The sequence below is a fragment of the Phyllobates terribilis genome, unplaced genomic scaffold (genome assembly GCF_046119375.1).
Source record: "Phyllobates terribilis strain yellow unplaced genomic scaffold, ASM4611937v1 Scaffold_11__3_contigs__length_659146591, whole genome shotgun sequence".
Classification (NCBI taxonomy): Eukaryota; Metazoa; Chordata; class Amphibia; order Anura; family Dendrobatidae; genus Phyllobates; species Phyllobates terribilis.
In genome coordinates, this window is record NW_027362771.1 from 621,169,667 (window position 1) to 621,458,024 (window position 288,358).

The following is a 288,358-nucleotide window of genomic DNA, read 5'->3' on the forward strand; positions in this document are numbered from 1 at the left end:
TCAGTCTGTCTATGGACCAGCTTGCCTGCTCACCTGGGAGCACACATCTGCTACCTGCTTGCTAGCCTACCTGGAGGCTCCGCCGTCACGTGCTGTGACCACCTGCCTGTCCAGTGACTCCTGCCCGCTCACCTGGGAGCGCTCATCTGCTGCCTGTCTGCTAGCCTACCTGGAGGCTCTGCCGTCACGTGCTGTGACCACCCGCCTGTCCAGAGACTTCTGCCCGCTCACCTGGGAGCGCTCTTCTGCCGCCTGTCTGTTGGTCTTCCTGGAGGCTCCGCCGTCACATGCTGTGACCACCCGTTCATCCAGAGACTCTCGCCTGCTCACCTGGGAGCTCACGTCTATCATCAGCCGCCACAGGTCGTGCCAACCCTTTACCCAGAGACTGCCCCGGTCACTTGTCGTGACCATCTGCCCGTTCATCCAGAGACTGCCCCGGTCACTTGCCGTGACCATCTGCCCGTTCATTCAGAGACTACCCCGGTCACTTGCCGTGACCATCTGCCCGTTCATTCAGAGACTGCCCCGGTCACTTGCCGTGACCATCTGCCCGTTCATTCAGAGACTGCCCCGGTCACTTGCCGTGACCATCTGCCCGTTCATCCAGAGACTGCCCCGGTCACTTGCCGTGACCTCCAGCCAGTTCACTCAGAGACTGTCACGGTCACCTGCTGTGACTTCCTGCCCGTCTTCCCTGGTCGCCACCCGCTCCCTTACAAGGACCGCCCCCTTGTATAGTAGCTCAGAGGTTCCGCCTCCCAGACCCGTTACACCATGCATACCAGGATTGGGGATGAGGGAGCCATGCATACCAGGATTGGGGATGAGGGAGCCATACATATCAGGATTTCTAGATGAGGGAGCCATGCATTCCAGGATATGGATGAGTGGTACTATGTATACCAGGATGAGGTATCGGGTGCCATGCATACCAAGATGGGGGTGAGGGGCCTATGCATTCCAAGATGAAGGATACCAAACATACCAGGACAGAGATGAGGGATAGGGTACCATACAAATGGGATGAGGAGTACCACATATATCAGGATTGGGGGTGAGGGGTGCCATGCATACCAGGATTGAGGGTGAGGTGTGCCATGCATACCAGAATTGGGGATGAGGGGTGCCATGCATACCAAGATTGGGTGTGAGGTGTGCCATGCATACCAGAATCGGGGTGAGGGATGCCATGCATTCCAGGATTGGGGATGAGGGAGCCATGCATACCAGAATTGGGAATGAGGGGTGCCATGCATACCTGGATTGCGATGAAGGGTGCCATGCATTACAGGAAATCGATGAGGGGTGCTATGCATACTAAGATAGGGATGAGGGGTGCCATGCATACCAGGATTGGGATGAGGGGTGCCATGCATTTCAGGATTGGGGGTGAGGGGTGCATTGCATTCCAGTATTAGGGGTGAAGGGTGCCATGCATACTAAGATAGGGATGAGGGGTGCCATGCATACCAGAATAGGGATGAAGTGTGCCATGCATTACAGGATAGGGATGAGGGGTGCTGTGCATACCAGGATCAGGGGTGAAGGATGCCATGCATACCAGGATTGGGGATGAGGGAACCATGCATACCAGAATTGAGGATGAGGGGTGCCATGCATACCAAGATTGGGGGTGAGGTGTGCCATGCATACCAGGATCGGTGGTGAGGTATGTCATGCATATCAGGATTGGGGATGAGGGAGCCATGCATACCAGGATTGGGAATGAGGGGTGCCATGCATACCAGGATTGGGATGAAGGGTGCCATGCATTATTACAGGATAGGGATGAGGGGTGCCATGCTAACCAGGATAGGCATGAGGGGTGCCATGCATACCTGGATTGGGGATGAGGGGTGCCAAGCATACCAGTATAGGGATGAGGGGTGCCATGCTTACCAGGATGGTGATGAGGGGTGCCATGCATACCAGGATAGGATGGTGGGGACAGGATGGGGGCAGCACAAATACCAGGAGAGGGGCAGCACATACCAGCAGGGGAGACCATATACCAATAAAAATGCTCGCCACCAGGGCGTAGAATGGGTTCTATAGCTAGTTGTATGATAATGATGGTTTCAAACCTAATAAGTAATATTTTAATATCATTGAAAAATAAGATTAACACACTCGCGCTCACAGAGAATGGTACAAGAGCAGCTGCTGGCTCTGTGTGCTTGCCTTTCAGAAGAATAGATAAGCTGATGACAAAATAAAATACAGTGATACTCACAAAATAGAGTCAGTAAGATATGGAGCAAGGTGAACTGAAACCAAATATATGAATGGGTCACATGTGGGCATCAGACATAAACATTGGTGATTCACCGAAAGGACACGTGAACTGTATACTTCGTTGATCTATGCCGTGTTGTGGTGTAATCTAATGGCTATCGTACTATTGTAAGAGATATATGCCCAAAGTAAATGATATTGATAACTGCCAGGGGTTCACAGTCACAGGTGTTTCCTGATCAGCTACACCTACAGCTGTTTATGTATGATGCCAACATGTGACCTATTCATATATTTGGTTTCAGTTCACCCTGCTCCATATCTTACTGGTTATATTTTTTGAGTAGCAAAGTAGTTAATTTTGTCATCACAATATTTTAGTATCACTATATTTGAACTGCTTAGTTAATATATCTACTGGGGTATTCAAGGTTGGTCTTCAACAGAAAAGGATTTCTAAACAATACTGTTAGTGTAAAAGGAGTCAAAAGGCCTATTACAAACTCTATAATCCGGTTTTGGAAAGTTGTTGTTTGTGAGAAATTGATAAGATGTAAGGTGTCTATATTTCATGATGATCTATTTTTTTTTTAGAATGCTTAATAAATGTAAAAATAAATAAAGAATTGTACATAAATTGTACGTTAAATCATGCATTATTTTTTCTGGCCATTCTGTTAGAATCAATCTCCTGCTCGTCGCAATCATATTGGTTCTGTAAATTGATATGTAGGGGGGAAGTTCTTTAATGTGGTCTTCTCAGTCACTCTACTATACAGTTGGACATAAGCAATGAGAAGAAAAGAGGACCCACAATATGCAGTGCAGGAAAATACTCAATAATGATGTCATGGAGGATGAAAACCCTAGTAGCGCCATACCTTACACTGCGGTCCAAATTATTATGCAAATTGAATTTAAGTGTCACAAAGATGTAATTTCTTTGTTTTTCACATAAACTGTTGATTGGTTATGATAATTAGTTTGCCAGGTGGGCCTAATTAGAAGAAGAATACTTAAGAAGGAACATTCCACATTATTAAGCAGCCCCAGGTTTCAAGTAATATGGGAAAGAAAAATTATCTCTCGGTTGTTGAAAAGCATAAAAAATTGCAATGCCTTGGACAAGGTATGAAAACAGTAAATATTTTGTGAAAACTTAAGCGTGATCATCGTACTTTGAAGAGATTTGTGGCTTATACAAAGCACAGACAGGTTCATGCAGATAAAAGCATGATGAGGAAGGTTTCTGCCAGACACATACATTGCATTTAGAGAGCAGCTGCTTAATTACCATTACAAAGCAGCAAACCGGTATTTGAAGCTGCTGGTGTCTCTGGAGTCTGCGAACCTCAAGGTGTAGCAACCTTCAAAGATTTGCAGTTGTGCATAAACCTACTGTTTGGCCACCCCTAAGCAGTGCTTACAAGCAGAAATGGTTGTAGTGGCCCAGACATACATGGAAACTAATTTTAGAACAGTCTTCTTCACTAATGAGTGCTGTGCAACCTTGGATGGTCCAGATGGATGGAGCAGTGGATGGTTGATGGATTGCCACCATGTCTCAACAAAGCTGCAACATCAGCAAAGAGGTGGTGGGGTCATGTTTTGATGTGGAATCACGGGGAGAGAGCTGGTAGCCCCTTAGAGTCCCAGGAGATGTGAAAATAACCTCTGTAAAGTATATAGAGTTTCTGATTGACCACTTTCTTCTTCAAAAAGAAGTAGCAAAATTATCTTCATGCATTAGAATGCACCATCTCATGCTGCAAAAAATACTTCTGAGTCATTGGCTGCTATGTACATAAAAGGAGAGAAGCTCATGATGTGGCCACCATCCTCTCCTGACCTCAACCCTATTGAGAACCTTTGAAGTTTCCTGAAGTAAAAGATCTATGGGGGTGGGAGGCAATTCACATTGAAACAGCAGCTCTGGAGGCGATTCTGACATTCTACAAAGAAATTCAAGAAGAAACTATTCAAAAACTCACAAGTTCAATGAATGCAAAAATTGTGAAGGTGATATCAAAGAAGTCTCCTATGTTAGCATGTAACTTGGCCTGTTAAGATGATTTTGATTGAAAAAGCTTCTTATTTCAGTAAATGATTTCAGTAAATGTGACCTGTTAATGCTGCAAATTCAGCAAATGACCATTTTCAGTTTTTTACAACCTACAAAACATTTGGAAACTCTGTGCGTAGTAATTTTGAACAGCGAAAAAAAATCTGTTATCATTGAGAGGTTTGTCCAATAAAATGTGATTTATTCTGTTACATTTCACTGACTCATTTGCATCAACCGTTTAGGAAAATCAGAAAAAAGTAGCATTTGCATAATAATTAGGAATGCGGTGTAATATCTTTTAATACTTAGATTTTTGTAAGCCAAAGTCAGTAGAGGAACAATCAGAGGAAAAGTGTAATAGAAATATGTGCACCACTTTTGCATTTTTCACCCACTCCTGATTTTGGCTTAGAAATACTGAAGTAAAATGGGAAAATGTCTTCAAATTCTCATCTGCCTCGAATAATTCTATGTCATTAGACGTATCCTACAATAAAATGTTTGTTAAGTGGTATTTTACTCTCATTAGGGTTTCTCATATAAACCCAGAATGATCTTCTCTCTGCTGAAGTAATTGTAGTTGTCCTGCTGATCTGCTACACGTCTTTTGGTATTGTCCAAAGATTAATAATTTATGTAACCAAGTATCAGATTTAATTAATAAATTACTCAAAAGAAAACTTTTAATAATTCCAGAAATGGCCATTCTCTTGCTAAATATGCAAGATTTGGATTCCTCTTCTTGTATTATTATAATTCACATTTTTCTTGTCATTAAAAATGTTATAGCTTTCTATTGGAAAAAAACTATTCTTCCAAAATTTTCAGATGTTACTGAATAAATTTCGCCTCAGAAGTCATTTCAATATAGGTATGCTTTAATTAATAATCTTTCAAGAAATTCTGAAAAAAAAAATGGGAGTGCTGGGATAAAGCTTTTCCTTAAATTTGCATTATTAATGCATTATCATCTGCCTTTGACACAGTGGACATTCCCTCTTACTACTGACTCTTTCATCTCTTGAAATCAAAGACTTGGCCCTATCTTGCATTTCCTCATACTTAACAGACCGGACATTCAGTGTCTCCCACTCAAGCACCACCTCCTCATTTCGCCCCCTATCTGTCGGTGTCCCCCAAAGTTCAGTGCTAGGACTCCTGCCCTTCTCCATCTTCACCTTCAGCCTGGGACAGCTCATAGAGTCCCATGGCTTTCAGTATTCACCTCTATGCTGATGACACACAGGTTTACCTCTCTGGACCTGATATCACCTTCTTACCAACCAGAATCCCACAATGTGTGTCCTCTATTTCATCCTTCTTCTCTGGCAGATTTCTAAAACTTAACATGGACAAAACTGAATTCATCATCTTTCCACCGTCTCACTCAACACCCCCAACTGACCTATCCATCAAAGTCAATGGCTGCCCACTCTCGCCAGTTCTGCAATTCCGCTGCCTCGGGGTATCTCTGGACGCTAACCTCTTCTTTAAGCTACATATCCAAGCCCTTTCCACTTCTTGCCTACTACAACTCAAAAATATCTTCGTGGTCTGCACATTCCTCAACCACAAATCTGAAAAAACACTAGTGCATGCCCTCATCATCTCCACCTAGACTATTGCAACCTCTTGCTCTATGGCCTCCCTTCTAACTCTCTCGCACCCCTTCAATTTATCCTAAACTCTGCTGCCCGACTAATCCACCTGTCCCCCCATTATTTCCCAGCCTCTCCTCTCTTCACTGGCTCTCCATTGCCCAGAGACTGCAGTTCAAAACCCTAATCATGGCATACAAAGACATCCACAACCTGTCTCCCCCATACATCTGTGACCTAGTCTCTCGGTATTTTCCTACACGCAACCTTTAATCCTCACAAGATCTCATTCTCTACTCCACTCTTATTTCCTCATATACAAGATTTCTCCAGTGCATCCCCCCTACTCTGGAACTCTCTACACCAAAACATCAGATTCTTGCCTACCGTGGAAACCTTCAAAAGGAACCTGAAGACCCACCTCTTCCAACATGCCTGCAACCTACAGTAACCCTCGCTCCACTGTTCGCTGCACGACCAGCTCTACCCCCACCTACTGTATCCTCACCCATCCTCTGTAGATTGTGATCCCTCGCGGGCAGGGTCCTCACTCCTCCTGTACCATTCACCGACTTGTATTGTTCAAAATTTATTGTAATTGTTTGTGCTATGTATACCCCTTTCAGAAGTAAAGTGCCATGGAATGAATGACGCTATAATAATAAATAATAATAATAATAATTAATATCTAAAAAAAAAAATTTCTTTTATCTTGGTACTCACTTGTGTGAATTATGTAATAATATAATAATATTTTTTTTTTTATAGCGTCAACATATTCCGCAGCACTTTAAAAATTTTAGGGGGGACTTATACAAACAATACAGAATAAACATAACTCGTATCGAAAGGAGTGAGGGCCCTGCTCACAAGCTTACAGTCTATGAGGAAATGGGGGAGACACAAAAGTTGTATAATTCAGCCTTGATATACTATATAGGATAAATAATACATGGACTGGTCGCCTGCCAGTATGTGTACAGTCCTGACCGAGGCTATTATGTGCATGGTTGGTAGGAACCTAAAATTGAAGAAGATTTTATTATGAGGGAAAACTGGGACGGAAAACTGGGATGGACAGATAGTGTGTGGAGGCGATACGCCAGTCTAATGAAATGGGTTTTTAGGGTCCGCTTGAAACTGTAGGTATTGGGAATTAATCGAACTGTCCTGGGCAATGCATTCCAAAGAATTGGCGCAGCACGCGAGAAATCTTGGAGACGGGAGTGGGAAGTTCGGATTATGGAGGATTTAAGTTTTAAGTCACTGGCAGAAAGGAGGGCATGTGTAGGGTAAAAGACTGAGAGAAGGGAGGAGATGTAGGGGGGTACTGAAGCATGGAGTGCTTTGTGGGTAAGTGTGATAAGTTTAAATTGAACTCTATATTGGATGGGTAACCAATGCAATGACTCGCACAGGGAAGAGGCATCAGTGTAGCGGTTGGCGAGGAATATGATCCTGGCTGCTGCGTTAAGGATAGATTGGAGAGGGGAGAGTTTAGTAAGAGGGTGCCCGATAAGTAGAGAGTTGCAGTAGTGCAGACGAGAATGAATAAGAGCGACAGTAAGAGTTTTTGCCGAGTCAAAGGTGAGAAAAGTCCTGATTCTTGAGATGTTTTTGAGGTGTAGATGACATGAACGAGCGAGTGATTTGATGTGAGGAGTGAAGGAAATATCTGAGTCAAAAATTACCCCAAGACAGCGGGCTTATTGCTGGGGAGTAATGGTTGAGCCACAAACGGAAATGGCAATATCGGGCACAGGTAGGTTAGTGGAGGGAGGAAATACGAGTAGTTCAGTTTTTGACAGATTCAGTTTTAGACAGAGGGAGGACATAATGTTAGACACAGCAGAAAGACAATCACTGGTCTTTTGTAGTAATGCAGGGGTGATGTCCGGAGCAGAGGTGTATAATTGGGTGTCATCAGCATAGAGATGGTACTGAAAACCCAATCTGCTGAATGTTTGTCCAATGGGAGTGGTGTATAAGGAGAAAAGAAGGGGGATAGGACTGATCCTTGAGGAACCCCTACAGTAAGGGGAAGGAGAGAGGAGGAGGAGCCGGCAGGGTTTTCTCCTTCTCCTCTCCCGCATGCATATTTTCAGAGTAATTAAAACTTAACAATAATTAGATTTACACAAATTCATTCACCGCAAATCGAATTTTGGAAGAAAATTCGGCAAAATCAGGGAATTTGATTTTCAAAAGATCAGCTCATTTTTAATCACTAGACATTTTGTGTTTTATAGATTGAAGAGTAAAAGTGCAGAAATATCACATCTGTTTAATTGTCAAGGAATGATCTTCCCATTTGTCAAGGAAACAAAATCCTTTTGAGAAATCAAGGTCTCAGAGACTATTAGATTTACATTATCATAATCAGAATCAATTATAATAATTATATTCAGGTTCTTCAGTATATAAAGCACTTGCTTCTCTCCATAATAGATTGGATATGTAGAGTCAGGTAAGGACTGGGGCACTGTGGGAATAGATGTGGGTTGAAGAAATACATTCTTAGTGAGTGACACAAAAATACTTTTATATACATACTATATCTAATACTTATATGTGTAACTTTACTGTCCTTTATAAACACCAAATCATTTCATTTTGCTGAACTTTTTGCAAATTATTTCTAAATGTAAAATGGTGCATTTCATAAATTTTTGAAAATGTCTAATTGATTTCATAACTTTCATACCATAAATGTATTAAATGTTTTCATTTCTTTATCACAGTGATTAAAAAAAAAAAACGTTACAAATTCCTTAACAAAAAAGCTAAATAGTTGTTTTTAAAATTTGAAATTCTGAAAAAATGTTCAGCAAGTAGAAACATAATTAGTAAGTGAAAATAAGTGGAATTTGACATTTTTATGCTCCAGTTTCGCAATAAAAAATATAAATTTAGAAAATTAAATCAAAAGATGTAAAATATTAAAAAATATTTAAATTTGGGAATAATTTTCATCCTCTCTTGTTGAGACATTGTTATATATAAGAATATGATATGCTACAACTTTTTCCTGACAAAAATTAAGCCAAAAATGTGCTTGAATAAAGTATATAAAGGTAAATAATTGTGAGCTAAGTGTAAAATATATGCTTGGATACAATGCTTTTATAAAGGTTTTCCTACTCTATTATTTATCATACAGATTATTCCTTTTATTCCTTTGTTATAGTAAATATACACACATTTATATTTTGCTGGATTACAATTTTGGATAAAAGAAACTCAATACAATTCAAAATAAAATAGAATAATATTATTTTAAGAAGTAGTTAAAGCAGCAAAATATCCTGTTAAGGTTCTCGTTCTGGCCAACAAGTCTATTGTCAGTTTCTCTAAATTTAAAATATGAATATATTTAGGAAAAATTATCTTATGCCGATGTGTTATAACGTGCGGAGGGTGATCATTTCTATTTTCTGTCTACAGTGAAATTAATTGAAAACAATTCTAATGTAAAGTGTTTGATATGGATATAGGATTTATAACGATCCTTCTTCTACGCATCACATCAGTTATCTACTCCATGGATCAGATGTGTCGATTGCCATCTACTACAGATCTGGAGGGGATAAGACAACCTGGAGATGTCATGATAGGAATTTTACTGCCTATTAACTCTGAAACGATCTATCAAAAGTTGACATTTGATGTCCGGCCTCCTAGGGCTTCCTGCAGATTGTAAGTAGGGCTTGCAATAAGATATTTTGCTGTTTTCTACTATAAAATAGACTTTTGGGAAGTCTTAGATCTAAACAAACTGAAATGACCACAAATCATTGCAGATTTGAAAAGTTTAAGTAATACATTGGTAAAAATATAAGAAATGCTTAAAGGGCTCATCCAGGTGCAGGTAGACATGAAACCACAAGCATGCAATTGGCATACTTCTGGCCACATTCCGACTAGACATGCATGGCCTCACTTAATTCACTTGTATTGAGCGAAGATGCGCATGTCTAGTTGGAATTTGCCATACGTTCAGTCATATAACCGCCGGCTCCCCCCACAATCACCGGAGACTACTGAAAGCACTGTTTACGCTGTGAGGTGTCATAAGTCTGCAGTCATACATAGTGACTGCAGATTTTCATGATAAATATGGACAAACCCTTTAAATATTTATTAAGTATACTTAAAGGAACTTATCAAGAAGAAAGTCATCACCAAGCCACTGGTGGTCCTCTTTAGATGTTGTATACTCAGATCGTGATGTTTTTTCTTGTGTAAGTATACTTTTGCAAGAAAAAGTGCATTATTAATCTAAACTTAACATACTCAATACAGCTTTGATTATTTGAGCTGTAAATAGGACTCCCTTGCTGGTCAACTCCACTGCTACACATATAACTAACTAGCTGTAGCGAGAACATTTTCTTGATACTAAAGTGATTTCCTCACACCCTTCAACAGCAGCAAATTGAATTTGCTGTAAGAAATTAAATAATTCCCTGTAGAGATAACCTATTTGATTCAATGCGCATTGAATTCATGTAGAATTTTTGGTAATTTGTTAGACCCAGTGAATTTAAAGAATTTATGATTCAATTCATGAGAATCACCAAAACCCGCCTCTATTTTTTAAAATGCTGAAGACTGCAACATCTAAAGAAAGCGTACATGACTTCAAGCACAGCTGTGTGGACTTCCTAAGAACCACTAGCAGCAAGCAGAACACATGGTATAACATAGCCAATAAGAAGGGACATCATATCATAGCCAGTGTAAAAGCCAAGGCAGGAAATGCAGCCAACAGCCATTTTGGAGTTAATCTGTTAAGTGAGAGGAGATTACAGGTCACAGCTTAGCAATGTAAAAAGGAAGGGAAAGCCAAAAAAAAACTTCTGAATATACTGTAGAAATAGTGTGTGACAGCACATCAAGAGAGGTTAAATACAGTCTTAACCCCTTTGCAACCCTGGGATTTTCCATTTTGGCATTTTCATTTTTTGCTTCCCTTGTTCCCAGAGCCATAGCGTTTTTATTTTTTGGTCAATATGGCCGTGTGAGGGCTTATTTTTTACAGGATGAGATTTAATTTTGAACTAAACTACTGGTTTTACCATATCGTCTACGGGAAAACAGGAAAAAAATTTCAAGTGCGGTGAAATTGCAAAAAAGTGCAATACCACAGATGTTTTTTTCTTATTTTTTTTACATGTTCACTGAATGCTAAACAGACCTGCCATTCTTATTCTCCGCGTAATTACGAGTTTGTAAACACCAAACATGTATAGGTTCTTTTTTATTTAAGTGGTGAAGAAAAATTCCAAGTTTGGTAAAAAAAAAAAAAAATGGTGCCATTTTTCAAGACCCATAGCATCTCCATTTTTCAGGACCTGGGGCCGGGAGAGGACGTATTTTTTGGGTGCCGAGCTGAAGTTTTAATTGATACCATTTTGGAGTAGGTCCGTAGTTTTGATCGCCCGTTATTGCATTTTATTGCAATGCTGTGGCAACCAAAAAACATAATTCTGGCGTTTAGAATTTTTTTCTCTTTACGCCGTTTAGTGATTGGATTAATTATTTTTTTTAGATTGATAGATCGGGCGGTTCTGAACGTGGTGATACCAAATATGTGTATGTTGTTTTTTTATTATTATTTTATTCTGAATGGGGCGAAAGGGGGTCATTTAAACTTTTATATATTTTTTTATTTTTTTAAATATTTTTAAAAACATTTTTTTGCTTGCTTCTATAGTCTCCATAGGAGACTATAGAAGCAGCACTTGTCTGATCGCCTCTGCTACATAGAGTTGATGAGCAGATCACCTCTATGTAGCAGAAATGGTCCTGTGCTATGAGCGCCGACCACTAGGTGACGCTCATAGCAATCAGCACATAACAATGACTGGGGTCTGCTGCAGACCGAGGGTTGTCATGCCCATGCATCGGTGATCTGCGATCACATGACACGGTCACCGATGGGCGGGGTAAGTGACGCGCTTCCGTCGCAGCGATGTTACATGCCACTGTCAGAGATTGACAGCAGCATTTAACATGTTAACAGCTGCAAGTGGATCGCGATTCCACCCGCGGCTGTTGCGGGCACATGTCAGCTGTAAGAATCAGCTGACATGTGCCCGGTTCAGTCTGGGCTCACCACCCGAGCCTGCGCTAAACAAGGGGTCACAGCCTGGTGTGTTCTAATACGCAACAGCCTGTTAAGGGGTTATACACTTATTTTCAGGACAATTGGAGCACCTGCAATTCGCTGCAAACATTGGTCAAACCTGGCAAATTTGAATTTTAATGTTTTTTTTTTCAAATGGGCTTATATTATCATGCCTAAATTCTAAGACAGAAAAGAGGCTAATGCATGCAACCATCATGATCTACGGCAGCAAAGGGCTTCATGATACCATTTCAATTGGTTTAGGAGAGTAACCTTTTTGTTGTGGAAGCACTCTGCATGAATCTGATTATTCAACAGTCTGCAGCAGGTGGAATTAATATTAAATGGGTTGTCTGGGACTTTAACAATGATGGTCTGCCTTTAGGATAGGTCATCAATGTCTAGTCGGTGGGAGTGTGACACCACCATTGGTAAGCTGTTCCTGGTGTCCGTGGTAGCTGAAGCTGCTCAGTTGTGGAGTTGAACATCACAGCTCTGTCAATGGAATAGTGGTTGTGACATGTACTGGACATCCATCCCCTATCGATTTGAATAGGATATGCAGTACTCAGCCATGGCCACTATATCGTTGACAGCCCCGCAACTGAGCAATTTTGTCCGCTGCTGATGCCAGTAACAGGTGATTGGTTGGCAGTTGGATGTCACACCCCTACTGATCAGACATTGATGACCTATTCTAAGGAAAGGCCATCAATGATAAAATGCCAAACAACCCATTTAATTATCAAATGTGGTATTTTATAATGTACAACTGACCTAGACAATGGCACCATCATTGACATGGTATAGTAAACCACTGGAACTGTGGCAGTCTAAAATATAAGTGGAAAAAGGAGGAAAGGAGGGGATCCTTGATTATTTTTTTAAATATATTATTTAACAGTTAACTAAAACTATTGAGTTATGGAAATAATAATTATTAGTTACATATTCAAAGCTATAATATAACAATGTAAAAAATATGTTTTCTATTTGTATAAGGAAATTAATTAAACATTTTTTTTTGCTTTTATGAAGTTTCAATCTGGAATATTATCACCGGTTTCAGACATTACTATTCACAGTTGAGGAAATCAACAAAGACCCAAATATTCTGCCAAACATGACAGTAGGATTCCAGATGTATGACACGTGTGAAATCCCTCACTATGAATTGCAAGGAGCTTTACAGTTCCTGACTGACTCTAGCATAATTATCTCGGACAAACAGTGTAATTCTCGACTTCTGTTTCCTGCTGTCATTGGGTCCACAGCTTCCGCCAATTCAATCATCTTGGCTCATGTTTTGGGAACATTCAGATATCCACAGGTAAGAAGTTTTAAAGATAACTTTAAAATGCAGGAAATGATGCACTTGACATTGTCTGAATCCCTTTAACACCATCTATTGGGAAAACCATATTAATAGTTATCATGTTATTTTTTGCATCTTATCAGTTGCTTTCGTTGTGTAATTTTTTAATGGCTTGTTTTTTGCAAGATGAACTCTAATATTTTAAACCAATTTTAACATGAACATAAATAAACATTTAATTAATATAAACATTTAGTAGCAAGTTGCAGAAAATAAGTAGGAAATATGCATTTTTTTCACACCATTTACCATCTGCCTTTCGCAATATGTTATTCAATGTTTTGTGATATGCATTCTAATTGCCGTTCCCGTCTTGGCTATATTTTGTTTTTGAGATTTCATTTTTTTTTTCTCTCAATCTTCTAAGAAACATAACTTTTAATTTTTCTGTCAATATTGCTATAAGATGGCTTTTTCATGATTAATTGTAGTTTTGAATGACACAATTGACTTTACCTTATGTTGTATTAAAAAATTGGAAAAAAAATCTAAGTGGAGTAAATCGCTCAAAAAAAAAAGAAAGAAATTCCGCCATTGTTTTATTTTTACTGTGCTCATTGTGCAGTAAAAAGAAACTGCTAACATAATTTTTCAAATCAGTTTGATTATAATAATATCAAACTCATAAGGTTTTATTTTAGTGGTGAAAAGCAATCAGAACTTTGTAAAAAATAATTTGCTTGTGTCAACATTTTTTAATCTCCAAAAAGTTTTTAGTCAATTTAACAAAAATCCAGAAAAACAATAAATGTGACAAGATCAGATGTTTTAGTGATATTTTTTTAAAATTGTCAACAAAGTGAAAGGGGTGTTATTGAAAAATTGGAGGAGGAGGGACAACTTTTATGAAGGGAAAAAGGAAAATATTGTGAAAATCATAACAGTATCCAAGTATGATCATGTTCATTGAAGAAACCTCAAGTATGTCCAACTATAAAGACATTGCATAGATACAATAACAAAAATACAAGAAGACAATCATTGTTAGCCAATATTGTCTCAGTGGGAAGTAAAATTAAAGAATTTTTGATTTTTTAAAAAGTTACTGAAATTTTAATTTTTATTTCATAAATGAATAATACACACGAAAATAAGAAACTTTGTAATATATATTATCAGATAAACCTGCTTCTTTATCCTCCTCGATTGAATTTCCACTCACTTTCATGCTTACTATTACTACTAGACTTCCTGAAAACCATGTGAATTCAAACATTTTGAGATTCAATTTTCAGTTGACAAAAAAGACTTGCACCATTTCCCACAATGTATATAATGCAGGGAGAGGGTTGTAAGAGAGTTAGCTCACCAGTCTTCAATATACCCTGTTTCTGTAGACATTATCGCATGGAGCCGCCCTGATTCGAGTCGTATCAAAGCACTTGGAAGAAGAGAAGATCTTCAGCAATGCACAATCCTAACCTGATTCACATGTGGTTGCTGTTTTTTGGAGTTTCTCTTTTAAAAAATTCTAATAAAGAATTAGAATTTTAACTTACCAGCATCGCTCCATTTCCCATCACAGATCCGTTGTTCCTACTACAGCACAGTTTGTATAGCGGAGTCATTTTCCATTTTCAGAATCAATGGGTAAGGGCTCACTCCCACTTGTGATGCAATTGGACGAGTGCAAACCGAAAAAAATCGGACTTCACTCAGCCAAATGTTAACCTATGGGGCAGCGCACATCTGAGATTATTTTTTCATGACGATTCGGCATATGATAACAATCACAGCATGTTGCAATTGCATCCATGAATCGGATCACATGCACCCATATAAGTCTATGGGTGAGTGTGAAACATCGCACTACACTTGGATATCCCCCAAGTGAAGTGCGATTCTCACTGACGCCAACAACAGTAGAGGTGGAGACAATTATTCTCTTATGCAAGAGGATCGGAGCACAGAGCACTGACACTTGGCTCACCCTCGCAGCAGAACAGGAAACGAGTGTAAATTAGCATATCGCATCCAATGTTCTTGCATCGGATGTGATACACTAGTGTGTCTCCGACCTAAGTCTTTCTCTTCTAAAAAATATATATCCAAGATCGCTTTCAGTCACGGGGAAGGCTGAAGAATTAAAGAGACTCAAGCTCAATATAACATGTAATATTTATTGATACAAAACAATAAAATCATGATAAATAATAAAAACAAGGTAAAGGAACCTCCATTAAGGGGGAGACACCATAATGTTAAATGCCTAGTAGTGAGGTGAGTGCATCAAGAATTATATTTAAAATTCTCTGTAACGAAAATTCCTATTACAATGATTACAAAGTGTTAGACTCTAGTGACTACTAGGAGTGCTATAATACTTGTATATAATACAGAATATGAAAACATATGTATGAGAAACTACCAGTGCCAATGTGAGGACTATGAGGCTTCTACAGAATCAATCCATAACCCCTAACAGACTAGACTGCACAAGGACTCCAACAAATATTAAAGTTGTCCACTACTATAGAACATGCCCCACATTGAGGTAAACGGTGGATAAAAGACTTTAATCAAATACCTTGCACTGTGAAATATTGCCTGTGAGAAGCGCTGTCACTGACTGCTCACAGACATCTCATGACCCCTGGGTGAACCCTCCTCTGGCATCCACTGATGTCACGTTAAGGCGGGCGTGACCCAGTGATGCGCTCCCGCTGATTGATGGGCTGTGGGTGGGGTTTCCCTGCACATCACAGCCCAGCATCCACCACGTGCTTTCCCAATGAATGCAGGAGAGGAAAAGCACATGGTGGACGCTGTGAGGCACGGGGTAACCCCACAGTTTACTTCAATGGGGGGCATGTTCTATAGTAGTGGACAACTTCTTTAAATGCATCTTATGAACAACTCAGAATACAGCCTATCTAATAATGTAAATAAAGTGCATAGTGCAATCATGCAACAGGCATGGATAAATACAATGGCAGCATAGTGTATAAGAAAAGGACAAATAAATGATGACAGGTATATTACTTGAAGCACAGACCACCACCACCAAACAAGGGTTAAAGTAAGGTATTGCGTCCCCCTCACCCCGATGCCATTTCACTTTTGCTTCTTCCGGGGATGCCTCCAGATCTTGGATGTAAATTATGTACGTACAAAAGTGTCTAACACTGAAGTTTTGTTCTTTGACACAGGTGATTAATTCTCTAGTATAGAATGAAGGCTCTTATCGTCTGCAGGGTTTTCAAAAATTTTCCTGATTAAATCTGAGGTTTGCCTTCATTTTGTGAAGATTTGGAGAGAAATAGATGGGAAGTTCCATTTGTAGGGAATCCATTTTTCACTGAAGGGACTTTCTCAAAGACTCTCCAGGCCTGGATAGTAAATTTTAATATGCCTGTGAAAAGCTGATCAGCATATGGCACTGGAAGTTTGATTTTATGCGAGACAAGGCCTCATTGACGTGGTAAAAATTTAAGTTTTTAAGGATATTTCTAGATAATTTCAAATGTGTAGGGTTAGCTCGCAACACTCTTTAAATATGCAAGGTCCAAAATCCAAGGAACTAACCTGGATACAGCATGCACAGGAAAATAATAGACAGTGTCCAGTTGGTGATGAAGTTCAATACATCTTTATTCTGCCATACATAGGATGCGACATTTCGACCTGTCAAAGGTGATTGAAAATGACCTTTGACAGGTCAAAACATTACATCCTGTGTAAGGCAGAATAAAAATGTTTAGATGTTTTGAACTTCATCACCTGCTGGATGCTGCCTACTATTTTCCTATTTCTAGATAATTTGTCTAGGAGTTTTTTTTGTTTATGATACTCTGAGTGCTTAGTCAAAGATGAGGTCTCCTGAATGGAGATCTGATAGAGCTGCTTTAATGAGGTCCCTGGTAACTCTTAGGATATTATAGTCTCCCCCGATCTTTAGGTTGTTTTGCGTATTTTTGCCTGCAATATCTGCCATCTCACATTGTAGAAGTTTAGAGTCTTCTTGCAGAGAAGTATTAGTATTTACTAAAGAGGTAAAATCCTGTGTGACCTCCTCCATCCTGGTCTTAACTAGGTCCATTTGATCTTCCATTTATTTTAGAGATGGCCCCATTTTAGCCAGCTATGCAGAGAAACTGTGCTGAAATGATAAACTTATAACCATTTCTGCTTGGGAGATGAATGAATTAACAAGGGGGTTGATGTTATAAGCCACTGAGGAAACTTATTTGAATGTGGCAATTTTGAATTCTCAATGAGGTCTTTGGTTTGGCATGACTAGTAAAAGGAGTTGTGTCCAATCACTCTGAAATTATGTCTGTTATTTCAGATTCCATGGTCACATCTATAGATGCTGGTGATTGTGTGTTGCTTTTAGGAACAGTCCGTTTGCATATGTTATGGGTTCTTACTTTGTTATGACCTGCAAAAGGAGCAGGAATGTTCCTAGTAACTGTCTCTGATGGTGGCTGATGAACGTTTTTACCTGGTATTCCCCTGTCTTACTTAGTTGATATGTGGGGCTGGGAACTATGGGAGTCTGGGGATGATTTGTGGCCTTTGGCTGTAGATAAAAGACAATTAGTTGGTGAGGTTCAGCATGTCTGGACCCACTGGTGAAAATTATCAAATGAGGATATCTTCTGATGTAAGGTAACTTAAATATCACCTCTTTGCAGTCATTTTAAGTATATTTTGGAAGTTGGTAGACTGGTGCTCCGAATCCAGCTCACTGCTCTAATAATTTACTGCCCATATCGCCATTTTTTTATACTTGTTTTTAGCTTTTAAAAAGTGTGATCTGTGACTCACTATTAGTGTCACTGCTGACCTTAGATCAGATAATACATTGGAGACCCTGCAAAAGCAAATTATGAGAGTCTGAAAAATAATGAAATATATAGTCATCCCTTGATCACTAGAAAGACTAGCTCTTCAATATTCTGTAATAAAGAAATCAGCAGTGTCCTCTGTAGTTTCTCAAACTATCCTGTGTAAGAAAAGCTGCATCGGGCAAAAAAAGGAGAGTTAATTACAGTAATAGGTCCAGGCATTGCAAGGGCCACACAAACCCTAGGCATCAGTAACATGGGTTTCTCTGAGTGTGCGTGTGTCGTCAGTAGCTGGTCAGCAAAAGAACGAGTATACTACCTCATCTCTAATGGAAAACATTCCAATAAAATCATATTAAAAGTATAATCATTGATAATGCATGTTATCATATCATATAAAAGCCTTCAGGAAGGTGTCTGACATCTTCTCACTCCATTACATCATCTAGTTATCTAATTGGGCAAAAAGTTTTGAGACTGAAGCTAATTTTGGATTTCACAAAGTTTGCAAATTCAGTCTTGGCACTTTCTGGACTTTCCTAGGCACCCTAAATCCTTCTTCTCAGCAATTGAATCTCTCACTTTGAAGTTCTTGATCCGACAAAGATTTAAGGGCATTTTTACAAGCAGCAATGTCCTTGCCTGTAAAGCCCTTTTGATGTAAAGCAATGATGACTGCGCATGTTTCCTTGGAAGTAACCATGGTTAATAGAAGAAGACAATGATTTAAAACACCAGACAACCATCTACTGCTATAATTAAGGAGTTAAGCAGCATTAAAGAGTGGTATCAGCTACTTTATCCTTGTTAACATTTTCTTTTGAGCTAATGAGAAGATCACTGAAATGATCACTGAAGATCAAATCATTTTATTTCAGGACTGAAATCTAGTAGAAATAGGGGTATTGTGAGCAAGTAAATATTCATAGCAACAAATGATTATGCATTTTTGGCATTTCATCTGATCACTCGTCATAGCAATCTAGAGGTAATGCAAATTACAACGATGGAAACTTAAGCGGCATACTTTGCAAAAACAAAAATTTGTGTCCGTTTTAAAATTTTTGACTAAGACTGTAATTCGAGTTTAGATCTAAGACCTTCTAAGCTGTTGTTTTATAGTATATTACAGTAGTATATCCTATTGTAAGAACTTGCGATCTGCAGGTAGACAAGGTTGACGATATCTCTGACATTTACACCTCTGCCACTGGTAAAAGTGTGATCCACACAAGTTCTGGTATTTTTTTTAAAACATGAAATTATATTAGTGAATTCTACCTTTAAGAGACAATAACAAAGTCAAATAGTATTACTATTGATTTAGGTTAATCTGGAAAAGAGTAAATTAAGTGACAAGAGTTAGACCTTCAAGACAAAGGCCTCATTCAAATGTCCATTTTTACGTATGTGGTCCATCTGTGTTTTTCACAGATAGAACATGTACCCATTAAAGCCGAAGGTGCTATTCACATGTCTGTGACTTTTTTGCAGACTGTTTTTCCACAAAAATGATTATTTATTAAGATTTAATAAATTAATGTAATTAATATTTAATGTTGACATGTCTGTTTTTGATTGGAGAAATGGATCAAAATCACATATCTATATTCCATATAGACCACAGATATTCCACGTTTATGGGTCCATGCAAATCATGGACAGCACATGAATGCCATGAATGTGCAGTCCAAGTGTTGCTCGCAGTTAACACTGCAAAGAATGGAAGAAGCTTTACAATGTATGTATCTATTTTTTACTATAGATGAAAAACATCGAAACACTATCTAAACACTGATGAAAATCTAACAAAAAAGACTGATGACACTCCATACATAAAATATTCACAGACATATGAATTATGTGTTTCCCTAAAACATAGCTTGAAGATTTTGTATCTTCCTTAATCTTTTTGAATGATACCATTATGAACATGTTCTTTGCATGGACTGCCCAAAGATTCTGTGATGTCTATGAAATGTTTTATTATTTATATAGTGGTAATGGAGAGAAGTTAGATATCTGCTAATGGTCTTCTTCACAGATCACAACTGATTACTGTGGGTCCCAGTTGAACACAACAAGGTCAATTTAAACTTTGGGGGTGTTGATCACATATACATAATGTAAGCAATAAATATTACACTTCTATAACAAAATAACAATTAAAAGAAGAGCGAATAAGGTTATTAAGGGAATTGGTGGACTGCAATACCAAGATAGGTTATTAAACTTGGGGCTATTTAGTTTGGAAAACCAATGGCTCCAGGGTGATCTTATCACAGTGTACAAATATATGGTGATACATAATAATAATCTTTTTACACTAAAGGCCCCGTCACACATAGCGACGCTGCAGCGATCCCGACAATGATACGACCTGTCAGGGATCGTTGCTGCGTCACTATGTGGTCGCTGGTGAGCTGTCAAACAGGCAGGCTCACCAAAGATCAGGTGAGCAGCGACATCGTGGAAAGAATTTTTCCACGATGTTCTGCTCCTGGTTAGCAGCCTGCTGAAGCAGGAGCAAGCTGGTAACCATGGTAAACAGCGAGTTACTAGGGGCACACATGCACCTAGTAACCCGCTGTTTATCATGGTTACCACTCTGTTACGGTGAGCGGGAGGTTACCGCTCACTTTAGCAGGCTCGTAACCATGATAAACAGCGGGTTACTAAGTGTGCGTGTGCCCCTAGTAACCAGCTGTTTACCATGGTTACCAGCCTGATCGCTGCTCCCGCTGGTCACACACAGCGATGTGTGCTGACCAACTCGAGGGCAACAACCAAAAAAAGGTCCATGACATTCTGCAGCGATCAGCGACCTCACAGCAGGGGCCTGATTGCTGCAAAGTGTCACACATAGAGACATCGCTGGTGAGGTCGCTGTTGCGTCACCAAAACCTTGACTCAGCAGCGATCTCGCTAGCGATCTCGCTTTGTGAGACGCGGGCTTTAGGCTTATGAAGGTGACAAGGGACAGCTTCTTCTTCTACAGGAAAGAAGGTTTAATCATAATCACAAATGCAGATTCTTTACTGTAAGAGCAGAGAGACTATGAAAGTCTCTACCACATGATGTTGTAATGGTTGATTCACTACAAAATTTCAAGAAGACCTGGATGCATTTCTTGAAAAACATAATATTAAAGGTTATGACTACTAAATTATGCGATGGGACGTTCATTCCACTTCCTGACTCAGTATGTGGAGTCGGGAAGGAATTTTTCCTCTATTATGGGGCCATTAGCCGCTTTCTCATGGGATTTTTGCCTTTCTCTGGATCATCATGCATATTTTTATTTACAGATCAGTCCATTTTCCAGTGTTTCCCTCCTAAGTAACCGGAGAATGTTTCCATCCTTCTTCAGAACTGTGTTGAGTGATAATTACCAGTCAAAAGGCATGGCTCAGCTTATTCTCAGATTTGGGTGGACCTGGATTGGTCTTTTGGCTCTCGACAATGATTACGGCCTTCAGGGAATTCAGCCAATAAAAGAAGAAATAATCAAGGCTGGAGCATGTGTGGCCTTTATGGAATATATTAAAACTGGCAAACCTGATCGCAATGCTCCTCATATAGTGAAGGTCATAAAAGAATCCGCCGCTACGGTTGTAGTTGTTTTTGCTAATGAAGTTGAATTTGTGCCTATTTTAAATGAGATGTTGAAGCAGAATGTCACAGGGAAGATTTTTATTGGCAATTACGGTTGGGCGAGGTCGCTATTATTGTCCATAAATAAATATTTTATGACTCTATCCGGGAGTCTTAGCTTAGTAGTTAATAGTTACAACATCCCAGGTTTAAGTCAGTTCCTCGTCAAGATAAATCCAATAACATCACCAACAGCAAAGTGGAACAAGATGATGTGGGAAACTGTGTTTAACTGTCGATTTCTTCCTGAGAATCAAAGTGTTTCTTTTGAGAAACCAGTGAAGGTTTGTACTGGATTGGAAAATTTAGAAAATATCACAAAAAATACCAACTATATTTCCAGCCTCAAACCAACTTACTATATCTTTGCTGCTGTCCATGTAATTGTGAAAGCTCTCGATGATCTACGAAATTGCAAAATTGATGAAGGACCATTTTATAACGGAACTTGTGTAAACATTTCAAATTTGAAGCCGTGGCAGGTAATTGCATATAAATGTTGAACACGATATGGTATGATGCTGTAGCACAACTTTATCTATATCCATTTCACTTTCTGTCACGAACCTTTTTAGGTTTTCCCAGTAACTAACATGTCTCCTCAGAGAGGAACAGGACTAGAACTATAGCGCCACTAATGGAAAGGAGCAATATACACACAATTTACATATTTAATTTCCCAGAGTAGTATTCATGGCTTATAAGTCTCCTCACCCTGACATGTTTTGGCTTGGCTTGTCACTCTCCATAAGGAGAAACATTACCACTTAGACCCCATGATGTACAATACAAAGTTATATTGTGGTACCGTGTTAGCCAGAAAAATCAATGTAAATACTTGTATGTCAAAAATGACAAAAGTATTCTTGAGGTGATACCTTTGTTGGCTAACCAGAAAATATATGTATATATGCAAGTTTTAAGAGCACAGAGGCTCCTTCTACAGGCAAGCAAAATGTCCCCACAATATGCCAACATGTTTATGGCTAAACAAGAGGAGGAGTTTTTGTCATCTTACTCTATTAAACTCCTAGCATACTTCCGCTACATTGATTATCTGCTAATAATCTGGACAGGCTCAAAAGATGATCTGCTCACCTTCCACGATAACTTCAACAGGTACCACCCAACTATCAAGCTCACCCTCAACTTCTCAAAATTCCAAATACATTTTCTGGACATGATCATATACATAAAAGACAACACCATGCAAACATCAATTTACCATAAGCCCACAGGACGTCCAGCATATCTTAGATGGAACAGCTTTCATCCAAGACACACAAAAAAATCCATCATCTACAGTCAGGCTCTGAGGTACATTCGAATCTGTTCAGACAGCAAGGAGAGAAAACTGCAGCTACTATCACTGAGGAATACATTCCTACAACAAGGATCCCATCCACTGGTAATAGATGAACAAATTCACAGAGCTACAAGGATACCAAGAAGTAGCCTCCTGGATTACAGACAAAGGGAGGACAACAACAGGGTACCTCTTGTGGTCACATACAACCCCCACATGAACATCCTAAGGAAAATTGGTGCTGATCTCCAACCCATATTCCACAGAGACCACAAACTGAAAGAAATATTCCCAGAACTACCACTTCTCTCTTTCAAACAGCCCCCTAACTTAAGGAATCTTCTTGTCAGAAGTGTCCTCTCATCACCATCAGTGACGGGCACATTCCCATGTAAAAACAAAAAATGCAAAACTTGCACCCACATATTACCATCAAATACAGTCTGCATACCTAACACAAATCAGGACTACAAAATCATGGATGTCTTTTCATGTACATCCTCCAATGTGGTGTACATGATACAATGTACAAGGTGCCCAGAAGGAGTTTATATTGGAGAAACTATGCAAAGGCTGCAAACGAGAATGATTTTACACAGACACACAATTAAGAATGAACTGGATACACCTGTGGGAAAACATTTCTCTGGCCGGGGACGCTGTATGAAAGATCTAAAAGTTTTAATACTAAAAGGTCACTTCAAGAGCAACAGAGAAAGAAAAAATTGGGAATTCAAATTGATAAGGATGTTCAAATCACTGACAACAGGACTAAGTATAACACCTGGCTTTATGACTCACTACATGGACACAATTCACACCTCCAGATAATTAAACATTCCCAAGGCCTCTCATTTTGCAAAAAACAATTAATTTGCTCTCCCTAACTTATCTGAAGGAGGCATCACAACTTACTCCTCATGAACAACTGTCTTGTTGTAACATCTCTCAAATGCTGTGCCTTTTGTCTTATGAATTCACTTGTAATCTTGCCTGAAGAAGGAGCCTCTGTGCTCTGAAAGCTTGCATATATATATATATATATATATATATATATATATTTTTTTTTTTTTTCCGGTTTGCCAACAAAGGTATCACCCCAAGAATACTTTTGTCATTTTTGGCATACAAGTATTTACATCACTTAGACCCCAGTAGCTTACAGAAATTCCATCATATCTGCCCTTGAGTAAGGGTAAGGTTCCACCCTCCAGCTGAGATTTAATAACTTCATGAGAGTCTCAGAGACTTTACAATGAAACATGCAAAATTGAGCTTTGGTTGCTTATTTGCAATTGTCTATTGTTTTTTACATAACAACATATCCATTGCAACATACTATACAATTATCAACTTATATCTGACTTTTAATCCCATCCTGCATGCAGCCAATTTCCTTTATTTTCTTTTTAATATTGTCTCTCCTTCTTCCAAGAGCCATAACTTTTTTATTTTTCCATTCACACAGACATATCATGGCTTGTTTTGTTTTTTTTGCTGAATGACTTATATCATGTGATACTCTGGAAAACAGGAAAATAATTCCAAGTATTGCAAAATTGCAAAAAAACAGTGCAATTCCACAATTGTTTTTTTTTTTTTATTATTATTATTATTCACCATTTTTCTATATACAGTAACACTGACCTGGCATTATTCTTCTCCAGGTCAGTATGATTATGCAGATACCATACACACACAGTTTTTTTTTTTATATATGTGATGAAAAAAAATTCTGAAATTTGTAAAATAAAATGTCGTCCATAACTTTTTCAATTTTTGGTCAATAGATAAGATGTTTTGTTAGCCTTTTATTGCATTTTATTCCTGCATTACAAAGGCTGAAAAAAACATAATTCTGGGGTGTCTATATATTTTATTAGACTTTTAAGGACACAGTGATACCAAATGTGTAATTTTTTTAAAAGGGGAAAAAAGGGGTGTATTGGATATTTGTATTTTTTTCATATTTTTATAAAACTTATTTTTCAGTGTCTACTGTACAAGTAAGGTTCCTTAGGGGTCTTAAACCTGTGATTATCCAATCACATGTACTATATACAGCAGTTCTACAGTATTGTTGTGTATTGGGAAAATCACAGTCTCCCATGACCACCAGCTACATTATGACTCTTATAAGAGTATCATCATTACAAAGTACAGAAATATTCAGCAGATGGCTGGCTGTCATGGCAATCGATCAGTGCCCACAATCACGTTATTGTCGCGCTGATGAGTCCATCAAATGATGCACCCCCCCGCTGGAGCACATTTAATGCTCTGCTTTGCCTGCGCCTATTAGGGGAAGATGATGGCTAAATATCACAATGCGTAGAGCTAAATTCTTTTTTCATGAGAACTTTTTTATTAGTTAAAGAAAGTAAAACAAAAGAAACCAAAATACAATAAAATTGAATTTAAATTACGAAAAGTGCTAAAATAAATGTGTTTTCAACTTTGAGCAGTCTTCTTCCTCAGATCTTTTTACCTTTAGAAGACATTAGTTCAAATTTGAAAATGTTCTCAGTTGAGCACTTAAATATTTTATACACTCTGCCACATTGAAATTACATAACAAAGAAGAAAAAGTTGTGGCAATATGGAACTCACAAGGTTGATAGAAATGTTAATGTTATGCAAATAATGAAAAAAAATTTTCCTAGTATCTTGATTTATTCTGTTTTGAGTATGAGCACCACTGCAGAAATCCCCACACTTACACACCTTGACTGCCATCAATGAGGTTTTCAATGTTAGTCTGAGGAGTGTCCTGTCACGCTGAATGCACTTGATCAAGATCCGCTGCTGGCAGCTTCCTTTTCAAATGCTTGACAATTTTAAAAGTGCTCTGTAGGAAACATTACAGGCCACTGTAGCATTTTTAGGCCATGCAGACTTCCCACAGGAGCACAAGCAACATTTTGCCTAGCATAGTCGTGTTGAAAAACAGCTCCAGGGATACTTTGAAGAAATGGCCGTAACACTGGTTGCGTGACCAAAGTACTGTAATGTCGAGCTATTATTTGACCTGAAATGAAGACTAGAGTGCTCCAGCTATCATGTATTATGCCACCCCGATCCATTACTCCTGGTGTAGGACCAGTGACATTCTTTTGTGGAGGTCTCTTCATGGTGTTGCCCATATGCTCTTCTGACCTCCAGCTATAATTTCATCCAAGAGTAAAGCGTACTCAACACTGAAGAGGATAGACCGCCATTTCAGCTTTTATTGTTCCATTCTATCCTTCAGTCACCAGATGAAGGCCAGTGTGTTAACTGTTCGGACAATGCTGCAATTAAAATTATAAAAACACATCATTGTCTTTGAAAGGAACCACTGTGTCAATCACTGTGACATAATTGCGGGTTGCTGATGAGTTGCTTTTACTGCTGGGGATATGATGAAGACCCCCATGCTTGTCATGATGGCGTCCCTTTGAAACCCTGCCTGTGGCCAGGTTTCAATGAAAACTGATTTTTGCTCTTTGGAGCAAAGCTGTAGCATCCCTGTATATAGCACAAGCGATCAGACAATCACACCATCAAGTCCCCTTTAGGGGAAAGTGAAAAAGTAAAAAAAAAAGTTTTTAAAAATCTGAAAAAAATAAATAAAAAACCCATAAAAGTTCAAATCACCCCCCTTTCCCATATTAAAAATAATAATATAAAAAAAAAAAAAAATACATATATTTGGTATCATTGTTTTCAGAAAAATCCAATCTCTCAAAATATAAAAATAATTTACCTGATTGGTAAACACCATAAACAAAAAAAATCAAGAACGCCAAAATTACGTTTTTTGATCACTGCTATTCCACAAAAAATGCTGTAACAAATGATCAAAATGTCACATCTTTTTCAAAGTATTATCAATATAAACTTAATCTGGCCCCTCAAAAAATAAATAAGCTGTCACGCAGCATTATGGACCAAAAAATATCAAAGTTACGGGTCTCAGAAAATGGCGACACAACCCCACAACCCAAACTTCAGATTTTTTTCACCACCAAAATAATAAAAAAAACTGGACATGTTTGGTATCACTGTAATTGTAATGATGAGCAGAATCATATTTCGAAGTAATTTTTACCACAAAATATACACAGTGAAAATAATTCCACAAAAAACATATCAGAATTCTATTTTCTTCACAATTTCTTTATCTGGTAAAATGGCGTCATTCTAAAGTAAAACTCATCCCACTAGTAACAAGCTCTCATACTTCTATGTGGATTGAAAAATATAAAGTTATGGCTCAGGGAAGAAGGGGAGTTAACCCCTTTACGACATAGGGCGTATTAATACATATCTGTGCCCTGGGCCTTATGGACCAGATACGTATTAATACGCCCTGGCGATTTCGCCCGCACACAGGCTCTGCGGGCGTGATCGCCGCCGGGTGTCAGCTGATAGCCCCGGGTGTCAGCTGTAACAACGTGCAGGGAGCGGTCCCGCACCGCTCCCGGCACATTAACCCCCGCAATGCAGCGATCGAAGTCGATCGCAGCATTGCGGTGGCTAAGGGGAGGTGATCGGTGTACTCACCTCCTCTTCCGGCCTCCAGCACTGTCTGCCGTGGCTTCCTGGATGTTGCCATGACGACCCGATGTTGTCATGACAACATTCGGGTCATCAGACAGCAGGAAGATTGTTTGGACATGCGCAGTGCATTTCCAAACTATCTTCTCCCTGTCCAGCGCTGACAGCCTGCATAGCACAGAGATGGTGCTCCATTCCTGTGCCATGCAGGCAATCAGAGAAAAAAAAGTGAAAATCCCATAGTGGGACAAAGTAAAAAAGAAAAAAAAACGGTCATAAAGTGAACAAAAAATACAAAAAAATTGTAAAAATATTTTAAAAAAATAAAAAAAATAATCCACCAAAAATAAAAATATAATGTACCCATCAATAAATATTATTATGAAGAAAAAACAAAAAAACAATAAAAGTACACATATTTGGTATCGCCGCGTCCGGAATGACCTGACCTATAAAACTGCCCCACTAGTTATCCCCTTCAGTGAACACGGTAAAAAATAAAAATAAAAAACAAAGCAAAATACAAAGCTTTATCACCATACCGCCAAACAAAAAATGGAATAACACACGATCAAAAAGACGCATATAAAAAACAATGATACAACTGAAAACATCATCTCGTCCCACAAAAAACAAGCCACCATACAGCTCCATCAGCCATAAAATAAAAAAGTTATAGCTCTCAGAATAAAGCGATGCTAAAAAATAATTTTTTCAATAAAATTGCTTTCATTATGTAAAAGTGCAAAACTTAGAAAAACGATATAAAAGTGGTACCGCTGTGAACGTACTAACCCAAAGAATAAAGCTGCGTTATCAATTTTGCCACACGCGGAACAGAATAAAAAAAAAAAAAATTCCTGAATTGTTTGTTTTTGTTTATTCTGCCTCCCAAAAATCTGAATAGAAAGCGATCAAAAAATCTCACATGCCTGAAAATGGCACCAATAAAAACGTCAACTCATCCCGCAAAAAACAAGCCATCACATGACTCTGTCTGCCAAAATCTAGAAAAATTATAGCTCTCAAAATATGGCGATGCAAAAACTAGATTTTACAAAAAATGCATCTTTTAGTGTGTGACAGCTGTCAATCATAAAAACCCCATATGATCCTGATATCGCTGTATTCGCACCGACCCGAAGAATAAAGTCGTCTAATCACTTATACCGCACGAGGAACGGCGTAAAAAATAAACTCTCGGGTTAGGGTTGTGCTAGGGTTAGGGTTGTGCTAGGGTTATGGTTGGGCTAGGGTTAGTGCTGGGGTTGGGGTTAGGGTTGTGATGGGGTTGGGATTTTTTTCAAAAGTAAGAAAAAAAGATGACGATATGGCGACTAGTGTTGAGCGCAAGTGCTCACTAGTTGAGTTTGCATCGGGTGCTCTGGTATGCATTGAGTATCGTGGGTATTTGAGTGACATGCTCGAGTCTCCGCCCCATATGCTTCGCGGCCAAAAAAACTTTGTGGGGATTGCCTGCCATGCACGAGCGATCCCCGAATGGTTTTTTTGGGGGTCTAATAACTGTGAAACATGCGGGCGGGGACTCGAGCACATGCAGTACATGGTGCATACCTGAGTAACCGATGAAAACTCAAGTAGCGAGCACTTGCGCTCAAGACTAATGACAACTTATTCAATATGATGACCTAATGTTATCAAATTCTGTGTCGTACCTCTGGGTTCAAAATGTTCACTATACCCCTTGATAAAATCCTTGAGGGGTCTAGTTTCAAAAATGGGGTCACTTGTGGGGGGTTTCCACTGTTTAGGCACATCAGGGGCTCTCCAAACGCGACATGGTGTCCGCTAACAAATTGAATGGAAAATCGGCTCAAATTGTTAGTGGACACCATGTTGCGTTTGGAGAGCCCCCACAAGTGACCCCATTTTGGAAACTAGACCACCCAAGGCACCTATCTAGATGCATAGTGAGCACTTGGAACCCCCAGGTGCTTCACAAATTGATTCGTAAGTTTGAAAAAGTTGAAAAAAAATACTTGTGGGGGAGCTCCAATGTTTAGGCACACAGGGGCTCTCCAAACGCAACATGGCGTCCGCTGATTATTCAAGCAAATTTTACAATCAAAAAGTCAAATGCCGCTCCTTCCCTTCCGAGCCCTGCCGTGCGCCCAAACAGTGGTTTTTCCCCCACATATAGGGTATCTGCGTGCCCAGGGGAAATTGAAAAACAAACTTTGGGGTCCATTTTTTCTTGTTACCACTGCAAAAATAAAAAAAAATTGGGTCTAAAGTAACATTTTTGTGAAAAAAGTTAAATGTTAATTTTTTTCTTCCACTTTCCAAAAATTCCTGTGAAGCACCTGAAGGGTTAATAAAGTTCTTGAATGTGGTTTTGAGCACCTTGAGGGGTGCAGTTTTTAGAATGCTACCACTTTTGGACATTTTCTGTCATAAAGACCTCTCAAAGTGACTTCAAATGTGATGTGGTCCCTAAAAAAATGGTTTTGGAAATTTTGTTGGAAAAATGAGAAATCGCTGGTCAAATTTTAACCCTTATAGCTCCCTAACAAAAAAAAAATTTGGTTCCAAAATTGTGCTGATGTAAAGTAAACATGTTGGAAATGTTATTTATTAACTATTTTGTGTTACAGATCTCTCTGATTTAAGGGCATAAAAATTCAAATTTTGAAAATTGCAAAATTTTCAAAATTTTTGCCAAATTTCCGTTTTTTTCACAAATAAACGCAAGCGATATCAATGAAATTTTACCACAATCATAAAGTACAATATGTCACGAAAAAACCATCTCAGAATCAGGGGGATCCGTTGAAGCGTTCCAGAGTAATTACCTCATAAAGTGACAGTGGTCAGAATTGTAAAAATTGGCCTGGTCATTAACGTGCAAACCACCCTCGGGGGTAAAGGGGTTAAAATCAAAAATACAAAAAAAAAAAGAAATTGGCCATGTTGTGAAGTGCAGTGTATATTTTGCTCCTTTTTCAATTAAATTTTATCTTTTATTAATACTTTTAATTAAATCTTCTTTCCCACTTTAGCTCACGTACTATATACGGAGAGTCAAAGTTAACCTTAATGCGGAGAAGGAAAAATTCTTTGATGAGAATGGGAATCCCCCTGGACTATACACCATTGTCAACTGGCAACTGAAGGCAGATGGTACCCTGACACATGTTAATATTGGCACCTATAATATTACAGCTCCACTAGCTATGACAATGAATTCGAGTCTGATTGCATGGAAACTGGGGAGTAACCAGGTAGATAAGAAAAATAATGATAATAATAATTACAATCTAAATCTGAATAATTTGAGTGTTTATGGTTGTCAATTAAGTAAGCCCTACCATTAAGGTCAAAGGAGAAGGCAAATGAAATATCATAGGCATAGCAGTAAAAAAAATTTGTCTCTACTATATATCTGAACAATGCTGTATGACAATCTCCAATTTTTTTGGGGTGCCCTTAATGTTTTATTTATTTTTGGGGGGATGGTGGATTCATGAAAGAAAAAAATTATTATGTGACTCATGGAGGCCTCATACACTATATGGTGAAATCAATGATGTCATTAAAAAATACAACTCTTTCCGTAAAAAACAAGCCCTCTAATGGCTATATTGATGAAAAAAGAAAGATGTTATGGCTTTGAGAATATGGGGAGCATATTATTTCACCGAGCAACGAGTGTTTTGCTCATTCATGCGGTGATTGGCAACCTGTGTACACTGAAAGATTATTATGAAATGAGCATTCTTAGGAACATTCATTTAGGCACTTCAGAGTCATCAATGAGAATTTTTTGGAGACTAAACCTCCACTGATGCTTCTGTAGGACGTGGAGGACACATTAATGCCTGGGGTCTGCTCAGCATAGCCTGAGATATCAGAGTTTCTGGGTTCTAGCAGACACGGATCAGATGTGATAGTGACTTCTGACACTGTAGTAGGCTGCTTTCCCTTGCAACTTGGGGTCCAATTGAGTTAAAGTAGAAAGAAACACCAATGAAGAAAAAGCAATGGGGATGATTCATAATGAATAGTGACGAGCAAGTATGTTCTGTTAACCCTTTCGGTGAACATGCTCTGGTGCTCGCCGAGTATTTTCAGCGTGCTCGGGTGTTATGTTTCACAGGCATTCCGCATATGTATTAAAGCTGTCAAACAGTCGCAAATCATGTGCACGAAGTGACTGAAACATAACACCCGAGCACGCTGAAGATTCTCGGGAAAATGGAGAAAAAGAGTTGCTGAATTCACAAGAGATGCACATTGCTTAATGAATTTATAGCTTTTTCTGTATGGTGAGCACCTCCTTATGCCACACCTAAAATGGTACTCCAATCAGGGACTGAAGCAGCATTTCTGGTGAAAAAAAAACGCAAGCGCTTTCCTTAATTAGTTGTTGCTGGTGTGACCATGTCTTATCCTGCTCTGCTTTATCCCATCTCTGCCCATTTTGGCAGAGCTGATCCAAAGTGGCATGTAAATGCGTAAACTCACAACATTTTGGTACAGCTAAGTTGGGCAAACATTTTGCAACTCGACAAAACTTTTACGCCACTTTTATGACGTAAAAGCTTTTATGAATCGCTCCCAAAACGTTCACCACAGAACTGTTATGATCTTTTTGTGTCAATGTTATGTGATACAGCGGGTGTAATCAGTATTGAACACGTCACCAATTTTCTAAGTAAATACTGTTTATCTCTTAAAGTGCTATTGACATGAAGTTCTCACCAGATGTTGGTAGTAACCACCCATCCAATCCATAAGGGGCAAAGAAATCAAACGACAGATGACCAAAAATTAAGTTATATGAAATAATGACACAGGAAAAATATATTAAATGAGCCTTCCGAAATTGATTTAATACTTTGTACAAAAACCTTTATTGGTGATTATGACAGCTTCAAGACTCCTTCTGTATAGAGAAACTAGTCACATGCATTGCTCAGGTGTGATTTTGGCCCATTCTTCCACACAAACACTCTTCAAATCCAGAAGGTTCCGTGGGCTCCTTCTATGAATTTTGAGCTCTAGTTTCTTCCATACATTTCTATTGGATACAGGTCCGGTGATTGGCTTGGTGATTCTAGCAACTTTATATTCTTTCTCTGAAACCAATTGAGCGTTTCCTTGGCTGTGTGTTTGGGATCATTGTCTTGCTGAAATGTCCACCCTCATTTCATCTTCATCTTCATCATGTTGGTAGCTGGCAGAAGGTTTATATCAAGAATGTCTCGGTACATTTGTCCATTCACCCTTCCTTCAATTATATGTCCACCCTCATTATATCTTCATCATCCTGGTAGATTGCAGCAGGTTTTTTTTTATCAAGAATGTCTCAGTACATTTGTCCATTCATCCTTCCTTCAATTATATGAATATTAATTCTCATCCCTCATTAAAGTAAATCAGAGAGCGGTAATTCATGTGCTATCAAAATTTATAAGTTTATTATATCAAAAATCACAACAATACACAATCAACAAACACCCCTCATATAAAATTGCCCCTAAAAAAGACCCATTTGAAAGACTTGGGCAGTGTGGTTCTAGGTGAAAATATAGTTTGGCATCATGATTATATCATTCAAATTCGTAATAGACATGATACAGAAGTTCAATTCATATATTCCCAAAATAGGGTTACATGGATAACATATATTGTGAATATCATATACATACAGCTTGATGATAACAATCATTCATAACAATAGTTCTAGTTGCAATACATGATTCCGAGATATTAAAAGCAAATATATGTATCACATATACAAAAATTAAAGTGTCATGTCTATTATCTCAATGGGTCAGGAAATCATCCAGTTAAACAATACAAAGGGCCACCCAGAGATAAATCAAGATAATATCAAGCAGGGAACCTTGCTGTGACCCCCACCGCTTGATGAGAATCTGTTTAATCAAGTTAAACTTACAGACCATGTGCCATCTTGTTAGGAAACACACTGCCTCGTACCCCTACGCGGACCCCTATAGCACATGTATTACCACTCTCTGATTTACTTTAATGAGGGATGAGAATTAATATAATTAATATTAAGTATCCTCAATATTTTCTTAAATAGAATATTATATTGGAATTGAGTCTGATTATCCATTAAATATGTATTCAATTATATGAAGTTTACCAGTGCCATATGCTAAAAAACAGCCCCACGCCATGATGCTCCCACCTCCAAACTTCACTGTTGGTATAGTGTTTTTAAGGTGATATGCAAGGACTTTTGGCCTCCAAACATGGTGTGCATTATAGCATTCAAAGTGTTTAATTTTAGCCTCATCTGACCAGACTATATTCTCCCTGTATTTCACAGGCTTGTCTAAATTAGAACGTGCTTGAGCATGCTATTTGATCAACAGTGGAGTCTCGTGTGATGAACATGCATACAGGCTAGGCCAGGGAGATTGAATGCAGTGGTGTACAAAACTATTTTCCCCCATCCTAATTTTTTTTATTTTAAATGTTTGTCACACTTAAATGTTTCAGCTCACAAAACACATTGAAATATTAGACAAAGCTAACAAAAGTAAACACAAAATGCAGTTTTTAAATGAAGGTCTTCATTATTAAGATAAAAAGAAATCCAAACCTACAGGTCCCTGTGTGAAAAAGTGGTTGCTCCCTAAGCCTAATAACTGGTTGGGCCACCATTAGCAGCAACAACTGTATTCAAGCATTTATCATAACTGGCAAAGAGTCTTTTACAATACTCTAGAGGAATTGTGGCCCACTCATTTTTGCAAAAAAAGATGTAATTAAGCCATATTGGAGGGTTTCCGAGCATGAACCACTTTTTTAAGGTCTTGCCACAGCATCTCAATTGGATTAAGGTCAAGACTTTGACTAAGTCACTCCAAAGTCTTAATTTTGTTTCTCTTAAGCAATTCAGAGGTGGACTTGCTGGTGTGTTTTGTATCATTGTTCTACTGTATAACCCAAGTACTCTTTAGCTTGAGGTCACGAACAGATGGATTTTTTGGTAGACAGCAGAAATCAAGGTTCCATTTACCACAGCAAGTCTTCCAGGTCCTGAAGCAGCAAAATAACCCCAGATCATCACACTACCACCAACATATTTTACTGTTGGTATGATGTTCCTTTTCAGAAATGCTATGTGACTTCTACGCTAGATGAAATGGGACATACACCTTTCAAAAGTTTAACTTTTATCTTGTCAGTCCACAGAATATTCTCCCAAAAGTCAGCGAACAATTTGATGTTTTCTGGCAAAACTGAAATGTGCCTTTATGTTCTTTTTGCTCACCAGTGGTTTTTGTCTTGGAACTTTGCTATGCATGCAATTTTGGCCCAGTCTCTTTCTAATGGTTGAGTCATGAGCACTGACCTTAGCTGAGGCAAGTGAGGCCTGCAGTTCTTTGGATGTTGTTATGGCATCTCTTGTGACCTCTTGGATGAGTCGTCGCTGCACTCTTGGGGTAATTTTGATCTTCTGGCCACTCCTGGGAAGGTTCCATGTTTTCACCATTTGTGGATAATGACTCATTGTGGTTCGTTGGAGTCCCCAAGCTTTAGATATGGCTTTATAACATTTTCCAGACTGATAGATCTCAATTACTTTGTTTCTTATTTGGTCCTGATTTTCTTTGGATTGCTGCATGATGTCTAGCTTTTGAGAATCTTTTGTTCTACGTCACATTGTCAGGCAGATCCTATTTAAATGATTTCTTGATTGGGAAGAGGAATGGCAGTAATCAGGCCTCTGTGTTGCTAGAGATATTGAACTCAGCTTCTCAAAGATAAGATAACCACAGCTAATTTATGTTTTAGGGTGAGGCAATCACTTTATCACACAGGGCCCTATAGGTTTGGATTTTTTTTTCTCTTAATAATAAAGACCTTCATATAAAAATTGCATTTTGTGTTTACTTCTGTCATCTTTGTAAAATATTTAAATGTGTTTTATGATCTGAAACATTTAAGTGTGAAAAACATGCAAAAGAATAAGAAATCAGCAAGGGGCAAACACTTTTCCACACCACTTTATATAGAATATAAAATGAAAGTATTTATAAATTAACCAATTCTTGGCCTAGTAAAGGTATATCTGATAAAAAATGGCCGGTGTTCCCCCAATTTTGCATTCTTAAGGCTGATGGGGACACAAGGAATGTCCAATTTGCGTGCTAAGTACTTTCATTTCCTCTATCAATCTATACATATAAAAAAAAAAATATATATATATATATATATATATATATGAAACATCTAGAACAAAATAAAAAAAGTGTTGAAAAAATCGAAAGTCTTCCACCCACCCCCATAAAAAAAAAAAACTTTCTATTTTACTTTCTATTTTACTATTTATTATACATTTTAATTCATACTGATTAGTGATGAGTGAGCATACTCCTAAGCACTCGGTACTCGCCCGAGCACCTCGAGTACTTGAGAGATGCTCAGGCGGATGCTCGGGTACATCCCCTGCATGTTTGGTGATCTTTACAGAGCCAATGAACATGTAGGGAATGCCTGCCACTCACTGTAATGCCGCAGCCATGGTGGTTGTGGCATCACAGTGATTGGCTGCCCTCACAGCATCATCAGGTGTATATCAGACCTGGCGCCACTGTGCTCGTCAGTCTACTCCGCAATCAGGCAGTGTAGGGAGAGGTGCTGCTGAGCTAGGGAGATAGTTGGTTGTGTATTCGGTAGTGTAGGGAGAAAATAAGTACATTACACATATCCATCTCATCAAACAGTCCTTCTGAGGAGTAATCCATCTGCAGAGATATCAGGCTGGCACTGTATATAGGCAGGCAGGCAGTGTATATAGCAGACTGCAGTGCATATAGCACAAGAGGCTCCATTCCAGTTCTGCCTTCTGCTGCTGTTAGATATTTCTAAACAAAGGCCCAGGTCTCAGGAGCCATGAATACTTTTTTTGGGATCTTAATCCTCATTATTTGCTTAAAAAGCAATCCAGAGAACACCACTTTTCAGCGCCATTTGCTTGTTGGCACTGCAGAATACAGCCAGGTCCTTTCCATATTACAACTGTTTTCTCCATCACACAGATCACATATACGTTTTCAGATAATACTTCCATTTTTGGCCTCCATTCAAATATTTTTTCACTGTGTCAGCCAAGTTTTTGACACTGGTTTTCTGTTCAAAATAGTTACCTACAGGCTAGGTATTTAAAACCATGTTTTCTCCATCACACGGATCACAAATACATTTTCAGAAAATACTGCCACTTCTGACCTCCATTTAAAATTTGTTTCTGGGTGTCAGTGAGGCAATTGACACCAGATTGCTGTTCAAAATAGTTACCTACAAGCCAGGTATTTAAAACTGTGCTTTCTCCGTCACACGGATCGCATATAGGTTTTCAGAAAATACAACCATTTCTGACCTCCATTTAAAATTTGTTTCAGTGTGTCGGTGAAGCAATTGACAGGTATTTAAAACTGTGGTTTGTCCGTCACACGGATCAAATATTAGTTCGCTCCAAATTCAGTCATTTGTAGTGAGCGTGGAAGATGTTGTCCTCCATTTAAAATGGGCAAGGAGAATGGCAAGGGGCGGGGAACTGGACGTGATGGTGATGGTGCATGCAGGGGCCGAGTCCAAGGCCGTGGGCAAGAGGAAATTGTGCCACAACAAACACCCACATCTTCTCGCTCGACCTTTCTGTCCCAATTCCTAGGGGACCACAGCACACCACTATTGAACTCAGAGCAATGTCAAAAGGTTGTTGGTTGGATAGCAGATAATGCTTCAAGTCACTTAGTCACCACCACACTGTCTTCCACACGGTCAAGTCTCACTAGCCGTGAGTCTGGACCGCATATTCCTCACCCTGAACCTCCTTCCTCCCACCATGCCGAGTAACCAGAAACAAATGAATCCCACACTTGGACACTCTGAAGAGCTGTTGACTTTTCCATTTAATAGATTCGGGCCTCTCGCCCGGTCCACTTGAAGCGAGGCAAGAGGAAATCGCATGTAGCGATACCCAGATATTTGAGCAGCCACAGTCACACGAAGGCGACGGTGGGAAAGTGTTACAACAGGTGGACGATGATGAGACACAATTGCCAGAAAATCAGGAGGAGGACCAGGGTGCGGAAGTGGAAGACGAGGAGGTGGATGATATATTAACTGACCCAACCTGGCAGGAGGACATGTAGAGTGAGGAGATCAGCACACAGGGAGAGGAAGGCAGAACACCCCAATAGGCAGGAAGAAGCAGTGTGATGGCCACAGACAGAAGGCAGGGAACAGTTCCACATAACACCAACATGAAGGAAGTTGCTAGTACAACTGTTGGGTCTTCCCAGGTTTGATGATTTTTTAAAGACTTTGCCGATAACCTCAAAAAGGCCATTTGCTCCACCTGCCAGGCCAGCATCAGCAGGGGTGGCAAAACGACCAACCTGACCACCACCAGCATGATCAGGCACATGGCAGCATAGCACCTGACTTTGTGGGCCGAACTTCAGGGTCTAGGAACAGTGTCTGCGGGTGGTACCAATGCTTCTTCTGCTGTTGTGCATGCAAGTCAATCCTCTGTCCATGGTGCATGAGAAGATGCCTTCTGCACTGCACCTGTCATTGCACACTCTCAAGAAACGGCATCAGGAAGCACGTCCATGTCCTTGTCCCAGCACAGCATTCAGTTATCCATACCACAGTCTTGGAACGCAAGCGCAAATACGCAGCCAACGCCCCATAAGACACACTACTAAATTTTCAAATTTCACGACTGCTTGCGCTCGAAATGTTGCTTTTAGGCTCGTGGAGATGGAAGCATTCCGCAACGATGGCGGCGGCCGTCCCTCGTTACTCGATCCCCAGCCACCACTATTTCTCCCATTGTGCTGTCCTCACATTACACAAGCAAGTGTCCCAAAACATTAGCCGTGCCCTCAACAATGCAGTCACCGGGAAAGTCCACCTATCCACGGACACGTGGACAAGTGCTTGTGGGCAGTGATGGTACATCTCGCTTATGGCACACTGGGTTAACATAGTGGAAGCCAGGACCCAGTCGGACCTTGGGACGGAACATGTCCTCCTGACGCCAAGCATTGTGGGCCCTAGGTCAATCAGGGTTGCCCCCGTGGACTACAGCTCCTGCACCTCATCCTCCTCAGCCTCCTCTTCCTCTTCAGCCTCCATCTTCGATATCACCATATTAGTCACAAGCTGGAAGCACTGCAGCACTGCCTCGGCCAAGCGGCAAAAGGCTGTGCAGAAACTAATGTGCTTAGGTGACAAACCACACAATGCTGAAGAGATTTGAACAGCTCTGAAAGAGCAGGCAGATCTGTGGCTCACACTGCTGAACCAACAACCAGGTATGGTCGTGTGTGACAATGGCCGGAAACTGGTGGCAGCTCTGAGGCGAGGCGAGCTCATATACGTACCATGCCTGGCCCTTGTGCTTAACCTCATGGTTCAGCGGTTTCTCAAATCCTACCCGGAGCTGCCAGATCTGCTTGTGAAAGTATGCCACCCGTGTGCCCATTTTAGACAGTCACCTACAGCTTCCGCTGCCTTTACCGTGTTTCAGCACCATTTGCAGCTTCTGGCTCACAGACTGATGTGTGATGTCCCCACTTGTTGGAACTCTACACTGCAGATGTTGGGAAGGATGTGTAAGCAGAAGAGGGCAGTTGTTGAGTACCAGCATCAAGAAGGCCGTCAGTATTCAGTTCAGACTCCACACAATAGACCTCAGGAGTGGACATGGATATGTCAGACATATGTATCATCCTACAAAACTTTGAGGACTCCACCAAGATGGTGAGCGGCGATGACGCCATAATTAGCATCACCATCCCATTTCTCTGTCTTCTGAAATGCTCTCTGCTCAAATCAAAGAGGATGCATTGCAGGCGGCGCATGATGAGATGGAGCAAGTAACCATGCAGGGTGATTACACACAGCCCAGCCTCATCTCATCTTAACGTGGATAGGGGGACAATGAGGAAGATGAGAAGGAGGAAGAACAGTAGCTAGTTTCATGCTCTATAGACGGTACTGCCTGCACAACTGTCATACCGTCTGTACATCGTGGATGGTTAGAGGACAGAGAGAAGGAGGAGAGCATGGTCAGTCATCTTCTTGGTGAGGACACAGAAGTCTTGCCTGTTAGTAGACTGGCACGCATGGCTGAGTTTATGTTACGCTGCCTTTCCCATAACCCTCTCATTCTCAAAATTTTGTGTGACAGTCATTACTGGTTGGTGACACTTCTAGAACCACGCTACAAGGATAACTTTATATCTCTTATTCCTGAGACGGACAGGTGTACAAAAATGGGGCTGAAGCAGAAGGCCTTTGTTGCGGAACTATTAAAAAAATTGCTATCTGAAAACGTTGGCGGCAGAGGTCACAGATCGTTGGACAACCTAGGAGTACAGGTGAGAGAGACACAACTTTAATCCAGCAGAGGCAGGGGAACACTCTCAAAGTTCTGTGAGAATTTTCTCAGCCCCTGCCATTGCACAAGCCCTGAGGCGCGGGGTACTCTCTCAAGGAGTGCAAAGTTTGGGAAGATGCTGAGAGAGTACCTTGTCCACCGTACCAACATCCTCCGTGATTCCTCTGTGCCTTATAATTATTGGTTATCCAAGCTGGACACTTGAAATGAACTCGCTCTGTACGCCTTGGAGGTCCTGGCCTGCCCTGCCGCCAGCGTTTTATCAGAACGGGTTTTTAGTGCCGCTGGTGGAATTATAACTGATAAGTGCATCCGCTTATCAACTGAAAATGCTGACTGGCTGACTCTTATAAAAATGAGCAAGGGCTGGATGGTGCCAGACTTCTCAACACCACCGAATGATAGCAGCGTAACATAAACTTAAATTCAGTGTCTTTTCTTGGGAGGTGTATTCCCATGCACCTTTTCACACCCTGACTTGGGTATACGCTTCCTGATTTTGTCTATTTGCTCTTGTCCTCCTCCTTCTCCTCATCCTCCACCACCATATCACTAGGGTGACAATGGTCCGTGATGCAACACCCACATAATTTTTTCAAAGGGTATTTATGATGGCCGTAAAAAAATTTTTTTATACAGTATGTTCATGTATACCCCAGTAGTAAATGTTTGTCAGCCCATACGCTTATTTCATGGGCACCACAAGTATAGGAGACCTGCTCCTTTCTAATGGGAACAGTTTTTATGTGGCCCTCCTCCACGTCTCTTCCAAATGGCATTGGAGTGCCTCCAAATTTTTGGCAACCCTTGTATTCCCTGTATAAGCAAACACAATGGGAGACCCACTTCCTAATAATGGGAACATTGTTTTCAGGAGGCCCTCCTCTAAGTCTCTTCAATGGGGTATTAGGGTGCATCCAAATTTTCAAAGTGGTATTGGGGTGCGTCCAAATTTTGGGCAGCCCTGCCACTCACTGCATAGGTAATCACAGTATAGGAGACGCACTATTTAGTAATTGGAACAATAAAACATAGCCGGCTGATGGCTCTCTAAGAATAGTGAGGGCCGACTGCTGGCCCTTTAAGAATAGTAAAGGCCGCCTGATGGCCCTATAAAAATAGGCTTTGTGACTTTCAGAGTCGCTCATTCATAAATGAAACAAGATGTGTTTGATATCTCACACACCACAATGCCAGATAAGGTTGTAAAATGTAAAAATTATATTTCCTGGTGAATGCATTTGTCACGGTTGAAAGCAATGCAAAAGTGAAAAAACGCATCAAACATGCGAACATAACCCAAGGTGTGGAGGAGCATTTTTGTTTTTGGTTATTTATTTTGCTTTATATACAAGTCATTACCCTGGAAAGGATGTTCCTTAACATATTTCCCAGGAAAATCTATTTTGGTTTTGTTTTGGTATGTTTTATTGAGAGTCTGTAAAAGTGGCATAATACCTCTGACAACGTTGTTGACAGAAGTGACCTGGGAGTCAGAAATTCTTCCAGGGGTCTTCCCCATGATGTCCCCATGTCATTTTAGCACTTTGCCCATCGATTTGGGCAATTTTTAGGCTTTCTGAAGAACGCTGGGGGGGCTGCTGGAAATATACTTGAGTTTCCCATAGACTTACATTGGTCTCGTTGCTCGGTTCGAGCAGCGGAGTATTCCAATGTGCTCGACCCGAGCATCGAGCACCCGAGCATTTTAGTGCTCACTCATCACTAGTACTGATAAAAAAAAACAATATACCATATTTTCCGGACTATAAGACTCACCGGACCACAAGATGCACCTATATTTTCGAGTCGGAAAATAGAAAAGGAATTGAAGCAAAAAATATGGTTTATTGCACTGCTATGGGGGAGGGGCTCTGCTGATGACACTGTTATAGGAGTAAAGTTTCCCCGATTCTGTACTATTATCCCCCATCGTTGTATATATTCCCCCTTCCTATTATGGGTGGCCCCCATCCCCATCCTGGTATGCATGGCACACCTCATGCTCATCCTGGTATGCATGGCATCCCCCTCGCTCGGATGCATAGCACCCCAATCCCCCCATCCTGGTATGCATGGCACCCCTCATCCCCATCCTGGTTTGCATGGCACCCCTCTTCCAAGTATTCATGGCATATCCTCCTTCCTGGTATGCATAGCTCCCTTCATCACCATCCTGGTATGCATGGCACCCCTCATCTCGGTATGCAAGGCACACCTCATCCCTCATCCTGGTATGCATGTAACCCGTCATCCTGGTATGCATGGCACCCCTCATCACTCATCATGGTATGCATGGCACCCCTCATCCTTGTATGTATGGCACCCCCCATCCTAGTATGCATGGCATCCCTCATCCTGGTATGCATGGCACCCCTCATCCCTCATCATCGTGTGCATGGCACCCCTCATCCCTTATCCTTGTATGCATTGCACCCCCCATCCTGGTATGCATGGCACCCCTCATCCTGGTATGCATGCCACGTCTCATCCTGGTATGCATGGCACACCTTATCCCTCATCCTGGAATGCATGGCACCCCTTATCCCCATCATGGTATGCATGGCACCCAAATCCCCCATTCAGGTATGCATGGCACCCTGATCCTCCATCTTGGGATGCATGGCATCTCTCATCCCCATCCTGGTATGCATGGCACCGCTCATCCTGATATGCATGGTAGCGGATCTCACCATGTGAGCAGAGCATGACATCACTGCCATGCGCCCTCACACGTTGAGATGATGTGCCGGAATAATCACTACTCCCCATAACCAGAATTCCGGTGTGGGGAGTAGTGACCATTCATTCTTCTTAATAGTGCACTTCGCTGCAGCCGCTGGCTCCTGCACAAGTAGGGTAATGGCCATGGGGAGAAGTGAATATTCATGCTCTTTAATGGCGGGCAGACATGACCGCCGAGTAGCTGCAGCTACAGTGCGCGTGCACTATTAAGGAGAATGATGGGCGTGGGGAGCAGTGAATATTCATTTTCTTTAGCAACGGGCACAGTGTAGGCTGCTGCAGGTGGCTCCTGCCTCCTGTGCCCCACTCCTCTGGCGCTGTCGCTCCCCCCACACACCACCATCGACAGCAACAGTATAGTACACAGTATACAACATTCACACTATAAGATGCACCCCCCCACAATATGGTAAGTATGTTTGGTATCCACATAACCATAAATGCTGTAGAATTCTTTGAAGAGGTTTTTTGGTGTTAACAATAAATATATACAGTACAGACCAAAAGTTTGGACACACCTTCTCATTTAAAGATTTCTCTGTACTTTCTTGAGTATGAAAATTGTACATTCACACTGAAGGCATCAAAACTATGAATTAACACATGTGGAATTATATACTTAACAAAAAAGTGTGAAACAACTGAAAATATATCTTATATTCTAGGTTCTTCAAAGTAGCCACCTTTTGCTTTGATGACTGCTTTGCTCACTCTTGGCATTCTCTTGATGAGCTTCAAGAGGTAGTCACCGGAAATGGTCTTCCAACAATCTTGAAGGAGCTCCCAGAGATGCTTAGCACTTGTTGGCCCTTTTGCCTTCACTCTGCGGTCCAGCTCACCCCAAACCATCTCGATTGGGTTCAGGTCTGGTGACTGTGGTGGCCAGGTCATCTGGTGTAGCACCCCATCACTCTCTTTCTTGGTCATATAGCCCTTACACAGCTTGGAGGTGTGTTTGGGGTCATTGACCTGTTGAAAAATAAATGATGGTCCAACTAAACGCAAACCGGATGGAATAGCATGCCGCTGCAAAATGCTGCGGTAGCCATGTTGGTTCAGTATGCCTTCAATTTTGAATAAATCCCCAACAGTGTCACCAGCAAAGCACCCCCACACCATCAAACCTCCTCCTCCATGCTTCACGGTGGAAACCAGGCATGTATAGTCCATCCGTTCACCTTTTCTGCGTCGCACAAAGACACCGTGGTTGGAACCAAAGATCTCAAATTTGGACTCATCAGACCAAAGCACTGATTTCCACTGGTCTAATGTCCATTCCTTGTGTTCTTAAGCCCAAACAAGTCTCTTCTGCTTGTTGCCTGTCCTTAGCAGTGGTTTCCTAGCTGCTATTTTACCATAAAGGCCGGCTGCACAAAGTCTCCTCTTAACAGTTGTTGTAGAGATGTGTCTGCTGCTAGAACTCTGTGTGGCATTGACCTGGTCTCTAATCTGAGCTGCTGTTAACCTGAGATTTCTGAGGCTGTTGACTCAGATAAACTTATCCTCAGAAGCAGAGGTGACTCTTGGTCTTCCTTTCCTCGGGCGGTCCTCATGTGAGCCAGTTTCTTTGTAGCGCTTGATGGTTTTTGCAACTGCACTTGGGGACACTTTCAAAGTTTGCCCAATTTTTCGGACTGACTGACCTTCATTTCTTAAAGTAATGATGGCCACTCGTTTTTCTTTACTTAGCTGCTTTTTTCTTGTCATAATACAAATTCTAACAGTCTATTCAGTAGGACTATCAGCTGTGTGTCCACCAGACTTCTGCACAGCACAACTGATGGTCCCAACCCCATTTATAAGGCAAGAAATCCCACTTATTAAACCTGACAGGGCACACCTGTGAAGTGAAAGCCATTTCCGGTGACTACCTCTTGAAGCTCATCAAGAGAATGCCAAGAGTGTGCAAAGCAGTCATCAAAGCAAAAGGTGGCTACTTTGAAGAACCTAGAATATAAGACATATTTTCAGTTGATTCCCACTTTTTTGTTAAGTATATAATTCCACATGTGTTAATTCATAGTTTTGATGTCTTCAGTGTGAATGTACAATTTTCATAGTCATGAAAATACAGAAAAATCTTTAAATAAGAAGGTGTGTCCAAACTTTTGGTCTGTAATGTATATCGTTTTTTTTTTTTTCCTATAGAAATTATGAGGAAATTTGTGTACCCCAAAACAGGGCAAAAAATAATACAATTTGTAACACTTAAAAAAGCCTTATACAACCACATGAATGACAATGTAAAAAAGTGAAGGCTCCTGAAAGTGGAGAAAAAAAGTAAAAATAATTGACCAGACATTAGGGCCCTATCAGGCCTGGTTACTATGGTGCTTAAATAGTTTATTTTTATGAATCCATAACATAACTTGATATAACCCCCACTGTCCATTCCATTTTACATCTCTGGTGTCTATTACATGTCATCAGAAAGTCATAAAATTCATTTTTAATATTTCCAGATACCACCCTCAAGTTGTAGTAAAAGCTGCTCTCTGGGATACCGGAAGGTCGCCCTGCAAGGGAAACCAACATGTTGCTATGCCTGTGTTCCATGTCTTCAAGAAGAAATCTCAAACCAGACAGGTGATGTTTCAAACTATATCTCAAAGTCCAAAAAGGGACTTTGACCTTTGCCTCAAAATGTAAAAAAGTGGTTGTCCCATGTAAACATTTCTTCTTTAAAGGGTTGCCCAAGATTTTCAAACCATAGCTTTTCCTGAGGGCTAGCTCACCCCATCGTATTTCCCTCCCGAGTGCAATCTTACTCGGACCAATGTTATTCTATGGGGCCCCACACATATTCGATTTTTATGTTGTGCCGTGACGTTCCAAAGAAAAAATTGCAGCATGTCCAAGATTGATCCGATTATCGGATCACATTCAGCCATGCAATTTAATGACTTAGTGGAAATCATGGTACTGTACTCGGATGTCATCTGAGTGCAGTCTGATTTCCACACACAGACACAATGGAGAAGATGGAGAAATTTTTGTTCTGCATCTTCTCCTCACAGTGTGTTCCGATTGTCTCATCAGAGAAAAACAGATCACAATATACAAATACTCTAATCAAATTCTGATCAAAGTTAAATCTGAGAGTAATTTGCATAATCGGCACAATGAGACAATCTATGATCATGTGACCCTAGCCTTAGGATAAGCCTTCAACCTATGGTCATCGATGGATCTGTAGGTCAAACCCACCTTACAATGACACTAATATTCAAGCCCAACCCCAATAATCAATCAGTCCCCTAACCCCCCGCATGACCTCTCTTTTTCTGTCTGTTAAACAGTTTTATGGTTTCAGATCAATATACCCTCTGTGCTTATATTCTTCTTTCTAGCTGTAACCTCACTTGCTTACCCTTTATATTTGTACAAATTGTATCTTATCCATTTTGTGTTGTGTGGCCCTCAGTCTAACTAGAAACATTTTTTCTTCTTTCATCTATAGATTCCATAATCTGCTTCAGATGTCCATGGGACCAATGGCCGAATCATGAAAAATTCATGTGTTTCCCAAAATCTTTAGAATTCTTGTCCTATGAAGATCTATTAGGGATCATCTTAGTTACAATATCTATAATTTCCTCGATTTTTCCAGTCCTTATATTAGGGCTTTTCTTCCAAAAAAAAAACACACCACTTGTAAAAGCCTGCAATTACTCCCTAAGTTGTCTCCTACTGATATCCCTTAGTCTTTGCTTCCTCTGTTCTTTAGGGTTTATTGGTTACCCTGATCATGATAAATGTTTCCTGCGACAGGTGTCTTTTGGCATGATCTTCACTCTCTGTGTTGCATGTATATTGGCCAAGACAATAATGGTCATTTTTGCTTTTATGGCCATTAGACCGGGAAGCAGTCTAAGAAACTGGAGTAAATTCAAAGCTTCCTACTCACTTATTACCATTTCTTGTCTGTTACAGTTCATCCTGTGCTTCACTTGGTTGTCTACTGCTCCTCCATTTGCACAATATAACACCAATATTACACCTGAAGTCATCATTGTTGATTGCAATGAAGGATCACCCATTGCTTTCTGGGCCATGTTGGGTTATCTCTTTCTTCTGGCTACAATTAGTTTTATTGTAGCCTTCCTGGCTCGGAGACTTCCCGATAGCTTCAATGAAGCCCAGTTCATTACCTTTAGCATGTTGGCCTTCCTCAGTGTCTGGATATCATATATCCCGGCCTCCCTCAGTGCTCAGGGCAAGTACACAGTGGCTATGGAGATATTTGCCATCTTAGCATCCAGTTGGGCTCTTTTCATCTGTATGTTTCTTCCTAAATGTTTTTTCATACTATTCAGACCGGAAATGAACTCTAGAGAAGGTATCATGAGAAAGAACATAGATCGTCGCATATATATTCAATGAAGTTTTTCAAAATCACTTCTTATAATCCATAATATAATGGGAGATGTGTGTCTCTGTCTGAAGCCTTTATAGACTGCGCAAGCGCGACACGCCTGAGCAATCTGGCTACAGACAGATGCAGGCATGGAGCCGTTACAGGTAAGAGGAGTGTGTATGGCGCCGGTCATCACGGTATGCGTAGACACTGAAAGCATACCACGATCCCCGACGCCATACTTACTTACTTGACCGGGAGGACCGTTGCCGTGGCTCCTCTCTTTGCCGGAAAACGGGGTAGGAGTGAGGCATCGGAATGGGCGCATGCGCATAGCGCTATCTAGCGCCATTTTACTGAAGACACATTTGCAGTGTGTCTTCAGCAAAATGGCACTGGACAGCGTGGTATGGGCACACACGTACTCTGGTGCCGTACTCCTCCCCCGGCCTTCGGCAGAACAGGAAGCGAAAGCACTGGAGCATAGGGAAGAAAGGTGAGTATAAGTGTTTATTTTTTTGTATGTGTGTGCAACGAGAAAGGGATGAGGGGTGCCTTACATACTAGGAATGGGGGATGAGGGGGCCACACATTCCAGGATTGGGGGGATGAGGGGTACCATGCATACCAGGATTGTGGAGTGAGGGGATAATGCACATCAGGATGAGGGGTATCACATATACCAGGATTGGGGGGTGGGGGGACCATGCATACCAGGATTGGGGTGTAAGGGAACCATGCATACCAGGATTGGAGGGTGAGCGGTACCACACATACCAGGATTGGGGGGTGAGGGGACCATACATACCATTATTGGGGGTGATGGGACCATGCATACCAGGATTGGGGGGTGAGGGGACCATGGATACCAGGATTGGGGCGTGAGGGGACCATGCATACCAGGATTGGGGGGTGAGGAGACCATGCTTACCAGGATTGGGGGGTGAGAGGTCCATGCATATCAGGATTGTGGGGTGAGGGGACTATGCGTACCAGGATTGGGGGGTGAGGGGACCATGCATACCAGGATTGTGGGGTAAGGGGACCATGCATTCCAGGATTGAGGGGTGATGGGACCAAGCATACCATGATTGGAGGGTGAGGGGTACCACACAAATCATTATTGGGGGAAGAGGGGACCATGCATACCAGGGTTGGGGGTGAGGGGACAATGCATTTCAGGATTGGAGGGTGAGAGGACTATGCATACCAGGATTGGGGGGTGAGGGGACCATGCATACCAGGATAGGGGGTGAGGGGTACCACACATACCAGTATTGGGGGGTGAGGGGACCATGCATACCATGATTGGGGGGTGAGGGGACCATGCATACCAGGATTGGGGGTTGAGCGTTCCATGCATACCAGGATTTGGGGGTGAGGGGACCATGCATACCAGTATTGGGGGTGAGGGGTGCCATGCATACCAGGATAGGAATGCTGAGTACCATGCATACAAGGATGAGGGATGGGGTGCCATGCATATCAGGATGATGGGTACCATGCATAGCAGAATAGGGATGAGGGGTACCATGCATACCAGGATAACGGATGGGGTGCCATTCATACCAGTATAGGGATGAGGGGTGCCATGAATACTAGGATGAGGGATGGGGTGCCATGCATATCAGGATTTGGGGATGAGGAAGCCTTACATACTAGGATTGGGGGATGAGGGTGTCATACATACCAGAATAGGGATGAGGAATACCATGCATACCACGATGAGGGGTATCATACATACCAGGATAGGGATGAGGGGTACCGTACATACCAAGATGAGGGATGGGGTGCCATGCAAACCAGGATTGGGGGATGAGTGGTGCCATGCATACAAGGATGAGGGATTGGGTACCATACATACCAGGATTGGGGGATGAGGGGTGCCATACATACCAGGATGGGGATGAGGAGTGCCATGTATACCAAATTTGGGATGAGGGGGCCATGATACCAGGATTGGGATGAGGGGTGCAATGTATAATAGATTTGGAATGAGGGGTGCCATGCATATCAGGATTGGGTATGAGGGGTGCCATGCATACCAGGATTGGGGAAGAGGGAGCCATGCATACCAGGAATGGGAATGGGGAATCCATGCATACCAGGATTGGAGATGAGGGGTGCCATGCATACCATGATTGTGCCATCAAAGCAAAAGTTGGCTACTTTGAAGAACCTATAATATAAGACATATTTTCAGTTGTTTCATACTTTTTTAAGTATATAATTCCACATGTGTAAATTCATAGTTTTGATGCCTTCAGTGTGAATGTACAATTTTCATATTCATGAAGATACAGAAAAATCTTTAAATGACAAGGTGTGTTCAAACTTTTGGTCTGTACTTTATACCAGGATAGGGATGAGGGGTACCATGCATACCAGGATGAGGGATGGTGTACCATGCATACCAGGATAGGGATGCGAGGTGCCATATATGCAACGATGAGTGATGGCATACCAGGATTGGGGGATGAGTGGTGCCCTGCATACCAGGATGAGGTATTGGGTACCATATATACCAGGATTGGGGGATGAGGGAGCCATGCATACCAGGATTGGGAAGAGGGGTGCAATGTATACCAGATTTGGAATGAGCCATGCATACCAGGATTGGGGATGAGGGGTACCATGCATACTAGGATTGGGGATGAGGGGTGCCATGCATACCAGGATTGGAGATGAGGGAGCCATGCATTCCAGGATTGGGGATGAGGGGGCCATGCATACCAGGATGAGGGATGGGGTGCCATGCATACCAGGATAGGGATGAGGGGTGCAATGTGTACCAGATTTGGAATGAGGGGTACCATATATAGCAGGATTGAGGATGAGGGGTGCCATTCATACCAGGATTGGGGATGAGGGGTGCCATGCATACCAGGATTGGGGAAGAGGGAGCCATGCATATAAGGATTGAGGATGAGGGGTGCCATGCATGCCAGGATTCGGATGATGGGTACCATGTATACAGGGATTAGGGATGAGGGGTGACTTGCATACCAGTATTGGGGATGAGGGGTGCCTTGCATACCAGGATTCGGATGAGGGGCCATGCATACCAGGATAGGGATGAGGGGTACCATGTATACCAGGATAGGAATGAGGGGTACCATGTATATTAGGATTGGGGATGAGGGGCCCATGCATACCAGGATAGGGATGAGGAGTGTCATGCATACCAGGATGGGGGTGAGGGAGCCATGCATACCAGGATTGAGGATGAGGGAGCCATGTGTAGCGCTGGCGTCCCTGCCCTCTGCTAGGCAGGGACGCTGTTCCCCTCACCTCTCTGCTCCGTGCCCGGCGTCCTCCTCCCGCTCTGCTGGCAGCGCGCGCTCCTTCCCGGCCACTGTGCTTAGGGCGCGCGCGCGCGCTCTCCCTCCCTCTTAAAGGGGCCGCGCGCCATCCTAAGGAGTCCCCGGCCAATGGCCGGAGGACTTCACCATATATAAGGCACCTCCTCCAAAATGGAGGTGCCCGAGCAATGTTGTTGCACTGTTCACTACTCTGCTTCAGCCATCAGGTCCCGTTGCCAGTTACCTGCCAGATTCCTGCCAGCTTGCTGTCTTATTCCTGCCTGATTATCTGCTACCTGCCTGCTAGTCTGAGGTCCGACGGTCTGCCTTACTACTCCTGTCAGTCTGTCTAAGGACCAGCCTGTCCGCTCACCTGGGAGCACACTCCAGCCACCTGCCTGCTTGCCTGAGGTCCGACGGTCTGCCTTCCAACTCCTGTCAGTCTGTCTATGGACCAGCTTGCCTGCTCACCTGGGAGCACACATCTGCTACCTGCTTGCTAGCCTGCCTGGAGGCTCCGCCGTCACGTGCTGTGACCACCTGCCTGTCCAGTGACTCCTGCCCGCTCACCTGGGAGCGCTCATCTGCTGCCTGTCTGCTAGCCTACCTGGAGGCTCTGCCGTCACGTGCTGTGACCACCCGCCTGTCCAGAGACATCTGCCCGCTCACCTGGGAGCGCTCTTCTGCCGCCTGTCTGTTGGTCTTCCTGGAGGCTCCTCCGTCACATGCTGTGACCACCCGTTCATCCAGAGACTCTCGCCTGCTCACCTGGGAGCTCACGTCTATCATCAGCCGCCACAGGTCGTACCAACCCTTTACCCAGAGACTGCCCCGGTCACTTGCCGTGACCATCTGCCCGTTCATCCAGAGACTGCCCCGGTCACTTGCCGTGACCATCTGCCCGTTCATTCAGAGACTGCCCCGGTCACTTGCCGTGACCATCTGCCCGTTGATTCAGAGACTGCCCCGATCACTTGCCGTGACCATCTGCCCGTTCATCCAGAGACTGCCCCGGTCACTTGCCGTGACCTCCAGCCCGTTCACTCAGAGACTGTCCCGGTCACCTGCTGTGACTTCCTGCCCATCTTCCCTGGTCGCCACCCGCTCCCTTACAAGGACCGCCCCCTTGTATAGTAGCTCAGAGGTTCCGCCTCCCAGACCCGTTACAGTTTGCTCGGGCCATGGAACCCGGTGGCACCCAAGCTCCCTCGCTCTCGGACCTGTGTCATGAACTGTCCCGTCAAAGGTCCCAACAGGAATCCATCCTGGGTCACCTGCGGAATGTCAATACTCGCCTGGACACTCTGACTGCTCCACCAGCAACCTCCGCCAGTGCCATGTCTCGCAATCCGGCAGCTCCGCTGCCCACTAATACCATGGTATCCTACCCCGGACCTCGGCTTTCTGCACCTCCTCGCTTCGGAGGCGACTCCGCCCAGGCTCGGGGCTTCATAAATCAGTGCACCCTGCACTTTGAACTATTGTCCCACCAGTTTAACTCCGACCGAGCCAAAATTGCATTTATCATGTCCCATCTCACCGGGGAGGCCCTGGCCTGGCTAAATCCTCTATGGGAGAGAGGAGACCCCCTGGTGTACAACCTGCCTGCTTTTCTCACGGCTTTCCGGAAAGTCTTCGACGAACCCGGACGGAAGACCTCATCCGCATCATCACTGCTACGCCTCCGTCAGGGAAGTCTCACCGTGGGCCAATATGCCATACGGTTCCGCACCCTTGCCTCGGAGCTGGCCTGGGATAACGACGCTCTGGTATCCGTCATCTGGGAGGGTCTGTCCGGCCGTATTAAAGATGAACTTGCCGGTCGGGACATCCCTACCACTCTCGATGACCTAATAACTCTTGCCACCCGGATTGACCTACGGTTCCAGGAGCGTGCCAAAGAGGTCACCCGTGAGAGGAGGTTACCACGTCTAGCTCCTACTTTTCAGAAACCCGTCACTCCCTCCGTCTCTACCCAGGTACACTCTCCTGAGCCTATGCAGGTCGACCAGACCAAGATGGTCAAAACTCGTCAGGACTTACGCCGTGCCGAGGGGAGCTGCTTCTACTGTGGCAGTAAGGAGCACCGGATCCGTACCTGCCCGGAGAGGTCGGGAAACGCCTGTGTCTAGGTTCGCTCAGAGAGGTCGACCTAGACAAGAATAAATCCTCTCCATCTCTGCTGTTGTCAGTCTCAATCGTCTGCGGGGAGAACCGTTATTTCGAACTAGCCCAACTTGACTCTGGAGCAGCCGGGAATCTTATTTCACAGTCCCTTGTAGAGAAATACCGCATCCCCACCAAACCTCTGGCTGTACCCTTGTCTGTTGCTGCCGTGGATGGGGGTCTCTTACCACGCCCCATCCAACTCATCACCGAATCCATTACTCTGCAGGTGGGAATGCTGCATTCTGAGAGTATCTCCTTTCATGTTCTGCCTGGACTCTCCCACGCCCTCTTGCTAGGCCTACCTTGGCTCCAGAGACATGCACCCGTGCTTGACTGGCAGACCGGAGAAGTCCTTCGCTGGGGACAGGACTGCCATAAGACCTGTCTGGTTCCCGTCCATCCCGTCCGTCCTTCTCCTACCCCAGCTAATCTACCTGGACTTCCGATTCCTTATTGGTCTTATGCTGATGTCTTTAATAGAAAGGAAGCAGAGACACTACCCCCTCATAGACCATACGACTGCCCTATCGACCTGTTACCTGGTACTACTCCTCCCCGTGGGCGTATTTATCCATTATCCGCTGCTGAGACCCGGTCGATGTCCGAATATATTGAGGAGAATCTGGCCAGGGGATTCATCCGGAAATCTACCTCCCCGGCGGGAGCAGGCTTCTTTTTCGTCAAAAAGAAGGACGGCTCTCTCCGTCCCTGTATAGACTATAGAGGCCTTAACCAGATCACGGTGAAGAATAAGTATCCCCTTCCGCTCATTCCGGAGTTATTTGATCGTCTGAGGGGGGCTAGAATCTTCACCAAACTGGACCTCCGTGGGGCGTACAACCTGGTCCGTATCCGCCAGGGGGATGAATGGAAGACGGCATTCAACACCCGGGACGGCCACTATGAATATCTGGTAATGCCCTTTGGTCTCTGTAACGCTCCTGCCGTCTTTCAAGAGTTGGTCAATGACATCTTCCGGGACCTTCTCTACTCCTGCGTAGTGGTGTACCTGGACGACATCTTGGTCTTCTCTCCGGATCTCCAGACTCAACGGAGGGACGTTCGTCAGGTCCTGCTCAGGCTCAGGCAGAATCACCTCTTCGCTAAATACGAGAAGTGCCTCTTTGAGCAGACCTCGCTTCCGTTTTTGGGCTACATTATTTCTCAGACCGGCCTACGAATGGATCCTGAGAAACTGTCTGCCATCGAGAAATGGCCTCGACCGGAGGGGTTGAAGGCCATTCAGCGATTCCTGGGCTTCGCTAACTACTACCGCCTCTTCATACCACACTTCTCTTCCCGGACTGCCCCAATTTCCGCGCTCACCCGTAAGGGTACTAATCCCAAAGAGTGGCCGCCCGAAGCAGAGGAGGCCTTTCTTTCCCTAAAACAGGCCTTCTCTTCCGCCCCGGTGCTGCATCGCCCGGACGGCAACAAGCAGTTCTTCCTGGAAGTTGACGCCTCCTCCTCTGGAGCCGGAGCGGTACTTACTCAAAAATCATCTTCCGGGAGAATGGTAACTTGTGGCTTCTTCTCCAAACTCTTCTCCTCTTCTGAGCGCAACTATTCCATAGGAGACCGAGAGTTATTGGCCATCAAGCTGGCGTTGGAGGAGTGGCGTTACCTACTCGAGGGGGCTCTTCACCCGGTAATAATTTACACTGACCACAAGAACTTGGCTTACCTCCAGCATGCCCAGAGACTTAACCCGCGCCAAGCCCGGTGGTCCTTGTTTTTTGCTCGCTTTGATTTTGTTCTTCATTTTCGCCCGGCTGACAAAAACGTCAAAGCAGACGCCTTGTCCCGATCCTTTCTGGTGTCCGATCTCGAGGAAGAACCTAAACATATCATCGATCCCGCCAGAGTAATGCAGGTGGCTCCCGTGAGTCTAAATCGTCTCCCTCCCGGTAAGACGTTTGTTTCAGTACCTGATCGGAAGAAGATCCTACACTGGGGCCATTCCTCTAAACTAGCTGGCCACGCCGGTCAGAAAAAGACCCTCCAGCTTATTGCCCGGCACTACTGGTGGCCTACCCTGCACAAGGACGTAATAGACTTTGTTTCTGCCTGTGTGTCCTGCGCCCGCAACAAAGTCCCGAGACACCTGCCAGCCGGTCGCCTCCTTCCGCTTCCTGTGCCTGCTGCCCCCTGGCAGCATATTGCTATGGACTTCATAACTGATCTCCCCGTCTCCGCCGGTTGTACGGTCATTTGGGTGGTCGCTGATCGCTTTTCCAAGATGGCTCACTTTATTCCCCTGCCAGCCCTCCCGTCTGCACCCGAGCTGGCTAAAGACTTTATCCGCCACATCTTCCGTCTTCATGGCCTGCCCCTCCACATCGTGTCGGATCATGGGGTACAGTTCACCTCACGTTTCTGGAGAGCCACTTGTAAACTGCTAGACGTCACCCTGGACTTCTCTTCCGCTTACCACCCACAGTCCAATGGTCAAGTGGAGCGGATCAATCAGAACCTGACCAGTTACCTCCGGCACTTCGTTAATGCCCATCATTCAGACTGGGTGGATCTCCTACCATGGGCCGAGTTCTCTTATAACAATCACGAGAGCGAATCCTCCTCCAAATCCCCGTTTTTTGTAGTCTTCGGTCAGCATCCTCGGATTCCTTTTCCTGTCTCCACCTCTGTGGACAACCCGGCTGCGGAATCTCTCGTTAGCAAATTTTCCTCCATTTGGGAGAGTACCCGATCCGCACTCCTTCAGTCGTCCGAACGGATGAAAAGACACGCTGACAAAAAACGCCTGGATCCTCCACAATTTCGTCCTGGAGATAAAGTCTGGCTCTCATCTAAATATGTCCGACTCAAGATACCTTCTTACAAGTTAGGGCCTCGGTTCATCGGTCCTCTGGAGGTCATCAGTCAGATCAACCCGGTGGCCTATAAATTGAAACTCCCGGCCAACTTAAGGATCCCTAACTCCTTCCATGTATCTCTCCTCAAACCTGTGGTACTTAACTCTTTTTCCAAGTCTACAGGTACGCCTCCTGCTCCGGTTTCTGCTGAGGACGAGTTTGAGGTAGAGAACATTCTTGCCACCAAAAGGGTAAGAGGAAAGACCTTTTTTCTAGTAGATTGGAAGGGGTTTGGTCCTGAGGAGAGAACGTGGGAGCCCCGGGAGAACATCCATGCCCCTCTTATCCTAGCTAAATTTCTGTCTGGCCTAAAAAAGGGGGGGCCTAAAGGGGGGGGTACTGTAGCGCCGGCGTCCCTGCCCTCTGCTAGGCAGGGACGCTGTTCCCCTCACCTCTCTGCTCCGTGCCCGGCGTCCTCCTCCCGCTCTACTGGCAGCGCGCGCTCCTTTCCGGCCACTGTGCTTAGGGCACGCGCGCGCGCTCTCCCTCCCTCTTAAAGGGGCCGCGCGCGCCGTCCTAAGGAGTCCCCGGCCAATGGCCGGAGGACTTCACCATATATAAGGCACCTCCTCCAAAATGGAGGTGCCCGAGTAATGTTGTTGCACTGTTCACTACTCTGCTTCAGCCCTCAGGTCCCGTTGCCAGTTACCTGCCAGATACCTGCCAGATTCCTGCCAGCTTGCTGTCTTATTCCTGCCTGATTATCTGCTACCTGCCTGTTAGTCTGAGGTCCGACGGTCTGCCTTACTACTCCTGTCAGTCTGTCTAAGGACCAGCCTGTCCGCTCACCTGGGAGCGCACTCCAGCCACCTGCCTGCTTGCCTGAGGTCCGACGGTCTGCCTTCCAACTCCTGTCAGTCTGTCTATGGACCAGCTTGCCTGCTCACCTGGGAGCACACATCTGCTACCTGCTTGCTAGCCTACCTGGAGGCTCCGCCGTCACGTGCTGTGACCACCTGCCTGTCCAGTGACTCCTGCCCGCTCACCTGGGAGCGCTCATCTGCTGCCTGTCTGCTAGCCTACCTGGAGGCTCTGCCGTCACGTGCTGTGACCACCCGCCTGTCCAGAGACTTCTGCCCGCTCACCTGGGAGCGCTCTTCTGCCGCCTGTCTGTTGGTCTTCCTGGAGGCTCCGCCGTCACATGCTGTGACCACCCGTTCATCCAGAGACTCTCGCCTGCTCACCTGGGAGCTCACGTCTATCATCAGCCGCCACAGGTCGTGCCAACCCTTTACCCAGAGACTGCCCCGGTCACTTGTCGTGACCATCTGCCCGTTCATCCAGAGACTGCCCCGGTCACTTGCCGTGACCATCTGCCCGTTCATTCAGAGACTACCCCGGTCACTTGCCGTGACCATCTGCCCGTTCATTCAGAGACTGCCCCGGTCACTTGCCGTGACCATCTGCCCGTTCATTCAGAGACTGCCCCGGTCACTTGCCGTGACCATCTGCCCGTTCATCCAGAGACTGCCCCGGTCACTTGCCGTGACCTCCAGCCAGTTCACTCAGAGACTGTCACGGTCACCTGCTGTGACTTCCTGCCCGTCTTCCCTGGTCGCCACCCGCTCCCTTACAAGGACCGCCCCCTTGTATAGTAGCTCAGAGGTTCCGCCTCCCAGACCCGTTACACCATGCATACCAGGATTGGGGATGAGGGAGCCATGCATACCAGGATTGGGGATGAGGGAGCCATACATATCAGGATTTCTAGATGAGGGAGCCATGCATTCCAGGATATGGATGAGTGGTACTATGTATACCAGGATGAGGTATCGGGTGCCATGCATACCAAGATGGGGGTGAGGGGCCTATGCATTCCAAGATGAAGGATACCAAACATACCAGGACAGAGATGAGGGATAGGGTACCATACAAATGGGATGAGGAGTACCACATATATCAGGATTGGGGGTGAGGGGTGCCATGCATACCAGGATTGAGGGTGAGGTGTGCTATGCATACCAGAATTGGGGATGAGGGGTGCCATGCATACCAAGATTGGGTGTGAGGTGTGCCATGCATACCAGAATCGGGGTGAGGGATGCCATGCATTCCAGGATTGGGGATGAGGGAGCCATGCATACCAGAATTGGGAATGAGGGGTGCCATGCATACCTGGATTGCGATGAAGGGTGCCATGCATTACAGGAAATCGATGAGGGGTGCTATGCATACTAAGATAGGGATGAGGGGTGCCATGCATACCAGGATTGGGATGAGGGGTGCCATGCATTTCAGGATTGGGGGTGAGGGGTGCATTGCATTCCAGTATTAGGGGTGAAGGGTGCCATGCATACTAAGATAGGGATGAGGGGTGCCATGCATACCAGAATAGGGATGAAGTGTGCCATGCATTACAGGATAGGGATGAGGGGTGCTGTGCATACCAGGATCAGGGGTGAAGGATGCCATGCATACCAGGATTGGGGATGAGGGAACCATGCATACCAGAATTGAGGATGAGGGGTGCCATGCATACCAAGATTGGGGGTGAGGTGTGCCATGCATACCAGGATCGGTGGTGAGGTATGTCATGCATATCAGGATTGGGGATGAGGGAGCCATGCATACCAGGATTGGGAATGAGGGGTGCCATGCATACCAGGATTGGGATGAAGGGTGCCATGCATTACAGGATAGGGATGAGGGGTGCCATGCTAACCAGGATAGGCATGAGGGGTGCCATGCATACCTGGATTGGGGATGAGGGGTGCCAAGCATACCAGTATAGGGATGAGGGGTGCCATGCTTACCAGGATGGTGATGAGGGGTGCCATGCATACCAGGATAGGATGGTGGGGACAGGATGGGGGCAGCACAAATACCAGGAGAGGGGCAGCACATACCAGCAGGGGAGACCATATACCAATAAAAATGCTCGCCACCAGGGCGTAGAATGGGTTCTTTAGCTAGTTGTATGATAATGATGGTTTCAAACCTAATAAGTAATATTTTAATATCATTGAAAAATAAGATTAACACACTCGCGCTCACAGAGAATGGTACAAGAGCAGCTGCTGGCTCTGTGTGCTTGCCTTTCAGAAGAATAGATAAGCTGATGACAAAATAAAATACAATGATAGTCACAAAATAGAGTCAGTAAGATATGGAGCAAGGTGAACTGAAACCAAATATATGAATGGGTCACATGTGGGCATCAGACATAAACATTGGTGATTCACCGAAAGGACACGTGAACTGTATACTTCGTTGATCTATGCCGTGTTGTGGTGTAATCTAATGGCTATCGTACTATTGTAAGAGATATATGCCCAAAGTAAATGATATTGATAAATGCCAGGGGTTCACAGTCACAGGTGTTTCCTGATCAGCTACACCTACAGCTGTTTATGTATGATGCCAACATGTGACCTATTCATATATTTGGTTTCAGTTCACCCTGCTCCATATCTTACTGGTTATATTTTTTGAGTAGCGAAGTAGTTAATTTTGTCATCACAATATTTTAGTATCACTATATTAGAACTGCTTAGTGAATATATCTACTGGGGTATTCAAGGTTGGTCTTCAACAGAAAAGGATTTCTAAACAATACTGTTAGTGTAAAAGGAGTCAAAAAGCCTATTACAAACTCTATAATCCGGTTTTTGAAAGTTGTTGTTTGTGAGAAATTGATAAGATGTAAGGTGTCTATATTTCATGATGATCTATTTTTTTTTTAGAATGCTTAATAAATGTAAAAATAAATAATGAATTGTACGTAAATTGTATATTAAATCATCCATTATTTTTTCTGGCCATTCAGATAGAATCAATCTCCTGCTCGTCGCAATCATATTGGTTCCGTAAATTGATATGTAGGGGGGAAGTTCTTTAATGTGGTCTTCTCAGTTACTCTACTAAACAGTTGGACATAAACAATGAGAAGTAAAGAGGACCCACAATATGCAGTGCAGGGAAATACTCAATAATGATGTCATGGTGGATGAAAACCCTAGTAGGGCCATACCTTACACTGCGTTCCAAATTATTATGCAAATTGAATTTAAGTGTCACAAAGATGTAATTTCTTTGTTTTTCACATAAACTGTTGATTGCTTATGATAATTAGTTTGCCAGGTGGGCCTAATTAGAAGAAGAATACTTAAGAAGGAACATTCCACATTATTAAGCAGCCCCAGGTTTCAAGGAATATGGGAAAGAAAAGTTATCTCTCAGTTGTTGAAAAGCATAAAAAATTGCAATGCCTTGGACAAGGTATGAAAACAGTAAATATTTTGTGAGAACTTAAGCGTGATCATTGTACTTTGAAGAGATTTGTGGCTTATACAAAGCACAGACAGGTTCATGCAGATAAAAGCATGATGAGGAAGGTTTCTGCCAGACACATACATTGCATTTAGAGAGCAGCTGCTTAATTACCATTACAAAGCAGCAAACCGGTATTTGAAGCTGCTGGTGCCTCTGGAGTCTGCGAACCTCAAGGTGTAGCAACCTTCAAAGATTTGCAGTTGTGCATAAACCTACTGTTTGGCCACCCCTAAGCAGTGCTTACAAGCAGAAATGGTTGTAGTGGCCCAGACATACATGGAAACTAATTTTAGAACAGTCTTCTTCACTAATGAGTGCTGTGCAACCTTGGATGGTCCAGATGGATGGAGCAGTGGATGGTTGATGGATTGCCACCATGTCTCAACAAAGCTGCAACATCAGCAAAGAGGTGGCGGGGTCATGTTTTGATGTGGAATCACGGGGAGAGAGCTGGTAGCCCCTTAGAGTCCCAGGAGATGTGAAAATAACCTCTGTAAAGTATATAGAGTTTCTGATTGACCACTTTCTTCTTCAAAAAGAAGTAGCAAAATTATCTTCATGCATTAGAATGCACCATCTCATGCTGCAAAAAATACTTCTGAGTCATTGGCTGCTATGTACATGAAAGGAGAGAAGCTCATGATGTGGCCACCATCCTCTCCTGACCTCAACCCTATTGAGAACCTTTGAAGTTTCCTGAAGTAAAAGATCTATGGGGGTGGGAGGCAATTCACATTGAAACAGCAGCTCTGGAGGCGATTCTGACATTCTACAAAGAAATTCAAGAAGAAACTATTCAAAAACTCACAAGTTCAATGAATGCAAAAATTGTGAAGGTGATATCAAAGAAGTCTCCTATGTTAGCATGTAACTTGGCCTGTTAAGATGATTTTGATTGAAAAAGCTTCTGATTTCAGTAAATGATTTCAGTAAATGTGACCTGTTAATGCTGCAAATTTAGCAAATGACCATTTTCAGTTTTTTACAACCTACAAAACATTTGGAAACTCTGTGCATAGTAATTTTGAACAGCGAAAAAAAATCTGTTATCATTGAGAGGTTTGTCCAATAAAATGTGATTTATTCTCTTACATTTCACTGACTCATTTGCATCAACCGTTTAGGAAAATCAGAAAAAAATAGCATTTGTATAATAATTAGGAATGCGGTGTAATATCTTTTAATACTTAGATTTTTGTAAGCCAAAGTCAGTAGAGGAACAATCAGAGGAAAAGTGTAATAGAAATATGTGCACCACTTTTGCATTTTTCACCCACTCCTGATTTTGGCTTAGAAATACTGAAGTAAAATGGGAAAATGCCTTCAAATTCTCATCTGCCTCGAATAATTCTATGTCATTAGACGTATCCTACAATAAAATGTTTGTTAAGTGGTATTTTACTCTCATTAGGGTATCTCCTGTAAACCCAGAATGATCTCCTCTCTGCTGAAGGAACTGTAGTTGTCCTGCTGATCTGCTACACGTCTTTTGGATTTGTCCAAAGATTAATAATTTATGTAACCAAGTATCAGATTTAATTAATAAATTACTCAAAAGAAAACTTTTAATAATTCCCCAAATGGCCATTCTCTTGCTAAATATGGAAGATTTGGATTCCTCTTCTTGTATTATTATAATTCACATTTTTCTTGTTGTTAAAAATGTTATAGCTTTCTATTGGAAAAAAACTATTCTTCCAAAATTTTCAGATGTTACTGAAAAAATTTCGCCTCAGAAATCATTTGAATATAGGTATGCTTTAATTAATAATCTTTAAAGAAATTATGAAAAAAAAGTGGGAATGCTGGGATAAAGCTTTTCCTTAAATTTGCATTATTAATGCATTATCATCTGCCTTTGACACAGTGGACATTCCCTCTTACTACAGACTCTCTCTTCTCTTGGAATCAAAGACTTGGCCCTATCTTGCATCTCCTCATACTTAACAGATCGGACATTCAGTGTCTCCCACTCACACACCACCTCCTCAATTCGCCCCCTATCTGTCGGTGTCCCCCAAAGTTCAGTCCTAGGACCCCTGCTCTTCTCCATCTACACCTTCAGCCTGGGACAGCTTGTAGAGTCCCATGGCTTTCAGTATTCACCTCTATGCTGATCACACACAGATCTACCTCTCTGGACCTGGTATCACCTCCTTACTAACCAGAATCCCACAATGTGTGTCCTCTATTTCATCCTTCTTCTCTGACAGATTTCTAAAACTTAACATGGACAAAACTGAATTCATCATCTTTCCACTGTCTCATTCAACCCCCCCAACTGACCTATCCATCAAAGTCAATGGCTGCCCACTCTCCCCAGTTCTGCAATTCCGCTGCCTTAGGGTAACCCTGGACTCTGATCTCTCCTTCAAACCACATATCCAAGCCCTTTCCACTTCCTGCCTACTCCAACTCAAAAATATCTCCCGGATCTGCACATTCCTCAACCACAAATCTGAAAAAACACTAGTTCACACACTCATCATCTCCCACCTCGACTATTGCAACCTCTTGCTCTGTGGCCTCCCTTCTAACCCTCTGGCACCCCTCCAATTTATCCTAAACTCTGCTGCCCTACTAATCCACCTGTCCCCCCATTATTTCCCAGCCTCTCCTCTCTTCACTGGCTCCCCATTGCCCAGAGACTCCAGTTCAAAACCCTAATCATGAATACAAAGCAATCCACAACCTGTCTCCCCCATACATCTGTGACCTAGTCTCTCGGTATTTTCCTACACGCAACCTCTGATCCTCACAAGATCTCCTTCTCTACTCCCCTCTTATCTCCTCATATACAAGATTTCTCCAGTGCATCCCCCCTACTCTGGAACTCTCTACCCCAACACATCAGATTCTCGCCTACCGTGGAAACCTTCAAAAGGAACCTGAAGACCCACCTCTTCTGACATGCCTGCAACCTGCAGCAACCCTCGCTCCACTATTCGCTGCACGACCAGATCTACCCCCACCTACTGTATCCTCACCCATCCTCTGTAGATTGTGATCCCTCGCGGGCAGGGTCCTCGCTCCTCCTGTACCATTCACCGACTTGTATTGTTCAAAATTTATTGTAATTGTTGTGCTATGTATTTCACAAGTAAAGTGCCATGGAATGAATGACGCTATAATAATAAATAATAATAATAATTAATATCTAAAAAAAATGTTTCTTTTATCTTGGTACTCACTTGTGTGAATTATGTACTGTATTTGTTTATTTCGCTATTAGTTCTTTTTTAATTAGGTATGTTGTATTATGTCTTTTAGAAGCTTTCACACATTATAAGACCAGTTCTCCATTTTACCTTTCCCTAAATTTCATTTTTTTCACCTATATACCCCTTCTAATAAATATTTCCTCCCTCTCTTACCTCTTTCATTCTTTCCCTCTACCCACATATGTTTTTAAAATTTGAATACAAAATTATTGAAACACAAATACTGGTGTAAAATACTGACCAAATACTGAACATGTGAATGTGGCTTTATGGTTCTTCCATAATGCTGAGGTCTAAGGGGTAGCATTTCTCCTTATGGAGAGTGACTCTCCATAAGGAGAAACGCTACCCCTTAGACCTCAGTCCAGAGCCTCTCACCTAGCCAAATCAGTTCTCATACTTTGCACTGACGAGGGCCAACAGCCCGAAACACCGTGTCTGCAAATTGAGATTCTGATTTGGCTTTTATCCTAAGTCATATTGCACGACTCGTTAAAGGGTTGATTGTGACTTGTAGGATTGCTACTTCCAATAGGTGACGCTATAGAGTACAAGTCCTCTTTTTCTCTGAAGAGGCAATTTGCATCCATAATGCTAGAAATTTTGAGACTCGCAGTGGGCCAATGAATGCAAAATTTTGCTGCAAAATCATTGGCCATTAACCCGCCTGATGGCAAAAATTGCAAAATAATGGGCACCGCACAAATTAATACCAGGGTACTATTCATGCTATAGTCACAAATATCTCCCAAATAAGCAACACATACATAGAAGTGTGCACACCTATAAAAAATTAAGAAGGAGCTTTGCCTAATTTTGTTAGTCAAAGAAGGAAAACACCAAATAGGAAAATATTTAAAAGCAACTATAAACACACCTTTATTTAAAAGATTTTCTAGGCTTGCAATGTTGATTAACAATTTAATTCAATGAAAGTTGCGCTGCATCACCTGGAAACAGTCACTTCACAATAAAATTGTTAAGAAATGTTTGGGGGAAAGGGAATTGGCACATCACTAGTAACATCTGCGTTATTAAATTGGCAAATATGTTGAATCGCAGATGGTTGCCAACCACATGTATGATCAGGTAACCTCTATCCACTCCCTGCAGAGTCAACACTCCCACGTGTGCGGTCATTGCATAGGGCACAACAGATACGGAAAAAGTGTCAGAAAAGGCTCTATTGTGCAATATTATTGAAAAAAATAAAGTTGGATCCAAAATGTCCGACTTCAAAATGGCCGCCATGGTCACCACCCATCTGGAAAAGTTTTCCTCCTCCCATATACTAATGTGCCACAAACAGGAAGTTGATATCACCAACCATTCCCATTTAATTTAGGTGTATCCATAGAAATGTCCCAACCTGTATACTTCCCCTGAAGCAGCTACTACAGAAGAAATATATGGTTGACTATGGCTTATCGTGACAAAATTAGCTAGAGGGTTTTGAGTTTACTAAGAAATCTTGGATGCCAGACTCACAATGATCAACCCCTTCATGACCAGACTATTTTTCATTTTTTTCATTTTCATTTTCTCCACCCCTTCTTCCAAGAGCCATAACTTTTTTATTTTCCATTGACATAGCTATAAGAGGGCTTGTTTTTTTGTGGGACAAGTGGAACTTTTGAATGACACTATTGATTTTATCTTATGGAGCACTGGAAAGTGGAAAAAATGTTCCATGAGCATTGAAATTTAAAAAAGTGCAATTCCACAATTGTTTTTGTTTTGTTTTTATTTACCATGTTCCAGATACGGTAAACTGACTTAGCTATATGATTCTTCAAGTCAGTACAAGTATGCAGATATCAACCACGTATAGTGATACCAAATATGTGTATTTTTATTTTTTTTAATGGCTTTATTTTAATGAGGCAGAAGAGGTTTGATTTGAACTTTTGAATTTAATTGCTTGCTGTCATGGCAATCAATAGGCGCTCCATGATCACATCACGGATGAGCTGATGTGTGTTTTATGCCACTGTCAGAGATTGACAGCGGGATTTAACAAGTTAACAGCCATGGGCATAACACAGCTTCCACGTAGGTGTTAGAGGCAGATGATGGCATTCTGCCATCATCTGCTTGGAAAGATGCAGGCTTGGAAGCCGATCCTGCATCACAGACAGGGACACGAAATATAATGTAACTGTATGTCATATATCGTGAAAGGGTTAGTGGCATTATAAAAGAATTCTCTCTTTGATAAAGTGATGAGGATATACAGTTATATGAAAAAGTTTGGGCACCCCTATTAATCTTAAGTTTAATGTTTTCTTAAAATTGGTGTTATTGCAACAGCTATTTCAGTTTGATATATGTAATAACTGTTGGACACAGTAATGTTTCTATCTTGAAATGAGGTTTATTGTACTAACAGAAAATGTGCAATCTGCATTCAAACAAAATTAGACAGGTGCATAAGTATGGACACCTCACCAGAAAAGTGACATTAATATTTAGTAGATCCTCCTTTTGCAAAAATAACAGCCTCTAGTCGCTTCCTGTAGCTTTTAATGAGTTCCTGGATCCTGGACGAAGGTATTTTTGACCATTCCTCTTTACAAAACAATTCCAGTTCAGATAAGTTTGATGGTCGCCGAGCATGGACAGCCCTCTTCAAATGATCCCACAGATGTTCAATGATATTCAGGTCTGGGGACTGGGATAGCCATTCCAGAACATTGTAATTGTTCCTCTGCATGTATGCCTGAGTAGATTTGGAGCGGTGTTTTGGATCATTGTCTTGCTGAAAGATCCATCCCCTGCGTAACTTCAACTTTATCACTGATTCTTGAACATTATTGTCAAGAATCTGCTGATACTGAGTGGAATCCATGTGTCCCTCAACTTTAACAAGATTCCCGGTGTCGGCATTGGCCACACAGCCCCAAAGCATGATGGAACCTCCACCAAATTTTACTGTGGGTAGCAAGTGTTTTTCTTGGAATGCTGTGTTTTTTTGACACCATGCATGACGCCTTTTTGTATGACCAAACAACTCAATCTTGGTTTCATCAGTCCACAGGACCTTCTTCCAAAAAGAAATTGGCTTCTCCAAATGTGCTTTTGCATACCTCAGCCGACTCTGTTTGTGGCGTGCTTGCAGAAACGGCTTCTTTCGCATCACTCTCCCATACAGCTTCTCCTTGTGCAAAGTGCGTTGTATAGTTGACCGATGCACAGTGACACCATCTGCAGCAAGTTGATGCTGCAGCTCTCTGGAGGTGGTTTGAGGATTGTCCTTGACTGATCTCACCATTCTTCTTCTCTGCCTTTCTGATGTTTTTCTTGGCCTGCCACTTCTGGCCTTAACAAGAACTGTCCCTGTGTTCTTCCATTTCCTTACTATGCTCCTCACAGTGGAAACTGACAGGTTAAATCTCTGAGACAGCTTTTTGTATCCTTCCCCTGAACAACTATGTTGAATAATCTTTGTTTTCAGATCATTTGACAGTTGTTTTGAGGAGCCCATGATGCCACTCTTCAGAGGAGATTCAAACAGGAGAACAACTTGCAAGTGGCCACTTTAAGTAGCTTTTCTCATGATTGCATACACCTGGCTATGAAGTTCAAAGCTCAATGAGGTTGCAAAGCCAAAAAAAGTGCTTTAGTAAGTCAGTAAAAAGTAGGTAGGAGTATTTAAAACAAGAAAATGATAAGGGTGCCCATACTTATGCACCTGTCAAATTTTGGTTGAATGCAGAGTGCACATCTTCTGTTAGTACAATAAACCTCATTTCAATGCAGAAACATTACTGTGTCAAGCAGTTATTACATATATCAAACTGAAATAGCTGTTGCAAAAACACCAATTTTAAGAAAACATTAAGTTTAAGATTAATAGGGGTGCCCAAACTTTTTCATATAACTGTATATATATATATATATATATATAATTATATAAATATATATATGTGTATATATATATACAGTACAGACCAAAAGTTTGGACCCACCTTCTCTTTTAAAGATTTTTCTGTATTTTCATGACTTTGAAAATTTTACATTCACACTGAAGGCATTAAAACTATGAATTAACACATGTGGAATTATATACTTAACAAAAAAGTGTGAAATAACTGAAAATATGTCTTATATTCTAGGTTTTTCAAAGTAGCCACCTTTTGCTCTGAAGACTGCTTTGCACACTCTTGGCATTCTCCTGATGAGCTTCAAGAGGTAGTCACCGGAAATGGTTTTCACTTCACAGGTGTGCCCTGTCAGGTTTAATAAGTGGGATTTCTTGCCTTATAAATGGGGTTGGGACCATCAGTTGTTTTGTGCAGAAGTCTGCTGGATACACAGCTGATAGTCCTACTGAATAGACTGTTAGAATTTGTATTATGGCAAGAAAAAAGCAGCTGAGTAAAGAAAAACGAGAGGCCATCATTACTTTAAGAAATGAAGGTCAGTCAGTCCGAAAAATTGGGCAAACTTTGAAAGTGTCCCCAAGTGCAGTTGCAAAAACCATCAAGCGCTACAAAGAAACTGGCTCACATGAGGACCGCCCCAGGAAAGGAAGACCAAGAGTCACCTCTGCTTCTGAGGATAAGTTTATCCGAGTCACCAGCCTCAGAAATCGCAGGTTAACAGTAGCTCAGATAAGAGACCAGGTCAATGCCACACAGAGTTCTAGCAGCAGACACATCTCTTCAACAACCGTTAAGAGGAGACTTTGTGCAGCAGGCCTTCATGGTAAAATAGCTGCTAGGAAACCACTGCTAAGGACAGGCGACAAGCAGAAGAGAATTGTTTGCGCTAAAGAACACAAGGAATGGACATTAGACCAGTGGAAATCTGTGCTTTGGTCTGATGAGTCCAAATTTGAGATCTTTGGTTCGGATGAACTCTACATGCCTGGTTCCCACCGTGAAGCATGGAGGAGGAGGTGTGATGGTCTGGGGGTGCTTTGCTGGTCACACTGTTGGGGATTTATTCAAAATACTGAACCAGCATCTTGCAGTGGCATGCTATCCCATCCGGTTTGCGTTTAGTTGGACCATTATTTATTTTTCAACAGGACAATGACCCCAAACACACCTCCAGGATGTGTAAGGGCTATTTTACCATGAAGGAGAATGATGGGGTGCTACGCCAGATGACCTGGCCTCCACAGTCACCAGACCTGACCCCAATCGAGATGGTTTGGGGTGAGCTGGACCACAGAGTGAAGGCAGAAGGGCCAACAAGTGCTAAGCATCTCTGGGAACTCCTTCTAGATTGTTGGAAGACCATTTCCGGTGACTACCTCTTGAAGCTCATCAAGAGAATGCCAAGAGTGTGCAAAGCAGTCATCAAAGCAAAAGGTGGCTACTTTGAAGAACCTAGAATATAAGACATATTTTCAGTTGTTTCACACTTTTTTGTTAAGTATATAATTCCACATGTGTTAATTCATAGTTTTAATGCCTTCAGTGTGAATGTACAATTTTCATAGTCATGAAAATACAGAAAAATCTTTAAATGAGAAGGTGTGTCCAAAATTTTGGTCTGTACTGTATATGTACAGTATATAGTTTTTTTCTTTTTAAATAATCGTATGAATTCACAGATTGTAAAATACAAGCAGGGTGGTCACATCTGCTTAGTTATCAAAGTAATTGTCCTCCTCTTCCTGAAGTAAAAATAATTCAACCAAGGTCTCAGTGGCTATTATAATTGTTTTCATAACCACAATCAATTACAATAATTACAATAATTGCAGATTTTCAGTTCTCCAGTATATAAGACACTTCTTTCTATAAAAAATTGGCTATGAAGGGACAGGTAAGGATTTGAGGACTATGGGAATTCTTAATAGAAAAGATACATGCTTAGCGAGTCTGTCTTGCAACTTTTTAGATTGACATACTGTATGACAGTAATCATACACAGTGGGTGAAATAAATATTGAACACGTCACCAATTTTCTAAGTCAATATAACTAAGGTTCTATTGACATAAAATTCTCACCAGATGTCGGTAACAACCCATGTAATCCACACAGGCAGAGAAATCACCATAGATGTCCATAAATTAAGTTATGCGTAATAATGAGAAATAACACAGGGAAAAGTGATTGAACACGCTTACTGAAATTTATTTAATACTTCGTACAAAAGCCTTTGCTGGTGATGACATCTTAAAAACGCCTCCTGTATGGAGAAACTAGTCACAGGCATTGCTCAGGTGTGATTTTTTCCAAAATTTTTTCCACACAAGCACTCTTCATATGAAGCTTCCGTGAACTCCTTCTATGAACTCTGAGCCTTAATTCCTTCCATAAATTTTCTTTTGGATTTGGGTCAGTGATTGGCTGGGACATTCGAGCAGCTTTATATTCTTTCTTTTAAAGCAATTGAGAACTTCCTTGGCTGTGTGTTTGGGTTCATTGTCTTGCTGATAGGTTCAATATCTTTTAGTTTCGCCCCATTCAAAATAAAATAATAAAAAAAAAAAACACATGCACATATTTGGTATCGCCACATTCAGAATCGCCCGATCTATCAAAATAAAAAAATAATTTATCCGATCGGTAAACAGCGTAACGAGAAAAAAAATCTAAATGCCAGAATTATGTTTTTGGTCACCGCAACATTGCAATAAAATGCAATAACGGGCGATCAAAACATTGGATCTAGCCCAATATTGTATCAATAAAAACTTCAGTTTGGCTTGCAAAAAATAAGCCCTTATCCGGCCACAGATCATGAAAAATGGAGACGCTACGGGTCTTGGAAAATGGTCCATTTTTTTTTTTTTAAGCAAATTTTGGAATTTTTTTTCACCACTTAAATAAAAAAGAACCTATACATGTTTGGTGTCTACGAACTCGTAATGACCGGGAGAATAATAATAGCAGGTCAGTTTTAGCATTCAGTGAACGTGGTAAAAAAAATAAAAAAAACATCTGTGGTATTTCACTTTTTTTGCAATTTCACCTCACTTGGAATTTTTTACCCATTTTCCAATACACGATATGGTAGAACTAGTAATGTCATTCAAAAGTACAACTCATCCCGCAAAAAATAAGTCCTCACACGGCCATATTGACCAAAAAACGCTATGGCTCGGGGAACAAGGGGAGCAAAAAACAAAAATGCAAAAACGGAAAATCCCAGGGTTGCGAAGGGGTTAATATTTTTTAGAAAGAAATAAACAAAATCTAAAAGTAAATTGATCATCATTAAATAAGCAAATTATGTAGCAAAAGTACATTAAAAAATTATACATACCAAATAGCAATACATATAAAAAATTTATATATATATATATATATATATTTATGTATATACATATATGTACACATACATATATACACATTTAATATATATATATAATATATATATACATATGTATACATATGTCTATATATATACATTGAATATATATGCATTATATACATATATATATATATATATATATATATACACATTCATAATTTATTTTCATATTCACATTTTTTAGACATTGTGATAAATAGATACTCAACTTTCTGAAATATTCAGAATTTAGATAAAGATATAAAAAAAAATCTGAAAAATATAATTTACATAATTAGGATATTTGTTACTGAAATGTAAAAAAATAAATGGACACATTTTATTTTAAAAAGTTTTATTATCTAAAAATTACAATTGCTCTATTATAATTAATAAAAATATATTTATAAATACATATTTAGAAGAAAGTTAAAATATTGGTTAAAATTAAATAAAACTAATACATTGTGAAGTATAATTCAATTTAAAGTTGTTTTTAATTAAAGTACCTTTAATTACATGTTAATTAATTACTTCTATTGACAACTTCTTTAATATAATGAGTATACTAAAAGGGAATTTGTCACCTGGTTTTTGCTACCTATTGTAAGAGCCTTGTGACATAGCGACAGAAACCAGAGACTTTTGATATATTCACTGTTTTACTAGCAGGATATTTTCACAAGAGGCCTTGTAAACTTGCCACCATATAGTCCTCCATATTCATTAGCTATGTATACCCCCACCACCACCACCACTGATTGGCAGCTTTCTGCCTATGCACAATGTAGACAGAAAGGTATAAATCAGTTGTGTGGGTGGGGTTTACAGAGCTCAGCTTTCAGAAAACGGCCAGACCCTTAGAAGAGAAAACTGTGATTTTATCTAAACTGCAGTAAACAGCTCAGTAAGTGAAACATCACTGGAATTGGGGTCTCTGCCCCTACATCATGCTGCTCTTAGATGGGGTGGCAAAGACCTGGTGACTGATTTCCTTTACTAAATCATATCCAACACTGACATATGAACAGTGGATCCAAAGGAGACTTTTGCGAGAGAGCTGATCGTCTGTTGTGTAGAGCTTTTTTGGGAAAAATCAGGGGTCCAGAAAAGAAAATGCCATTTTCAGACCTTGAGATAACATACCAAGAAGTGCTGTCGCCCCCTTTTCTTCTTTCTACTATTGACATATGGTATAATGAACAGTGGATAATGTATTTTTTTCTGCCCACAGCCAAGTCATTAGCAAAAAACTGAAATATGGTTTATCTGGATATAACATTTATTAAGATTCTTCTGTTTCACCAAATGTCCGCTCTTTACTCCATGGATCACATGTGTAGATTGCCACCTCGGTCAGACCAGGAGGGGATAACACAACCTGGAGATATCATGATAGGAGTTTTGCTACCTCTTAACTCTGAAAAGATCTACCAAAAGCTGACATTTGATGTTCGGCCACCCAAGACTTCATGTAGATTGTAAGTAGGTCCTACTCCATGATAAATAATTTATTGATATAATAATATGCACAGATCCTAAAGTCAATAGAATTCCTATTTTCCATGTTTAGAGGTATACTACAGAAGAACAACTAAAAAATTTCATTTTTTTTCTCGGAGAACTGAGGTTTTAGATTTAAACTCATGTTAATTATTAGTCATGAGCCAGCTCCAAGGTCTAAACCAATAGAGTGAAAAGGTTTAACTGATGTATTGTTACAGGCATAATTATAAGATGTTAGTAAGAAATGCTGCTTATGAATAATTATGGAAAATTGTGAAGGAGAGAAGGATCTCCAAAACACATTGATGGCACTCATTAGATGATTCCATTAATTGGTGGTTCCGTTCAAATGTTCTACAATGTTCTTAGAATTGTTTCCTTTTTTTCTCTCGCAGCTCCAATGTTTTCATAATTCTACAATTGATGAACTTCTTAGAATTAGTTTACAGCCCTTGCTCTTAGATTTTCAAGATTATTGCTTCTGAGCTTTTACAAAAAGGTCCAGTTGGCCCAATGTGGACCTGAGTGACATGAGTCGGGCATCAGAAACCTAAAAAGCTGCTTCTTCTGCAGCTAAAATTTAATATGATATGCCAGCCAAATTAATGGTTGACTATTCACTATTCAAAAAATGTAAAAACTCAAAGTTAGGTTAGCTCCTGTTTTGGCCCCAAAATAACATCTGTATTTGGTTTAAGTTAGAACTTGTCCAAACTAACATTTAGAAGATATAAGAGGGATCTTTCCATCTTAAACATTATGCCACATCTGCAGAAAAGTCTATATATATTTTGAGATATTCATTGATTTCTTGAATAATTCTGTCCTGAATGTCTTTGTTTGCTGAATACTCCTAGAAACTCACCACAATGTTCTTCGTCTTCTCTCATTGTGGTTAATGATGAATACACCCTTGTTGGTCTAGGGCACTGGGACTTTTATTTTGGCATCATTATGTAATTTGCTGATGATGCGGGCACTAGATGGATGTAAAAGATGACATCACAAATAGTATTACCTAACAAAGCTGGCACTGGCAAAAATACAATAGTAGACTATTATATCAGAACACATACCAATAAAGCTGTGAAAATCTAAAAGGTTGTTGGGAAAACAAAAGAAGGGGGAAGTTCTACATTAAAAAAGTCTCTTAATTTTGCTTCTCTTTCTGCTTTTTTAAGATTCAACCTGGAATATTACCATCGAATTCAGACATTCCTGCTTACAATTGAGGAAATCAACAAAGACCCAAATATTCTGTCAAACATGACAGTAGGATTCCAGATGTATGAAACATGTAATATACCTCACTATGAATTACAAGGAGCTTTACAGTTCCTGACTGACTCTAGAACAACTATCTCCAACAGCGAGTGTAATTCTAGACCCATGTTCCCTGCTGTCATTGGAGCCACAGTTTCGGCCAATTCAATCATCTTAGCTCATGTTTTGGGGACCTTCCGATATCCACAGGTAATAATCTTTTAAAAACAAGTTTTAAATAGCAAGTTAGTCATGATGTGCAAAATACCGCCATCTTACCTATCAATCCAGGCTGCACACGTTGCTCCAGTACCTTCTGTGTGCATGTCTCTTGTCTGATTGCTTAGCGCGGCGGCGCGATTACTGCCTGATTCTTATGCATCCCCAGAATATTGTTGTGAGTCACTGGATACTTAAACCCCCTCCACCCAGTAGGAGGTGCCTGAGCAACACTTTCTTTCAGTGTGTTCTGTGCAACTGAGTTGCCAGGTCCTGTCCTGTATCTTGTCTGTTCCGCCACCCTGGGGGCTGTATACCCAGGCCCGTTACCTGTATCTGTGACTTCTAGTCTTTTTACGCCACCCTGGGGGCTGAGTTCCCAGGCTCGTTCCTGTATCTTGTTCTTGTTTCAGTTACTGTCTAAACAGTGTCCTAGCCCGAAATTTGTTTGTCTCTTTGTTCGTATCTTCCCTTTTCCTGCACTTAACTCCAACTCGTTGTCTCTGTACTTCTGTTTGTGAGATTAGTGTCCACTCGCTACTTAATTGTAAGTACCTTGTGTGTATCTGCTCTGCTTGTCTACCGCACCTGCGGTTTTGCTTTGCTCTGCTTGTTTACCGCACCTGTGTTTTTGCTCTGCTCTGCTTGTCTACCGCACCTGCGGGTTTTGCTCTGCTGTGCTTGTCTACCGCACCTGCGGGTTCTGCTCTGCTCTGCTTGTCTACCGCACTTGCGGGTTTTGCTCTGCTCTGCTTGTCTACCCCACCTGCAGGTTTTGCTCTGCTCAGCTTGTCTACCGCACTTGCGGGTTTTGCAATGCTCTGCCAGAATACCGCAACTGCGGGTTTTGCTCTGCTTATCTACCACAATTGCGGGTTTTGCTCTGTTTGTCTACCGCACCTGTGGGTTTTGCTCTGCTCGTCTACCGCACCTGCGGGTTTTGCTCTATTTGTCTACAGCACTTGCGGGTTTTGCTCTGCTCTGCTTGTCTACTGCACCTGCGGGTTTTGCCCTGCTTTTCTACCGCATTTGCGGGTTTTGATCTGCTCTGCTGGTCTACCACACCTGTGGGTTTTGCTCTGCTCTGCTTGTCTACCGCACCTGCAGGTTTTGGTCTGCTCTGCTTGTCTACCGCACAAGCGGGTTTTGCTCTATTCTGCTTGTCTAACACACCTGCGGTTTTGCTCTGCTCTGCTTGTCTACCGCACCTGCGGTTTTGCTCTGTTCTGCTTGTCTAACACACCTGCGGTTTTGCTCTGCTCTGTTTGTCTACCGCACCTGCTGGTTTTGCTCTACTCTGCTTGTTTACCGCACCGGCATTTTTGCTCTGCTCTACTTGTTTACCGCACCTGTGGATTTTGCTCTGCTTTGGTTAACTATCGAATCTGCGGGTTTTGCTCTGCTCTCCTTGTCTACTGCACTTGCGGGTTTTGCTCTGCTCTGCTTGTCTACCGCACCTGCGGGTTTTGCTCTGCTCTTCTTGTCTACCGCACTTGCGGGTTTAGCCCTGCTCTGCTTGTCTACCGCACCTGCGGGTTTTGCTCTGCTCTGATTGTCTACCGCATCTGGGGGTTATTTCTCTGATCTGCTTGTCTACCGCACCTGCCGGTTTTGCTCTGATCTGTTTGTCTACCGCACCTGCGGGTTTTGCTCTGCCTTACTTGTCTACCGCACCTGCAGGTTTTGCTCTGCTCTGCTTGTCTACCGCCCCTGTGGGTTTTGCGCTGTCTGCTTGTCTACCGCACTTGCAGGTTTTGCTCTGCTCTGCTTGTTTACCGCACTTGCGGGTTTTGCTCTGCTCTGCTTGAAAACCGCACCTGCGGGGTTTGCTCTGCTCTGCTTGTCTACCGCATCTGCGTGTTTTGCTCTGCTCTGCTTGCCTACCACACCTGCGGCTCTGTTTCTGTATCCCAGTCTGTACTGGTTCTTATCCTGTCTGCGTTCCTACCTGCCAGTTTCCACTTGTCTGTATACTAGCCGTGCCTGCCAGTACCCACCTGTCTGCATACCAGCCGTGCCTGCCAGTACCCACCTGTCTGCATACCAGCCGTGCCTGCCAGAACCCACCTGTCTGCATACCAGCCGTGCCTGCCAGTACCCACCTGTCAGTATGCCAGTCTATTCGGCCTGTTCCTGCATTCCCTGGTTTGGGTCAACAGTTGTGACCGGGGTCTGACCTGGAGTAGCACATGGTCCCTCTGCTCGGTTCCTCCCTGGTTCACGGAGTCGACTGAACCGCCGTGCGACCTTGGTGGGACCGAGTTGATACTTAGTCACACCCCTCCAGGCACTCCTTGGTTCATGGTCCAGTGTGATCACTAACCATGCTAACGCCAGTCAGACCGGGTGTGTGCATAACAGTTTGCTCAGGCCATGGTCCACGTTGAGCCCCACTGCCCTTCGCTCTCGGAGACATTTGAATTCTTTTCTGGCAAATACGTGCACCAGGGAAAAAAATTTTCTCAAGCTGAGGTCCAGGCGATTTACGCACCAGCCCAAATGGAGCTATCAGCACTCGTTCCTGCGGATCCACCACGGTACTACTGGGATCCCAAACAAAGCCATGTGTTTGTGGAGCAATGTATGCTGCATTTCAAATTCTATGCTCACTATTTTCCCACTGATTGGGTTAAAGTAGCATTTATGATGTCCTACTTAGCGGGTGATCCCTTGAATTGGATCACCCCCCTATGGGAAGCATGGGATCCTATTGTCTCTGACCTGCAGGCCTTTCTAATGGTCTTCGATGACCCTAACCCTGAGGCTTTTGCTAAAGCTTCCCTTCCCAATATTCTGGAGCAGTCCCGATGGGTGATGTGTGTAGGTAGCCCACCAGCTCTCCAGCCTAAAGAGACTGCTGACCACACAGAATCCACACAGGATGACAATGCTCCACAGAATACTTCTCTTCCCAACCTCAAGAGGCAGTCCAGACATGCAAGGCGTAGAGGTAAACCATCACGCCAGGTTCTGTCCTCCCAAAGACCTCCTGTTCCCCAGCCTGTAGAGGCAGCTACCCGCACAGAATCCATGAAGAATGACCATGTTCATCAAGCAAAGCAGAGGCTGGAACTCAGTCACAAAATCGGATTGCGGTCCCACTGCGATTGTTTGGAACACCCTGACAGTCCCTGTCCAGCGAAGGTTGGAGATTCCCAAGACATTAAGCCTGTTGGAGAGGTTGCCCTTAGCGTTAGTGTTTCCTCTCCACATATGACCGTGACTGGTTCCGAGGCAAATGAAGGCCTCGGATTAACCGGAAGTTTCGGGCGTAAAGCCTTGAAGAGTCGGTGTCTGATTCCCCTCAGACAACTCCAGTATCCGGTTTGGGCATTGTCAGTGGAATGACGAGCCCTACTTAGAAACAGACAAAATATGTCTGTACAAATTAAGCTCCAGATTGGAGCATTACACATGAAGAAGTTCACATTCCAGGTGCTGTCTGGTTTACCCACAGGTCGTCCAGAGCCGAGAGATCTAAGGCCTGCTCAGGTATGGAAATCCTACATGGTGTTTCCTGGGGGATTGCTGAGGTACAAGGGAAGTCCAGTCCCCATATCTTCAGGAGAGTCAGCAGTGTCTTCTTCTTCTTCTTCTTCACCAGATCTGCTAGTCGTTGACTCGCTGTGCGCTGAAGACTCCGAAGGAAGGGAAGCAGAGGAATTGTCCCCACACAGTTTCGATGATTGTACCAATGATCGGGCTTCAGGTACCGCCCAGCCTCGTAGACGTGTCATCTTAGAAACCAGACTGACGTTGGTCCCTAAGCAAGGATTCTCCATCTCTAATAAATCTGACAATAAGTTTATCAAGGCGGTGGCTACCTCTAAGTGTCTGCACCCCTCCAACCAGGCAGAGGACTACCAGTTGTCCCGAGAATCCTTTGGGGTGCTACCTGATATAAACAAATGGAGGGAGACTTTTCTGCACCCTGTACCTTGTTCTCCGCACACTTCATCCTGTAAGCATGGGAAAGTGTACGTCAAGGCGGTTCTTACCCCCAAGTCTCTACACCCCTTCAACCCGATGGAGGATCTCCAGTTGTCCCGTGAATCCTTTGGGGTGTTACCCGATATTAACTAATGGAGAGAGACTTTCCTGTGTCCTGTTCCTGGTACTTCACTCACTTCATCTGTTGTTGAGGATGGCTCGATGGGAGGAAGCATCCTAGTCACCAAGATGGTGAGACCAGTTTCGTTCCCTCTAGTGGACAGAAGAGGTAATCTTCTTGAAGAGAAGGATCGGCCTCCAAATTCTCTGCAGAAAATCCTTGCAGGCTTGAAGATGAGGGGGCATAAAGAGGGGGGGTACTATAACATCCTGGCGGCACGCTGGCATTTCTTACAACCTACCACCATGCAAGACCGCCATCTTACCTAACAGTCCAGGCTGCACACTTTGCTCCAGTACCTGCTGTGTGCCTGTCTCTTGTCTGATTGCTTCGGGCGGCGGTGCGGTTACTGCTTGATTCTTATAGTTACTGTGTGCGCACTCCTAATGCGTCCCCAGCCTATTGTTGTGAGTCACTGAATACTTAACCCCCCTTCACCCAGTAGGAGGTACCTGAGCAACACTTTCTTTCAGTGTGTTCTGTGCAACTGAGTTGCCAGGTCCTGTCCTGTATCTTGTCTGTTCCGCCACCCTGGGGGCTGTAAACCCAGGCCCGTTACCTGTATCTGTGACTTCTAGTCTGTTTCCGCCACCTTGGGGGCTGAGTTCCCAGGCTCGTTCCTGTATCTTGTTCCTGGTTCAGTTCCTGTCTGAACAGTGTCCTAGCCCAAAATTTGTTTGTCTCTATGTTCGTATCTTCCCTTTTCCTGCAGTGTCTGAATCTGCACCTAACTCCAACTCGTTGTCTCTGTACTTCTGTTTGTGAGTTTAGTGTCCACTCGCTACTTCATTGTAAGTACCTTGTGTGAATCTGCTCTGCTTGTCTACCGCACCTGCGGTATTGCTCTGCTCTGCTTGTTTACCGCACCTGCGGTTTTGCTCTGCTCTGCTTGTCTACCGCACCTGCGGGTTTTGCTCTGCTTGTCTATTGCATCTGCGGGTTTTGCTCTGCTTGTTTACCGCATCTGTGGTTTTGCTCTGCTCTGATTGTCTACTGCACCTGCAGATTTTGCTCTTCTTTGCATGTCTATCGCACCTGCTGATATTGCTTTCCTCTGCTTGTCTACCGCACCTGCAGGTTTTCCTCTGCTCTGCTTGTTTACCGCACCTGCGGGTTTTGCTCTGCTTGTCTACCGCACTTGCGGGTATTGCTCTGCTCTGCTTGTCTACCGCACCTGCGGGTTTTGCTCTGCTCTGCTTGTCTACCGGACTTGCGGATTTTGCTCTACTCTGCTTGTCAACTGCACCTGCGGGTTTTGCTCTGCTCTGATTGTCTACCACACCTGCAGGTTTTGCTCTGCACTGCTTGTCTACCACACCTGCGGGTTTTGCTCTGCTCTGCTTGTCTACTGCACCTGCGGGTTTTGCTCTCTTCTACTGGTCTACCGCACCTGCGGGTTTTGCTCTGCTCTGCTTGTCTACTGCACCTGTAGGTTTTGCTCTGTCTGCTTGTCTACCGCACTTGCGGGTTTTGCTCTGCTCTGCTTGTCTACTGCACCTGCAGGTTTTGCTCTGCTCTGCTTGTCTCCCACACCTGCGGGGTTTACTCTGCTCTGCTTGTCTACCGCACGTGCGGGTTGTGCTCTGCTCTGCTTGTCTACTGGATTGGCGGGTTTTGCTCTGCTCTGCTTGTCTACTGCACCTGCGGCTCTGTTCCTGTATCCCAGTCTGTACTAGTTCCTATCCTGCCTGCGTTCCTTCCTGCCAGTATCCAATTGTCTGTATACCAGCCGTGCCTTCCAGTACCCACCTGTCTGCATACCAGCCGTGCCTGCCAGAACCCACCTGTCAGTATGCCAGTTTAATCCGCCTGTTCTGCATTACCCGGTGTGGGTCAACATCTGTGACTGGGGTCTGACCTGGAGTAGCACATTGTACCTCTGCTCGGTTTCTCCCTGGTTCACGGAGTCGACTGAACTGCCGTGCGACCTTGGTGGGATCGAGTTGATACTTAGTCACGCCCCTCCAGGCACTCCTCGGTTTATGGTCCAGTGTGATCACCAACCACACTCACGCCAGTCAGACAGGACGTGTGCGTAACAGTTTGCTCAGGCCATGGTCCCCGTTGAACCCCACGGCCCATCGCTCTCGGAGACATTTGAATCCTTGTCTGGCAAATACGTGTACCAAGGAAAATTTTTTTCTCAAGCTGAGGTCCAGGCGATTTTTGCAACAGCCCAAATGGAGCTATCAGCACTCATTCCTGCGGATCCACCACGGTACAACAGGGTTCCAAAACAAAGCCGTATGTTTGTGGAGCAATGTATGCTGCATTTCAAATTCTATGCTCACTATTTTCCCACTGATCGGGTTAAAGTAGCATTTATGATGTCCTAATTAGTGGGTGATGCCTTGAATTGGATCACCTCCCTATGGGAAGCATGGGATCCTATTATCTCTGACCTGCAGACCTTCCTGGTGGCCTTTCTAATGGTCTTCGATGACCCTAACCCTGAGGCTTCTGCTAAAGCTTCCCTTCCCAATATTGTTGAGCAGTCCCAATGGGTGATGTGTGTAGGTAGCCCACCAGCTCTCCAGCCTGAAGAGACTGCTGATCACACAGAATTCACACAGGATGACAATGCTCCACAGAATATGTCTCTTCCCAACCTCAAGAGGCAGTCCAGATGTACAAGGCGTAGAGGTAAACCATCACGCCAGGTTCTGTCCTCCCAAAGACCTCCTGTTCCCCAGCCTGTAAAGGCATCTACCTGCACAGAATCCATGAAGGATGACCATGTTCATCAGGCAAAGCAGAGGCTGGAACTCAGTCACAAAATCGGATTCCGGTCCCGCTGCGGTTGTTTGGGACACCCTGACAGTCTCTGTCCAGCGAAGGTTGGAGAATCCCAAGACATTAGGCCTGTAGGAGAGGTTGCCCTTGGGGTTTCCGTTTCCTTTCCACAGATGACCGTGACTGGCTCTGTGGCAAGTGAAGGCCTTGGATTAACCGGAAGTTTTGGTAGTAAAGCTTTGAAGAGTCGGTGTCTGATTCCCGTCCGACAACTCCAGAATCCGGTTTGGGCATTGTCAGTGGAAGGTCGAGCACTACTTATAAACAGAAGCCAGACTGACGTTGGTCCCTAAGCAAGGATCCTCCATCTCTAATAAATCTGGCAATAAGTCCATCAAGGCGGTGGCTACCTCTAAGTCTCTGCACCCCTCCAACCAGGCAGAGGACTTACAGTTGTCCCGTGAATCCTTTTGGGTGCTACCCGATATTAACAAATGGAGGGAGACTTTTCTGCACCCTATAACAAAAGCCCAAACAGAAGTCTAATGGGTATTTAAAATTAGTCAAGCAGGTAAGCATATAACATAAAGAAAAATATAAAGAGATACCCAAGACTCGTTGGAGATCTATTCAAAATATAATCTTTATTCGTGGCAACATATAATTCTAGATAAAGACATCATGTGAAGAGGTATAGGGAGAAGAGCAGCTAAAACAATAGGGGATACAGGGTGTATAAACCCAAAATAAAGCGACCGTGGCTGAAGCCCCAAATAGGTGTAAATATCACATAAATAAAGATTGCATATAGATGAAATATATCAGAAATAACTAGATTATTTATGCTGAAGTGAGGTCCATAAGTGATTGGATCAGAATAAGAACAACCACTGAAGGCACAATACCATGCTGACTCAGGGTAAGTATACAGGTCTAAAGTGTCTCAGTCTATCGAGGTAGAGGTGAGAGGCCAAGGGCTGATATATATGAACAGCCTAACATTCGTATAGTCATTAAACAGTATGCTGGCCAGTGCCATGTAAATAGTTACCTTGAGTCATGGTGAAGATCAGGGGCTCGTTATGCGCGGTCTGCAAAACGCCTCGACGCGCGTTTCGCCTCAGCTTCGTCAGGAGGCGTGGTTAGAGTAAGAGGTGGGTCCTATTTATGTAAATGCGATATGTGTGACTGCCAATTGGCGCGCTATCCCTCGCGATGCCACGCCCCCGGCGATGACGCGTACCGGCGTGCAGCCCGCGGGATGAGGAGGAGGAACAACGTAATCCCCCCCATCACCAAGGCAACCACGCACAGGCCCCGACGCCGCCGGAGCGCTGCAGCGCGCGAGAGAGAGCACGTCCACAGGTAAACAGACAGAAGGGACGGAGTACAAGCACTAGTACTTGATACTAACTAATGGCGTCATTGTAGCCAGGGGGTGGCCAGTCCCCTGACATCAATGAGGACAAGTAGGAGAATGGGGAAGAATAATAGCAACCTGCCTGAATCAGTAATAGAGAAAGGTATAAGACCAATATCCGGAAACTCATACCGAATACCAGGAGGTCCTGAATGGTGGTCAGGATTAGTAGTCCCCCCAAGTGCTACAAACAATATATCAAGATAAATATACATAATAAATGATAAATCAATAGTCAAATAGATGGCTTAGTACATATACATAAATAAATAAATATGCTACAAGTAGGAAAAAGTCATGGTAAGATTAGACAGGATTAGTAATCTCCCAAGTGTTATACACAATATGGCAAAGGTAAATATACATGATGAATGATAAATCAATTAAAAGAGTCAATACAATAGATATAAATACAGTAGTTATATAGATGGCTCGGTACATGTACATAAGTAGATGGACTACAAGTAGAAAAAGATCTTGACAGGAGGCCATCTAGAGGGATCATTCAAGAAATATATGATGTATAGTCCATTATATAGTAGAACGTCAGAGCTTCATGTCTGGGTGGGCAGAACCGATGATGAAGAAGTAGTCAATAAATGACGGAGCACTAGAAATGTCAAAGGATATAAAATCAATAGTAGATGGATACAGCATAACTCATGAGGAGGATAAAAAACAACATAATAGGAACCCATCATTAAAAATAGCGCAATAAAAGAATATTTACAGAAAAGACTTGAAGCTAACAGACTCATTCAGGCCAGAGGGCATGACCGTGTCCAATGTGATAATCCAACGTGTCTCTTTTTGGAGCAATTTTTGTTTAATATTGCCTCCCCTAATGCCCATATAAACTCTATCGATGCCTCGAGCTGAAAGGCCCTTAGGGTTACAGCCGTGGGCATCGAAAAAGTGCCTGGGAATAGATTTGAGTTGTTGGGGGTCTGAGCAGGAGGCGGCATTTTTTATATCTCTAATATGTTCCTGAATGCGGATTTTGAGGGGTCTAGTGGTCATTCCTATGTAAACTAGATCACACGGACATCGAATATGATAGACGACCGCTTCCGTTTCGCATGTAATGTGATGTACAATTTTAAAGTTTTTATTCCTACCGGAATCTGAAAATTCACCAGTTTTGGTGATGTATTTACAGATTGAACATCTGCCGCAGGCGAAACAGCCCCAAGGTGGGCCCTTACTGCCAGGAAAAAATAGTTTTTTTGGAGGGACATAATGACTTCTGGAGACGATATCTCCAAGGGTCTTAGATCTCCGCCATGTTATAAGTGGTTGTTTAGTAAGCTGACCGCGTAAATCACGGTCCGTAAGTAGAATTGGCCAGTGTTTAGGGAAAATCTTTTTAATATTGATCCAGTTTGCGTTAAATGTAGTGATAAATCTAGGTAATATATCAGTATTAGTTTTCTTTTTAACATTAGACAGTAGACTTTGTCTACTGATGGCTTTGGCTCGTAAAAAGCCGCGTTTAATGTCCTGCTTAGGATAGCCCCTATCCTGAAATCTACGGGATAGATCATATGCTTGATGGTGAAAGTTATTATCGTTAGAGCAAATACGTCGTGCCCATAAAAATTGCCCTATAGGGATAGAGCTTTTTAGTTTAGGCGGGTGTGAGGAAGAATGGTGTAGTAAAGCATTAGTGGAGGTCTCCTTCCTAAAGATGTCAGTCTCAATTCTATTATCTGCTGATTTAGTGATAAGAAGATCTAAAAAGTCAACTGATGTCTGACTATATTTCCAAGTTAAGTGGATGTTACGAGTGTTTTTATTAAGGCTGTCAAGGAATATCTCCAATTGCGAGATGGGGCCCGTCCAGATGAACAGTATATCATCAATATATCTTGACCAGGACATGACGGCTTCATGGCCCCGTGTGTTAAGGACCGTGTCCCTCTCCCACAGCCCCAGGAACAAATTAGCATATGAGGGCGCACAAGATGCCCCCATTGCCGTACCCTGGAGCTGCAGGAAGGGGCGGTCCTTAAACACAAAATAGTTGTGTCTAAGAATGAAGTCCAAAAGTGAAAGAATAAATGCTAAAAGATCTGGATCGAGATTGGTCATAGTCAGAAAAGATTCTACAGCCGTCATGCCCTGGTCGTGACATATTGAGGTATATAGGGACTCCACATCACAGGTAACAAGCCACATATCATCCTCAAGGATAATCCCGTCTAGACGTTTAAGGACATCAGTGGTATCCTTCACAAAAGATGGAAGAGTCTCCACACATCTTTGGAGATAAAAGTCCACAAATTTACATATAGGTTCACAAAGACCCCCAATACCCGAGACAATGGGTCTGCCTGGTGGGTGGAGGGGGTCTTTGTGAACCTTAGGCAGAAGATAGAAGGTCGGCACCACTGGATGTTCCAGAAGAAGTGCCTCTTTCATCTTTGGAAGGATGACCAAATTATCCACGGCATCATCCAGTAGATGTGAAAGTTCTCTTGCAAAGGTTGTGGTAGGAATATTATCCAGCCTTCTATAATTTTGAACATTATTAAGTTGTCTAAAAGCTTCGCGTTCATATGCTAGGACAGGCCATACTACAACGTTTGATTTATCTTTAGAGGAAGAACTTTCTAAATGGGAATCTGAGATCCAGAATTTTAAAACTAAAAAATACTTGAGGGATCTCGAGGACTATCAATCTAAGAATATTTACCACTGGCATCATAAAAATAGATACAATAAATTATGTACTAGATCTCAGTCAGCCTCGAGCATTTCATCTACCTCTGAGGAAGAATGTGGAGGACATTTTTTAGACAAACGGGCTTTGCCCGGCGAGGCATTGCCCATAAATACTCTCCAGCAGCTCAGGACTCCATATACACAAAAGAAAAACCATCCATACAACTTCAGACAAAAGAAAGGAAAGAGAACTTAAAGGTAATTAATCTATCTAACTACACTCTATCTAAGTCACAGACTGAGGTGCTGTCTAGGGGCCTCTCTTTTTCACCGGTGGAGGGCTACGATTACTTTACTACCATTAAAGACCTTGAACTATTTGCTCGTAAGCTTATTTTTAAGAAGTACTTTAGTCCATCACCACACAGCCCTGAAGCGCTCTCTTCGGATGCCGAAATTCGGGCCTTACAGGACCTCGAGTCTTTGGCGGCCGAACAGAGCACTGACAACACCACGAAATTTCCTACACATTTATACAGACGTTCACATGCGTTCCCGCCCTTGTCCACCTGTTCTCAGGTTGACATTTTCGTTAAGCTTGTCAAAAAAGATCTCCTCCAACTTAGGGAGGGCATCTTCGAGGATAACCTGTCTAGACCACAAAGACAGGCTATCCGCGAACTCAAAAACCTTAAGGACATTGTTATCAAAAGGGCGGACAAGGGTGGGAATGTTGTAGTATGGCCTGTCCTAGCATATGAACGCGAAGCTTTTAGACAACTTAATAATGTTCAAAATTATAGAAGGCTGGATAATATTCCTACCACAACCTTTGCAAGAGAACTTTCACATCTACTGGATGATGCCGTGGATAATTTGGTCATCCTTCCAAAGATGAAAGAGGCACTTCTTCTGGAACATCCAGTGGTGCCGACCTTCTATCTTCTGCCTAAGGTTCACAAAGACCCCCTCCACCCACCAGGCAGACCCATTGTCTCGGGTATTGGGGGTCTTTGTGAACCTATATGTAAATTTGTGGACTTTTATCTCCAAAGATGTGTGGAGACTCTTCCATCTTTTGTGAAGGATACCACTGATGTCCTTAAACGTCTAGACGGGATTATCCTTGAGGATGATATGTGGCTTGTTACCTGTGATGTGGAGTCCCTATATACCTCAATATGTCACGACCAGGGCATGACGGCTGTAGAATCTTTTCTGACTATGACCAATCTCGATCCAGATCTTTTAGCATTTATTCTTTCACTTTTGGACTTCATTCTTAGACACAACTATTTTGTGTTTAAGGACCGCCCCTTCCTGCAGCTCCAGGGTACGGCAATGGGGGCATCTTGTGCGCCCTCATATGCTAATTTGTTCCTGGGGCTGTGGGAGAGGGACACGGTCCTTAACACACGGGGCCATGAAGCCGTCATGTCCTGGTCAAGATATATTGATGATATACTGTTCATCTGGACGGGCCCCATCTCGCAATTGGAGATATTCCTTGACAGCCTTAATAAAAACACTCGTAACATCCACTTAACTTGGAAATATAGTCAGACATCAGTTGACTTTTTAGATCTTCTTATCACTAAATCAGCAGATAATAGAATTGAGACTGACATCTTTAGGAAGGAGACCTCCACTAATGCTTTACTACACCATTCTTCCTCACACCCGCCTAAACTAAAAAGCTCTATCCCTATAGGGCAATTTTTATGGGCACGACGTATTTGCTCTAACGATAATAACTTTCACCATCAAGCATATGATCTATCCCGTAGATTTCAGGATAGGGGCTATCCTAAGCAGGACATTAAACGCGGCTTTTTACGAGCCAAAGCCATCAGTAGACAAAGTCTACTGTCTAATGTTAAAAAGAAAACTAATACTGATATATTACCTAGATTTATCACTACATTTAACGCAAACTGGATCAATATTAAAAAGATTTTCCCTAAACACTGGCCAATTCTACTTACGGACCGTGATTTACGCGGTCAGCTTACTAAACAACCACTTATAACATGGCGGAGATCTAAGACCCTTGGAGATATCGTCTCCAGAAGTCATTATGTCCCTCCAAAAAAACTATTTTTTCCTGGCAGTAAGGGCCCACCTTGGGGCTGTTTCGCCTGCGGCAGATGTTCAATCTGTAAATACATCACCAAAACTGGTGAATTTTCAGATTCCGGTAGGAATAAAAACTTTAAAATTGTACATCACATTACATGCGAAACGGAAGCGGTCGTCTATCATATTCGATGTCTGTGTGATCTAGTTTACATAGGAATGACCACTAGACCCCTCAAAATCCGCATTCAGGAACATATTAGAGATATAAAAAATGCCGCCTCCTGCTCAGACCCCCAACAACTCAAATCTATTCCCAGGCACTTTTTCGATGCCCATGGCTGTAACCCTAAGGGCCTTTCAGCTCGAGGCATCGATAGAGTTTATATGGGCATTAGGGGAGGCAATATTAAACAAAAATTGCTCCAAAAAGAGACACGTTGGATTATCACATTGGACACGGTCATGCCCTCTGGCCTGAATGAGTCTGTTAGCTTCAAGTCTTTTCTGTAAATATTCTTTTATTGCGCTATTTTTAATGATGGGTTCCTATTATGTTGTTTTTTATCCTCCTCATGAGTTGTGCTGTATCCATCTACTATTGATTTTATATCCTTTGACATTTCTAGTGCTCCGTCATTTATTGACTACTTCTTCATCATCGGTTCTGCCCACCCAGACTTGAAGCTCTGACGTTCTACTATATAATGGACTATACATCATATATTTCTTGAATGATCCCTCTAGATGGCCTCCTATCAAGATCTTTTTCTACTTGTAGTCCATCTACTTATGTACATGTACCGAGCCATCTATATAACTACTGTATTTATATCTATTGTATTGACTCTTTTAATTGATTTATCATTCATCATGTATATTTACCTTTGCCATATTGTGTATAACACTTGGGAGATTACTAATCCTGTCTAATCTTACCATGACTTTTTCCTACTTGTAGCATATTTATTTATGTATATGTACTAAGCCATCTATTTGACTATTGATTTATCATTTATTATGTATATTTATCTTGATATATTGTTTGTAGCACTTGGGGGGACTACTAATCCTGACCACCATTCAGGACCTCCTGGTATTCGGTATGAGTTTCCGGATATTGGTCTTATACCTTTCTCTATTACTGATTCAGGCAGGTTGCTATTATTCATCCCCGTTCTCCTACTTGTCCTCATTGATGTCAGGGGACTGGCCACCCCCTGGCTACAATGACGCCATTAGTTAGTATCAAGTACTAGTGCTTGTACTCCGTCCCTTCTGTCTGTTTACCTGTGGACGTGCTCTCTCTCGTGCGCTGCAGCGCTCCGGCGGCGTCGGGGCCTGTGCTTGGTTGCCTTGGTGATGGGGGGGATGACGTTGTTCCTCCTCCTCATCCCGCGGGCTGCACGCCGGTACGCGTCATCGTCGAGGGCGTGGCATCGCGAGGGATAGCGCGCCAATTGGCAGTCACACATATCGCATTTACATAAATAGGACCCACCTCTTACTCTAACCACGCCTCCTGACGAAGCTGAGGCGAAACGCGCGTCGAGGCGTTTTGCAGACCGCGCATAACGAGCCCCTGATCTTCACCATGACTCAAGGTAACTATTTACATGGCACTGGACAGCATACTGTTTAATGACTATACTAATGTTAGGCTGTTCATATATATCAGCCCTTGGCCTCTCACCTCTACCTCGATAGACTGAGACACTTTAGACCTGTATACTTACCCTGAGTCAGCATGGTATTGTGCCTTCAGTGGTTGTTCTTATTCTGATCCAATCACTTATGGACCTCACTTCAGCATAAATAATCTAGTTATTTCTGATATATTTCATCTATATGCAATCTTTATTTATGTGATATTTACACCTATTTGGGGCTTCAGCCACGGTCGCTTTATTTTGGGTTTATACACCCTGTATCCCCTATTGTTTTAGCTGCTCTTCTCCCTATACCTCTTCACATGATGTCTTTATCTAGAATTATATGTTGCCACGAATAAAGATTATATTTTGAATAGATCTCCAACGAGTCTTGGGTATCTCTTTATATTTTTCTTTATGTTATATGCTTACCTGCTTGACTAATTTTAAATACCCATTAGACTCCTGTTTGGGCTTTTGGTTTAGCGATTTGGAGATGGCATTTCACCTTTGGTGATCTGTTTTTGTTTCGGTCATTATTTTTTTCTGCACCCTATACCTGGTACTTCGCCCATTTCATCCAGTAAGCTTGGCAAAGTGTACGTCAAGGCGGTGGTCACCCCCAAGTCTCTACACCCCTCCAACCCAGTGGAGGATTTCCAGTTGTCCCGTGAATCCTATGGGGTGCTACCCGATATTAACAAATGGAGAGAGACTTTCCTGTGTCCTGTTCCTGGTACTTCACTCACTTCATCTGTTGTTGAGGATGGCTCGATGGGAGGAAGCATCCTAGTCACCAAGATGGTGAGACCAGTTTCGTTCCCTCTAGTGGACAGAAGAGGTAATCTTCTTGAAGAGAAGGATCGGCCTCCAAATTCTCTGCAGAAAATCCTTGCAGGCTTTTAAGAAGAGGGGGCGTAAAGAGGGGAGGTGCTGTAACATCCCTGGCGGCGTGCTGGCATGGCTTACCACCTCCCATCATGCAAGACCGCCATCTTACCTAACAGTCCAGGCTGCACACTTTGCTCCATTACCTGCTGTGTGCATGTCTCTTGTCTGATTGCTTAGGGCGGCGGTGCGGTTACTGACTGATTCTTATAGTTACTGTGTGTGCACTCCTAATGCGTCCCCAGCCTATTGTTGTGAGTCACTGAATACTTAAACCCCTTCCACCCAGTAGGAGGTACCTGAGCAACACTTTCTTTCAGTGTGTTCTGTGCAACTGAGTTGCCAGGTCCTGTCCTGTATCTTGACTGTTTCGCCACCCAGGGGGCTGTATACCCAGGCCCGTTACCTGTATCTGTGACTTCTAGTCTGTTTCCGCCACCCTGGGGGCAGAGTTCCCAGGCTCGTTGCTGTATCTTGCTCCTGTCTGAACAGTGTCCTAGCCCGATACTTGTTTGTCTCTATGTTCGTATCTTCACTTTTCCTGCAGTGTCTGAGCCTGCACCTAATTCAAACTCGTTGTCTCTGTTCTTCCGTTTGTGAGTTTAGTGTCCACTCGCTACTTCATTGTAAGTACCTTGTGTGTATCTGCTCTGCTTGTCAACCGCACTTGCGGTTTTACTCTGCTTTGCTTATGTACCACACCTGCGGGTTTTTCTCTGCTCTGCTTGTCTAACGCACCTGCGGGTTTTGCTCTCCTTGTCTACCAAATCTGCGGATTTTTCTCTGCTCTGCTTGTCTGCTGCCCATGCGGCTCTGTTGCTGTATTTCAGTCTGTACTGGTTCCAATCCTGCCTGCGTTCCTACCAGCCAGTATCCTCTTGTCTATATACTAGCCGTGCCTGCCAGTACCCACCTGTCTGCATACCAGCCGTGCCTGCCAGTACCCTCCTGTCTGCATACCAGCCGTGCCTGCCAGTACCCACCTGTCAGTATGCCAGCTTAATCGGCCTGTTCCTGCATTCCCCAGTGTGGGTCAACAGCTGTGACCGAGGTCTGACTTGTAATAGCACCTGGTCCCTCTGCTCGGTTCCTCCATGGTTCACGGAGTCGACTGAGCAGCTGTGCGAGCTTGGTCGGATCGAGTTGATACTTAGTCACGCCCCTCCAGGCTCTCCTCGGTTCATGGTCAAGTGGGATCACTAACCACGCTCACCCCAGTCAGTCCGGGCGTGTGCGTAACAGCTTGCACCTGTACACACTGGTTTGGATGTGCTGATCAGTCTTTTGTATCTTATTTTTATATACAGTGGGTTTGGAAATTATTCAGACCCCTATACATTTTTCACTCTTTGTTTCATTGCAGCCATTTGGTAAATTCTAAAAAGTTCTTTTTTTTCTCATTAATTTACACTCTGCACCCGATCTTTACTGAAAAAAAACAGAAATGTAGAAATTTTTGCAGATTTATTAAAAAAGAAAAATTGAATAACACATGGTCATAAGTGTTCAGACCCTTTGCTCAGTATTGAGTAGAATCACCCTTTTGAGCTAGTAAAGTCATGAGTCTCTTTGGGAATGATGCAACAAATTTATCACACCTGGATTTGGGGATCCTCTGCCATTCTTCCTTGCAAATCCTCTCCATTTCCATCAGGTTGGACGGTGAACGTTGGTGGACCGCCATTTTCAGGTCTCTCCAGAGATGCTCAATTGGGTTTAGGACAGGGCTCTGGCTCGTTCAGTCAAGAATGGTCACAGAGTTGTTCTGAAGCCACTACTTTGTTATTTTAGCTGTGTGCTTAGGGTCATTGTCTTGTTGGAAGGTGAACCTTTGGCCAAGTCTGAGATCCAGAGGACTCTGGAAGAGGTTTTCATCTTGGATATTTCTGTACTTGGCCGCATTCATGTTTCCTTCAATTGCAACCAGTCGTCCTGTCCCTGCAGCTTAAAAACAACCCCATAGCATGATGCTGCCATCACCACGTTTCACTGTTGAGATTGTATTGGGCAGGTGATAAGCAGTGCCTGGTTTTCTCCACATATACTGCTTAAAATTATCACCAAAAAGTTCTATCTTTGACTCATCAGACCAGAGAATCTTATTTCTCATAGTAGAATCATAGAATCATAGAATCATAGAATGGTAGAGTTGGAAGGGACCTCCTGGGTCATCTGGTCCAACCCCCTGCTCAAAGCAGGATTCACTAGATCATCTCAGACAGATGTCTGTCCAGCCTCTGTTTGAAGACGTCCATTGAAGGGGAACTCACCACCTCTCGTGGCAGCCTGTTCCACTCATTAATCACCCTAACTGTCAAAAAGTTTTTTCTAATATCTAATCTGTGTCTCCTCCCATTTAGTTTCATCCCATTGCTTCTAGTCTTTCCTTGTGCAAATGAGAATAAAGATGATCCTTCTACAATGTGACAGCCCTTGACATATTTGTAGACAGCTATTAAGTCTCCTCTCAGTCTTCTTTTTTGCAAGCTAAACATTCCCAAATCCTGCAACCGTTCCTCATAGGACATGGTTTGCAGACCAGTCACCATTCTGGTCGCTCTTCTCTGAACTTGCTCCAGTTTGTCTATGTCTTTTTTAAAATGTGGTGCCCAAAACTGTACACAGTATTCCAGATGAGGTCTGACCAAAGAGGAGTAAAGACCGATAATGACTTCACGTGATCTAGACTGTATGCTTCTGTTAATACATCCCAGAATTGTATTTGCCTTTTTTGCTGCTGCATCACACTGTTGACTCATGTTCAGTCTATGATCTATTAGTATACCTAAGTCTTTTTCACATGTACTGTTGCTTAGCTCTCTTCCTCCCATTCTGTATATGCTTTTTTCATTTTTATTGCCCAGATGTAGTACTTTGCATTTTTCCCTGTTAAAAACCATTCTGTTGGTTGCTGCCCACTGCTCCAGTTTATTTAGGTCTTTTTGAATCCTCTCTCTCTTCTCTAGTATTAGCTATCCCTCCTAGCTTTGTGTCATCAGCAAATTTAATCAGTTTACCCTCAATTCCTTCATCTAAATCATTGATAAAGATGTTGAACAATACAGGTCCCAGGACGGAGCCCTGTGGTACCCCACTTGAGACATTCATCCAGCTGGATGTGAAGCCATTTACAACCACCCTTTGAGTCCGATCACTAAGCCAGTTATGAATCCACCTAACAGTTGCCTGGTCCATTGCATACTTGGTCATTTTTTCAATAAGGATGGTGTGAGATACTTTGTCAAATGCTTTGCTGAAGTCAAGATATACTATATCTACAGCATTTCCCTGATCCACCCAGTCAGTGATTCTGTCATAGAAGGAAATTAAGTTAGTCTGACATGACTTGTTAATTACAAACCCATGCTGACTCTGGTTAATCACTTCATTCTTATCCATGTACTTACATACATGTTGTTTAATAATTTGTTCAAAGATCTTTCCTGGTATAGAAGTCAGACTCACCGGCCTATAGTTCCCTGGGTCCACCTTCTTCCCCTTTTTGAAGATAGGAACAACATTTGCTCTTCTCCAGTCTTCTGGGACTTCTCCTGTTCTCCAAGAATTTTCAAAGATTATGGAGAGTGGTTCTAAAATTTCTTCTACGATCTCCTTCAGTACTCTGGGGTGTAATTCATCTGGACCTGGAGACTTGAACTCATTTATGTTAGCTAAATATTCCCTCACAATCTTTCTGTTTACAGATAACTTGGATTCCTCTATTCCTTTAAAAGGACAGTGAAGATCAGTTGATGTTACATTTTCTTTCTGAGAGAAATCAGATGCAAAATAGGAATTAAAAAGTTCGGCCTTCTCAACATCCTCTCTTACCATTTCTCCATTTTCATCCTGTAAAAATCCTATAGCATCTTTGACTTTTCTTTTACTTTTGACATACCCCCAAAATCCTTTTTTATTGCTTTTGACATCTCTTGCAAGCCTCAATTCATTGTCAGCTTTAGCTAACCTGATACGTGCCCTGCAGGATCTGCAGACTGCATTATAATCTTCTTTAGATATGCCTCCCTCTTTCCATTTAATAAACATTTCTTTCTTTCTTTTTAGCATGTGTTTAAGTTCTGTGTTCATCCATCCTGGTTTCCTTAAATGCTTCCCATTCTTCCTACTTTTCGGGAATGTTAACGATTGTGCTTTGAGAATCTCATTTTTAAAAATTTCCCATCCTTCCTGGACATTTTTGTCCTTAAGGACATCCAGCCATTGGATCCCTCCTATTCTCTTTCTGAGTCTCTTAAAATCTGCCTTTCTAAAATCTAACCTTGAAGTCTGAGTCTTCACATGTCTTCCTCCTCTAGTTATCCAAAATTCTATAATAGCATGATCGCTGCCTCCTAGGGTCCCAGCCACCTTTACCTCCTCAACCATTTCCTCCCTGTTTATAAGGATTAGATCCAAAGTAGCAGATCCCCTTGTTTTCTCCCCTACCTTTTGGAAGATAAAGTTGTCAGCAAGAGAGGATAAGAATTTGCTTGACCTGTTAGTTTTACTTGAGAGAGATTCCCAACAAATGTCTGGATAGTTGAAATCTCCCATGACCACTACGTCATATTTTTTGGAGAACTTGGTCATTTGATACATAAAGAGTTCATCCATATCTTCAGCTTGCCCAGGTGGCCTGTAGTAAATGCCTACAATGGTGTCCTTTCCGTTGTTCTCTCCTTGTATTCTTACCCAAACAGTTTCCACAGAACTCCCAGTCTCTGAAGCTTCAATCTCTGTGTAGATATACGCTTTTCTAACATACAATGCAACACCTCCTCCTCGTTTATCAAGTCTGTTTCTTGCAAATAAGTTGTATCCTTTTAGCCTTTTATTCCAATCATGTGTATCGTCCCACCAAGTTTCAGTGATTCCAATGACATCATATTCCTTTTCCTGCATTAGTAGTTCCAATTCTCCTTGTTTGTTGCCCATGCTTTGTGCATTTGTATAAAAACATTTTAGTTTGTGATTGGTTTCTCTTCCTCCCATATTTTTATTATTTAAATTGTTTTGTCTTTGTTCTTCCTTTCCACTTCCAGTAGCAGAGATCTCAATAGTATTTGTCAGCTGTATGGCTTTTTCTGGCCTTTTGCTTCCCTTCCCACATTGTTCTAGTTTAAAGCTCTTCTGATGAGTGTAGCAAGGCGACTTCCAAATACATGTTTTCCAGTCTTCGTAAGGTGCACCCCATCTCTAGCAAGTAGTCCATCGTATAGGTAATTCATTCCGTGATCCAGAAATCCAAATCCTTGTTGATGGCACCATCGACGTAGCCAGTTGTTCACCTGTAGAATCTTATTCCACCTCATTGTTCCATGGCCATCCACTGGGAGGATGGATGAGAAGACCACTTGCGCTCCCAATTCTTTCACTTTCTTGCCTAAGTCTTCAAAGTCACTGCAGATGGTTTCCAGGTCCTTTCTTGCGGTGTCATTTGTCCCCACATGTATTAGCAGGAATGGGTAGTGATCTGTAGGTCTGAAGAGTCTTGATATCCTGTCAGACACATCTTTAATTTTTGCTCCTGGAAGACAGCACATTTCTCTTGAGGTTATGTCAGGTCTGCAGATAGCGGCCTCTGTTCCTCTTAACAGGGAATCCCCCATGACCACCACTCTCCGTTTTTTCTTCACAACATTCTTCTTTCTCCATTCAGGAGGATTCTGAGGGCTTACAAGGTTATTCATTGCTGGCAAAGTCTTATTTTGCTGTATTTCTTCATGGTTCTCCTGCGTGAGAGCCTGGTACTGGTTCCTGAGCAGTATGGGTGCTGACTGCCTCTCGATCCTCCTGCTTCTGTGGGTCACATGCTTCCATTCCTCTGTTTCGTCAGGTGCAGTTCGAATTTCTTCTCTTTCTGAATCATGAAGAGATAATTCTGCTCTGTCTAAGAACTCTTCACCTTCCTTAATGATTTTCAAGGTAGTTAACCTCTCTTCTAGATTTCGCAACTTTTCCTCCAACAGGGACACAAGCTTGCATTTCTGGCATGTGAAGTTTGGCTTTTCCACTGGCAAGTCTGTGAACATGTAGCAGGATATGCAGCTCACCAAATGGCTCCTGGACTTTTCCATGTTCTTATTGTTAATGTTCTGAAAACAGTGAAAAAAGCTTAAAAAAAAAGCTTCAAAATGTGCGCGCCTACCGGCGCGCGGTTTACCGATGTCCTCTTTTCAGCTCCAACAGCCAAAATCCAGTGTTCTTTGAGCTCGCGGAGACTCTTCACTTACCCCAAAATGCAGTGGGAACATGCAAATTATCTCCTCAGGACTCCTCCCCTGGTCTGGGAGTCCTTCATGTGTTTTTGAGAAAACTCTATGTGGGCTTCCATATGTCTTGCACTGAGGAGAGGCTTCCGTTGGGCTACTCTGCCATAAAGGCCCGACTGGTGGAGGGCTGCAGTGATAGTTGACTTTGTGGAACTTTCTCCCATCTCCCTACTGCATCTCGAGAGCTCAGCCACAGTGATCTTGGGGATCTTCTTTACCTCTCTCACCAAGGCTTTTCTCCCACGATTGCTCAGCTTGGCGGGATGGTCAGGTCTAGGAAGACTTCTGGTGGTCCCAAACTTTTTCCGTTTAAGAATTATGGAGACCACTGTGCTCTTAGGAACCGTGAGTAATGCAGAAATTCTTTTGTAACCTTGGTCAGATCTGTGCCTTGTCACGATTCTGTCTCTGAGCTCCTTAGGCAGTTCCTTTGAACTCATGATTCTCATTTGGTCTGACATGCACTGTAAGCTGTGAGGTCTTATATAGACAGGTGTGTGCCTTTTCAAATCAAGTCCTATCAGTTTAATTAAATACAGCTGGACTCCAATTATGGAGTAGAATCATCTCAAGGAGGATCACAAGGAAATAGACAGCATGTGCCTGAGCAAAGGGTCTGAATACTTATGACCATGTGATATTTCAGTTTTTCTTTTTTTATAAATTTGCAAAAATTTCTACATTTCTGTTTTTTTCAGTCAAGATGGGGTGCAGAGTGTACTTTAATGAGAAAAAAATGAACTTTTTAGAATTTACCAAATGGCTGCAATGAAACAGAGTGACAAATTTAAAGGGGTCTGAATACTTTCCGTACCCACTGTATAATTTTTTTGCCATTCACCATGGGATAAAAATAAAAAGACCAGTTTATTCTTTGGGTCAGTACGATTAGAGCAATACCAGATTTATATAGTTTTTTATGCTTTGCTACTTTTACAGACTTAAAACTACATTTTACAAAAATAAATTTGTTTTTGCATCGCCATATTCTGGGAGCTGTTTCATATTTTTTAGGTGGATGAATCATATTGGGGTTTGATTATTACTGGCTAGTTAGCATTTTTAATTGTACCTTTTCTTTACATTCAAATTTTTGATTTCTTTTTAATAATTGTTTTGTATGTCAATATGATGTGTGAGGCTGTGACCGGGATCGTATGCGAGGGACGTTATATATCCCCCAGAATATGTACAGAGTCCTAATAAACCCGTTGGAGTGAATTGCAGTCACAAACTCACCTGCGGCTGCAATGCAGGAATGAAGGTGAGAATTGACCTGGTCAGACTATCTTGCTAAGGCAGATTAGTAAAGCCTGGCAGGGCCTTCATTTCTTGGAGGAGGCTACAGGAAGGCAGTGGGGCGGGGTCCTCCCTCCAACCTGGATTTTCCAGTGGCTCTTGCCACAGGTTCTTTAAAAACCCTGCACTAAGGATTAGTGTTGTTCAGTGTTGGGACCTGCTAGAAACATAGCAGGAAAGCTCGGAGGACCTGTGAGTAGCTGAGCCGACACCTGGGAAGGCTCTGCACCAGTCAGGCTCTGAGCGGCCCGGCGCTGCCATTGCCCACGGCAACCGTTGTTTAAGGACTCATGTTAACCCGGCTGCGAACTGGAGGACATTTCTGTTTACCCGTGAGTTGCTGAATAAAAGCTGTTTATGGTGGACTTGCTGGGGTTACTGCCTCAGTAACTGCACGGTGTGAACACCGCCGCCTTACAGATGGAAAAGCTACACTTTTTTGCGTGTCTTATTATTTTTTCATTGTGTTTGCTGTACAGAATAAATCACATGAGAGTGAAACATGAATATTTTTTTCTGCAGTGCCGTACTCTCTGTGACACAGCCTGTTAGACTCTGCTTATAGCAGTCTTCTGTGGGGGCTTGTGGGGAGCTGATGGTGTCAAAGAGGGTCTTTTACCACCTCTGTAACCACTTAGATGCCACTGTCATGATTTACAGTGGCTTTTAATAAGTTAATCAACCCCGATCAGTTCCAATACAGCTATACATATAAAACTGTCAAGCAAGGGATTTTGATATGCTGGGAGGCGCTTTACTGATGTGAAAAAGCAGCACTGAGGATTAAGGCCTTGATCCTTTCTGTTAAAAGGTGCATTGTCTGTCATTAAAGGGTTAATAATATGTCTTCTTCATGCTTAAAAAATATAAATTTAAATACTACATTAAAACATCCTGACTTTTTATGGGTGAGCAGAGAAAAGATTGGTATATGGCATATATTATGTAACTCAAAAACTAGTGCTAATAGGAGAAAAATGGTGCTGTTTTTCAGCAGATCGTGTTGGAAAATCCTTTTGACTGACAAATACAGTGGGGAACATAAGTATTTGATACACTGCTGATTTTGCAAGTTTTCCCACCTACAAAAAATGGAAATTTCTGTCATTTTTACCACCAGTACACTTCACTTGTGAGAGATAGAATAAAAAAAAATCCAGAAAATCACATTGTATGATTTTTAAATAATGAATTTGCATTTTAATAAGTATTTGATCACATACCAACCAACAAGAATTCTGACTCTCATAGGCCTTTTCTTTAAGAAGCCCTTCTACTCTACACTCATTACCTGTATTAATTGCACCTGTTTGAACTCGTTACCTGTATAAAAGACACCTGACCACACACTCAATCAATCACACTTCAACTTCTCCACCATGGCCAAGACCAAAGATCTGTCTAAGGACACCAGGGACAAAATTGTAGACCAGCACAAGGCTAGTATGGGCTACAGGACAATAGGCTCGCAGCTTGGTGAGGAGGCAACAACTGTTGGCACAATTTTTAGAAAATGGAAGAAACACAAGATGACTTTCAATCTTCCTTGGTCTGGCGCTCCATGCAACATCTCTCCTCATGGGTAAGGATGATTCTGAGAAAGGTCAGGAATCAGCCCTGAACTACATGGGAGGACCTAGTCAATGACCTGAAGAGAGCTGGGACCACAGTCTCAAACATTGCCGTTAGTAACACACTACACTGTCATGGATTAAAATCCTGCAGGTCATGTAAGGTCCCCCTGCTCAAGCAAGCACATACCCAGGCCCATTTGAAGCTTGCGAATGCTAGAGGAGGTATGGGAGAAGGTCATGTGGTCAGATGAGACCAAACTAGAACTTTTTGGTATCAACTCCACTCGCCGTTTTTGGAGGAAGAAGAAGGATGAGTACAACCCCAAGAACACTGTCCCAACCGTGAAACATGCTAGGAGAAATATCATACTTTGAGGGTGCTTTTCTACAAAGGGGACAGGGTGACTGCACCGTATTGAAGGGAGGATGGATGAGGTCATGTATCGCAAGATTTTCGCCAAAAACCTCCTTCCCTCAGTAAGACCATTGAAGATTGGTCATGGCTAAGTCTTCCAGCATGACATGGACCAAAAGCACAGCCAGAGCAATTAAGGAGTGACTCCGTAATAGAATTTCAAGGTCCTGAAGTGGCTCCAAACCTGAACCCAATAGAAAATCTTTGGAGGGAGCTGAAACTCAATGTTGCCCAGCGACATCCAGAAACCTGGAAGATCTGGAGAAGATCTGTATGGAGGGTTGGGCCTAAATCCCTGCTGCAGTGTATGTAGACTTAGTCAAGAACTACAGAAAACATCTGACCTCTGTAATTGCAAACAAAGGTTTCTGTGCAAATATTAAGTTCTGTTTTTCTCTTTGATAAAATACTTATTTCATGCAATAAAATGCAAATTAATCATGTAAAAATCATGCAATGTGATTTTCTGTATTATTTTTTAAGATTCTGTCTCTCACAGGTGAAGTGTACCTACGATAAAAATTACTGACCGCTCCATTATTTGTAGGTGGGAAAACTTGCAAAATCGTCAGTGTATCAAAAACTTATTTTCACCATTGTACAACGTTAATCTGCTGGTAAATCCAGTGATCTGAAGATGAGCTGTATATTTTTAGGAGCAATTTTACCATCACATACATAAGCATTACATTTTTATCAACTTTTTGTAAGAGTTTGATAAAGAAATAATTATTGCTCCATTTTTTCTGCATCAAACTCTTAAAAAAAGTTGTCAAAAATGGAATGCTTATATACAGTTAGGTCCATATATATTTGGACAGAGGCAACATTTTTCTAATTTTGGTTCTAGACATTACCACAATGAATTTTAAACAAAACAATTCAGATGCAGTTGAAGTTCAGACTTTCAGTTTTCATTTGAGGGTATTCACATTAAAATTGGATGAAGGGTTTAGGAGTTTCAGCTCCTTAACATGTGCCACCCTGTTTTTAAAGGGACCAAAAGTAATTGGACTGATTAAATAATTGTAAATAAAATGTTCATTTCTAGTATTTGGTTGGAAACCCATTGTTGGCAATGACTGCCTGAAGTCTTGAACTCATGGACATCACCAGGCGCTGTGTTTCCTCCTTTTTGATGCTCTGCCAGGCCTTCACTGTGGTGGTTTTAAGTTGCTGTTTGTTTGTGGGCCTTTCTGTCTCAAGTTTAGTCTTTAACAAGTGAAATGCATGCTCAATTGGGTTGAGATCAGGTGACTGACTTGGCCATTCAAGAATATTTCACTTCTTTGCTATAATAAACTCCGGGGTTGCTTTGGCTTTATGTTTTGGGTCATTGTCCATCTGTAGTATGAAACGACGACCAATCAGTTTGGCTGCATTTGGCTGGATCTGAGCACACAGTATGGCTCTGAATACATTAGAATTCATTCGGTTGCTTCTGTCCTGTGTCACATCATCAATAAACACTAGTGACCCAGAGCCACTGGCAGCCATGCATGCCCAAGCCATCACACTGCCTCCGCCGTGTTTTACAGATGATGTGGTATGCTTTGGATCATGAGCTGTACCATGCCTTCGCCATACTTTTCTCTTTCCATCATTCTGGTAGAGGTTGATCTTGGTTTCATCAGTCCTAAGAATGTTCTTCCAGAATTGTGCTGGCATTTTTAGATGTTTTTTAGCAAAGTCCAGTCTAGCCTTTTTATTCTTGATGCTTATGAGTGGTTTGCACCATGCAGTGAACGCTCTGTATTTACTTTCATGCAGTCTTCTCTTTATGGTAGATTTGGATATTGATACGCCTACCTCCTGGAGAGTGTGGTTCACTTGGTTGGCTGTTGTGAAGGGATTTCTCTTCACCATGGAGATTATTCTGCGATCATCCACCACTGTTGTCTTCCGTGGGCACCCAGGTCTTTTTGCATTGATGAGTTCACCAGTGCTTTCTTTCTTTCTCAGGATGTACCAAACTGTAGATTTGGCCACTCCTAATATGGTAGCAATTTCTCGGATGGGATTTTTCTGTTTTTGCAGCTTAAGGATGGCTTGTTTCACCTGCATGGAGAGCTCCTTTGACCGCATGTTTACTTCACAGCAAAACCTTCCAAATGCAAGCACCACACCTCAAATCAACTCCAGGCCTTTTATCAGCCTTGAAGTCAAATGTCCTATTACTTTTGGTCCCTTTAAAAACAGGGTGGCACATGTTAAGGAGCTGAAACTCCTAAACCCTTCATCCAATTATAATGTGGATACCCTCAAAAGAAAGCTGAAAGTCTGAACTTCAACTGCATCTGAATTGTTTTGTTTAAAATTCATTGTGGTAATGTCTAGAACCAAAATTAGAAAAATGTTGTCTCTGTCCAAATATATATGGACCTAACTGTATGTGATGGTAAAATGGCTCCTAAAAAAATACAACTCATCTCCGGATCATCGTGTTTAGCGAGGTTTTAATAAAAATAAAAAAAATTATGGTTGTTAGAAAGTGAAAACAAAAAAAAAATGTGAAAAGAAAAAATTCTTCTGTCCATCTGAACAAATGTCTCACAAAGTTTTCCATTTGTGTAAGAGCTCATGCAGACCGTGAATGCAGAACAGTTTGTTGTTTGACGGGTTCTCTGGTTCGACATATTGCGAATATGAAAGACAAATTTCTGGGTGCGACTGCGGAAAATCCAGTGGTCATGGTACACATCAGTACTAATGACAAAGTTAGAGGGATGTGGAAGGTCCTTAAAAATGATTACAGGGAACTAGGAGAGAAGATGAAGGCCAGGACCTTCCATGTGGTGTTTTTAGAAACACTGCCGGTGCCTCGAGCATCACTAGAAAGATAGCGGGAGCTTAGGGAGATAGATAAGTGGCTTAAACATTGGTACAGGAAGGAAGGGTTTGGGTTCATGGAGTACTGGGCTGACTTTGCTGTCGGCTACAGGCTCTATGGTAGGGACGTGCTGCATCTCAATAGGGAGGGTGCAGCTATGCTGGGGAAAAAAATGGTCAGACAGATGGAGGAGCTTTTAAATTAGGATCTGGGGGGATGGAGGGTGTGCATGTTTTTAAGTGGATAGATAGAGTAGACAGAAAGAGTGGGACAGTAGGGGTAATAGAGGAACTAGGGGGGCCTGGAATACGCAAGGAAAGTAGGGAGCTGAATAGGAGTAAAAAATGTGCTAATTGTTTTAAATGTCTGCTGGCAAATCCAAGAAGTTTCGCAAACAAAATGGCTGAACAGGAGACTCTTATGTCGGTTACAGAATATGATGTGGTGGATATTACGGAAACCTGGCTGCATGAAAGAAACATAGAGGGATACACTACATTTTGAAAGGACTGGAAATACAAAAAAGGTGAAGGGGTGTGTATATTCTCAAGATCCAACTTAAAACCTGTGCTCAATGACAACATGGGGAAGCTGCGACAATGTAGAGTCAGTCTGGGTTAATATACATGGGGATGGCCGTAGCTGCTAATTGGAGTTTGCTACAAGCCTCCTAATATAGCTGAACTGGTAGATGACGAAATGCTGGAACAAATTAAAAATGCAGCAAATAAAAATAGGGTCCTTATTATGGAGGATTTTAACTCTACAGATATTCAATGGGACATAGAATCGTCCAGTTGTGCTAAAAGCTGCAAGTTCTAATCCACAGTTCAGGACAATGACCTCTCTCAGCTGGTAGATGAACCAACCAGGGGAGGTAATCTGCTGGATCTGGTGCTGTCAAATAGACCAGATACAATTTCAGATCTACAGGTCCAGGAGCATTTGGGAAACAGTGACCATAATATTGTAAGTTTCAATGTAATATTCAATAAAACATTTCAAAAAGGAAATGCAAAAACCTGGAACTTTAAGAAATCTGATTTCAACAAATTAAGGGAAGAGATTGATCGTGTAGACTGGGACCATGTCATGGTAACTGAGGATACCGAACGTAAATGGGGCATGTTTAAGGAAATACTACTAGAATCCTGTAGAAAATTTATACCCTCTGGTAATAAAATATCCAGGAATAAAAATAAACCATTATGGATAAATAGGACAGTACAAAGTTTAATAAGACAAAAACAAAGGGCATTCAAAATCTTGAATGGCGAGAATACAGAAATAGCATTTCAGGAGTATAAAGACCTAAATAAGAAATGTAAAAAAGAAATCAAGCTAGCAAAATTAAAATAAATCCCCAAAATTTTGATACATACATCAATGCCAAAAAGAGAAAATCAGATAGTATGGGCCCATTAAAAGACGATAATAACAAGATAATTATAGAGGACAAAGAAAAGGCTGAGATATTAAAACAGGCACTATTCATCCATTAACCAACAAACAGTCTCTTCCAGGGATCTTTCAACAGGGCAAAAATCTAAGTTCACCACCTAATATAAGTAGTTTAACACAAAAAGAAGTATGCCTGTGTCTGAGCAAATTAAACATATGATGCAAAAAACTCAGCACTCAAGGTTAAGTTTCAAAATTTAATTAGCCAGTAATTAGAGGAGTGTTACACAGCAGATGTTTCAGTCACATAGACCTTCATCAGTACACTCTACAATGATACAATCAGAGAAAACTTATAAATACGTACATTACAATCATGTAAAGAGTTCAAACAAAAGGAAATCTAAGGCAAAGAAGTATAGCTTAATAGTGGATTTCATACATGGAGAATGGAGCAACAAGGCTGAAAGAAGCTCCTCTATTGGTAATTCATACATAAGAGCCTAAATGTAAAGGGAAAAGAAAAGGGGGGGAGGGGATAAGAGAAGTGGAGAAGCATACCTTAGAAGCTGTATGGTAGAATAGATTTGGGACACAGTGTCTCAAAAGAGAGATATATAGATCTGCAAGAGAAGGTGGATAAAGATAAATATCCGCAGGGTCATACATAGCCCCAGAGAACAGGAAACAGAGACATACCATAGATCATGTGCAGCACTTCATAGTAAGTGTGGTGTCCTAACGCGGTATCCACCGCTTGTCAGTGAGCAGCACCAGTTATAGCATGTGCCCGGAAGTCTTTTTATCAGGCCATAAAGGAAGCACAGAGGTGCCGCGGCCAATTAGAAAATAGGAGACAAGGGTGGAAATGACGCAACTAGTTGCTATGTGGACAGGTTTCCGGTCAGGTGACGTCTATTGTGGGTGGAAGTGTGCGCTCCAAGCTGGTATTCGTGTCACAGATCAGAAATGGTGCATTCCAGGGCCATGTATGACTGATAGCATGGAATGTGGTAATTACTAGGAGCAGAATGAAGCGGTAGTGATTTGTAGGAATATTAAATATCAATGGGACCATCAAGAGGACGATTTATTAATCCAAAGAAGAATAGGACATTAATTCTGGGACAAAAAAAGAGAAAGAGGTATCAATATAATTTTCTAATTAACACATAACAAATCTCCAGACCATACAAAATATGCAATAATGTGGGCAGATAGGTTATAATAAGAACAATTTAATAAAAGTTAAACCAAAGTAGTAACATGGGGTCGCAACAAATATCTAGATATTTCCAAATATAATGTTTATAAAAGAAATGCTATAAAATGAAAATAAAATAATTATGACAGGGGGTTGGTCTTCCTATCACAACATGTACTTTTGTTGAATGAACAACCTTGATAATCTATGCAAATTGTTGGATCTTTGATTTTTCCTGCAGTGGTTCTCAAGGGAATATTATTCTTGCTCATGGGTTTCATCACAGAAATCATCCAAATAGAACACCCAATGAGCAAATTATAATCTAAGAACCTTTTACCAAAATATTTTCTTCATAATGCTATAATCTCTCAATCCAATGTAAAATAATCAAATTTCTATATCCTTATAGTACATTTTACTTCTTTTCCAGATCAGTCCATTTTCCAGTGTTTCTATCTTAAGTAACAGAAAAATGTTTCCATCCTTCTTCAGGACTTTCCCGAGTGACATTGTCCAGTCTAAAGGCATGGCTCAGCTTATTCTCAGATATGGCTGGACCTGGATTGGTCTTCTGGCTCTTGATAATGATTATGGCCTTCAAGGAATTCAGCCAATAAAAGAAGAAATTATAAAAGCTGGAGCATGTGTGGCCTTTATGGAATATATTAACCTTGGCCAACCTGATCGCAATGCTCCACATATAGTAAAGGTGATGAAAGAGTCCACCGCTAAAGTTGTAGTTGTTTTTGCTACTGACATTGAATTTATTCCTATTTTGAATGAGATGTTGAAACAAAATGTCACAGGGAAGATTTTTATTGGGAACGCCGGTTGGGCGAGGTCACTGTTATTGTCCATAAGTAAATATTTCCAATTGTTATCTGGTAGTCTTAGTTTAGCCAGCAATGATTACACTGTCCCAGGTTTAAGCCAATTCCTGGACAAAATCCATCCATCTACATCTACAACATCAAAGTGGACCAAGATGATGTGGGAGACAGTTTTCAACTGCCAATTTCTTCCTGAGAACCAAACTGTTTCTTTTGGGAACCCAGAGAAGGTTTGTACTGGATCAGAAAGTATAGAAGATATCAAGAAAAATGCCATCTATATCTCCAGCCTTAAAATGACTTATGTAATGTTTGCTGCTGTCCATGTCTTGGTCAAAGCTTTAGATGATCTGAAAACTTGCAAAATTGGGGAAGGGCCATTTTCTAAAAGAACCTGTGCTGAAATTTGGAACTTCAAACCTTGGCAGGTAAATATACATATGCTGGGTTCAAAAGAGTTGCTGTATATATATACATATAAGTAAAACATTCATAATGTTATGCATCAGCTGAAGTGTTTCTAAAACTTAGTAACAAAGACATATACAGTGGTGCCTGAAAGGTGGTTAACCCTTTCGAATTTTCGATGTACAGTGGGTACGGAAAGTATTCAGACCCATTTAAATTTTTCACTCTTTGCTTCATTGCAGCCAATTGGTAAATTCTAAAAATTTCATTTTTTTCTCATTAAAGTACACTCTGCACCCCATTCTTGACTGAAAAAAAACAGAAATGTAGACATTTTTGCAAATTTATTTAAAAAGAAAAACTGAAATATCACAGCTCCAGGAAGAGGTTTACAGCTATGGAAAAATAAGCATATCGCTCCTTGGCTGTCCCTGCCACTAAAAATATAGGTCCCATTATTCTCGGAATTATGGAACTTACAATATTCCATATTCCATATTGGTGCCGACCTGACGATAGATTTTTTTTGAAGCTCGGGAAGCAAGATTCAACAGTTGAGTGTAAATTGACCCCCAGCCTGTGTCTAATCACCCCGTTTCTGCCAGGGTGATTTTAATTAGGTTGTAGCTTTACAGGGCCTTACTCATGAGTGTGTTAATTGAGTTTTTATGCAGAGATTTTTATGAAGACAGTTCTTGTACTGACAAGTGGTTGATTTCTAGCTCTTGTCTTGTGACAAAAGGTGGATAAGGGAGGGGTGGAGGGGCTTCAGGGTTTTGGGAGAAATTGTCAATATTTTCTCAATATTTCCCTCACAATCATCATTATTGCATTATTAGTAGATTGTCTATTACATCATCTATTTAGTAGAGATGAGCGTTGTTCTACTCGAACTGTTCGCCAATCTCAAATTCGAGCTGTTTTGGGCGGTGTTCGAGCCGTTCGGCGAACACGAACGATTTGAGAAAAATTCGGCTGTTCGAGGTTATGTTCGATAACTGTTCGTGCACCAAAATCATAACTGGATTTTTTCTCAGTAATGATGAAAATTAATGTTAATACGCAGTTTGAGTGTACAGCGGGGTGGGGGAAGGGGCAGGGGATGGATCTCTGCAGGAATAATGAAGATCTCCATTTTTTTTTCTCTTTCCCGCATTTGCAGTGGGGAGGTGCAATCTGTCAGCCTATCAGCAGCGCACACACGGAGCGAACTGCTGTTTTTCACACAAGCAAGGGCATGTGTCATTGGCAGTGTATGTCACATGTCCTTGCCCTATAAGACCAAGCCATTTTCCCCGTCGCCACCATTTTCTCACTGCTGCAGCTGTGTGTTAGACGGCACCGCTGTTGCTGTGTGCGCTATACCTTGTTAATTTCAAGCAAATTTTCGCACAAATCTACAGATAGCTTGGGAGTAGGGAATAGTTGTGATTGCAGTCCTTTTAAGGACTAGGTTACAGCATTTCCTACGACTTTTATCAGGCAGGTCTGTGCTCTTAAATAGATAGATTGTGGGAGTAAAGACTAATTGTAATTGTAGTCCTTTTCAGGACTAGGTTACATCAGTTCCTATCAGTTTTTGCCAGGCAGGTCTGTGCCAGTGCTGTGCAAGTTTTTTTCACAGCATTTGGCTGAATCTAGCAAAGCTAATCCTTTTTGGCCTATTGCAGAGTGTGTTAGTCAGTGGAGTAGCCTATCTGTGTTGCAAGATATACCACCTGTGTATAGAATACCAATTTTTTTACTGCACCTAGTGAAGTAAAATCTTTTGGGCATAGCATCATTCTATTAGTCCATCTATACTGACCTCCATCAGGTTGCGAATTAAATATAATTTTTTTCTGCATCTAGCTCTGAAAAAATATTTGGCCTTCTAGCAGTGTGTGGGACTTTCTCTATTAGTCCATCTATACTGACCTCCATCAGGTTGCAAATTAAAAATAATTTTTATCTGCATCTAGCTCTGAAAAAATATTTGGCCTTCTAGCAGTGTGTGGTACATTCTCTATTAGTCCATCTATACTGACCTCCATCAGGTTGTAAATTAAAAATAATTTTTATCTGCATCTACCTCTGAAAAAATATTTTGGCTTCTAGCTGTGTGTGGGACTTGTTCTATTAGTCCATCTATACTGACCTCCATCAGGTTGCAAACTGAATATAATTTTTTTCTGCATCTAGCTCTGAAAAAATATTTGGCCTTCTAGCAGTGTGTGGGACTTTCTCTATTAGTCCATCTATACTGACCTCCATCAGGTTGCAAACTGAATATATTTTTTTTCTGCATCTACCTCTGAAAAAATATTGGGCTTCTAGCTGTGTGTGGGACTTGTTCTATTAATCCATATATACAGACCTCCATCAGGTTGCAAACTGAATATATTTTTTTTCTGCATCTACCTCTGAAAAAATATTGGGCTTCTAGCTGTGTGTGGGACTTGTTCTATTAATCCATCTATACAGACCTCCATCAGGTTGCAAACTGAATATAATTTTTTTCTGCATCTAGCTCTGAAAAAATATTTGGCCTTCTAGCAGTGTGTGGGACTTTCTCTATTAGTCCATCTATACTGACCTCCATCAGGTTGCAAATTAAAAATAATTTTTATCTGCATCTAGCTCTGAAAAAATATTTGGCCTTCTAACAGTGTGTGGGACTTTCTCTATTAGTCCATTTATACTGACCTCCATCAGGTTGCAAATTAAAAATAATATTTTCTGCATCTACCTCTGAAAAAATATTGGGCTTCTAGCTGTGTGTGGGACTTGTTCTATTAATCCATCTATACATACCTCCATCAGATTGCAAACTGAATATATTTTTTTCTGCATCTACCTCTGAAAAAATATGTGGCCTTCTAGCTGTGTGTGGGACTTGTTGTATTAGTCCATCTATACTGACCTCCATCAGGTTGCAAACTGAATATAATTTTTTTCTGCATCTAGCTCTGAAAAAATATTTGGCCTTCTAGCAGTGTGTGGGACTTTCTCTGTTAGTCCATCTATACTGACCTCCATCAGATTGCAAATTAAAAATAATTTTTATCTGCATCTACAGTACCTCTGAAAAAATATTTGGGCTTCAAGCTGTGTGTGGGACTTGTTCTATTAGTCCATCTATACTGACCTCCATCAGGTTGAAAATTGAATATAATTTTTATCTGCATCTAGCTCTGAAAAAATATTTGGCCTTCTAGCAGTGTGTGAGACTTTCTCTATTAGTCCATCTATACTGACCTCCATCAGGTTGTAAATTAAAAATAATTTTTATCTGCATCTACCTCTGAAAAAATATTTTGGCTTCTAGCTGTGTCTGGGACTTGTTCTATTAGTCCATCTATACTGACCTCCATTAGGTTGCAAACTGAATATAATTTTTTTCTGCATCTAGCTCTGAAAAAATATTTGGCCTTCTAGCAGTGTGTGGGACTTTCTCTATTAGTCCATCTATACTGACCTCCATCAGGTTGCAAACTGAATATATTTTTTTTCTGCATCTACCTCTGAAAAAATATTGGGCTTCTAGCTGTGTGTGGGACTTGTTCTATTAATCCATATATACAGACCTCCATCAGGTTGCAAACTGAATATATTTTTTTTCTGCATCTACCTCTGAAAAAATATGTGGCCTTCTAGCTGTGTGTGGGACTTGTTGTATTAGTCCATCTATACTGACCTCCATCAGGTTGCAAACTGAATATAATTTTTTTCTGCATCTAGCTCTGAAAAAATATTTGGCCTTCTAGCAGTGTGTGGGACTTTCTCTGTTAGTCCATCTATACTGACCTCCATCAGATTGCAAATTAAAAATAATTTTTATCTGCATCTACAGTACCTCTGAAAAAATATTTGGGCTTCAAGCTGTGTGTGGGACTTGTTCTATTAGTCCATCTATACTGACCTCCATCAGGTTGCAAATTGAATATAATTTTTATCTGCATCTAGCTCTGAAAAAATATTTGGCCTTCTAGCAGTGTGTGAGACTTTCTCTATTAGTCCATCTATACTGACCTCCATCAGGTTGTAAATTAAAAATAATTTTTATCTGCATCTACCTCTGAAAAAATATTTTGGCTTCTAGCTGTGTCTGGGACTTGTTCTATTAGTCCATCTATACTGACCTCCATTAGGTTGCAAACTGAATATAATTTTTTTCTGCATCTAGCTCTGAAAAAATATTTGGCCTTCTAGCAGTGTGTGGGACTTTCTCTATTAGTCCATCTATACTGACCTCCATCAGGTTGCAAACTGAATATATTTTTTTTCTGCATCTACCTCTGAAAAAATATTGGGCTTCTAGCTGTGTGTGGGACTTGTTCTATTAATCCATATATACAGACCTCCATCAGGTTGCAAACTGAATATATTTTTTTTCTGCATCTACCTCTGAAAAAATATTGGGCTTCTAGCTGTGTGTGGGACTTGTTCTATTAATCCATCTATACAGACCTCCATCAGGTTGCAAACTGAATATAATTTTTTCTGCATCTAGCTCTGAAAAAATATTTGGCCTTCTAGCAGTGTGTGGGACTTTCTCTATTAGTCCATCTATACTGACCTCCATCAGGTTGCAAATTAAAAATAATTTTTATCTGCATCTAGCTCTGAAAAAATATTTGGCCTTCTAACAGTGTGTGGGACTTTCTCTATTAGTCCATTTATACTGACCTCCATCAGGTTGCAAATTAAAAATAATATTTTCTGCATCTATCTCTGAAAAAATATTGGGCTTCTAGCTGTGTGTGGGACTTGTTCTATTAATCCATCTATACAGACCTCCATCAGGTTGCAAACTGAATATATTTTTTTCTGCATCTACCTCTGAAAAAATATGTGGCCTTCTAGCTGTGTGTGGGACTTGTTGTATTAGTCCATCTATACTGACCTCCATCAGGTTGCAAACTGAATATAATTTTTTTCTGCATCTAGCTCTGAAAAAATATTTGGCCTTCTAGCAGTGTGTGGGACTTTCTCTATTAGTCCATCTATACTGACCTCCATCAGATTGCAAATTAAAAATAATTTTTATCTGCATCTACAGTACGTCTGAAAAAATATTTGGGCTTCAAGCTGTGTGTGGGACTTGTTCTATTAGTCCATCTATACTGACCTCCATCAGGTTGCAAATTGAATATAATTTTTATCTGCATCTAGCTCTGAAAAAATATTTGGCCTTCTAGCAGTGTGTGGGACTTTCTCTATTAGTCCATCTATACTGACCTCCATCAGGTTGCAAATTGAATATAATTTTTATCTGCATATAGCTCTGAAAAAATATTTGGCCTTCTAGTAGTGTATGGGACTTTCTCTATTAGTCCATCTATACTGACCTCCATCAGGTTGCAAATTAAAAATAATTTTTATCTGCATCTACCTCTGAAAAAATATTTGGGCTTCTAGCTGTGTTTGGACTTGTTCTATTACTCCATCTATACTGACCTCCATCAGGTTGCAAACTGAATATATTGTTTTCTGCATCTACCTCTGAAAAAATATTGGGCTTCTAGCTGTGTGTGGGACTTGTTGTATTAGTCCATCTATACTGACCTCCATCAGGTTGCAAATTAAAAATAATTTTTATCTGCATCTACAGTACCTCTGAAAAAATATTTGGGCTTCTAGCTGTGTGTGGGACTTGTTCTATTAGTCCATCTATACTGACCTCCATCAGGTTGCAAATTGAATATAATTTTTATCTGCATCTAGCTCTGAAAAAATATTTGGCCTTCTAGCAGTGTGTGGGACTTTCTCTATTAGTCCATCTATACTGACCTCCATCAGGTTGCAAATTAAAAATAATATTTATCCGCATCTAGCTCTCAAAAAATATTTGGCCTTCTAGCAGTGTGTGGGACTTTCTCTATTAGTCCATCTATACTGACCTCCATCAGGTTGCAAATTAAAAATAATTTTTATCTGCATCTACCTCTGAAAAAATATTTGGGCTTCTAGCTGTGTGTGGGACTTGTTCTATTAATCCATCTATACAGACCTCCATCAGGTTGCAAACTGAATATAATTTTTTTATGCATCTAGCTCTGAAAAAATATTTGGCCTTCTAGCAGTGTGTGGGACTTGTTCTATTAGTCCACCTATACTGACCTCCATCAGGTTGCAAATTCAAAATAATTTTTTGTCTGCATCTAGCTCTGAAAAAATATTTGGCCTTCTAGCAATGTGTGGGACTTTCTCTATTAGTCCATCTATACTGACCTCCATCAGGTTGCAAACTGAATATATTTTTTTTCTGCATCTACCTCTGAAAAAATATTGGGCTTGTAGCTGTGTGTGGGACTTGTTCTATTCATCCATCTATACAGACCTCCATCAGGTTGCAAACTGAATAAAATTTTTTATGCATCTACCTCTGAAAAAATATTTGGGCTTCTAGCTGTGTGTGGGACTTGTTCTATTAGTCCATCTATACTGACCTCCATCAGGTTGCAAATTGAATATAATTTTTTTCTGCATCTAACCCAGCCAATAGTTTTGGCCTAATACCACAGTTTGGCCACTCTGCTCTGCTCGGTTCCCATCCATTGTTTTTTTGTGCAAACAACTCCAGAGTTGTGAATTAGTTAACCACCAAAATGAGTGGAAAAAGGCCTGCTGCTGGTGGAAAGGGGAATAGGCGTGTTGGGAAGGGGAAAAAAGGTTGTGTCCGTGGGGTAGGTGTTAAAGCAACAGTAACATCTGCAGAAGAAAGACCATCTTCCAGCCAAACTAAAATGTCTACTTCTTTTAGCGGACAATGTGATAAGATCCCTTTCTTATGGCCACGCCAATCGCTACAAATTCCAGATGAGGCACAAAAACAGCAGGTGCTTCAACGGATATCAAGTGCTCCTTTAAGTGGGCTCTCCTCCACATCAACTTCAACATCACAAATACTCCAGTCCTCAAAGGTGTCACCCCAATCACACTTGCTTCCTCACAGCTCCCAAATCTCCAGCTGCCCGTCTGAGTATGAGGTAGAACAGATGGTTGAGTCTGCAGAGCTGTTTACTCATACTATAGCCTGGGAATCAGAGGTCGACTCCATCGCTTCTGTGAATCCAGACAAGGAAATGATCTGCACTGATGCCCAGAATCTTTATGAGTCGGATCCAGGACCAGACGCAGAAGGTTCTGACCATAATGTAGACCCTCATTCCCAAACTGTAACTCCTGTTGGTGGAGACAATGAGGAAGACGATGATAAGACTCAAATACCTGATTGGAGCGACAATTTTAGTTTTTTGTCAGGGCAGGAACAGGTTGGCTCTGAGGACGACGGGTGTGATAACGCACAGGGTGATGATGATGAGGTTGGAGATCCCACTTACTGTCAACCCACAGTCAGCCAAGAGATGAGGTCAGCAGAGGAGGTGGAGGAAGATGCTAGTGACGACGAGGTCAGGTTGCGCCTTCCTGGACAGAGACGTAGTACTGGAAGCATGTCAACAACTGCATCCTCAAACACAACTCTGCCTCTCACCACAAGTCGTGGTGGCTCTTCAGGTCGCATGGGTGCTAAGCCTTGCATAGCCTGGGCATTTTTTCAGATCGATAAAGATGACCCAATTCGTGTTATCTGTAACATTTGTCAGCAAAAGCTAAGTAGAGGCCAAAAAATACATAGTTTGAGTACTTCATGCATGAACCGGCACATGGACATGAAGCATAAGTTGCAGTGGGAAGCTCAGTGTGCTACAATGCGGCCTAGCCGGCCGGGCCAACCACCGTCTGCCATATCTTGTGCATCCGCAGCCTCTTCATCCTCTGTGACTGGGGGGACAGCAGTCACACCTGTTTTTGGGCGCAGACCTGCCACCTCTTTACACGCAACAGCCAGCGTGATTGGCAGGTCATCATTTTCTTTGGAGGTGGTAACACCAGCTGGTGTTGAGCGCTGTCCGACATCGATAGCACCACCTTTGGATCAAAGCAACCTAACATGTCCGCCTGCATCTTCCTCACAGACCGGCAGTTTGCCGGGGACACCCTTATCAACCCCGTCTAAGCACAATAGCCAGCCCTCGGTCCCTCAGATGTGGACAAGTAAAAGACCATTTCCTCCTAGCCATGAGAAAGCTAAGAGGTTGAATTTCACCATCTGCAAGCTCTTGGCTACAGAAATGCTGCCTTTCCGCCTGGTGGACACAGAGGATTTTCGAGACCTTATGTCCGTCGCAGTGCCCCAGTACCAGATGCCCAGTCGGCACTACTTCTCAAAGAAAGGTGTGCCTGCGCTGCACCAGCATGTTTCACACAACATCACCGCTTCTTTGAGAAACTCTGTGTGTGACAGGGTGCAATTCACCACAGACACTTGGACGAGTAGGCATGGACAGGGGCGTTACATGTCGCTGACTGGGCACTGGGTAACTATGGTTACAGCAGGACAAGGGGCTGCCGTCCAAGTCTTGCCATCCACACGAGTTGTGCGTCAATCCTCTTTATGTCAAAGTTCCTCCACTGCTTCTGCCTCCTCAACCTCCTCTCGGTCTTCCACCTGCACCCAAAGCCTGTCTGGTCATGCCACAAGCTTTCTAACTGTGCAGAAGGGATCCTGCACACCTCCTTACTATGCTGGCAGTAGGGCTCAACGTCATCAGGCGGTTTTTACTTTGAAATCTCTGGGAAATGTGAGTCATACAGCTGAGGAGTTGTGGTCAGCTCTGGAGAACCAATTTCATGAATGGTTGTCTCCACTGGACCTGAAACCAGGGAAGGCCGTGTGCGACAATGCTGCAAACCTGGGTGCGGCCCTTCGCCGGGGCAATGTCACACACGTGCCTTGTATGGCTCACGTGTTGAACGTGGTTGTCCAGCAATTTTTAGCCCACTATCCCAGACTAGATGGCCTTCTGCAGAGGGCACGGTCGGTGTGTGCTCACTTCCGCCGTTCGCATCCCGCAGCTCAGCGACTTACATCTCTACAGAAGTCGTTGGGCCTGCCACTTCACTGGCTAAAATGCGATGTGCCTACCCGGTGGAATTCAACTCTGCACATGTTGCAGCGACTGTGGCAGCACCGACAAGCCCTGGTGCAATACGTTCTGACGTATAGCCTGGGCCAACGAGATCCAGAGGTGGGGCAAATCACGCTGGAGGAGTGGTCTCAGATCAGGGACCTATGCACCCTTCTGCACAGTTTTGAAATGGCGACGAAGATGTTTAGTGCTGACGATGCCATTATCAGCATGACTATTCCGGTGATTTACATGCTGGAGCACATGTTAAACAGAATTCGGAGTCAGGTGGTGGCACAAGAGGAGGTGGAGGAAGTAGAGGAGGAGGAGTTGTATGCGGAAGGGCTAACATCTGCAAGGTCCAGATGGTCGGCAGCACCAAGGCGGCAGGCATGTGAGGGTGGGGGAGATGGTTTTACCAGGGCGCATGGTAGCAGCCAAACTAGTGAGGAAGGTGCAGGAGCCCAGGAAGAAGTGGAGGACGAACTGATGGAAGACTCATCAGATGAGGGAGACCTTGATCACATTTCTGTTGTGCGAGGTTGGGGGGAGAGGACAGAGGAAGGAAGCATGATTGTTACCTCGCCACCAACACAACAGGGACTTGGTGCTCCTGGATGCGCAACACACATGAGTGCCTTCTTGCTGCACTACCTGCAACATGACCCTCGAATTGTGAGAATTAGAAATAATCCTGACTACTGGGTTGCCACACTGTTAGATCCCCGGTACAAAAGTAAATTTGCAGAAATTATTCCTGCCATAGAAAGGGATGCACGCATGCAGGAGTATCAGCAGAGACTGTTGCAGAATCTTACATGTGCTTTTCCACAAAATACCAGTGGTGCACGTAGTGAATCTCACAGTTCCAACTTGCCAACCGTGGGACCGTCAAGTGTTCAGCACTCAAACCGTAACAGAACCACAGTATCTGCTGGTAACATCAATTTTGCGGAATCATTTCACCACTTTTTTAGCCCATCCTTTGCAAGGCCACAGGAGACAAGAAGTCTGACACATAGTCAACGCCTAGAGACGATGGTACAGGAGTATCTCCAAGTAAACATTGAAGCCATGACTGTGTCACTGGACCCTTGCTCTTTTTGGGCTTCCAATCTGGATAAATGGCCGGAGCTAGCCACTTACGCCTTGGAGATCTTGTCATGCCCCGCAGCCAGCGTTCTGTCTGAACGTGTGTTCAGCGCTGCTGGTGGTGTGCTGACAGATAAGCGCACGCGGCTCTCCACTGATAATGTAGACAGACTCACGTTCATAAAGATGAACAAATCATGGATCCGAAACGACTTTTCTATCCCTGTGTCATCCTGGGGAGAGTAAAAGCTTGATGATTGGTTAAAATCACCTTACCAACCGTTTTAAGCTTTCAAATTACTAATCATGTTTATCTGTATCTTGGCTGGAAAATAATTTGGGCTTTGTAGCAGTGTGCAGCACTGATTCTATTAGGCCATCTATAATAAGCTCCACCAGATTTAAAATTACTAATCATGTTTATCTGTATCTTGACTGGAAAATAATTTGGGCTTTGTAGCATTGTGCAGCACTGATCCTATTAGGCCATCTATACTAAAGCTTCACCAGATTTAAAATTAATAATAATTTTTAGCTGCATCTAGCCCGGAAAATAATTTTGGGGCTCCGAGATGCGCAAGACACATAAGTGCCTTCTTGCTGCACTACCTGCAGCATGACCCTCATATTGTCAGAATTCGAAGTAATCATGACTACTGGGTTGCCACACTCTTAGATCCCCCAAACTTTTCGATCAACCTTTTCATTTTAATAAAGACCAAAAAAATTGTCATTTTTGAAATTATAAGCATTAGCAGGTTGTTAGAAACTGAAATCAAACAGTTTTCAACTCAAAACTTTATTCTAGGTGATGTTACATTTTCACATAGGACCCCTTGTTCCAAAGGAGCTTCTGAACTCTCTCGTTCATTGAATTTGTCAGGTTTTGATGGTTTCTGCTTCAATTGTTTTGTATGAGGACAGAATACCCTCCCAGAGCTGTTGCTTAGATGTGAACTGCCTCCCGCCATCATAGACACTCCTTTTAATGATGCTCCAAAGGTTCTGAATGGGGTAGAGGTCAGGGGAGCATGGGGGTCACACCATAAGTTTGTCCCCTTTTATGTCCATATCAGTCAGAGATGCAGATGTTTTATGTGCAGCATGAGATGGTGCATTATCATGCAAAAAAATGATCTTGCTGTGAAATACACGGTTCTTCTTCTTGAACTATGGCAGGAAGTGCTGTTTGAGAAAATCCACATACATTATGGAGTTCATCTTTAGCGCCTTCAGGGATCCTAAAGGGGCCGACAATCTCTCTCCCCATGATTCCAGCCCAAAACATTACTCCACCTCCTCCTTGTTGGCGCTGTAGCCGTGTTTGCGTGGGGTGTCCATCAACCAGCCATCCTCCACTCCATCCATCTGGACCATCGAGCGCTGCACGGCACTCATCCGTGAACAAAACAGTTTTGAAATCAGTCTTCATGTAATGTTTGGCCCACTGGAGCATTTTCTGCTTGTGTGAAGTGGATAGAAGAGGTCGACAGGATGGCGTATGCACAGCTGCAAACCTCTGAAGGACCCTGCATCTTGTTGTTCGGGGGACGTTGGAGGCACCAGCAGCTTCAAAAACTTGTCTGCTGCTATGACCAGGCTTTTTTGCCGCTGCTCTTTCAACCTGACGTAATTGCCTGTAGGAAAGAGTCCTCAATTTGCCCTTATCAGCACGCACACGTGTGTACTGTGAATCAGCTACATACTTCTTGATTGCCAAGACACTTCATCCTGATCATCGCACAATGTTGATTGTAGTCATGCCTTGACCTAAACACTCCACAATTTGTTGCTTCTCAGCAGCCGACACATCCTTTTTCTTTCCCATTTTGGCAGAAAATGTAGGCTACTTAATAATGTGAGACAGCCTTCTTAAGTAGTCTTGCCTTTCATTGGACACACCTGCCAAACTAATTAGCACAGGTGTCTGCAATTGCTTACAGTGATATAAAGAGCCCTGACACACATCACCATCAATGAGTTTAACTGACAAACAAACAAATTCTTCCCTTATCACTCCTAAACACTTTTTGCATAATAATTTGGAACACAGTGTACATGTGCTTTTCCACAAAACACCAGTGGTTCACGTAGTGAATCTTATAGTTCTAACTAGCCAACCGTGGTCTGTATGGAGTTGTTCAATAAAGGGCCCAAAATTAAGATAACATAGATGGGAGAGGTCTCTATGAATAGGAATTCCTAAGTATTTGATACCCTGTGAGGGCCAGCCAAAGGGAAAGTTGGACTGGATGGAATCCTATATGGATTTGGGGAGGGAGACATCGAGGGCCTCAGACTTCGCTGCATTGATTTTAAAATTTGACCATGTAACAAAGTGATCTATTTCAGCCATAACAGCATGGATGGATATATGTGATTGAGTGATATATACTAGGACATCATCAGCAAATAGAGAGCACTTGTACTCGGTGCCTCCCACCTCAATCCAACTAATATTGGGGTTATGGCGAATTGATGAGAGCAGGTGCTCCGTCACTAGGATGTATAAGAGAGGGGACAGAGAACATCCCTGCCTTGTCCCATTGGTGATTGTGAAAGGTGATGAAAATGTTCTGACGCGCCCCCTGGGCCTTGGGACACCCGGATCCGGACCCTTTTTGGTGGATGCTGGTGGTTGTAGTCTCCGTGGCGGCGACCCGGTTCCGTGGCTCAGGGCAGTCAAACCAGTGGCGGAACTATTTAAGTGGTTTTGATGTTTAAATGTCCGACTACGCCTCCCGTGGATTGCGGTCAGAGTGAACCGCCGCTGCAGGGCAGACCGCTGAGGCTGGTGTTGTGGGTGCAGCAGAGCGTAGCATAACTCCCCACGGGAGGAGTATAGCCTCAGGGCAGTGTATGCGGAGGATGGGGGTGATGGTGCAGGGCAGCAGCAGTAGCGACACGGAGTCAGTGATGCAGTCCAGGGCCTTTACTCACAGTTCTTATTATCCAGACCACGTCTGCAGGTAACGGCTGCCCACGTCGTAGTGTGCTCACCAGGTGAGGGGCTCAGACAACTCCCAGATAACTTTGGAGCACTTCACAGGACCCCCTTTGTGTGTCCTTTGTCTGGCCTCTCTTACCAACCCTTCTGTCCGGCTGCCTCGGGCCTCCTCTTGGTAAACTTGGCGCCAGTTTCCCTGACCCTATGTGGTGCCTTCCTAGCGGGTGTAGGAGGGGCTGCGCCACATAAAATGTCACAGCCTCCTGTTTCTAGCTGAGGGTCGTTTCCTGCCTCCACTAGTTTCGGGGACCGGTCTCCCCCTTTGGCCTGACCCCTCCACGCAGGTGGATTCGGGCGTGCGGTGGTGACTCGCCCATCCGCACCCCTGGGATACCTTCGTTCCTCGTTCCTGGAGCCTTCTCCGCTCCTCTTCCTTCCTTCTCCCTCTTCCAGGCCTGGGCCTCTGTTACTAGGCCCGCCTTCGGAGCAGAGCTCATGCAGAGCCCCTGCTCCCTGCCACTTCTGCTCAGACTTCTCTGCACTGAACTAAGATGGTGCCCACCTTTTATACTCCCTTCTCAATGCACCCAGGAACTGCTTCCTCCCTGCTCCTGCACTACAGGGTTCCCCTTCCTCAGTGTTCCCTCCCCCCACTCCAGCCAGGGACAGGAACTGTCGTGCCCATCTCAGGGGCATATTGGTCGCCCTGCCCCACGGCAATGTGGTGTAATGCATGCAGGTGTCGGGTCCTGATCCACACTACATCCTTACCTGAGAGTGAGATATCACACCTCTGGTTGAGGTGCAATACCTCTGTAGCAACCGAGCCCTCAGGGTGCTACAGTTCCATTTATCTTCAGCCTAGGTGACGTATTGCGATACAGGGCCGTGATTTTGGCTATAAAAGGGTCCACTAGACCCCTACCCCAAGCTTTTTAAGAGAATCATATATGGCGTGCCAGGAGACTCTATGGAATGCTTTCTCAGCATCCAACGAGAGTATCTAATTACAAATTTTTAACTGCATCTAGCCCAGGAAATACTTTGTGCCTAGTAGCAGTGTCTGCTAGTCAGCGGATTATCCCGGCTGTTAAGCAAGCTACACCACCTGTAGTTTGGACACTTAATTTTTTCAAAGGAAATGCTTTGGGACCACGGGATACTCAGTGAAGAGCATCAGGAGGCACCCCAAGGCATAGGGGCTGGGACTGGCAGTAGGATGCCTTGTGGTGGACAGCCGAGCTCGATCCTTATAAAAGCTTTTTAACTGCAGCAGCTTTAGTGGACGCTACTGGAGCTGGAATTACGCGGCTGCTGGCATGAGACTTGCCCTCCAATAGATCCTTGTAAATGGATTTAAAGTGTATTCATTCAAATTAGAGAGACAATTTAAATTAAAAAGCTTAGAGCTGCCTCCACCACAGGGGGGCTCGCTCGACCCACCAGCGGACAGGCACCAGTATTGGGAGAGGGGGGCTGGCCGTCAGGGTTCACCGCGGCAATGGCACAAACCCGGCGACGCGGAGGTGGCACGGACAGGAGCGGACTGAACGTGTCGACTTCTCACTTTTTGGATTTTAGAAGGGCATGACATGCCTATATCTGTGTCTCCCCCTCCTTTTACTCCTCCACCTCTTTTCTTTTCGCATGACTATATGTACTTGTCACTTTTCCATGTGTTAGTTGTGTCTTCTGAGCAGTTTGTCAGCTTTTGGACACCTTTGAAGGTGTTTTCTATGTGTTTCTATGTGTTTTTGTTTGCCTGCCATTGGTTTTAACGGTGTTCGAAGGTGTTCGACGAACAGTTCGACGAACAGTTCGGCGAACACACGGGTGTTCGACGAACCGAACCGAACTCGAACACTACGGGGGTGGCTCAACACTAATCCTAATTAATGTTGCTTTACCTACTTTTATAAATGCGCTCTGTGTAAGGTAAGCAGTTTTAGGCTTTCTTAGCAGATTGACATGTCCCTACATGATTTTTCAATTAGACGTCTTTATTGTATTAACAAAGCAGATAGTTTTTGCTACATATGCTGAGAAGTCACTTTTGAGTCACATGGGCGAAACTTGACTACCAGGATAAGGAAAGCCTACAACTTGTACTTTGGCTGCACATTGGGAGATCAGTACAAGAGTTGGGCCCCTCACATATACTGCAATAGATGTGCATCACATCTTACCCAATGGTTGCATGAAAAGAGGCAACTATGCTTTTTGCAGTCTCAGTGATCTAGAAAGAACCAATCGATCACACTATCAATTGCTATTTTGCAGTGAGAAATGAGAATTTGATCCCCTACAAACCATTATGATTTCTGGCTTTACTACAGACCAGTTAGATGCTCCTAATCAACTCTTTACCTGCATTAAAGACAGTTGTATTACATAGTCACCTGTGTAAAAGACTCCTGTCCACAGATTCAATTAATCAGTCAGACTCTAACCTCTACAACATGGGCAAAACCAAATAGCTTTCTAAGGATGTCAGGGACAAGATCATAGACCTGCACAAAGCTGGAATGGGCTACAAAACCATAAGTAAGACACTGTGTGAGAAGGAGACAACTGTTGGTGCAATAGTAAGAAAATGGAAGAAATTCAAAATTACTGTCAATCGACATCGATCTGGGGCACCATGCAAAATCTGACCTCTTAGGGTATCCTTGATCATGAGGAAGGTGAGAGATCAGCCTAAAACTACACGGGGGGAACTTGTTAGTGATCTCAATGCAGCTGGGACTACAGTCACCATGAAAACTATTGGTAACACATTACGCCTTAAAGGTTTCAAATCCTGCAGTGCCCACAAGGTCCCCCCACTCAAAAAGGCACATATGCAGGCCTGTCTGAAGTTTGCCAATGAACATCTGGATGATTCTGTGAGTTATTGGGAGAAGGTGCTGTTGTCAGATGAGGCAAAAATTGAGCTATTTGGCATTAACTCAACTCGCCGTGTTTGGAGGAAGAGAAATGCTGCCTCTGACCCAAAGAACACCATCCCCACTGTCATGCATGGAGGTGGAAACATTATGCTTTGCAGGTTTCTCTGCTAAGGGCACAGGACTACTTCACCGCATCAATAGGAGAAAGGATGGAGCAATGTACCATAAAATCCTGAGTGACAACCTACTTCCCTTCACCAGGACATTAAAAATGGGTCGTGGATGGATCTTCCAGCAAGACAATGACCCAAAACATACAGCCAAGTCAACAAAGGAGTGGCTCAAAAAGAAGCACAGTAAGGTCATAGAGTGGCTTAGCCAGTCTCCAGACCTTAACCCCATAGAAAACTAATATAGGGAGTTGAAGCTTCGAGTTGCCAAGCGACAGCCTCAAAATCTGAATGATTTAGAGATGATCTGCAAAGAAGAGTGGACCAAAATTCCTCCTGACATGTGCGCAACCCTCATCATCAACTACAAAAACGTCTGACTGCTGTGCTTGCCAACAAGGGTTTTGCCACCAAGTATTAAGCATTGCTTGCCAGAGAAATCAAATATTTATTTCTCACTGCAAAATGAAAATAAATTTATCTAATTTATACAATGTGATTTTCTTGATTTTTTGGGGGATATTCTCTCTCTCAATGTTAAAGTTAACCTACCCTTAAATTATAGACTGTTCATGTCTTTGTCAGTGGGCAAATTTACAAAAACATCAAGGGATCAAATAATTATGTCCTTCGCTGTACAGCAGACCTTATGGTCCCAAAAGCACCAGAAACATTGTGAGTAGTGTCAAGTGAGGAAGAAGAGTGCGCTTAGTGTCATGAAACATCTTTATCTCACGACCCAGACTTTCTGTCAGTAACCTAAACTGAACCACACCTTATTACATAAAGTGAACTGAACAATCTTGTAAGAAATTTGGATCTGCACAAGAGTAAGGCCTCCTTTACATGTCAGTGTTTTCTGTACATGTGGTGACAGTTTTCAGACATACCAGAGACACTTACACAAACACCAACTATAATCTATGGCACTGCGCACATGTCCGTTTGTTGTTTGTTCACTAAGACTGAATGTCCATTTCACCCACAAGTAGACATGTAAATTTTTTTCCAGCAGCACGGATGTCAATATGTCCCACACACATGCACACCGATGACATAAATTGTGAAATCCTTGTGCACCATGCGTGTGAGATGCACCGGAATATTCAGAATGGAAATGACAGATGTTTAGGTGTTAAAGAAGTGCAAAGCTAGAAATAGACAGATAGATGATAGATAGATACACTGCTCATAAAAATAAAGGGAACACTTAAACAACAGAATATAGCTCCAAGTAAATCAAACTTCTGTGAAATCAAACTGTCCACTTAGGAAGCAACACTGATTGACAATCAATTTCACATGCTGTTGTGCAAATGGAATAGACAATAGATGGAAATTATTGGCAATTATCAAGACACACTCAATAAAGGAGTGGTTCTGCAGGTTGGGACCACAGACCACATCTCAGTACCAATGCATTCTGGCTGATGTTTTTGTCACTTTTGAATGTTGGTTGTGCTTTCACACTAGTGGTAGCATGAGATGGACTCTACAACCCACAGAAGTTGCTCAGGTACTGCAGCTCATCCAGGATGGCACATCAATGCGAGCTGTGGCAAGAAGGTTTACTGTATCTGTCTGCGTAGTGTCCAGAGGCTGGAAGCACTACCAGGAGACAGGCCAGTACACCAAGAGATGTGGAGGGGGCCATAGGAGGGCAACAACCCAGCAGCAGGACCGTTACCTCCGCCTTTGTGCAAGGAGGAACAGGAGGAGCACTGCCAGAGGACTGCAAAATGACCACCAGCAGGCCACAAATGTGCATGTGTCTGCACAAACGGTTAGAAACCGATTCCATGAGGGTGGTATGAAGGCCCAACGTCCAAGATGGGGGTTGTGCTCACAGCCCAACACCGTGCAGGATGCTTGTCATTTGCCACAGAACACCAGGACTGGCAAAGTCGCCACTGGCACCCTGTGTTCTTGACAGATGAAAGCAGGTTCACACTGAGCACATGTGACAGACGTGACAGAGTCTGGAGACGCCGTAGAGAGCGATCTGCTGCCTGCAACATCCTTCAGCATTACTGGTTTGGCAGATGGGTCAGTAATGGTGTGGGGTGGCATTTCTTTGGAGGGCCGCACAGTCCTCCATGTGCTCGCCAGAGGTAGCCTGACTGCCATTAGGTACCGAGATGAGATTCTCAGATCCCTTGTGAGACCATATGCTGGTGTGGTTGGCCCTGTGTTCCTACTAATGCAGGACAATGCCAGACCTCATGTGGCTGGAGTGTGTCAGCAGTTCCTGCAAGATGAAGGCATTGAAGCTATGGACTGGCCCGCCCGTTCCCCTGACCTGATTCCGATTGAGCACAAGTGGGGACATCATGTCTCGCTCCATCCACCAACGTCACGTTGCACCACAGACTGTCCAGGAGTTGGCGGATGCTTTAGTCCAGGTCTGGGAGGAGTTCCCACAGGAGACCTTCCGCAACCTCATGAGGAGCTTGCCCAGGCATTGTGGGGAGGTCATACAGGCACGTGGAGGCCACACACAATACTAAGCTTCATTTAGACGTGTTTTAAGGACATTACATCAAAGTTGGATCAGCCTGTTGAGTGTTTTTCCACTTTAATTTTGGGGGTGACTCCAAATTCAGGCCTCCATTGGTTAATAAATTTGATTTCCATTGATGATTTGTGTGTGATTTTTTTGTCTGCACATTCAACTTTGTACAGAACAAAGTATTCAATGGGAATATTTCATTCATTCTGATCTAGGATGTGTTATTTGAGTGTTCTCTTTATTTTTTTGAGCAGTGTATATAGATTGATAGATAGATATGTAGATATGGGGTAGATGGATAGCTAGATAGTTATCTGTGAGATTCATAATTAGTGCCTTGCATGTGTAATGTACTGTACTTGTATTAAGCTAATAAATAAATATAAAAATGATGTTGGGGTCCCCCTATTTTTGATAACCAGCAAAAGTAAAGCAGACCACTGTTGGCTGATATCTTCAGGCTAGGAAGATCCATAGATATTGGGCCCTTCCTAGCCTAAAATATCTGTTCTCAGGCGACCCAGAAGTAGCGCGTCACATTAGTTGGGTGCAGTGGCAATCAGGGTAATAGCAGTTGAGGGTAATGTCAAATGTGAATTGTCAAAAATCACAGCTGACATCAAGCCCTGGAGTTAGTAATGGAGAAGTGTAATTCAGACACCCCCATTACCAACCCAGTAATAAAAAAAAAATAATAACACGCAAGTAAATACTTTATTTGAATAAAGACTCCCTGACACTTTCCCTGGTTAACCAATTCATTAAAAATGAAAACCCATGCAGGTCCGTCATTGTCCACCAAATCCGCCATAGTCCAAAAATGGAAACCTCAAAAACATAAAAGGATAGAGCTAAAAACAAGACACTGTCCCTCGTTCAAAAATGTACATTATTAAATGTTCCCATGCATCACCGACGTAGTTCAGCCTTCCTCAAATCTGGTCCCGGTGACTGTAAAAAGCAGTAAAGATACTGCTATTCACAGTCACAGGGTACAGATGTCATCTCTCATCAGTGTCGCAGGGTCTTGCTTAGCTCAGCGTGAGTCAAAGATGCTGAGGAGCATTGTCATCAGTACCCGGCGACTGTGAATAGTAGTAACTTCACTGTTATTCACATTCGCTGGGGCCAGATTTGAGAAACGCTGGACTATGTTGGAGATGTGTGAGAACATTTTATCAAATAAATTGGTGAACGAGGGACACTGTTTTTCAAGTTTCCATTTCTGAACAACATGGGATTCGGTGAACGATGGTGAAAGATGGTGGATTTAGTGGACTACGGCAGACCAGCAAGTTTTTTTTATTTTTTTTAAAGATTGCTGAAAGAGAAAAAGTGTCAGGTAGTCTTTATTCAAATAAAGTATGTCATTGTGTGTGTTTTTTTTAATTACTGCTGAATTAGTAATGGAGGTGTCTGATAGACACCTCTCTATTGTTAACCCGAGAGCTTGATGCCAGCTGTGATTTTTGACATATTACAGCTGACATTAACCCCAACTACCATTACCTGGATTGCCATCGTACCAGGGAAATCAGAAAGAAAGAGAAAAAGAACTAGAATTGGCCCATCTAATGTGATGTGCCATTTCTAGGGGGGCTGAGAGATGGTATTTTTAGGCTGGAAAGGGCCCCATGTTCATAGACCTTCCCTGCCTGATAATATCAGCCCACAGCTATCTGCTTTACCTTTGCTGATTATCAAAAATAGGGAAACCCTACATAATTTTTTTTCATTTACTTATTAGGTTAAAAGAAGAACAGTACGCTGCACAGTCACTAATTAAATTTCTCATGGATATCTAGCTATCTATCTACCCCATATCTATCTATCTACAGTATCTGTCTTTTATTTACCCCATATGTTAATCTATCTCTATCTTTGCACATCTTTAACACCTAAACCTCTGTCACTTCTATTCTGCATTCTATTCAGGCACCTGTAACATGGATAGTGCATAAGGACACCACACAAACACATGGAAAGACAGACATTGAAAACACTGGTACTGTTCTTTTCCGTACCCAAAATATCAGGACATGTGAAGGGGGCCTAAAGCTGAGCTCTTAGGTTCCAGGCTAAAGCAATGGAATTTGCTATGTTCGGATTTATTTTTTCTACAACATTGATAAAGATCTTATCCAATACTTCTTCATTGAGGATGATCTTGTGGCATGCAACAACATCAACAGTTTAATGGAAGCTCTGTAGATAAGTCGTAATCCAGAGGAATGGAGGGTCTTCATCAATTTGTCCAAAACAAGCCTAAAAGCCATCGTGCGGCATAATAGCAAAGCGTTACCTTGAATTCCAGTTAGTTATAAAATCCACATGAAAGAAACCTATGACAACATGAAACAGCTGTTGAAGTGCCAGAACTATGACCAACATTTGTGGCCCCTTTGTGATGACTTAAAGGTGCTTGCCCTCTTACTTTGTCTACAGGGCGAATACACAAAGTACTGCTGCTTTCTGTGTGAGTGGGATACTTGTGCAAGAGAATATCACTACAATAAAACAGACATTCACTTCAGTCAGGAAAGAGAAAAAATGTATTGCATTCAGCACTTGCTGACCCACATAAGATTTTGTTACCATCATTGCATATAAAGTTGAGTCTAATGAATAACTTTGTAAAAGCAATGGATAAAATTGCAAAAGCATCAAGTATCTCATTGATACATTTCCAAGGTTGAGTGAAGCAAAGATAAAGGAAAGAGTCTTTATTGCACCTCAGATTTGTAAGCTTCTTCAAAATGTGGAGTTTCTCCATTTGTTGCAGGGCAAGGAAAAGGCTGCATGGGTAGCATTCATGTAATACTGGAGTCTCTGCCCTCTGCCTCTCGTCCTCGGCAGAGAAGTCTACCCCCGGGGGGTATGTCCCGCTCCTCCTTTCTCTTCTGGTTCTGTCACTGCCTGGGGTATGCGCATGGTGTGCACATTCCCAGGCACTGTGCTTAGGGCGCATGTACGACACCCTAAAGTGTCCTCAGCCAATAGCTGGAGGACATTTAGTATTTAAGGCACCGCCTCCAAAATGGAGGTGCCTGTGTGACATTGTTTGTTTGTTATTAATCTGCTTGCTAGTTCTCATGTCCCCATGCTCATATCTTGTATACTTGTCTGTCCATCAGACGTGCCCATCTGCCTGTCCATCAGCTGTGCCTCCCTGTTAGACAGTCGTGCCCACCTGCCTGTCTTTCTGTCAGTCGTGTCCACCTGTACCTGTCTGCCCATGTGTCTGGCGCACCTGTCGCTTTCTCAGCAGTGTCAGTCCACCTACCATCCCTGGCTGTTCTTGCCTCCAGTCCCTTGAGTTCAGCAGCCATCCACCTGAGGTCAGTCCCGGAGTAGAACCTTATCACGCCTCCCTCGTCTTTCCTCAGATCACGGTATCGTCAAGCAACCGTGCATCCCAGGTTGGTCTTGGTGAGGTCCCTAATAGCAAACCTCAGGGCTCTCCTTGGATTGCGGCACAGTGGTTCCACCACCCAGTTCTTCACAATTCACATTATTGGTAACCAATTATTTGGGAAACTTAAGAGCAGACAACTATGAACAGTTTGTAGATAATCTCCTCAAAATATATACGGATCTTGGCTGTGACATGTCCTTAAAAATTCATTTCCTTCATTCTCATCTAGACTTTTTCCCACCAAACTGTGGAGCAGTGAGCGATGAGCATGGCAAGAGATTTCACTAAGATATTAATTGCATCTAGCAGTAAAAGGAAAACTCTTTGATATCATAGAAGCAAGAGCCAACTAATATTTTTCATTGTCAGATTTGAATTCAGGACAAAAAAATCATTAAGAAATTGCCAATTTCATAACTGAATCTGACAACTTTTGAAAATATGTGTCACGGGTAGTGTTGAGCGATACCTTCCGATATCGGGAAATATCGGATCGGATTGGATCGGACCAATACCGAAAAAGTATCGGATATCGCCGATTCCGATACCGGAAACCAATGCAAGTCAATGGGACATAAATATCGGAATTAAAATAAACCCTTTCTTTCCTTGTAGGTTATTTCTACATGAAGGAAAACAACTAAGAATAATGTAGAATGTATTGGGGGAGGTGGGGGAGACAATAAAGGCATAGAGGTTTAGCCCAGTCAAATGGAATAGCAGGAATTACTATTTTTTAATTGTGTTCTGAGTTACGGAAATATTAACTATGTTAAGTATTTTTATATTTTGTCAGATATTTATGTTTCACTACTTCCATGCTCTTCACCTTCTTTTTTACTTCTCCCACACTTTCTCCTTCATCATCCTCAGCATCTTTTTCATCCACTTCTTCTTCACCTTCTTCTTCTTCACCTTCTTCGTATTATTCTTTTTTTTACATTCTTCATATTCTACTTCTTCATCTTCTTCATATTCTTCTTCTTCATCATATTCTTATTTGTGACAGGCATTCCTGTAGTTGTTATCTATAAAAGGTTGGACATTACACCTTTCGTTCTGCCCGTCACAAAAGATTTACAACAAGATTTGTCCGCGTTCAGTTTGGCCTGCAGCAGCAGGTCTTTTCCAGGGGCACCACGAGGAGGAACGGACTCACCCCCATACACTGCTTAGTCATCTTCTGCTTATAATTTAGATATTATCTTTTGCTCTGATTTTTAGTCTTATGCTTAATGTTCTTCCGCTTTTTGTTCTGCAGCTTCTTGTATTTCTGCTTCTTGGTTTTCTGTCTCTTGTTCTTCTGTATCTTGGTGCTTGTCTTCTCTTCTTTGTCTTCTTGGTCAACTTCTTCAGGGTCATCTTCTTGGTCTTCTTCGGGGTGGTCTTCAGGGTCGTCGTCTTCGGGGGTCCTCGTCTTCGGGGTCCTCGTCTTCTTCGGGTTGGTCTTCTGGGTCCTCGTCTTCGGGGTCCTCGTCTTCTTCGGGGTGGTCTTCAGGGTCCTCGTCTTCTTCGGGGTGGTCTTCAGGGTCCTCGTCTTCTTCGGGGTGGTCTTCAGGGTCCTCGTCTTCAGGGTCATTGTCTTCGGGGTCCTCGTCTTCTTAGGGTTGGTCTTCAGGGTCCTCGTCTTCAGGGTCCTCGTCAGGGAGATCCAGAGTGATTACCAAGAACCATTTCAAAAAGCTTGAACTTGGAAATGTAGCAGAAGGTACAAGAAAGCTGAGGAACTACCGAGGACCAGCTGACGGTACTGGAACCCGGATGGGTAGCAGAAGGTACAAGAGCCAATGGAACTACCGAGGACCAGCTGATGTTACTGGAACTCGGTTACTAAGCAGGAGGTACCTGTGCCAGAAAGCACTACCAAGGACCAGAAGACGTTGGTGGAACTTGGATACCGAGAAGGAGGCACCTAATCCAAAGGCACTGCCGAGAACCAGCTGACGGTACTGGAACCCGGATGGGTAGCAGAAGGTACCCATGTAAAAAAAAGTTCAAGGCCGCGAGCCGGCCGCAGTTACCAAAACCCACAGTCCTACAGGGGGTGCTTGTTCTATTGGCACTATGGAACCAGCCTCCATTGCCAGATCCCGCAGCCCACATAGGAGTCACCTAAACTGCAGGCACCATAGAGTCGGCTAACCCGACCGCAACACGACAGGACAACGCATTGGAGGCAAAGTGACGTTGACACTACCCGGAAACAGCTGGCGTGCTGGAACCAGGCTGGGCAGGAGGGAGTACCCGTGCCAAAGACACTGCCGAGAACCAGCTGACGGTACTGGAACCCGGATGGGTAGCAGAAGATACAAGAGCAAATGGAACTACCGAGGACCAGCTGACGGTACTGGAACCCGGATGGGTAGCAGAAGGTACAAGAGCCAATGGAACTACCGAGGACCAGCTGATGTTACTGGAACTCGGTTACTAAGCAGGAGGTACCTGTGCCAGAAAGCACTACCAAGGACCAGCAGACGTTGGTGGAACTTGGATACCGAGAAGGAGGCACCTAATCCAATGGCACTGCCGAGAACCAGCTGACGGTACTGGAACCCGGATGGGTAGCAGAAGGTACCCATGTAAAAAAAAGTTCAAGGCCGCGAGCCGGCCGCAGTTACCAAAACCCACAGTCCTACAGGGGGTGCTTGTCCTATTGGCACTATGGAACCAGCCTTCATTGCCAGATCCCGCAGCCCACATAGGAGTCACCTAAACTGCAGGCACCATAGAGTCGGCTAACCCAACCGCAACACGACAGGACAACGCATTGGAGGCAAAGTGACGTTGACACTACCCGGAAACAGCTGGCGTGCTGGAACCAGGCTGGGCAGGAGGGAGTACCCGTGCCAAAGACACTGCCGAGAACCAGCTGACGGTACTGGAACCCGGATGGGTAGCAGAAGATACAAGAGCAAATGGAACTACCGAGGACCAGCTGACGGTACTGGAACCCGGATTGGTAGCAGAAGGTACAAGAGCCAATGGAACTGCCGAGAACCAGCTGGCGGTGCTGGAGCCCAGGGTAAATACTAAAAACAGTGGAGCCAGAGGTGTATTTGGAGGAGGTTTTAAATCCGTAGTACAGTGGATGTGGACAAAGCAGGAGAATTTGCCGGACACACAGCTGGGGATCAGCTGACGTTACTGAACCCCAATAACACTGGAGCAAGCGTTGACTGTGCAGACGGCACTTCTGAGCAGCAACTAGCGGTATTGGAGCCCAGGGTAAATACTAAAAACGGAGGAGCCAGAGGTGTAATTGGAGCAAGTTTTAAATAAGTAGCACAGTGAATATGGACAGAGCAGGAGAAATTGCCGTGAACACAGCAGGGGAACAGCTGACGTTACCGAACCCCAATAACACCGCAGCAAGTGTTGACTGTGCAGACGGCACTTCCGAGCGCCAACTGGCGGTGCTGGAGCCCAGGGATAAGAATGAAAACAGAGGAGCCAGAGGTGTAATTGGAGCAACTTTAAAATGTGTAGTACAGTGGATGTGGACAAAGCAGGAGAAATTGCCGTCCGTACAGCAGGGGAACAGCTGACGTTACCGAACCCCAATAACACGGCAGCAAGTGTTGACTGTGCAGACAGCACTTCCGAGCGCCAACTGGCGGTGCTGGAGCCCAGGGAAAAGAATAAAAATAGAGAGGAGCCAGAGGTGTAATTGGAGCAAGTTTTAAATAAGTAGCACAGTGAATATGGACAGAGCAGGAGAAATTGCCATGAACACAGCAGGGGAACAGCTGACGTTACCGAACCCCAATAACACGGCAGCAAGTGTTGACTGTGCAGACAGCACTTCCGAGCGCCAACTGGCGGTGCTGGAGCCCAGGGATAAGAATAAAAATAGAGAGGAGCCAGAGGTGTAATTGGAGCAAGTTTTAAATAAGTAGCACAGTGAATATGGACAGAGCAGGAGAAATTGCCGTGAACACAGCAGGGGAACAGCTGACGTTACCGAACCCCAATAACACGGCACCAAGTGTTGACTGTGCAGACAGCACTTCCGAGCGCCAACTGGCGGTGCTGGAGCCCAGGGATAAGAATAAAAATAGAGAGGAGCCAGAGGTGTAATTGGAGCAAGTTTTAAATAAGTAGCACAGTGAATATGCACAGAGCAGGAGAAATTGCCGTGAACACAGCAGGGGAACAGCTGACGTTACCGAACCCCAATAACACCGCAGCAAGTGTTGACTGTGCAGACGGCACTTCCGAGCGCCAACTGGCGGTGTTGGAGCCCAGGGATAAGAATGAAAACAGAGGAGCCAGAGGTGTAATTGGAGCAACTTTAAAATGTGTAGTACAGTGGATGTGGACAAAGCAGGAGAAATTGCCGTCCGCACAGCAGGGGAACAGCTGAAGTTACTGAACCCCAATAACACGGCAGCAAGTGTTGACTGTGCAGATGGCACTTCCGTGCGCCAACTGGCGGTGTTGGAGCTCAGGGATAATACTGAAAACAGAGGAGCCAGAGGTGTAATTGGAGCAACTTTAAAATCTGTAGTAGTGAGAATGTGGACAGAGCAGGAGAAATTGCCGTCCGCACAGCAGGGGAACAGCTGACGTTACTGAACCCCAATAACATGGTAGCAAGTGTTGACTGTGCAGACGGCACTTCCGAGCGCCAACTGGCGGTGTTGGAGCTCAGGGATAATACTGAAAACAGAGGAGCCAGAGGTGTATTTGGAGGAGGTTTTAAATCAGAAGTACAGTGGATGTGGACAGAGCAGGAGAAATTGCCGTCCGCACAGCAGGGGAACAGCTGACGTTACTGAACCCCAATAACACGGCAGCAAGTGTTGACTGTGCAGACGGCACTTCCGAGCGCCAACTGGCGGTGTTGGAGCTCAGGGATTACAGTTCAGGTGGTAGAAACATGAACAGAACAGGAGACCTGGATACTGTTGCCAACCAATTATTTATTCTGGAAGAGGACTGGCAAATTCATGAGAGATCCAGGCCTTGTTCATTTTGAGAAAAGTAAGCCGGTCAACGTTATCGGAGGATAGTCGCATGCGACGGTCTGTTAGTACACCACCTGCGGCACTAAAGACGCGTTCCGATAATACACTAGCAGCAGGGCAAGCTAGCACCTCCAGTGCATACTGACTAAGCTCTGGCCATGTATCCAGCTTACAGACCCAAAACTTGAAGGGAGAAGAGCCGTCTGGGAGTACACTAAGAGGGCAAGACATGTAGTCTGTCACCATCTGACGGAAACGTTGCCTCCTGCTGACTGGAGCCGTCTGTGATGGTGTAGACATTTGTGGCGGCGGGGACACAAAACTTTGCCACATTTCGGCCATACTGGTCTTGCCTTGTGCTGAGGCGCTGCTTCTGCTCCCTCTTTGTGCAGAGCTTCCTCCACTGCCTCGACGCACTGAGCTGCTTTGTAAAGCACTAGCAGCACTGCTCTCGGTTGGAATGGAGAACATGATGGAATGCACCAGTGCGTCTTGGTACTCCCGCATTTTACGCTCCCGGTTCAACGGTGTTATGAGGCTTTGTAAGTTGTCCCGGTAGCGAGGATCTAGGAGGGTGGACACCCAATAATCAGCCGTGTTGAGAATGTGGGCGATGCGGCGGTCGTTTCTCAGGCACTGCAGCATGAAATCAACCATGTGCTGCAGACTGCCAACTGGCCAAGAAACGCTGTCCCCTGCTTGAGGCGTGATCTCTGCCTGCTCTGCATCACCCCACCCTCGCTCTAGATACTGACTACTAGAGCATTGTGTACCTCCCTCCTCTGGACAGATGTCTTCCTCATCCATTGACTCCTCCTCATCCTCCTCACAAAGTGTCCCCTGCCTAGGCCTTTGTGAGGAACCACGTTGCGCAGACTGTAGAGAAGCAGATGGCATTTGTGACTCCTCATCCTCCACCTCTTCCAAAACCTCGTCCCTTAGTGCTTGCAGTGTTTTTTCAAGCAGGCAGATAAGGGGGATAGTCATGCTGACTAGTGCATCATCTGCACTCGCCATCCGCGTGGAATAATCGAAGGCACGCAAAACGTGGCAAATGTCCTTCATAGAGGCCCACTCAGTGGTGGTGAAGTGTGAACGGCGCGCACTGCGACTTGTTTGCGCCTGCTGCAGCTGGTACTCCATTACTGCTGCCTGCTGCTCACACAACCTCTCCAACATATGTAACGTTGAATTCCACCTGGTGGGTAGGTCACATATGATGCGATGTTCCGGAAGACATAATCGGCGCTGCAGAGCTGCAATGCGTGATCTTGCATTGCTGGAACGCCGCAAGTGAGCGCACTCTATGCGGACCTTGTGAAGCAGTGCATCAAGATCCGGATAGTCCCTCAAAAAACTCTGCACGACCAAGTTGAGCACATGTGCCAGACATGGGATGTGAGTGAGGTTGCCTAGGCCCAGAGCTGCCACCAGATTTCGGCCATTGTCACACACTACCATGCCTGGCTGGAGATTCGCTGGCACAAACCACACGTCACTCTGCTGCTTGATGGCATTCCAGAGCTCCTGCGCTGTGTGGCTTCGATTCCCCAAAGAAATTAATTTTAATACGGCCTGTTGACGTTTGGCCACGGCTGTGCTCATATCGGTCATCATAACAGGTAACCGTTCACGGGTCGATGTGGAGGTAGACCGTGACGGCTCCTGCAGCGCTGATTCAGAGGAACTGGAGTATGAGGAGGAGTCAATGTGTACAGACTGGATTCCTGCAATCCTTGGAGTTGGCAGAACACGTACAGCGCCACTCTCAAGATCTGTACCCGGCTCCACAACATTTACCCAATGGGCAGTGAGGGAAAGGTATCGTCCCTGTCCATGCTTACTGGTCCACGCATCAGTGGTCAGGTGGACCTTGCTACTGACGGCGTTTTGTAGCGCATGTTTAATTTTTCCCTCCACATGATGTTGCAGGGCAGGGACGGCTTGCCTGCTGAAATAAAAGCGGCTGGGCACGTTGTATTGTGGGACTGCCAATGCCATAAAGTTACGGAATGTGTCAGTCTCCACCAGCCTGAATGATAGCATTTCAAGGGCCAGTAGTTTAGCAATGCCAGCATTCAGAGCCTGTGCTCGGGGGTGGTTTGCCGAGTATGGGCGCCTTTTCTCCCATGCCTGTGCTAACGATGGCTGTAGACTGGCCTGGGAGTGTGAGGATGACTGGGAAATTGGTGCTGTGGGTGGAATTACACTGTGTCTCTGTACAACAGTGCCAGAGATTCTTCCATGGCGATCCTGTGAGGAAGCCGAACCAGCTGTGTGTGAGCTGGAGGAAGAGGCTACAACACGAGCTGAAGAGGTGGTAGGTGGCGCTGTAGGTTGGCCTAGGTCTTCAGTGTGTTTGTGTAACTCCACCACGTGCTTGGTCCGCACATGTTTCCACATATTTGTGGTATTGAGGTTGCTGACACTTTTCCCTCTTTTCACCTTCTGATTACACAGCTTGCATTTGACAAAGCAAATGTCATCTGCAACTGTGTCAAAAAAGGACCAGGCACTGCAAGTCTTGGGAGCGCCCGCTTTGGATTTTGGAAGAGCCATGCTAATAATGGGTGCCGAAGTGGAGGCTACAGGCAACCAAGTCTGCCCCCTCCCTCTCCCTCCTTTTTGGGCCATTCGGGGAATCTCTTCCTCAGAGCTGCTCCCACCACCTTCCTGTCCCTCACGCCATGATGGGTCAAGGACCTCATCATCTACACCACCCTCTTCAAACAACTGCTTCTCCTGGGTAGTCTCAACAGCACAGTACGCACCAGAAAGTGGCACCTGAGTCTCATCATCAGATGCGTACTGAGGTGTGCTGCTGACCATAGGCACTGGCCCACCCGCCTCTTCAGATTCAGAGAGACAAAACGGTTGCGCATCACTGCATACTACCTCTTCTTCAAATTCTCGAATTCTGCTTGGCTGGCCCCCTCTTTCCAAGCCAAGAGATTCAGAGAACAGAAGTAGAGATGGCTCCTGTCCAGGGCTCTCTGACTGCCTGGGCAATTTGGCAGGTGGTGAAGAGACAGATGGGTGCTCTTCAGTGCTCAGGACCTGAGAGGATCTGGAACTAATTGAAGTCGATGCGTTAGCTGCCATCCATCCGACAACGGCTTCAATTTGGTCCTCGCGCAGCAGTGGGGTATGGCTAGCTCCTACAAAGCTGCGCATAAAGGACTGTTCCCTGGTAAAACTGGGGGATGCTGAGTCACTGGTGCCCGCAGCAGGCACAGAATCCCCACGTCCTCTCCCTGCAGGCACAGAATCCTCACGTCCTCTCCCTGCAGAAACTCCACGCCCACGCCCACGCCCACGACCACATGCCTTACTCCCTGCCTTCTTCATCTTGGTAGACTGATAAAGATAGGCAGAAAAGTACTAAGGGCTTAGTGTGCTTATTCCTGAACAGCTGCTAACAGGTATAAGAAACACTAATTTTATAAAGTGTGGACTAGACTTTAATATGAGCTAATGTGGCCTACACAACTGTAAAGTGGAGTGTTTGGTGAACTTTATTTAGGTTTTTTTTGTCACAAAAAGACACTGGATGTGCCTAAAGATGTAATAACGATAGTATCACAAACTTTTTGTAGCTATTACAATGTAGGAAGGTAACCTACAATGCAATAGATGAGGCTGCAAAAAATAGGCTAATACTAATCTGGCTGGGGCTGCAGGGCCCAAGGCTGCAGAAAGGCTCCTCTATCTACTCCTATATAGTGTGTTTGGAATCAATTTAGCTGAATACGGATGGAACCACCACACTAATAGGAGATATCAGGAAAAATTATGAATTGGCAATAAAGGACAATGTATGAGGCAGTGACACACACTGAGTGCACTACAACCAGACGGGGTTGAAGCACACACTACAGGGTGAGCTGCACTCACACACCAGACCTTGCAGACAGCGGTGAACAGTACAGATGCAGAGCACTGTGCACTAGCGCTGCAAGACCATAAAAATTTCTCTATCTACTCCTATATAGTGTGTTTGGAACCAATTTAGCTGAATACGGATGGAACCACCACACTAATAGGAGATATCAGGAAAAATTATGAATTGGCAAAAAAGGACAATGTATGAGGCAGTGACACACACTGAGTGCACTACAACCAGACGGGGTTGAAGCACACACTACAGGGTGAGCTGCACTCACACACCAGACCTTGCAGACAGCGGTGAACAGTACAGATGCAGAGCACTGTGCACTAGCGCTGCAAGACGGAAAAAAATTTCTCTATCTACTCCTATATAGTGTGTTTGGAACCAATTTAGCTGAATACAGTTGGAACCACCACACTAATAGGAGATATCAGGAAAAATTATGAATTGGCAAAAAACGACAATGTATGAGGCAGTGACACACACTGAGTGCACTACAACCAGACGGGGTTGAAGCACACACTACAGGGTGAGCTGCACTCACACACCAGACCTTGCAGACAGCGGTGAACAGTACAGATGCAGAGCACTGTGCACTAGCGCTGCAAGACCAAAAAAATTTCTCTATCTACTCCTATATAGTGTGTTTGGAACCAATTTAGCTGAATACGGATGGAACCACCACACTAATAGGAGATATCAGGAAAAATTATGAATTGGCAAAAAAGGACAATGTATGAGGCAGTGACACACACTGAGTGCACTACAACCAGATGGGGTTGAAGCACACACTACAGGGTGAGCTGCACTCACACACCAGACCTTGCAGACAGCGGTGAACAGTACAGATGCAGAGCACTGTGCACTAGTGCTGCAAGACGGAAAAAAATGTCTCTATCTACTCCTATATAGTGTGTTTGGAACCAATTTAGCTGAATACAGATGGAACCACCACACTAATAGGAGATATCAGGAAAAATTATGAATTGGCAAAAAAGGACAATGTATGAGGCAGTGACACACACTGAGTGCACTACAACCAGACTTGGCTGAAGCACACACTACAGGGTGAGCTGCACTCACACACACAGACCTTGCAGACAGCGGTGAACAGCACAGGGAACTGTGCACTAGCACTGCAAGGCACAGTGATTTAGAAAGTAGCTTGGGTAAAGCAGTATAGAGCAAATAGGTAGCTAAAACTGTCCCTCAGAACAACAGCGTCCTATCCCTAACTGAATTCACCGCAGAGTGAGCTCAAAATGGCGACGGTGGCTTTTATAGTGCATCATGACATCATTTCAGCAGCCAATCACAGCCATGCCATTAGTTAAGATGCCTACATGCCTAACAGGATGTGCCCACACTTCTTAGGATCCTCATTGGCTGAATAAAATGAAAATGTCTCATTGCATTATGGGAACTTCCGATTCCGGTATACGATATTGCACAAGTATCGGAATTAAGTATCGGAATTCCGATACCGCGAATATCAGCCGATACCCGATATTTCAGTATCGGAATGCTCAACACTAGTCACGGGTTTACCGCGACAGAGAGTAGCCAGAAGACTGCAGCATCTGATTTCTCCTACTCCTGAACTCATTAGAAGCCTTTTACCTTCATATTAAACAGTTTCTTTTAGTAGTGCAGGGGTTAATCTGCTGATTTTTAGAGGCTTCACAGGGTGATGCTCTCAGCTGTTCACTGTTAGCCACTCTCCACTCCTGCATAAACTGGACTAGCAGTCATTGCCAGAGTTAGCTTTATGCTGCATGGATCTAGGAGCTTGGTAAAGAGTTGTTATTTGAGAAGGTGTTTTGTGGATTAAGCTAAGATTTTTGTGTGGTTTTGGGTGTATGTTAATCCTCCCCTTCTACTACTTTGGTTTTTCCCCATCCTCCACTCCCCAGTGTTCTTCTGTTGTTTGTGTGCATATATTTGTATGATTGGTATTTTCCTTTATCCCTGTTTGTATTACCTTGCTAGTCTGTTTTGTGTATTGTGACACACTACTACTCCTCTCTTCCCTTGGTGGCGGAGGGCAACAGACTTAGGAAGGGTGCAGGAGCTCAGAAAAGGTACATGACTCCGGCGTCTTTACCTTCAGAGGTAATTCAGGGAACAGGGCCAGCTAGGGAGCCCCTAGCGCTAGGGACAGTGAAGGAGCCCCTCATCCTGGGATAACCAACAACAGAGTTGTGACAATATGTAAAACAGTGATATCAAACAAGTCATAAAAGTAGATAAAAAACAACCAAATTAAACAAATGAGTCAAAAATTCTAGACTTTTGTCTTTTTTTATTGAGTAAGATAATCCAAGATCAACTGTGAGTGACAAAAGTATGTGAACCTTTGCTTTTAGTATCTGTTTTGACTCTCTTATGCAGCAATAACTGTATCTAAACGTCGGCAAATTGTTTATTAGTCCATCACATCGGCTTGGAAGAATTTTATACCATTCCTGCACGATTCTGTTGTCTGATCAAAGACCAGGGGCTCCTTCCCTGTCCCTAATGCTATGGGCGCCCTAACTACCCTTGTTCCCCAGGTTACTTCTGATGGTGAAGATGCTGGGGCCATGTACCTTGCTGTATTCCTGCCCTTATCTGTCCCCTTCCCCTCCCAGGGAAGTGGGGAGGAACAGTCTATGTAAATACACAAACCAGACAACAAGAGATGGACATACAGGGATACATGAAAAAACCAAACATACAAAATATTCACTCACAGACAACAGTGAACTCAGACGCTTCGGTCTTCTGGCTCCTCTCTGTCATGGTAAGCCCGTGACAATTCCTCCTTACAAAACAGCTTCAACTCTGCTATGTTGATGGATTTCAACAATGAAGCAATCACTTCAGATCCTTCCACAACATTTCTGTAGGATTAAGTCAGGACATTGACTTGGCCATTTCGAAACTTTAATTTTATTCTTTCACCATTCTTTTGTAGAACGACTTGTGTGCTTTGGATCCTAGACTTATTCCATGACTGAGGCTCTCTTAAGATTCAACTAAGGGCAAATGTCAGCAAATATGTTTTAGAAACGGCTCTTTCCATTCATTTACACAGGAGTTAATAAAAATGCTCAGGAAGCATATCAATAGATTGAGAGATCTACGTTACTATTGATAGCAGCATGAAATTGGGACTTGTCAAGACAGATGCAGGTCACTTCTTTAGGACCAAATCTTCTTGATATTTATGGCATGTATTTTGAATATACCATTTTTTTATTGGCTTTAGACTTGATCTTGAGCCATGATGACTTGATTTATAAACGATGTGTAGGAAGATTGATTTTGTGCAAGCGTAGATAGGTGCACCAGGGTCTTCTCCGCTGTTATTTTACTAGTATCAAGCCATTGGGTTGCTGGTCTTTCTCTTCATCTTGTTCCTTCTATTCTTCTGACCATGATGTCCTTCTCCAGATTTCTATGATGTGTCAAAAGTAGGAAATTCATAGCTTGGTAATCCTTGGTTCGAGTGACATGTCTGGCTTGATGTCAATCATAAGCATATTGCATAAGCATATTGTTAAAGCAAATGTATCATCTTGTCAAAACAGATGCAGGTCACTTCTTTAGGGCCACATCTTGACATTTATGGCAAATCCTTTGGACATCCCATAGATGTTTCTTTAATTTGTTACCAACAGATATTTATGTTATAGACTTTATCCACAGGATTTTCTTTTATAAAGAGAAAATGCTGGGAAATGTTCGCATTCTCCTAGAAGCTCCTGAAAAATAATTACGGTATCGCTGTCAGTGTCATAACATGTATGATTGTGGTTGTTTTCACATTATGGATGGTGAATTCTTATTATAAGATGACTTTATTGAAACTTTTCATTAACAATTTCTCAATCTAGCTCATGTATTATATACGGAGGGTCAGGGTTAACATTAATTTGAAGAACGAAAAATATTTTGATGAGAATGGGGATCCTCCTGGACTCTACGCTGTTGCTAATTGGCAGCTGAAGGTAGATGGAACCCTGGCACAAGTGAAGATTGGCATCTATAATAATTCAGCCCCACCTCCTCAGGATCTGAACCTGAACACAAGTGTGATTGTGTGGAATCAGGGAAATAAGCAGGCGAGTGGAAATATAAATAATAATAAATACAAAAACTGAATGTGAGTGATTTTAAAGATGTGATTCACATTTAGGCTGTGTTCTCACTGAGTTCTTTTTAGGAGTTCAAAGACTATAAACTTTAAAACAAAAAGGACTTCAAACTATCCTTTATGGGGAGGTTATGGAACAGTTTTTCTTCTCTTGAAGTGTAGTATAGACTTTTGTGCAACTGGAATTTTTGGAGCAGTTTTTGGAGCAGAAACTGAATCTTCCTTAAGCAGCTTAAGGAAAAAGTGAGCTTTGAAGTGGATCTGTGGGCCATTTTGCCTTAGTTTTTACACTGTCTTTTTACTATATTTTCTACAAAGAGAGCAGGAGGAAAGCTACTTGAACAATGAACGTGTTACTTCTTTTACCACTTCTCAGTTTCGGAAACCCAAAGTGATTAAAAGACGTAACACAAGATTGAACAGCACAGCAAGTCGTTTTTCCATAGAAACATGTATGTTCATTGTTTTCAACATTTTTGGCTAGACTTTCAGACAGATTCTTCCATGGAAACCGCCTGAAGAAGACATTGTGTGCACATACTGTAGCCACTGAGTGGAAACTCTCCAAATCTTTTTTTTAAACTTCAAAACTCCTCAAAAACTTATTATGCAAATTTGTAGATAAAGTGCAATAGAGCTGCTGCCTTAAGGAATGTGCTAATGAGTTAGCAATAGAGCTGCAATCCTAAAGGACTATGTGCCTGAGTGCTAAGAAACAAAATGCTAACAAAGAATGCAAGGACACGCTGCAATGCTACTCATATATATATATAAAAATGTTAGACAAGTGGTCCTACCTGTCACCTGAAATAGCTGTGCACATGAAAAAGTGATGAGCCTTCCAAACTCTGCAGTGAATGCTCCAAAAAGCGGGGGAGTGCAACACAATGCTTGACACGGCCTGTCAGTGCACTATCCACCTGGATAGCTGCTCAGGAATGTGAGCATGTAGATGATACTGCCTTGGATAGGAGTAGCATTCAAGATGCTGGCAGGAGATCTGGATCTGTGGCTGCTGGATGAGTTTGGAAGGCTCCTGATGAAGGAGGCCGTAGCCTCAGAAACATGTTGGATTAGTGCTGGGTGAACCTCCATTCAGAGCAAGCCCACAGCCTTTGTGATGTCACACTGATACAGAGTACAAACATCCCTGTTCTTATTTGCCACACAGGTCTGACCGGCCGGCACACCTCCCTATCTTTAGGTGGATACCTTCATCTCCTTGTGCAGATTCCAGGTCAGACACTGGGCAGCACCCCTTGCCTTCATCTGCCTTGAACTACACACCTACTATTCAGCTAATAGAGGAATATTGCAGCTTCTCCATTCTGGACTCCCTGCTGACTGCCTGGTCTCTACTGCAACACCAGCTTGACCGGCACGCAGCAAGAATCTGAACTGTACCGGCACATCAGCCTGACCAGCACATAGCAGATCCTGCTTCATTGGCCCTGGACATCCACACATCATCCAGCAGCCATAGATCCAGATCTCCTGCCGGTACCTTGAATGCTACTCCTATCCAAGGCAGTATCGTCTGCATGGTCACAGTCCTGAGCAGCTATCCAGGTGGATAGTGCACTGACAGGCCGTGTCAAGCAATGTATTGCACTCCCCCGCTTTTTGGAGCATTCACTGCAGAGTTTGGAAGGCTCATCACTTTTTCCTGTGCACAGCCATTTCAGGTGACAGGTAGGACCACTTGTCTAACATTTTGATATATATATATATATATATATATATATATATATATATATGAGTAGCATTGCAGCAAATCCTTATATTCTTTATTATTATGCAAATTGCTTCTTCAGAGAAAAAGAGGACTTGAACTCCATAGTGTCACCTATTGGAAGCAGCAATCCTACAAGTCACAATCAATAATATAACGAGTAGTGCAATATGACTAAGGATAAAAGCCAAATCAGAATCTCAATTTCCAGACACTGTGTTTTGTGCTGTTGGCCCTCGTCAGTTCAAAGTATGAGAACTGATTTGACAAGATGAGAGGCTCTAGACTGAGATCTAAGGGGCACCGTTTCTCCTTGTGGAGAGTGACATACCAGGGCTGGCATGTGAAGGTAAGGCTTATTCACCGTGCAGTGCTTAGAGTTTCTATTTAGCAGCTCTGTGCATATAATGTATTTTTCAAGTAGATTTGGCCCGGAATCAATGTGAAAAACCACTGCAAAAAGTTAACGTAATGCACAGCAATGTTAAAATGTAGTGATGAGCGAGGACTAAAATGCTCAGGTGCTCGTTCCTCAGGTCGAGCCATTTGTAATGCTCGGGTGCTCGACCCGAGCAATGAGCCCAATGTAAGTCTATGGGAAACTCAAGCATTTTTCCGGCAGCCCCCTCGGAGGTAAGCAGGGGGCCTAAAAATTGCCCTAATCGATGGGAAGAGTGCTCAAATTACATGGGAACTGCATGGGGAAGATCGTTGGAAGCATCTCTGACTCCCAGGTCACTGCTGTCAACAATGTTGTCAGAGTATTACACCACTTTTATGGACACACAATAAAACATATAAAAACTAAACCAAAATGGATTTTCCTGGGAAAAACGTTAACGAACATTCTTTCCAGGTTAATGACTTGCATATAAGGCAAATTAAATACCCCCCCCAAAAAAAAAATGCACCTCAACACCTTGGCCTATGTTCACATGCAGTGTTTTTGATGCGTTTTTGCATTTTGGCATTGCTTTCAATGGTGAAAAATATCTTCACCAGTGAATGTCACTATAACATTTTATTACCTTATCTGCCCATGTGGTATGTGAGACATGATCAGACACATCCTGTTCCATTTATGAAGGAGGGACTCTGAAAGTCACAAAGCCAATTTCAATATGGCCATCAGGCGGCCCTTACTTTTGTTAAAGGGCCAGCAATCAGCCCTCACTTTTCTTAGAGGACCATCATCTGGCTTTGCTTTGTTGTTCCCATTATGAAGGAGCGGGTCTCCTATACTAGTATAATATATTCAGTAACTGTAAGGCCTGCCCAAAATTTTGAAAAACCCCAATACACATTTGAAGGGACATAGAGGGCCTGATTTAAAAAAAATATATTTCCCATTATTAAGGAGTGGGTCTCCTATACTGTTTTAGCTTATGCAGTAACTGTAAGGGTTGCCAAAAATTAGGATGCACTCCAATACCCCTTTGAAGAGACATAGAGGAAGGCCTCAGTAAACAAAATGTTCCCATTATAAAGGAGCGGGTCTCCTATGCTGTTATTGCTTATGCAATAACTGCAAGGGCTGGCAAAAATTAGGATGCACTCCAATACCCCTTTGAAGAGACATAGAGGAAGGCCTCAGTAAACAAAATGTTCCCTTTATAAAGTAGCTGGTCTCCTATATTGTTATTGCATATGCAGCGACTGCAAGGGCTGCCAAAAATTATGATGCACTCCAATACCCCTTTGAAGAGACATAGAGGAGGGCCTCAGTAAAAAAAAAATGTTCTCATTATAAAGGAGTGGGTCTCCTATACTGGTAATGCCCATGCAGTGACTGCAAGGGCTGGCAAAAAATGGACGCACTCCAATACCCCTTTGAAAAGACGTAGAGTAGGGCCTCATTAAAATAATAATTGTTCCCATTGTAAAAGAGTGGGTTTCCTATACTGGCAATGCCCATGCAGTGACTACAAGAGCTGGCAAAAAATTGAACGCCCTATGGACATCGTAAACACCCTTGCAAAAAATTATGTGGGTGTTGCCTCACAGTCACTCTGGTGATATGGTGGTGGAGGATGAGGAGAAGGACAACAGAAAATAGAAAAAATCAGGAAGTGTATACCCATTTCTGGGTGTGATAGAGTGCATGGGAATAGATCCCCCACAAAAAGCCGCTGGATTTGAGTTTATGTTCCGCTGCTATCATCCGATAGTGTTGAGAAGTCTGGCCCAGCCCTTGGGCCCGGCCCTTGTTCATTTTCATAAGAGTCAGCCTGCCAGCATTATCAGTTTACAGGTGGATGCGCCAATCAGTTATACCCGCATTGCCAAGTGGCAGGCATTGGAATAGTAGTGGATATCGCATTCCCTCTCATGCTCCCAGACACTGTGGGCAGCAGATCCCATGGAATCGGTTCCACCCTTACCTCCAAACCTATTTCCTCACAGCAGTCGGAATGCGCTGATAAAGGTCATGTAGACTGAAACATTTGTGTTGACTGCATTACATTTTCATCATTCACAATACCACTGAGTGCAGAGGGTTTTTTTTATCAACCAATAACAACTGTCAACACGAGGGTCATGGGAAAGGCATAAAGTCAGCTGTGTGTGCGAGACTGCCACCAGCCAAGTCTTCCCTGTCCTAAACAAGAGGACACCTGTCCATACTCTCCACCTCATCCTCCTCCTCCTCATTCTCCCTCTCTTCAGACCATCCACACTAAACAGATGATATAAATGTGGTTTGGGTAGTACCATCTGTAGCACAGGAAACCAGCTCCTGTTCCTCCTCATCCTCCTTTTCCTAATTAGCACCCAATCCGCATTGGGATGAGATGAGGCTGGGTTGTTTGGCATCACCCTGCATAGTTCCTTGCTCCATCTCATCGTGCTCCGCCTACAATGCCTCCTCTTTAATTGTGAGCAGCAAGCATTTCAGTAGACAGGGAAGCAGGATGGTGATGCTAATTATGGCATCATCGCCGCTCACCATCTTGGTGGAATCCTCAAAGTTTTGGAGGACAACACAAATGTCTGACATCCATGCTCTCTCCTCAGTTCTTATGTGAGGAGGCTGACCTGAATGCCAATCGGTGCATTGAAGCAGGTACTCAACAACTGCCCTCTGCTGCTCACAAATCCTTCCCAACATCTTCAAGGTTGAGTTTCAATGTGTGGTGACATTTCACCAGTCAGTGAGCTGAAAGCTGGCATGGTAGGTGTGAGAGGTTGCCTAGCTTCAGAGCCACCACCAGGTTCCAGCCATTGTCACACATGACCATGTCTGGGTGTAGGTTCAGCGGTGACTGTTACAGATCTGCCTGCTCTGTTAAAGCTATCAACAACACTTCAGAGGTGTGTGGTTTGTCCCCTAAGCATATTAGCTTCAGCAGTTTCTGCTGCCGCTTGGCTGAGACAGTGCTGCAGTTCTTCCAGCTTGCAACTTATGTGGTCATTTTGGAGATGGAGGTTGAAAAGGAGGAGGAGGCTGAGGAGGAGGAGGTGCAGGTGTTGTAGAATTTTGGGGCAACTCTGATTGTCCCAGGGCCCGCAATCCTCGGCGTCAGGGGGATGTGCTCTGTCCCAAGGTCCGACTGGGTCCTGGATTCCATTATACTAACCCAGTATTCTGCCAGCAAGATGTACCCTCCCTGGCTACAAGCACTTATCCACGTGTCCGTGGTTAGGTGGACTTTCCCAGTAACTGCATTGTTGCGGGCATGGCTAATTTTCTGGGACACTTGCTTGTGTAATGCGGGGATGGCACACCGGGAGAAATAGTGGCAGCTAAGGACCAAGTACCGAGGGACGGCCACCGCCATAAGGTTGTTTAAAGTTTCCATCTCCATGAGCCTAAAAGGCAAGGACATGGACGGTGACGGTGATGGTTGCAAGTGTGCAATGACAGGTGCAAGGCGAGAGGCATCTTCATCTGTGCCATGGACAGGGAATTGGCGTGCATGCACAACAGCGGAACAGGCAGTGGTGTCACCCGCAGACAATGTTTGTGGACCCTGGCTTTCAGTCCACCTAGTCGGGTGCTTTGCTGTCATGTGCCTGAGCATGCTGGTGGTGGTCAGGCTGGTAGTTTTTCTGCCCCTGCTGATGCTGGCCTGGCAGATGTCACAAATGGCCTTTTTGGGTTTATCTGGCAGTCTTTAAAAAAGAACCAGACTCGGGAAGACCTTACAGTTGGACTGGTAAGTTCCACCATGTTGGTATTTTGGGGGAACAGTTGGCTGCCTTGTGTCTGTGGCCATCACACTGCTTGTTCCTGCCTGTTGTGGTGCTATGACTCCCTTCACCTGTGTGCAGCTGTCCTCGCTCTGCATGTCACCTTGCCAGGTTGAGTCAGTGACTTCATCATCCACCACCTCGTCTTCCACTTCTGCACCCTTGTCCTCCTCCTGACTTTCTGGCAATTGTGTCTCATCGTCATTCACCTTTTCTGACAGTAATTACACTTTCCCACCATCACCTTCGTGTGATTGTGGCTGCTCAAATATTTGGGAATCGCTACATGCGATCTCCTCTTGCCCCGCTTGAAGCTGGCCGGGCGACAGTGCCGAATCTATAAATGGAAAAGTGAACAGCTCTTCAGAGTGTCCCAGTGTGGGATCACTTGTCTCCAGGCACTTGGCATGGTTGGAGGAAGGAGGATCAGGGTGAGGAATATGTGGTTCAGACTCAAGGCTATTGAGACTTGGCCGTGAGGAAGACAGGGTGGTGGTGGTGGTAAAGTAACTAGAAGCAATAGCTGCTATCCAACCAACAACCTTTTCAAACTGCTTTGGCATCAATAGTCATGTTCCGCGGCCCCCTAGTAATTGGGACAGGAAGGTAGTTCGACATGATGTGGGTGTTTGTTTTTCTCCCTCAGCAGGCACAGTTTCATCTTGCCCACGACCTTGGCCTCTGCGTGCACCATTACCATCATGTCCACTTCCTCGTCCCTTGCCTTGCGTCTTTATCATTTTAAGTAGAGTGTAATATTTGGCACACTCCACAAAATGTCTTTATTATTACTGCAGTAATATGCGATCACGTGTAATGACCATAGTTTTAGGCTGAGGCCTTGTAGTACAGTATTGGTCAGCGACCAAGTGTGAATAAATTCAACAAAACACAGATGGCTGACTTTAAATGGAGTGGAATATTTGGCACGTTCCACAAAATGTCTGTATTATTACCACAGTAATATGCGATCACATGTGATGACCATGGTTTTAGGCTGTGGCCTTGTAGTACAGTATTGGTCAGCAACCAAGTGTTAATAGGTTCAACAAAACACAGATGACTGACTTTAAATGGAGTGGAATATTTGGCACGCTCCACAAAATGTCTGTATTATTGCAGCCGTAATATGCGATCAAGTGTGATGACCATGGTTTTAGGCTGTGGCTTTGTAGTACAGTATTGATCCGCAACCAAATGTCAACATTTACACCAAAACACAGATGGCTGATTTTAAATGGAGTGGAATATATGTCACGCTCCAAAAAATGTCTGTATTAATACTGCAGCAATGATCACGTGTGATGATGAAAAAGTTTCTTTGATTACATAATACAGCAATATGAATAAAATCAAAAAAATCTGCCTGTATTCTGCTCAAAAGCAAATGGAGCAGTAAAATGGAGTACTGTATTGCTTTTTAAGCTAATAATCAGGGTTAAGAGCAAAAAAAATATAGCCCTGATATGTAGGGCTATGGATATCTGTAACAGCAGCATCAGACAGAATATGCACAAAATATGCAATGGACCCTATTGTGCTGTATACAGTGTCGACAAACCCTGTCTATCTTCTGCTATCACCAGTAATATATGCAGCTGGATTAGTCCTCAGAAGGACTGTTATTTTAGATGTATATATCTGTGGAATATCTCACTAAACAACCACCAATTCTTTCTCTCACTGAGCAGCAGTTCTCCCTACTCTGTCTGATTCCAGGGTAGACTGTCATGAGCATAGGTACACCAGGTCTTATGTAGACCTTATGACTCTATGCGGACAGCCAATCACTGTAATTCCACAACCAACATGGCTGTGGCATTACAGTGAGTGGCAGACAATCCCTGCATGTCATTTGGCTCTCTAGAGTGCGTCAAACATGCGGGAAGGGGACCCAAGCTCCTGCCCGAGCATCCCAGAAATACTCGAGGAGTGCCGAGCATCTCGAGCAGTGAGATGCTCGGGCGAGTACCGAGCAGTGGCGAGCACGCTGGCTCATCACTATTAAATGACATTGCTGTGCACATGTTCTGACTTATGCCACTGCTATTAAATTAGAGAGGTTTTCTTTAGAATCTGGTTCAAATAAGTGACATGCAGTTTCTTTTTTCTCCAAGAATTTTTCAAGCCCCATTAGGGTAAAAAAGGCTTAAAAAAACTCCTTATATGAACAGCAAAATTGACTTTCCAGAAATATGAATTGGAAGAGTTTTCCAAGTGTTTTCTTAGGATTTTGGAGAGTTTCTGCTCAAAAACTTCATGAGAAAACAGCTTTAGTCTTTTTGGCTGAGTTTTCAAAACAGAAGCATTTTTACATTTAACATTCTTTTTTGCACTTTTTTAGTGCTTTTTCAAGCAGGTTTCAAACAGAATCTGCCAGAAAAATTATGCCATGTGCACAAATCCAACACTACACGACACTAAAATCGTGCTTCTTTAACTTGTTGTTGTGTAACTAACTTCTCGTGGTTAAAAGAAGGTAAGCAGCTAGCCACTCTTAAGGAGAATACTGAGATATGTGTGGAAGAACAAAAAACTACAGCAAAGTCGGTGGTGGAGCTGCTTCGCGAAAAAGACAACAATAATTTTACTGAATCAGCTTTGCCTAGAAAAACTCGGCGGCTCAACCAATGGAAAAAAAACATTGTGCGCACATAAGTCAGCTCACCATTCAAATCTATTGGTCCTTGAACGTCTTGTGGTTTTTTAGAGTTCTGCTCCAAAAACAAAAACACTTGGTGTGAACACATTCTAAGAAGGTTGATTCCATTGTCTCAACTTTTCACCTCCCCCTCCATTTAATTATCTGTTTGATTTGAAATAACCCTTTCTGGTGCAATTTGTGCACTATATTACTTTTAATCTCTCTAGTGTAAATTATACAGTATTTTAAAGACATAAAATTAATCTTTATTGTTTCCAGGTACCACTATCCAGTTGTAGTAACAGCTGCACCATGGGATTCCGGAAGACTGCTATGCGAGGGAAACCATCATGTTGCTATGCCTGTGTTTTGTGTTTACATGGAGAGACCTCAAATCAGACAGGTGATATTCCACACCAGGGAAACTGTATCACATGTTCCAAAACCAGAGCGTGTGCCTGAATACAAACTGTCTTTCTTATTATTTAAATGGATAAAGTACCTTATTTTTTGGACTATAAGACGCACTTTTTTCCCAAAAATTTTTGGGGAAAATTGGGGTGCATCTTAAAGACCACATGTAGCTTACCGGAAGGGCGGCGGCAGGAGTTTATCGATACTGCAGGCGATGCAGCGGGTCCTGCATTTGGAGGAGGGGAAGTCCGGAGGTACGATGCCTGGGGAGGTAGGAGGGGGTGTTTGATGGTCCTCAGCGATACTCGGCGGCGAGGGGGCTTCGCCGACATTTTGTGAAAGTCTGGAGCCCCCACACTTCCATGTTCTCTATGTGGTGGACTCTGGGAAAATGGCCGCCAGAGGCGGCGCATGTGCAGATTGAGATCTCAGCACTGAGATCTCAGTTCCCAAGATCTCGGCTCCCGAGATCAAAATCTGCCCATGCGTGGTCTCTGGTAGCCATTTTCCCGGAGTCCACCACATAGAGAACATGGAAGTGTGGGGGCTCCGGACTTTCACAAAATGTCAGCAGAGCCCCCGCATCGGCAAGGACCGTCAAACACCCCCTTCTACCACCCTGGGACACGCAGTGTTGCACCTCCAGGCATCCTTTCCTCCAAGCACAGAACTCGCAGCATCGACCGCAGTATCGCCCGACTCCTGCCACAGAGCACCGCTGAGCAGCCCCTTCGTTCAGCCTGGGATGGGACTCCCAGCATCACCCCGAAGCGTCACACCTCCAAACATCTCCTGTGTCCCCGCTCCACCACCGCCGCCCCTCGCCGGTAAGCTGAATTTGGACTGTAAGATGGAACCCCATTTAATGCATTCAATTTTTTTCCATATTTTCTTCCTTAAAATTTGAAGTGTGTCTTTTCCGGTGCATCCAAAAAAAAAAACGGTAGTTTTCCTTAGTGAGTAATTCCTCAAAAGGAGCAATCCAAGAATTTGAATTTATAGTCTTTCCTTAGTATAAGCCATTAGAGTTTCTTTGGGATCTTAGGAAGTTACATCAGCTCGAAAATTTCTTGGAACACTATAGTCCTTTCATAGCTTATGCAAGCACATAGCCATATATACTGTTTTGATGGGTTCTGGTACTGCAGCTCGGCTTGTGAATGTGAACTTGGCTAAGAAGGGTTGAGTTACAATATCGCACACAGTAATTTCGGTATCAAATATATGCAGCAGGTAAAATAAGTATTGAATATGTCACCAGTTTTCTAAGTAAATATATTTTTAAAGGTGCTATTGACATAAAATTCTCACCAGATGTTGGTAGCAACTAGTGATGAGCGAGTGTGTTCTGTTTACCCTTTCGGCGAGCATGCTCGGTTACTCGCCGAGTATTTGTGGTGTGCTCGAATGTTATGTTTATGTCACTCCATGTGCATGATTTGCGACTGTTTGACAGCTTTAATACATGTGAGGAATGCCTAACTAACAGTCCGGGAAAAAATACTGACCGAATACTGACCAAATACTGATTGTGAGGCTGTGATCTTAGAAATATATTGTCTTGGAAAATTGTTAAAGGGTTCAATTCTTGTTTCACTCTCTGTATTCACTCTAAAAAAACACTTTGTATCCAAAATATATAAATAAAAAAGGCATACTCCCAAAAACTAACCCAAAAACAATATCAATTGTATAAAATCAAAATGTTATTAAATTGGTCACATGTTTCAATCCAAAAAAGAAAATTTCTATCAAAATGGGATTTAAAAATTGAGAGACAGGCTATCTCAGCGAGAGGTTTGATCCCGAAAAAAGCTGGCAAGTCACGCGGCATCAAAAAAACAATGCATAGAGTTAAAAAAAGAAAGAACAAAACTAACGCTAATGATAGTATGTATAAAATGCTGATAGGCATAAGATGCAGGGTGAGAATTCATACATAAAGTATTAAAACATATACAACAACATGATAATATCACAACAGTTATCCAGAAATGACTAAGTGTCAAGTAGCTATTTTTAAGGAAGCGCAGAGAATAAAAGTCACTGTTAAATATTCAAATAGTCAAAATAATTCAGTTAAATAACTTGTAAAAATCCCAGCGCTGCCCTGATTCTGAACCTATCTTCCATTTTGCGCTCTCTTTAGCTCATTTGAGGACATATTCATAGTTGTTGCTTTTGGAGAGCAGTATGTGAAATCTCTTCTTGAACTGCAACTGGGTATTTCTTTATTCTTCTCTGGGAGTGCGCACTTTCAGCCCCTCTCCTTCATGCTGCCAATCTCAGCTAAGAGAAAAAACTGAGCTTTTTGTCAAAGATAAAAAGGTATAAATTTTATTGACACAGAGAAGAAAAAACGGAAAATGGTGGTTATGGGGGATTCCCTGTTAAGAGGAACAGAGGCCGCTATCTGCAGACCAGACATAACCTCAAGAGAAATGTGCTGTCTTCCAGGAGCAAAAATTAAAGATGTGTCTGACAGGATATCAAGACTCTTCAGACCTACAGATCACTACCCATTCCTGCTAATACATGTGGGGACAAATGACACCGCAAGAAAGGACCTGGAAACCATCTGCAGTGACTTTGAAGACTTAGGCAAGAAAGTGAAAGAATTGGGAGCGCAGGTGGTCTTCTCATCCATCCTCCCAGTGGATGGCCATGGAAGAATGAGGTGGAATAAGATTCTACAGGTGAACAACTGGCTACGTCGATGGTGCCGTCAACAAGGATTTGGATTTCTGGATCACGGAATGAATTACCTATACGATGGACTACTTGCTAGAGATGGGGTGCACCTTACGAAGACTGGAAAACATGTATTTGGAAGTCGCCTTGCTACACTCATCAGAAGAGCTTTAAACTAGAACAATGTGGGAAGGGAAGCAAAAGGCCAGAAAAAGCCATACAGCTGACAAATACTATTGAGATCTCTGCTACTGGAAGTGGAAAAGAAAAACAAAGACAAAACAATTTAAATAATAAAAATATGGGAGGAAGAGAAACCAATCACAAACTAAAATGTTTTTATACAAATGCACAAAGCATGGGCAACAAACAAGGAGAATTGGAACTACTAATGCAGGAAAAGGAATATGATGTCATTGGAATCACTGAAACTTGGTGGGACGATACACATGATTGGAATAAAAGGCTAAAAGGATACAACTTATTTGCAAGAAACAGACTTGATAAACGAGGAGGAGGTGTTGCATTGTATGTTAGAAAAGCGTATATCTGCACAGAGATTGAAGCTTCAGAGACTGGGAGTTCTGTGGAAACTGTTTGGGTAAGAATACAAGGCGAGAACAACGGAAAGGACACCATTGTAGGCATTTACTACAGGCCACCTGGGCAAGCTGAAGATATGGATGAACTCTTTATGTATCAAATGACCAAGTTCTCCAAAAAATATGACGTAGTGGTCATGGGAGATTTCAACTATCCAGACATTTGTTGGGAATCTCTCTCAAGTAAAACTAACAGGTCAAGCAAATTCTTATCCTCTCTTGCTGACAACTTTATCTTCCAAAAGGTACGGGAGAAAACAAGGGGATCTGCTACTTTGGATCTAATCCTTATAAACAGGGAGGAAATGGTTGAGGAGGTAAAGGTGGCTGGGACCCTAGGAGGCAGCGATCATGCTATTATAGAATTTTGGATAACTAGAGGAGGAAGACATGTGAAGACTCAAACTTCAAGGTTAGATTTTAGAAAGGCAGATTTTAAGAGACTCAGAAAGAGAATAGGAGGGATCCAATGGCTGGATGTCCTTAAGGACAAAAATGTCCAGGAAGGATGGGAAATTTTTAAAAATGAGATTCTCAAAGCACAATCGTTAACAATCCCGAAAAGTAGGAAGAATGGGAAGCTTTTAAGGAAACCAGGATGGATGAACACAGAACTTAAACACATGCTAAAAAGAAAGAAAGAAATGTTTATTAAATGGAAAGAGGGAGGCATATCTAAAGAAGATTATAATGCAGTCTGCAGATCCTGTAGGGCACGTATCAGGTTAGCTAAAGCTGACAATGAATTAAGGCTTGCAAGAGATGTCAAAAGCAATAAAAAAGGATTTTGGGGGTATGTCAAAAGTAAAAGAAAAGTCAAAGATGCTATAGGATTTTTACAGGATGAAAATGGAGAAATGGTAAGAGAGGATGTTGAGAAGGCCAAACTTTTTAATTCCTATTTTGCATCTGTTTTCTCTCAGAAAGAAAATGTAACATCAACTGATCTTCACTGTCCTTTTAAAGGAATAGAGGAATCCAAGTTATCTGTAAACAGAAAGATTGTGAGGGAATATTTAGCTAACATAAATGAGTTCAAGTCTCCAGGTCCAGATGAATTACACCCCAGAGTACTGAAGGAGATCGTAGAAGAAATTTTAGAACCACTCTCCATAATCTTTGAAAATTCTTGGAGAACAGGAGTAGTCCCAGAAGACTGGAGAAGAGCAAATGTTGTTCCTATCTTCAAAAAGGGGAAGAAGGTGGACCCAGGGAACTATAGGCCGGTGAGTCTGACTTCTATACCAGGAAAGATCTTTGAACAAATTATTAAACAACATGTATGTAAGTACATGGATAAGAATGAAGTGATTAACCAGAGTCAGCATGGGTTTGTAACTAACAAGTCATGTCAGAATAACTTAATTTCCTTCTATGACAGAATCACTGACTGGGTGGATCAGGGAAATGCTGTAGATATAGTATATCTTGACTTCAGCAAAGCATTTGACAAAGTATCTCACACCATCCTTATTGAAAAAATGACCAAGTATGCAATGGACCAGGCAACTGTTAGGTGGATTCATAACTGGCTTAGTGATCGGACTCAAAGGGTGGTTGTAAATGGCTTCACATCCAGCTGGATGAATGTCTCAAGTGGGGTACCACAGGGCTCCGTCCTGGGACCTGTACTGTTCAACATCTTTATCAATGATTTAGATGAAGGAATTGAGGGTAAGCTGATTAAATTTGCTGATGACACAAAGCTAGGAGGGATAGCTAATACTAGAGAAGAGAGAGAGAGGATTCAAAAAGACCTAAATAAACTGGAGCAGTGGGCAGCAACCAACAGAATGTTTTTTAAAAGGGAAAAAGGCAAAGTACTACATCTGGGCAATAAAAATGAAAAAAGCATATACAGAATGGGAGGAATAGAGCTAAGCAACAGTACATGTGAAAAAGACTTAGGTATACTAATAGATCATAAACTGAACATGAGTCAACAGTGTGATGCAGCAGCAAAAAAGGCAAATACAATTCTGGGATGTATTAACAGAAGCATACAGTCTAGATCACGTGAAGTCATTATCGGTCTTTACTCCTCTTTGGTCAGACCTCATCTGGAATACTGTGTACAGTTTTCGGCACTACATTTTAATAAAGACATAGACAAACTGGAGCAAGTTCAGAGAAGAGCGACCAGAATGGTGACTGGTCTGCAAACCATGTCCTATGAGGAACGGTTGCAGGATTTGGGAATGTTTAGCTTGCAAAAAAGAACACTGAGAGGAGACTTAATAGCTGTCTACAAATATGTCAAGGGCTGTCACATTGTAGAAGGATCATCTTTATTCTCATTTGCACAAGGAAAGACTAGAAGCAATGGGATGAAACTAAATGGGAGGAGACACAGATTAGATATTAGAAAAAACTTTTTGACAGTTAGGGTGATTAATGAGTGGAACAGGCTGCCACGAGAGGTGGTGAGTTCCCCTTCAATGGACGTCTTCAAACAGAGGCTGGACAGACATCTGTCTGAGATGATCTAGTGAATCCTGCATTGAGCAGGGGGTTGGACCAGATGACCCAGGAGGTCCCTTCCAACTCTACCATTCTATGATTCTATGATTCTATGAGAATATGAGACAACACAAAACATATAATAAAAAGCGGGCTTTCCCTTCTATCTATTGGATTACTGACCTAGGGTAAGCACTGTTTATCTGCTATCCTCCTCTACTGTGGTGGTTTTTTCTACATGCCCCAATGGGGGGTTCTATTTTCTCCATCGCTAACTGGACTTTTATGTCTGACTTATTTACTAGTGATTTATTTATTCTGGATACTGCCTTAATCTATAGTCCATTCGTAGGGCTCTACTCTGTGGAGCCCTATTGCCACAGTTAGGGGTCTGGGGATTTATGTACTTTATGGATGCAAGCTATATCTATTGATACATGATTTTGTCGGTATGTATCCCTCTGTTATCCCCATCCCCCCCCTAGTACTGTCAGTATTCGCTGCTACCGTTCCTAGCCCCCTTGCACATGTCTTTTTATTATATGTTTTGTGTTGTCTCATATTCTGTGTCAATAAAATTTATACCTTTTTATCTTTGACAAAAAGCTCCGTTTTTTTCTCTTGGTGGTATACATGCTTTTGGAGTTTAGTACTTGTTATTGCACACAACCTGTGGTTCATATAGTGTGCTACTAGGCAATATGCCTTTGGAATTTTTTGTTGTATCAATCTCAGCTAAGTAGGATCTGAGACTGTTAGATTGATAGATCACTTGTGATTGGCAGCATCTGGGTGGGAGGGGTGAAAGCACACCCCCAAAGAGAAGACTCTGAACAAACACCCTGTTGGATGCAAGCAGAGATTTCACATACTGCACTTCAAAAGCAACAAATATGAATATCTCTGCCATGGAAAATGTTCCAACGTAGACACTGACCAATGAAAAGGTTGCAAAAAACACTGGATAAAAAGTTTTCTTGATGAGTTTTTGGAGCACACCATGTGCATGCAGAGTCCTTTTGCTTAGTTTTTGGAGCAGAGTGGAAACTCCATGTTTTTGAGGATTTATGCATTTTTGTGAGGGATTTGGGGATGTTTAAGCTTCAGTTTCTGCTCAGTTCTTGCTCTAAAAGCTCATGAAGACTCAGTGTACACATAGCGTAAGATTAAATGCAAATGGTTTCTTGAAGATGCTGATTCACCTAAGTTTCCTAGGTGAAGCTGCTGCAATAAAATGCTGGCAGTATAATGTTTCATAATACTTTAAACTGCAATCAGAGAATGACTTCCTAGGAAAAAAAACACGTTGGGGCAGATTAATTAAGTGTGGTGATTCGCATGCCAGTCTTAATGATTGGGCTAGTTGGAGAGCAATGCATCATACTCATTAAGAGGCACATGACACTTAATGAGTTATGTTTTTTTTAAGTTCATCAAGCAATGTAGAAATCCATATATTTTACAGTGGAAATTCTAAAAAAACAAGGAAATAAATGAAGGATCCATTCCAGGTATCTTTTAGTCTTCCCATTGAGTTGCAGTGATAGCATGAAAAGTCTACCTATTGAAAAATACCTGAAGAATATACAGTACATTACCGCCTTGAAAAGCCTTAAGCATGTCAAAGATGTTCAAAAACCTGAAAACATGAGCAGCAAGTCGTTTTCCCTTACAAATTAATAAAACCATTCTTTTGACCATTTTTTTTTAAAAAACAACCGGCAGAAAAAGATGCAGTGTGAACATACCCAGTCGTCTTTTTGAGTGTTTTGTCAGCATTTTTACTTTATGAAATGCTAACGTTTTCTTGATAAGTAGATATGCAAATAATGCCTTTTTTAGGTGGATTTCCAGTGGAAACCTCCTTAAAAAAACAGAAAATGCTCTAAGGAATGAATACAGTATATGCACTTCTATGTAAAAATGATCTGCTTTGCATGTGTTCGGGCCTTCAAACTGCTTTTTACCAAGTTTTTCAAGAATTTTCTTGGTGCAGAAACTAAGAGAAAACTCTTCTAATCCTCCTCCAAATTTCAAAACACATCAAAAGCTTTGAGTTTATGCTCCATCATTATGATGTACAATAAATAATTATATTTTGGTACCGTGTTAGCTAAATAAATAGATGTAAATACTTTTATGCCCAAAAAAGTATTCTAGGAGTGATACCTGGCTAAAAAGAAGAATTATGCTTGCAAGCTTTCAGAGCAGAGTGGGTTTGGTGGAGATGTGAACTATGTCCAGGTAGTGAGCCATAACAATGGAACTCAATTTAACACCTAGATTTATGACTCACTACAAGAACACAGTTCACACCTCCACCAGACCAACTCTAATGGTCCCGTCTCACATAGCGATATCGCTAGCGATATCGCTGCTGAGTAACGGTTTTGGTGACTCACCAGCAACCTCACCAGCGATGTCGCTGTGTGTGACACTTTGCAACGATCAGGCCCCTGCTGTGAGGTCGCTGATCGCTGCAAAGTGTCCTGGACCATTTTTTGGTCGTTGGCCTCCCGCTGGCCAGCACACATCGCTGTGTGTGACCAGCGGGACCAACGATCTGGCTGGTAACTATGGTAAACATCGGGTTACTAGGGGCACGCGCGCACTTAGTAACCCGCTGTTTACCATGGATACCACTCTGCTACGGTGCGCGGAGGCTCCCGCGCACCGTAGCAGAGTGGTATCCATGATAAACAGCGGGTTACTAGGGGCACACGCGCACTTAGTAACCCGATGTTTACCATAGTTACCAGCCTGCTCCTGCTTGCAGCAGGCTGGTAACGGGAGCAGGACATCGTGGAACGATTCTTTCCACGATATCGCTGCTCCCCTGATCGCTGGTGAGCCTGCCTGTTTGACAGCTCACCAGCGATGTATTAGCGATGCAGCAACGATCCCTGACAGGTCGTATCGTTGTCGGGATCGCTGCTGCATCGCTTAGTGTGATGGGGCCCTTAATTACTAAGCTATCACTACCACCTCCTCTCCATTTGAAACAAAAACTTTAATTTGATTTCCTTGGCTACTCTTTAGGAAGCATTACCCCTTTCACCTGATGCACAAATATCCTATTGTAATATCTGTTCACACTAGGCGTTTTTTCAGCCTTTTTTTATGCAAATTTTCAGCTGTGTTTTACAGTACCAGCAAAGACTATGAGATTTCAGAAATCTCATGCACACACATTGTTTTTTCTGTCATCAGTATTTTGTGCTTTGCATGTTTGTTTGCACCATAGAGCATGTCACTTCTTTCAGTGTTTTTTTCTGCGATTTTTCAGTTTTTTCACCCATTGAAAGTAATGGGTGGTGAAAAAACACGTAGTGTGAACATAGCTATCTGGTTTTGCTGTGTTTTTAGTGAAAAAAAGCAAGTACGGCAGTATGTGAAACTCATTTATTTTTGTGATTTTACCATCTTCTCTTGGTCACCTGAGATGGCAGTTTGAATTAATACAGTTTAATTAAATTAGTGATGTCTAAAATGTAAACATTGGCTGACCTAGGCATGAGATTGAGCAATACCTGTGGCCCACGGAGGTGTGAAATTGAACATTCTCTGGGCAACTCAATGGCAGACCATAGTGGGAAAGTAAATAGTGTCCTACAAACTCAATACACTGCCAATGTCTTAGAAAAACTACTCCTGAAAAATTCACCACCCTCACTGTTATATTTGTAATTCTGGTTTATATGGTTTCACATATTTCTTGCATTGGTGACCTGTGTTCATGCTTCTGTGATGGAAGCAAAGCTTAACTTTGGGATCCTGAAAAATGCACTAAAAACACACCAAAATCTGCACCAAAAAACACTCCAAAACCCTTTCTTGCCAAGATATCAGGTTTTGCTGCAGAAAAAAAACACTGAAAGAATGCCTAGTAGGAACATGAATGTTGTGCTCTTGTCTCAGTAATAAATTTGTAATCCTGCCTGAAGAAGGAGCATATGTGCTCGAAAGCTTGCAAACATAATTGTTTTGGTTAGCCAATGAAAGTATCACTGCTAGAATTATATTTTCATTTTGGGCATAAAAGTATTTATTTACATTGACTTTATGTTCCAAAAATTCAGCAAAAGGGCTATGTTCACACTGAGTTTTAATAAGAGTTTTTTGAACAGAAACGCTCCAAAATTTCATAGTTATTGAAATCCTAAAATAAATTATTGTGAATAAAGAAGAAACAGTAAAGAATTCTTCTTAAACAACACCTGGGTAGGGATCAGGGTATCAAACTCTTACATTTCCAAAGTTCTGAATGGATGAGTGAATTTGACAAGATTTTAATTTGGCTATTCACTAAAACTTAACAGCAACATTTTATTCACATGAAAGCTATTTGATGCAAATTGAATATTCCTTGTTACTGTATGCTGTGAAATCTCTCCAGACCCCCACAGCTTAATAAACATAGGATGTAAAAAAAATTGATATCTACTTGTGATAAGTGAGCGTGTTCGCAACTGATCGGTACTCGCCCGAGCATCTCACTGCTTGAGAAGCTCGGCACTTGGCGAGTACTTCCGGGATGTTTTGGGGGGGGAGCTCGAGTCCCCTCCCCGCATTTTTTCAGCTGTTTAAACAGTGAATAAACATGCAGGATTTTCTGGCACTCACTGTAATGACGCAGCCATGTTGGTTGTGGCATAACACTGATTGGCTGGCTGCATAGTATCATCAGATCTATATAAGACTCGGTCACCATATACTCGTCACAGTTTACCCTTCAGCCAGGCAGAGTAGGGAGAGCTGCAGCTGAATGGGGGAGAGAATTGGTGGTTGATTTTGTCAGGTATTCCACAGCAATATATACCTAAACTAACAGGCCTTCTAAGGACTAATTCAGATGCATATATTTATTACTGGTGATAGCAGGAGTTAGGCAGGCAGAGTTCGTGGACACTGTATACAGCAGAATAGGGTCAATTGAATTTTCTGTCTGCTGCTGTTGCTGATATCCATAGCCCTAGATATCAGGGCTAATTTTTTTTTGCTCTTAATCCTTATTATTTGCTTAAAAAGTAATAAAGTACACAATTTTACTGCTCCATTTTCTTTTTATGAGAATACAGACAGATTTTTTTGATTTTATTTGCATTGCTGTATTGTGGAAGCAGAGAAACTTGTCCATCATCAGACGTGATCCAATATTACTGAGGTAATAATCGTGATATTTTTTGCAGCATGCCAAATATTACACTCCAGTTAAAGCCTGCCAGTTGTGTGTTATTCAGCCTATTCACACTTGGTCACTAACTAATACCAATCTCTAAAGCCACTGCCTAAAACCGTGGTCATCAGATGGGATCAGATATTACTGGACTAATAATCCAGAATTTTTTGTAAGAATGCCAGATATTGCACTCCATTTAAAGTCTGCCAGTTGTCTGTTGTTCAAACCTATTCACACTTGGTCGCTGACCAATATCATACTAATAGGCCACTACTTAAAACCGTGGTCATCAGACATGATCCCATATTACTGCGGTAATATTTATGACCTTTGCTGGAGCATGGCAACTATTACACTCCAGTTAAAGTCTGTCAGTTGTGTATTGTTCAACCTATTCACACTTGGTCGCTGACCAATACCACATCACTAACGCCACTGCCTAAAACCGTGGTCACAGATGGGATCAGAAATTACTGTGCTAATAATCCAGAATTTTTTGGGAGCGTGCCAGATATTACTCTCCAGTTAAAGTCTGCCAGTTGTGTGTTGTTCAAACCTACTCACACCTGGTTGCTGACCAATACCGCCACTGCCTAAAACTGTGGTCATCAGATGTGATCCGATATCTCTGCGGTAATTATTGTCACATGTTTTGGAGTGTGACAAATATTACACTCAGCTTAAAATGGGCAAGGTGCCTGGCAAGGGACAGGGAAGTGGACGTGATGCTGATGGTACACACAGAGGCTGAGGCTGGGCAAGATAAAACTGTGCCTGCTGAAGGAGCATAACAAACACCCACATCATGTTGAACTACCTTTCTGTCCCAATTTCTAGGGGCCGCAGAACACCACTCTTGAAGCCAGAGCAGTGTGAAAAAGTTGTTGGTTTGATAGCAGCTAATTCTTCCAGTCAGTTTGCCACCACTAGTCTCAGTAGCTGGAGTCTGGACCACATATTCCTCACCCTGATCCTCCTTCCTCCCACCTTGCCAAGTGCCCGGAGACAAGTGATATCACACTTGGATACTCCGAAGAGCTGTTCACTTTCCCATTTACAGATTCGGGCCTCTAGCCTGACCAGCTTCAAGAGGGACAAGAGGAGATCGCATGTAGAGATGCCCAAATATTTTAGCAGCCATGGTCACATGAAGGCGATGGTGGGAAAGATCAATTACTGTCACAAGAAGTGGATGATGATGATGAAACACAATTTCCAACAAGTTAGGAGGAGGACCATGGTGCGTACGTGGAAGACGAGGTTGTGGACTATGAAGTCACTGACCCAACCTGGCAAGGTGACCTGCATAGCGAGAACAGCAGCACAGAGTGCAAGGGAGGCGCAGCACCACAACAGGCAGAAACAAGCAGTGTGGCCGCCACACACACAACTGATCCCCGGACCACAAGTATGAGGGAAGTTGCTAGTCCAACTGTTAGGTCTTCCAGAGTGTGGATCATTTTAAAGACTGTCCAGATAACCTGAAAAAGGTCATTTGCAACATCTGCCATGCTAGCATCAGCTGTGGCAGCAAAACTACCAGCCTGACCACCACCAGCATGCTCAGGCACAAGACAGCAAAGCACCCGACTAGGGAGGCTGAATGTCAGGGTTCACAATTGGTGTCTATGGGAGACACCACAGCCTGTTCTGCGTTGTGTGTGCATACCAATCCCCTGTCCATGGCACAGGCAAATATGCCTCCCGCCCTGCACCTGTTGTTGCACGCTTGTAACCACTACCATCAGCAACCACGTCTATGTCCTTGTCCCAGCGCAGAGTTCAGTTGTCCCTATCCCAGTCCTTTGAATGCAAGTGCAATAAGCAGCCAATGCCCCACAGGCCACAATACTAAATTCACACATTTCTCGAATGCTTGCACTTGAAATGTTGCCTTTTAGGCTTTTGGAGACAGAATATTTCCCCAGCCTAATGGCGATGGATGTCCCTTGGTAGTCGGTCCCCAGCCGCCACTATTTCGCCTGATGTCCCGTCCCCACATTACACAAGCACGTGTCCCAGAACATTACGCGTGCCCTCAACAATGCAGTTACTGGAAAGGTCCACCTAACCACGGATACATGGACAAGTGCTTGTGGCCAGGATTGGTACATCTCGCTGACGGCACACTTAGGTAATATAATGGAAGCGGGGACCAAGTCGGACCCTGGGATGGAACACGTCCTCCTGATGCCGAGGATTGCGTGCCCTTGGTCAATCACGGTCTCCTCCATATTCTACAACACTTTCACCTCTTCCTCATCTTCAGCCTCCTTCTCCGAAATGACCACATCAGTCGGAAGCTGGAAGCACTGCATCACTGCCTCGGCCAAGCGGCAGCAGGCTGTGCTGAAGCTATTTTGCTTAGGGGACAAACCGCACACTGATGAAGAGATTTTGACAGCTGTAACAGAGCAGGCAGATCTGTGGCTCTCACCGCTGAACCTACAGCCAGGCATGGTCGTGTGTGACAATGGCCGGAACCTGGTGGTGGCTCAGAATCTAGGCAACCTCGCACAGGTACCATGTGCTCAACCTAGTGGTTCAGCGATTTCTCAAAACCTACCCAGATCTGCCTGAGCTGCTTGTCAAAGTGCGCCCCATGTGTGCCCATTTTTGAAAGTCACCTTCAGCTTCCGCCACCCTTGCAGTGCTTCAGCAGAATTTGCAGCTTCCAGCTCACCAATTGGTGTGCGATGTAACCACGTGTTGGAGCTCAACATTGCATATGTTTTAAATGATTTGTGAGAAGCAAAGGGCAGCTGTTGAGTACCAGCTTCAACAAGCCAGTCATTATTCAGGTCAGCCTCCAAACATAAGAGCTGATGAGTGGGCATGGATATCAGACATCTGTGCCGTCCTTCAAACTTTGAGGACTCCACCAAGATGGTGAATGACAATGACGCCATAATTAGCATCACAATCCCACTTCTCTGTCACGCAAGGTGAGGGAAGGAACAAGTGTACAATGACAGAAAAAGGGGGAAGGGAGCCCAACAACTAGGGAAAGGGGGAGTGGAGACCCCTAGGCAGATATAATATCACCCTGACTACCCCATCATCCATATATAGGTTCCACACCTATCACTGAGCAGGAAACCTAATCCCTGAATGTACCTAGAGCTAGGCCTTAGGTAGGGAGGGAACAGGATGAATACTAGTCAGGTCTCACTGTAACTAAAGACAACAAGGTAAACAAACAAAGGGGATACACTTAGCTTTAGAAGACACCAGAGAGATAACGCCAACTGTTCTCCAAGGGAAGTCCAAGAAGAAACTAGCAGACTACTAGTACTCCAGGCAAGGACAGAGGAACATAGAAGTATCACCGGCCACTCTCTGGAGACACTGAGAGTATTTAACTACCAAGAAGGGTGTGTCAATTAGCAGCAGAAGGTGGAGGTCACTGCTGGGTCCTAAAGGAAGAAGGATATCACTACACTACAGAGATTAAAGGATCAAGAAGGCGTCTGTAATGTCAAGCGCATTGACGTTCTACAGCCGGATCCAGAGCATCTGTCGGTCACACTTGATACACATGTGACATTCTCTGTCCACTGAAACATTCACTTATCACAATTAAAGAGGAGGCATTGGAGGAAGAGCACAATGAGATGGAGCAAGGAACCAGACAGGGTGATGCCACACATGGATTGGGTGATAATGAGGAGGAGGAAGAGGAGGAGGAAAAGGAGCTGGTTTTCTGCGCTACTATCCACACAATTGTCATACCGTCTGTTCAGTGTAGCGTGGATGGCCTGAAGACAGGGAAATGAGGAAGAGGATGAGAGCATGTACAATCATCCTATTGTCAGGACAGGGAAGTCTTGCATGTTGGCAGTCTGGCACACATGACTGAGATTATGTTCCGCTGCCTTTTCTATGACACTCACATTGGACAGATTTTAGGTGACAGTAATTACTGGTTGGTCACACTTCTAGACACACGATACACAGACAATTTTCTATCTCTCCTTCCAATGGCGGAGAGGTCTTATAAAATGTTGCAGTACCAGAAGGCCCTTGGTGCGGAATTATTAAAAAAATTCCCATCTGAAAATGCTGGCGACAGAGGTCACATTTCATATGACAACCAAGGAATACAGGCGAGGGAGGCAAAAGTATGATGCAGCAGAGGCAGGGAAACACTGTCAAAGGTCTGGGACAATTTTTTTTAATGAGGCCCTCTTTTATGTATCTTCAAAGGAGTATTGGAATGCATCCAAATTTTTGGTAGCCCTTGCAGTCCTTGCATACGCAATAAAAGTATAGGAGACCCACTCTTTAATAATGGGAACAACAAAGCATAGCCAGCTGATGGCCCTCTAATAATAGTGAGGGCCGACTGCTGGCTCTTTAACAATAGAAAAGGCCACCTGAAGACCCTGTAAAAATAGGCTTTGTTACTTTCAGAGTCCCTCCATCATAAATTAAACAGGATGTGTCTGATCATGTCTCACATCACATGGGCAGATAAGGTAGTAAAATGTTAAAATGACATTTACTGATTAATGTATTTTTCACCATTGAAAGCAATGCAAAGAGGGCAAAAATGCATCTAAAACCCTACGTGTGAACATATTCCAAGGTGTGGAGGAGCATTTTTTTATTTTGCCTTATATACAAGTCATTACCCTGGAAAGATTGTTTCTTGTCAGTCGGTAAAAGTGGCGAAATACTCTGACAACATTGTTCACAGCAGTGACCTGGGAGTCAGAGATGCTTCCAGGCCTCTTCCCCATGCTGTTTCCATGTCATTTGAGTGCTGCTCCCATTGATTTGGGAAATTTTTAGGCCCTCTCCACACCTCCGGGGGGAGGGGTGCCAGACAAATGCACTAGTTTCCCATAGACTTACATTGGGGTCATTGCTCAGGTCGAGCACCCGAGCATTACGATTTGCTCAACCCGAGCATTGAGCACCCGTCCATTTTAGTGCTCGTTCATCACTAATATCTACCTCACTGCTCATCTTATCCTCTATCCATGCAACCCGCACACACAACTGTCTTCCGCTCCTTGTTTTTTTTCCTTCTTCTGTTGCATGTTTTCTGGTAACAGCTGGGGGATCCGGTAGATATCCCACCGCTGCCACCAATTTGTCAGGAAACAACTGAGCGATCTAGCAGATATCTGTCCGATGATAACAAGTTGTGACGAACAGCACTCCACTGCCTACAATTGTTATGACAATTATACAATTGACTGACAATTGATGGATAAGGCCATGGCTGCTTTTGCTACTGGGACTGTTAATGGAGATCTCATAGTGAACATATAGTATATACACATCTTATTCCAATGCATGTAATAAATATATACTTGGGTATGGTCACTGAAAAACTCAGCAATAACCCCAAAAAGTCTTGCTGCCATCATTAATTATTCATACAGGGATAAAACAATACAGTATATACAATTACATAACATAAAAAGGGATAACAATAGATAAGTACAGAACCTGTGTCACGAAAATGGTGCAAATCTTAACGGAGACAAACTCTCCTTTTAGGAAAATGGTAAAGAACAAAAGCGAACTTTCTTCAAGGACTGACATGGCAGCCATTTTGTATTTAAATTCAGGTACTGCAAAATTCTTGTAAATTTTGAGAATTCCCTTCTACTCAAACAAATTTGCTTATCTCTAGTTCTGAACAATTCTGGTACGTTTGCAACCCAATTTTATTCTCAAAAGTAACTTTTAGAGTTCCCTACAGAAAATGAAAATTAAACTGCACCATTTTACCTTAAATGAAGGTGTCTACCCTAGCTTCAATAAATAAAGACATGGTGAAGTAGTTACCTCTATGAAGAATCACCAAAAAGAAGGGGAAGTTAAATAAGTATAAATTTGGGTAGGTTCCTACACTAAAGGAAGAAGGGTCCCCTCTCAGGCACAAACTTTGTATAAATACTACTTGAATAGACCCTTCACAGCAACCCTAGTAAGATAAGTGCACCAACCTTACAGTTACACATCAGTACTTCTGTTCCTTTAGCACAATAGGCAGATCTTTTTCTGTAGAAACATATGCCCTTGCTTCTTTGGCATACTAGAAGTCTAGATGATTTCAGATCAAGATGGCTGCCATACATTTGATCTTAAATATTTCAACAACTTAGTGATCTTTGATATCTTTTCTCCTCAGTTTTTTTTATTTTATGGCCCCTTAGTCTTTCTAACACAGCAGTGACATAATAATGCAAATTAAATATAATTTTTCTCCATTTATAGATTCCTTGAACTGTTTCAGATGTCCATGGGACCAATGGCCAAATCCTGAAAAATTCAATTGTCTTCCAAAACCTATAGAGTTTCTGTCTTATGAAGATCTATTAGGAGCCACCTTAGCTGCAGCAGCCATAATTTCCTCGATTATTCCAGCTCTTATCTTTGGGTATTTTTTTCACTATAGAAATACACCACTTGTGAAAGCCAGCAATTACTCTCTAAGTTGTCTTCTACTGATATCCATCAGTCTCAGTTTCTTCTGTTCTTTTGGTTTTATTGGTTACCCTGATCATGATAAATGTCTCCTACGTCAGGTGTCTTTTGGTCTGATCTTCACTCTTTGTGTTGCATGTATATTGGCCAAGACGATCATGGTGGTTTTTGCTTTTATGGCTACTAGACCTGGAAGTAGTCTAAGAAAATGGACTACCCTAAGAGTCTCCTACTCAATTATCTCTATGTGTTTTCTTCTACAGCTAATATTGTGTATCACTTGGATGTCAGTGGATCCCCCAATTTCAACACTCAACACAAAAGATAAAGCAGAACTCATCATTATTGACTGCAATGATAGGTCCATCTCATTTTGGGCTATGCTTGGTTATCTCTTTCTTCTGGCCACCATTAGCTTCATTTTGGCTTTCTTAGCTAGAAATCTTCCAGATAGTTTTAATGAAGCTCAGTTTATTACATTTAGTATGTTGGCATTCCTTAGTGTTTGGCTATCCTTTATTCCTGCCTCTCTTAGTGCTCAGGGCAAATATACAGTCGCCATGGAGGTGTTTGCCATCCTGGCATCCAGTTGGGCATTGCTAATATGTATGTTTTTTCCTAAATGTTTCATTTTACTCTTCAGACCAGAGATGAACTCTAAAGATTTTCTGAGAAATAAAGATAAAGGTGCAATGAGCAGATTATAGACAGATTTGACAACCACAAATATGGTAACTGTTGTTTTAATAAAAGCTATATCTTGATATTTTTAAATGATCTTCTAAAAATCATTTGTAAGTATAGTGAACAGCTTTCACAGGGTGATGACGTATTGAGCCAAATAATTGCTACATTTTGACCCATTTTCATGTGTTTGTCAAGCATGCACATACAATACAAGTAAAGGGAGTACAAGTCTGCAGACTTGTGAATTCTCACAGAATGCACAGAATGTACTGTGAGGATTATCTTTTGCCTGCACCAGGAGAGGGCAGGCTCGAAAGCAAGTATGAAATTACATACATGAGTTAACATGTCAACTAGACATGTCGCTTATCGCACAAAAGTCAATTGAGCAGGGCCAGACAAATCTAATCAGAATGTGACCGGAAGTTTGAAAATCACACACTTGGGGTCAGATGACTGCCCACCCCCCGTGCTGGCACTAGAGATTCCTCACAGTGCTCAGTACGAATGCTGAGAGGATTGACAAGTCTACTGTCACAAAGATTGACTGTGGACTTGTACTCTTAAGCTAGACAACCCCTTTAAATAGCACCACACTTGTTAGTCCACCAATCATTTTGCAGGGCAACATCTCTATATAATTTGAATATAACCAAATAGAACACAAACCTATATTATAAACAGATCAATAAACCGCGAAGCAATCCCCATCCAAAATAATGATTGTTCATCAAAGATCTATATCTATTTTGCAGGAAATTGGTGTTCTGCCTTCAGTAATCTCAACACTCCATGATTCATGACATTGTAGACAGAATTTAATATTATATATTCCATTTCATTTTGGAACTTCTGAGTGTAAATAAATCAAATTGAAGCTAGCATCATTTATGAAGGAAGCTACTATAAGTACAGTGCAACTTCATTATCGTAGACTCAAATTCAATTTAGATCATGACCTGCAGCACCATTCAAGTATTAATGGCAGTAGTTGTTGTGGAGATCGAAGGGTCAGTGGTTGTTCTCACCGCTGGCCTGGTTGTCTTTAAAAAGACCACACTGGCCAGAGCTCGACCCACTGAACACCCGTACTCTTTCCCCATGGGCAGAACACTACTCAGACAAGACTGGGTGAGGGTACCACACTCCGGTAAGATTTTTTGGGGTCACCCACAGTCAATAGCATATATTACATTCCCAGCAAGGATACAAGATGGTATAAAGTCTTACCCTTCCCCTGGCTCACCAAGGAGAAGAACCTCCATGACTTTGGGGCATCTAGGGCCAACTGCCCCAGCCAGCAGTACTCCACTTTTGGTGGGCACCCATGGAGAGGAGATAACAGTAAGCTTAGAAAGCTGACCCAGCACAATGAGGTATGTGGCCAGGTGACCAGATTGTCTCGCCCTGTGTTCTTCAAGCAAATTTGTGGCTCAGTTTTGGGCAGTGGAATAGTCCTGTAAACCACTAGCTGGAACCATGTTCCCTAGGCTGAAGTATTGTAGAATCACGCCGGTGACAGGAACAGGCCCCTTTTATATACAAAAGCACCCATTTCAGGGCATTGTGCCCTGGAAGATTGGGGTGAGATAATCATGGCTGTTACCTCATTGTTCGTAAACTAATAAACCACAGGGTGCTGAAGCAATGCGTAATCAGCAGGCATTCCACAAAATAGCATACAAAAAGGAGCACTGAACAGTCTCACGTGAAAAAATGGCTCATGTCTCTTTACTTACTGAACAAAGGAAAAATACTTCTTTCATAATGAATGATAGTTCACTCGCACAAGTGGCTAAATTGACGCTGAGTCACCATAGTTGAGTCTTCTATAAAGACAGAAAACACAAGTTCTCTGTTCAGATGGATCCTCACAGGGCTAACAGTTTTCAGCTAGCCAAGTTAGCCATGTATGAGATGAACAGGAAAGACGAGCAGATCGATCCACGGAGGCTCTGCTCACCTTGGTGGTAATGGCTGGCGGTGGTAATAACATTCTGAGCCAGGGCAAATCTTCTCATTGGAATCAGGTGGGGTGCAAAAAGCTCAGGCCATATCCCACAGAAACAAACCGATCATATACCCTGCTGGAAATACTTAATTAAATAGAATTAGCACATATAAATAGCACAGGGTACCTAGTAAACACTGTTTTTTATCAAAATCCCAATTGGACAGATCCTATCCTCTAGTATTAAAACCTCATCTTATGTCAAATGACATCAATGTGGATGGAGCAGAACAGGACCGCACCGGCCCATGGAAAGCTATATAAATGAAATGCCTAGCTCAAAAAGGGGTAAAAGCCCTGTTTGTACAAAGTACAAGAAACTACAGCAAAACCAAAGAAATGAGCCAGTGCATAATTTGGTATACATGTAATGTATAAGAGCATGTTCACACTGTGATCGTTTAACTGACAAAACCTGAGATCGAAACAAAATGAGCATATACCCTGTTGTAAGTAAGTAAATATTAGGTACATATAAATAACATAGGGTACTTAGTAAACACTTGTTTTTGCTCAAAAAAGCATAAAAATGATCCCACCATGACAAGGTGTTCCAACATAACAATCGGGATGGTCCTTTCCTGTAGTATTAAAATTTCACCATGTGTCAGACAACCTCAAAGTAGATGGGACCGGGGTCCAATTGTTCAGACACATGGCCATGAGAAGCTATATACTGTAAATTAAATGCCTAGCTAAAAAAAGTCTACATCCCTGTTTTTACAAAGTACAAGAAAATCTATGAAAGTGAAGAGGAAGTTATCCTGCACAATGATCCGGTAATTAAGCCCTTTACCCCTGGGGGTGGTTTGCACGTTAATGACCGGGCCATTTTTACAATTCTGACCACTGTCACTTTATGAGATAATTACTCTGGAACCCTTCAACGGATCCCCCTGATTCTGAGATTGTTTTTTCGTGACATATAGTACTTCATGATTAGTGTTGAGCCACCCCCATAGTGTTCGAGTTCGGTTAGGTTCGTCGAACACCCGTATGTTCGCCGAACTGTTCGTTGAAATGTTCGTCGAACACCGTCGAACACCATTAAAACCAATGGCAGGCAAACAAAAGCACATAGAAACACATAGAAAACACATAGAAAACACTTCAAAGGTGTCCAAAAGCTGACAAACTGCTCAGAAGACACAACTAACACATGGAAAAGTGACAAGTACATAAAGTCATGCGAAAAGAAAAGAGGTGGAGGAGTAAAAGGAGGGGGAGACACAGATATAGGCATGTTATGCCCTTCTAAAATCAAGAAAGGCTGTAGCAAAAATCTAAAATCAGCCTACCAACACCCAGACGTTGTGACAAGAAAATTAAAAAAAGAAATATCTTTAGGTAGAATGGCGGTTCCATTCAGAACACTTTCCTTACAAGACGTAGTGGTATCCCCGTTGGGAGTTGTGCCAAAAACGGAACCCAATACATTTGAACTAATCCACCATTTGTCATATCCAAGGGGCAGGTCATTAAACGACAACATCGATACGGAACAAAGTGGAGTAGTATATACTGTACATCCTTTGACAAGGCAATCAGGCGGATCAAGAAGTTGGGAAGGGTCACCCTAATGGCCAAAACAGACATTGATGCGGCATTCCAGTTACTTACTACCTGTGCCTCCGAATAGTGTCCACCTATTGGGCTGCTTCTGGGAAAGAGCATACTATATAGATCGCTGTTTGCCCATGGGGTGCTCCAGATCCTACTCACTAGTTGAGGTGTTTAGTTGCTTCCTCGAATGGGTTGTACTGGACGTTTCTAAGGGGGCACATATTATCCATTACCTCGATAACTTCTTATGCCTGGGCCCAAAAGATTTGCCACGGCGTGTATACACGCGGTAGTCAACCTGTGAGAAGGAGAGAGGTGGAGGGAGAGGGGACACCACAGAGCCGAGGGGTTAGATGGAGAACGGAAGAAGGAAAGAGGGTGAGGGAGGTAAGGGAGTACAGTGGAAGGCCGACCTGAGCTCCCCCACGTTCCTGCTGGGCGGGGAACAGCCCTGGGAAGAAAAGTCGCTTGCGCATCCCCTTGAGGTTACGGGCGCGAGCGGGCAGAGGGACTACGCTCGAGTGCAAAGCCGACATGGTCAGTCCGTTCCTGCCCGTGCGACCGCCGTGTTGCTGAGTTTGTGCCAGAGCCGCAGTGGACCCTGACAGCCAGCCCCCCTCTCCCAATACTGGTGCCTGTCCGATGGTGGGTCGAGCCCCCCCGCGGTGGGGGGGGAGAAACATCTGCAGAAGAAAGACCATCATCCAGCCAAACTGAGATGTCTACTTCTTTTCGTGGACAATGTGATACGATCCCTTTCTTACGGACACGCCCATCGCTACAAATTCCAGATGAGGCACAAAAACAGCAGGTGCTTCAACGGATATCAAGTGCTCCTATAAGTAGGCTCTCCTCCACATCAACTTCAACATCAGAAATACTCCAGTCCTCAGAGGTGTCACCCCAATCGCACTTGCTTCCTCACAGCTCCCAAATCTCCAGCTGCCCGTCTGAGTATGAGGTAGAACAGATGGTTGAGTCTGCACAGCTGTTTACTCATACTATAGCCTGGGAAACGGAGGTCTGCTCCAGAGCTTCTGTTAATCAAGACGAGGAAATGATCTGCACTGATGCCCAGAATCTTTATGAGCCGGATCCAGGACCAGATGAAGAAGGTTCTGAGCATAATGTAGACCCTCGTTCCCAAACTGTAACTCCTGTTGGTGGAGACAATGATGAAGACGAAGATGAGACTCAAATACCTGATTGAAGTCACAACTTGACTTTTCGGTCAGGGCAGGAAGAGGTTGGCTCTGAGAACGATAGGTGAGAGAACACACAGGGTGATGATGATAAGGTTGAAGATCCCACTTACTGTCAACCCACAGTCAGCCAGTCAATGAGGTCAGCAGAGGAGGTGGAGGAGGATGTGACTATCCCAGGGGATGGGGATGACTCGGTACCCGGGCCTTTGCCTGGCCTTGGGGATGTCGCGGTGGTCGGCTCCTGGGCCCGTACCCTGGGGTCACTCTTTAAAAGGGTGGATAATTGTTAATTTTATAAGAGTTCGTGACGCCACCTGTGGTATCTGGTGAGAAGTACCAGTGCTGCAGCAGTCCACTGAGGCCGGTGATAAGGCAGCTCGATGGTATAGCTCCTCACAGGTGGAGCTAGTCCTCAGGGCAGGGGGAATGCAGGACAGGCAAGACCCAGCTGGGTCAGAGCAAGAACGGGAACGGACACGGTAGTCACTTCAGTTCCTTTTACTGGTGGATATTCATGCACATACCGGAGCACTATAGGGTGAAGGGTGCATATCAGGATCCTCCCCAATGAGCTGGTGTAGGGCCTCCTGTTTCTTGCCTCTGCGTAGTAAGTTTTTGACCTGCCTGTAGCTAGGCCTAACTTTGTCTCTGTCCTGCGCTGGCTGACCTTGTGGTAGGGCCTTGTGTTGGAGTTCACGCTCCCAGTTTGCGGGGCCTAAGCATCTCCTGGCTCAGTTACGTATCAGCACCTTAGCGATCCTGGGACTTGTAGTTCTCCAGGGATTCCGTTTATGCCTTACTGGGTCATAGAGATCCTGGTAAGCTCGGATCCGGTGTCTGGTAAATGCTTCGGGGTAAGCTGGTTAAGCTCCTTTGCCCCCTATGTACTTACTCTCCACTCGCCTTCCGTCTACTCGGGCCCTCACTAGGCTATACACACTAACGGCAGCTTGCCGCGCTTTACCGATCTTATGGCGCCGGCACACCTTAAGCTCTAACTGGGCTCCCTAAATCTAGCTAGCAGGAGCCTCGTGCTCCACTGCTGAACTACTAACGGAGTTCTCTAGACTAGACTGAGCTCCACTGCAGACTGACCTCTCTTAGGGTTCTCTACTGCAGGAACTCTTCAGAGGAACTGAACTGCCTAGCTCCACCTTCCCTATTTATATCCCTAACGGGCTCCCTCTGCTGGTCTGAGGTGGAAGGTGGAGATGTGTGAATGTTTATGGGGGCCTCTTGTGGAGGATTCCATCAATGCACTTTTCTAGGATCTGTGATACCAAGCGCAGCTGGGCATCACAGATGCTATTGACGACGTGGTTAGGTTGAGCCTTCCTGGACAGAGACGGAGTACTGGAAGCACGTCAACAACTGCATCCTCAACCACAACTCTGCCTCTGACCACAAGTCGTGGTGGCTCTTCAGGTCGCATGGGCTCTAAGCCTTGCATAGCCTGGGCATTTTTTCAGATCGATAAGGATGACCCAACTCGTGTAATCTGTAATGTTTGTCACCAAAAGCTAAGTAGAGGCCAAAAAATCCATAGTTTGAGTGCTTCATGCATGAACCGTCACATGGATATGAAGCATAAGTTGCAGTGGGAAGCTCACTGTGCTACTATGCGGCATAGCGGGCAGGGCCAACCACCGTCTGCCCCATCTTGTGCATCCGTGATCTCTTCATCCTCTGTGACTGGGGGGACAGCAGTCACACATGTTTTTGGACGCAGACCTGCCACCTCTTTACCCGCAACAGCCAGTGTGATTGGCTGGTCATCATTTCATTTGGAGTGGAAACTCCAGCTGGTTTTGAGCACTCTCCGACATCGAAAGCACCACCTTTGGATCAAGGCAACCTAACCTTTCCGCCTGCATCTTCCTCACAGACCGGCAGTTTGCCGGAGACACCCTACTCAACCCCGTCTAAGCACAACAACCAGCCCTCGGTCCCTCAGATGTGGACAAGTAAAAGACCATTTCCTACTAGCCATGACAAAGCTAAGAGGTTGAATTTCACCATCTGCAAGCTGTTGGCTACAGAAATGCTGTCTTTCCGCTTGGTGGACACAGAGGATTTTCGAGACCTTATGTCCATCGCATTGCCCCAGTACCAGATGCCCAGTCGGCACTACTTCTCAAGGAAAGGTGTGCTTGCGCTCCACCAGCATGTTGCACACAACATCACCGCTTCTTTGAGAAACTCTGTGTGTGACAGGGTGCATTTCACCACAGACACGTGGACGAGTAGGCATGGACAGGGGCGTTACATGTCGCTGACTGGGCACTGGGTAACTATGGTGACAGCAGGACAAGGGGCTGCTGTCCAAGTCTTGCCGTCCCCATGAGTTGTGCATCAATCCTCTTTATCTAGAAGTTCCTCCACTGCTTCTGCCTCCTCAACCTCCTCTCGGTCCTCCACCTGCACCCAAAGCCTGTCTGGTAATGCCATCCGCTTTCTAACTGCGCAGAAGGAATCCTGCACACCTCCTTACTATGCTGGCAGCAGGGCTCAACGGCATCAGATGATGTTTACTTTGAAATATCTGGGAAATGTGAGTCACACAGCTGAGGAGTTGTGGTCAGCTCTGGAGACCCAGTTTCATGAATGGTTGTCTCCACTGGACCTGCAACCAGGGAAGACCGTGTGCGACAATACTGCAAACCTGGGTGCGGCCCTTAGCCGGGGCAATGTCACACACGTGCCTTGTATGGCTCACGTTTTGAACCTGGTTGTCCAGCAATTTTTAGCCCACTATCCCGGACTAGATGGCCTTCTGCAGAGGGCACGGTCGCTGTGTGCTCACTTCCGCCGTTCGCATCCCGCAGCTCAATGACTTACATCTCTACAGAAGTCGTTGGGCCTGCCAGTTCACCGGCTGAAATGCGATGTGCCGACACGGTGGAATTCAACTCTGCACATGTTGCAGCGACTGTGGCAGCACCGACAAGCCCTGGTGCAATACGTTCTGACGTATAGCCAGGGCCAACGAGATCCAGAGGTGGGGAAAATCACGCTGCATGAGTGGTCTCAGATCAGGGACCTATGAAGTTGACGTGCCCCCTGGGCCGTGGGGTACCCGGAGCCGAGCCGGAAGACGCTGGGGATTGTAGTCACTGTGGCGGTGACCCGGTCCGTAACCCAGGGCGGTCAATCCAAGGGTAATTTGTATATATGGGTTTTATAATGTCTGACTACGCCACATGTGGCGTGCGGCCAAAGGGGCCACCGCTGCGGAACAATCCTCTGAAGCTTGTGGTTTTGCAGCAATGGTATTTTTATTCCCCACAGGAAGAGTGTAGCTTCAGGGTAGTGTGGGTGGATGATGGTGGTTGTAGTGCAGGGAGTCAGTAATGAACACAGAGTCCATGTGATGCAGTCCCAATATCTTTACTCACAGTTGTTGCAGTCCAGATTACAGGTACTAGAGCAATCTCCCCCGTCATGCTGTGCGTACTCAGTGAGGAGCTCAGTCCACCCCCAGATAGCTCTGGAGTACTTAGGAGGAACCCCGTCTGTGTGTCCTATCTCTGGCTTTCTCCCTGCACCTCACACCCAGTGACACTTCTATTCGGTATCCTCGGGCCATGGCGGGAGACGTGTGTTCCGTCCCCTTGGTCCTATGTGGCTACCTTCTTAGTGAGACTGGTGTGGACTCTGGCCTGCAGTACATGAAATGCTGCAGCCTCCGGTTTCTAGTTGAGCCTTGCTGTTTCTCTGGTAGTTGAGGGACCGATTCCCCTTATCTGGCCTGACCCCTCTACCTCCTGGTAGCAGCAGGCGTACGGGTGGACTTCTGCACGGCCCCTACCCCTAGTGTCCCTTCAGTTCCTGGAGCCTTCCTGCTCCCACTCCTCTCTTCTCTCCTTCTGACCTGGGCCTCCCAGGCTAGGCCCGCCTCTGGAACAGAGCTCATGCAGAGCCTCTGCTCCTGTCACTTCTCCTCCTCTGACTGGCTTGCTCTTTCTAAGATGGCTTCCTATATAAACTCTCCCTGTCATGTGCGCCCCTAAGCTGCTTTTTCCACCCACACTCACTACATAGGACCCTCCCACCAGCTAGGGACCTGGGACTGTTCTCTCCCTTAGAAGCAATCTCGCCCTACCCCCACTGTGGGTATGTGTTGGATGCAGGTGTTAGGGTCCTGAGCCATACTCCTTCCTTACCTGAGGGTGAGATACCACACCTCTGGGTGAGATGCAGTACCTCTGCGGTGACTGAACCCTCAGGGGCGCCACACACCCGTCTGCACAGTTTTGAAATGGCGACGAAGATGTTTAGTGCTGACGATGCCATTATCAGCATGACTATTCCGGTGATGTACATGCTGGAGCACACGTTAAACAGAATTCAGAGTCAGGTGGTGGGACAAGAGGAGGTGGAGGAAGTAGAGGAGGAGTCGTATGCGGAAGGGATAACATCTCCAAGGTCCAGACGGTCGGCAGCCTCAAGGCGGCATGTGATTTTCCACAAAACACCAGTGGTGCACGTAGTGAATCTCACAGTTCTAACTTGCCAACCGTGGGACTGTCGAGTCTTCATCACTCAAAAAGTAACAGTAAAACAGTATCTGCTCGTAACAGCAATTTTGTGGAATCGTTTCACAACTTTTTTAGACCATCCTTTGCAAGGCCACAGGAGACAAGAAGTCTGTCACGGGTGTGTCGCCACGAAGATCGTCACGATTACACAGCCTGACTTCTCGCAGCTGACTTTTTGGTGCTTTGTGTTTTTCGGCAGTGAGGGAGTTAATTCTCTCTCTCTCTGTGCTAGACGAGGTCCAGCCTCGCCCAGCTGCAATCAATGCTGCTGTAGTGAGACTCCTTCAAATGCCTGCTGGTCTGTTAGGGAAGTGTCGGTGAAAGCATTTCATGCAGACTAACAGAGCGGATCGTGGTATTTGGAGTTTCAGAGATAAGTGTATTTGGAGTGTTTTTTCCCTTCCTCGCTTTTTCATTTATCTCCTTTCCCGTTGGTGTTCCCTCTGTTGTAGTTGTGTAGTTTTTGTATGCAAGGTGGTTTTGGTTTTTCCCTTGTACTGTCTCGTTCGTCTAAGTACTGTGTGTGGGCATATTATTACTTGTCCCCTTTTGTTGAGATTGGGGTCCTTCTCAGGACTAGATTACTTAGGTGCAGGGATCCTCAGGAGGTAGGGGTTACGCTGGCGGCCTGGACCTCTGTACCTTTAACAGTACCTCCAGGTTGAGGGATTAGTCAGGGCCCCAGCTTAGGGTCAGCTTAGGCCCCCTACCTCCAGTATACAGAGACAGCGTGACAAAGTCTGACACATAGTCAACGCCTAGAGAGGATGGTACTGGAGTATCTCCAAGTGAACATCAAAGCTATGACTGTGTCACTGGACCCTTGCTCATTTTGGGATTATAATCTGGAAAAATGGCCGGAGCTCGCCACTCACGCCTTGGACATCTTGTCATGCCCTGCAGCCAGCCTTCTCTCTGAACGTGTGTTCAGCGCTGCTGCTGGTGTGCTGACAGATAAGCACACGCGGCTGTCCACTGAGAATGTAGACATACTCACGTTCATAAAGATGAACAAATAAAGGATCCGCAAGGACTTTTCTACCCCTGTGTCATCCTGGGGAGACTAAAAGCTTGAGGATTTTGTAAAATCACCTCACCAACCGTTTTAAGCAACTCTGGGGCAATTGATGCCACTTAAGTGGTGTCTGTGCCACAATTTTTGGAAAAAATGGAGACACTTTTTGGAGTCCCCTTGCTGTGTTTTACGTGACGTTGGCATCGTCAATTCCAGGTGGGTTGGGTTGCCCCCCCCTTTTAACCATAAGAAACTACATACACTATGGCTTGGGGTAACACAGATGGTTGAGTCTGAAGAGCTGTTTACTAAGAGGTCTGCTCCAAAGCTTCAGTGTCTGCTAGTCTGCGTAGAATTTTTAACTGCATCTAGCCTAGGCAATACTTTGGGCGTAGTAGCCCAGATGCGAAGCAAGCTGCACCGCCTGTGTATCTAATAAGAATTTTTAACTGCATCTAGCCTAGGCAGACTGTGGGGACCCGCAAACTAACCCAGATGCTTAGCCCCCCTACCGCCCCCTTTCCTTGACAGTACAATAATGTAACTCTTACAACTGGATGGGTGAGGATCGGTCACAGCTTTATACACTCTTTATATTCATTCCTTTAGAAAGGCATTATATTTCTAAAATAATTCCGCTTGTTGCAGCATGCCCTGGGTCTCCACACCGGCAAGTTGACCAACAAGTGTAACTCTCCAACATGTCCTTTCTATTTTTTTTATATTTCTATTTCCAGGCCACGTAGGATCCTACGTACTCTTATGCAGGACTCTGACCCCCATCCATCACTCTTAACGCTTTTTCCACTCCGCCCTGGAGTCCTGACAGGAATATGTCCAGTCCAATATCCATTAAATGAACACCGCCGGGCCGTATGAGGCCTGCTTTATATCCTTCCAGTTGTCGGTGTTGTATCACTACACTGCCTCTGTCTCTTCTAAGTTTTGCCAACCGAATTTTTATTACCCGCCTTGTCCGTTCGATGGCCGTGATGTCTCGCGCACCTTGCCATACCACTATCGGCACAATCTCTGACCATGCTATAGTTAGTTTTGCGAAAAAATTTTTGAAGCGCTCAGTGTCTAGTTTCATTATTGCCATTAGTTATGCGCTCTTGTGATGACCTAGATCGTTTCCCCCGGCCTGTATAGCTAAGATGACCGGACCTCTTGCCTCTCTCCCTACCTTGAGTACCTACATTAGTACCTGTGGCCATAGCAGGCCTCTAATACCTATCCAGTAGAAATACGTGTTATGAATCTCTAATTTCCTCCCGCCTGGGCGGACTTTTGCCCTTTTTTCTGCCCAATATATATACGAGTGGCCTATCACCCACACTGTTGGTTTATCGTCACCTGTAAAAGAAACAAACCACGTTAGGATAACAAGTCCGGTCTTATGTATCTCGCCAAACACGTGGATCGCCATCTCCCTATCCTCTGAACATCCGTTTGTGACAGTCCTGCTCTTGCTTCTTCCGTGGCTGCGCCTATGCGGAATGAGTGTGTCCCGTAATCTTTGGGGTGGTTTCCTGCCGATGGTATGCATTTATTAAATATAGCTTGGAACTGGTATCTTGATAATGGCATTCCATCAATGTGTGATAGGAAGAAATTACTTTGTGATCTGATGGTTATATATGTTTATGCTATTGTTACCCAACTCAGTGTACCGCTTGTGGATTGTAGAAGTACCCAAGTACCCCTTCCCGCTGGAACCGTTTTCGTTTGCGTATGCGTAGACGTATTGCATTATTGGCTATGACTACGTCCAGGTGTAATAAGCCTCCACTGGTGGTAATTTTGGATTGAGAGACTAATTTGCTTATGCATAGCGCCCCGAAGAAGGTGATCGCAAATGCAGTAGACAGTAGTGTTGGTTCAAATTGTGAGTGTCATGTTAATGGTGTTATTGATATGATGAGAGAAATCAGTTTTAGTGACACGGGACGGGACGTCTACACTCCTGACTTGGCTGACCCCTTTTCCACCCTTTTATGGATTGTCTGATGATGAATCTCTTTGTCACATCTCCCCAATTCAGTAGTTGGAAGTGAATTGCTACTCTGGTCAGACAACTCTGCGCTGACGCCTCTGATATGCCCCTCATCATTAGCTGGTGGAGAAATTCTATGGTGACTTGTAATCTGTCTTGTTCGCATTGGTCAACCCGCCTGCCTGCTTCTAGTCGTGTCCACTCTTCCCATGCCTTACCGTATGCTTGCCACGTCGACGTGGCAACTGACGCTCTGATTAATGGCGTTGGGGAGGAGCTCTGTGAAAATCTGCCAATTGAATTGTGATAAAGTGTTAGCAGCAGCGTTAGACCCCTCAGCATCGTGGCTAGTGCGGACCCATACATTGTGTTTTAGGCACAGGAATGCTAGCCGGCGTAGTAGGCCAGCATTGGGTGAGACGATGATGCCATATTATTAATGCAGTGCTCTAGGCTGGTGTTTTTTGTTATGTAGCGTATATATTTGTTAGCCAGGCACGCGCCCCATATTTCTATTGCTACCACTATTGGGAAGAAAAAGTATTTTCAGGGCTAGATGCAGCTTAAAATTATTATTAATTTCAAAGCTGGTGGAGCTTGGTATAGATTGCCTAATAGAATGAGTACCACACACTGCTACTATGCCCAAAATTATTTTACAGGCAAGATGCAGCTAAAAATTATTAGTAATTTGAAAGCTGGTGGAGCTTAGTATCGATGGCCTAATAGAATGAGTACCACACACTGCTAATATGCCCAAAGTTATTTTACAGGCAAGATGCAGCTAAAAATTATTAGTAATTTGAAAGCTGGTGGAGCTTAGCATAGATGGCCTAATAGAATGAGTACCACACATTGCTACTATGCCCAAAATTATTTTACAGGCAAGATGCAGCTAAAAATTATTAGTAATTTGAAAGCTCGTGGAGCTTAGTATAGATGGCCTAATAGAATGAGTACCACACACTGATACTACGCCCAAAATTATTTTACAGGCAAGATGCAGCTAAAAATTATTAGTAATTTGAAAGCTGGTGGAGCTTAGTATAGATGGCCTAATAGAATGATTACCACACACTGCTAATATGCCCAAAATTATTTTACAGGCGAGATGCAGCTAAAAATTATTAGTAATTTGAAAGCTGGTGGAGCTTAGCATAGATGGCCTAATAGAATGAGTACCACACACTGCTACTATGCCCAAAATTATTTTACAGGCGAGATGTAGCTAAAAATTATTAGTAATTTGAAAGCTGGTGGAGCTTAGTTTAGATGGCCTAATAGAATGAGTACCACACACTATTAATATGCCCAAAATTATTTTACAGGCAAGATGCAGCTAAAAATTATTAGTAATTTGAAAGCTGGTGGAGCTTAGTATCGATATCCTAATAGAATGAGTACCACACACTGCTACTATGCCCAAAATTATTTTACAGGCAAGATGCAGCTTAAAATTATTGGTAATTTGAAAGCTGGTGGAGCTTAGTATAGATGGCCTAATAGAATGAATACCACACACTGATACTATGCCCAAAATTATTTTACAGGCAAGATGCAGCTAAAAATTATTAGTAATTTGAAAGCTAGTGGAGCTTAGTATAGATGGCCTAATAGAATGAGTACCACACACTGGTAATATGCCCAAAATTATTTTACAGGCGAGATGCAGCTAAAAATTATTAGTAATTTGAAAGCTGGTGGAGCTTAGTATAGATGGCCTAATAGAATGAGTACCACACACTGCTACTATGCCCAAAATTATTTTACAGGCGAGATGTAGCTAAAAATTATTAGTAATTTGAAAGCTGGTGGAGCTTAGTATAGATGGCCCAATAGAATGAGTACCACACACTGCTGATATGCCCAAAATTATTTTACAGGCAAGATGCAGCTTAAAATTATTAGTAATTTGAAAGCTGGTGGAGCTTAGTTTAGATGGCCTAATAGAATGAGTACCACACACTATTAATATGCCCAAAATTATTTTACAGGCAAGATGCAGCTAAAAATTATTAGTAATTTGAAAGCTGGTGGAGCTTAGTATCGATGGCCTAATAGAATGAGTACCACACACTGCTACTATGCCCAAAATTATTTTACAGGCAAGATGCAGCTAAAAATTATTAGTAATTTGAAAGCTGGTGGAGCTTAGTATAGATGGCCTAATAGAATGAGTACCACACATTGCTACTATGCCCAAAATTATTTTACAGGCAAGATGCAGCTAAAAATTATTAGTAATTTGAAAGCTGGTGGAGCTTAGTATAGATGGCCTAATAGAATGGGTACCACACACTGCTACTATGCCCAAAATTATTTTACAGGCAAGATGCAGCTAAAAATTATTAGTAATTTGAAAGCTGGTGGAGCTTAGTATAGATGGCCTAATAGAATAAGTACCACACATTGCTACTATGCCCAAAATTATTTTACAGGCAAGATGCAGCTAAAAATTATTAGTAATTTGAAAGCTGGTGGAGCTTAGTATAGATGGCCTAATAGAATGGGTACCACACACTGCTACTATGCCCAAAATTATTTTACAGGCAAGATGCAGCTAAAAATTATTAGTAATTTGAAAGCTGGTGGAGCTTAGTTTAGATAGCCTAATAGAATGAGTACCACACACTGCTACTATGCCCAAAATTATTTTACAGGCAAGATGCAGCTAAAAATTATTAGTAATTTGTAAGCTGGTGGAGCTTAGTATAGATGGCCTAATAGAATGAGTACCACACACTGCTAATATGCCCAAAATTATTTTACAGGCGAGATGCAGCTAAAAATTATTAGTAATTTGAAAGCTGGTGGAGCTTAGTATAGATGGCCTAATAGAATGAGTACCACACACTGCTACTATGCCCAAAATATTTTACAGGCGAGATGTAGCTAAAAATTATTAGTAATTTGAAAGCTGGTGGAGCTTAGTATAGATGGCCCAATAGAATGAGTACCACACACTGCTAATATGCCCAAAATTATTTTACAGGCAAGGTGCAGATTAAAATTATTAGTAATTTGAAAGCTGGTGTAGCTTAGTTTAGATGGCCTAATAGAATGAGTACCACACACTATTAATATGCCCAAAATTATTTTACAGGCAAGATGCAGCTAAAAATTATTAGTAATTTGAAAGCTGGTGGAGCTTAGTATCGATGGCCTAATAGAATGAGTACCACACACTGCTACTATGCCCAAAATTATTTTACAGGCAAGATGCAGCTAAAAATTATTAGTAATTTGAAAGCTGGTGGAGCTTAGCATAGATGGCCTAATAGAATGAGTACCACACATTGCTACTATGCCCAAAATTATTTTACAGGCAAGATGCAGCTAAAAATTATTAGTAATTTCAAAGCTGGTGGAGCTTAGTATAGATGGCCTAATAGAATGAGTACCACACACTGCTAATATGCCCAAAATTATTTTACAGGCAAGATGCAGAAAAAAATTATTAGTAATTTGAAAGCTGGTGGAGCCTAGTATAGATGGCCTAATAGAATGGGTACCACACACTGCTACTATGCCCAAAATTATTTTACAGGCAAGATGCAGCTAAAAATTATTAGTAATTTGAAAGCTAGGGGAGCTTAGTATAGATGACCCAATAGAATGAGTACCACACACTGCTAATATGCCCAAAATTATTTTACAGGCAAGATGCAGCTTGAAATTATTAGTAATTTGAAAGCTGGTAGAGCTTAGTTTAGATGGCCTAATAGAATGAGTACCACACACTGCTACTATGCCAAAAATTATTTTCCAGGCAAGATGCAGCTAAAAATTATTAGTAATATGAAAGCTGGAGAAGCTTAGTATAGATGGCCTAATAGAATGTGTACCATGCACTGCTAATATGCCCAAAATTATTTTACAGGCAAGATGCAGCTAAAAATTATTAGTAATTTGAAAGCTGGTGGAGCTTAGTATAGATGGCCTAATAGAATGAGTACCACACAGTGCTAATATGCCCAAAATTATTTTACAGGCAAGATGCAGAAAAAAATTCTTAGTAATTTGAAAGCTAGTGGAGCTTAGAAGAGATGGCCTAATAGAATGAGTACCACACACTGCTACTATGCCCAAAATTATTTTACAGGCAAGATGCAGCTAAAAATTATTAGAAATTTGAAAGCTGGTGGAGCTTAGTATAGATGGCCTAATAGAATGAGTACCACACACTGCTAATATGCCCAAAAGGTTTTACTTGGCTAGGTGCATTAAAAAATTTGCATTACATACACAGGTGGTGTAGCTTGCAACACATGCTACTCCACTGAATAACACACACTGCAAGAGGCCCAAAAGGATTGGCTTAGCTAGATTTTGCCAAATGCTGTGAAAAACAATTGCACAGCACTAAAACAGACCTGCCTGGCAAAAAGTGATTGGAACTGATGTAACCTAGCCCTCAAAAGGGCTACAATTACAACTAGTCACTACTCCCAACCTATCTGTCTATTTAAGAGCACAGACCTGCCTGCTTAAAGTCGTAGGATATGCTGTAACCTAGCCCTCAAAAAGGCTGCAATTAGAACTAGTCTCTACTCCCAAGCTATCTGTCTATTTCAGATACAATTCGCTTGCAATTCACACAGTTTTATTGTATAGCGCACACACAGCAGCAGCGGTGCCGTCTAACACTCAGCTGCAGCAGTGAGAAAATGGTGGCTACAGGGAAAATGGCTGGGTCTTCAAGGGCAAGGACATGTGACATACACTGCCAAGACACATGCCCTTGCTTGTGTGAAAAAAAGCACTTCGCTCCGTGTGTGCGCTGCTGATAGGCTGACAGACTGCACCTTCCCACTGTAAATGCGGGAAAGATAAAAAAAAAATGGAGATCTTCATTATTTCTGCAGAGATCCATCCCATGCCCCTCCCCCCGCCCCGCTGTACACTCAAACTGTGTATTAACATTGATTATCAGCATTACTGTGAAAAAATCCAGTTACGATTTTGGTGCACGAACAGTTATCGAACATAACCTCGAACGGCCGTATTTTTTTCAAATCGTTCGGGTTCGTCGAACGGCTCGAACACCGCCCAAAACAGCTCGAAATTGAGATTGGCGAACAGTTCGAATCGAACACATCTCATCCCTATACATGATAGTGGTAAAATTTATTCGATATCTCTTGCTTTTTATTTGTGAAAAAACGGAAATTTGGCAAAAATTTGGAAAATTTAGCAATTTTCTAAATTTGAATTTTATATGCCCTTAAATCAGAGCGATATGTCACACAAAATAGTTAATTAATAACATTTACCAAATGTCTACTTTTTATCAGCACAATTTTGGAACCAACATTTTTTTTGATAGGGAGCTATAAGGGTTAAAAGTTGACCAACGATTTTTAAATTTTCCAACAAAATTTACAAAACCATTTTTTTAGGGACCACATCACATTTGAAGTGACTTTGAAGGGCCTTTATGACAGCACCCCTCAATGCGCTCAACACCACATTCAAGAAGTTTATTAACCCTTCAGGTGCTTCACAGGAATTTTTGGAATGTGGAAGAAATAATGAACATTTATCTTTTTTCACAAAAATGTTAATTTAGACCCTAATTTTTTTATTTTTGCAAGGGTAAAAGGAAAAATTGGACCCCAAAATTTGTTGGGCCATTTCTCCTGAGTAAACTGATACACTATATGTGGGAGAAAACCACTGTTTGGGCGCTCAGGAGGGTTCGGAAGGGAAGGAGCGCCATTTGACTTTAATGTAAAATTTGCTGGAATAATTAGAGGTTGCCATGTTGCGTTTGGAGAGTCCCTGATGTACCTAATCAGTGGAAACCCCCCACAAGTGATACCATTTTGGAAACTAGACCCCTCAGGGAACTTATCTAAATGTATGGTGAGCACCTTGAACTCCTAGGTGCTTCACAGAAGTTTATAACATTGAGCCGTAAAAAAAAAGTTCACATTTTTCCCACAAAAATGTATTTCAGCCCCTAATTTTGCATTTTTATAAGGGTAACAGGAGAAATTGCACCATACCATTTATTGTGAAATTTCTACTGAGTAAGCCAATACCCAATATGTGGGAGAAAACAACTGTTTGGGCGCACAGCAAGGTTCAAAAGGGTAGGAGCACAATTTACGTTATGAATGTAAAATTTGCTTGAATAATTAGCGGATGCCATGTTGCTTTTGGAGAGCACCTGACGTGCCTAAACAGTGGAAACATCCACAAGTGACCCCATTTTGGAAACTAGCCCCCTCAAGGATTTTATCAAAAGGTATAGTGAACATTTTGAATCCAGAAGTACGACACAGAATTTGATAACCTAAGGTCATCATATTGAATAAATTGTCATTTGTCTTGAGCGCAAGTGCTCACTACTTGAGTTTGCATCGGGTACTCTGGTATAGAGATGAGCTGTTTTGGGCGGTGTTCGAGCTGTTCGGCGAACACGAACGATTTGAAAAAAATTTGGCTGTTCGAGGTTATGTTCGATAACTGTTCGTGCACCAAAATCATAACTGGATTTTTTCTCAGTAATGATGAAAATGAATGTTAATACGCAGTTTGAGTGTACAGCTGGGTGGGGGGAGGGGCATGGGATGAATCTCTGCAGGAATAATGAAGAACTCCATTTTTTTTTCTCTTTCCCGCATTTACAGTGGGGAGGTGCAATCTGTCAGCCTATCAGCAGCGCACACACGGAGCGAAATGCTTTTTTTCACACAAGCAAGGGCATGTGTCATTGGCAGTGTATGTCACATGTCCTTACCCTATAAGACCCAGCCATTTTCCCCGTCGCCACCATTTTCTCACTGCTGCAGCTGCGTGTTAGACTGCACCGCTGTTGCTGTGTGCGCTATACCTTGTTAATTTCAAGCCAATTTTCGCACAAATCTACAGATAGCTTGGGAGTAGGGAATAGAGATGAGCGTTGTTCGACTCGAACTGTTCGCCAATTTCAAATTCGAGCTGTTTTGGGCGGTGTTCGAGCCGTTCGGCGAACACGAACGATTTGAGAAAAATTCGGCTGCTCGAGATTATGTTCGATAACTGTTCATGCACCAAAATCATAACTGGATTTTTTCTCAGTAATGATGAAAATTAATGTTAATACGCAGTATGAGTGTACAGCGGGGTGGGGGGAGGGGCATGGGATGGATCTCTGCAGGAATAATGAAGATCTCCATTTTTTTTTCTCTTTCCCGCATTTACAGTGCGGAGGTGCAATCTGTCAGCCTATCAGCAGCGCACACACGGAGCGAAGTGCTTTTTTCACACAAGTAAGGGCATGTGTCATTGGCAGTGTATGTCACATGTCCTTGCCCTATAAGACCAAGCCATTTTCCCCGTCGCCACCATTTTCTCACTGCTGCAGCTGCGTGTTAGACGGCACCGCTGTTGCTGTGTGCGCTATACCTTGTTAATTTCAAGCCAATTTTCGCACAAATCTACAGATAGCTTGGGAGTAGGGAATAGTTGTGATTGCAGTCCTTTTAAGGACTAGGTTACAGCATTTCCTACGACTTTTATCAGGCAGGTCTGTGCTCTTAAATAGATAGATTGTGGGAGTAAAGACTAATTGTAATTGCAGTCCTTTTCAGGACTAGGTTACATCAGTTCCTATCAGTTTTTGCCAGGCAGGTCTGTGCCAGTGCTGTGCAAGTTTTTTTCACAGCATTTGGCTGAATCCAGCAAAGCTAATCCTTTTTGGCCTATTGCAGAGTGTGTTAGTCAGTGGAGTAGCCTATCTGTGTTGCAAGATATACCACCTGTGTATAGAATACCAATTTTTTTACTGCACCTAGTGAAGTAAAATTTTTTGGGCATAGCATCATTCTATTAGTCCATCTATACTGACCTCCATCAGGTTGCAAATTGAATATAATTTTTTTCTGCATCTAGCTCTGAAAAAATATTTGGGCTTCTAGCAGTGTGTGGGACTTGTTCTATTAGTCCATCTATACTGACCTCCATCAGGTTGCAAACTGAATATAATTTTTTTCTGCATCTAGCTCTGAAAAAATATTTGTCCTTCTAGCAGTGTGTGGGACTTTCTCTATTAGTTGATCTATACTGACCTCCATCAGGTTGCAAATTAAAAATAATTTATATCTGCATCTAGCTCTGAAAAAATATTTGGCCTTCTAGCAGTGTGTGGGACTTTCTCTATTAGTCCATCTATACTGACCTCCATCAGGTTGCAAATTAAAAATAATTTTTTGTCTGCATCTAGCTCTGAAAAAATATTTGGCCTTCGAGCAGTGTGTGGGACTTTCTCTATCAGTCCATCTATACCGACCTCCATCAGGTTGCAAACTGAATATATTTTTTTTCTGCATCTACCTCTGAAAAAATATTTGGGCTTCTAGCTGTGTGTGGGACTTGTTCTATTAGTCCATCTATACTGACCTCCATCAGGTTGCAAACTGAATATAATTTTTTTCTGCATATAGCTCTGAAAAAATATTTGGGCATCTAGCTGTGTGTGGGACTTGTTCTATTAGTCCATGTATACTGACCTCCATCAGGTTGCAAATTGAATATAATTTTTTTTCTGCATCTAGTTCTGAAAAAATATTTGGGCTTCTAGCAGTATGTGGGACTTGGTCTATTAGTCCATATATACTGACCTCCATCAGGTTGAAAATTAAAAATAATTTTTATCTGCATATAGCTCTGAAAAAATATTTGGGCATCTAGCTGTGTGTGGGACTTGTTCTATTAGTCCATGTATACTGATCTCCATCAGGTTGCAAATTGAATATAATTTTTTTTCTGCATCTAGCTCTGAAAAAATATTTGGCCTTCTAGCAGTGTGTGGGACTTGCTCTATTAGTCCATCTATACTGACCTCCATCAGGTTGCAAATTAAAAATAATTTTTATCTGCATCTAACCCAGCCAATAGTTTTGGCCTAATACCACAGTTTGGCCACTCAGCTCTGCTCGGTTCCCATCCATTGTTTTTATGTGCAAACAACTCCAGAGTTGTGAATTAGTTAACCACCAAAATGAGTGGAAAAATGCCTGCTGCTGGCGTAAAGGGGAATAGGCATGTTGGGAAGGGAAAAAAGGTTGTGTCCGTGAGGTAGGTGTTAAAGCAACAGTAACATCTGCAGAAGAAAGACTATCTTCCAGCCAAACTAAAATGTCTGCTTCTTTTAGCGGACAATGTGATAAGATCCCTTTCTTACGGCCACGCCAATCGCTACAAATTCCAGATGAGGCACAAAAACAGCAGGTGCTTCAATGGATATCAAGTGCTCCTTTAAGTGGGCTCTCCTCCACATCAACTTCAACATCGCAAATAATCCAGTCCTCAGAAGTGTCACCCCAATCGCACTTGCTTCCTCACAGCTCCCAAATCTCCAGCTGCCCGTCTGAGTATGAGGTAGAACAGATGGTTGAGTCTGCAGAGCTGTTTACTCATACTATAGCCTGGGAATCAGAGGTCGGCTCCAGCGCTTCTGTGAATCCAGACGAGGAAATGATCTGCACTGATGCCCAGAATCTTTATGAGTCGGATCCAGGACCAGACGCAGAAGGTTCTGACCATAATATAGACCCTCATTCCCAAACTGTAACTCCTGTTGGTGAAGACAATGAGGAAGACGATGATGAGACTCAAATACCTGATTGGAGCGACAACTTTAGTTTTTTGTCAGGGCAGCAGAGGAGGTCGAGGAGAATGCTAGTGACGACGAGGTCAGCTTGCGCCTTCCTGGATAGAGACGTAGTACTGGAAGCACGTCAACAACTGCATCCTCAAACACAACTCTGCCTCTCACCACAAGTCGTCGTGGCTCTTCAGGTCGCATGGGTGCAAAGCCTTGCATAGCCTGGGCATTTTTTCAGATCGATAAAGATGACCAAACTCGTGTTATCTGTAACATTTGTCAGCAAAAGCTAAGTAGAGGCCAAAAAATACATAGCTTGAGTACTTCATGCATGAACCGGCACATGGACATGAAGCATAAGTTGCAGTGGGAAGCTCACTGTGCTACAATGTAGCCTAGCCGACCGGTCCAACCACCATCTGCCACATCTTGTGCATCCGCGGCCTCTTCATCCTCTGTGACTGGGGGGACAGCAGTCACACCTGTTTTGGGACGCAGACTTGCCACCTCTTTACCCGCAACAGGCAGAGTGATTGGCAGGTCATCATTTTCTTTGGAGGTGGTAACATCAGCTGGTGTTGAGCGCTGTCCGACATCGATAGCACCACCTTTGGATCAAGGCAACCTAACATGTCCGCCTGCATCTTCCTCACAGACCGGCAGTTTGCCGGGGACCCCCTTATCAACCCCGTCTAAGCACAACAGCCAGCCCTCGGTCCCTCAGATGTGGACAAGTAAAAGACCATTTCTGCTAGCCATGAGAAAGCTAAGAGGTTGAATTTCACCATCTGCAAGCTCTTGGCTACAGAAATGCTGCCTTTCCGCCTGGTGGACACAGAGGATTTTCGAGACCTTATGTCCTTCGCAGTGCCCCAGTACCAGATGCCCAGTCGGCACTACTTCTCAAAGAAATGTGTGCCTGCGCTCCACCAGCATGTCGCACACAACATCACCACTTCTTTGAGAAACTCTGTGTGTGACAGGGTGCATTTCAAAACAGACACTTGGATGAGTAGGCATGGACAGGGGCGTTACATGTCGCTGACTGGACACTTGGTAACTATGGTGACAGCAGGACAAGGGGCTGCTGTCCAAGTCTTGCCGTCCCCACGAGTTGTGCGTCAATCCTCTTTATGTCAAAGTTCCTCCACTGCTTCTGCCTCCTCAACCTCCTCTCGGTCCTCCACCTGCACCCAAAGCCTGTCTGGTCATGCCACAAGCTTTCTAACTGCGCAGAAGGGATCCTGCACACCTCCTTACTATGCTGGCAGTAGGGCTCAACGTCATCAGGCGGTTTTTACTTTGAAATGTCTGGGAAATGTGAGTCACACAGCTGAGGAATTGTGGTCAGCTCTGGAGAACCAATTTCCTGAATTGTTGTCTCCACTGGACCTGAAGGCCGTGTGCGACAATGATGCAAACCTGGGTGCGGCCCTTCACAGGGGCAATGTCACACACGTGCCTTGTATGGCTCACGTGTTGAACCTGGTTGTCCAGCAATTTTTAGCCCTCTATCCTGGACTAGATGGCCTTCTGCAGAGGGCACGGTCGCTGTGTGCTCACTTCCGCCGTTCGCATCCCGCAGCTCAGCGACTTACATCTCAACAGAAGTCATTGGGCCTGCCAGTTCACCGGCTAAATGCGATGTGCCTACCCGGTGGAATTCAACTCTGCACATGTTGCAGTGACTGTGGCAGCACCGACAAGCCCTGGTGCAATACGTTCTGACGTATAGCCTGGGCCAACGAGATCCAGAGGTGGGACAAATCACGCAGGAGGAGTGGTCTCAGATCAGGGACCTATGCACCCTTCTGCACAGTCTTGAAATGGCAACGAAGATGTTTAGTGCTGACGATGCCATTATCAGCATGACTATTACGGTGATTTACATGCTGGAGCACATGTTAAACAGAATTCGGAGTCAGGTGGTGGGACAAGAGGAGGTGGAGGAAGTAGAGGAGTCGTATGCGGAAGGGATAACATCTCCAAGGTTCAGACGGTTGGCAGCACCAAGGGGGCAGGCATGGGAGGGTGGGGGAGAGGGATTAACCAGGGCGCATGGTAGCAGCTAAACTGTTGAGGAAGGTGCAGGAGCCGAGGAAGAAGTGGAGGACGAACTGGCAATGGGCATGGAAGACTCATCAGATGAGGGAGACCTTGATCACATTTCTGTTGTGCGAGGTTGGAGGGAGAGGGCAGAGGAAGGAAGCATGATTCTTACCTCGCTACCAACACAACAAGGACTTGGTCCTTCTGGATGCGCAAGACACATGAGTGCCTTCTTGCTGCACTACCTGCAACATGACCCCCGGATTGTCAGAATTCGAAGTAATCCCGACTACTGGGTTGCCACACTCTTAGATCCCCGGTACAAAAGTATATTTGCCGAAATAATTCCTGCCATAAAAAGGTATTGACGAATGCAGGAGTATCTGTTGCAGAATCTTACATGTGCTTTTCCACAAAACACCAGTGGTGCACGTAGTGAATCTCACAGTTCTAACTTGCCAACGGTGGGACTGTCGAGTCTTCATCATTCAAACAGTAACAGTAACGCAGTATCTGCTGGTAACAGCAATTTTGTGGAATCGTTTCACCACTTTTTTAGACCATCCTTTGCAAGGCCACAGGAGACAAGAAGTCTGACACATAGTCAATGCCTAGAGAGGATGGTACAGGAGAATCTCCAAGTGAACATCGAAGCCATGACTGTGTCACTGGACCCTTGCTCATTTTGGTATTCCAATCTTGAAAAATCGCCGGAGCTCGCCACTCATGTCTTGGAGATCTTGTCATGCCTTGCAGCCAGCGTTCTCTCTGAACGTGTGTTCAGCGCTGCTGGTGGTGTGCTGACAGATAAGCGCACGCGGCTGTCCACTGAGAATGTAGACAGACTCACGTTCATAAAGATGATCAAATCATGGATTCGCAAGGACATTTCTACCCCTGTGTCATCCTTGGGAGACTAAAAGCTTGGGGATTTGGTAAAATCACCTCACCAACCGTTTTAAGCAACAGTGGGGCAATTGATGCCACTTAACCCTAGAACGCATGACCATAAAAATCTACACTTTCACATACCTGGGGCCCTTTAGGCCCGTGTGCAAATAACATGGAATAACTCAAACTCAAATGACAAACAACTATATACATGAAGAATACCTAGAGTTTCAAAATTCTAACTAAAGCAATCTTGCAGAAAATAGAAAACAATTAACTGGGCGGGCCAGCAAGGCCACAGGTATGCGTTCTAGGGTTAAGTGGTGTCTGTGCCACAATTTTGGGAGTCCCCTTGCTGTATCTTACGTGATGTTGGCATCGTCAATTCCAGGTGGGTTGGGTCGCACCCCCCCCTTTTAACTGTAAGAAACTACATACACTATGGCTTGGGGTAACACAGATGGTTGAGTCTGAAGAGCTGTTTACTCAGAGGTCTGCTCCAAATCTTCAGTGTCTGCTAGTCAGCGTAGAATTTTTAACTGCATCTAGCCTAGGCAATACTTTGGGCGTAGTAGCCCAGCTGCGAAGCAAGCTGCACCGCCTGTGTATCTAATAAGAATTTTTAAATTAATCTAGCCTAGGCAGACTGTGGGGACCCCCAACCAAACCCAGATGATCAGCCCCCCTACCGCCCCCCTTTCATGGACAACCCAATAATGTAACTCTTACAACTGGATGGGTGAAGATCGGTCACAGCTTTATTAACTCTTTATACTCATTCCATTAGAAAGGCAATTTATTTCTAAAATAATTCAGCTTGTTGCAGCATGCCCTGGGTCCCCACTCCGGCAAGTTGGCCAACAAGTGTAACTCTCCAACATGTCCTTTCTATTTCCAGGCCACGGAGGATCCAGCGTACTCGTATGCAGAACTCTGACCCCCACCCATCACTCTTAACACTTGTTCCACAACGTCCTGGAGTCCTGACAGGAATATGTCCAGTCCAATATCTATTAAGTGAACACCGTCGGGCCGTATGAGGCCTGCTTTATCTCCTTCCAGTTGTCGGTGTCGTATCACTACACCGCCTCTGTCTCTTCTAAGTTTTGCCATCCGAATATTTATTACCCGCCTTGTCCATTCGATGGCAGTGATGTCTCGCGCACCTTGCCATACCGCTATCGGCACAATCTCTGACCATACTATAGCTAATTTTGTGAAAAATTCTCTGAAGCGCTCAGTGTCTAGTTTCATTATTGCCATTAGTTATGCGCTCTTGTGATGATCTAGGTTGTTTCCCCCGGCCTGTATAACTAAGATGACCGGACCTCTTGCCTCTCTCCCTACCTTGAATACCTCCATTAGTACCTGTGGCCATAGCAGGCCTCTAATACCTCTCCAGTTGAAATATGTGTTATGAAACTCTAATTTCCTCCCGCCTGGGCGGACTTTCGCCCTTTTTTGTGCCCAATATATATACGAGTGGCCTATCACTCACACTGTTGGCTTAGCGTCACCTGTAAAAGAAACAAACCACGTTAGGATAACAAGTCCGGTCTTATGTATCTCGCCAAACACGTGGATCGCCATCTCCCTATCCTCTGAACCTCCGTTTCTGACAGTCCTGCTCTTACTGATTCCGTGGCCGCACCTATGCGGAAAGAGTGTGTCCCGTAATCTTTGGGGTGGTTCCCTGCTGATGTTATGCATTTATTAAATATAGCTTGGAACAGGTATCTTGATAATGGCGTTCCATCAATGTGTGATACGAAGAAATTACTTTGTGATCTGATGGTTAGATATGTTTTTACTATTGTTACCCGACTCAGTGTACCGTTTGTGGGTTGTAGAAGTACCCAAGTACCCCTGCCCGCTGGAACCGTTTTCGATTGGTGCATGCGTACACGTATTGCATTATTGGCTATGACTACTTCCTGGTGTAATAAGCGTCCACTGGTGGTAATTTTGGATTGAGGGACTAATTCGCTTATACATAGCGCCCCGAAGAAGGCGATCACAAATGCAGTAGACATTAGTGTTGCTTCAAATTGTGAGTGTCATGTTAATGGTGTTAGGGATAAGATGTGAGAAATCAGTTTTAGTGACACGGGACGGGACGTCTACATTCCTGACTTGGCTGACCCCTTTTCCACCCTTTTATGGATTGTCTGATGATGAATCTTTGTCACATCTCCCCAATTCAGTAGTTGGAAGTGAAATGCTACTCCGGTCAGACACCGCTGCGCTGACGCCCCTGATATGCCCCTCATCATTAGCTGGTGGAGAAATTCTATGGTGACTTGTGATCTGGCTTGTTCACATTGGTCAACCCGTCTGCCTGCTACTAGTCATGTCCACTCTTCCCATGCCTTACCGTATGCTTGCCACGTTGACGGGGCAACTGACGCTCTGATTAATGGCATCAACTATTCGCCACTAGATCCCATAGGGAGGGTGGGCAACTGTTGCCCGATGGGTGGGCGTTGTGGAAGAGCTCTGTGAAAATCTGCCAATTGAATTGTTATAAAGCGTTAGCAGCAGCTTTAAACCCCTCAGCATAGTGGCTAGCGCGGACCCATACATTGTGTTTTAGGCACAGGAATACTAGCCTGCGTAGTAGGCCTAGCACTGGGAGAGACGATGATGCCATCTTATTAATGCAGTGCGCTAGGCTGGTGTTTTGTGTTGTGAAGCGTATATTTTTGTTAGCCAGGCGCGCGCCCCATATTTCTATTGCTACCACTATTGGGAAAAATTATTTTCAGGGCTAGATGCAGCTAAAAATTATTATTAATTTCAAAGCTGGTGGAGCTTGGTATAGATGGCCTAATACAATGAGTCCCACACACTGCTAGAAGCCCAAATATTTTTTCAGAGGTAGATGCAGATAAAAATTATTTTTAATTTGCAACCTGATGGAGGTCAGTATAGATGGACTAATAGAGAAAGTCCCACACACTGCTAGAAGGCCAAATATTTTTTCAGAGCTAGATGCAGATAAAAATTATATTCAATTTGCAACCTGATGGAGGTCAGTATAGATGGACTAATAGAACAAGTCCCACACACAGCTAGAAGCCCAAATATTTTTTCAGAGGTACTGTAGATGCAGATAAAAATTATTTTTAATTTGCAACCTGATGGAGGTCAGTATAGATGGACTAATACAACAAGTCCCACACACAGCTAGAAGCCCAATATTTTTTCAGAGCTAGATGCAGACAAAAAATTATTTTGAATTTGCAACCTGATGTAGGTCAGTATAGATGGACTAATAGAGAAAGTCCCACACACTGCTAGAAGGCCAAATATTTTTTCAGAGCTAGATGCAGAAAAAAATTATATTCAGTTTGTAACCTGATGGAGGTCAGTATAGATGGACTAATAGAGAAAGTCCCACACACTGCTAGAAGGCCACATATTTTTTCAGAGGTAGATGCAGAAAAAAATATATTCAGTTTGCAACCTGATGGAGGTCTGTATAGATGGATTAATAGAACAAGTCCCACACATAGCTAGAAGCCCAATATTTTTTCAGAGGTAGATGCAGAAAAAAATATATTCAGTTTGCAACCTGATGGAGGTCAGTATAGATGGACTAATACAACAAGTCCCACACACAGCTAGAAGCCCAATATTTTTTCAGAGGTAGATGCAGAAAAAAAAATATTCAGTTTGCAACCTGATGGAGGTCTGTATAGATGGATTAATAGAACAAGTCCCACACACAGCTAGAAGCCCAAATATTTTTTCAGAGGTAGATGCAGATAAAAATTATTTTTAATTTTCAACCTGATGGAGGTCAGTATAGATGGACTAATAGAGAAAGTCCCACACACTGTAAGAAGGCCAAATATTTTTTCAGAGCTAGATGCAGATAAAAATTATATTCAATTTGCAACCTGATGGAGGTCAGTATAGATGGACTAATAGAACAAGTCCCACACACAGCTAGAAGCCCAAATATTTTTTCAGAGGTACTGCAGATGCAGATAAAAATTATTTTTAATTTGCAACCTGATGGAGGTCAGTATAGATGGACTAATAGAACAAGTCCCACACACAGCTAGAAGCCCAATATTTTTTCAGAGGTAGATGCAGAAAAAAATATATTCAGTTTGCAACCTGATGGAGGTCTGTATAGATGGATTAATAGAACAAGTCCCACACACAGCTAGAAGCCCAATATTTTTTCAGAGGTAGATGCAGAAAAAAATATATTCAGTTTGCAACCTGATGGAGGTCAGTATAGATGGAATAATACAACAAGTCCCACACACAGCTAGAAGCCCAATATTTTTTCAGAGCTAGATGCAGAAAAAAATTATATTCAATTTGCAACCTGATGGAGGTCAGTATAGATGGACTAATAGAATGATGCTATGCCCAAAAGATTTTACTTCACTAGGTGCTGTAAAAAAATTGGTATTCTATACACAGGTGGTATATCTTGCAACACAGATAGGCTACTCCACTGACTAACACACTCTGCAATAGGCCAAAAAGGATTAGCTTTGCTAGATTCAGCCAAATGCTGTGAAAAAAACATGCACAGCACTGGCACAGACCTGCCTGGCAAAAACTGATAGGAACTGATATAACCTAGTCCTGAAATTGACTCCAATTACAATTAGTCTTTACTCCCACAATCTATCTATTTAAGAGCACAGACCTGCCTGATAAAAGTCATAGGAAATGCTGTAACCTAGTCCTTAAAAGGACTGCAATCACAACTATTCCCTACTCCCAAGCTATCTGTAGATTTGTGCAAAAATTGGCTTGAAATTAACAAGGTATAGCGCACACAGCAACAGCGGTGCCGTCTAACACGCAGCTGCAGCAGTGAGAAAATGGTGGCGACGGGGAAAATGGCTTGGTCTTATAGGGCAAGGACATGTGACATACACTGCCAATGACACATGCCCTTGCTTGTGTGAAAAAAAGCACTTTGCTCCGTGTGTGCGCTGCTGATAGGCTGACAGATTGCACCTCCCCACTGTAAATGCGTGAAAGAGAAAAAAAAATGGAGATCTTCATTGTTCCTGCAGAGATCCATCCCCTGCCCCTCCCCCCACCCCGCTGTACACTCAAACTGCGTATTAACATTAATTTTCATCATTACTGAGAAAAAATCCAGTTATGATTTTGGTGCACGAACAGTTATCGAACATAACCTCGAACAGACGAATTTTTCTCAAATTGTTCGTGTTCGCCGAACGGCTCGAACACCGCCCAAAACAGCTCGAATTTGAGATTGGCGAACAGTTCGAGTAGAACAACGCTCATCTCTAGTCAACGCCTAGAGACGATGGTACAGGAGTATCTCCAAGTAAACATTGAAGCCATGACTGTGTCACTGGACCCTTGCTCTTTTTGGGCTTCCAATCTGGATAAATGGCCGGAGCTAGCCACTTACGCCTTGGAGATCTTGTCATGCCCCGCAGCCAGCGTTCTGTCTGAACGTGTGTTCAGCGCTGCTGGTTGTGTGCTGACAGATAAGCGCACGCGGCTCTCCACTGATAATGTAGACAGACTCACGTTCATAAACATGAACAAATCGTGGATCCGAAAAGACTTTTCTACCCCTGTGTCATCCTGGGGAGAGTAAAAGCTTGATGATTGGTTAAAATCACCTCACCAACCGTTTTAAGCTTTCAAATTACTAATAATGTTTATCTGTATCTTGGCTGGAAAATAATTTGGGCTTTGTAGCAGTGTGCAGTACAGATTCTATTAGGCCATCTATACTAAGCTCCACCAGATTTAAAATTACTAATCATGTTTATCTGTATCTTAGCTGGAAAATAATTTTGGCTTTGTAGCAGTGTGCAGCACTGATTCTATTAAGCCATCTATACTAAGCTCCACCAGATTTAAAATTAATAATAATTTTTAGCTTCATCTAGCGCGGAAAATAATTTTGGGGCTCCAAGATGCGCAAGACACATAAGTGCCATCTTGCTGCACTACCTGCAACATGACCCTCAGATTGTCAGAATTCAAAGTAATCCTGACTACTGGGTTGCCACACTCTTAGATCCCTCACACTGTTCGATCAACCTTTTCATTTTAATAAAGACCAAAAAAATGGTCAATTTTTAAATTATAAGCATTAGCAGATTATTAGAAACTGAAATCAAACAGTTTTCAGCTCAAAACTTTATTCTAGGTGATGTTACATTTGCACATAGGACCCCTTGTTCGAAAGGAGCTTCTGAACTCTCTCGTCCATTGAATTTGTCAGGTTTTGGATGGTTTCTGCTTCAATTGTTTTGCATGAGGACCGAATACATTCCCAGAGCTGTTGCTTGGATGTGAACTGCCTCACGTCATCATAGACACTCCTTTTGATGATGCTCCAGAGGTTCTGAATGGGGTAGAGGTCAGGGGAGCATGGGGGTCACACCATAAGTTTGTCCCCTTTTATGCCCATATCAGCCAGAGATGCAGATGTGTTATGTGCAGCATGAGATGGTTCATTGTCATGCATGAAAATGATCTTGCTGTGGAATACACGGTTCTTTTTCTTGAACCATGGCAGGAAGTACTGTTTGAGAAACTCCACATACATTATGGAGTTCATCTTTACCCCTTCAGGGATCCTAAAGGGGCCGACAATCTCTCTTCCCATGATTCCAGCCCAAAATATTACTCCACCTCCTCCTTGTTGGCGCTGTAGCCGTGTTTGCGTGGGGTGTCCATCAACCAGCCATCCTCCACTCCATCCATCTGGACCATCGAGCATTGCGCTGCACTCATCTGTGAACAAAACAGTTTTGAAATCAGTCTTCATGTATTGTTTGGCCCACTGGAGCCGTTTCTGCTTGTGTGCAGTGGATAGCGGAGGTCGACAGGATGGCGCACGCACAGCTGCAAACCTCTGAAGGACCCTGCATCTTGTTGTTTGGGGTGACGTTGGAGGCACCAGCAGCTTCAAAAACTTGTCTGCTGCTATGACAAGTCATTTTTGCCGCTGCTCTTTTAACCTGACGTAATTGCCTGTAGGAAGGAGTCCTCAATTTGCCCTTATCAGCACGCACACATGTGTACTGTGAGTCAGCTACATACTTCTTGATTGCCAAGACACTTCATCCTGATCATCGCACTATGTTGATTGTAGTCATGCCTTGACCTAAACACTCCACAATTTGGTGCTTCTTAGCAGCCGACACATCCTCTTTCATTCCCATTTTGGCAGAAAATGTAGCCTGCTTAAAAATGTGGGACAGCCTTCTTAAATAGTCTTGCCTTTCATTGTACACACCTGCCAAACTAATTAGCACAGGTGTCTGCAATTGCTTACAGTGATATAAAGAGCCCTGACACACATCACCATCAATGAGTTTAACTGACAAACAAATAAATTCTTCCCTTATCATTCCTAAACACTTTTTGCATAATAATTTGGAACACAGTGTACATGTGCTTTTCCACAAAACACCAGTGGTTCACATAGTGAATCTTACAGTGCTAACTTGCCAACCGTGGTCTGTATGGAGTTGTTCAATAAAGGGCCCAAAATTAAGATAACATAGACGGGAGAGGTCTCTATGAATAGGAATTCCTAAGTATTTGATACCCTGTATTCCTAAGTATTTGATACCCAGGCAAAGGGAAAGTTGGACTGGATGGAATCCTGTATGGATTTGGGGAGGGAGACATCGAGGGCCTCAGACTTCGCTGCATTGATTTTAAAATTTGACCATGTAACAAAGTGATCTATTTCAGCCATAACAGCAGGGATGAATATATGTGATTGAGTGATATATACTAGGACATCATCAGCAAATAGAGAGCACTTGTACTCGGTGCCTCCCACCTCAATCCACCTAATATTGGGGTTATGGCGAACTGATGAGAGCAGGTGCTCCATCAGTAGGATCTATAAGAGAGGGGACAGAGGACATCCATGCTTTGTCCCATTGGTGATTATGAAAGGTGATGAAAATGTTCTGACGTGCACCCTGGGCCTGGGGACACCCGGAGCCTGACCCATTTTGGTGGATGCTGGTGGTTGTAGTCTCCGTGGCGGCGACCCGGTTCCGTGGCTCAGGGCGGTCAAACCAGTGGCGGAACTATTTATGTGGTTTTGATGTTTAAACGTTCGACTACGCCACCCGTGGATTGCGGTCAAAGTGAACCGCCGCTGCAGGGCAGACCGCTGAGGCTGGTGTTGTGGGTGCAGCAGAGCGTAGCATAACTCCCCATGGGAGGAGTATAGCCTCAGGGCAGTGGATGCGGAGGATGGGGGTGATGGAGCAGGGCAGCAGCAGTAATGACACGGAGTCAGTGATGCAGTCCAGGGCCTTTACTCACAGTTCTTATTATCCAGACCACTTCTGCAAATAACGGCTGCCCACGTCGTACTGTGCTCACCAGGTGAGGGGCTCAGACAACTCCCAGATAACTTTGGAGCGCTTCACAGGACCCCCTTTGTGTGTCCTTTGTCTGGCCTTTCTTACCAACCCTTCTGTCCGGCTGCCTCGGGCCTCCTCTTGGTAAACTTGGCGCCAGTTTCCCTGACCCTATGTGGTGCCTTTCTAGCGGGTGTAACGAGGGGCTGCGCCACATAAAATGTTACAGCCTCCGGTTTCTAGCTGAGAGTCGTTTCCTGCCTCCACTAGTTTTGTGGACCGGTCTCCCCCTTTGGCCTGACCCCTCCACGCAGGTGGATTCGGGCGTGCCATGGCGACTCGCCCGTCCGCACCCTTGGGATCCCTTCGTTCCTCATTCCTGGAGCGTTCTCCGCTCCTCTTCCTTCCTTCTCCCTCTTCCAGGCCTTGGCCTCTGTTACTAGGCCAGCCTCCGGAGCAGATCTCATTCAGATCCCCTGCTCCCTGTCACTTCTGCTCAGACTTCTCTGCACTGAACTAAGATGGTGCCCACCTTTTATACTCCCTTCTCAATGCACCCAGGAATTGCTTCCTCCCTGCTCCTGCACTACAGGGTTCCCCTTCCTCAGTGTTCCCTCCCCCCACTCCAGCCAGGGACAGGGACTGTCGTGCCCATCTCAGGGGCATATTGGTCGCCCTGCCCCACGGCAATGTGGTGTAATGCATGCAGGTGTCGGGTCCTGATCCACACTCCACCCTTACCTGAGAGTGAGATATCACACCTCTGGATGAGGTGCAATACCTCTGTAGCAACTGAGCCCTCAGGGTGCTGCAGTTCCATTTATCTTCAGCCTAGGTGACGTTTTGCGATACAGGGCTGTGATTTTGGCTATAAAAGGGTCCCCTAGACCCCTACCCCAAGCTTTTTAAGAGAATAATATATGGCTTGACAGGAGACTCTATGGAATGCTTTCTCAGCATCCAATGAGAGTATCAAACTACAAATTTTTAACTGCATCTAGCCCAGGAAATACTTTGTGCCTAGTGGCAGTGTCTGCTAGTCAGCGGATTATCCCGGCTGTTAAGCAAGCTACACCACCTGTAGTTTGGACACTACACTACTCGATCCTTATAAAAGCTTTTTAACTGCAGCATCTTTAGTGGACGCTACTGGAGCAGGAATTACGCGGCTGCTGGCATGAGACTTGCCCTCCAATAGATCCTTGTAAAAGGATTTAAAGTGTATTCATTCAAATTAGAGAGACAATTTAAATTAAAAAGCTTAGAGCTGCCTCCACCACTGGGGGGCTCGCTCGACCCACCAGCGGACAGGCACCAGTATTGGGAGAGTTGGGCTGGCCGTCAGGGTCCACCGCGGCTCTGGCACAAACCCGGCGACACGGAGGTGGCACGGCAGGAACGGACTGGCCGTGTCGGCTTCTCACTTTTTGGATTTTAGAAGGTCATGACATGCCTATATCTGTGTCTCCCCCTCCTTTTACTCCTCCATCTCTTTTATTTTCGCATGACTATATGTACTTGTCACTTTTCCATGTGTTAGCTATGTCTTCTGAGCAGTTTGTCAGCTTTTGGACACCTTTGAAGGTGTTTTCTATGTGTTTCTATGTGTTTTTGTTTGCCTGCCATTGGTTTTAATGGTGTTCAAAGGTGTTCGACGAACAGTTCGACGAACAATTCGGCGAACACACGGGTGTTCGACAAACCGAACCGAACTCGAACACTACGGGGGTGGCTCAACACTAGTACCCAGCCGCCACTATATTTCCCGGTATCGCCTCCGCCTTCCACAAGCACTGGACCCAAAACATTACCCATGCCCTCCCCAGTGCACTTACTGGGAAGGACTGCCTAACCACAAACACGTGGACAGGTGAATGTGGCCATGGACGGTACGGATCCAGTCCACAACTTTTTTTTGCTAAGAGTTGTATTTAGCTCAGTGAAAGGACTGGCATAGAGGGAAACCGTATCTACCCTGCATGTCATTTCTCACAGGAAGTCCTGTAATTGTGCTTGTTGCAGAATCAATTGCAGCCCATCCAACATCAACTCGCCCTTGTCAGTGGTGCTTTGACTCACACAAAACATCTTTCTTTCCGCATTTAATTTCTTGAACACAGAGTTGGACAATGGCCTGATCTGTAATGCGTTTTGAGAAATAAAATGCATAAACATGGCCGATCCACATTAAAAAAGCAGCCATAGAGTGTCCGGGAACATTCCCCCACACTTTTCTTAGCCAGGGCTGCTTTTTGGCAGGGTTGGACGGGCCCACCAGAGAACCGGAGACTCCTCTGGCGGGCCCAGGCTTCTCCTTCAGGAGAGTTCATATTGCCGAGGTGAGGCCATGATGATGATAGAGGCCACCATCTGCTTAGTTTTCTGTTACTTGGATTGCAAGTGCAAGTATGCAGCCAGCCACCCACCCACCCACAAGCCGCAAAACTAAACATCCAGATTTCTGGGCAGCTGATTGCACTTGAAATATGTCCTTTTAGGCTCATGGAGGCGGAAACTGTCCACAATCTTATGGCGGCAGCGACCGGGTATCCATACTCGGTCCCCAGCTGGCATTATTTTTCCTGGTATCGTCTCCTCCTTCCACAAGCACAGGACCCACATTACCCGTGCCCTCCCCAGTGCACTTATTGGGAAGGACCGCCTAACCAATCACACATGGACAGGTGAATGTGGCCAGGGACGGTACAGAGCTAGTCCACAACTTTTTTTGCTGAGAGTTGTATTTAGCTCGGTGAAAGGACTGGCATAGAGGGAAACCGTATCTACCCTGCATGTCATTTCTCCCAGGAAGTCCTCTAAAGCTGCTTGCACTTGAAATGTGGCCTGAACATTACTGCTGGTACTTTTCTGTGGGAATTTGCTTGCCTCCTACCAGCCTGGAATATTTCCAGCAAACTATGGTACGATGCCATGGTATTAGCACTGCCCCCAGTACCAGTAGTGAAGCCATCTCCAATTTCCTTCTCAGGAATTTTATTTGGTAGACTGAGTGGCTGCCAAAATACATTTTCTCACAAAGGAGTTGAAGATAGAGTGTCAGTAGATTCAAGTTTCTCCAGCCTGTTAGACATTAGAGGGTGAACGGCAGCACATTTGATCAGTGGTTAGCACTGAAGCCTTGCAGCGCTGGGATCCTGGGTTCAAATCCCAGCAAGGACAACATCTACATGGGCTTTGTATGTTCTCCCAGTGTTTGCGTGTGTTTCCTCCTCAGTAAAAAAGCAGCCATAGAGTGTTCGAGAACCTTCCCACACACTTTTCTTAGCCAGGACTGCTTCTCGGCAGGGTTGGACGGTCCCACCAGAGAATCGTCTGGTGTGCCTTGGCGTCTACCTCAGGAGAGTTCATGATAGCCCTAACTTTGCAGCTGCTATGGGGCTCTTGAGCGGGTGAGAAAGGTCAGCCCTCAGAATCAAATCCTCTGGTGAGCACAATGTTTTTCAATCTGAAACAGCTTCTCAGTGGGAGTTGTATTTCACCACAGCCATATTCTTTAGCTCGGTGAAAGGACTGGCATAGAGGGAAACCATATCTACCCCGGCTATCATTTCTCCGTCATCGGGTTCCGCCCATTGTCACACATGACCATGCCTGGCTGTATTTTCTGCAGTGAGAGCCACAGATCAGGCTGCTGTGTTACAGCTTTCAACAACTCTGCAGCACTGAGCGGTTTGTCAATTAAGCATTAAGCATGTTATCTTCATCACAGCCTGTTGCCGCTTGGCCAAGGCAGTGCTGCAGTGCTGTCAGCTTGTGACTGATGTGGTCATTTCGGAGAAGGAGGAGGATGTGCATGAGCTGAACAATGTGATTACATTGAGGTCAAATTGGTGACCCTGTTTTTTATACTAAAGAAAGATCCTATTGTTTTGTTTTTTTTACGTTATTTTTTATGACAAATGCATTCACCAGCAAATGTCATTTTAACATTTTACATCCTTATCTGGCAATGTGGTGTGTGACACATCATCAGACACATCCTGTTTTATTTATGATGGAGGGACTCTGAAAGTCATAAAGCCTATTTTTATAGGTACATCAGACAGCCCTTACTATTCTTAAAAGACAAGCAGTCGGCCCTTGCTATTGTTAGAGAGCCATCAGCCGGCTATGCTTTGTTGTTCCCATTATTAACAAGTGGGTCTCCTATACGGTTATTGCATATAAAGTGACTGCAAGGGCTGCCAAAAATTTGGATGCAACCCAATACCCCTTTGAAGAGACAAAGAGGAGGGTGTAAGTAAAAAAAATGTTCCCATTACAAAGGAGCGGGACTCCTATAGTGGTACTGCTCATACTGTGACTGCAAGGGCTGCCAAATTTTGGGAAAAACCCCACTAAGTATTTAAAGGCACATAGAGCAGAGCCACAGTAACGGCAAATTCCCATTAGAAAGGAGAGAGTATGCTATACAGTTATAGGGTATGCAGTGAGTCCAACGGCTGACCAATTTTAGGAAAAACCCCATTAAAAATTTAAAGACACACAGAGCAGGGCCAAAGTAACGACAAATTCCCACTAGAAAGGAAAGTCTGCTATACAGTTATACGGTATGCAGTGAGTCCAACGGCTGACCAATATCAGGAAAAACCCCACTAAGAATTTAAAGACAAACAGAGCAGGGCCACAGTAACGACAAATTCCAATAAGAATGGAGCGAGTCTGCTATACGGTTATAGGGTATGCAGTGAGTCCAACGGCTGACCAATTTTAGGAAAAACCCCATTAAAAATTTAAAGACACACAGAGCAGGGCCACAGTAACGACAAATTCCCATTAGAAAGGAGAGAGTCTGCTATACAGTTATACGATATGCAGTGAGTCCAACGGCTGACCAATTGTAGGAAAAACCCCACTAAGAATTTAAAGACACACAGAGCAGGGCCACAGTAACGACAAATTCCAATAAGAATGGAGCGAGTCTGCTATACGGTTATAGGGTATGCAGTGAGTACAACGGCTGACCAATTTTAGGAAAAACCCCACTAAGAATTTAAAAACATAGAGCAGAGCCACAGAAACATGGTACGACATGTTCCCATTAGAAAGGAGAGAGTCTGCTATACAGTTATGGGGTATGCAGTGAGTCCAACGGCTGACCAATTTTAGGAAAAACCCCACTAAGAATTTAAAGACACACAAAGCAGGGCCACAGTAACAAGCACGACATGTTCCCATTAGAAAGGAGAGGGATCTGCAATACAGTTATAGGGTATGCAGTGAGTCCAACGGCTGACCAATTTTAGGAAAAACCCCACTAAGAATTTAAAGACACACAGAGCACGGCCATGTTAGAACCCTCCTGTTAGTTTTAGCTATCTTGTGTTTTGCGGTTACGTGACCAGCTGCCTATATATTCCAGCTCCGCCCTTTGACTTTGCTCGACTTCAGTGTTGTTTTGACTGTTTCTCTAGCCAGGTGCTTCGGTGCCTATCTCTGTCAGTTCTTGGTCCTCTGGGACCGTTAGTACTTTTTGTCCGTTTGTTCTTTTTGCTCTGCAACAACTTCTGTTTAGGTGTCCCATTTTTGTCTCAGTCCTTAGTTCTTTTAGGGACCCCTCCCTTAATTCTATAGGTCTCCGTTCAGACTAGCCGAGGATGAAGGCGGGTCTGTTCACAAGGAACAGGCAGCCCGCTACATCGTAGGGATTCAGCTTAGTCTTACTGTAGGGACAGCTTTCTTTTTCTTTCCTTAGTTTTGTTGTAGATCCTAACAGTAAGTCCAGCCCAAAAAAACCCAAAAAACTAATAGGAAAGAAATTCGGGGATCAGTATGGTTTCTGTCCAGGATTTGGCTCAACGCCTGCAGGGATTGTCTCTGGAGGTGGCCGAGCTTCAGCAACACGTGAGTACTAGTAGCTGTCCTGGAGCGCATTTTGTGGAACCGAAGGTAGGACTGCCTGATGTTTTTTATGGTAAACAGCAAGATGTTTTTTCCTTTAAAAATGCTTGTTTGTTATATTTTTGTTTGAGACCAAGATCCTCTGGGAATGAATCACAGCGCATTGCTTTTATTATGTCACTTTTGCTCTAAGAACCATAGGGTTGGGCCTTTTCTCTCCAACCTAATGATCCATGTTTAAGTTCTCTTGAAAATTTTTTTTCTGCTATGGGACTATTATATGACAATCCTGATCGAATCTCATCTGCTGAATCAGAACTTAGACGTTTGAATCAGGGGTCAGATGATGTTGAAATTTATTGCACACACTTTAGAAGGTGGGCTTCAGAAGTTAAATGGAATGATTCTGCGTTGAAATGTTCATTTCTTGCTGGTCTGAGTGAAAGGGTTAAGGATTTGGTAATTGCATTCCCTGCACCTGAGACTCTGCAGGAAGCTATGCAGTTAGCTGTTCGTATAGACAGGAGACTGAGCTCCAGGGTTAATGATGTAAAGACTCCTGTAACTTCAGGTCCTAGTTCCCAGAAAATCTGGTCTGACAGTGGAGAACCAATGGAGCTTGGGGCGATGTCACTTCGCTCTCAGGAAAGAGATCAGAAATTCGCCGAAGGTTTGAGTCTTTATTGTGGTAAAAATGACCATTTGATTAAGTATTGTGAGCGTCGTTTAAGTAAAGAAAAAAAAACGGTCAGTTACGCCCTTATAGCTTGTTTACGCTCTGCAGGAGTTTTTCTTTCTGAGAGTACTACTCAGCAAGGAGATTTGATTGAATTTCAAGTATTTGTGGATTTTGGTTCAACACTTAATGTGATTGATAATGGGTTTTTGGAAAACCTTAAATTGAAATCCAAACCTTTGTCATCACCTATTTCTGTGGTTGCAATTGATAACACTACTTTGAAATGTATTACTCACAAAACTGCTGCATTTCCTCTCACTATCAATGGTGTTCACCAAGAAATTTTGGACTTGGCTGTTTTGGATAATTTGCCCTCTCCAGTTGTTCTAGGATTGCCTTGGTTAAGACTGCACAATCCTTTACTGGACTGGTCTACTAATGTGATTAAGTATTGGAGTCCGAAGTGCTATGATAAATGTTGTAATGGTCGCATTGCAGCTGTGGAAAAAGGTGAATTACCTGTACCTATTCAAGATTTTTGGAGGGCTTTTTCGGAGGAGGAGTCGCAAGTTTTACCTCCTCATAGGGATTATGATTGCGCCATTGAGTGTGTTCCGGGTGCTACTCTTCCAAAAAGTCGCATGTTTAATCTGACTATCCCTGAAAGAAAGACCTTGGAGGAGTACATACAGACTAGCTTGGCTGCTGGTCACATTAGACCTTCTAAGTCACCTGTGGCAGTTGGATTCTTCTTTGTTAAAAAAAAGGACGGCTGTTTACGTCCATGTTTGGATTTTCGTGAAATTAATAAGATTACCGTATGCAATTCCTACCCATTGCTGTTATTCCTGACTTGTTTAACCAGTTAGTGGGAGCCAAGTGGTTCTCCAAGATTGATCTCCGGGGGGCATACAATTTGTTACGCGTGAAGGAGGGTGATGAATGGAAGACTGCCTTTAACACTCCGGTAAGTCATTTTGAGTATCTGGTTATTGTAGCGCCGGCGTCCCTGCCCTCTGCTAGGCAGGGACGCTGTTCCCCTCACCTCTCTGCTCCTAGCCCGGCGTCCTCCTCCCGCTCTGCTGGCAGCGAGCGCTCCTTCCCGGCCACTGTGCTTAGGGCGCGCGCGCGCTCCCTCCCTCTTAAAGGGGCCGCGCGCGCCGTCCTAAGGAGTCCCTGGCCAATGGCCGGAGGACTTCACCATATATAAGGCACCTCCTCCAAAATGGAGGTGCCCGAGCAATGTTGTTGCACTGTTCACTACTCTGCTTCAGCCCTCAGGTCCCATTGCCAGTTACCTGCCAGATACCTGCCAGATTCCTGCCAGCTTGCTATATTATTCCTGCCTGATATCCTGCTACCTGCCTGCTAGCCTGAGGTCCGACGGTCTGCCTTACAACTCCTGTCAGTCTGTCTAAGGACCAGCTTGCCTGCTCACCTGGGAGCGCACATCAGCTACCTGCCTGCTTGCCTGAGGTCCGACGGTCTGCCTTCCAACTCCTGTCAGTCTGTCTATGGACCAGCGTGCCCTCTCACCTGGGAGCGCACATCTGCTACCTGCCTGCTAGCCTACCTGGAGGCTCCGTCGTCACATGCTGTGAACACCTGCCTGTCCAGTGACTCCTGCCCGCTCACCTGGGAGCGCTCATCTGCTGCCTGTCTCCTAGCCTACCTGGAGGCTCTGCCGTCACGTGCTGTGACCACCCGCCTGTCCAGAGACTTCTGCCCGCTCACCTGGGAGCGCTCATCTGCCGCCTGTCTGTTGGTCTTCCTGGAGGCTCCGCCGTCACATGCCGTGACCACCCGTTTATCCAGAGACTCTCGCCTGCTCACCTGGGAGCTCACGTCTACCATCAGCCGCCACAGGTCGTACCAACCCTTTACCCAGAGACTGCCCCGGTCACTTGCCGTGACCATCTGCCCGTTCATCCAGAGACTGCCCTGGTCACTTGCCGTGACCATCTGCCCGTTCATCCAGAGACTGCCCCGGTCACTTGCCGTGACCATCTGCCCGTTCATCCAGACACTGCCCCGGTCACTTGCCGTGACCATCTGCCCGTTCATCCAGAGACTGTCCCGGTCACCTGCTGTGACTGCCTGCCTGGTCGCCACCCGCTCCCTTACAAGGACCGCCCCCTTGTATAGTAGCTCAGAGGTTCCGCCTCCCAGACCCGTTACAGTTTGCTCGGGCCATGGAACCCGGTGGCACCCAAGCTCCCTCGCTCTCGGACCTGTGTCATGAACTGTCCCGTCAGAGGTCCCAACAGGAGTCCATCCTGGGTCACCTGCAGAATGTCAATTCTCGCCTGGACACTCTGACTGCTCCGCCAGCAACCACCGCCAGAGCCATGACTCGCAATCCGGCAGCTCCGCTGCCCACTAATACCATGGTATCCTACCCCGGACCCCGGCTTTCTGCACCTCCTCGCTTCGGAGGCGACTCCACCCAGGCTCGGGGCTTCATAAATCAGTGCACCCTGCACTTTGAACTATTGTCCCACCAGTTTAACTCCGACCGGGCCAAAATTGCCTTCATCATGTCCCATCTCACCGGGGAGGCCCTGGCCTGGCTAAATCCTCTATGGGAGAGAGGAGACCCCCTGGTGTCCGACTTGCCTGCCTTTCTCACGGCTTTCCGGAAAGTCTTCGACGAACCCGGACGGAAGACCTCATCCGCATCTTCACTGCTACGCCTCCGTCAGGGAAGTCTCACCGTGGGCCAATATGCCATACGGTTCCGTACCCTTGCCTCGGAGCTGGCCTGGGATAACGACGCTCTGGTATCCGTCTTCTGGGAGGGTCTGTCCGGCCGTATTAAAGATGAACTTGCCGGTCGGGACATTCCTACCACTCTCTATGACCTAATAACTCTTGCCACCCGGATTGACCTACGGTTCCAGGAGCGTGCCAAAGAGGTCACCCGTGAGAGGAGGTTTCCACGTCTAGCTCCTACTCTTCAGAAACCCGTCACTCCCTCCGTCTCTCCCCAGGTACACTCTCCTGAGCCTATGCAGGTCGACCAGACCAAAATGGTCAAAACCCGTCAGGACTTACGCCGTGCCGAGGGGAGCTGCTTCTACTGTGGCAGTAAGGAGCACCGTTTCTGTGCCTGCCCGGAGAGGTCGGAAAACGCCTGTGTCTAGGTTCGCTCAGAGAGGTCGACCTAGACAAGAATAAATCCTCTCCATCTCTGCTGCTGTCAGTCTCAATCGTCTGCGGGGAGAACCGTTATTTCGAACTAGCCCAACTTGACTCTGGAGCAGCCGGGAATCTTATTTCGCAGTCCCTGGTAGAGAAATACCGCATCCCCACCAAACCTCTGGCTGTACCCTTGTCTGTTGCTGTCGTGGATGGGGGTCTCTTACCACGCCCCATCCAACTCATCACCGAATCCATTACTCTGCAGGTGGGAATGCTGCATTCTGAGAGTATCTCCTTTCATGTTCTGCCTGGACTCTCTCACGCCCTCTTGCTAGGCCTACCTTGGCTCCAGAGACATGCACCCGTGCTCGACTGGCAGACCGGAGAAGTCCTTCGCTGGGGACAGGACTGCCATAAGACCTGTCTGGTTCCCGTCCATCCCGTCCGTCCTTCTCCTACCCCAGCTAATCTACCTGGACTTCCGATTCCTTATTGGTCTTATGCTGATGTCTTTAATAAAAAGGAGGCAGAGACACTACCCCCTCATAGACCATACGACTGCCCTATCGACCTGTTACCTGGTACTACTCCTCCCCGTGGGCGTATTTATCCATTATCTGCTGCTGAGACCCGGTCGATGTCCGAATATATTGAGGAGAATCTGGCCAGGGGATTCATCCGGAAATCTACCTCCCCGGCGGGAGCAGGCTTCTTTTTCGTCAAAAAGAAGGACGGCTCTCTCTGTCCCTGTATAGACTATAGAGGCCTTAACCAGATCACGGTGAAGAATAAGTACCCCCTTCCGCTCATTCCGGAGTTATTTGATCGTCTGAGGGGGGCTAGAATCTTCACCAAACTGGACCTCCGTGGGGCGTACAACCTGGTCCGTATCCGTCAGGGGGATGAATGGAAGACGGCATTCAACACCCGGGACGGCCACTATGAATATCTGGTAATGTCCTTTGGTCTCTGTAACGCTCCTGCCGTCTTTCAAGAGTTGGTCAATGACATCTTCCGGGACCTTCTCTACTCCTGCGTAGTGGTGTACCTGGAAGACATCTTGGTCTTCTCTCCGGATCTCCAGACTCACCGGAGGGACGTTCGTCAGGTCCTGCTCAGGCTCAGGCAGAATCACCTCTTCGCTAAATACGAGAAGTGCCTCTTTGAGCAGACCTCGCTTCCGTTTTTGGGCTACATTATTTCTCAGACCGGCCTACGAATGGATCCAGAGAAACTGTCTGCCATCGAGAAATGGCCTCGACCGGAGGGGTTGAAGGCCATTCAGCGATTCCTGGGCTTCGCCAACTACTACCGCCTCTTCATACCACACTTCTCTTCCCGGACTGCCCCAATTTCCGCGCTCACCCGTAAGGGTACTAATCCCAAAGAGTGGCCGCCTGAAGCAGAGGAGGCCTTTCTTTCCTTAAAGCAGGCCTTCTCTTCCGCCCCGGTGCTGCATCGCCCGGACGGCAACAAGCAGTTCTTCCTGGAAGTTGACGCCTCCTCCTCTGGAGCCGGAGCGGTACTTACTCAAAAATCATCTTCCGGGAGGATGGTAACTTGCGGCTTCTTCTCTAAACTCTTCTCCTCCTCAGAGCGCAATTATTCCATAGGAGACCGAGAGTTATTGGCCATCAAACTGGCATTGGAGGAGTGGCGTTACCTGCTCGAGGGGGCTCTTCACCCGGTAATAATTTACACTGACCACAAGAACTTGGCTTACCTCCAGCATGCCCAGAGACTTAACCCGCGCCAAGCCCGGTGGTCCTTGTTTTTTGCTTGCTTTGATTTTGTTCTTCATTTTCGCCCGGCTGACAAAAACGTCAAGGCGGACGCCTTGTCTCGATCCTTTCTGGTGTCTGATCTCGAGGAAGATCCGAAACACATCATCGATCCCGCCAGAGTAATGCAGGTGGCTCCCGTGAGTCTAAATCGTCTCCCTCCTGGAAAGACGTTCGTATCTGTACCTGATCGGGAGAAGATCCTTCACTGGGGTCACTCGTCTAAACTGGCTGGCCACGCCGGTCAGAAAAAGACCCTCCAGATTATTACCCGGCACTACTGGTGGCCTACCCTGCACAAGGACGTAATAGACTTTGTTTCTGCCTGTGTGTCCTGCGCCCGCAACAAGGTTCCGAGACATCTGCCAGCCGGTCGCCTCCTTCCGCTTTCTGTACCTGCTGCCCCCTGGCAGCATATAGCAATGGACTTTATAACTGACCTCCCAGTCTCTGCCGGTTGTACGGTCATTTGGGTGGTCGCTGACCGCTTCTCCAAGATGGCTCATTTCGTTCCCCTGCCAGGCCTCCCGTCTGCACCCGAGCTAGCTAAAGACTTTATTCGTCGCATCTTTCGTCTTCATGGCCTGCCCCTCCACATCGTGTCGGATCGTGGGGTACAGTTCACCTCACGCTTCTGGAGAGCCACTTGTAAACTGCTAGACGTCACCCTGGACTTCTCTTCCGCTTACCACCCACAGTCCAATGGTCAAGTGGAGCGGATCAATCAGAACCTGACCAGTTACCTCCGGCAATTCGTTAATGCCCATCATTCAGACTGGGTGGATCTCCTACCATGGGCCGAGTTCTCTTACAACAATCACGAGAGCGAATCCTCCTCCAAATCCCCGTTTTTTGTAGTCTTCGGTCAGCATCCTCGGATTCCTTTTCCTGTCTCCACCTCTGTGGACAACCCGGCTGCGGAATCTCTCGTTAGCAAATTTTCCTCCATTTGGGAGAGTACCCGATCCGCACTCCTTCAGTCGTCCGAACGGATGAAAAGACACGCTGACAAAAAACGCCTGGATCCTCCACAATTTCGTCCTGGAGATAAAGTCTGGCTCTCATCTAAATATGTCCGACTCAAGATACCTTCTTACAAGTTAGGGCCTCGGTTCATCGGTCCTCTGGAGGTCATCAGTCAGATCAACCCGGTGGCCTATAAATTGAAACTCCCGGCCAACTTACGGATCCCTAACTCCTTCCATGTATCTCTCCTCAAACCTGTGGTACTTAACTCTTTTTCCAAGTCTACAGGTACGCCTCCTGCTCCGGTTTCTGCTGAGGACGAGTTTGAGGTAGAGAACATTCTTGCCACCAAAAGGGTAAGAGGAAAGACCTTTTTTCTAGTAGATTGGAAGGGGTTTGGTCCTGAGGAGAGAACGTGGGAGCCCTGGGAGAACATCCATGCCCCTCTCATCCTAGCTAAATTTCTGTCTGGCCTAAAAAAGGGGGGGCCTAAAGGGGGGGTACTGTAGCGCCGGCGTCCCTGCCCTCTGCTAGGCAGGGGTGCTGTTCCCCTCACCTCTCTGCTCCTAGCCCGGCGTCCTCCTCCCGCTCTGCTGGCAGCGAAAGCTCCTTCCCGGCCACTGTGCTTAGGGCGCGCGCGCTCCCTCCCTCTTAAAGGGGCCGCGCGCGCCGTCCTAAGGAGTCCCCGGCCAATGGCCGGAGGACTTCACCATATATAAGGCACCTCCTCCAAAATGGAGGTGCCCGAGCTATGTTGTTGCACTGTTCACTACTCTGCTTCAGCCCTCAGGTCCCGTTGCCAGTTACCTGCCAGATACCTGCCAGATTCCTGCCAGCTTGCTATATTATTCCTGCCTGATATCCTGCTACCTGCCTGCTAGCCTGAGGTCCGATGGTCTGCCTTACAACTCCTGTCAGTCTGTCTAAGTACCAGCTTGCCCGCTCACCTGGGAGCGCACATCAGCTACCTGCCTGCTTGCCTGAGGTCCGACGGTCTGCCATCCAACTCCTGTCAGTCTGTCTATGGACCAGCGTGCCCGCTCACCTGGGAGCGCACATCTGCTACCTGCCTGCTAGCCTACCTGGAGGCTCCGTCGTCACGTGCTGTGACCACCTGCCTGTCCAGTGACTCCTGCCCGCTCACCTGGGAGCGCTCATCTGCTGCCTGTCTCCTAGCCTACCTGGAGGCTCTGCCGTCACGTGCTGTGACCACCCGCCTGTGCAGAGACTTCTGCCCGCTCACCTGGGAGCGCTCATCTGCCGCCTGTCTGTTGGTCTTCCTGGAGGCTCCGCCGTCACATGCCGTGACCACCCGTTTATCCAGAGACTCTCGCCTGCTCACCTGGGAGCTCACGTCTACCATCAGCCGCCACAGGTCGTACCAACCCTTTACCCAGAGACTGCCCCGGTCACTTGCCGTGACCATCTGCCCGTTCATCCAGAGACTGCCCTGGTCACTTGCCGTGACCATCTGCCCGTTCATCCAGAGACTGCCCCGGTCACTTGCCGTGACCATCTGCCCGTTCATCCAGACACTGCCCCGGTCACTTGCCGTGACCATCTGCCCGTTCATCCAGAGACTGTCCCGGTCACCTGCTGTGACTGCCTGCCTGGTCGCCACCCGCTCCCTTACAAGGACCGCCCCCTTGTATAGTAGCTCAGAGGTTCCGCCTCCCAGACCCGTTACAGTTTGCTCGGGCCATGGAACCCGGTGGCACCCAAGCTCCCTCGCTCTCGGACCTGTGTCATGAACTGTCCCGTCAGAGGTCCCAACAGGAGTCCATCCTGGGTCACCTGCAGAATGTCAATTCTCGCCTGGACACTCTGACTGCTCCGCCAGCAACCACCGCCAGAGCCATGACTCGCAATCCGGCAGCTCCGCTGCCCACTAATACCATGGTATCCTACCCCGGACCCCGGCTTTCTGCACCTCCTCGCTTCGGAGGCGACTCCACCCAGGCTCGGGGCTTCATAAATCAGTGCACCCTGCACTTTGAACTATTGTCCCACCAGTTTAACTCCGACCGGGCCAAAATTGCCTTCATCATGTCCCATCTCACCGGGGAGGCCCTGGCCTGGCTAAATCCTCTATGGGAGAGAGGAGACCCCCTGGTGTCCGACTTGCCTGCCTTTCTCACGGCTTTCCGGAAAGTCTTCGACGAACCCGGACGGAAGACCTCATCCGCATCTTCACTGCTACGCCTCCGTCAGGGAAGTCTCACCGTGGGCCAATATGCCATACGGTTCCGTACCCTTGCCTCGGAGCTGGCCTGGGATAACGACGCTCTGGTATCCGTCTTCTGGGAGGGTCTGTCCGGCCGTATTAAAGATGAACTTGCCGGTCGGGACATTCCTACCACTCTCTATGACCTAATAACTCTTGCCACCCGGATTGACCTACGGTTCCAGGAGCGTGCCAAAGAGGTCACCCGTGAGAGGAGGTTTCCACGTCTAGCTCCTACTCTTCAGAAACCCGTCACTCCCTCCGTCTCTCCCCAGGTACACTCTCCTGAGCCTATGCAGGTCGACCAGACCAAAATGGTCAAAACCCGTCAGGACTTACGCCGTGCCGAGGGGAGCTGCTTCTACTGTGGCAGTAAGGAGCACCGTTTCTGTGCCTGCCCGGAGAGGTCGGAAAACGCCTGTGTCTAGGTTCGCTCAGAGAGGTCGACCTAGACAAGAATAAATCCTCTCCATCTCTGCTGCTGTCAGTCTCAATCGTCTGCGGGGAGAACCGTTATTTCGAACTAGCCCAACTTGACTCTGGAGCAGCCGGGAATCTTATTTCGCAGTCCCTGGTAGAGAAATACCGCATCCCCACCAAACCTCTGGCTGTACCCTTGTCTGTTGCTGTCGTGGATGGGGGTCTCTTACCACGCCCCATCCAACTCATCACCGAATCCATTACTCTGCAGGTGGGAATGCTGCATTCTGAGAGTATCTCCTTTCATGTTCTGCCTGGACTCTCTCACGCCCTCTTGCTAGGCCTACCTTGGCTCCAGAGACATGCACCCGTGCTCGACTGGCAGACCGGAGAAGTCCTTCGCTGGGGACAGGACTGCCATAAGACCTGTCTGGTTCCCGTCCATCCCGTCCGTCCTTCTCCTACCCCAGCTAATCTACCTGGACTTCCGATTCCTTATTGGTCTTATGCTGATGTCTTTAATAAAAAGGAGGCAGAGACACTACCCCCTCATAGACCATACGACTGCCCTATCGACCTGTTACCTGGTACTACTCCTCCCCGTGGGCGTATTTATCCATTATCTGCTGCTGAGACCCGGTCGATGTCCGAATATATTGAGGAGAATCTGGCCAGGGGATTCATCCGGAAATCTACCTCCCCGGCGGGAGCAGGCTTCTTTTTCGTCAAAAAGAAGGACGGCTCTCTCTGTCCCTGTATAGACTATAGAGGCCTTAACCAGATCACGGTGAAGAATAAGTACCCCCTTCCGCTCATTCCGGAGTTATTTGATCGTCTGAGGGGGGCTAGAATCTTCACCAAACTGGACCTCCGTGGGGCGTACAACCTGGTCCGTATCCGTCAGGGGGATGAATGGAAGACGGCATTCAACACCCGGGACGGCCACTATGAATATCTGGTAATGTCCTTTGGTCTCTGTAACGCTCCTGCCGTCTTTCAAGAGTTGGTCAATGACATCTTCCGGGACCTTCTCTACTCCTGCGTAGTGGTGTACCTGGAAGACATCTTGGTCTTCTCTCCGGATCTCCAGACTCACCGGAGGGTCGTTCGTCAGGTCCTGCTCAGGCTCAGGCAGAATCACCTCTTCGCTAAATACGAGAAGTGCCTCTTTGAGCAGACCTCGCTTCCGTTTTTGGGCTACATTATTTCTCAGACCGGCCTACGAATGGATCCAGAGAAACTGTCTGCCATCGAGAAATGGCCTCGACCGGAGGGGTTGAAGGCCATTCAGCGATTCCTGGGCTTCGCCAACTACTACCGCCTCTTCATACCACACTTCTCTTCCCGGACTGCCCCAATTTCCGCGCTCACCCGTAAGGGTACTAATCCCAAAGAGTGGCCGCCTGAAGCAGAGGAGGCCTTTCTTTCCTTAAAGCAGGCCTTCTCTTCCGCCCCGGTGCTGCATCGCCCGGACGGCAACAAGCAGTTCTTCCTGGAAGTTGACGCCTCCTCCTCTGGAGCCGGAGCGGTACTTACTCAAAAATCATCTTCCGGGAGGATGGTAACTTGCGGCTTCTTCTCTAAACTCTTCTCCTCCTCAGAGCGCAATTATTCCATAGGAGACCGAGAGTTATTGGCCATCAAACTGGCATTGGAGGAGTGGCGTTACCTGCTCGAGGGGGCTCTTCACCCGGTAATAATTTACACTGACCACAAGAACTTGGCTTACCTCCAGCATGCCCAGAGACTTAACCCGCGCCAAGCCCGGTGGTCCTTGTTTTTTGCTTGCTTTGATTTTGTTCTTCATTTTCGCCCGGCTGACAAAAACGTCAAGGCGGACGCCTTGTCTCGATCCTTTCTGGTGTCTGATCTCGAGGAAGATCCGAAACACATCATCGATCCCGCCAGAGTAATGCAGGTGGCTCCCGTGAGTCTAAATCGTCTCCCTCCTGGAAAGACGTTCGTATCTGTACCTGATCGGGAGAAGATCCTTCACTGGGGTCACTCGTCTAAACTGGCTGGCCACGCCGGTCAGAAAAAGACCCTCCAGCTTATTACCCGGCACTACTGGTGGCCTACCCTGCACAAGGACGTAATAGACTTTGTTTCTGCCTGTGTGTCCTGCGCCCGCAACAAGGTTCCGAGACATCTGCCAGCCGGTCGCCTCCTTCCGCTTTCTGTACCTGCTGCCCCCTGGCAGCATATAGCAATGGACTTTATAACTGACCTCCCAGTCTCTGCCGGTTGTACGGTCATTTGGGTGGTCGCTGACCGCTTCTCCAAGATGGCTCATTTCGTTCCCCTGCCAGGCCTCCCGTCTGCACCCGAGCTAGCTAAAGACTTTATTCGTCACATCTTTCGTCTTCATGGCCTGCCCCTCCACATCGTGTCGGATCGTGGGGTACAGTTCACCTCACGCTTCTGGAGAGCCACTTGTAAACTGCTAGACGTCACCCTGGACTTCTCTTCCGCTTACCACCCACAGTCCAATGGTCAAGTGGAGCGGATCAATCAGAACCTGACCAGTTACCTCCGGCAATTCGTTAATGCCCATCATTCAGACTGGGTGGATCTCCTACCATGGGCCGAGTTCTCTTACAACAATCACGAGAGCGAATCCTCCTCCAAATCCCCGTTTTTTGTAGTCTTCGGTCAGCATCCTCGGATTCCTTTTCCTGTCTCCACCTCTGTGGACAACCCGGCTGCGGAATCTCTCGTTAGCAAATTTTCCTCCATTTGGGAGAGTACCCGATCCGCACTCCTTCAGTCGTCCGAACGGATGAAAAGACACGCTGACAAAAAACGCCTGGATCCTCCACAATTTCGTCCTGGAGATAAAGTCTGGCTCTCATCTAAATATGTCCGACTCAAGATACCTTCTTACAAGTTAGGGCCTCGGTTCATCGGTCCTCTGGAGGTCATCAGTCAGATCAACCCGGTGGCCTATAAATTGAAACTCCCGGCCAACTTACGGATCCCTAACTCCTTCCATGTATCTCTCCTCAAACCTGTGGTACTTAACTCTTTTTCCAAGTCTACAGGTACGCCTCCTGCTCCAGTTTCTGCTGAGGACGAGTTTGAGGTAGAGAACATTCTTGCCACCAAAAGGGTAAGAGGAAAGACCTTTTTTCTAGTAGATTGGAAGGGGTTTGGTCCTGAGGAGAGAACGTGGGAGCCCTGGGAGAACATCCATGCCCCTCTCATCCTAGCTAAATTTCTGTCTGGCCTAAAAAAGGGGGGGCCTAAAGGGGGGGTACTGTAGCGCCGGCGTCCCTGCCCTCTGCTAGGCAGGGGTGCTGTTCCCCTCACCTCTCTGCTCCTAGCCCGGCGTCCTCCTCCCGCTCTGCTGGCAGCGAAAGCTCCTTCCCGGCCACTGTGCTTAGGGGGCGCGCTCCCTCCCTCTTAAAGGGGCCGCGCGCGCCGTCCTAAGGAGTCCCCGGCCAATGGCCGGAGGACTTCACCATATATAAGGCACCTCCTCCAAAATGGAGGTGCCCGAGCTATGTTGTTGCACTGTTCACTACTCTGCTTCAGCCCTCAGGTCCCGTTGCCAGTTACCTGCCAGATACCTGCCAGATTCCTGCCAGCTTGCTATATTATTCCTGCCTGATATCCTGCTACCTGCCTGCTAGCCTGAGGTCCGATGGTCTGCCTTACAACTCCTGTCAGTCTGTCTAAGTACCAGCTTGCCCGCTCACCTGGGAGCGCACATCAGCTACCTGCCTGCTTGCCTGAGGTCCGACGGTCTGCCATCCAACTCCTGTCAGTCTGTCTATGGACCAGCGTGCCCGCTCACCTGGGAGCGCACATCTGCTACCTGCCTGCTAGCCTACCTGGAGGCTCCGTCGTCACGTGCTGTGACCACCTGCCTGTCCAGTGACTCCTGCCCGCTCACCTGGGAGCGCTCATCTGCTGCCTGTCTCCTAGCCTACCTGGAGGCTCTGCCGTCACGTGCTGTGACCACCCGCCTGTCCAGAGACTTCTGCCCGCTCACCTGGGAGCGCTCATCTGCCGCCTGTCTGTTGGTCTTCCTGGAGGCTCCGCCGTCACATGCCGTGACCACCCGTTTATCCAGAGACTCTCGCCTGCTCACCTGGGAGCTCACGTCTACCATCAGCCGCCACAGGTCGTACCAACCCTTTACCCAGAGACTGCCCCGGTCACTTGCCGTGACCATCTGCCCGTTCATCCAGAGACTGCCCTGGTCACTTGCCGTGACCATCTGCCCGTTCATCCAGAGACTGCCCCGGTCACTTGCCGTGACCATCTGCCCGTTCATCCAGACACTGCCCCGGTCACTTGCCGTGACCATCTGCCCGTTCATCCAGAGACTGTCCCGGTCACCTGCTGTGACTGCCTGCCTGGTCGCCACCCGCTCCCTTACAAGGACCGCCCCCTTGTATAGTAGCTCAGAGGTTCCGCCTCCCAGACCCGTTACAGTTTGCTCGGGCCATGGAACCCGGTGGCACCCAAGCTCCCTCGCTCTCGGACCTGTGTCATGAACTGTCCCGTCAGAGGTCCCAACAGGAGTCCATCCTGGGTCACCTGCAGAATGTCAATTCTCGCCTGGACACTCTGACTGCTCCGCCAGCAACCACCGCCAGAGCCATGACTCGCAATCCGGCAGCTCCGCTGCCCACTAATACCATGGTATCCTACCCCGGACCCCGGCTTTCTGCACCTCCTCGCTTCGGAGGCGACTCCACCCAGGCTCGGGGCTTCATAAATCAGTGCACCCTGCACTTTGAACTATTGTCCCACCAGTTTAACTCCGACCGGGCCAAAATTGCCTTCATCATGTCCCATCTCACCGGGGAGGCCCTGGCCTGGCTAAATCCTCTATGGGAGAGAGGAGACCCCCTGGTGTCCGACTTGCCTGCCTTTCTCACGGCTTTCCGGAAAGTCTTCGACGAACCCGGACGGAAGACCTCATCCGCATCTTCACTGCTACGCCTCCGTCAGGGAAGTCTCACCGTGGGCCAATATGCCATACGGTTCCGTACCCTTGCCTCGGAGCTGGCCTGGGATAACGACGCTCTGGTATCCGTCTTCTGGGAGGGTCTGTCCGGCCGTATTAAAGATGAACTTGCCGGTCGGGACATTCCTACCACTCTCTATGACCTAATAACTCTTGCCACCCGGATTGACCTACGGTTCCAGGAGCGTGCCAAAGAGGTCACCCGTGAGAGGAGGTTTCCACGTCTAGCTCCTACTCTTCAGAAACCCGTCACTCCCTCCGTCTCTCCCCAGGTACACTCTCCTGAGCCTATGCAGGTCGACCAGACCAAAATGGTCAAAACCCGTCAGGACTTACGCCGTGCCGAGGGGAGCTGCTTCTACTGTGGCAGTAAGGAGCACCGTTTCTGTGCCTGCCCGGAGAGGTCGGAAAACGCCTGTGTCTAGGTTCGCTCAGAGAGGTCGACCTAGACAAGAATAAATCCTCTCCATCTCTGCTGCTGTCAGTCTCAATCGTCTGCGGGGAGAACCGTTATTTCGAACTAGCCCAACTTGACTCTGGAGCAGCCGGGAATCTTATTTCGCAGTCCCTGGTAGAGAAATACCGCATCCCCACCAAACCTCTGGCTGTACCCTTGTCTGTTGCTGTCGTGGATGGGGGTCTCTTACCACGCCCCATCCAACTCATCACCGAATCCATTACTCTGCAGGTGGGAATGCTGCATTCTGAGAGTATCTCCTTTCATGTTCTGCCTGGACTCTCTCACGCCCTCTTGCTAGGCCTACCTTGGCTCCAGAGACATGCACCCGTGCTCGACTGGCAGACCGGAGAAGTCCTTCGCTGGGGACAGGACTGCCATAAGACCTGTCTGGTTCCCGTCCATCCCGTCCGTCCTTCTCCTACCCCAGCTAATCTACCTGGACTTCCGATTCCTTATTGGTCTTATGCTGATGTCTTTAATAAAAAGGAGGCAGAGACACTACCCCCTCATAGACCATACGACTGCCCTATCGACCTGTTACCTGGTACTACTCCTCCCCGTGGGCGTATTTATCCATTATCTGCTGCTGAGACCCGGTCGATGTCCGAATATATTGAGGAGAATCTGGCCAGGGGATTCATCCGGAAATCTACCTCCCCGGCGGGAGCAGGCTTCTTTTTCGTCAAAAAGAAGGATGGCTCTCTCTGTCCCTGTATAGACTATAGAGGCCTTAACCAGATCACGGTGAAGAATAAGTACCCCCTTCCGCTCATTCCGGAGTTATTTGATCGTCTGAGGGGGGCTAGAATCTTCACCAAACTGGACCTCCGTGGGGCGTACAACCTGGTCCGTATCCGTCAGGGGGATGAATGGAAGACGGCATTCAACACCCGGGACGGCCACTATGAATATCTGGTAATGTCCTTTGGTCTCTGTAACGCTCCTGCCGTCTTTCAAGAGTTGGTCAATGACATCTTCCGGGACCTTCTCTACTCCTGCGTAGTGGTGTACCTGGAAGACATCTTGGTCTTCTCTCCGGATCTCCAGACTCACCGGAGGGACGTTCGTCAGGTCCTGCTCAGGCTCAGGCAGAATCACCTCTTCGCTAAATACGAGAAGTGCCTCTTTGAGCAGACCTCGCTTCCGTTTTTGGGCTACATTATTTCTCAGACCGGCCTACGAATGGATCCAGAGAAACTGTCTGCCATCGAGAAATGGCCTCGACCGGAGGGGTTGAAGGCCATTCAGCGATTCCTGGGCTTCGCCAACTACTACCGCCTCTTCATACCACACTTCTCTTCCCGGACTGCCCCAATTTCCGCGCTCACCCGTAAGGGTACTAATCCCAAAGAGTGGCCGCCTGAAGCAGAGGAGGCCTTTCTTTCCTTAAAGCAGGCCTTCTCTTCCGCCCCGGTGCTGCATCGCCCGGACGGCAACAAGCAGTTCTTCCTGGAAGTTGACGCCTCCTCCTCTGGAGCCGGAGCGGTACTTACTCAAAAATCATCTTCCGGGAGGATGGTAACTTGCGGATTCTTCTCTAAACTCTTCTCCTCCTCAGAGCGCAATTATTCCATAGGAGACCGAGAGTTATTGGCCATCAAACTGGCATTGGAGGAGTGGCGTTACCTGCTCGAGGGGGCTCTTCACCCGGTAATAATTTACACTGACCACAAGAACTTGGCTTACCTCCAGCATGCCCAGAGACTTAACCCGCGCCAAGCCCAGTGGTCCTTGTTTTTTGCTTGCTTTGATTTTGTTCTTCATTTTCGCCCGGCTGACAAAAACGTCAAGGCGGACGCCTTGTCTCGATCCTTTCTGGTGTCTGATCTCGAGGAAGATCCGAAACACATCATCGATCCCGCCAGAGTAATGCAGGTGGCTCCCGTGAGTCTAAATCGTCTCCCTCCTGGAAAGACGTTCGTATCTGTACCTGATCGGGAGAAGATCCTTCACTGGGGTCACTCGTCTAAACTGGCTGGCCACGCCGGTCAGAAAAAGACCCTCCAGCTTATTACCCGGCACTACTGGTGGCCTACCCTGCACAAGGACGTAATAGACTTTGTTTCTGCCTGTGTGTCCTGCGCCCGCAACAAGGTTCCGAGACATCTGCCAGCCGGTCGCCTCCTTCCGCTTTCTGTACCTGCTGCCCCCTGGCAGCATATAGCAATGGACTTTATAACTGACCTCCCAGTCTCTGCCGGTTGTACGGTCATTTGGGTGGTCGCTGACCGCTTCTCCAAGATGGCTCATTTCGTTCCCCTGCCAGGCCTCCCGTCTGCACCCGAGCTAGCTAAAGACTTTATTCGTCACATCTTTCGTCTTCATGGCCTGCCCCTCCACATCGTGTCGGATCGTGGGGTACAGTTCACCTCACGCTTCTGGAGAGCCACTTGTAAACTGCTAGACGTCACCCTGGACTTCTCTTCCGCTTACCACCCACAGTCCAATGGTCAAGTGGAGCGGATCAATCAGAACCTGACCAGTTACCTCCGGCAATTCGTTAATGCCCATCATTCAGACTGGGTGGATCTCCTACCATGGGCCGAGTTCTCTTACAACAATCACGAGAGCGAATCCTCCTCCAAATCCCCGTTTTTTGTAGTCTTCGGTCAGCATCCTCGGATTCCTTTTCCTGTCTCCACCTCTGTGGACAACCCGGCTGCGGAATCTCTCGTTAGCAAATTTTCCTCCATTTGGGAGAGTACCCGATCCGCACTCCTTCAGTCGTCCGAACGGATGAAAAGACACGCTGACAAAAAACGCCTGGATCCTCCACAATTTCGTCCTGGAGATAAAGTCTGGCTCTCATCTAAATATGTCCGACTCAAGATACCTTCTTACAAGTTAGGGCCTCGGTTCATCGGTCCTCTGGAGGTCATCAGTCAGATCAACCCGGTGGCCTATAAATTGAAACTCCCGGCCAACTTACGGATCCCTAACTCCTTCCATGTATCTCTCCTCAAACCTGTGGTACTTAACTCTTTTTCCAAGTCTACAGGTACGCCTCCTGCTCCGGTTTCTGCTGAGGACGAGTTTGAGGTAGAGAACATTCTTGCCACCAAAAGGGTAAGAGGAAAGACCTTTTTTCTAGTAGATTGGAAGGGGTTTGGTCCTGAGGAGAGAACGTGGGAGCCCTGGGAGAACATCCATGCCCCTCTCATCCTAGCTAAATTTCTGTCTGGCCTAAAAAAGGGGGGGCCTAAAGGGGGGGTACTGTAGCGCCGGCGTCCCTGCCCTCTGCTAGGCAGGGGTGCTGTTCCCCTCACCTCTCTGCTCCTAGCCCGGCGTCCTCCTCCCGCTCTGCTGGCAGCGAAAGCTCCTTCCCGGCCACTGTGCTTAGGGCGCGCGCGCTCCCTCCCTCTTAAAGGGGCCGCGCGCGCCGTCCTAAGGAGTCCCCGGCCAATGGCCGGAGGACTTCACCATATATAAGGCACCTCCTCCAAAATGGAGGTGCCCGAGCTATGTTGTTGCACTGTTCACTACTCTGCTTCAGCCCTCAGGTCCCGTTGCCAGTTACCTGCCAGATACCTGCCAGATTCCTGCCAGCTTGCTATATTATTCCTGCCTGATATCCTGCTACCTGCCTGCTAGCCTGAGGTCCGATGGTCTGCCTTACAACTCCTGTCAGTCTGTCTAAGTACCAGCTTGCCCGCTCACCTGGGAGCGCACATCAGCTACCTGCCTGCTTGCCTGAGGTCCGACGGTCTGCCATCCAACTCCTGTCAGTCTGTCTATGGACCAGCGTGCCCGCTCACCTGGGAGCGCACATCTGCTACCTGCCTGCTAGCCTACCTGGAGGCTCCGTCGTCACGTGCTGTGACCACCTGCCTGTCCAGTGACTCCTGCCCGCTCACCTGGGAGCGCTCATCTGCTGCCTGTCTCCTAGCCTACCTGGAGGCTCTGCCGTCACGTGCTGTGACCACCCGCCTGTGCAGAGACTTCTGCCCGCTCACCTGGGAGCGCTCATCTGCCGCCTGTCTGTTGGTCTTCCTGGAGGCTCCGCCGTCACATGCCGTGACCACCCGTTTATCCAGAGACTCTCGCCTGCTCACCTGGGAGCTCACGTCTACCATCAGCCGCCACAGGTCGTACCAACCCTTTACCCAGAGACTGCCCCGGTCACTTGCCGTGACCATCTGCCCGTTCATCCAGAGACTGCCCCGGTCACTTGCCGTGACCATCTGCCCGTTCATCCAGAGACTGCCCCGGTCACTTGCCGTGACCATCTGCCCGTTCATCCAGAGACTGCCCCGGTCACTTGCCGTGACCATCTGCCCGTTCATCCAGAGACTGTCTCGGTCACCTGCTGTGACTGCCTGCCTGGTCGCCACCCGCTCCCTTACAAGGACCGCCCCCTTGTATAGTAGCTCAGAGGTTCCGCCTCCCAGACCCGTTACAGTTATGCCTTTCGGTCTTACCAATGCACCTGCATTTTTTCAGAACCTTATTAATGACATCCTGAGACCTTTGATTGGTAAGAATGTGGTTGTGTATTTGGATGACATTTTGATTTATTCACCAGATCTAGAGTCCCATTGGCAGAGTGTACGTGAAGTTTTGCAGGTATTGAGTGACAATTCACTCTTTGCTAAGATGGAGAAATGTGAGTTTGCTGTGCAGAAAATTAGTTTTTTGGGCTACGTTGTCTCCAGCGAGGGCTTTGAGATGGACCCTGTGAAGGTTCAGGCTGTGCAGGAATGGCCTAGGCCTATTGGTTTGAAATCTATACAGAGATTTTTGGGTTTTGCCATTTATTACAGGAAATTCATTAAGAATTTTTCTGTAATTGTTAAACCTCTAACCGATCTCACCAGGAAAAGTGCAAATACGGCCCAGTGGACTACTGAGGCCATTGAAGCGTTTGAGTATCTCAAAGAGAGGTTCAGTTCTGTCCCTATCCTTATGCAAAGATATAAATCACTGCACTCCCTATGAATGTGCACGAGTAGGGGCCGAACCCTGGTATATCAGTTCAAAGAGCCTCGGCACTCAATCGTCCTTTTGCAAGAGAAAATTTATTGACTTTGTGAAATAAATCTGTACACAGAAATAACACCAAAACGTTTCGGTCTTAGCGACCTTCTTCAGTTGATGGGTAATTCTGCGAGAGATATGAGCAACAAGTGGGTCCCAATAGGGCTGCCTGCTGAGAAGCGCGTGGGAGCATGGACATCACAACGCGGTCTCCTACCCGTCAACTGGTAATCGGGAGATGCTGGCTATTAAACTTGCGTTTGGACATTGGCGTCATTTTTTGGAAGGCGCTAGATTTCCTATTCAGGTTTACACAGATCATAAGAATTTGATCTATCTGGATGCTGCCAAGCGCTTGAATGCCCGTCAAGCTAGGTGGGCACTTTTTTTTTCTCGCTTTCATTTTTCTGTTACCTATATCCTTGGTACTAAGAATGTTAAAGCCGATGCTTTATCTCGCAGCTTCTCTCCTACGGTCGGTTCAAAGGAGGAGGAGAGCATTTTGCCGAAAGGAGTTGTGGTGGCGGCTTTGTACTCCGTTTTGGAGAATTGGATTCTGAATGCTCAAGATGATGCTCCATCTTACACTCCCCATGGGAGGTTGTTCGTGCCTAGAGCCTTTAGGAGAGATTTGTTTGTGGAGTGTCATGAATCTCTGTTGGCAGGTCATCCAGGAGTTTCAGAGACTAAGAGACTTATCAGTCGCAGTTTTTGGTGGCCTGGATAGCAGAAGGAATTCATCAAGTGGGTGCGTCAGTGTACTGTGTGTGCTAGGTCAAAGGCTTCACATACTCCTGCTGTGGGGTTGCTTTGCCCTCTTTAGGTTCCTAGTGTGCCTTGGATGCATCTCACTATGGATTTTATTACTGATCTTCCTGTGTCCAAGGGTTTTACTGTCATCTGGGTGGTCGTGGACTGTTTTAGTAAGATGTGTCATTTGGTTTTATTCGTTAAGTTGCCCTGCGCCAAGACACTCGCTAAGGCATTTGTTAAGGAGATTGTCAAGCTCCATGGTGTTCCCTCGGATATTGTTTCTGATAGAGGACCTCAGTTTGTGGCTCTCTTTTGGCATGCTGTTTGTGACAGGTAGGGAGTCCATTAGTCATTTTCATCTGGTTATCATCCTGAATCGAATGGACTGATTGAAAGAAAGAACCAGGATGTAGAACAGTTTTTGCGTTGTTTTGTGGCGGACAATCAAGAGGTGTGGTCTGAGTTTCTTCCTCTCGCAGAATTTGCTCTTAACAATCATACATCCTACTCTGCTGGGTGTTCTCCTTTTTTTATTGTACTGGGAGACATCCGTCTTTTGTTTCGTTCTCCAAATTGGGGTCGGCGGTGCCGGAGGAGGAGAATTTTTCGGGTGATTTGGAGAGAGTTTGGACTAATGTACGTTGTAACCTGCAAGAGGCTAACAAGAAGTCCAAGAAGTATTTTGACAGGAAATGTAAAGAGGCTTTGTTTACTGTGGGTGACATGGTTTGTTTGTCCTCGAAGAACCTGCGGTTGAGGATTCCCTCTAAAAAACTGGGTCCTAAGTTTGTGGGTCCATTTAAAAAGTTTCAGGTTGTTAACCGGTCTGCTGTTAGGTTGGATGTCCCTATTTCCTGGAAGATTAATCCTGTGTTTCATGTTTCCTTGTTGAAAAAGGCTGACGTATCTAATAGGGACGCTACTGTCAAAGTTCCCCCTGTGGTGGTAGACGGCGAATATGAAATTTCTCGTATTATGAATTCTAGATGGCATAGAGGGAAATTAGAGTATCTTGTCTCCTGGAAGGGTTTCGGTCGCGAAGACAACTCCTGGGTAAGGATTGATGATGTCTCTGCTCCTAGGCTTGTTAAAGCTTTCCACAGGAGGTTTCCAGATAGGCCTGGGTCTTGAGGATCCAGAGGATCCTCATAGAAGAGGGGGTACTGTTATAACCCTCCTGTTAGTTTTTGCTATCTTGTGTTTTGCGGTCACGTGACCAGCTGCCTATATATTCCAGCTCCGCCCTTTGGCTTTGCTCGACTTCAGTGTTGTTTTGACTGTCTCTCTAGCCAGGTGCTTCAGTGCCTATCTCTGTCAGTTCTTGGTCCTCTGGGACCGTTAGTACTTTTTGTCAGTTTGTCCTTTATGCTCTGCAACAACTTCTGTTTAGGAGGTGTCCCATTTTTGTCCCAGTCCTTAGTTCTTTTAGGGAGCCCTCCCTTATTTCTATAGGTCTCCGTTCAGACTAGCCGAGGACGAAGGTGGGTCTGTTCACAAGGAACAGGCAGCCTGCTACATCATAGGGATTCAGCTTAGTCTTACTGTAGGGACAGCTTTCGTTATCTTTCCTTAGTTTTGTTGCAGATCATAACAGGCCACAGTAACGACAAATTCCCATAAGAATGGAGCGAGTCTGCTATACAGTTATAGGGTATGCAGTGAGTCCAACGGCTGACCAATTTTAGGAAAAACCCCACTAAGAATTTAAAGACACATAGAGCAGGGCCACAGTAATGACAAATTCCCATTAGAAAGGAGAGAGTCTTCTATACAGTTATGGGGTATGCAGTGAGTTTAAATGCTGACCAATTTTGGGAAAAACCCCAATAAGATTTTAAAGACACCCAAAGCAGGGCCACAGTAACAAGTACGACATGTTCCCATTAGAAAGGAGAGGGTCTGCTATACAGTTATAGTGTATGTAGTGAGTGCAATGGCTGAAAAATTTTAGGAAAAGCCCCACTAAGAATTTAAAGACACATAGAGCAGGTCCACAGTAACAACAAATTCCCATTACACTGTGTGCAGAATTATTAGGCAAGTTGTATTTTAGAGGATTATTTTTATTATTAATCAACAACTATGTTCTCAATCAACCCAAAAGACTCATAAATATCCAAGCTTAATATTTTTCGAAGTTGGCTATCTTAGGAGGATATCTGTTTGTGCAGGTAACTATTACTGTGCAGAATTATTAGACAACCTAATAAAAACCAAATATAATCCCATCTCACTTATTTATTTTCACCAGGTAAACCAAGATCAGTGCATAAAATTTAGAAATAAACATTTCTGACATGCAAAAACAAAAACTGAAAAAATGAGTGATGAATATAGCCACCTTTCTTTATGTTGACACTCAGCAGCATTCCATCCATAGATTCTGTCAGTTGCTTGATCTGTTTTCGATCAACATTGCGTGCAGCAGCCACCACAGCCTCCCAGACACTGCTCCAAGAGGTGTACTGTTTTCCCTCCCTGTAGATCTCACATTTTATGATGGACCACAGGTTCTCTATGGGGTTCAGATCAGGTGAACAAGGGGGCCATGTCATTATTTTTTCTACTTTTAGACCTTTACTGGCCAGCTACGCTGTGGAGTAGTTGGATGCATGTGATGGAGCATTGTCCTGCATGAAAATCATGTTTTTCTTGAACGATACCGACTGCTTCCTATAGCACTGCTTGAAGAAGCTGTCTTCCAGACACTGGCAGTAGGTCTGGGAGTTGAGCTTCACTCCATCCTTAACCAAAAAAGGTCCAACAAGTTCATCTTTGATGATACCGGTTCAAACCAGTACCCCACCTCCACCTTGCTGGCGTCTGAGTCAGAGTGGAGCTCTCTGCCCTTTACTGATCCAGCCTCTGGCCCATCCATCTGGCCCTTCAAGAGTCACTCTCATTTCATCAGTCCATAAAACCTTTGAAAAATCAGTCTTAAGATATTTCTTGGCCCACTTTTGACGTTTTATCTTATGTTTCTTGTTCAAAGGTGGTCGTTTTTCAGCCTTTCATACCTTGGCCATGTCCCTGAGTATCGCACACCTTGTGCTTTTTGATACTGAAGTAACGTTGCAGCTCTGAAATATGGCAAAACTGGTGGCGAATGGCATCTTGGCAGCATCACGCTTGATTTTCCTCAATTCATGGGCAGTTATTTTGCGCCTTTTTTGGCCAACACGCTTCTTGCGACCCTGTTGGCTATTGGCCATGAAACGCTTGATTGTTCGGTGATCACGCTTCAAAAGTTTGGAAATTTCAAGACTGCTGCATCCCTCTGCAAGACATCTCACAATTTAGGACTTTCAGAGCCCGTCCAATTTCTCTTCTGACCCATTTTGCCAAAGAAAAGGAAGTTGCCTAATAATTAAGCACACCTTATATAGGGTGTAAAAGGAAGTTGCCTAATAATTAAGCACACCTTATATAGGGTGTTGATGTCATTAGTCAACACCCCTCCTCATTACAGAGATGCACATCACCAGATATACTTAATTGGTTGTGGGCTCTCAAGCCTATGCAGCTTGGAGTAGGACAATATGTATAAAAAGTATCAAAGTGATCAAAATACACATTTGCCTAATAATTCTGAACGTGGTGTAGAAAGAAGAGAGTATGCTATACAGTTATAGGGTATGCAGTGAGTCCAAAGGCTGACCAATTTTGGGAAAAACCCCACTAAGAATTTAAAGACACATAGATCAGGGCCAGAGTAACAAGTACGACATGTTCCCATTAGAAAGGAGAGAGTCTGCTATACAGTTATAGGGTATGCAGCGAGTCCAACGGCTGACCAATTTTAGGAAAAAACCCACTAAGAATTTAAAGACACACAGAGCAGTGCCACAGTAAAAAGTACAACATGTTCCTATTAGAAAGGAGAGGGTCTGCTATACAGTTAAAGGGTATGTTGTGAGTCCAACTGCTGAACAATTTTAGGAAAAGCCCTACTAAGAATTTAAAGACACAAAGAGCAGGGCCACAGTAACGACAAATTTCTATTAGAAAGGAGAGAGTCTGCTATACAGTTATAGGGTGTGCAGGGAGTCCAAAGGCTGACCAATTTTAGGAAAAACCCCACTAAGAATTTAAAGACACATAGAGCAGCGCCACAGTAACGACAAATTCCCATAAGAAAGGAGAGAGTCTGCTATACAGTTATAGGGTATGCAGTGAGTCCAACGGCTGACAAATTTCAGGATAAACCCCACTAAGAATTTAAAGACACATAGAGCAGGGCCACAGTAACGACAAATTCCCATTAGAAAAGAGAGAGTCTGTTATACAGTTATAGGGTATGCAGTGAGTCCAAAGGCTGACCAATTTTGGGAAAACCCCACTAAGAATTTAAAGACACATAGAGCAGGGCCACAGTAATAAGTATGACATGTCCCCATTAGAAAGGAGAGGGTCTGCTATACAGTTAAAGGGTATGCAGTGAGTCCAATGGCTGAACAATTTTAGGAAAAGCCCCACTAAGAATTTAAAGACACATAGAGCAGGTCCACAGTAACAAAAAATTCCCATTAGAAAGGAGAGAGTCTGCTATACAGTTATAGGGCATGCAGTGAGTCCAACGGCAGACCAATTTTAGGAAAAACCCCACTAAGAATTTAAAGACACACAGAGCAGGGCCACAGTAATGACAAATTTCCATTAGAAAGGAGAGAGTCTCCCATAGTGGTGGCCTATGCAGTGAATGCAAGGGCTGCCAAAAATTTGGAGGCACTTCAATGCCCCTTGGAAGAGACGTGGAGGAGGGCCTCATAAAAAATATTCCCTTTATAAAGGAGCGGTCCTCCGATATTTGTAATGCCCATGCACTAAGTGTATGGGCTGACAAACATTTACCCCTGTGGGGTATACATGAACATACTGTATTCTCCTGGATCTCTCTGCAGCATTCGACACTGTGGATCACCAGCTCCTCCTCTCTGTACGCACGATTGGCCTCAAGGACACTGGTCTCTCCTGGTTGTCCTCCTATCTCTCTGACCGCTCCTTCTCTGTGTCTTTTGCCGGCTCCTCCTCCTCTCTCCTTCCCCTTACTGTCGGGGTTCCTTGAGGATCAGTCCTAGGCCCCCTTCTTTTCTCCGTATACACCGCTCATATCGGACAAACAATCAGCAGATTCGGTTTATAAAAATAAAAATTATTATTATTAATATAAAAAATTGTTTTACTGGCATCATTAACACCCTTTACAAAAATTATGTGGGTGTTGCATCACAGACCACGGTCACCCAGGTGATATGGTGATGGAGTATGAGGAGAAGGAGGAGGACAAGAGCAAATAAACAAAATCAAGAAGTGTATACCCATGTGTGGGTGTGAAAATGTGCATGAGAATAAACCTCCGAAGACAAAAGACACTGGATTTGAGTTTATGTTACGCTGCTATCATTCGGTGGTGTTGAGAAGTCTGGCCCAACCCAGCCCTTGTTCATTTTTATCAGAGTCAGCCTGTCAGCATTTTCAGTTGACAGGCGGATGCACTTATCAGTTATAATTCCACCAGCGGCACTAAAAACCCGCTCTGATAAAACGCTGGCGGCAGAGCAGGACAGGACCTCCAAGGCATAGAGATCCAGTTCATTCCACGTATCCAGCTTGGATACTCAATAACTATAAGGCACAGTGGAATCACGGAGGACGTTGGTACGGTCGGCAAGGTACTCTCTCAGCATCTTCCCAAACTTTGCACTCCTTGTGACAGTACCCCGCGCCTCAGGGCCTGTGCGATGGGAGGGTCTGAGAAAACTCTCCCAGAACTTTGACAGTGTTCCCCTGCCTCTGCTGGATTGAAGATGTGTCTCTCTCGCCTGTACTCCTTGGTTGTCCAATGAAGTGTGCCCTCTGCTGCCAGCGTTTTCAGATGGGAATTTTTTTAATAGTTTCGCTACAACGGCCTTCTGGTACAGCCACATTTTTGTAGACCTGTCCGCCACAGGAATAAGAGATATGAAGTTCTCCTTGTAGCATGGGTCTAGAAGTGTCACCAACCGGTAATGACTGTCAACCAAAATTTTGAGAGCGCGAGGGTCATGGGAAAGGCAGCGCAACATAAACTCAGCCATGCATGCCAGACTGCTAGCAGGCAAGACTTCCGTGTCCTCACCAAGAGGATGACTGACCATGCTCTCCTCCTCCTCCTCTCTGTCCTCTGGCCATCCACGCTGAAAAGACGGTATGACAGCTGTGCAGGTAGTACAGTCTATAGTGCATGAAACTAGCTCCTGTCCTTCCTCCTCCTCCTCCTCCTTCTGTTCCACATTGTCACCCAATCCACGTTGGGATGAGATGAGGCTTGGTTATGTGTAATCACCCTGTATGGTTCCTTGCTCCATCTCATTGTGCTCCGCCTGCAATGTATCATCTTTGATTGTGAGCAGAGAGTGTTTTAGAAGACAAAGAAGCGGGATGGTGATGCTAATTATGGCGACATCGCCGCTCACCATTTTGGTGGAGTCCTCAAAGGTTTGGAGGATGGTACATATGTCTGACATCCATGTCCACTCCTGAGGTCTTATGTGTGGAGTCTGAACTGAATACCGACGGCCTTGTTGATGCTGGTACTCAACAACTGCCCTCTTCTGCTCACAAATCCTTCCCAACATCTGCAGTGTAGAGTTCCAATGCATGGAGACATGACACACCAATCTGTGAGCCGGAAGTTGCAAACTCTGCTGAAACATGGCAAAGGCTGCGGAAGCTGTAGCTTACTTTCTAAAATGGGCACACAGGCGGCATACTTCAACAAACAGATCCGGCAGCTCTGGGTAGGATTTGAGAAACCGCTGAACCATGAGGTTAAGCACATGGGCCAGGCATGGTACGTGTGTGAGCTCGCCTCGCCTCAGAGCCGCCACCATATTCTGGCCATTGTCACACATGACCATGCCTGGCTGTAGGTTCAGCGATGTGAGCCCCAGAACTGCCTGCTCTTTCAGAGCTGTCCACAACTCTTCAGCACTGTGCGGTTTGTCACCTAAGCATATTAGCTTCTGCGCAGCCTGTTGCTGCTTAGCCGAGGCAGTGCTGCAGTGCTTCCAGCTTGTGACTGATGTGGTCATTTCGGAGATGGAGGCTGAAGCGGAAGAGGAGGCTGAGGAGGATGAAGTGCACTAACGAGCTGTAGACCATGGGGGCAACCCTGTTTGACCTAGGGCCCCCAATCCTTGGCGTAGGGAGGACGTGTTACATCCCAAGGTCCGACTGGGTCCTGGCTTCCACTATGTTAACCCAGTGTGCCGTCAGCGAGATGTACCGTCCCTGCCCACAAGCACTTGTCCACGTGTCCGTGGTTAGGTGGACTTTCCCGGTAACTGCGTTGTTGAGAGCAGGCTAATGTTTTGGGACACGTGCTTGTGTAATGTAGGGACCGCACACCGGGAGAAATAGTGGCGGCTGTGGACTGAGTACCGAGGGACGGCCGCCGCCATCAGATTGCGGAATTTTTCCCTCTCCACGAGCCTAAAAGGCAACATTTCGAGCGCAAGCAGACGTAAAATGTGAGAATTTAGTAGTGTGGCCTGTGGGGTGTTGGCTGCATATTTGCGCTTGCGTTCCAAGGACTGGGGTATGGACAACTGAAAACTGCGCTGGGACAAAAACATGGACGTGCTTCCTGATGCTGCTACTTGAGAGTGCTCAACGACAGGTGCAGGGCAGGAGGAATCTTCGCATGCACCATGGACAGGGGATTGGCTTGCATGCACCACAGTGGAAGAAGCAATGGTGCCATCTGCAGACACTGTTCCTGGACCCTGGGGTTCGGCCCACAAAGTCGGGTGCTTTGCCACCCCTGCTGATTCTGGCCTGGTAGGAGGTGCAAATGGCCTGTTTGTGGTTATCGGCAGAGTCTTTAAAAAACAACCAGACCCGGGAAGACCTAACCGTTGTACTGGCAACTTCCTTCGTGTTGGTGTTACGGGGAACGGTTGCCTGCCTTCTGTCTGCGGCCACCACACTGCTTCTTCCTGCCTGTTGGGGTGCTCTGCCTCCCTCCCCCTGTGTGCTGCTGCCCTCGCTCTGCATGACTTCCTTCCAGGTTGGGTCAGTTACTATATCATCCACCACCTCGTCTTCCACTTCTGCACCCTGGTCCCCCTCCTGACTTTCTGGCAATTGTGTCTCATCATCGTCCACCTCTTGTGACACTTTCCCACCGTCACCTTCGTGTGACCGTGGCTGCTCAAATATTTGGGCATCGCTACACGCAATCTCCTCTTGCCCCGCTTCAGGTGGACGGGGCGAGAGGCCCGAATATATAAATGGAAAAGTGAACAGCTCTTCAGAGTGTCCAAGTATGGGATCAGTTGTCTCTGGGTACTTGGCATCGTGGGAAGAAGGAGGATCAGGGTGAGGAATATGCGGTCCAGACTCACTGCTACTGAGACTTGACCGTGTGGAAGACAGGGTGGTGATGGTGGTGGTGGTGGCTAAGTGACTGGAAGCATTATCTGCTATCCCACCAATAACCTTTTCACACTGCTCTGTGTTCAATAGCGGTGTTCGGCCTCTGCATGCACCATCACCATCACGTCCAATTCCCCATCACTTGCCACGTGCCTTGCCCATTTTAAATAGAGGACAATATCTTCCATGATCACTACAAAAGGCTGAATTTGGAGAAAACGTATATGTGATCTGTGTGATGGAGAAAACACAGTTTTAAATACCTGGCCTGTAGGTAACTATTGTGAACAGCAAACTGGTTTCAATAGCTTCACTGACACACTAAAACAAATATTTAATTGAGGCCAGAAATGGCAGTATTTTCAGTGCAATTATTTGTGATCCATGTGACGGACAAACCACAGTTTTAAATAGCTGGATATTTAGCGCTGTAATATGGAAAGGACCTGGCTGTATTTTGCAGTGCCAACAAGCAAATGGCGCAGAAAAACGGTGTTCTCTGGATTGCTTTTTATGCAAATAATGAGGATTAAGATCCAAAAAAAAATATTTCTGGCCCCTGAGACCTGGGCCTATGTTTAGAAATATCTAACAGCAGCAGCCGACAAAACTGGAATGGAGCCTCTTGTGCTACAATATGTGCACTGCCGACTACTATATACCCTGCCTGCCTATATACACTGCCTACCTGATATCTCTGCAGATGGATTAGTCCTCATAAGGACTGTTTGTTGAGATGGATATGTGTCTCTAATATAGTTTGGTACACCTACACTAACTAGAAACAAGCAAATCTCTCCCTAGCTCAGCAGCACCTCTCCTTACACTGTCTGATTCCGGAGTGACTGTGACGAGCATGGCGGCGCCAGGTCTGATATAGACCTGATGACGCCGTGCGGCCAGCCAATCACTGTAATGCCAAAACCAACATGGCTGTGATATTACAGTGAGTGGCAGACAATCCCTGCATGTTCATTGGCTCTGTAAAGAGCGCCAAACATGCAGGGAGGGGACACGAGCTCCCGCCGAGCAACCCTGGAAATACTCGGTGAGCGCCAAGCATCTCGAGCAGTGATAACAATGTGCCTGACCATGCTGATGGTGGTTAGGCTGCTAGTTTCGCTACCCCTGCTGATGCTGGCCTGGAAGGTGGTGAAAATTGAGTTTTTGGGGTTATCTGCAGAGTCTTTAAAAAATAACCAGACTCAGGAATACCTAACAGTTGTACTAACAACTTCTGTCATGTTGTATTACAAGAAACGCTTTCCCATGTTATTTTTGCGGCCACCATACGGCTTCTTCCTGCCTGTTGTGGTGCCATGCCTCCCTACTCTGTGTGCTGCTGTCCTCGCTCTGTGTGTCCCCCTGTCAGGTGGGATCAGTTACTATATCACCCACCACCTCATCTTCCACTTCCACACCCTGGTCCTCTTCCTGACTTTCTGGCCATTGTGTCTCATCATCATCATCCACCTCTTGCGACAGTAATTTCACTTAACCACCATCACTTTCATGTGACCGTGGCTGCTCCAATATTTGGGCATCGCTACATGAATTCTCCTCTTGACTCTCTTGAAGTTGGATGGGTGAGAGGCCAGAATATAGAAATGGAAAAGTGAACAGCTCTTCTGAGTGTCCAAATATGGGATCAGTTGTCTCTGGGCACTCGGCATGGTGGGAGGAAGGTGGATCAGGGTGAGGAATATGCGGTCCAGGCTCACGGCTACTGAGACTTGACCATGTGGAAGACAGGTTGGAGTTGGTGGTGGCCAAGTGACCTGAAGTATTATCTGCTATCCAACCAATAACCTTTTCACAATGCTCTGTGTTCAATAGTGGTGCTCTGCGGTCCCCTAGTAATTGGGACAGGAAGGTCGAACAAGAAGATTGTCAGGTTTGTTGTGGCACAAATTCACCTTGCCCACGGTCACGTCCTCGGCCTCTATATGCACCATCACCATCACGTCCATTTCCCTGTTTCTTGCCACGCACCTTGCCCATTTTAAATGGAGGACAATATTTTCCACATTCAGGAGAAATGGCTGATTTTCAAATGCAGTTATATGTGATATATCTGACAGAGAATTTACTAATATTATTCCACATGGAGACCTAGTGTGAATAGCTTCACCGACACTGCAGCAGAATGTAAAAGGAGGCCAATATTTTCCACGATCAGTTGAAATTTCTAAATTTTTATCGCAGTAATATGGTACAGATCTGGCTTTATTCTGCAGTGAGCAGAAAAATGGTTCACTCTGGATTGCTTTATAAGCAAATAACCAGGATTAAGATAAAAATAAAATTTCCCTGGCCCCTGATATCTGGAGCTGTCTATAAATATCTGTAATTATTACAACACCAGCAGACAGGACGTTCAATGAACCCTCTTGTGCTGCATTACACACTGCAGTCTGCCACATACACTGCCTGATAGCTTAGCACTGGTTATATGCAGCTGGTTTAGTCCTCAGAAAGACTGTTGGTCAAAGATACAGTATATGTAGTGGAATACCTATACTAACTATGAAGAAGCAAATCTCTCCCTGATGCAGCAGCACCTCTCTCTACTCTGCCTGATTCCAGAGTGACTGTGACGAGCATGGCGGCGCCTGGTCTTATATAGACCTGATGACGCTGTGCAGCCAGCCAATCACTATAATACCCACAACCAACATAACTACGGCATTACAGTGCATGACAAGTAATCCCTGCATGTTCATTGGCTCTCTAAAGAGCGCCAAACATTCAGGGAGGGGACCCGACCTCCCGCCTGATCAACACGGAAATACTCGTCGAGCGCCGAGCTCGTCGAGCACAGTGATGCTCGGGCGAGTACCGAGCAATGGCAAGCTCGTTCGCTCATCACTAATTCTGTCCTGAATGTTCTGGATAGCTGAATACTCATAGAAATTTGCTACCATGTTCTTAGTTGTCTGATCTCAGTGTGAATAATGATAAATACACCCTTGATGGTCTGGGGCACTGGCACTTTTATTTTGTCACTGTTCTGTATTTTACTGATCATTCAGCACTAGATGGCTATAGAATATGTCATCTCACATAGTATTACCCAAGTTAAGTAGCTGGCCCTGACAATAACACCATAATAGATTATTATATCAGGAGACATACCACTAAAGATCAGGTGATCTAAAGGGCTTTTGGAGAAATAAAAGTAGAGAGAAGTACTACATTAAAAAAGTTTTCTAATTAAATTTGCTTCTTTTTCTGCTTTTTGAAGATTCAGACTGGAATTTTTTCACCGGTTTCAGACATTCCTGTTTACCATTGAGGAAATCAACAAAGACCCAAATATTCTGTCGAACATGACAGTAGGATTTCAGATGTATGAAACATGTAATATACCTCACAATGAATTGCAAGGGGCTTTACAGTTCCTGACTGACTCTAGTACAACTATATCCAGCAGCGAGTGTAATTCTAGACTAATGTTCCCTGCTGTAATTGGGGCCACAGTTTCTGCCAATTCAATCATCTTAGCTCATGTTTTGGGGACCTTCAGATATCCACAGGTAAGAAGCTTTAAGAAACAACCTTTAAAAGGCAGGACATTATGGCTCATACTGGGACATCTTCCAAGTTATAAAAGGAAGAAAGCAAAGAACTCAGTGTAGCTTTCCAGCTCCTTCTGATTTACAACTACTCCCATTTAGAAACCAAACCCCATTCACTTGAATTGTACTTCTTTGCTCATCTCCTCTGTAGTAGAATCATACATTGAATGGCATCGGTATAACCATACTTGCAGAGTGGCACATGGTTAACATATATATCCTCTTAAAACTTCACTATTATTATTATTATTTTTTTTTTAAAGAATAATATAATGTGTCAATTAATGATGTAGGGATTATTCTATAGATACTAGATAGAAATATAATCAATACATCAAAGCTTTATGTGTCCCTTCACTATTGTCTTACCATAGAGGTCAGTGCCCCAATATAAGAAAAAATATGTTATTGCTCTATTGGTGGCCCCAGTAATTCACCCACCTCTTAATGGTCAGTAAGTATTTGCACTATATCAAATATGACCTATGTACAGTTGCGTATAATCATGTTGTCTGTCCCTAGTTCACCTTAAAATGGCCTTTTATATATACAGTCATTGTAGGGCAAGTAGACGGGTGACAATTAGGGTTGAGCAAGTATGTTCTGTCCGAGTATGCTCGGGTCGAGCTCCGAGTAGTTAGAGCTGCTCGGCGATAAGGTTAAATCGCTCCATGTGCATGACTTGCAACTGTTTGACAGCTTTATTACATGGGAGGAATGTGTAAGAAATAGACATTCCTCACATGTATAAAAACTGTCAAACAGTCACAAATCATGCACACGGGAGCGATTTAACCTTATCACTGAGCAGCTATAAATACTCGGAGCTTGGCCCAAGCATACTCGGCGAAAGGGTTAATAGAACATACTCGCTCAACACTAGTGACAATTTAGTCAGAGATAACTTAGAAGTTAATATGATAGGAGAATACTATATCGACTATAACACCATATGAAATAAGCAACACAAAGAAAAGACACAAGTCAGATAAGTAATTTACAACAATGGACTCGCAAGAGAGTCACACACTCCATATATGTTACTGATAAAAAATCTACATGAAATGCTGACAACCAACATATAAAATCCTACAACAAACATAAGTTGGAATGTCATGTGCCATGACACTCATCAATCCACATGACAGTCAGAAAGTTTTGATGCATTTCCCCTCTCGATGCTGGCTCCTCAGGAGATCTATGGCTAAATAATCCATAGGTATGTCCTGCTGATAGTGTGCACATGTGAACGCATTTTTAATTTGTTAAAGGATCCATTTACTTTGACAACATAATGATCATCCTGTTCCTATAAGAATATTCCAAACATAAGCCAGTGTCTTAGTGTGTTTTGTAATCCTAACTGCTCATGTCATATGAAAAGACCAGCACTAGAGGCAGCGATGTCCAAGGATGCTACATTTCCCTGATGGCACACTGGGTGAACCTTGAGGAGGCCAGGACGGTGTTGGACCCTGGGATGGCATACATGCTACTGATGCATGGGCCCTGATTCCATCAGCGTTTCCTCCACCTCCTACACCAGTTCCTGCATCCACTCTTCCTCCTCATCCTCCATCTCTGAATTATCATCTTGGAGTACATCGTCCATAAAAGTTACAAGCTGGAAGAACTGCAGCACTGCCTCGATGGAGTGGTAACAGTCACTGCTGAAACTATTTGTTTAAGTGATAAACAGCACACTGTCACAGAGAAGTGAAAAGGTATAACTGCACACTACTCAGAAAGAAATGGAATAAGAGCAGATTTATTTATACACACAGTGGTCCAGAAAAAATATTTCTTTGGTTTACAAATGGCAACGAGATGGCTGATGCCAATTATTTATTTAACAGACTAATAAAAAAAACACACGGTAGTCCAGAAAAATTATTTATTTGGACTAAAAATGGCAATGAGACAGCTGATGCCAATTATTTATTTCTCAGACTAATAGAAAACACACAGCGGTCTGGAAAAATAATTTCTTTGGCCAACAAATGGCAACGAGATGGCTGATGCCAATTGTTTATTTTCAACACTAATAGAAAAAAAGTGGTCCTAAAAAGTGGTTTCTTTGGCCTACAAATGGCAACGAGATGGCTGATGCCAATTATTTATTAGCAACACTTCTGGAAAATACATAGCAGCTTAAAGTAACATTACTTTCACAGGCGGGGGGTGCAGAGTATACAAAGTGGCTTAAAGGAACAGTACTCCCACAGGCATAAGGGGGAGAGTACATGCAACGGCTTAAAGGAACAGTACTCTCAGAGGCGAGGTTGCAGATTATACAAAGCTGATTTTGGCGCCGTACTCCCACAGATATGGATTGCAGAGTACATACAGTGGGTTTTTCATAGTGCTCGCACAGGCGAGGTTGCAGAGTACACACAGCCACTTTTTTGCAGAGTGTGCAGTCAGATTCTGTCCCTCATACCAGCTACATCCTGTCCCTAAACTAATGAGAGCAGAATAGTGATACCACTCAAGATCTGGCCTTAGTATTGGCCAGATCATGTGCTTCGCTGGACAATCCCAGCCATGCCAATACTTGGCATGACTGTGATGGTTCAGGAAGTGCCCAAAATCTAAATGCTTGTTGATTGGTTGTGCTGCAGCCTTTCAACAAGCTTTATAAGTCTGGCAAACCAGAACAGGAAAACGGACGTACATTAAAAAGTCTGTGTTCGGGGTTCAGTACCAGACACACATTCATTTTCGCTCATCCTGAGGAAGAGGACGTTGAACTAGTCTACGGTTAAATTCAAAAGGAAATCAACAAGACAGCAAAACACGAATTGCTCATTATCAAGCAAGACTTGAATATCAAAATGGACCATGGCCAACATAGAACCGTTGTTAGAAACTGTGCACTTGGTGAATGAAACGAGTCTGGAAGAAGATGCTTTGACTTTTGAATGACAAATCCAATGTTCATCATGAACTCCTTCTTCCAAATTTGTAAACTGAGACTCTACACAAGAACATAATAAATTGGGGCCTCTAAGAATCAGATTATGTTCACCAAAGATGGAGTTCATCAATTATTATCATGAAAACAAGGCCAGGAGCTGACTGTGGAACTCTTGATATGAAAGATTTTAGTCAATCTGCGCAAACAGGCTAGACAACAGGCCATTACCAACTTAATTTTGACCAAGATACCTGAAGTTTTTGGAACGGTCTGCACAACCGATATTGGACAAAGATGAAGGAATGTCTGTGGAATTATGACAAATATAAAGACTATTATTACTGAAGAACTCAGTAAGACAACATACAAGAGGCAGAAGAGACCCCTGCAGCCATGATTAACAGAATAGACCTTAGAAATCATCAAAGAAAGACGAATTGTAAAAGCAAAAATAACAGACAGCCATTCGAGCAGGCAAACAACTTTATTACAAAAAGATATGTACACAGATAGAAAGCGAACATCTAAAGGGCAAGACTAGGAATGCATACTTAAAAATCAAAGAGATATGATGAAAGTTTCAATCAAGAGTGGCATGTTGAAAGAGGCCAACAGGAAAAAACTAACTGAGCCAGAACATATCAAGGACAGATGGAAAGAGAACCCGGAGCACATCTACAAGAATGATTCAGTGATACAGGAAGAAACTCAGACTGGAACTGATAGCAAGCCGAATATTCTGAAAGACAAAGTCTTTGCTGCGATCAAGATTTTGTCAAACAACAAAGTGCCTGAACCTGACAATATTTCAATAGAGAGATTCTTCTGAAGCAGCAGTTGATGTCATCACACGCCTGTGTCAACAGATACGGACAACTGCTAAATGGCCCAAGGACAAGATCAGTGTTTAATCTTATTTCAGAAGAAGGGAGATGCTACTGACTGTAGAAATGGATTATTGTGACACCAAAATACTACTGAAGATGCTATGAAGATGGGTAAAGTCTTAGTTAGCCAAAGAACTGCCAGAGGAACAAGCAGGATTCAGAAAAGGCAAAAGCACACGAGATGTCATTGCTAACATTAGATGGATAATGGAAAAGACCAAAGAATACAACAAAATCTATTTTGCTTCATGAACTACAGAAAAAATTTTGACTGAGCTGATCACCAGAAACTTTGGAATACCATGAAAGATATGGATGTGCTGAAGTATCTGATCAGCCTCATTAGAAACCCTTATATCAATCAAAAAGAGTCAGTCCGAATGGAACACGGCATAAAAAAAGGCTGCATCCTGTCACCATTTCTCTTCAATCTATATGCAGAAGCTATTTTCAGGAAGGATGGACTTGTGGAAAAAGAAGAAAGAATCAAATTTGCTGGAAAAATCATCAACAATCTGAAATATGCAGACAATACAATATTGATAACAACAAGCGTAGATAGAGTGAAGGACTTATGACAGAGTGTCAAGATTGAAAGCTCAAACAAGGGACTGCTACTCAAAGCAAAGAAGACAAAGATATTGACTACTACCAAGTCCATCCGGGACTCATTTGAGATGAACAGCGACGAAGTAAAAGTTTTTAATTAGTTCAACATACTCGGATTATTGGTAACTCACGATGCAGTGAAGGCACTAGAAGTCAATAGGAGAGTAGCTATGGGCAAATCAACAATGAAATTATTGGAAAAGGTCTTCAAATCGAGGAACATATCACTGGTGACAAAGAAACGGTTCGTACATAGTCAGGTATTTTCGGTAATAACTTACGGATGCGAAACCGGTAGGATAATGAAACAAGACAGAATAATCGACACCTTTGAAATGTGGTGCTGGAGAAGGATGTTATCAATACCATGAATGGCAAAAAGAACACACAAATTAACTTTGGAACAAATCAAGCCTGACATGTCACTCGAAGCAAGGATCACCAAACTATGATAGGTCTACTTTGGACACATCATATGAAGAGAGCAATCACTGGAGAAGGACATCATAGTCAGAAGAAAAGAAGGAACAAGGCGAAGAGGAAGACCAGCAACCCGATGGCTTGATACTATCAAGATAAGAGCAGAGAAGACCCTGGTGGCCCTATATAGGTTTGCACAAGATTGATCTTTGTACAGATCATTCATCCATTAAGTCACCATGGCTCGAGAACAAGCAGAAGGCCGTAAAAAAAATAGTATTTTTTCTCTGATATTTTTTCATATATCTATGAATGCAATTTTTATTAAACTTCCATTTGGTTAAAAAGTGGGAAAAAAACAAAATACCCCACATTTCCTTGCACCATTTACCAATCACTATGAATAGCACAGCCAAAGGAAAAAAAATCTGTTTCTTGTTTTGGATGTGCCAGTCCTTTTTTTCTGTTTATATGTATAGGCTCTCTAACTGAGCACTCTGCCTCTAGGCCACAGGCAGTTTTAATTGCAGCAGGATCGTGCCTTCCCTTATACATGCAGACTTTGGTCTCTTAGAGAGGAGTTCACATTGGCAGGGTCCAGGTATCGAGAAACGCCTTACTGTGGCTACCAGGTACACATGAATTGGCCAATTTATGTGCTAAGATTTCTCAATTATTTCTATTTTCTAGATCAGTAATGCTATTCAAATTTAATATATTTCATATTCGCATACTTAGCATTGCAGACTGCTACTTTACAGTGCATTGTGAAAGTATTTGGCCCCCTTGAACTTTTCTACCTTTTGCCACATTTCTGGCTTCAAACATAAAGATATAAAATTCTAATTTTTTTTGGAAGAATCAACAACAAGTGGGACACAATCGTGAAGTGGAACGAAATTTATTGGATATTTTAAACTTTTTTAAGAAATTCAAAACTGAAAAGTAGGGCGTGCAATATTATTCATCCCCCTTGAGTTAATACTTTGTAGCGCCACTTTTTGCTGCGATTACAGCTGCAAGTCGCTTGGGGTATGTCTCTATCAGTTTTGCACATCGAGAGGCTGAAATTCTTGCCCATTCTTCATTGTAACACCTGGATACGTTTATTTTTGAACCATTCCATTGTAGATTTTGCTTTATGTTTGGGATCATTGTCTTGTTGGAAGATAAATCTCCGTCCCAGTCTCAGGTCTTTTGCAGACTTCAAAAGGTTTTCTTCCAGAATGGTCCTGTATTTGGCTCTGTCCATTTTCCCATCAATTTTAACCATCTGCCCTGTTCCTGCTGAAGAAAAGCAGGCCCAAACCATGATGCTGCCACCAACATGTTTGACAGTGGTGATGGTGTTTTGAGAGTGATTAGCTGAGTTGCTTTAACGCCAAACATATCTTTTTGCATCGTGGCCAAAAACGTTCGATTTTGGTTTCATCTGACCAGAGCACCAAATTCCACATGTTTGTTGTGTCTCCCAGGTGGCTTGTGGCAAACTTCAAATGAGACTTTTTATGGATATCTTTGAGAAATGGCTTTCTTCTTGCCACTCTTCCATAAAGGCCAGATTTGTGCAGTGTACTATGGACAGACTCTTCCACCTCAGCTGTAGATCTCTGCAGTTCATCCAGAGTGATCATGGACCTTTTGGCTGCATCTCTGATCAGTCTTCTCCTTGTTCAAGATGAAAGTTTAGAGGGACGGCCGGGTTTTGGTAGATTTGCAGTGGTCTGATACGCCTTCCATTTCAATATGATCGCTTGCAGAGTGCTCCTTGAAATGTTTAAAACTTGGGAAATCTTTTTGTATCCAAATCCGGCTTTAAACTTCGCCACAACAGTATCTCGGATCTGTCTGGTGTTTTCTTTGGTCTTCATGATGCTCTCTGCACTTGAAACAGAACCCTGAGACTATCACAGAGCAGGTGCATTTATACGGAGACTTGATTACACAGAGGTGGATTCTATTTATCATTACTAGTCATTTAGGACAGCATTGGATCATTCAGAGATCCTCACTGAACTTCTGGAGTGAGTTTGCTGCGCTGAAAGTAAAGGGGCCGAATAATATTGCACGCCCCACTTTTCAGTTTTGAATTTGTTAAAAAAGTTTAAAATATCCAATAAATTTCGTTCCTTTTCACGTTCCACTTCACATATCTTTATGTTTGAAGCCAGAAATGTGGCAAAAGGTAGAAAAGTTCAAGGGGGTCAAATACTTTCACAATGCACTGTACTTGTTAGTTAATATTTAATTCTGTTTCTGTGGGTTATTTGGGACTCTAATTCAGAAAATTGCATTGGATAGACTGCTTCAGCTCTGGTTTTTAAATATAGTGGCATGTAAAAGGTTATGAACCCCTGGTCAAAATGACTGTTATTGAGAACAGTTAAGCAAGTTGAAGATTAAATGATCTCTAAGATCCCAACAGTTAAAGATGACACATATCCTTTGTATTTTAGGCAAAAAAATTATATATATTTTCATATTTTACTATTTAAAAATTACAAAAAGGAAAAAGGGCTGATGCAAACGTTTGAACACTCTTGGAGATTTGCATGCTCTGATAACTTTGACCAAAGTGCACTCTGAAAATGAAATGGTGGAGGCCCACAAAGCAGGAGAAGGCTATAAGATGATAGCAAAGAGTTTTCAAGTTTCCCTTTCCTCAGTTCGAAATGTCATTAATTAATGGCAGTTAACAGGAACAGTGGTAGTCAAAATAAGGTCTTGAAGACCAAGCAAAATTTCAGTGACAGCAGCTCATAGGATTGCTAGAGAGGGAGAATCAGAACCCCTGCTTGACTTCAAAGTCCTTCAGAGAGATTTAGCAGATTCTGGAGCTGTGATACATTGTTCTACTGTTCAGAGACACCTGCACAAATATGGTTTTCATGGAAGAGTCATCAGAAGAAAACCTCTCCTGCATCCTCATCAAAAATTCAGCTCCAGAAATATGCAAAAGAAGATCTAAACAAGCCTGATGCATTTTGGAAACAAGTTCTGTGGACCGATGAGGTTAAAATAGAACTTAGGCCACAATGATCAAAGGTATGTGTGGAGAAAATGAGCTTAGACTTTTGCAGGTATACACTGCTTCACTTTTTTGCTGTGTTAATACTTGAATTTTGGGGAAATTTTAATTCCTCTTATTGTGACTTTGCGTTTAATTTTAGTGTAGGGACTCACAAGTATGAGGACCATTGACACAGGTTGTGAGCTTGCGTATTTTGGCCAAAATATTGACCAATACCTCATACATATTATATTTATTTTTTGCACTTTATCTGTATTTGAGGTGCAGCCAGGCCCATATATGTTGATCTCTGCCATTGCCAACAAAGGATATATAACAAAGTATTGAGATGAACTTTTGTAATTGACCAAATACTTATTTTCCTCCCAAATTTGCAAAAAAAATCTCTTTCCAAATCAGACAATGTGATTTTCAGGATTTGTTTTCTCATTTTGTCTCTCATAGTTGAGGTCTACCTATGATGTCAATTACAGGCCTCTCTCATCTTTTTAAGTAGGAAAACTTGCACAATTGATGACTGACGAAATACTTTTTTCCCCACTGTATAATATACAAAAAGTTTATTGAACAACAAGGGGCAAAGATAAAAACACTCAAAAAATAGATCTGATATTTTCAAAACTACATACTCAAGCCCATGAGTGCTATGCACATGAGGAAGTGTGTAATCCCCCATGCAAACATGTAACCCGAAATGGGATCCGAAACGGGGTGAGTAGTAAACCCATGAGGCACATATACCATATAAAAGTAAGGCAATTTTATACATGACCATATATGATCAGAGCAGCTGCGTACTTAAAGATAAATGAAGCATAGGTTAGTACCTGAAAGGTACATGGACCGTGCATCCATTTGTATAATAAATGTATTTCATTGAATGCGCAAGTAACACAGGAAGAGGGCTTATGTCGCCTCCTGTACTATGATATATTTTACGCAAACTCTATAAGACACAGATATGTATACATGTTATACATATCACATATGGATCCCATATATGATGGAAGGCACGCAAGATGACCCAGGAATCTCACAGAAGTGGATGCATTTTCCAAGGAAGATTGGATGCAAATCCCTCAAAATAAGAATTGAAAGACTCTTGTCTGGCTACTTTTTGTAACTGTGATACTTTCAATAGGGGGCGCTACTAGGAAATAACCATGCAGGGTGCCCAAACTTTAGCATCGTCTCATTTTCCTTCATGTAATTTTTAAAATGTAAAAGATGACAATATATATACTGTTTGCCTAAAATACAAAGGAAATGTTTCATCTTTAACTTTATGCATTTTAGATATCATTTCGTCTTCATCTTGCTTAATAACAATACAATAACAGTAATTTTCACCAGGGGAGCACAAACTTTTACATGCCACTGTTTGTCTGAATTTATAAAAGTTTTGTCCACTCTTCTGCAGAAATTCATGTAATTAAATTACCCACATTTTTTTAGTATAATAATGTACAAGTTAGCAAAAATAGTGTGAATGATCATATGTATTTTCAACTGTAGCTTTACATCCAAATCATTGGATAATAAATTGCAAGTAATTTAACTGTATTATAGAGAGAACATTGCTGACTTAAGCAATCAGCAAGGTGAAATATTTTCCCAAGACATAAAAACATTGGAGCCAGATACCAAGGTAGATGGGATGCACACATTATGGTAGACTATTGTGGCAAAATGATGTGTGATTGTACTGGCAGATCCCACTCTCGGAAGTCTTACAAAAGATACTCAAAAATGTAAAACATTGGGAAGTCTAAATTTATTTTTGTAGGATATGTCCATGGGAAATAGAGCAAATTAAACAATGGCGGCACCAAAAGGCAATTTTGTTCTGGGGACCATTTAGCCTCAGGCCAGCCCTGCATGTAAAGATTATCTGAAATATTTTTGATAGTCATTTGCATACTTTCCACAAGAACATTGTTAATGGTTTTATATCTTCTTTCATGGTCTTTTCAAAGTCAAAAAAATTAAATTAGCTCCAGAATAAAAGGAATTAAAGGTCTGTCATGGTAAGACCAAGTAAGAAGACTTACTTAGATATTTCAAAATACAATGTCTACAAAATAAATGTTGCAGAGTGAAAAAAAATAATTATGAGAGGGGTTTAGTTTTCCTAGCACAACATGTCCGTGTGTTGCATCGACAGCCTTGTGAATCTATGGAGACTGTGGGATTTTTTATTTTTCCTGCAATGGTGAGCAATGAAATTAGGTTCTTGCTCATGGGTTCCCACAGCCCAATAGAAAACCCTAAGAGCAATTAAGAATCATTTGACCTTTTCACAAAAGATGTTCATAGCTCTCTAATCTATCCAACCAATGTAAATTATTTGAATTTCTAATTCGTTATGTTACATTTTGTATTTATTCTCCAGATCAGTCCATTTTCCAGTGTTTCCATCTTAAGTAACAGAAAAATGTTTCCATCCTTCTTCAGGACTTTCCCGAGTGACATTGTCCAGTCTAAAGGCATGGCTCAGCTTATTCTCAGATTTGGCTGGACCTGGATTGGTCTTCTCGCTCTCGACAATGATTATGGCCTTCAGGGAATTCAGCCAGTAAAAAAAGAAATAATCAAAGCTGGAGCATGTGTGGCCTTTATGGAATATATTAGCCTTGGCCAACCCGATCGCAATGCTCCACATATAGTCAAGGTCATAAAAGAGTCCACCGCTACAGTTATAGTTGCTTTTACTACTGAAATTGAATTTATTCCTATTTTGAATGAGATGATAAAGCAAAATCTAATAGGGAAGATTTTTATTGGGAACGCCGGTTGGGCGAAATCGCTGTTATTGTCAATAAGTAAATATTTCCAGTTATTATCTGGTAGTCTTAGTTTAGCCAGCAATGATTACACTGTCCCAGGTTTTTAAGTCAATTCCTGGACAAGATCCATCCATCTACGTCTCCAACATCAAAATGGACCATGATGATGTGGGAGATGGTGTTCAGCTGCCAATTTCTTCTTGAGAACCAAACTGTTTCATTAGGGAACCTGGTGAAGATGTGTACTGGATCAGAACCTATAGAAGATATCAAGAACAACACCATCTATATCTCCAGCCTTAAAATGACCTATGTAATGATTGCAGCTGTGCATGTCTTATTCAAAGCTTTAGATGATCTGAAAACCTGCAAAACTGGGGAAGGGCCATTTTCTAAGAGGACCTGTGCGAACATTCAGAACTTCAAACCATGGCAGGTAAATATACTGTACATACAAGTTGAGTTTAAAAAGTTACTCTATATATATATTTATATATATATATATATAATATATATGTAAAACATTCATAATATGTAGCTCATCGTTTTAAACTTGTTAAAGCTGCAGTTGTTGCAGCAGCAGAAACATTTTTAAAACTTTGTATTATTTGACTGTTTTTTGTTATTCCCAACAAAGCTATGTACAGTGAAGCTTGGAGATTTGTTAAACTATTAGTGTTTGATATATCAATTATCAAACGTAGTAGTCTTAAAAGTGAATCAAAAAAAGAACAAAATTAAACAAATGAGTCGAAAATTTTAGATTTTTGTCATTTTTTTAACTGAGGAACATGATCCAAGATCACATGTCTGTGAGTGAGAAAAGTATGTGAACCTTTGCTTTCAGTATCTGTTGTGACCCCCTTATGCAGCAATAATTTCTTCTAATTTTCTGCTAATTGTTGATTCGTAATGTAAATAATGGAAATCAGCTCCATCCCTGTTATGTTGGTTAATTTTAATATATGAACTGATTGCTTCTGGTCCTTCCACAACATTTCTATAGAATTAAGGTCTGGACTTTGACTTGGCCAATCCAAAACTTTAATTTTTTTCTCTTCACCATTCTTTTGCAGAATGACTTGTGTGCTTTGGATCTTACTGCTTGATCCATGTTCTCTTAAGATTCAACTCAGGACCGATGTCTGACATTTTCCTTTAGAAATGGCTCTTTACGTTCACTTATATGACAGTTATGAAAAATGCCAAGAAAAACCTGCTCAACAGTTTTCAGAGCATCTATACCAATAGATTGAGAGAGCTATGTTCCCATTGATAGAAGCATGAAATGGGGCCATTTTGTCAAGACAGATGTAGACTACTTCCTTAGGATCACATCTTTTTGACATTTATGGCAAATCCTTTGGATATCCCATTAGTTTTCCTTTAATGGGAGGTTTCTAACAAAAGACATTTATCTACAGGATTTGATTTTATGTAGAGAAAATTCTGGGAAATGTTCATATTCTCCTAGAAGCTCCTGACATGCAAATCCGGTACCACTGTCAGAGTCAGAACACGTATGATTGTGGTTGTTTTCACATTATGGATGATGAATTCTTATTTTAAAATGACTTTATTAAAAATGTTTATTAAACATTTCAAAATTTAGCTCATGTATTATATACGGAGGGTCAAGGTTAACATTAACTGGAAGAACGAAAAATATTTTGATGAGAATGGGGATCCTCCTGGACTCTACGCTGTTGTTAACTGGCAGATGAAGGTAGATGGAACCCTGGCAGAAGTTAAGATTGGCATCTATAATAATTCAGCCCTAACTCCTCAGGATCTGGCCCTGAACTCAGATTTGATTGTGTGGAATCTGGGAAATAAACAGGTGGGTGGAAATACGGTACAAATATTAATAATTACAAGAATTAAATGTGAATGATTGTAAGGCTGTGTTCACACTGAGTTCTTTACAGAAGTCCAAAGACGATAAACTTTCAAACATAAAGCACATCAATATCTCCTTTGTAGGGACGTTGAGGAAGAATTTTTCAATTCCTGAAATGTTGTGTAAGTTTTGTAAAATTGGAGATTTTATTGGAGCTTTCGGAGATGAAAATAGTTCTCTTTGACACCGGCGCAGCCTCTGGAGTTTTTGCCACAAAGCCGCTTCAGAAAAAAGATGGCTTTGGAGTGGCTTTGTTGGTGGTTTTGCCGTAGATTTTACAGTGTATTTTTACTATATCTTCTACTAAGATAGTGGGAGGAAGTCACCTGAAAAATGAACATCTTAGTTCTTTTAATGGCTTCATGGTTTCTGAATTTTGAAGTGGTTAAAAGAAGCAAACAGAAGAAGGATATGTTCTCACTGAGTTTTTTTCCCTATGAGTTTTTTTGAGCAGAAACTCTCCAAAATCCCCCTAAAACATTGTTTAAAATACTTGAAAAACAATTCCAATTCAAACAGGTGCATCTCACTAAATTAGAATATAATCAAAAAGTTAATTTATTTCAGTTATTCAATACAAAAAGTGAAAATCATATATTATACAGAGTCATTACACACAGAGTGATCTATTTCAAGTGTTTATTTCTGTTAATGTTGATGTTTATATGAAAAAAAACCATATACCCTATTCCCTGATGAAGATAGTTTACTATCGAAATGCATTGTGGAAAGGGCTTACTAAATATTTTTTGCCTCAAATTTGTATTTCCAGTGATCACTCTAGTGCTCCACAGACCGCTTTGTTTTTTTTTCCATATACAGCTTTCAATTCCCTCTTTGAGGGTTAGCTGCTCCGCTGATCAATTGCCAACCAAATAATCCCTGCAATTCCTTCCCCACTCATGAATCGAGGACTTGCGACAAAGGAGCCGTCTCTTCTAGACTCACAGGACCTGCGGTGACGTGCATCCAGTCCCGAGTCATGTGGTCCGCGACCAGGAACCCTGAAGCGGTGGGCACAGCGAGCAGTCCATAGCATACAGCACGTGGCAAGCACACTGGCCGCACCACGTGGTGAGATTCACCATCTCCCCACCCTTTGGCAGTCACCGGAGTTTTGCATGGGTGCACAACTCCAACAGGTGAGTGGCCTCTTGGACGTTTCTAATCCATATTGGTCTACCCATTCCTTCACACAGTGCACTTCTCTCCCTTCTTTTTCCTAAATGTTGATGATTATGGCTTACAGCCAATGAAAAAACGAAATTCATTATCTCAGTAAATTAAAATACTTTATAACAATAGCTTGAAAAATGTTTTTAAAATCCGAAATGTTGTCTTACTGAAATGTGTGTTCAGTAAATGCCCTCAATACTTGGCTGGGCTCCTTTTGCATTAATTACTGCATTAATGCGGCGTGGTATGGAGGCGATCAGCCTGTGGCACTGCTGAGGAGTTATGGAAGCCCAGGTTGCTTTGATAGCAGCCTTCAGCTCGTCTGCATTGTTGGGTCTGGTGTCTCTCATCTTTCTCTTGACAATACCCCATAGATTCTCTATAATAGATTCTCCATGGGGTTAAGGTCAGTTGAGTTTGCTGGCCAATCAAGCACAGTGATACTGTTGTGTGTAAACCAGGTATTGGTACTTTTGGCAGTGTGGACAGATGCAAAGTCCTTCTGGAGAATGACATTTCCATCTCCAAAAAGCTTGTCGGCAGAGGGAAGCATGAAGCACTCTAAAATTTCTTGGTAGACAGCTGTACTGACTTTGGTCTTGATAAAACACAGTAGACCTACACCAGCAGATGACATGGCTCCCCAAACCATCACTGATTGTGGAAACTTCACATTAGACGTCAAGCAGCTTGGATTGTGGCCTCTCCACCCTTCCTCCAGATTCTGGGACCTTGATTTCCAAATCAAAATTGAAACTCTGGGACCCTGTGGAGTGTGTCAATGACTGCCTTCTGGACATCTGTTAAGTCAGCAGTCTTCCCTATGATTGTGGCGCCTACTGAAACAGACTAAGGGACCTTTTTAAACATTTGAGAAGCCTTTGCAGCTGTTTTTTCAGATAATGACTTTTCTGTTTTCATTGGCCTTAAGCCGTAATTATAAATGTTAACAGAAAGAAACACTTTAAATAGATCCCTCTGTTTGTAATGACTCTATATAATATATGAGTTTCACTTTTTGTATTGAAGAACTGAAATAAATTAACTTTTTGATTATATTCTAATTTAGTGAGATGCACCTGTATTTATGACAAGTCAACTTTGTCTGATTACTGAGTTTTCAAAACAGAAACTAAGTAAAATCTTTTTGAGGAGTTTTGAGATTTGGAGAGTTTCTTCTCAGCTTCCAACTAGTGATGAGCAAGTATGTTCAGTTAACTCTTTCAGCGAGTATGCTCGGGCGAGTACCGAGTATCTTCAGCGTACTTGGTGATATGTTTGAATCACTCCCGTGTGCATGATTTGCTACTGTTTGACAGCTTTAATACATGTGAGGAATGCGTAAGAAACAAGATTTCCTCACATGTATTAAAGCTGTCAAACAATCGCAAATCATGCACACAGGAGTCATTCAAACATAACACCAGTACGCTGATGATACTCGGTACTCGCCAGAGCATACTCGCCGAAAGGGTTAGCCGAACATACTCGCTCATCACTACTTACAACAAGTGAATAAGTTCACAACACAACTTTTTTACACAGGAATCCGCCTGAAAAAGAACTGGAAAACCACATTTTTGCACAGCAATGTCAAAACAATATTGCTGTGTACATGTCCTTCCTTTTGTCACATCTTTTAACTGCTTCAGGGTTTTGAAAGTGTGAAACAGTTAAATGAAGTAACATGCTCATTCTTCATAAACTTAATTTGAAAGCCACCTACTCTTGAACAGAAGATATAGGAAAAAAATGCTGCCAAAATTATGGTAAGAATATTGGCGAGTTTTGCTGAAGCAGCTTTGTGAGAGAAAACTCCAGAATCTCCGCCAGTGAATTGAAGATGCTGTGTTCAAATAGTCAGTGGCTATGTGCACTCTGAGTCTTATAAGGACTTCTTGAAGCAGAAACTGAGCTCAGTTTCTTGTCAGAAAATTCAGCTAAAAAAAGTTAATGTGCATACAACCACGGGTTATGAAACTGAACAGAAACTAGCTATGTGCATGCAGTGACACTTTTTGCTTAGATTTTGGATTAGACACTGAGCAGAATCCTAAAGTTTTTGAGGAGTTTTGACATTTGGAAGGGGATTTGGAGAGTTTCCTCTCAGTTTCTGCTCAGTTTCCACTCCAAAAAGATTCTGTGTGAGCATAGAAACTGAGCGAAATCTTTCCAGATCCTCTTCAAAAATGTAGAAGTTCTGCAGTTTCTGCTACAGAAAATCTGCAAAAAGACTTTATACAAATAAACAGTTTCTACGACAAAAACTTCCCAAAAACTCTTTGAGTACATAGCCTTGGAGTATGTGCACACATCGTCTTTAAGATGGCGGTGGGCCCACTGAGGATTGCCTAAGCAAAATTTCTTCAGGACAAAGCCAGCAGTCGTTTTCCAGAATTGGCTTTTGCTGGTGGTTTTGCCTTAAACTTATAGTATCGTCCAGAAAAACAAATCGTGTGCACATTTTATTTTGCTAAGATTTTGAAGTAAAAATTAACCTCTTCACCCCCTGGCCATTTTCCATTTTTGCGCTTTTGTTTTTTGCTCCCCTTTTTCCCACAGCCATAACGTTTTTATTTTTCCTTCAATATGGCTGTGTGAGGTCTTGTTTTATGGGAGACAAGTTGTGTTTTCAAAGACGCCATATATTTTACCATATAATGTACTGGAAAATGAGAAAAAAATTCCAAGTGTGGTGAAATTGAAAAAAAAAATGTAATTCAACAATTGCTATATTTTTTTTTACCATGTTCACTGAATGCTGAAATAGACCTGATATGGGTGCATGGCTGACAGGGTGCATTGCTGCAAAAGGGAAAAAAAAAAAAAACTCTTTAAATCTCTTAGTTTGCGAGTGTGAACGAGCTGAGTGTCACCGGAGCGTAAGTGCAAACGGAAATAAGTGTGTGACTTGTTTTTCAGTGACTTTGGATTCAGGGAGTTTGGAAGGGAGGAATTTGAAAAGCCCTTTTATCTATTTATTATGAAAGATAATCTTTAATAGTCATATTTGACAAATATAACATACAAAAAGTGCCCGTAAAGTGCCCATAAAAAGTGACCTAGTGCAGGCAGAAATATACATTCATCATGATTAATTTTTCCTATTTTCACACCTTCTTACTGAAGACGATAATCTTTCACTACTTGATATATAATATATAGGTGTGAACTTGAACAAAAAACAGCCTATACATAATAGGTCACTAATCTTAAAAACAGCAGGAGAAGGTTATTGTAGGTGGGACTTATGAATACATATCTATTATTTCCCAAAGTGCATCAATATACCACATACATGTCAAGGGCTCAACCCTATATATGGAGTCCTTAATCAGATGCTTTACACATATTACAGTATGATATTCACAAGGTTAACAGTGCTAATCCCCCTCACAGTTTGAGTTTATATAATAAGCTGATACTCCACTCCAAAATACTTTTTCAAGACAATAACATGATGAAAAATAGGACTTATGTGAAATAGGTATTTAGGTTGCCCCCATCATTCCATGGAATACATATTTCAGATAAGTCCTATTTTTGAGGGGGGTGTGTGTGTTTATATGTAAAATCATCCTTAAAACCCCTCTTGCGGGAGGATATATGTGAATATAATGAAAATGTAGGGTCCCTGTGGGTGGAGATAAGGGGAGGGGGAAAAAATAATAAATTACTGATAGGGGTTTGTTATAAGTCTCCAAAAACTATGGAAGTAGCAGAGAATATCCTCGTAAAGCAAATAGATGAAGCAGCGACTCAAGGAGAAGTCATTATTATGGGAGACTTCAACTACCCTGAAATACATTGGGGGACAGAAACCTGTAGTTCAAGCAAAGGTAATAGGTTTTTGACAACTATGAGAGACAATTACCTTTCACAACTGGTTCAGGACCCAACAAGAAGGGGGGCACTGCTAGACCTAATATTAACCAATAGGCCAGACCGCATATCAAATATACGAGTTGGGGGTCACTTGGGTAATAGTGATCACAAAATAATACGTTTTCATGTAACCTTTAATAAGATGTGTAGTAGAGGGGTTACAAGGATACTAAACTTCAGGAGGGCAAATTTCCAATGGTTGAGAGATGATCTTAGTGCAATAAACTGGGACAATATCCTGAGACATAAAGCTACACAAAGCAAATGGGAGACATTTATCAGCATCCTGAATAGGACCTGTGCACAATATATACCCTTTGGGAATAAACATGCTAGAAATAGGAGGAAACCACTATGGCTAAATAGAGCAGTAAGGGGCGCAATAAGTGACAAAAAGAAAGCATTTAGAGAACTAAAGCAAGTAGGTAATGATGAGGCATTAAATAAATATAGAAAATTAAATAAATTCTGTAAAAACCAAATCAAGGCAGCAAAGATTGAGGCAGAGAGAATCATTGCTAGAGAAAGTAAAAATAACCCCAAAATATTCTTTAACTACATAAATAGTAAAAAACTAAAAAATGATAGTGTTGGCCCCCTTAAAAATAGTCTGGGGGAATTGGTGGATGAGGATGAGGAAAAAGCCAATATGTTAAATGATTTTTTTTCAACCGTATTTACACAAGAAAATCGCATGACAGAAAACATGATTAGTGATAACAAAAATTCACCATTAAATGTCACTTGCTTTACCCAGCAGGAAGTACGGCAGCATCTAAAAATCACTAAAGTTGACAAATCCCCGGGCCCGGATGGGATACACCCGCGAGTACTGCAGGAATTAAGTAACGTCATAAATAGACCATTATTTTTAATCTTTAAAGATTCCATAATAGCAGGGTCTGTACCACACGACTGGCGTATAGCAAATGTGGTGCCAATATTCAAAAAGGGGACAAAAACTGAACTTGGAAATTATAGGCCAGTAAGCTTAACCTCTACTGTGGGTAAAATCCTGGAAGGTTTCCTAAGAGATGCTATACTAGAGTATCTGAAGAAGAATAACCTCATGACCCAATATCAACATGGGTTTACGAGGGACCGTTCCTGTCAAACTAATCTGATCAGCTTTTATGAGGAGGCAAGTTCTGGTCTGGACCAAGGAAATGCAGTGGATGTTGTGTATATTGACTTTTCAAAAGCTTTTGATACGGTTCCACACAAAAGGTTGATACATAAAATGTGAACAATGGGGATAGGGAAAAATATATGTATGTGGGTTAAGAATTGGCTCAGTGATAGGAAACAAAGGGTGGTTATTAATGGAAAACACTCTGACTGGGTCTCAGTTAACAGTGGGGTACCACAGGGGTCAGTATTGGGCCCCCTTCTTTTTAAAATATTTATTAATGACCTTGTAAGGGGCATAAAGAGTAATATTTCATTATTTGCAGATGACACTAAACTCTGCAGGGTAATCAATACAGAGGAGGACAATTTTATATTACAGGAGGATCTATGTAAACTAGAAGCTTGGGCTGATAAATGGCAAATGAACTTTAATGGGGATAAATGTAAGGTAATGCACTTGGGCAGAGGAAATAAAATGTATAATTATATGCTTAATTGTAAAACACTGAGCAAAACTGTAACTGAAAAAGACCTGGGTGTATTGGTGGTTGACAAGCTCACGTTTAGTGGCCAGTGTCAGGCAGCTGCTGCAAAGGCAAATAAAATAACGGGATGCTTTAAAAGAGGCAAAAAAGCTCATGAGGAGAAGATAATTTTACCTCTATAAAAGTAATTAGTACGACCACAATTAGAATACTGTGTACAGTTCAGGTCTCCAGTGTATAAGAAAGACATAGCTGAACTAGAGAGGGTGCAGAGAAGCGCGACCAAGGTTATTAGAGGACTGGGGGGTCTGCAATACCAAGACAGGTTATTACACTTGGGGTTATTTACTGTGGAAAAAAGAAGGCTTAGGGTGATCTTATTACTATATACAAGTATATGAGGGGACATTACAAAGACCTTTCTACTGATCTTTTTACTCTGAGGCTAGAGACGGGGACAAGGGAGCATCTTCTATGTCTGGAGGAAAGAAGGTTTAATCATAATCACAGATGCGGATTCTTTACTGTAAGAGCAGTGAGACTATGGAGCTCTCTGCCGCATGATGTGTAATGAGTGATTCACTATTAAAATTTAAGAAGGGCCTGGATGCCTTTCTTGAAAATTATAATATTACAGGTTATATATACTAGATTCCTTGATAGGGCATTGATCCAGGGAACTAGTCTAATTGTCGTATGGAGTCGGGAAGGAATTTTTTTCCCCAATGTGGAGCTTAGTGTTTGCCACATGGTTTTTTTTTGCCTTCCTCTGGATCAACATGTTAGGCTATGGGTTGAACTAGATGGACTTAGTCTTCCTTCAACCTTAAAAACTATGTTACTATGTATTATGATTCTCAAGGTCATTACGAGTTCGTAGATACCAAACATGTATAGGTTACTTTTTATTTCTGTGCTGAAAAAAAAAAACAAAGTTTGCAAAAAAAATAAAAAAAAATAGCCTCTATATTTTTCGGGCTCTGGTTGCCAGGTGAGAGCATTTTTTTGCACGCCGAGCTGACGTTTCTAGTGATACCATTTGGAAGTAGATACGATCTTTTGATTGGCTGTTATTGCATTTTGTTTTTGTTGCAATGTTGCTACAATCAAAAGTGCTTAATTCTGGAGTTTTGATTTCTTTTTCTAGTTACGCCATTTAATGATTCAATTAATTCTTTTTATATATTGATAAATCTGGCGATTCTGAACGCAGCGATACCAAATATGTGTATATTTAATTTTTTTTATTGGTTTATTTTGAATTAGGCGAAAGGGGGATGATTTGAACTTTATATATTTTTAATATTTTAAAAAGATTTTTTTTACTTTTCACTTGCATCAATAGACACCATGGGAGACTAGAAGCTGCGATTATCTGATCGTCTGTGTAGCACAGGCGATCATATATTTGCAGCTTCTAGTGTCCCATGGAGACTATTGAAGTCATTGAAAAGTAAAAAAAAAAAAAAATTTTTTTAAATTTTAAAAAAATATAAAAGTTCAAATCACCCCCCTTTCGTCTCATTCAAAATAAAACATCAAATTCATCAGATCACCTGTGTGTAGCACAAATTCTCACTTACTATGAGCGCCAACTGCTGGGAGGCACTCGTAACTAGAGATGAGCGTTGTTCGACTCGAACTGTTCGCCAATCTCAAATTCGAGCTGTTTTGGGTGGTGTTCGAGCCGTTCGGCGAACACGAACGATTTGAGAAAAATTCGGCTGTTCGAGGTTATGTTTGATAACTGTTCGTGCACGAAAATCATAACTGGATTTTTTCTCCGTAATGATGAAAATTAATGTTAATACGCAGTTTGAGTGCACAGCGGTGCGGGGGGAGGGGCAGGGGATGGATCTCTGCAGGAATAATGAAGATCTCCATTTTTTTTTCTCTTTCCCGCATTTACAGTGAGGAGGTGCAATCTGTCAGCCTATCAGCAGCGCACACACGGAGCGAAGTGCTTTTTTTCACACAAGCAAGGGCATGTGTCATTGGCAGTGTATGTCACATGTCCTTGCCCTATAAGACCAAGCCATTTTCCCCGTCGCCACCATTTTCTCACTGCTGCAGCTGCGTGTTAGACGGCACCGCTGTTGCTGTGTGCGCTATACCTTGTTAATTTCAAGCCAATTTTCGCACAAATCTACAAATAGCTTGGGAGTAGGGAATAGTTGTGATTGCAATCCTTTTGAGGACTAGGTTACAGCATTTCCTACGACTTTTATCAGGCAGGTCTGTGCTCTTAAATAGATAGATTGTGGGAGTAAAGACTAATTGTAATTGGAGTCCTTTTCAGGACTAGGTTACATCAGTTCCTATCAGTTTTTGCCAGGCAGGTCTGTGCCAGTGCTGTGCAAGATTTTTTCACAGCATTTGGCTGAATCTAGCAAAGCTAATCCTTTTTGGCCTATTGCAGAGTGTGTTAGTCAGTGGAGTAGCCTATCTGTGTTGCAAGATATACCACCTGTGTATCAAATACCAATTTTTTTACAGCACCTAGTGAAGTAAAATCTTTTGGGCATAGCAGCATTCTATTAGTCCATCTATACTGACCTCCATCAGGTTGCAAATTAAAAATAATTTTTATCTGCATCTACCTCTGAAAAAATATTTGGGCTTCTAGCTGTGTGTGGGACTTGTTCTATTAGTCCATCTATACTGACCTCCATCAGGTTGCAAACTGAATATATTTTTTTTCTGCATCTAGCTCTGAAAAAATATTTGGCCTTCTAGCAGTGTGTGGGACTTTCTCTATTAGTCCATCTATACTGACCTCCATCAGGTTGCAAATTAAAAATAATTTATATCTGCATCTAGCTCTGAAAAAATATTTGGCCTTCTAGCAGTGTGTGGGACTTTCTCTATTAGTCCATCTATACTGACCTCCATCAGGTTGCAAATTAAAAATAATTTATATCTGCATCTAGCTCTGAAAAAATATTTGGCCTTCTAGCAGTGTGTGGGACTTTCTCTATTAGTCCATCTATACTGACCTCCATCAGGTTGCAAACTGAATATATTTTTTTTCTGCATCTACCTCTGAAAAAATATTGGGCTTCTAGCTGTGTGTGGGACTTGTTCTATTAATCCATCTATACAGACCTCCATCAGGTTGCAAACTGAATATAATTTTTTTCTGCATCTACCTCTGAAAAAATATTTGGGCATCTAGCTGTGTGTGGGACTTGTTCTATTAGTCCATCTATACTGACCTCCATCAGGTTGCAAACTGAATATAATTTTTTTCTGCATCCAGCTCTGAAAAAATATTTGGCCTTCTAGCAGTGTGTGGGACTTTCTCTATTAGTCCATCTATACTGACCTCCATCAGGTTGCAAATTAAAAATAATTTATATCTGCATGTAGCTCTGAAAAAATATTTGGCCTTCTAGCAGTGTGTGGGACTTTCACTATTAGTCCATCTATACTGACCTCCATCAGGTTGCAAATTAAAAATAATTTTTTGTCTGCATCTAGCTCTGAAAAAATATTTGGCCTTCTAGCAGTGTGTGGGACTTTCTCTTTTAGTCCATCTATACTGATCTCCATCAGGTTGCAAATTCAAAATAATTTTTTGTCTGCATCTAGCTCTGAAAAAATATTTGGCCTTCTAGCAGTGTGTGGGACTTTCTCTATTAGTCCATCTATACTGACCTCCATCAGGCTGCAAATTAAAAATAATTTTTATCTGCATCTACCTCTGAAAAAATATTTGGCCTTCTAGCTGTGTGTGGGACTTGTTCTAATAGTCCATCTATACTGACCTCCATCAGGTTGCAAACTGAATATAATTTTTTTCTGCATCTAGCTCTGAAAAAATATTTGGCCTTCTAGCAGTGTGTGGGACTTTCTCTATTAGTCCATCTATACTGACCTCCATCAGGTTGCAAACTGAATATAATTTTTTTCTGCATCCATCTCTGAAAAAATATTTGGCCTTCTAGCAGTGTGTGGGACTTTCTCTAGTAGTCCATCTATACTGACCTCCATCAGGTTGCAAATTAAAAATAATTTATATCTGCATGTAGCTCTGAAAAAATATTTGGCCTTCTAGCAGTGTGTGGGACTTTCTCTATTAGTCCATCTATACTGACCTCCATCAGGTTGCAAATTAAAAATAATTTTTTGTCTGCATCTAGCTCTGAAAAAATATTTGGCCTTCTAGCAGTGTGTGGGACTTTCTCTATTAGTGCATCTATACTGACCTCCATCAGGTTGCAAACTGAATATAATTTTTTTCTGCATCCAGCTCTGAAAAAATATTTGGCCTTCTAGCAGTGTGTGGGACTTTCTCTATTAGTCCATCTATACTGACCTCCATCAGGTTGCAAATTAAAAATAATTTATATCTGCATGTAGCTCTGAAAAAATATTTGGCCTTCTAGCAGTGTGTGGGACTTTCTCTTTTAGTCCATCTATACTGACCTCCATCAGGTTGCAAATTAAAAATAATTTTTTGTCTGCATCTAGCTCTGAAAAAATATTTGGCCTTCTAGCAGTGTGTGGGACTTTCTCTATTAGTCCATCTATACTGACCTCCATCAGGCTGCAAATTAAAAATAATTTTTATCTGCATGTACCTCTGAAAAAATATTTGGCCTTCTAGCTGTGTGTGGGACTTGTTCTATTAGTCCATCTATACTGACCTCCATCAGGTTGCAAACTGAATATAATTTTTTTCTGCATCTAGCTCTGAAAAGATATTTGGCCTTCTAGCAGTGTGTGGGACTTTCTCTATTGGTCCATCTATACTGACCTCCATCAGGTTGCAAATTAAAAATAATTTTTTGTCTGCATCTAGCTCTGAAAAAATATTTGGCCTTCTAGCAGTGTGTGGGACTTTCTCTATTAGTCCATCTATACTGACCTCCATCAGGCTGCAAATTAAAAATAATTTTTATCTGCATCTACCTCTGAAAAAATATTTGGCCTTCTAGCTATGTGTGGGAGTTGTTCTATTAGTCCATCTATACTGACCTCCATCAGGTTGCAAACTGAATATAATTTTTTTCTGCATCTAGCTCTGAAAAAATATTTGGCCTTCTAGCAGTGTGTGGGACTTTCTCTATTAGTCCATCTATACTGACCTCCATCAGGTTGCAAATTAAAAATAATTTATATCTGCATCTAGCTCTGAAAAAATATTTGGCCTTCTAGCAGTGTGTGGGACTTTCTCTATTAGTCCATCTATACTGACCTCCATCAGGTTGCAAATTAAAAATAATTTATATCTGCATCTAGCTCTGAAAAAATATTTGGGCTTCTAGCAGTGTGTGGGACTTTCTCTATTAGTCCATCTATACTGACCTCCATCAGGTTGCAAATTAAAAATAATTTTTTGTCTGCATCTAGCTCTGAAAAAATATTTGGCCTTCTTGCAGTGTGTGGGACTTTCTCTATTAGTCCATCTATACTGACCTCCATCAGGTTGCAAATTCAAAATAATTTTTTGTCTGCATCTATCTCTGAAAAAATATTTGGCCTTCTAGCAGTGTGTGGGACTTTCTCTATTAGTCCATCTATACTGAACTCCATCAGGCTGCAAATTAAAAATAATTTTTATCTTCATCTACCTCTGAAAAAATATTTGGCCTTCTAGCTGTGTGTGGGACTTGTTCTATTAGGCCATCTATACTGACCTCCATCAGGTTGCAAACTGAATATAATTTTTTTCTGCATCTAGCTCTGAAAAAATATTTGGCCTTCTAGCAGTGTGTGGGACTTTCTCTATTAGTCCATCTACACTGACCTCCATCAGGTTGCAAATTAAAAATAATTTATATCTGCATCTAGCTCTGAAAAAATATTTGGCCTTCTAGCAGTGTGTTGGACTTTCTCTATTAGTCCTTCTATACTGACCTCCATCAGGTTGCAAATTAAAAATAATTTTTTGTCTGCATCTAGCTCTGAAAAATATTTGGCCTTCTAGCAGTGTGTGGGACTTTCTCTATTAGTCCATCTATACTGACCTCCATCAGGTTGCAAACTGAATATATTTTTTTTCTGCATCTACCTCTGAAAAAATATTGGGCTTCTAGCTGTGTGTGGGACTTGTTCTATTAATCCATCTATACAGACCTCCATCAGGTTGCAAAATGAATATAATTTTTTTCTGCATCTACCTCTGAAAATTTATTTGGGCTTCTAGCTGTGTGTGGGACTTGTTCTATTAGTCCATCTATACTGACCTCCATCAGGTTGCAAACTGAATATAATTTCTTTCTGCATCCAGCTCTGAAAAAATATTTGGCCTTCTAGCAGTGTGTGGGACATTCTCTATTAGTCCATCTATACTGACCTCCATCAGGTTGCAAATTAAAAATAATTTGTATCTGCATCTAGCTCTGAAAAAATATTTGGCCTTCTAGCAGTGTGTGGGACTTTCTCTATTAGTCCATCTATACTGACCTCCATCAGGTTGCAAATTAAAAATAATTTTTTGTCTGCATCTAGCTCTGAAAAAAAATTTGGCCTTCTAGCAGTGTGTGGGACTTTCTCTATTAGTCCATCTATACTGACCTCCATCAGGTTGCAAATTCAAAATATTTTTTTGTCTGCATCTAGCTCTGAAAAAATATTTGGCCTTCTAGCAGTGTGTGGGACTTTCTCTATTAGTCCTTCTATACTGACCTCCATCAGGTTGCAAACTGAATATAATTTTTTTCTGCATCTAGCTCTGAAAAAATATTTGGCCTTCTAGCAGTGTGTGGGACTTTCTCTATTAGTCCATCTATACTGACCTCCATCAGGCTGCAAATTAAAAATAATTTTTATCTGCATCTACCTCTGAAAAAATATTTGGACTTCTAGCTGTGTGTGGGACTTGTTCTATTAGTCCATCTATACTGACCTCCATCAGGTTGCAAACTGAATACAATTTTTTTCTGCATCTAGCTCTGAAAAAATATTTGGCCTTCTAGCAGTGTGTGGGACTTTCTCTATTAGTCCATCTATACTGACCTCCATCAGTTTGCAAATTAAAAATAATTTATATCTGTATCTAGCTCTGAAAAAATATTTGGCCTTCTAGCAGTGTGTGGGACTTTCTCTATTAGTCCATCTATACTGACCTCCATCAGGTTGCAAATTAAAAATAATTTTTTGTCTGCATCTAGCTCTGAAAAAATATTTGGCCTTCTAACAGTGTGTGGGACTTTCTCTATTAGTCCATCTATACTGACCTCCATCAGGTTGCAAACTGAATATATTTTTTTTCTGCATCTACCTCTGAAAAAATATTGGGCCTCTAGCTGTGTGTGGGACTTGTTCTATTAATTCATCTATACAGACCTCCATCAGGTTGCAAACTGAATATAATTTTTTTCTGCATCTACCTCTGAAAAAATATTTGGGCTTCTAGCTGTGTGTGGGACTTGTTCTATTAGTCCATCTATACTGACCTCCATCAGGTTGCAAACTGAATATAATTTTTTTCTGCATCCAGCTCTGAAAAGATATTTGGCCTTCTAGCAGTGTGTGGGACTTTCTCTATTAGTCCATCTATACTGACCTCCATCAGGTTGCAAATTAAAAATAATTTATATCTGCATCTAGCTCTGAAAAAATATTTGGCCTTCCAGCAGTGTGTGGGACTTTCTCTATTAGTCCATCTATACTGACCTCCATCAGGTTGCAAATTAAAAATAATTTTTTGTCTGCATCTAGCTCTGAAAAAATATTTGGCCTTCTAGCAGTGTGTGGGACTTTCTCTATCAGTCCATCTATACTGACCTCCATCAGGCTGCAAAGTAAAAATAATTTTTATCTGCATCTACCTCTGAAAAAATATTTGGCCTTCTAGCTGTGTGTGGGACTTGTTCTATTAATCCATCTATACTGACCTCCATCAGGTTGCAAACTGAATATAATTTTTTTCTGCATCTAGCTCTGAAAAAATATTTGGCCTTCTAGCAGTGTGTGGGACTTTCTCTATTAGTCCATCTATACTGACCTCCATCAGGCTGCAAATTAAAAATAATTTTTATCTGCATCTACCTCTGAAAAAATATTTGGCCTTCTAGCAGTGTGTGGGACTTTCTCTATTAGTCCATCTATACTGACCTCCATCAGGCTGCAAAGTAAAAATAATTTTTATCTGCATCTACCTCTGAAAAAATATTTGGCCTTCTAGCTGTGTGTGGGACTTGTTCTATTAATCCATCTATACTGACCTCCATCAGGTTGCAAACTGAATATAATTTTTTTCTGCATCTAGCTCTGAAAAAATATTTGGCCTTCTAGCAGTGTGTGAGACTTTCTCTATTAGTCCATCTATACTGACCTCCATCAGGCTGCAAATTAAAAATAATTTTTATCTGCATCTACCTCTGAAAAAATATTTGGCCTTCTAGCTGTGTGTGGGACTTGTTCTATTAGTCCATCTATACTGACCTCCATCAGGTTGCAAACTGAATATAATTTTTTTCTGCATCTAGCTCTGAAAAAATATTTGGCCTTCTAGCAGTGTGTGGGACTTTCTCTATTAGTCCATCTATACTGACCTCCATCAGGTTGCAAATTAAAAATAATTTATATCTGCATCTAGCTCTGAAAAAATATTTGGCCTTCTAGCAGTGTGTGGGACTTTCTCTATTAGTCCATCTATACTGACCTCCATCAGGTTGCAAATTAAAAATAATTTTTTGTCTGTATCTAGCTCTGAAAAAATATTTGGCCTTCTAGCAGTGTGTGGGACTTTCTCTATTAGTCCATCTATACTGACCTCCATCAGGTTGCAAACTGAATATATATTTTTCTGCATCTACCTCTGAAAAAATATTTGGGCTTCTAGCTGTGTGTGGGACTTGTTCTATTAGTCCATCTATACTGACCTCCATCAGGTTGCAAACTGAATACAATTTTTTTCTGCATCTACCTCTGAAAAAATATTTGGGCTTCTAGCTGTGTGTGGGACTTGTTCTATTAGTCAATCTATACTGACCTCCATCAGGTTGCAAATTGAATATAATTTTTTTCTGCATCTAACCCAGCCAATAGTTTTGGCCTAATACCACAGTTTTGCCACTCAGCTCTGCTCGGTTCCCATCCATTGTTTTTTTGTGCAAACAACTCCAGAGTTGTGAATTAGTTAACCACCAAAATGAGTGGAAAAAGGCCTGCTGCTGGTGGATAGGGGAATAGGCGTGTTGGGAAGGGGAAAAAAGGTTGTGTCCGTGGGGTAGGTGTTAAAGCAACAGTAACATCTGCAGAAGAAAGACCATCTTCCAGCCAAACTAAAATGTCTACTTCTTTTAGCGGACAATGTGATAAGATCCCTTTCTTACGGCCACGCCAATCGCTACAAATTCCAGATGAGGCACAAAACAGCAGGTGCTTCAACGGATATCAAGTGCTCCTTTAAGTGGGCTCTCCTCCACATCAAGTTCAACATCACAAATACTCCAGTCCTCAAAGGTGTCACCCCAATCGCACTTGCTTCCTCACAGCTCCCAAATCTCCAGCTGCCCGTCTGAGTATGAGGTAGAACAGATGGTTGAGTCTGCAGAGCTGTTTACTCATACTATAGCCTGGGAATCAGAGGTCGACTCCAGCGCTTTTGTGAATCCAGACGAGGAAATGATCTGCACCGATGCCCAGAATCTTTATGAGTCGGATCCAGGACCAGACGCAGAAGGTTCTGACCATAATGTAGACCCTCATTCCCAAACTGTAACTCCTGTTGATGGAGACAATGAGGAAGACGATGATGAGACTCAAATACCTGATTGGAGTGACAACTTTAGTTTTTTGTCAGGGCAGGAACAGGTTGGCTCTGAGGACGACGGGTGTGATAACGCACAGGGTGATGATGATGAGGTTGGAGATCCCAATTACTGTCAACCCACAGTCAGCCAAGAGATGAGGTCAGCAGAGGAGGTGGAGGAAGATGCTAGTGACGACAAGGTCAGGTTGCGCCTTCCTGGACAGAGACGTAGTACTGGAAGCACGTCAACAACTGCATCCTCAAACACAACTCTGCCTCTCACCACAAGTCGTGGTGGCTCTTCAGGTCGCATGGGTGCTAAGCCTTGCATAGCCTGGGCATTTTTTCAGATCGATAAAGATGACCCAACTCGTGTTATCTGTAACATTTGTCAGCAAAAGCTAAGTAGAGGCCAAAAAATACATAGTTTGAGTACTTCATGCATGAACCGGCACATGGACATGAAGCATAAGTTGCAGTGGGAAGCTCAGTGTGCTACAATGCGGCCTAGCCGGCCAGGCCAACCACCGTCTGCCATATCTTGTGCATCCGCGGCCTCTTCATCCTCTGTGACTGGGGGGACAGCAGTCACATCTGTTTTGGGGCGCAGACCTGCCACCTCTTTACCCGCAACAGCCAGCGTGATTGGCAGGTCATCATTTTCTTTGGAGGTGGTAACACCAGCTGGTGTTGAGCGCTGTCCGACATCGATAGCACCACTTTTGGATCAAGGCAACCTAACATGTCCGCCTGCATCTTCCTCACAGACCGGCAGTTTGCCGGGGACACCCTTATCAACCCCGTCTAAGCACAATAGCCAGCCCTCGGTCCCTCAGATGTGGACAAGTAAAAGACCATTTCCTCCTAGCCATGAGAAAGCTAAGAGGTTGAATTTCACCATCTGCAAGCTCTTGGCTACAGAAATGCTGCCTTTCCGCCTGGTGGACACAGAGGATTTTCGAGACCTAATGTCCGTCGCAGTGCCCCAGTACCAGATGCCCAGTCGGCACTACTTCTCAAAGAAAGGTGTGCCTGCGCTCCACCAGCAAGTCGCACACAACATCACCACTTCTCTGAGAAACTCTGTGTGTGACAGGGTGCATTTCACCACAGACACTTGGCCGAGTAGGCATGGACAGGGGCGCTGCATGTCGCTGACTGGGCACTGGGTAACTATGGTGACAGTAGGACAAGGGTCTGCTGTCCAAGTCTTGCCGTCCCCACGAGTTGTGCGTCAATCCTCTTTATGTCAAAGTTCCTCCACTGCTTCTGCCTCCTCAACCTCCTCTCGGTCTTCCACCTGCACCCAAAGCCTGTCTGGTCATGCCACAAGCTTTCTAACTGCGCAGAAGGGATCCTGCACACCTCCTTACTATGCTGGCAGTAGGGCTCAACGTCATCAGGCGGTTTATACTTTGAAATGTCTGGGAAATGTGAGTCATACAGCTGAGGAGTTGTGGTCAGCTCTGGAGAACCAATTTCATGAATGGTTGTCTCCACTGGACCTGAAACCAGGGAAGGCCGTGTGCGACAAAGCTGCAAACCTGGGTGCGGCCCTTCACCGGGGCAATGTCACACACGTGCCTTGTATGGCTCACGTGTTGAACCTGGTTGTCCAGCAACTTTTAGCCCACTATCCAGACTAGATGGCCTTCTGCAGAGGGCACGGTCGCTGTGTGCTCACTTCCGCCATTCGCATCCCGCAGCTCAGCGATGTACATCTCCACAGAAGTCATTGGGCCTGCCACTTCACCAGCTAAAATGCGATGTGCCTACCCAGTGGAATTCAACTCTGCACATGTTGCAGCGACTGTGGCAGCACCGACAAGCCCTGGTGCAATACGTTCTGATGTATAGCCTGGGCCAACGAGATCCAGAGGTGGGGCAAATCACGCTGGAGGAGTGGTCTCAGATCAGGGACCTATGCACCCTTCTGCACAGTTTTGAAATGGTGACGAAGATGTTTAGTGCTGACGATTCCATTATCAGCATGACTATTCCGGTGATTTACATGCTGGAGCACATGTTAAACAGAATTCGGAGTCAGGTGGTGGCACAAGAGGAGGTGGAGGAAGTAGAGGAGGAGGAGTTGTATGCGGAAGGGCTAACATCTGCAAGGTCCAGACGGTCGGCAGCACCAAGGCGGCAGGCATGTGAGGGTGGGGGAGATGGTTTTACCAGGGCGCATGGTAGCAGCCAAACTAGTGAGGAAGGTGCAGGAGCCCAGGAAGAAGTGGAGGACGAACTGATGGAAGACTCATCAGATGAGGGAGACCTTGATCACATTTCTGTTGTGCGAGGTTGGGGGGAGAGGACAGAGGAAGGAAGCATGATTGTTACCTCGCCACCAACACAACAGGGACTTGGTGCTCCTGGATGCGCAACACACATGAGTGCCTTCTTGCTGCACTACCTGCAACATGACCCTCGAATTGTGAGAATTAGAAATAATCCTGACTACTGGGTTGCCACACTGTTAGATCCCCGGTACAAAAGTAAATTTGCAGAAATTATTCCTGCCATAGAAAGGGATGCACGCATGCAGGAGTATCAGCAGAGACTGTTGCAGAATCTTACATGTGCTTTCCCACAAAACACCAGTGGTGCACGTAGTGAATCTCACAGTTCCAACTTGCCAACCGTGGGACCGTCAAGTGTTCAGCACTCAAACTGTAACAGAACCACAGTATCTGCTGGTAACATCAATTTTGCGGAATCATTTCACCACTTTTTTAGCCCATCCTTTGCAAGGCCACAGGAGACAAGAAGTCTAACACATAGTCAATGCCTAGAGACGATGGTACAGGAGTATCTCCAAGTAAACATTGAAGCCATGACTGTGTCACTGGACCCTTGCTCTTTTTGGGCTTCCAATCTGGATAAATGGCTGGAGCTAGCCACTTACGCCTTGGAGATCTTGTCATGCCCCGCAGCCAGCGTTCTGTCTGAAAGTGTGTTCAGCGCTGCTGGTGGTGTGCTGACAGATAAGCGCACGCGGCTCTCCACTGATAATGTAGAATCATAGAATCATAGAATGGTAGAGTTGGAAGGGACCTCCTGGGTCATCTGGTCCAACCCCCTGCTCAAAGCAGGATTCACTAAATCATCTCAGACAGATGTCTGTCCAGCCTCTGTTTGAAGGCGTCTATTGAAGGGGAACTCACCACCTCTCGTGGCAGCCTGTTCCACTCATTAATCACCCTAACTGTCAAAAAGTTTTTTCTAATATCTAATCTGTGTCTCCTCCCATGTAGACAGACTCACGTTCATAAAGATGAACAAATCATGGATCCGAAACGACTTTTCTACCCCTGTGTCATCCTGGGGAGAGTAAAAGCTTGATGATTGGTTAAAATCACCCTACCAACCATTTTAAGCTTTCAAATTACTAATCATGTTTATCTGTATCTTGGCTGGAAAATAATTTGGGCTTTGTAGCAGTGTGCAGCACTGATTCTATTAGGCCATCTATAATAAGCTCCACCAGATTTAAAATTACTAATCATGTTTATCTGTATCTTGACTGGAAAATAATTTGGGCTTTGTAGCAGTGTGCAGCACTGATCCTATTAGGCCATCTATACTAAGCTCCACCAGATTTAAAATTAATAATAATTTTTAGCTGCATCTAGCCCGGAAAATAATTTTGGGGCTCCGAGATGCGCAAGACACATAAGTGCCTTCTTGCTGCACTACCTGAAACATGACCCTAATATTGTCAGAATTCGAAGTAATCATGACTACTGGGTTGCCACACTCTTAGATCCCCCAAACTTTTCGATCAACCTTTTCATTTTAATAAAGACCAAAAAAATGGTCATTTTTGAAATTATAAGCATTAGCAGGTTGTTAGAAACTGAAATCAAACAGTTTTCAACTCAAAACTTTATTCTAGGTGATGTTACATTTTCACATAGGACCCCTTGTTCGAAAGGAGCTTCTGAACTCTCTCGTCCATTGAATTTGTCAGGTTTTGGATGGTTTCTGCTTCAATTGTTTTGCATGAGGACAGAATACCCTCCCAGAGCTGTTGCTTAGATGTGAACTGCCTCCCGCCATCATAGACACTCCTTTTGATGATGCTCCAGAGGTTCTGAATGGGGTAGAGGTCAGGGGAGCATGGGGGTCACACCATAAGTTTGTCCCCTTTTATGCCCATATCCGCCAGAGATGCAGATGTTTTATGTGCAGCATGAGATGGTGCATTATCATGCAAAAAAATGATCTTGCTGTGAAATACACGGTTCTTCTTCTTGAACCATGGCAGGAAGTGCTGTTTGAGAAACTCCACATACATTATGGAGTTCATCTTTAGCGCCTTCAGGGATCCTAAAGGGGCCGACAATCTCTCTCCCCATGATTCCAGTCCAAAACATTACTCCACCTCCTCCTTGTTGGCGCTGTAGCCGTGTTTGCGTGGGGTGTCCATCAACCAGATATCCTCCACTCCATCCATCGGGACCATCGAGCGCTGCACGGCACTCATCCGTGAACAAAACAGTTTTGAAATCAGTCTTCATGTAATGTTTGGCCCACTGGAGCCATTTCTGCTTGTGTGAAGTGGATAGAGGAGGTCGACAGGATGGCGTATGCACAGCTGCAAACCTCTGAAGGACCCTGCATCTTGTTGTTCGGGGGACGTTGGAGGCACCAGCAGCTTCAAAAACTTGTCTGCTGCTATGACAAGGCTTTTTTGCCGCTGCTCTTTTAACCTGACGTAATTGCCTGTAGGAAAGAGTCCTCAATTTGCCCTTATCAGCACGCACACGTGTGTACTGTGAATCAGCTACATACTTCTTGATTGCCAAGACACTTCATCCTGATCATCGCACAATGTTGATTGTAGTCATGCCTTGACCTAAACACTCCACAATTTGTTGCTTCTCAGCAGCCGACACATCCTTTTTCTTTCCCATTTTGGCAGAAAATGTAGGCTGCTTAATAATGTGAGACAGCCTTCTTAAGTAGTCTTGCCTTTCATTGGACACACCTGCCAAACTAATTAGCACAGGTGTCTGCAATTGCTTACAGTGATATAAAGAGCCCTGACACACATCACCATCAATGAGTTTAACTGACAAACAAACAAATTCTTCCCTTATCACTCCTAAACACTTTTTGCATAATAATTTGGAACACAGTGTACATGTGCTTTTCCACAAAACACCAGTGGTTCACGAAGTGGTTCTTACAGTGCTATCTTGCCAACCGTGGTCTGTATGGAGTTGTTCAATAAAGGGCCCAAAATTAAGATAACATAGATGGGAGAGGTCTCTATGAATAGGAATTCCTAAGTATTTGATACCGTGTGAGGGCCAGGCAAAGGGAAAGTTGGACTGGATGGAATCCTATATGGATTTGGGGAGGGAGACATCGAGGGCCTCAGACTTCGCTGCATTGATTTTAAAATTTGATCATGTAACAAAGTGATCTATTTCAGCCATAACAGCATGGATGGATATGTAATGCACACGCCCGGGCTGAGAGGCGTGTGCGTGTGATTGTAGTGATTCCACTGGACCGTGCCGGAGAGTGAATGCCTGGAGGGGCGTAACTAGGTATTCACCCGATGCGACCAGGGTCGCACGACGGCATACGACGCCAGTGCACCAAAGAGGAACCGAGCAGAGGGACCAGGTGCTACTCCAGGACAGACCCTGGACACGGCTGTTGACCCACACAGGGGAATACAGGAACAGACTGGTAGGCTGGCACACAGACTGGTGGGTATAGGCTGGCTCGACTGGGATGCAGGCAGGCGGGTATGCAGGCAGGGGGGTGCAGGCAAGCACAGCTTGAGTGCAGACAGGGAGGCACTAGCAGGTAGGAACACAGGCGGGATAGGACCCAGTACACACTGGGACTCAGGAACAATACAGGCAGAGGGGTACAGGCAAGCACAGCTAGAGTGCAGACAGGGAGGCACTAGCAGGTAGGGACACTGGCGGGATAGGACCCAGTACACATTGGGACTCAGGAACAGAACCACAGATGTGGCGGACAAACACAGCAGAGTGAGGCCGCCCAGAGAGGTGAGCGAGAGCAGGGCAAGGCCGCCAGGAGCGGTGAGCAAAGGGTCAGAGCTGAGCGAGACTGCCGGAGCAGTGAGCAAGAGTAAAGCAGGACGAGGCCGCCTGGAGCGGTGAGCAAGAGTGGAGCAAGACTGCCGGAGCAGTGAGCAAAAGGATAAGAGCGGAGCGAGACTGCCGGAGCAGTGAGCTAAAGGGTCAGAGCGGAGAAAGGCTGCCGGAGCAGTGAGCAAAAGGGTCAGAGCGGAGCAAGCTGCCGGAGCAGCGAGCAAAGGAGCCAGAGCAGGCTAGAACCGCCGGAGCGGTGAGCAAAGGAGTCAGAGCAGGCTAGAACCGCCGGAGCGGTGAGCAAAGGAGTCAGAGCAGGCTAGAACCGCCGGAGCGGTGAGCAAAGGAGCCAGAGCAGGCTAGAACCGCCGGAGCGGTGAGCAAAGGAGTCGGAGCAGGGGGGACAGGGCTCTGTTCACACGGAACAGACAGGAAGAGAAAGGCAGAGCCAGATACCCACAGGGTACTTGCAGTGAAGTAGCCAGTGGACCACAAACTCACAAACGGAAGTACAGAGACAACAAGCAGGAGTTAGGTACGAGTTCAGACTCTGCAGAAAAAGGAAGGGAACGGACATAGAGGCAAAACAGGTAAAGGATAGGAGAGAGTTCAGACTGGAACTGAGTGTACGGAGGAGATGGACACTGCAGCGGGATACAGGAGCGGGTCTGGGAATACTGCCCCCAGAGAGGCGGGACGAACAGGCAAGAAGCGTGTTCAGACAGGACAGACAAGATACAGGAGCGGGTCTAGGTAATTAGCCCCTAGAAGGCGGGAGGAACAGGCTAGGAGCGTGTTCAGACAGGACAGACAAGATACAGGAGCGGGTCTAGGTAATCAGCCCCTAGAAGGCGGGAGGAACAGGCTAGGAGCGTGTTCAGACAGGCCTGGAAATACAGCCTCCAGGATAGGCAGACAAGAGAACACAGAAGGGGACCTGGCACCTTCAGAGTGCAAGCACACACTGAATGAAAACACTATGCTCAGGCAGGAATTGATTGGAGCAGCTGAGCTATATACCAGGTGACAGACAGCAATAGGCTGAGGACGCACAAGGGGTGTGCCCACAGCAGGTACAAAAAGCAGGAAGTGATCGGGCGCCACCCTTAAGCAGCAGAAACAGACACAAACAGACAGCATGGAGGGAAGCCAGAGAGACATTCTGGACTGGAGATCAAGCGCGCGCTCTTGCACAGTGGGAGATGGACCACCATGCAAGGACGCCGCCAGGTATGTTACAGGATATATGTGATTGAGTGATATATACTAGGACATCATCAGCAAATAGAGAGCACTTGTACTCGGTGCCTCCCACCTCAATCCACCTAATATTGGGGTTATGGCGAATTGATGAGAGCAGGTGCTCCATCACTAGGATGTATAAGAGAGGGGACAGAGGACATCCCTGCCTTGTCCCATTGGTGATTGTGAAAGGTGATGAAAATGTTCTGATGCACCCCCTGGGCCTTGGGACACCCGGAGCCGGACCCTTTTTCGTGGATGCTGGTGGTTGTAGTCTTCGTGGCGGCGACCCGGTTCCGTGGCTCAGGGTGGTCAAACCAGTGGCGGAACTATTTATGTGGTTTTGATGTTTAAATGTCCGACTACGCCACCCGTGGATTGCGGTCAGAGTGAACCGCCGCTGCAGGGCAGACCGCTGAGGCTGGTGTTGTGGGTGCAGCAGAGCGTAGCATAACTCCCCACGGGAGGAGTATAGCCTCAGGGCAGTGTATGCGGAGGATGGGGGTGATGGTGCAGAGCAGCAGCAGTAACGACACGGAGTCAGTGATGCAGTCCAGGGCCTTTACTCACAGTTCTTATTATCCAGACCACGTCTGCAGGTAACGGCTGCCCACGTCGTACTGTGCTCACCAGGTGAGGGGCTCAGACAACTCCCAGATAACTTTGGAGCGCTTCACAGGACCCCCTTTGTGTGTCCTTTGTCTGGCCTTTCTTACCAACCCTTCTGTCCGGCTGCCTCGGGCCTCCTCTTGGTAAACTTGGCGCCAGTTTCCCTTACCCTATGTGGTGCCTTCCTAGCGGGTGTAGCGAGGGGCTGCGCCACATAAAATGTCACAGCCTTCGGTTTCTAGCTGAGCGTCGTTTCCTGCCTCTACTAGTTTCGGGGACCGGTCTCCCCCTTTGGCCTGACCCCTCCACGCAGGTGGATTCGGGCGTGCGGTGGCGACTTGCCCGTCCGCACCCCTGGGATCCCTTCATTCCTCGTTCCTGGAGCCTTCTCCGCTCCTCTTCCTTCCTTCTCCCTCTTCCAGGCCTGGGCCTCTGTTACTAGGCCCGCCTCCGGAGCAGAGCTCAGGCAGAGCCCCTGCTCCCTACCACTTCTGCTCAGACTTCTCTGCACTGAACTAAGATGGTGCCCACCTTTTATACTCCCTTCTCAATGCACCCAGGAACTGCTTCCTCCCTGCTCCTGCACTACAGGGTTCCCCTTCCTCAGTGTTCCCTCCCCCCACTCCAGCCAGGGACAGGGACTGTCTTGCCCATCTCAGAGGCATATTGGTCGCCCTGCCCCACGGCAATGTGGTGTAATGCATGCAGGTGTCGGGTCCTGATCCACACTCCATCCTTACCTGAGAGTGAGATATCACACCTCTGGGTGAGGTGCAATACCTCTGTAGCAACTGAGCCCTCAGGGTGCTACAGTTCCATCTATCTTCAGCCTAGGTGACGTATTGTGATACAGGGCCGTGATTTTGGCTATAAAAGGGTCCCCTAGACCCCTACCCCAAGCTTTTTAAGAGAATCATATATGGCGTGCCAGGAGACTCTATGGAATGCTTTCTCAGCATCCAACGAGAGTATCTAATTACAAATTTTTAACTGCATCTAGCCCAGGAAATACTTTGTGCCTAGTAGCAGTGTCTGCTAGTCAGCGGATTATCCCAGCTGTTAAGCAAGCTACACCACCTGTAGTTTGGACACTTAATTTTTTCAAAGGAAATGCTTCGGGACCACGGGATACTCAGTGAAGAGCATCAGGAGGCACCCCAAGGCATAGGGGCTGGGACTGGCAGTAGGATGCCTTGCGGTGGACAGCCGAGCTCGATCCTTATAAAAGCTTTTTAACTGCAGCAGCTTTAGTGGACGCTACTGGAGCTGGAATTACGCAGCTGCTGGCATGAGACTTGCCCTCCAATAGATCCTTGTAAATGGATTTAAAGTGTATTCATTCAAATTAGAGAGACAATTTAAATTAAAAAGCTTAGAGCTGCCTCCACCACAGGGGGGCTCGCTCGACCCACCAGCGGACAGGCACCAGTATTGGGAGAGGGGGGCTGGCCGTCAGGGTTCACCGCGGCTCTGGCACAAACCCGGCGACACGGAGGTGGCACGGGCAGGAGCGGACTGAACGTGTCGGCTTCTCACTTTTTGGATTTTAGAAGGGCATGACATGCCTATATCTGTGTCTCCCCCTCCTTTTACTCCTCCACCTCTTTTCTTTTCGCATGACTATATGTACTTGTCACTTTTCCATGTGTTAGTTGTGTCTTCTGAGCAGTTTGTCAGCTTTTGGACACCTTTGAAGGTGTTTTCTATGTGTTTCTATGTGTTTTTGTTTGCCTGCCATTGGTTTTAACGGTGTTCGAAGGTGTTCGACGAACAGTTCGACGAACAGTTCGGCGAACACACGGGTGTTCGACGAACCGAACCGAACTCGAACACTACGGGGGTGGCTCAACACTACTCATAACATCCAGGCAATGACAACCGCAGGGGTCTCCTTCAGACCCCGGGTTAACATGCCAACCCATTGTCAATCAGCGGTCATGTGACACGGGTGCCGATGGCCGGCACTAATGACGTCCTTCCACTTTGGCCATGTTAAATGCCACTGTCAGAGATAGTTAACAGTCACGGGTGGATCATGATGCCGTGTGCACATACCCCAAATCTACAATCAAACTCATGTTTTTTTACTTCTCATGGTTTTAAGAGGAAGCATTTTTATTCTTCATGTGACCTCCACTAGGGAGCCGCTAGCCACTGTAATGGAAAATACTGAGAAAAGACACCTGTGTCAAGCAGAAAATAACAGTAAACTTGGTAAAGGAGCTACTTTAGGAAAAGCCAACTGCCATTGTCCTGGAGCAACTGTGTCTAGATAAACTGGGCAGCTCTGCCACCAGAAGAAAGACAATGACCTCACATTCCTCAACTGTCTGTTCAAAACTATTTGACTTTGAATTTCCTTTGATTTTGGAGAGTTTCTGCTCCAAAAACCCATCAAGAAAACCTCAGTGTGAACACATTTTTAGAAGGTTCATCCCATCTTCTCAAATTTTCACCTCCCCCGCCATTTCATTATCTCTTTGATTTGACATTTCTGGTTCAATTTGTGCAATATATTACATTTGATCACTCAAGTGTAAATTATTCAGCATCTTAAAGTCATTAAATTAATCTTTAATGTTTCTAGGTCCCACTCTCAAGTTGTAATAACAGCTGCACCATGGGATTCCGGAAGGCCGCCCTACCGGGGAAGCCATCATGTTGCTATACCTGTGTCCCATGTTTACAAGGAGAAATCTCAAATCAGACAGGTGATATTCAACACCAGGGAAACTAATCTAAAGTTACAAAAAAAGAGTGTTTCCCTGGTTTTCCTTACTGAGCAATTCCTCAAAAAGAGTTGTTTAACAATTTGTATTTACAGACTTTCCTTAGTATAAGCCACTAAATTACTGTATGTTCATTGGGAATTTAGAAAGTCACATCAGCTCAATTACTTGCTGGAACAGTATAGTCCTTTCATAGTTAAAGGGGTTATCCGGTCTAAAGGGATAAGTCTGCAGTTACTCTGTGTGACTGGTGACTTATGAATTCCCCCCAGCGCAGGCACTGTGTGCTGTGGGGATTCGCCGGTAGGAGACCCAGTAACAGAGGGTATGTATGTGTTATACATACGCCCGACCAGTGGGCGCGGCTTTGCTCTCCATACACTTGTATTGAGCGAGGCAGCGCCTTCTAGTTGGATGTACCCACTGGCCGTTCACGTCACTAGATGAGACGTGGTCTCGCTCCATTCAAATGTATGGAGCGAGGTGGCCCTGAATGGCCGGGGGTATGTATAATTTAATTTGGATTTTTGTACAATTCTTATAAAATTCAAAAATTCTACTCTACTCAAACAAATTTGAGTTCTGAACAATTCTCATGCGTTTGCAATCCAATCTCAAAAATAACTTTTCAAGTTCCTTACAGAAAACAAAAACAGCACCATTTTACCTTTAATGAAGGTGTCCATCTCAGCTTCAACATTTAGACATGTTGACGAAGCTGCCTCTATGAAGATCCCTAGAATGAAGGGAAAATCAAGTAAGCATAACTTTAGTGGGTAACTTCACTAAAGGAATAAGGGTCTCTTCTTAGGCACAAACCTTGTACAAAACACTACTTGAAAAGACCCTTCTGGCTAACCCTAGTAAGATGAGTGGAACCAACCTTACAGTGACAAATCAATCCTTCTGTTCCTTTAGCACAATAAGCAGATATTTTTCCTTACAAACATATGTTCTTCCTTCCTTGGCATACTAGAAGTCTAAATGGTTTCAGATCAAGATGGCTGCCAAGCTTTAAATATTTCAACAGATTAGTATTCTTGAATATCTTTCCTTCTTAGTTTTATATTTTATGGTTCTTCAGTGTTTCTAATGCAGCAGGGACAAAATAAAACCAGCTAAATATATTTTTTCTCAATTTATAGATTCCTTGAACTGTTTCATATGTCCATGGGAACAATGGCCGAATCCTGAAAAATCCAAGTGTCTCCCAAAACCTATAGAGTTTCTGTCTTATGAAGATCGATTTGGAGCCACCTTATCTGCAACTGCCATAATTTCTTCAATTATTCCAGCTCTTATCTTGGGGTGTTTCTTTCACTACAGCAATACACCACTTGTGAAATCCAGCAATTACTCCTTAAGTTGTCTTCTACTGATATCCATCAGTCTCTGCTTCTTCTGCTCTTTAGGTTTTATTGGTTACCCTGATCATGATAAATGTCTCCTACGTCAGGTATCCTTTGGTCTGGTCTTTACTCTCTGTATTGCTTGTATATGGGCCAAGACAATCATGGTGGTTTTTGCTTTTATGGCAACTAGACCGGGAAGAAGTCTAAGAAAATGGACTACCCTAAGAGCCTCTTACTCAATTATCTCTATGTGTTTCCTTCTACAGCTAATATTGTGTATCACTTGGATGTCAGTGGATCCTCCATTTCCTAAACTCAACACAGAAGATAAATCAGAACTCATTATTATTGACTGTAATGATAGGTCCATCGCATTCTGGGCCATGCTCGGTTATCTCTTTCTTCTGGCAACCATCAGCTATATTGTGGCTTTCTTAGCTAGAAAACTTCCAGATAGTTTTAATGAAGCTCAGTTTATTACATTTAGTATGTTGGCCTTCCTTAGTGTTTGGCTATTCTTTATTCCTGCCTCTCTTAGTGCTCAGGGCAAGTATATAGTCGCCATGGAGGTGTTTGCCATCCTGGCATCCAGTTGGGCATTGTTAATCTGTATGTTTTTTCCTAAATGTTTCATTTTAATGTTCAGACCAGAGATGAACTCCAAAGAATATCTGATAAAAAATAAAGATAAAGGTGCAATAAGCAAATTATAAACAAATTTTACAACCACAAATGTGGTAACTGTTGTTTTAATAAAAGCTATCAAAGTAAATCTTGATATTCTTCAATGATCTTCTAAAAATCATATAGGCACCCATTAGTAAATATAGTGACTAACATCCAAACAAGTTGATGATGTATTAATAATGTATTGTACCAAATAAATAATCATATTGGAGTAATTTTAAAACATAGCTTTTAGTATTTCAATTAAAAGACACAATATTTAATATTTACATAGTTATGAACAACTATCTTCTCTCAGTAGTAGAGATATAACAAATAAGTCCTATTCTCTTACTTTTTGTCAGTTAAATTATTGAGACATTAATTCCTGTAATTGACCGGTGAAATTCAAAATACAAATATGGAACAATTCCTCAACTATTCCATATAAATAGTAGTCCCATAATAATTTTAGTCCAACAATGTAAATATATTAATAATATGAGTCCATAAGGTGTAGATTTATTTATAAATCCCTGGGTCTCAATTGTGAGAGATGGACTCACACAAAACTAACACTTTTCATCAAGCTAAGTTATTCATATATGAGATAAAGTAAAGATGAGCAGATCAATCCACAGAGGATCTGCTCACCTTGGTGGTAAGGGCTGTCGGTGGTAATAAACTTCTGGAGGCAAATCTCGTCATTTGAATCAGGTGGGGTGCAAAGAGCTCAGGCCATATCCCACACAATCCAAACCTAAGATAGAAACAAAATGAACATAAACCCTGCTGTAAATAAGTAATTGAATAGAAATAGTGCATACAAATAGCATAGTATACTTAGTAAAAACTGGTTTTGATAAAAAAAAGATGTACCCCAATAGAGATGGTCCTAACCTCTAGAATTAGAACATCCCCTTGTGCCAGATGGCAGCATTGTAGATGGGGCAGAACAGGACCACATTTGGCAATGAAGAGCTATGTAAATGCCAAGCTCAAAAAAGGGTAAAACCAAAGAAATGAGCTGGAGCATAAGTTGGTATTCATGCATCGTATAAGAGAATATTCACACTGTGACCATTTAACAGACAAAACCTAAGACAAGACAAATGTGCAAATACCCAGCTGTAAGTGAATAAATGGTAATAGTACATATAAATAACATAGGGGACTAAGTAAACATTGTTTTTGATGTATAATTGCCTATAAGCAATTATACACCCCTAAGTGTACCACACCTATGCTGTAGTATTAAAACCTCATCTTCAGTCAGACAACCTCAATGTCTCGGGGTCCGACTGTTCAGACACCTGGCCATTCGAAGCTATATAAATGAAATGTCTAGTTAAAAAAAGGGGGCAACACACCTGTTTGAGCAAAGTACATGAAACTACAGCAAAACCAAAGAAATGAGCCAGAGCATAATTTGTTCACACCATGACCATTTAACAGACAAAACCTAAGATAGAAACAAACCAAGCATATACTGTGCTGTCCGATTTGTCTGTTAAATGGTCACAGTGTGAACATGCTCTTATACGTTGCATCTATAACAGCATATAATCAAGCCCATGATTTGGTTTTGTCATATACAACACAGAGCCAATTGACAGCTGAATCAAGGATGATGATGATGATGATTCTGAGGTGGTCATGGCTTGGGAATTAGGCAAGGGTGCTGAGTAGATGAGGTCATCAGAGGAGAAGGGTGTCGGCCTCAGCAATACACAGCGCAAGCAAAGGGTGATTTAAAGATCCTCTAAACTAAAATGAGCTTGTTCTTGGTCAGCTGTAAAAAAGGTGATCTCACAACTTTTTTTCATGATGTCCATGTAGAAAGCTCAACATTGCCTGGAAACTGCGGTGGTGGCCATACCAGTAGACCTATGTGCAGACATCTCATTTATGTGATTTTTTTCCACGTTGCCGGAAAAATCAATCTATTGCAGTATGAAGGCAGTGCTGTTGGAAAAAAGCCAGGTTCATTCAGTCATAAATCGACTTGTAAGTACATCACTCCGTCAGCACATAAAACGAATCCCCTGCTCATGTGGGGAAAGCAAACTGACCAGCAAGATGAGTAATGCTCAAACTGTCATCCATCTCCTCATGATTATATTTCTGGCAACCAGCCTTCACTCGCAAGTAGGACCTTGTCATTGTCATCAGCCCCAACATCATCCTCACCTATAGCTTTACATACACTTCCTCTTCTACTTTCATTGCTTCATTAATTCTCCTTATTTGTGCCCAAGAAACTTGTTTAGTTGGCCAATAACATAAAAATTATACTCCCATATGGCCAAGGTCAGCACAATTCATACTAGAGAAAGACATGTAATGTAGAGAAAGAAGTGTGTTAAAAAGTTAGGATCACCGAATAAGATAATACAAATACTTTATTAACATACAAGAACAATTATTGGCATACAATTAAAAACATTCAAAAAGCAAAACAGCTATAATAAACCACCAGGTGTGTCCATGTTAGGACTGACACCTTTCCTCCAATGTCCAAAAAAAGGAAACCCACTAAGAGAAAAAAGTTGACAATCAAAGCAGGGGATATTACTGACACAAAAGATACTTATGGTGAATTTCATAGTGCAAAATGTACCATGGTATAAACATGTGATTAAAAATAATGGACAAAAACAATTTTGCAATGTATAAATAATAAAGAAGAAAGACTTGTGTATATATATATAAAAAAAATTCCACTAAATAATAAAAAATAACAAAGACTTTTCAAAAGAAACACATAATTGTAGCCTTTGCTGAAAAAAGAAAACAATCACCTGATGCAAAAAGAAACTAGAGATCAATACAAGTATCTAGTGATGAGCGAGCACTAAAATGCTCGAGTAATCATTGCTCGCATTGAGCAAATTGGAATACTCAGGTGCTCGGTCCGAGCAACGAGCTCAATGTAAGTCTATGGGAAACTCGAGCATTTTTCCGACAGCCCCCCCCGGCGGTCTGCAGAGGGCCTAAAAATTGCCCAAATTGATGGGAACAGTGCTCAAATGACATGGAACAGCATTGGGAAGACCCCTGAAAGCATTTCTGACTCTCAGGTCACTGCTGTCAACAATGTTGTCAGAGGTATTACGCCAATTTTACGGACTCACAAAAAAACATACAAAAATTAAACCAAAATGCATTTTCCTGGGAAAAATGTTAAGGAGCATCCTTTCCAGGGTAATGACTTGTATATATGGCAAAAAAAATAGCCGAAAACAAAATGCTCCTCCACATCTTTGGCTATGTTCACACGAAGCGTTTTTGATGCACTTTTGCATTGCATTCAATGGTGAAAAATGCATTCACCTGTGAAATATCATATTAACATTTAACTACCTTATTTGGCCATGTGGTGTGTGAGACATTATCAGACACATCCTGTTTCTGAAGGAGGGCCTCAGTAAAAAAAAAATGTTCCCAATATAAAGGACCAGGTCTCTTATAGTGGTAATGCACATTCGGTGACTGCAAGGGTTGCCAAAATTTGGGAAAAACCCTACTAACAATTAAAAGACACATAGAGCTGGGCCACAGTAACGACATGTTTCCATTAGAAAGGAGCAGATCTGCTATCCAGTCATAGGGTATGCAGTGAGTCCAACGTCTTTCAAAATTTAAGAAAAACCCCAATAACAATTTAAAGACACCTAGAGGTGGGCCTCAGTAGCAACATTTTCCCATTATAAAGGAGCGGGTCTCCTAGAGTGGTAATGCACATTCGGTGACTACAAGGGTTGCCAAAATTTGGGAAAAACCCCACTAACAATTTAAAGACACATAGAGCTGGGCCACAGTAACGACATGTTTCCATTGGAAAGGAGCAGATCTGCTATCCAGTCATAGGGTAAGCATTGAGTCCAACGTCTTTCAAAATTTAAGAAAAACCCCAATAACAATTTAAAAACACATAGAGCAGGGCCTCAGTAATGACTAGTGTTGAGCGAGCACTAAAATGCTCGGGTGCTCGAAGCTCGGGCCGAGCTCGCCGTGATACTCGGGTGCTCGACCCGAGCAACGAGCCCAATGTTAGTCTATGGGAGACTCGAGCATTTTTGCGGTGGCACCCCCGGCAGTCTTTTAAAAGCCTAACAAGTGCCCAAAACGATAGTGACAGTGCTCAAATGACATGGGGATAGCATGGGGATCGCCCCAGGAAGCATTTCTGACCCCCAGGTCACTGCTGTAAACAACGTGGTCAGAGGTATTAAGCCACTTTTACAGGCTCACAATAAAACGTTCAAAAACGAAAGTGAAACTTTTTTCCTGTGAAATATGTTAAGGAACATCCTTTCCAGGGTAAAGACTTGTGTATAAGTTAAAATAAATGACCAAAAACAAAAATACTCCTTCACACCTTCGGCTATGTTCACAAGTAGCATTTTTTATGAGTTTTTGCACTTTTGTATTGCTTTCAACTATGACAAATGCATTCACCGTGAAATATCATTTTAACATTTTACAACCTTATCTGGCCATGTGCTGTGTGACACATGCATAAAGTGCTGAAAAGACAAGGGAACAGCATGGGGAAGACCCCTGGAAGCATCTCTGACTCCCAGGTCACTGTCTAAAAGTGTGCCCATCATAAGTGATCCTTACCGCATCAGAAGATGCAGACTTGCAACTATCCCCATGCAAGTTCTAGTCCCAGGGCAGTGTTCAATTGTACCTCCCCCATTCCTTGCAATACAAGCTCAAGTATGCTGCCTGCCACCCACCCACCCCCAGATTGCAATACCATACTGCTTGCTTGCTTGAACTTGAAATTGGGCCTTTTAGGCATGTGGAGGCGGAATCTGGCCACCACGCCATGGCTGTGTCGGCGGCCTGGTATCCATACTCAGTCCCCAGCCGCCTGGTGGCCGGGTGTCCCCGCTTGCTCCCAAGCCTCCAGGGAGTGGCCGGGTGTCCATACTCGGTCCCCAGCCACCCCTATTTGTCCCAGTAACCTTTCCCACACTTTTCTTAGCCTGGCCTGCTTTAGGGCAGCATTGGCCGAGCCCACCGGACTATCAGACTCTTCCGGTGGGCCCTGGCTTCTCCATCAGGGGAGTTGAGAGTGCCAAGGTGAGGAGCATGATGAGGATGATAGAAGTCAGCATCTGCTTTGTTTTGTTGTAATGCAAGAGCATGTATGTAGTAGTGGCTAGGCCTGAGGTGGTCAGCGTTTTGGCGCATATCCCACCTCCTCCGAGGATTGCTGGATGTTTTCCTGCTACTATCCAAGTTCTATGACTCCCTTTAAAACAAAGCTTCAGGTGATAAATGATGGATGAGGTAGTGGCAAAGGAGAAAGAGCAAGAGGAACAGGGACCATTCACATCAATATCAGGCCAGTCAACCAGATATGTCTTGTAGGATATGTTTCTTTAACAAAAGGAGCGGTTTGGCTACACAGTTATAGGGCATACAGTGAGTGCAATGCCTGCCAAAAATTTTGAGCCACTCCAATGCCCCTTGGAAATGACATGGAGGTCAGAGGGCGTTAACTAAACCTTTTTTTCCATTTATAGCAACTGGGTCTCCCGTGCACTGTTGGCCTAAGCAGTGAATGGAAGGCTTTCCAAAAATTATTAGGTACTCCAATGCCCCTTACAAGAGCCATGTGTGGCACCCCAGTTGTCTGGTCACCACAGTAATAGAGATATTATGTCGGAGAGCAAGTGGGAGGTTTCCTGGTCAGGATCCTTTAAACATGCAACATCCTCCTGCCCAAATCCTGGGAGGGGAGAATTCTGCCCTTATAAACTGGATCTGGGGCGGGGTTGAGTGAGTCAGAGAACAGTCAGAGTCAGAGTGAGAGCAAGGGAAAGTAACAGCAAGGAGCTCTGTAGGAGCTAGGAGCTAAAGACCAGGGGCTGGAAGCTGAGCAGAGCTCGCCCTAGCAGAAGACAATAGGAAGCGGACACAGGAGTCCGAAGCTGTGAGGACTTATATATCCAGCAGCAGAAACCAGCCAGCAGGGGATTTCAGGTCCTCTGGCCATAGAAGCCCGAAGGCTCAGTCACAAGCAAGGGACCAGCACCGCCGTCATGGAGCGGAGGCTAACAGAAGGCCCCAAGTCACCAGCCATACGGGTCAGCACTACACGGTACACTCAGGGACGTGGGCTACTTCTACCCACTTACAGCAAGGTAGCCAGGAAGAGTGCAGACAGACGGGGAGGCCTACAACTCCACCTGGCCAGGGGAACTCCTGCTTGCTCACAGACTGACCAGGCCTCTTATGCTAGCCAGTACTCCCGGGAGGATCTACCCTATAATCATCAGTAAAGACCCTGAACTGCACTGCAAAGACTCTGAGTCATTCCTGCTGCTCGTGCACCATCACCCCCATCATCCACACTCACTGCCCTGAGGCTATACTCCTCATGAGGGGAGTTATCCCATTCTATGCTGCGCACACAACACCAGCCTCAGTGGTCTGCCTTGCAGCGGTGGTACTCCCTGACCGCAATCCACGGGTGGCCCAGTCGGACAATTAACCTCAAAACCTAAGAAAGACTGCCACTGGTTTGACCAGCCTGAGCCACGGGACCGGGTCACCGCCACGGAGACTACAGACCCCAGAGACCCGGCACCGGGTATCCCACACACGTGTACACACTGCCCAGGGGGCGCGTCACATGCAGTACAGCATATTACAAACATAAGTCCCATTATTGGGGAGTGGGTGTCCCATAGTATTTGCTTATGCTTTCCAAGCAAAAGCTTCCAAAAATTAGGACGGAGCAACTTGCAATGCCCCTTACAAGAGCCATGCAGTACAGCATATTACAAACATAAGTCCCATTATTGGGGAGTGGGTGTCCCATAGTATTTGCTTATGCTTTACCAGCAAAAGCTGCCAAAAATTAGGACGGAGCAACTTGCAATGCCCCATACAAGAGCCATGCAGTACAGCATATTACAAACATAAGTCCCATTATTGGGGAGTGGGTGTCCCATAGTATTTGCTTATGCTTTCCCAGCAAAAGCTGCCAAAAATTAGGACGGAGCAACTTGCAATGCCCCTTACAAGAACCATGCAGTACAGCATATTACAAACATAAGTCCCATAATTGGGGAGTGGGTTTCCCATCGTATTTGCTTATGCTTTCCCAGGAAAAGCTGCCAAAAATTAGGACGGAGCAACTTGCAATGCCCCTTACAAGAGCCATGCAGTACAGCATATTACAAACATAAGTCCCATTATTGGGGAGTGGGTGTCCCATGGTATTTGCTTATGCTTTCCCAGCAAAAGCTGCCAAAAATTAGGAAGGAGCAACTTGCAATGCCCCTTACAAGAGCCATGTAGCACAGCATATTACAAACATAAGTCCCATTATTGGGGAGTGGGTGTCCCATGGTATTTGCTTATTCTTTCCCAGCAAAAGCTGCCAAAAATTAGGAAGGAGCAACTTGCAATGCCCCTTACAAGAGCCATGTAGCACAGCATATTACAAACATAAGTCCCATTATTGGGGAGTGGGTGTCCCATAGTATTTGCTTATGCTTTCCCAGCTAAAGCTGCCAAAAATTAGGACGGAGCAACTTGCAATGCCCCTTACAAGAGCCATGCAGTACAGCATATTATAAACATAAGTCCCATTATTGGGGAGTGGGTGTCCCATAGTATTTGCTTATGCTTTCCCAGCAAAAGCTGCCAAAAATTAGGACGGAGCAACTTGCAATGCCCCTTACAAGAGCCATGTAGTACAGCATATTACAAACATAAGTCCCATTATTGGGGAGTGGGTGTCCCATAGTATTTGCTTATGCTTTCCCAGCAAAAGCTGCCAAAAATTTGGACGGAGCAACGTGCAATGTCCCTTACAAGAGCCATGCAGTACAGCATATTACAAACATAAGTCCCATTATTGGGGAGTGGGTGTCCCATAGTATTTGCTTATGCTTTCCCAGCAAAAGCTGCCAAAAATTAGGATGGAGCAACTTGCAATGCCCCTTACAAGAGCCATGCAGTACAGCATATTACAAACATAAGTCCCATTATTGGGGAGTGGGTGTCCCATAGTATTTGCTTATGCTTTCCCAGCTAAAGCTGCCAAAAATTAAGACGGAGCAACTTGCAATGCCCCTTACAAGAGCCATGCAGTACAGCATATTATAAACATAAGTCCCATTATTGGGGAGTGGGTGTCCCATAGTATTTGCTTATGCTTTCCCAGCAAAAGCTGCCAAAAATTA